This window comes from Crotalus tigris, unplaced genomic scaffold (genome assembly GCF_016545835.1).
Source record: "Crotalus tigris isolate CLP2741 ecotype Arizona unplaced genomic scaffold, ASM1654583v1 scf7180000017613.987060, whole genome shotgun sequence".
In the NCBI taxonomy this organism is placed as follows: Eukaryota; Metazoa; Chordata; class Lepidosauria; order Squamata; family Viperidae; genus Crotalus; species Crotalus tigris.
In genome coordinates this window covers 568,437-856,794 of record NW_024096512.1, presented here as the reverse complement: position 1 = coordinate 856,794, position 288,358 = coordinate 568,437, and the positions used below count along the sequence as shown (strand labels likewise).

Here is a 288,358-nt window from a genome sequence, read left to right as displayed (position 1 = left end):
ATGTGAAAAAAAAAATAAGGAAAATTATTTATGGAGTTCCCTAACAAAAGTGAACAGCTGGGAAAAATTAAAACCTCCATAAATTAATCTCTTAATGTAGAGCAGAAATAGGATTGGGCCTTTGGAAGAGATGAATTTAACCTAGCCTTGTCTTTGAATAAATCTTTTGAGATTCTGTTCAAAGACTGTCCAGCTATGGGTAATATCCATAATACCTGCCATTTTCAGATCAAGGTTTCCACCAGCATTAATGGCATATACAAATATACTTCAATCAGGACAGGAGCAGCTTCATGATTTTTTAAATCTTCTGGTTTCACCAATTACAATGCACATTTCTGGAGAATTATTTGGATAATCTGACAATTGCTTGCCATATGCCATTATGTTTGATATCTCAAACAGTTGGGCACAGTTTATTTTAATTTAACAAGTTCACTGACAATGTTTTTGGCATAATATAGATTTAAGCCATTGATAAGTTCCAACAATTATATATCAACATGGTCAAGAATAGCATGGGACTAAACAATCTGGAATGGCAGAAATTCTCTTCACATTTTCTAACTTATATTTACAAAACTGATACTATGTCATTCTCCTATTTCCTATCATAATGAACATTACATCAAAACTAGAATTTTAATTTATGTCAGACTTGAGGCTGATCTAAAATATTAATGCAAGTAAAAGTCAAATCCAGAGTACATCATTTATTAAGCATGATTGGTAGTGTATACATCAAACACAGTGCATTGTAATGTGATGTATTGATCTCTCTATATTAAAATATGTATACACAAAAAGACAGAGCATTCTGCTGTTCAATGATATATTCTTTTTATTATTATTTTGGCCTTGAATACAATGACATACTAAATCTATTCTAAACTTTATATTTGCTTAATAATTCTTTTATTATTCCTTAGAAACCATCAACAGATTTAAATTACAGATTTGAGTAAAAATATAATGTCTGGAAGCTGTACAGGTCTGGATGGGAAAGAACCAGCTTTAACTCAACTCAGACAAGACTGAGTGGTTTTTAAGGCCCCATATTTAGTGACTCATCATTATTTCTAGATGGGATGATATTGCTCCAGGCAGAATTGTTGCACAATCTAGGGTCCTCTTGTACTGACATCTCTTGAAGATCTGGTAGTTGCTATGCCCAGAACATCCTTTTCACAAAAACATCCTGTGTGCCAGTTACAGCCATTTCTAGATTGGGAGACGCTGCTCACAATCACTCATTCCTTAGCCTCAAATGCATTACTACAATTGACACTGCCCAACTGGACAACCTTCCAATGGACTACTGCAGCCTACTCTATAATAATGCTGTCCTTGAAGACTTTCAGAAGCTTCAGCTAATTCAGAATGCAGCAGCATGTGCATATTGAGCATACCATGATATGTCCACTTAACAATGTTGTTACATGAGCTACACTGATTCTTGGTAAGCCTTTGTGTGCAAAATAAGCTGATTGCCACTTTTAAAATCATACTTGGCATAGGACCAAATTAATTGTAGGACTACATATTCTTGGTGGGCATCAAATTGGGCAGAGTGTGCATGCTCTGGGTCCCATCAGTGAAGCAGTGACACTTGGTTAGTCCTAAAAGTTTGCTTTCTTTGTACTGACTTTGTCTTATGAAACAACCTCTTCCTAAGATACGGACAGCCCTGACTCTGTTATCCTTCAAAAGACTGTGAAGATCTGGCTTTTCTCCCAGGCAGTGAAGCCAAGATGTTACTGGAACTCTGGCATCGGTGTTGTTATGCTTGATGTTCTTAATAAGAGATTTTAGGGGCCTCAGCTTTTTCTTTGTAAATTTTTGATTATATATTTATTTTTATTAGCTACCCAAGTTTCTTTGGTGAATGGGTGACCACATTAATTTTTTAATATAACAACATCCATTACATTTCTACACTAATGGGGAAAAAGACATGGGATTAAGAACCATCATGGTCTGGACCACTTTAACTTTCCAAGTTGTTTTTAAGGATGGGGCAACATAGATATGGTATAGTAATCAGATCTCTATGTCATGAAAACATAGCCACAAATATTATGTGAATTTCTGACTTAAGGATTTCACATCCCCCATTTGTGTCTCTAGCTACTCAAATAAGAATGGCATATGCTTGTTGAGCTTCAGTTCCATTTGTCCCATTATGTTAATAGTGAAGTAGGTTGGGAATTGCAATCCAATAATATCATAATCAATTCACTAATGATAGCGTAGCATTTTGGATCCCTAGAATAGCCTATAAGGAACTAAACTGTGTTGTAATATTAACAGATACTCAAAAAACCCTCATACAGCAAACTCTATATAGAGAATATGGTGTGTTTGTATCCATGCTAGATTTTGATTCAGAACTGCCAGACTGTTCTTAAAACCAATTTCAAAAGGATATAGAAAATATAGTATATTTATAAGTAACTGAACTTTTCACAAATTTGTGATTTGTATAATACCTTAGCAAACAAGTTTTGATATGAAGTGCATTTTTTAAAAAGATTATTTGTAAAGAGCCACAAAATAAAACCTTAAAAAAGAACTCTTCCATGGATTGTTGCACAATAAAACTACTGTAGCTTTCAAGGTTATCTTGACTAAGCAAGACTGAGGGAAGAGGCAAACCATCCAAGACAAGGATTATTAATCATTTACCAACCAAATAAATACATGGTGTTGGCTACCAAAGGAAGAAGAGATATTCAAAGCAGTGAGGATCATTTACCATAAATTGACCTCAAGAATGCCAAATAAAAGCAGCAATCATAAAAACAAAAATTGTTATGTTTTTCTACTAATTTGTGGAAGAGGAGCTTGTACTGAGTCATTTCAGTTCCATATTGCATAACTCTTGTGTCCTAGGAGTGATGTTACAACTGGCTGTTTTTGTTGTATGTGTAATAGCAGCAAAGTGTTTGCCCCTCATCTTCAGTTGCAATCTGACAAGATGAGGCATATATTGCACCTATCACCTCTTTGCTCCATTGACTTAGAAGACTGGCTCATTTCATGCACGCACATGCACGGTAATCTATCAGATTCTCAATAGATGTGAAGATTTAGTACATATGTAACAGTAAAAGCATGTGCTTCCCTGTAGTTTCTCTCACAAGTGGCACTTGTTCATTCATGTGTGTACATCTTAATCAGCATTTCCTTCACAACTCAGTAGCCTAAGCTTCTGTCTAAGTCACAAGAACACCTGGACACCTACCAATACAAATTGATGACATTCATCTGTAGCAGTCAGAAATGTAAAGCTGTGAGGCAGCAAAATTATTTGAGTAAGATTCATCAACATGCTAAATATGACTTTGATGTTTATGGAACTAATTTCATATGGAAAGTAATGTACTGTATATGAAAATCTATTTTACAGAAATTTTTGCACTCTTTGGAATACAGCAACTTTGAAATCTTAAATATATAGAAATTGAAAACAAAACACTCAAAAATAGTTATTTTTTTTTTAAAAAAAAGCAACTGCAAGCAAAGATTCATGGTAAGTAAATCATACAAGAAGACTACCAAGTCCAAGAAGTAAAAATATTCATCCAAAAACCACACAGATGCATATGACACCATATTCACAGCAGTTTCTCAGAGGGTCACTGCTTCAGCCATGGTATAGATTCACTCTGAGCTTTCAGTAACACAAATATCAAGACTCTAACTGCTGTAATTAAGTCCTGTGTGGTCTTGTTCCACCCATGACATGGAATCATGTCATTTTTCAAAGTGACAGGCATCTGATTACAGGACCTTTTCATGTCATGGACCCCATCATTAGGACAGTTCCGAATAACAGATAAAGTCTTGCCATTATCAGCTTTGTGGATTCAAATATCTATCTTAGGGCTTAACTTCTCAGATTTTACTAACAAACGTGGACAGAAGAATGAAATCTCAGCTAGTTAGCTGTCAGAAGATAAAGGGATATCACATTAATAGGATCAGGCTGTCTTTTCTGTTCTTATTAAGTTTCAGCCTAGCTAGACTATATTAAATCTGTTTACATCACATTTATCATACATTTAGGAGGAATCTATCTCAAATCCAGATTCCCTTAGCCCTAATATTTTCTAGAAGAAATTGTGGAATTCCTCAATGAAGATTGCAATAAATTTGTAAACCACTGAAGCAAATGTCAATTTATGTTAATCAAAAGTCATTAAAAATTTCAAAGCCACGAATTATACTTTCCAACAGTACCACCACAAGTAACAACAATTAGTGTACAATCAAGCAACTCCATTAGCTCTGACTATCCAAATAGGTATGTTTTCTAGATATGAGAATTCTGACTCTAGATTTTTTAAATCTAGAAATGCTGGAAGCTGATGGTTCCACTGATCTGCTAGTTAAATATGGAAATTAGCAGGAAGAAAATAATAATCATTGTTTTTAAAAAGGCCAAATCACCATAAAGTATCTTCTTTTTACAACCTCTTTACTTCTACCACTATCAAATGATGGCATTATTTTCTGCATTTGAGCAGTGAGACATAGAAAACTATAATGTAAGGTTTAAAGTAGGATTAATGATATTTTTTAAAATGTCCTCAATTCCCTAAATAAATCTCCCCCAAAGTACAAAGTCTTGATTCTGCTATGTACTTCACTCACTTTGCATCAACTTTCCCTATTCACTACAGGACACAGCCAATGAAAAGATTTGGGCTGTATTCAGAGCCTTTGTTACAGGATAGAATAACCATGGAAAAATTCTACCTTGCACAGATAAAATCCACAAGTGAAATAAGGCACTGGTAATTCTGCCAGTGATGTGAAACAAATTATATTGTAACCCCCAAATCACTGTTATTTTCACAATGTAAAATGTTCCAGATGAGGAAGTAATGCATTATTCTACAAAATATTAGCCAGTGCCAAACATGCTTTATGTATGCTGCTTTGTTGTTTTTGAATATTAGAAAGTAGATTCATTTCTTGGATTATGAATACTACTTTTTTCCAATTTTTCAAGTTCAGAATTGAAAATTCCCTTCATTTCTTTTCTTTGCAACATAGAGTACTTACATAAAGTGTATGATTAAATATTTAAAAAGCTACAGCTGCTAACTGTTCAAAACTAAATGTGCTGCATAACAAGAATTAGATGTGATAATGAAGTTTCTACTGCTTAAAGGGGATATTGCTAACTGATGTGTGTAGTGAAAAAGATGTCCATGTAACCAGTACAAATACAAGCCATTACAGGTTTTTAACTAATTCTATTAAATGTTAGTTCAGGTCCTTCTGAAACCTTACTGAAAGCTAATTTGAGTTGAGTGTTATCTGAAGTATCCTATTGGAAACCCAACTAATTCAAGCATATGGTAATAAGATAGGAAGAACTCTAAAGGATCAGGGTAATAGCTCGTGTAAACCAGCTTTCTGTAACAAATTTACCAAAGTAGATGCATTCAGGATGCTTAGAAGCACAAACCAATTTTTCCATAACTGCTTCCAAGGACCTATATTATTTAAGATATGCTACTTTTGCTTCAGCTAATGAGACTAATACTCATTGATACACAATTCCATTTATATACTACTAAAACTTTGTCATGACCTTTTAGAAAGGTTGTTAAAATGTGAAAAGATGCATCATCATGCAACAAATTTTGAACCAAGGAACTTCAAATGGACTAACTTACAGAAAGTGTCCAAAATCTAGAAGTATGACTTTGAGGAAACGAAATTTGGGGAAGTTGTGGTGGTTTCAGGCTGCTGCTGCAGTCATGTGATGGTCATCCTGAACATTCTATGATAGTTTCCCTGCCACTCTGGTAATGTTCCCTCCCCAGCCTGCAGCAAGGAATTGGCTCCTCATGTGGCCCTTAAAGAAGCGACAATTTTAAAGTACATGAAGAAAGGTTTTAGATATTTTTACTGCTTTTTGGGGAACTCAAGGCACATATATAATGCTCCACCCTTCTATATTTCTTCACAACAATCCTGTGAGGTAGTAGATTGGACTGAAAGTTTCCAAGTGGGCTACTGTGATTGCAAATGGTGTAGAAAATGGATCTCTTTGATGTCAGTAAAATACATTAGCCATTATATCTTAGTCCTTGCTAATCCTGTTTGATTTTTCAACGGCTTCCTACTCTGAAACTAAGTATACATCGGCCACTCCTTTGGCTGCCAGAGATCAGGCAGACCAGTTCCTCTCTAGCCCTCAGGACTCTAGTTTTAAACTTTCTCTCACAGCTTTGTACAACCCAATAGGGAAGTCAGTAGGGATTCTAAATTATTCTGAGTGAGAATAGCAATGTGCAACTTTGTGGTTAAACTAAGCTAAGCTAAACTAAACTAAGCCAAACTAAACTAAACTAAACTAAGCTAAGGTAAACTAAACTAAGCTAAATTAAGCTAAGCTAAGCTAAACTAAACTAACTCCCTTTTTACAAACCTGTAATCCCAAAATAATAAAATAAAATAAAATAAAATCATCAGCATAATTATGCTCACAGAAAGAGACGGGAAATGTCATGGTCAAGAGATGACAACAAATATTGTTGGGATGTATGAGAGAGAATTCCTAAACAAATAATTACAAAGCTAAATAATTATAACTAGATAACTTGTGATCCATTGAATTATCCTTTCAGAGATATTTCGTTACCTAAACAGAGAAGAGTATAACCACAGGCAGATAGCTATCCTTTTAGTTTTAAAATTAAAAAAGAAAACATTTTATTAAAGAAGAAAGTTTCAAAAGCAGCAATTAATCTGGATTAAATAAACTAAATAACAACTGCTTAAATTGAATATACTGAAAAGAACCTTCTGAGATTTGAAACTCAGTTTTTAAACCAGCTTAATCAAAGATGAGATAATCCTTAGGCCCAATTAACCCTCTCTCCAATAAATGTTGGTGTTATTTCAAAAATAGCATTACTTCCTAATTAAAATTTTTCATTGTTAAATTGGTAAAAAATTATATATTTGTTACACATTTTCTTCTTTAATAAAATGAAGTTTTAGGTAGGCATGGAATGTTGCAAGTACAGAAAGTTGAAGAAGAAAATAAGGACTTTGGAAGAATATCTAAAGGATAGTGAAGAAGCTGCACTGAAGCTAGTAGATCAGAACCTACTGAGTACTGAAGAGACCAAAACTGGCTTACAAGAAAGATCAAATGAACAATAAAAAAAGAGATCTGGCAAGGTAAACTATTACATGGCCATAACAGTGGCCCACTGTTGTAAAAAGATTGCACAGACTGACTGTAAACAATGACCTGACAAAGTAATAACAATGGTACAATGGATTATCTGCAAGAAATACCATTTGCCTGCAAGCAAAAACTGGAGGATCACAAAATAGACAAAACAATAGAAAATGAAGAAGTTAAAGTGATCTTGGACTGTAGAATTCACACAGACAAGCATCTGCCACATAACAATCCAGATGTAACTATTGTTGTTAAGAAAGACAAAAAAATTTGGATAGTGGACACTGCAGTACCAGGAGATAGAAAAATAGAAAAGAAATAACTGGAGAAAATCACAAAATATAAAGATCTGCCACTAGAAGTAGAACATATGTGGCAAAAAATGCTCTGCTTTCATTGGCAGATCTTTATATTTTGTGATTTTTTCTCCACTTGTTTCTTTTCTATTTTGTTATCTCCAGGTACTGCAATGTTCACTATCCAAAACTTTTTTGTCTTTCTTAACAAGTAGAACATTTGTGGCAAAAAAGAAAAAGAAAAGGTAAGGATAGTACCAACTTTAGTTCAATCTGAAAACATCTGGAACACCATTTGAATACCATCGGCACTGACAGAATCATTATCAGTCAGTCGCAAAAGGCAGCTTTAATTGGAACAGCTTACATCCTGTGACAAAACCTTTAACACCACAAACAACATCCTATAGAGGAAAAGGCATAGTTGTTTAGAGTTCAAGAAGATACAACAAGAAATAATAAATTAGATTTTGTTACATATCACAAAACTTTCCTAGGAGTGAGACTTCCGGTGGTTAAGCGACGATGATGGCGGCTACCTTGTAGCCGTCCTCCTGAGACGGAGTCAGATCTGCGGAGCACAGCGCACATCAGCTGGCCCGCAGTTCGAAATCCCCTTCCCGGGCGAAGGGAAGGGGTAGAGACTGCATGAATAGAGGTAGAACCTCTTAACCTTCCCTGGATTTTTTTTTTTAGGGGGGTAGAAAGAGTGCTCCCTCGGAGTTCATGCCTTCTCCGCCTCTCAGCTGTCTTTGTTTCCTCGGAAGCAAAGTGAAACGCCGCTACCATCTCCACACTTAAAGCTTTCTGGTGAGTGATTTTTAAAGTGGACAGAACTGTTTAAAGGATTTTACTTAGAGTTAGAGATTTATTTTTTTTAAATTCTTTTCTTAGCTTATGCTGATTCTTTTTTTTTTTTTGATTTTTTTTTCTTCGGGCGGAAAGTGAGAGTGAAAGTAAAATGGCGCTTTGAAAGAGTTTTTTTTTTTTATCTCCGGAAAGAAAAGACGGACTGAATGAAATGTATGCTTAGCATTGTTCCTTTTTTCTCATTTAAGTTTCTTTTTCTTTTCCTTCTTAAAGTGCTTTAGAAGTTTTTATTTTTATTGCACTTTTCTTGGTCTTTTTTTACTTGTAAAGACTTAAGCATTTTTTTTTATTTTTTAAGAAGAAAGAAAGAGAGACTGACTTTAAAAATGGCTTCAAAGAGGCAACCGGCTTCTATAGTTTCTAAGGTGATTTCTTCTCCTGTTATTGCAACTGTTCAACAACAACTTAAAGTAACACCACCGGTGCAGCAACCTAAGGCTACATCTCCACCTTCTCCTCCCCCATCAGGCCCGTCTGCACAAGACATTAAAGATATAATGGGAAATGCTGTGTCTCAATTTAGGGAGGAAGTTAAACAACCTCTGGAACAGAGCAAGTCTGAAAGTAAGGAGGAAATGAAGAAAGAAATGAAGGAGCTTTTTGCACAGAATAATACTATTTTGAGGCAGGATATAGTCTCAGCTTTATCTGGATTGGCTTCTGTGGTCGTGAAGCTGGACTCCAGAGTGGAAGAAGTCGCAGAAAAAGTAGATTTTCTTGAGTATAAATTCCAAGATATGGAAAAAAAGGTGGAAACCTCACAAGATGATATTCTTATGTTTCAGTACAGACAGATGGAACATACTTTGAAAATCAGGGGTCTTAAAGAAGATATGAATCAAGATTTGATGGAGATGGTGATCAATGATTTAGCTGTTGTTTTGAATATAGATAAAGATGAATTACGTGGAGAAGTGGAAAAAATTTACAGAGTTAACTCCTGGATTGCGAAACAGAAGAATCTGCCAAGAGATGTGGTGATTTACTTTGCTAAGAAGTCTCTGCGTAATCAGATTTTACAAGCTTTTTATAACAAGAGATTCCAGATTGCTGCTCAAGATATCATTATCTTAAAGGAAATCCCATCAAAAATTTTAAGAAGCAGAAAAGATTTTGCTTTTTTAGCAAATGAACTCAAAACAAGATTGATGCCATTTAGATGGGAGATTCTGATGGGTATTGTTTTGAGCCATGCGGGGACACGTTACAGACTTAATACAGTTGCTAAAGCTAAAGAATTTTACAACACGGTCCTGGGAGCAGGCTCATCTTCATCTATGACTCAGAGAGTCCTGAGTGACAAAGAGGTGGAACAGCAGTCTGAAGGACTAGGTTTGATGGCTGCCGGGCAGGTGGAATGGATGCGTCAAGTAGAGGTTAAAGAACAGAGAATGACTCGTGCGGCACATAAACGTAAGGAAAAGGAACAACAGAAGAAAGAAGCTAAAGAATCTTCCTATCAGATTGGTTCGATGCCGGTGGGAGGAGCAAGACCCAAAAGTTCTGCAACACATTCTTCAGTAGCAGACCTTGAGGGATTCTTCTCCAGGCTCCTGATTGAGGGAGATGGCAAAGTTTCTGACCTGGAATGTTAACGGTCTTAATTTTCCCCAGAAGAGAAAGAAAATCTTTCACTATTTAAAGCAACATAATAATGACATTATCTGTTTGCAGGAAAGTCATATTTTACTTAAAGACCAAAAATATTAGCTAACGCTCGCTTGGGATCTCATTTTGTATCTCCTGCACCTGGGAAAAAAGGGGGTGTGGTAATTTACGTTAAGCAAAATCTACCAGCTTGTCTGGTAGAATCAGATCCTCAAGGAAGATATGTCATGATTGAACTTGGTCTATATGGTAAGAAAATACTTATAGTGGGATTGTATGCACCAAACCAGCAACAGGAACAATTTTATAGGTTGTTACACCAGAAAATAACTCTGTTGGATTACAGGTCAGTGATATTAATGGGAGACTGGAATGGTGTTTTAGATACACAGAAGGACAAAAAAGGTTTTTCTACTTTCTTCAAACAGGCCAAACTACCTAAAGCTTTTTTTGATTTGAAAGAAGATTGGGAATTGAGAGATTGTTGGCGTGAACGTAATCAAGAGGAAAAAGATTTTACCTTCTTTTCAGATAGACACCAATCTTTTTCAAGGATTGATTTCTTCCTGATCACAACAGATTTATGTAATAGGGTGAAGAATGTAAAAATTTTTCCTAGGTCATTGACAGATCATAGTCCAGTTTGGATGGAACTGGTTGCTGAGAAAGAGGAGAGGAGATCCTGGAGGTTGGATGAGAACTTATTTAAACAAGAAAAAAATTAAAAAGGAGTGTTTAAAGGATTATTTTGTTTTAAATATGTATAAGGGAACATCAATGTCAATGGTATGGGATGCAAGTAAAGCCTTTATGCGTGGGATCTTGATAAAAATGAATAATTTTCATAGACAAAAGCAGATTCGGAAACGTAAAGAATTGGAAGATGAGATTAAATTAAAAGAGAAGCTTTTAATTTCAAATCCTTTAGATGAAAAGGTGAAAGGAGCTATAAAATTGTTAAAAACACAATTTAATATGCTGATGGCTGATCAAGCTGCAACTAACTTAATGTTTATGAAACAAAATACATTTTGTAATGCTAATAAACCAGGGAGATGGCTGGCTTATCAGTTAAGAAAGAAACAGAGACAGAGAATTATAGATAAAATAAATTATAATGGTAAATTGGTTTATCAGAAAGAATTGATTAAGAAATCTTTTTTAGATTATTATCAAAAATTATATAAGAGTACTAATGTACAAACTATAGACATAAACAACTATCTAAGTAAAGCTAATCTTCCTAAATTAACAGAAGATCAGAAAAAAGAGATTAATGGTTTAATTACCAATGAGGAAATTGTGACAGCTATTAAGCAATTAAAATTAGGCAAAGCACCGGGTACGGATGGTTTGACATCTATTTATTATAAAACTTTAGTAGAAGAGATGATTCAACCTTTATGTGAGCTTTTTAATAATATATTACAGGGTTTAGAGATTCCTCCATCATGGCGCAATGCTTTTATATCTTTGATTCCAAAAGAGGATCAAGATCTCACTTTGCCCAAGAATTATAGGCCTATATCTTTCTTAAATGTGGATTATAAAATTTTTGCAAAAATTATAGCTAATAGGTTTATGGGGGTCTTGCAGCAGTTGTTACATAAGGACCAATCGGGTTTCATAACTGGAAGGTATATGAAAAATAATGTTAGACAAATTATTAACTTATTAGAATATTTAGATAAAAACAACCAAGTCTCTGCAGGGCTGATATTTTTGGATGCTGAAAAAGCCTTTGACCAATTGAATTGGCAGTTTATGTTATGTTTAATCAAGGAGATGAATTTTGGACAAAATATATTACAAGCCTTATCTAACATATACCAAAAACAGACCGCCCAACTTATTGTTAATGGGGGTTTGTCAGAGGTTTTCACAATAGAAAAAGGTACAAGACAGGGATGTCCATTATCTCTGTTATTATTTGTTTTAACATTGGAAATTTTGTTGATTAAAATTCGGGAGTCCCAAGAAATAAAAGGAATAGAGATTAATAAAAAAGAATATAAGCTAAGAGCTTTTGCAGATGACTTGGTTGTTACTTTGTCTCAACCTACCTACTCGGTAGTAAAATTATTACAATTGATTCATCAATATGGGAGTGTCTCGGGTTTTAAAATTAATAATAATAAGACTAAAATATTACCCAAAAATATGACTAATTGCAATAAACAGACTTTGGTTAATTTAACAGATTTTGAAGTTGTTGATAAGGTAAAATACTTGGGGGTCATTTTATCTGCTTCTAATGCAAAATTGTATAAAAATAATTATGAAAAGTTGTGGATTGGGGTACAGAAGGACTTAAAGAATTGGGATAAATTACAGTTATCTCTTATGGGTAGAATTGCAGTTATCAAAATGAATGTTCTACCAAAATTTCTTTTTTTGTTTCAAATGTTACCTATCTTAAAGAATGAACTTAATTTAAATGAATGGCAGAAAGGTATTAATAAATTTATTTGGGCAGGGAAAAAACCAAGGGTAAAACTCAAGATTGTGCAAGATTTTCATGAGAGAGGTGGACTCAAGGTACCAAATTTGAAACTATATTATGACGCTGTGGTCTTAACACTGATTAGTGACTGGATGAATTTAACAAATGTAGAAATACTCCATCTGGAGGGTTGGGATTTACTTTTTGTATGGCATGCCTACTTAATTTTTAATAAAAAAGTGGATCGGGTTTTTAAATCTCATATTATAAGGACTTCTTTACTTAGGGTGTGGAGGAAATATTATAAAAGTGATTTTAAAATACCATTATGGGCTATACCTTGGCATGCGATAGAAGGGATAAAAAGAGGAGTTAAGATGGACACGGTTTCCTATAAACAATTACTTAGATGGGATGGTCAAAATTGGCAGTTAAAATCTTTGGAGGATTTAGTACAAGAAAATATTACCTACTCATGGTTTCAATATAGACAAATAGTGGATAGATGGAAGACGGATTGTAATATGGGTTGGCTTAGAGAAGATGAAAATCTTTTTAAACAAGTAAGGGATCAAAGACCAACCCATATTAAGAGGGTTTATGGAGTTTTAGTGGAAATGGATTCAGAATCCGAATTAATCAAAGATTGTATGATTAAATGGGCACAAAATATTGGTGAACCAATCCCATTGGATACTTGGGAACTTATCTGGGTGAGGAATGTTAAATTTACACAAGCGCAGAACTTAAGAGAGAATTTTTATAAAATGTTTTATAGATGGCACCTTGATCCACAGAAAATGTCTATTATGTACCCTGATCTACAGCCTAAATGCTGGAGATGTGGTTGTTTGGATGCTACTTATTATCATATTTGGTGGTCGTGTAAAAATATAAAAGCTTTTTGGATTAAGATATGGTGGAATATTCAAAGAATTTTTAGAAGGAGGGTAAAATTTACCCCGCAATTATTTTTATTAGGTATTGTTACTGATTGTGATGCTAAGGAAGTTATATTGATGTTAAATTTGATTACATCCGCAAGGCTGTTAGTAGGACAATATTGGAAGAAGGAATCTTTGCCTACTTTACAAGAGTGGTTTTATAAAGTTTCTTACTTGGCGGAAATGGCAAAGATTTCGGCTTTCTTAAAGGAGCAATCTCAAGAGAAATTTTTTACTGTATGGGAAAAATGGATAAGTTTTATACAATATAATTTGGATATGGAAAAATATCATTTAGCTTTTTCATAACTTCTATAGATTGTTCTTTTGTTTTCTTTCTTCTTCTTTTTTTTCTTTTATTTTTCTTCGCTCTCTCTTTCCTCTCTCTCTTTCTTTTTCTTTTTTAAGTATTTTTTTAATGTTTATGTTACATATATCTTATTATTAACTATGTTATAAGTTCTAAAAATTTGTTAAGGTATTTTAAAATTTTAAATAAGCCTATATTCAGTTCTGGGAAGTCCGGGGAGGGGGGAGGGAGGGGTGGGTTTGGGAGGGATTGGGTGAGGGTTGATTTGTTTTTGGTTGTTTATTTGTAAAACTTTTAAAAAATTTTCAATAAAAAAAAAACTTTCCTAGGAGTAAAAGCTATTCAAACAAGGAAAAGACTGACTCAGGAAGTGCTGGACTCTCCTAAAACTGGAGATGATGATGATGATGATGATGATGATGATGATGATGATGATGATGATAATGTTTCAACAGAGGACGAATATCCATTTTCATCGATGCTGTTGAGCAGATTCCTGTACTAGTCAAGTGACTGTACTAGATAATTTCCAAAATGCCTTTCCACCACGGCTTCCATGACTCTATGATAACTTAACTTCAGCTATTTGAATAAAATTGACATTCATTGGACTATTGGGGTTATAATCATATGTAATTTGGTGTATCTGTGAAAGAAAAGCAAAATGGAACAATAACTGAAACAGATTAAGAATGGCAGAGATTCCTCCCTCATGGCGTAGTGCTTTCATATCTTTGATTCCGAAGGAGGATCAAGATCTTACTTTACCAAAGAATTATAGACCTATATCTCTTTTAAATGTGGACTATAAAATATTTGTAAAAATCCTAGTAAATAGGCTTATGAGGGTTGTGCATCATCTTGTGCATAAAGACCAATCTGGGTTTATAACTGGTAGGTACATGAAAAACAATGTTAGACAAATCATATTTAGACAAGAACAACCAAGTCCCTGCAGGGCTGATATTTTTAGATGCTGAAAAAGCCTTTGATCAACTGAATTGGCATTTTATGCTAAGAGTAATTGAAGAGATGAACTTTGGTGAAAAGATATTACAAGCTCTTACGGTAATATATCAAAAACAAACGGCACAACTTATTGTCAATGGAGGTTTGTCAGAGGTTTTCACAATAGAGAAAGGTACTAGGCAGGGATGTCCATTATCACCGTTGTTGTTTGTTTTAACACTGGAAATACTGTTGATCAAAATTCGAGAGTCGCAGGAAATTAAAGGAATAGAAGTTAACAAAAAAGAATACAAGTTAAGAGCTTTTGCGGACGACTTGGTGGTTACTTTGTCGCAACCTACCTATTCTGCAGTAAAGCTACTACAGTTGATCCATTATTATGGTTTGGTTTCGGGTTTTAAGATTAATGTTAATAAGACTAAAATCCTACCTAAAAATATGACTATTCAGCAGAAGCAGACTCTGGCTAACTTGACGGGTTTTGAAATTGTTAATAAGGTAAAATATTTGGGGGTGATGTTATCTGTTTCTAATGCAAAATTATTTAAAAATAACTATGAAAGGTTGTGGGCCAGTGTACAGAAGGACTTGAAGAATTGGGAGATGTTGCAATTATCTCTCATGGGAAGAATTGCAGTGATAAAAATGAATGAACCCAAGTTTCTTTTTTTGTTTCAAATGTTACCGATTTTGAAGAATGAGATTAATTTAAGTGAATGGCAGAAAGGCGTCAATAAATTCATTTGGGCAGGGAAAAAGCCAAGGGTTAAGTTTAAAATCATGCAAGACTTCCGTGAGAGAGGTGGACTCAAGGTACCGAATTTGAAATTATACTATGATGCGGTGGTTTTAACACTAATTAGTGACTGGGTAAATTTGACAAATCTTGAGATACTCCATCTAGAGGGATGGGATTTACTTTTTGGGTGGCATGCCTATTTAATATTCAATAAAAAAGTGGATTGGGCTTTCAAATCTCACATTATAAGAATTTCCTTACTTAGGATTTGGAGAAAATATTATAAAAGTGATTTCAAAGTACCATTATGGGCTATACCTTGGCATGCGATAGAAGGAATAAAAAGAGGTGTTAAAATGGACATGGTGTCTTACAGACAGCTACTCAGATGGGATGGACAAAATTGGCAGTTAAAATCACGGGAAGAGTTAGCACAAGAAAATATTATTTATTCTTGGTTTCAATACAGGCAATTAGCAGACAGATGGAAGGTGGATTGTAAGGTGGGTTTTCTCAGAGAAGATGAAAATTTTATTAAGCAAGTGAAGGATCAAAGACAAACTCATATTAAGAGAATTTATGGGGTTCTAGTTGAATTGGACTCAGAAACGGAATTAATTAAAGATTGTATGATTAGATGGGCGCAGAACTTTGGTGAACCAGTTCCATTGGATACCTGGGAAACCATTTGGGTGAGAAATGTCAAATTTACACAAGCACAGAATTTAAGGGAGAATTTTTATAAAATGTTTTATAGATGGCACCTTGATCCACAAAAAATGTCTTTCATGTACCCTGACTTACAGCCTAAATGTTGGAGATGTGGTTGTTTGGATGCTACCTATTATCACATTTGGTGGTCGTGCAGAGAGATAAAAGCCTTCTGGATTAAGATATGGTGGAATATTCAGAGAATTTTTAGAAGGAGGGTAAAATTTACTCCACAATTATTTTTGCTAGGTATAGTTACTGATTGTGATACAAAGGAGGTTATATTGATGTTAAATTTGATTACAGCCACAAGGCTGTTAGTAGGACAATACTGGAAGAAGGAATCTTTGCCCACAATGCAGGAATGGTTCCTTAAAGTGTCTTACTTGGCGGAAATGGCAAAGATTTCGGCTTTTTTAAAGGAACAAACGCAAGAGAAATTTCTTGCTGTTTGGGATAAATGGATAAAATTTATACAATTTAAATTGGATATAAAAAATATCACATAGCTTTTTCATAACTTTTATTTTTATATATATATACATATATTTCAGTGTTATATTTTCTTTCTTTTTTTATATATATATATAAGTTTTTTAATTCTTTTTAAATTAAGCCTATATTCTGCTCTGGGAAGCTCAGTGGGGGGAAGGGGGTGGGTGTTTTGAGGGGGGTTGGGGAAGGGGGGTTTTGTCATGTCATGTTTAGTTTTTTGTATATGTTGTTTTTCGTTTTTGTATTGTTATTTTGTTTTTTTTGTAAAAATTTATAAAAATTTTCAATTAAAAAAAAAAAAGAATGGCAGAAAAAAATCTTGTCTTCTAATTTTATTATTTCACTTTTAGTCTTTGACTGAACATCATCTTGCACAAGCCATTTGTTCACTTATATAATCTGAAGTAGAATTACATAATTTATCCACTTTTCTATCTAAACCAGACATGTCAAACTCGTGACGTCACATGACGTCGTGCAACGTATCGGAGCTTTTTTGCCATTGCCGGCAATGGGGTGGGCGCGGCTCCGGTATGATGAAACTGGCCCGTGGGCCAGAAGTTTGACACCCCTGATTTAAATGGTTCCATTTTATAAGCAGAACCTGATATGCACCTTTCTAAGCTGCAAAAGCTGACATTGAAGTGGCCCAGTAATGTTTAATTTTTCAACTAGACTGTGTATGATTTTATTTCAGCAAATTATAAGCTGCATTGGCAAATATTTTGGCTTTTTTTTAACCCTTAAACTCCGTTTTTAAAATAAAAATATATCTTGTTATGCTTTATCTTGATCTCATGCTTGATTTTCTTTCTAAAGACCTGCAGGGTTATGGCCAGCTGTACATAGGAGCAAAGATGAGTCCAAATGGAAGGAGGTATATCTGGGTCCCATTAAATGATGATGCTTCATCTTTTTTCCACAGTACTCCTGGGACTTTTAAGACTTCCCTCTCTACTACTCCACATCTGCCATCTTTCTTTCCATTACCTGTCAGAATCTAAACTAACACCTACTTTCACTTCTTTAATCAGCAAAACAAAGTACAAACTATTTTGTTTGATTATCTGCATGGGTATGTGATGCAGTAGCAAGAAGTCAGGACAAAAGATAACCTTAATACTCTAGGGATTGAATTTAGAACCTTCCATGTGTGGATTATGTTAAAGAGGGGATCATGTCCCTTCCATAATTGGTAAGATTTTATTGAATAAAAAATATAGCTGAATAAAAAATATAGCTTCTCAGATGTGGTAAGAAAAGAACCACAAGTGATTCACAAGCATTCCACTCACTCTTCCTGTGTAACTGCTAAAATGGACAAGTGTGCATGTTGTTTACCTTGAAAAGCAATATATTTCCCTACATTTATCTAAGCCACAATCATTTGGTAATTTTAAGCCCCAATAATAATTTTTAATTGGTGGCAGGGAAAATTGTTAATGACCATATGCCTTTTTTAGATATGAGTACCATTTTGAAAAAATAACTAATCTAAAAATATATAAGCAGCCAGATTTATACCCAACTGTCATCTCTAACTGCAGAATATTTTAAAAAGTAGTAAAATTAATAATAATACAGAGAAGCATTAGTCTTGGATTATCTAGGAATATGGATTTGTCCAGCCATATACAGATGCAGAACCTGCTTTAATGCTCTCGGCCCACGTGGAGATTATTTGGAGAATCCCATCTGAAGACCCTAGTTGGGGGAAGGGGCTAGACTTTGGTCTACACTTCTTCATTAGCTTGTGCCATTTGCCAAATTAAATATAGCAAACTATTTTATTATCTCTCTTTAGTCAATAGGCAAGTCATTTACTTCAGAGCTCAATTGCACAGATGAGTTTATCAAATATAGACAACAGGGTTGGATAGGTGTGCAAGAGGAAGCCTAACTGAGACCCTGTGGTTGGCTGTGTTCTTGTACTAACTGAGGATTGAAAATTTCATGCCTGCTCCTTTTCAGTTCTGTATCAGTTAACAAAACGCTACATATATTTTAAAATTTTGTTTGGGCTCCCAGTAACTATCACTTCTTCCATAGTTTTCATTATTTGATCAAGACAAATTGGTTAAAGAACCAAAAGGGAGAGATCTGTGGTATTCGGTAACCTCATTAACCAATATAGGGCTTCTACACCATAGTCCATGTTATCAAAATAAATCTCCCACTTGTCAATAAATTGCATGAAATTACAAGCCGGCATGTTACACTCTCTCACTGTGTCAAATTACAGAGACAGAATAGCAGCACTTGAAAACAATATCATGCTACCTATTGAGTGCTGTGGTGGACCATGTGAGGGGAAGAAGAACACATTTTATAAATCCTTCCATGAGATCTGCCTCTTTTCTGATAACACTCCTTTCAGAATTCTTATTATTAGAAAAGAAAATGTAGTTACCTACAGTATCCTATTGGAAGTAGGGTAATTTTCTTCTCAAGTCCTTAATCAATATTTCGGCAATGTTTTGTTCTCTTCTCAGAACAGCTTTACTGCTGTACTAAGTTATAATGGAGAAAATTTTCAACCGAGGCAACAGAGATAGACTTCCCAGTGCTGATTTTAATCAGAACAAAAAGAAAAGTGATGGAAAGGCAAAGGACATTTTTTCTAAAATATTTTTATTGCTAGAAGAGCAGCAATTTTATATCTCAGTTTATTATGAACTCAGGGAGCACTATTATGTGGTGCTCCTCAGTATTAGTTGTTCTTTATCTGGCTTCTCAGGACACACAGAAACAAAAAGAGGTTACATAGTCTTCCATAGCTCTGTATGTTTTTATTGCAATCATGAAAACTCTACAGCACCCTTGCACTGCAAATCCCATTTAGATGCGTGTGAATATCCTGGCACCCATACAAAAGGGCGGGATTTGTGGTCCAATAGCTTTAATCAGACTCACCTGATTCCCCTGCAGGCCCCATAGCAGTTTTATAACCAAAACACCCTACAGGCACACGTAGACTCTTACTCACCTAGTTCAGTCTCAAGGCTAGCTTGGAGATTTAGAACAATCAAGATAGCCTGCCCACCATGCATAACGCAACATTTTATGTGATAGTTCTGAAGTATTACTTTTCCCATATACTTTTTTAAACTTCTCATAAGGCTTAAGTATTCATAGTGGAACAAAGGATGACAAATGACAAAAAATCTGGCACAGAAACTATCCCTTTTCTATGTGACTTTTACTGTTGCACACAATTATATGCAAAGGACCAGTTGTACTGTGGTTCACTGACACACATTTTGTCATTTTAGACAGACTCTCTTGTTGCTTTGGGCACATATGCTCAAGCCTTCTGGTACTTTTCCAATTGAGAGCCATCATCATATCAAATCCACATGGGACCATCTTTTTTTATTGACCCACTGTGTTACTCCCTTGTCAAGTCTACTTAAAATTGTCTATTCTGTGTTTTTCCACATGCTGCATAAATTGAACTCAGAGCAAACCCTCTACGGTCTTTTTTGAGTGGGACTTATATACACCTTCTTTCATATATATCCATTATGCCTTCATACAAAGTATGTAAATATATTTGTGAATATAAACCCCAATTAACTATATTATCTATATGATAGCTACATATTAATATTAGTAGCAATGTCATTCTATCTTTTCACACTTTCTTGCACAGCTCTGAAATTTAGCATTCTCATTATTTTATCAGTGTTCAAGGCTGAAGCCTATTTTTCTTATTTCATGTCAGTTTACCTGTAACTGGAATAAAGCTGATTTTCTGCAACAACAGAAAATCAGAGCTTATAGGTGGTTCATTATCTTATTGGTGGAAATGAACCCTGCTGCTTTTCACCTGAGCTAGCAGTGTGTTCCAGCTGCCAAAAAGGCCAACAGTGCTAGGCTGCATTAACAGAGGGATAGAATCAAAGTCATGTCAAATGTTAATACCACTTTACAATGTCTTGGTAAGGCCACACTTGGAATACTGCATCCTGTTTTGGTCACCACGATGTAAAAAAGATGTTGAGACTCTAGAAAGAGTACAGAGAAGAGCAACAAAGATGATCAGGGGACTGGAGGCTAAAACATATAAGGAAAGGTTGTTGGAATTGGATATGTCTAGTCTAATGAAGAGAAGGATGAGGGGTGACATGTTAGCCGTGTTCCAATACCTCAAAGGCTACCACAAAGAGGAGGGAGTCAAGCTATTCTCCAAAGCACCTGAACACAAAACAAGAAGTAATGAATGGAAACTAACCAAAGAGAGAAGCAACCTAGAACTAAGGAGAAATTTTCTGACAGAACAATTAATCAGTGGAACAACCTGTCTCCAGAAGCTGTGAAAGCTTGTTCATATTATATGCATCACTTGAAACTGGTAGAGGAAATGTGTGGGCTAGCAGTACATGGAGTACCCTCCACATGGTTAGGCATAGATGGCTATTCCTTAAGTGCTTTATTTATGTTAGTACTGTGAAGTATTACATTATTTCACAATACTCTGCCAACATCTCTCAAGGTTTTAACTAAAATAATGTTTAAAAATACAATAAAATCTATGCAATTATTCTTGTGAATTATGTATATAAATTCTTGCAATTTGTGTATAAATTTTGTAAATTTGGGAGTTGCGATAGGGGAAGAGAAGGGAGCATCTCAGAAACAAATAAAGACAACTATATAATAATCACAAGGAAGGAAAGAAAGAAAACACATTCTACAAATTGGATGCAATGTGCATCAATCATTCAAAATATACAAAAACAACTAACTTGAAGTGAATAATTGTTACTAGGACTGACACAAAGATATGATGATGATACAAACAGAAAATCAGTACAAAGGCCCTACTATAATATTAAAACTCAAAATTGTCCTTCAATTTATGTAATTATATCAGTATATATAAATAAGTGTAGGTCCTCATTATTAGGCATATTTAAGTCAGGAGCATGTGGCTCTGGAAGCCAGTCCATACTCAGACACTGAACTGTCATTCTCCCCTCAACATAAGTACAGCAAAATCATAGCTTCTTCTTGTGGCACCAGTCAGGGAGCAGCTGTGTCTCTTAAATCATCCACCCAGGTCTTTACTTCTGTGTGGGTGGTAGAAAGAGAGGAGAATGACAGAGCCAGGAAGGAGTGCCAAGGAATTTAGGAATAGTAGCCTGGGTCGTGCACATAACAGGAAATGGCTTGCACTGCCCACAAGAGAAGACCTGTCCTCACTGTCATTTCAGATTCCCCACGATTACAAAGTTCAGTAGAAAATGATGACCACTAAGTCTAGCCCAATGTTTCCCAACTTTGGCAGTTTTCAAATATGTGGATTCCAACCCCCAGAATTCCCTAACAACCTGGCTGGGGAATTCTGGAAGTTTGAATCCATACAAGTGACAGCTGCCAAGGTTGAGAAACACAGGGCTAGGCTAGCCCCTAGAAGAAGTGAAAAATTATCAAGCATATTGGAACAAAGGTAAAATAATATCCAAATGATTATGCAGGATCTGTGCCCACTAGTGCATGAAACAGTTTCAAGAGTTTGTAATTTCATGACTAGAAGACTGCTGTTTGATTTTTGTGGTAGTATCATAGCATGCACTGAGGGAAGCCATTCCTTTAGATCTGTCTTTAATGAGTAATAGGCTAGATTATACATCAGAGACTGGCTTGTATGTTCAAACCGCAAAACCCAGTGGCAACATAAACATGTATATATGTCAGTCTTCCAAGTTCACAATTTGTTGGTGAGAATCTAACATTGCCAAAATGTGTGAGAAGAGTTGGGGGATTTCACTGCTGGCAAGAATATATTTAGAAATGACTCCTTTGTCAATTCACCAGAGTGAGTAGCTGGAGAAAGGAATTGCACAATCCATCATCAGGGTTAGCTCAAAATATGTTGCTGGCTGGATTGAAGAGTAAGACCTTGCTCTCATCCTACCTTGTTTGGAACCCAGCTGGCAATTGAATTTGTCAAACATATTGGCAAAAATACTTTGAGGTTGCCAAGCAGCCCATATTGCATACCTAGTTGGACTTACTCTACTTAAAGGTAAATTCTTCCTTGTCAATCATGCAATATGCATTTATTTTCTACTGATCAAGTTAGAAATCATTTTTACTCACCTGATGTGAAAAGCCATTTTTTCCTGATTGGATGAAAGTGAGCAAAAGAACTTTGGAAAGATTTTGAGTTAAGATTTGATTAACATAATGTAAGTTTTCAGCACAAACTAACTGAGGTGTAGCACTTTTCTCCCACAAGAAATGCAATTCAGTGTGAGCTGTTTCCTAAAGGAAAAGCACATGTGAGAATTTAGATTATTTTGTCTAGCACAGCTGCTGCTTGTACTGCAAAACGAGAGCTGCAACTGATGACAAGGTAGTATGGAACTTGACACCTCTTCTGGCATGCACCCAAAAACACAGAATGTTTTAGATGGCCTGTGGTATGTGATACATTTCTTAATTGTTGATCACACATAATTAGGACAATGAAAGCTTAGTTTAATGAAAGCGGTTAGGTTAAACCAATGGGCTTTACTATACTTGGACAGATTTTGTTAGTCTTGGAATGTGACTCTGCAGAATAACATTTTATAAACAGGACTAAATAGCATCTTCTCTTCACAAGCTATCAACCTAGAATTATGGCTGACACCCCAAGCCACAGTAAATGTTGTATGCTGAATAAACGTCAAGTAATCCAAAGGGTATATCATGCTTAAAATAAACTTTTCTCCTTAAAGATATTAAAGTCAAAACTTGCATGGAAATGTCAGCCAGGCAAAAAAATAATTATCTCATACTTTGGCTAAACATTTTCTACTGATTTGTATTGACTTAGGCTGCAATTCTACATACATGCTGTAATAAATCCAGCAGGCTCCAATGGGACTTACTTCTGAGTGGACATACACAGCATATTTCTTTGATCCTAATAAGACTTTGTTGTTATTTTTATTATGATGGATGGCCCAATCATAATTAAAGTTATTTTAAAGCATGCTAAAATTTATAAGATTAAAAGTCTTAGTAATAAGCAATACATATCTACTGGTGTACATAATATATAGAAAGGTTCAACACAGTAAAAACAACAACCCAAAGTTGTTCCCTGGAATAATTAAAAGAAATATTCAGGTGATAGTGATGTATTAAATATCATAATTCTGTAGCCTTGCAGCAGTAAGAAAGTGTTTTGAGTCTCAGTTGAAGGACTCTGAACCAATGTAATTGAATTGTGGGCTAATGCGGCACAATCTTTTCAGAGTGATGCCTACACATCCTTTTAATGTGATATTGGGGCTACAACTCAGCAGGACCAGAGTGGGTGTGACAAAGGTAAAAATTAAGATTGACAGAGGTAGAAAATTTTAAAGGAATACATAAAATTATTTCCATGTAATTTTTTTTAATATTCTAGGTTAAGAGATTAAAACAGTTTGTCCTGCCTACAAAGCGAGGGGGGGAAATCACACGTGGACTTACCAAGAAAAATGTTACTATATGGAGAAAAGACCTCTGGACTCAGCATATGTCCCTATCCATATAAGTGATTTTATTGTTCCTGTCCACTACTAGCCCTCCCTGGTCCTTGTCTACATGCTTATATGTTTAAAGCTAAGCTTCATTTATTTAAAATTTTATAGGATGAGGCACAATCACCCAATAGAAGAATTGGAGACATCATATAAATCAACAAAAAGAAATGTCTGTATATCCATAAGGACCTAAAACTACACATGTTACTTGCTGTTGTTGGCCATAAGAAGTAAACTTAAGTACTTTACTTATAAATAATATCAAATGTTCTGTTGATACTTTGGAGAACAAGATCATTTTAACATTTCTATTACTCGCTGTCTTTTGAATTATCAATTGAATCCTACATTCTTCCCAATAACACAGTGGGAATTAATCTCTCAGTAGGACTGCAAACTAAGACATTTATATATCTAGACGTTTCTTCATGTCAATAAATTTCTGTTCGGTTATTCAAATAATCCTTTCTTAAATGGAATAATAAGTGATCAAATATTCCATATGAGAAACAAAGTGCTATGATTTCAGTGTATTAAAAGAAATGTGCATAGAGAATAAAGATTATTCTTTTCATCCACTATATGCTTCCTGAGGTATTTTGCTCTTTAAATTTGTTCTAATATTATCAGAATTGATTTTTAGTCTCTGTAGTCCCAGAGGTGCTGCCTTTGGTGAAGCTTTTGTTGGGTGGCTATGATGAAGCATCAGCTTGCAGAACAGTTGCTCTACTTGCACTTAAATTCTTAAATTCAGGGCACTGCTTTCCTCAGAAAAGCTAAATATAGATGTATGGCATTTTCTAGATGTCCCAATTTGACATATGTTTGTGTGTATCTCTGTGTGGTATGGTAAGAAATAAAGGAAGTTCAGACATATTAATTTATAGATTTTGAAATATAAATTTTATTTTATGGATTTTCTCTAGATTTGAAAATTGTTGAAAACTTTTAACTGAGGTCAGTTAAAAGTCATAGTCCTGTCACTGGCAGAAAGAGGACAACTTAAACAATGGAGTTAAATTGTTTTACATGCAGGTCCAGCTCCTGAAATATCTAGTTACAAGTAGCAGATAATATGAAAGGTGTTGTATAGTAGATAACTCTGGGCTGGTACAGACATTCTCAAAGTATTGGTCTTCACCCACTTTGGTAGACAGGAAACAAATTTGAAGGGGCATGCTTGGTCCTGCTTGCATGGACATGGGTAGCCTTTGCTGAGTTTCTGGTAGGCCACATGTTGGATTTAAGTCTTTAATGGCCTTTGTGCTTCTAGAAACAATTCATGCAATAGCCTTAATTTGTTCTTTAGTAACCCAAGGAAACCTGGCCAGGATCAAGGTTCACTCTCTACTTAGCCTTTCCCCCCCCCCCAAGAGCAGGGTTTTTTGGGTCTTCTTCATGAGGGGTGCTACTGTGTATCTTGAACTTGAGCATTATGAGCCGTGGTGGCACAGTGATTAGAATGCAGTACCTGGGGAGGAAAGCTATGGCAAAACTGGACAGCATACTAAAAAGCAGAGACATCACCCTGCCTACAAAAGTGCGTATAGTTGAGGCCATGGTTTTCCTTGCAATGTATGGCTGTGAAAGTTGGACCATAAGAAAGGCTGAATGCCAAAGAATTGAGGCCTTTGAACTATGGTGCTGGAGAAAACTCCTGCAAGTCCCTTGGATTGCAAGGCGTTCAAACCGGTCAGTCCTAGAAGAGATCAACCCCGACTGCTCTTTAGAAGGCCAGATTCTGAAGTTGAAACTCAAATACTTTGGCCACCTAATAAGAAGGAAGGACTCACTGGAGAAGAGCCTGATGCTGGGAAAGATTGAGGGCAACAGAAAAGGGGGACAACAGAGAATGAGGTGGCTGGATGGAGTCACTGAAGCAGTGGGCGTGAGCTTAAATATACTCCAGAAGATGGTAGAGGACAGGAAGACTTGGAGGAATGTTATTATGGGGTCGCAATGGGTCGGACACAACTAACAACAACAACAACATTTAAGGTGCTGGTTGTCACCGTTAAAGCTCTACATAGTTTGGGATCAGATTGTCTAAGGGACTGGTTTTTTCTAAGTTTCTACACATCCAATGAGATCCAACAGATTTGGCATATTACATATCCTGTCAGCCAAACAGTGGCAACTAGCGAAAACTAGAATATGTTTGTTTGTTTTGCTGTAGCCTCTGCCTTATAGAATATTCTCCAGAGCTTAGAATGTCCCCAGCTCTGTTAGATTTTTGCAAAGCTTAAAAAACTTGGCTATGTATCCAGGCCTTGGGCTTAGAATGTGTTAAGGGTCCACTTTCTTGGCTTTACTATTAGTTGATTAGTCATCATGGCTGCTGTTTGTACTTATTTATTTTGAGGATGTTTTTATTGTTTTAATGTCTTTTAAATTGTCTTAATTGTTGTATAACTTTAGAATTGTAAGCCACCCAGAGTCACTTGGTTGAATTGGGTGGCTATAGAAATTGAATGAATCAATGAATGAATGAATGAATGAATGAATCAACAAAAACAACGCTCTCAAGGAAGAATTCAGGAAGAATGGTGGAATAGGGGCAAGGTGAAATGAGGCAAGAGAGCCTCAATCCTGGCAATCCTAAATAACTATATCAGAAATTCAAACACAGAAGTAGCATAATACTAATCTTTTATTTACTTAATTTATAAGGTGCCTTTGCAAACAACGACAAACTATTTAAGATAGCCAATTGACAGTTCATCAATTCTGACTGCAATTGTTAGGTGAATCACTGTACATCATTAAGCATCACATAACATGACCACAACTTGTGACTTTCCCATTGATTTTGCTTGTTTTTAGTATCATAGTAACTGATCAGTCACTGAACAAACAGTTAAATGAGGACTAGCTATATAGTCCTCACTATGAACTGTTGTAGCACAATGGTTAGAATGCAGTATTTCAGGCTAACTCTAGCCACAGCCAAAAGTTCAATCCTGATTGTCTCAAGGTGACTCAACCTTCCATCCTTCCAAGGTCTGTAAAATGAGGAGGCAGATTGTTGGGAGCAATATGCTGTCACTCTAAACCACTCAGAGAATGCTATAAAGCACTATGCTATAGCACTATAAGTCTAAGTGCTATTGCTATAGTCCAGGGTGTCAAACTGCTGGCCCGCGGGCCAGATGCATCATAGCAAAACTGCACCCACCCCATTGCTGGCAATGGCAAAAAAGTTGCGATATGTCGCAACATGTCAAGTGACGTTGCAAGTTTGACATTCCTGCTATAGTCAATCTCAATAAAAGTAGTTTTAGCCTTTGGATGGAGTTGATCTCCTGATCTGGCCTACTTAATGGGAATGACATTTTTAAGGCAACTTACAATTTCGGAGAACATACCCATAAAAATATAACATATGAAAAATAAAACCAGAAATTAAAATGCAAAAACTATAATGACTGATTATTAAAGGACTGACAAAAGAATACATTTTTGCATGCTTCCTAAAGCAAAATGAGTGGGATTGGGAGGCCAGTTGAATGCCTGCAGAGGGCATTCAGTATTTTGCAACCAATGTAATAGAAGGTCCGCTTCTCCATCCTCTTCTGGAATAAGGGTGAAATTTGATTTCTTTTTCTAGCAAAAAATTATTTCTTTGCAAATCTAAGCAAGGTTGTAAGTGGTAGTCCCTCAGGTAATTACCAATATATTGTTCATCACAAAGTGATCTGTTAAATCTTGAGCTAACTTCAGCGCATTCTGAGAAAATATTATTGGCTTTGATGGGAAAATGAAAAAAAAATGATTTTAACAAAGAAGTCTCTCATAAAAAGAAAAAGTGAATTCTATGTGTATATTTCTTTTCTACCTTATATTTAAGCATGGCATTTTAACAAGAATTTTGTTTTCTAGCTCATTTGAGCAAAAAGCCCAGGTCTACTTTGGGGAGTTAAGAATCCTAAACTGTATACCAGATCACATAGGGAAAGAAGAAAAAGGATACATTCAGTTTCCTATCTGTTTTATAAGATAGCCAACATTCTGACCTTCTGTGATAGGTTCACGTCTTTAATTATGCACTTCCAGCATGCTCATGCTTGCAAATACATATAATGTATACATATATTATTCCATGTTTTATATACAGATTATAACAATAATAAATAATATATACCGCAAATGCTGGCATATAAGGCGACTTCCGCGAGCGCTGAAATCGGCGCCAAAGACGGGGGTCGTCTTATACGCCGAGTCGTCTTATACGCCGGAAATACTGGTAGTTTCCGGCGTATAAGATGACGTTCTAGGAATGCGACCCGGCTATAAAGACGGGGGTCGTCTTATACGCCGGGTCGCCTTGTATGCCGGCATTTACGGTATATATTATCTATACTCAAAACACACAAACACATTTTTGTTCTCTCTTCACTTTTGGGTGTCTGGATTAGGATTTGACAGTGTACTGCCTTTATCAAATTCCTATTTAATAATATTCTCTAAATCAGGACTATAATTTCAAGCAAGGCTTTTGTACTAGAAAAAAAAGACACTTTTCATGAGATTGATGACTATACTAAATAAATAAACAAACAAACAAACAAACAAATAATAGAATTATTAGCAGGGTATGCAATTTATGTTCCTCCAAGAAAACATGATTCACAGCAACAATTCCACTGATTTATAGTAGCATGTGAGGATAAGTTAAATTACGAATTCCAGTATCAATATCTAATTTTATGAAGCAAATTTGGAGAAGTACCTATTTCTCTGTTGTTGTTTTACCTGCAGTCATCACCTTGCCATTTAAGTTTTGGCAATCAAATTCCATCATGCAGATGTTTCCTGAAGACTCAACACATGCTGACCATAGCAGTTGCCTGCACGTGGAGGGAGGAAATGATAACAGGAGGGGGGGAGGAACTATAAAGAATAATAATTAAAGAAAAACCACCAAGAAAACAAAAGAAAATTTACAAAAAGCTTTACCATAAGTCCTATGCATTGTATCACATCTGACATTTTATTTGCTTGATTTTAAAAAGGCAGGATGGGGAGAATTCAAAGAACAATCCATCAATCAATCAAAGGCAAATTAATATTAGTACAGGAATATTTCATCTGTTAACCAACCCTATTTTCAAAATGTCTGTAAATTTTCCTGAATACCTGAGTGAAATGCCTCGTATATCTGCCCAGTTATATAGTATTGGGAAAGTATGTTGCTGCCATCAACCAAGTCCTTTTATGTCCAAGTGTTCTGGTATACTGAGATCTTTCTAAATTATCTTAAATTTAAATTCTAATTCAAAGAACAAAATGTGCAGTAGCAATATGCTACCACATGTAAGGCTCTTCCATTCTGATGAAAGAGAAAAGATGGGTTTATTTCTCCCTTCTCAAAAACAAAAGACTCAGCACTGGTGGAGTTAAACAAACAAACAAACAAAAAACCTGCAATGACCATTCAAGAAAGCTGCTGTCTAGATGTAGGGTTTCAGTCTAAAATTGATCCAACCAGCATGGTAGTTTCACAAGTTAAAAGAGCTTACATTTGTTTCTCCTGACTTTCCTTTGCATGTTCATCCAAGACTTTTTTTTTTCAGCGTTCTTCATTTCTAATTTGAATTTTCACTGTTCTGAATAATTTGAACTCATCCCAAACCTGTCTGTTTCACTACTATCTTCTGACCACAAAATAGCTTTAGTAGTAAAAATCCCAATTTACTTTTTTTTCCACTCTCATTTGACAGTCCATTTCATTTCTACTTCTGACTGAGCAGAGCTCTCATGAGTACATATCACCCCCCCCCCCAAAAAAAAAATGCTGTTAAGAGACTTGCAGGTTGCTGAATCACAGTTTTATGCGGTTTAGGAAATAGCTGCGGTCTTACTTCCTCCCTGAAAGAAGCAGCTGGAGAGGTGACAATGTAAATCACATAAAAAGCTTTAGCCGTAGAAGTTGCTGGGCAGAATATTTGGGGGAAACTAAAAGTGTCTCCTGGACAACAGTATGAAACTTTGCCTTTGCCTTTGAAGCTATATTCAGTGCATTAGTTGACATTCTAAATATACATGTGAGCTTTACTAAAGAAATATAGTAGAGTTTTGAACCATTGACATTTGCAGACCATTATCCAAACTCCCCCAATTTGGTCCTTTAATGGGTCATCAATCTGTAAAATGTCCTGCCCTTTTATCCCACATGAACTCTAGAATTTGATGAAGAATTTTGCTAAATCCTTATTGGCAGTTATGTAATGTATATAATCAGGGCTTTTTTTGTCATAGAACACCCAGAACGGAGTTTTGGCACCTTTTTGGGATGGAACCTTGTAGAGTAGGCAAGGCAGGTTGTATAATGTGTGTGAGTTCCAGCATTTTTTTTTCAAAAAAGCACTGTATATAATAACTGTTCTATTGTAAATAATATGAAATTGCTACAATTGTCAGCAGCGTGAGGAAGTCTGACCCAGTTCCTAAGAAATATATGGGCTCCCAGTGATACTAACAAACTCTTCTCACAGGTCCAAACAATTTCTTGGCTGGTTTCATGATTGTATGTTTTATCTTTTTATCAACATGACTATGTTCTTTTCAGAAGTGTTTAATATTTGTTCTACCAGAATTTTGTGTTGATATTTGTGTTCTCGGGGAAGCATTGTTGCAATATTTCCTTATAGCTAATTTTTAAATAATTGGCATACTCTTGCATTTTTCTTTTATTAATCTTCATATATCTTGTCTTTGAGTTTCTATTAGTTTTAAATCCCAAATGGACAGATTTAGCCTTATTGTTATCCCTTTTATATTCCTTATGTAAACTTTCTGGATACGCTTGGTTAGCCATTTGGTGACAAAGAATGTTGAATGATAGGCCTTTGGCCTTCTTCTAGCAAAACTCTTATATTGTAAGGATTTGTGTTCTAAATAACCTTGGTTTAGTTTTGTCTTTTAAAAGTAAATGACCTTTTCAGGTAACTTTTCTATTGTTCATATGATAAATATGTTACAATGTTTTAAAGTGGTGTAAAACCAATCTAAGTCCTGATTCTAAATAACACTCCAGATTATGTCCAGGTGGTCTCACTTCTTATAGTTCCATGATCATTTCTACTAAAGCACAGACAATTGTTGCCTTTAGAAAATGTGTCTTGCTTGTGAACTGAGCATGTAAACAAGGCATGCTTTCTACCTTTCAACTCTACTATCCAGGTGGTATCTACTATGATTTCCTTGCATATTAACATTTCTAAGAATTCAGTGCTCAAACATACAATTATTCTGACTGCTGAATTTTACTGATGTCTCTGGTGCAAATAGTTAGAAACAAAAGTTGTTTAAATATATGTCTATGCCAGGAATACACTCTGAAAAAGAATTATGTAAACACAAAGTAAATTAAAATGAGACCTGTTTTTGTGAAGCTGAAACTTGCTACATGGTTATTACAGAGAACACTTATGCTGTGTGGAGAAGCAGCACGTATCCATGTGGCTAACCTATGAGTGGAAGAAACAAACTCCACCCATTCCTAGGACTTTGCTATGTCCAGACCACAATTTCTGAGAAAGATAAATTGAATGGGCTGAAAATGAAAGATTGGAATGGTGTAGCTCATTAACTGGTCATACAGAGACACATCAGAAAGAAAAAAGTGGATTGAATTAAACCTATTTCTCCCCATGCTGCAAATAAAAGAGACAATTGTTGATACAGAAATATTATTTGGAATATGCCAACTAACTAAGGGGGCCCATGGCATTTTTTGGCCAAATATAGCTCTTATTTCAGGTCAAAAACAAAAAACAAAACACTGCAGCGTTTTATTCATGAGCTGAAATCATTGAAAAGACCAAGTTTACATTCCTATAGCCTGCAGCAAAGCAAAACCGAATAAATGTTTGGCTTAACACTCATTTCTGTCATGAAGCTTTCTGAAGCCAGAAAATGCCATTTACTATAATCAAAGAAATGAACATAGTTTATTGTGATGATTATTTCAGTGAGAGGCATAGTAAGGTCACTGCAATGGGCAGGTTGGGCCAAAGTTGATACTATGGGAAAAATATGGGTGCTGCTGAAAATAGCCATTACACCATTCAGAATAAGTATTAGAAGTATCACCTGTTATATCTGCTTTTTAAAGAAAAATGTAGACTTTCCTAGGATGATATTGTAGTATAACTTGAACTGAGTAGAATAATTCAAGGTGCCTAATGCAGGAAACAAGTGTTTTATTTCAGTAAGAATTAAATAAGTTTTCCAAACTATAAAAAGACAGAGTTAAGACTCTTGTAAATAAAAACTGGGAGAATGGATAAAACTAGAGTTGGCAAGAAAAACTAATTTAACCAAAAGTATGATTTTGTTTTTCATAGTCTTCAGTGAACAACCTATTTGTAAACATCCCTTTTCCTCCCATCTTTGCTTCATAGATTCATTTCCTTAAAGCACACCAGAATGTCCACTGGCCTCAATGCATTTATTGCAGAGATAGACTGGATAGTTTCTCAAGCTTGAGAACTTTAAGATATATGGACTGCATGCTGTCTGAGAAATATTGGACTGGATTAAGCCAGTGATCCTTTGTAATGCTACAAAGATCAGAATAGTGCAAGCAGTGGTATTCTCTGTGATATCAATGGAAGCGAAAATTTGACTTTGAAGAAGTAGGATAGGAAAAGCATTGACTCTCTTGAACTTTGTTTTGAAGAAGACTGCTGAAAATATCATGGACAACTAAGAAAACAATCAAATAGATCATCAAACAAATCGAGTCTCAGTTCTCATTATACGCACAAATGACCAGGCTCAAATTATCTTACTTTGGACACATTATGCACCTACTGTAGGTCTCTAAAGAAGGTTCTGATTCTGGAAAGATGGAAGGAAAGGGGACAACCAATGGCAAGTTACAGTGGTGATGAGTGTATTGTTGGAAGACCTGAAAGAGAAGGCCAGGGAAAGATCATCATGGAGGAAAATTATCTATATGGTCAATGACAGACCTATCTGTTGTGACCCTATTCTGATTGATTTATTAATCTATCACATTTATATAGCCACCCATCTCAGAAAAAGCAATTCTGGGTAGAGTACAACAATTGAATAATGATTTATAAAAAATCGTTATAAAAATATTTTAAAAATCATTATAAAATGGAACTTATTATAAAAAGTTTTAAATATACAGACCAGAGAGAGATCACGCACAAAAATATCAATCGCTCTGAAGCCATCTCAAAATGTCTCTGTTTCTTTGGGTCCCCCAAGCTTGCTGACATAACCAGGTCTTAAGAATTCTGAAACAATAGTGGGTATGGAACTAAACTGACTTTGGGTATTTGGAGAGATATCCATACAGATGCCTACTGTATTCTGTACAGAATGCATCACAGAATACAAAGCTTGTCTCCTGGGACCCACCAGATGTAAATCCCTGGCAGATTGATACTGACTTGATGGCACATAATCAATTCATAATTAAACAAAACTCTTGGAACTGCTTATATACTCTTTTTGTGCTTTTGCATTTATATCCTTTTTATTTTAACAGAAAACTAAGAAATTGAAGCAATCCCAATTTTAACAAAATGGGTTTAAATAATTGCTATCTATTTGATAGAGCCACAAAGTGGAGAATGGTAGCTAACTTCTTCCTTCTCTCAGTCCTATTCTGATCACAGGGAACCGGTAACATGGACACCTAAACAAGTAGATAGATTGAGATTTTTAGGAACTCCTAGACAACAGTTTGCAGTAACTTCTCTTCTTGATCAGCAACAAATCTGCTGTGTTTCTCCAAATCATGGACTTATGTCCTACAAAAGACTCCTTTATGTACTTTCATCCAGTTTTCCACTGGTCTACAAACTGTAAGGAGAGAAACATGAATGCTACATAAGGAATTACAGTGGGGAAAGGATTGGACACTGTGAACCTATAAATAGCCACTGACCTGATTATAGGTTGCTGATCTTGTTAAGAATTGGCTTCAGTCAGACTGCCAGCTTTAAAATCTTTGGTATCTGTGGAAGAAGGAAGAAACTAATACATTTCTAGCTTAACAAACTAGTTTTATGGAGTTTTTCAAAAATCAAGGTAGTGGCTAGCTGTCCTTGTCTTGACCTATCACTCACATATTCATCTAAAAAACTAATTATAATCTATGGACGCAAAAGTCTCTCTGTGAAGTGATCAGGGATACCGCTTTTTGCAAAGTTTTCAGTCCTGTCGGGACAGTATTGGCAGGTATAACTTAAACTCCCAGATAATTATGTGGCAATTAAGAAAAGGGAACAGAGTACCTTCAAAGGGAAGAGTGATTGATCATGTCTACCAAACCAACACATAACCCAATTCCCTTCCCATCCAATTTCCCCACATATTGGCACCAAAGAATTTTTCTATAAAGGCCATAGGCTTTTGAATTAAGATATGTTTGCAAATTGGTCTATATAAATATTAGCTAGAGAATATATGTTTGTGTATCTCTGACTAGATCAGTTTATTCTTAGCTATTTGGAATCAGATGCCAGCTGTTACGTTCTTTCTTAGAAGATTCTTAACACAGACTCCAGAGAAAGTTGTAATTTGAAACTATTTATTACATAACAGTTATAACCACAGCTCTCTCACAGTTCTCCATTTTCTTTTGTTCTCCATTCCTCTCCCAAGTATTTCCTGTCTCCTGCAATATCTCCTGAGACTGGTAGTACTACACAACATCCCTTTGATAGGTAGAAGTAAAGGATAAACCAACTCTTGTAGCACAACTGAGGTGCTTAGATGTAAAAAAAAAAAAAAGTTAAAAGAACTGAATAAATTTAGCTTGGAGAGCCAGTTTCATGTATGTTTAAGGCACCAGGTTAGAAATTGGGAGATTGTAAGCCAGCAACAAAAGGTCAATCACTTTGTCTCCACCCTAGGAAGCAGTCAACACTAAACCACTTCTGAAATTTTGGCAAGAAAACTGCAGGGACTTTTCTAGCGAGTTGCCAGGAGTCAACACTGATTTAAGAACACATAACTCCCCCCCCCCAAAAAAAAACTGTGTTTAGCCTAAATAAAAGAAGGTGGCAGGAAGACATGACAGCTGAGTCAGTGACTCTGAGATTAAGTTGCAATAGGATTTGCAGAGTCTTTCTGCAAAACATGAAGGGCAAAAATCATTTTTCAGTCTGAGCAGAAACTTTATCTGACCTTTGATAATCACTACAAAATCATCCATTATATTTTCTGAATCAAATTTTGTTGCAAAGTAGCCCAAATACAGTTGTGTGAGGAGGCTAGCCATAAAAAATTACCTTGGCAACAACTTTAACTTGCAAGTACTGCATAATAAAGTTAGGCATTCCTGCCCTTAGGTGATTTTCTTCTTGAACACTTCATATATGTACACAGTAACTTCTTAATCCAATGCAAATCTTCCTGCTACATCTTTATCATATGAAGGGCCTCCTTGTAAATTTGACAGAGGCAGGCCTGACATTGGGTGTTCTCAGTGGCAGCTCCTCTCTAAAGCACTTCTTGCCACCAGAAGCAGGGATGGGCCCTTATAACAGAAGGGACCTTGATTAGTTTCCATCCATTGCTTCTTGTCCTGCCTTCAGATGCTTTAAACTCCCTCTTCTTTATGGCAACCCCTCTATCATGTCACCCATAGGTCTTCTTTTCATTAAACTAGACATACCCAATTCTTGCAACCGTTATTCATATATGTTTTAGCCTCCAATCCCCTAATTATCTTTGTTGCTCTTCTCTGAACTCTTTCTAGAATCTCAACATTTTTTTTTATACTGCGGTAAGCAAAACTGTGTGCACTATTCCAATTGTGGTCTTACCAAGGCATTATAAAGTGGTATTAACACTTCACGTGCTCTTGATTCTATTCCTCTGTTAAAGCAGCCTAGGACTGAGTTGGCCTTTTTGGTTAAAAAAAAAAAAAAAGCTAAGGAACCTAAACGTCTTGGTCTTTTCAGGATGTCTTTGGACTGATTGTAGAGCCATAGTTGTGCAGGTGTGTGTGTGTGTGTTTGTGTGTGTATCTTGTGTATCTGTATATTTTTTCTTACTATTTGATATTCTTATAATTTTGCTACTTCAGTTTTCCATTTTAATTTAATTTTATTGATATTTTATATCTGTAAGCCATTTAGACTCCACAAAGATTGATGCAGTAGATAAATTGCACAAATACATAATAAATATATATTTTTGATTGCGTGTTCTCACCACTTGATTTTGAATTATATATGCTTCTCAGCAGTCATATGATTTCCCTAAATACATAAGCTTACTGCATCTACTGGATAAACAAAAGTAGAGATAAAAGGACCAATATTTAAAAGATATAAGTGATAATAAAACAATTATCTGAGATAAGAAAATGTTTAGTGTATTAATGAGGCATTGATACACTGTATTAACTGGTAAAACACTTCCTTCCTTGTTATTATAGTAGATATCTGTCCCTCTATTACCAAGAAGATAACTTTCATTTCCATTCTATTCTCAAAATATGTAGCCAGATCCTTATTAAAAACATGTAGCTAAATATGTAACATATTGTGATTAAAACTCTCCAGATAAAAACAAGGTAGAACCAAAATCATACTAACACTCTGCTCTTAAACATTTACATAATACTGATCACAGAGGAACAAATGGATGGAACACAACATAGACGAAAAACAATCAGCCATCCCAGCACACACACACACACACCATGCCGGGCAATAGCCCGTTGTACTACTTCTGGATTTATTGTCAGATTTTTGCTTGAGTTACCATGACAGATCTTTCTGTCTGAAACAGTGTTCAATGTTTTGTTCAAAGTAACACTTCATGAGGAAATGGGGTGGAAATTTCCAAAATGCAGGCAGTTGCTCTGAATAAAGACATTTTTATTCCTGGGCCTGGCTTGTTATGATCACCAGCTCTGTCGGTATGAGTGGGTTTATGCTAGGGCAGTTTTCTAATGAATGGAACGTTCCATCTCCCACAACCGAGGACTTCTGGTGTCTTGCAAGAGAAGAGGCAAAAGCTGTTTGTAATTCAGCTGCTCTAAACTAGCAGCATACTTAGTTCAGAGCCTAAAGTAGCATTTAGTATCTCCCCCCATAGTTACTAAGGGTGAATAGGGGAGCTAAAAAGATTTCCAGAGGGAGGCTAAAGAAATATGTTGCTCTTTTACAACAGTAACATATACCACAGAATCAGAACTGAGGTCTTGTTAAAGTAAATTGAAAAATTCCTATTGCTGGATGAGAGGTGGATTGAGATGCATGCCAGCTTTCAGAGTATTCAGATCTTTATATTCTTTGATTTAATCTTTATATCTTCCATTCTCCCTTAAACGGGATTGCAAAGGCAATCACATTATTGAAATGCTTGAGGAACTGAATGTGGAATTCTTTAAAGAAGATTTAAAATGTCTATAGTGCTTTTTTAAAAAAAATGAATGTGAGTATTCAAGGTTTCTCCATTTACACAAAATATAAAGTTGTGTAAACTTTACAACAACTGTAAGTTGATGGCTGCACCTTCCTAAATGTCATCATGTGTTTTGCCAAATGAAAAAGTTACACCCAAAAAAATAAGAATAGCATCTCCCAAAAGATGCATATTTGATAGAGAAAAACACAATGTACACGTTGATGAAAATGATACATGAAAATGCATTATCTGGAAGGAATAAATTACAAAGGATGCATGTCCTAGAGCAGTGGTGGCGAATCTATGGCATGGGTGCCAGAGGCGGCACTCACAGCCCTCTCTGTGGGCATGCGCTCCATCGCCCCAGTCCTAGGCCTTCAGCTGGGTTTTATAAACCTTTTCACTTTAGGCTTCCGCCGCTGTGTGAAAAAAAGAAAGGTTCAATCAGTCGATTTCAACTTCTCGCATGGAAAAAAAGATCTTGCAAAGTTGGAATTGATTGATTGAACTTTTTAGTCCCACCCAATTTGCTGTTACCACTGCAACCATGCCCAGCCAATGGGCCACGCCCAGCCAATGGGCCACGCCCAGCCAATGGGCCACGCCCACCCAGCACTCGATGATGCATAAGTGGGTTTTGGGTTGCAGTTTGGGCATTCAGTCTCTAAAAGGTTCGCCATCACTGTCCTAGAGAAAACACAAATGTTTATATATTTTCATTTTTAAAAGGAAAAACATATACAGTGAGCAAGGTAGTTGAACAGAACTTTAGGGATTCCTAAATTGTTTGCATTTCATAGAGCAAATAGATACTATTTTTCACCTAACAGAAGCACAGTCCTGTCATTCTACTTGAATGTGAATTCCATAGCATGCAATTGGTTCACAACCACTACAGTGCTCTGGTTGCTACAAAGCAGTTGTTTGATACAATGCTGCACCAAAGTATTTTGTCTACTGCTTAGATTTTGGTTTGATTTTTCAGTGAAATTTACAATGGCTTAAAGCAATTTCAGTTTACCTTATCCCAGTTTTCTTTAGTACTCTGCACTGAACTTTCCATCATGGAAGCATGCTCACTAGAATAGCTTGTAAGGTAGTGAAGTGGATTCATTCTGCACATATGCCCAAATCATCTCATCTAGTTACAACATGGTTGACTGGTGATTTCATTCCTCATGTGGTTCATCAGATTGGTGCCAAGGATTCTATGTAGACAGTACATTGGAAGATTTCCAAATTTGGAATCTCCGATTATAGAAATGTTCATGATTTGGCCCTATATTAATAGCATGATGGCATCAGTGACTGAAAAAAATTGCATTTTGATGTACATGATGATGTTAGATAAAACAACCAGTGGGATGGTGGTAGTTTTTCACTTTAACTCCTAAGGCAGCCTTTTTTTCCCTGTATTATGAAACCAAAATACTTGTCATACTTGTTCTTACTACATTTCATTTAGTTGTATGAATACTAGTGAGCCATTGGTGGTCAGTATTTTAATCTTTTTGTCACTGAGGACCAATCCAAATGGCTGGGTTGCATCTCTGATGTCACAGAGGACATCAGCAGCTTCTGTTTCATCACCAGCCAATAGTAAATGTCATCCATCTACATGGTTTGGTGATGAACTCTCCCTGACCAACTCTATTTGATGCTACTTTTGAAGACTTTTCCATGATAGCATCTTCTGCAGTATTGATAGCAAAGGCGAAGATGCATCCCTGGTGCACCTCAAGCTGCCTGGGAATGCCTTTATCAGACCATGAAATCAATTCCCCAGGAAGGCTTGAACTACTTTTATTGAGATTTGTTCTAAAAATATAATCTTGCAAGTCTGCTTCTGCTGTATCTCCTCCTTCTTGTAGTTCACTGAAATAAGGAGGTGTCTGTCTGAATCTCTTCCAAATGTTATCTGGACATTTGGGACTTAAAAAATCTTGAGGCCTTAAAGTTGTAAAGTGTTGTATTAGCTTCTTAGTGATTATGTAGATCAGTGTTTCTCAAATATGATAAAGTGCCCAAAACTGGGTTAAAGTGGTTTTTCTTTGAGTAACGACACACCAAGCTATTATCCATTACAACAGGGACATTTAAATTGACTTAAAGATTGTCATGTGTGCTAGAATTTATTCAAAAATTTCCAAAAGTATTCCTATTAAGATAAAAATCAATGAAATTACCAGTGATAATTTGTTGAAATGACATAAAGATCATTCAGTGATATTGTTTTTATAATACAAGTTATCCTCGAGTTATGGCCATTCATTCAGTGGCCATTCAGAGTTACAATGATGCTGAAGGAAAGGACTTATGATCGGTCCCTGAAATTTGATAAGACTTTCTAATAAGCAGTTTTGAGTAATGAAGGGAAAAAAATTGGGAAGCACTGACATAGATGACGGAAATATTCTTTACATCAGTCAAAGTGTTCAATGCTGCATTGTACAAAATTATCACAGATATTGCAGATAGCATCAATGGTGCTATGATGAAAATATAGATGTGCTACTATATTGTGCAAACCCCAAGCAGGCACAACACAGTAATACATCTGTATGAAGTTCTCAAGCCTACATACTTTAAATGGGGAATATTAATCTCTTGCTGAAAAGCTACATTGCAATAGGCAGTGTATTATTTAGACTATGCTGGATGACTTCCATGTCTGCATAGTGAGTGCATCTTATATCATTGGGAAAAGAATAAGGCTGACTTGGAATTCCATAGCAAACAGCATTATAGAAGCATCAGTGTTAACCACTCCACTAAAGTTGAGCGAGAATTGTGCTACTACCACTTTTATATTTACTTCCTTATTTCTTGAAAAGCATTTGGGGGATTCAAATTTGATCTGTGATCTGCAAGTCTCTTAATAACCTATTCCTCTCAAAGATAGTTGAGCTGATACAGAAATTAAAAGACACCAATAAGTTTTCTCTAATAAGACATCAAATAGCTTGAAGGGGGATTAGGGAAATGATATGAGACAAAGAACCCTCTTCCACAGAAATACAATACTGATCTAAATCATGCTGGAATTGTTGTATGTCATAATTATTAGAATATTGGAGGAGGAATCAGTAACAGCTTAGTTCAAAACTCTAGTGTGAAGCTGTTTGGGTCATATTTATAACCTAATGTAATGTAACTCACAGAATTGCTGTGGGGCTAAATTGGGGTATAAGAATCAAGAATTCTGCCTTTTGCTACTTGGAGAAAAGGTAGGATATTAATGTAATCAATCAAATAATTACAGTTTTTAGATACCATTTCTGCTGGCTGTTAGTACGTACGAGAATGCAAAGTTAGCACAATTGATTGGAACCATTACTGTACTAAATGCAAAATCAAAATATATTATAGATCCCCCCCCCAAATAATAGTTCCTGCTACTTGTGAAGACTATATACTAGTTTGCAGTGCTTTGGATTCTGTTCTATGCATAGTTATCTGGAACCAGGTTACAATGAATTTAGGAATTACTACATTTCTGAACGAATATGCATTAAATGATTGAACAGATTTTTTAGAATATATTGTAAAAACAATCTATGTAATTTCTACATCAATTACCAGACTTTTTTTTTTCAATCATAGTTACATTTGATGTATTGTGAGCCAAACTTGTATCAATCCATATTGGAAAATCCCACAATATTTTAACCCGCTCATTTTTTACTACATTTTCAACTTTGTATGTTCCACCAATTTTTCACTACTGGTAGATTATAATTTGAATAGCTGTTCCAGTGAATCATTTTGGTAACCGTGTTATGTCATTGTTTATAATCAGTTTGTGAAATCTTCTTGCACAAAATTATTATTTGCATGAGATTATTGCTTGTATTTGATTATTATTATGTGTTATTATCTGTGAAAAGACTGTTGGTACAAGCAAAGTCCAATTTACTTCCTCCCCTCTTTAGTTCTGCCAAACTGTCATGTTTAAAATCAGTGTATTTTTGGGAGAGCAACCCAAGCAACTATGAATGCCGTCATGGGAACCTGGAACAAATGACCACTTGCTCTGGCAAACAGTACTCTATATGGCCAAATTTCTCATGTTTACCTTTTGACTTGACCTTCCGTGACAGGTTAAAAGAAGGAAAAAAACAAGAACTGCTAAATATCATGCTGGGCCAGTGAAACCAAGAATATTCCCTGAGATCCTCAAATTTTCATATTCGGTTTGTTTACTTGAAATCTCATTGTATTTCAGATATTGCTATCTGAAGAAGTTTGCCTGCAAGTGAAATTTTACCAGAGTACACACAATGTAACTTTACATTGCTCAAAAGAGCTCACTCTCATTCCAAAACTATGCTCACATGTTCAACTCCTGGGAAAGCAAAGTTACTTGCAATTACTTCAATAGGGAGACAATTCCCTTGATGCAATGCACATTTGGAGTTGTGGCAGATGTGCCAGAGCTTCAGTAGAAAATCCTTTGAGTTTTAGAAGCTGCGGTCATGAATTGGGATTTTTACATGTATAAGGAACCTCTAGATTGAGGTTTTTTTATCCAACTGTGTCTTCTGAACACCAGGGCTCCATGAGAATTTGATAGTGTTTTATGAGAGACGAGGGGGAAGAGGGGGGAGTCCACTCTTACACACTCAATTTAATTTTTTTAAGTTCTGCATTCTATAAAAGTTTGAAAAGCTCTCTAAATAATGGTTGTTACCTAATGGTTTTTATGCTCTTTCAAAGGCTTAAGACCAAATCAAGCTAAAAACTTGATAGGCTTGCTAAATATAGGACCAGGTTCTAATGGGAACTGTTTTAATTGCAATGATATTGCTTAAAGATCAAAAAGTAAAGGCCTTATGAAATCAATAATTCTATGAATAACCAAATAATGAAATAAAATATTTGTCTGTATGCATTTAAGTTTAAGCATGTGCAAAATGAGGCATGTTGCTTCTAAAACATATCTTACATATAAAGTAGTTCACAGTTAATGACAGCAATTAGAACAGGAATTCCATTGCTAAGGACACAATTGTAAAGTGTGTAATAGTAACATGCTACAGTGTCCCTTAGCAATGGCAGCTGTGGCACTTCCAGTTGCCATCATTAAGTGAATCCCTTACCATCATTAAATGTGTACTGCCATATGATCACCATATACAACTTCCTATTTTGGCTTTTCCTTTGACTTTCTAATTGGAAGCCTGCAATGAAGGTCACAAATGGTGATATGTGACCACAGGGACACTTCAGCAGCCACAACTATGAGAATCTGTTGTAAGCACCACTTGATCAGAACTAGCATATGTTTAAATGATTGCTAAACAAGTGATTGTTCATCAAGGAGCATCTGTACATTCTTGTGGCCAAAACCTGGCTCACCTAAAACAACCAAGTTAAAATTATCCCAGTTTTATGTCACAACTACATGTGAGACAATTTCACTTGAGAAACTGATTATCTAGTGCAGGGGTGTCAAACTGCTGGCCCGTGGGCCGGTTTCATCATACCGGAGCTGCGCCCACCCCATTACTGGCAATGGCGAAAAAGCACGATACGTTGTGTGACGTCACGTGACGTCACGAGTTTGACATGACTGATCTAGTGCATGTTCTGGTGCCTATTTTCTTAGAACAAGTTTAGAACAAGTAGGCGTGGTAAGTAGAAAATATCATTTTGGTGATTTGTAACTTTTTATGTCTTCTATAACAGCAATTTGTGGCTTTTCTGGACATTTTGCAGAATTAGCCACATCATGTACTCACGATTCCAAATGGGTCCATATTGAAACAAAATGCTTGGGAGCCTTGATCTAAAAATTTGAACTACAGTCAGTATTCTTTCTAATGATGATGATGATTAGCAAAAAAATGTCCTTACAGTGACTGATATGCTGGATATATACTGTACAAGATAAGCATTTTTTTCTATGGGTTTTGCTAGGCCATACGTACTGGTAGAATCAGCACTGGAGAAACAATAATCTTCCTACAAATAAGAAGCTTCAGAGTCATTGATCAGAAACATGCCTTTTGCATCACTATTATGTTTGTGACTATGCTGGCAGTGAAACAATTCAGCAACTTCATCAACAGCTATTAGTCATTATTGCTCTATGCTACTTCCAAGAGAATTGTGTCTTTATCAGCTCCTACAGAGTAAAAATGTCCTCACAATCCAGTTGTGGTCTTTTTGGAAGACTGCACTAGAATAAACAGTAGTAGAAGATGAATTTTTTGGTCTGATTCAACACAGTGTAATGACAAGTTGATATTTTGAAGTACTTTTTGAAGTAAGTAGTGTTCAGGTTTAGCAACTGTTCTAAACTGTAATGATACTGAACAAATGCTACTTACAACCTTGGAGTTACAGCCATTGCAATACCCCTATGGTCAAGCAATTGCAATTTCTGACATTCCCTGCCAACTTCCTGCAAGCAGAGTCGGTGGGGAAGATGGCAAGAAGTCAGAAATCACAATCACATAAAGTCCTCACCTAATATTCTGCACAGTCCTCAAGTTACAATAGCCAGGACTATCAGAATTTCCTTTGATAAGCAATGCAGTCACGTGACATCATGATTTATGACTGCATCACTTAGCAATGGAAATGCCAGTCCCAATTGCCATCATTAACCAAAGACTTCCTGTAGTGCTGAAAGCTTCCCCTGCCATTTCCCCTTACTTATTCTCATTGTTAAAGGGACTTTTCTTTAGAATTTTTTTCAAGGAGAGAATTTTGGAAAAAATCTCTTACACATTTTACATTTACTCAAATATCAGGTGGCTAAGATGTATGAATATCCCTCTTTCATCAAACACTTATGTTTCCAGTGGTATGTAATCTCTCTAGGTCCCACTGTGCCCAGTAAATTTAATCAATAGTGATAATAGGTTGTGCTCTTAAAAGTGTTTTGGAGAATTTCTGATTCTCCTGAAAAATTTCAATGCCATGATCCGCCTTGCTTCTTTCATTTCAAAAGGAGATTTAAACCCAATTTTTATTCAGAAGTTGATGCTATTTACTAAAATCAGGGTTATGAAATTTGTGGCCTCAGGTCTACCTGCGACACCAAATACCCCCTTTTTGGGAGAGTATTTTCCAAAGCTACCTTTAATTGTACTGCCAATTCTGGGTTTTGAGATGCACACACACACTATATATATATATATGGGTCTTTGGTTATTCGGGTTTTCTCCCACGTAAAATTGGAAGTGTCTTGGTGATGTTTCGACGAAGTCCCATTTGTCATCTTCAGGCTGGTGTTTTCAGCTTCGTGCTCCTCGAAGCACGAAGCTGAAAACACCAGCCTGAAGATGACGAATGGGACTTCGTCGAAACGTCGCCAAGACACTTCCAATTTTACGCGGGAAAAAACCTGAATAACCAAAGACCTACATACAAACACCCGCAAAAACCTCAGATATATATATCATATATATATATATATATATATATATATATATATATATATGTATATATGTATATATATATATATATATGTATGTATGTATGTATGTATGTATGTATGTAGGTAGGTCTTTGGTTATTCGGGTTTTCTCCCGCGTCAAATTGGTAGTGTCTTGGCGACGTTTCGATGAAGTATCATTCATCATCTTCAGGCTGAAGAAAACCTCAGAAAACCTCAGAAAAAATATATACAAGGCAGGTTGTATGATGTGTGTGAGTTCCGGCACCTTTCTTTTTTTTTTTTTTTAGAAAAAAAGCATTGTATCTACATCTACATACAGACACACACACACACACACACACACACACACACACATATATATAAGGTCTAAAATAAACTTGAAGGGGGAGGGAAAGGAACAAATACAAATAGACCTCTACTTAAGATCATTTATTCAGTGTTTATTTTTAAGTTACAATGGTGCTAAATAAATGGTGGCCATGATGAATTAAAGAGTTGCAAGCTTACACTTACAATTAGTTATTATTATTATTAATAATAATAATAATAGTAGTAATAATAATAATAATAATAATAATAATAATAGTAATAGCAATAGCAATAATAATAATAAAAAGTTGGAAGGGACCTTGGAACACCTTGCAGCTGCCAGTCATCACATAATCGCCATTTGCAAATTTCACTGCCAGCTTCCCAAGAAAATCAATAGCAAAGCTGGAAGGATCATAAGTCACAAGGCTAAGTCTCCCCTACTCATGTATTTAAGGTGACCAACTTTTTTACAAAAAAAAGGAGGACACAAATAAATTGAAGAAAAAAATATCGTAAAAGCTGGCATGGCCCATGGAAGGTCAACCGCCCGCCGTGCCCCCGCCTGCAGCCGCCTCGCCAGTACCACTGCCCCTCCATGTAGAGCGGGCCCCACGGTTCCCAAAGGACCAGCCATGCCGGCTCCAGCCATGGGGGACAGCCCGCCATCGACAAACCCTGCCTGCAGTCACCCCACCAGCACCACTGCCCACCCTGTGCAGCACATGTAGAGAGGGCCCCGTGGCTCCCACAGCACGGGGGGCAGCCGGCCGCTGCCACCCTTCATTTCCCCTGCCCACAGCACCCTCACTGCCCCTGCCTCTTGCACCCACAGCCATTATTGCCCTAGCAGAGCCGAAGATCAAAAGAAACTTACCACTCCAGTTTCCTCCAGGTATCTTCAGAACTAACTAGGAGATGGTGTAGTTGGGTAGCAGGGAGGGGTGTAAAGTTCCTGCCAATTCACCTTCGCTGCAGACAACTTGCATGTGCAAAGTTTGTCGGCAGGTTGTTTTGGCGTGCTCAGCAGCAATTCCTATTGGCTTTTGAAAGCCAATAGGGGGAGGAGCACAGCTCATGCAAAAGTTAAAAAAAAAACATCAAAAAAAGGTGCCGGAACGCCGTTCTGAGAGTTCTATGAGAAAAAAAAGCCCTGCAGATTAGTCTTCAAATATCAAAAAGAAGGACATGTAGGAGGACACTTTTTGAGGGAGGACAGAACTTACAAAAGGAGGACTGTCCTCCCTAAAGGAGGATGGTTGGTCACCTTAATGTATTCCCTTCCAGTCTCCTATGCATGCACCACATTGATTGAAAATTGCCTGGAACTTGCAACTACCTGCCAGCTTCCTTACTGATTTGGTTAATGGCCAGAAGTTGCCTCACCTAATTATGATAGTTTTTAGTTAACAGCAGCAACCAGGACTGTGGGGATTACTGTCACTAAGCAATGCAAGTTGTGCTCTATGAGAACATCACTTGGCAATGGAAATTCCCAGTTGCCATTGTAAATTGAGAACTACCTGTAATTTCACTTCTCAAATGAAGAATGTAGGAAAAAATTCCAATCCTGCCTTTGTACATGATATGGCACCATCCACTTCACATTATCTGTCATTATCATAGTAGCCCTTCCCCCTCTCCTTCCCAAAATAAACTTTAACAGCACAGCTTCTCTAGCACTACAACGTTGCTTGTTCATGCCCTAGATAAAATGACTGCATTTTTTATCAATGGTATGAAAAAGGAGCGAGCCCATACAGTATTCCCGAAAGCACCAGCAGCCAAAAGACAGCACAGATGCATTTTTCTTTTGTCTGGTGAGCCTGGCTGAAGAATGTGGCTTGCCTGGAAGATAAGTGAAGGCAGTTGCAGAGAGAACGCCCCAGAATGTTTTGTCTTTCCAGACTTCCCTCCAAGCAAAAATGTTTTTTTTTAAATGAACTGCTACCACTTCCAGTGTTCCTTTGTGGGAGTTCTTATCAGTATTATGTCTGTTCGTTACATTTTGCCCTTGAACATTTGAAAATGAAAGCCAGTACAGATGTTAAATTAAGGTTTGAGGATTTTTATTTTTTATTTTTTTTGTCTACTGCTGAAACTTAGTACACAAGGCAGCCATCCAAAGATTTTCTTGGAACAGTTTCCAGTTTTATGCTTTCGTTTAAGATTCCTATGCTTTTTTTTTTTTTTGCAACTTTATGTTGTTATACACTGTCTATGCTTTGTCATTTTGAATTAGTAACTTTAAAGTGGAACCATGAAGGGCAAGGTGGGGGTTTCTAAGGTGGCAACAGGCATTTTTTTTTTTTGCTTAAACTCTCATTCTGCTTACAGTTATTACAGTTCCTGTAGTTTGATCAGTTTTCTTGTTCTTTTGAACACCTTGTCCAAATCAATTGAATGTGCAAGTACATTCAGTTTATGTATGGAAAAGTAGAGATTAATAAAGAGATATTTTTATATCTTTTCACAGATGCATACATAACGTACAGATCTCTCTTGAACTGGGGGATGGTTGTTTCATACTTACACATATCTATATACCCAACATGGAGAGGTATCGGGTGTGAGCATATCAGATCCATTGATTCAGATTCTTTATAAAATATTTGAAATGTTCAATTAAATAATATACTTGTAAATATTAATAAACCATTAGCTTTTTCCTAGTTTTTTGTTTTAAACAAAACAAAACAAGAACAATTCCTGGCTCATTCCCACTTCTACGCTCCTTTCCACAGCAAATCATTCCTTTCCCATGCACGACTTTAGACTCCCATTCCTCTAGCAATGAAAAGACCTGCATTTGTATGGCTGAACCTACACAAGACGCTTCAATTAAACACAACATGTTTTTCCAATTATTAAGCTCAGCTTTGTTAAGAATGCTCTAGATCTGTTTTTGGGTCTGAGAATATAACACCTCTGACAGAGGAGGAGGAGTTTTAGGGGTGGGGTGGGGTGGGGCAGGGCATCACCTCCTTTACCTGTTTAATTGACAACAGAAAGGAGACAAAGCACCACAGGTTATTGTAATTATATTTACTTCCATTTCTTTTTATTAGCTGCATTTTGTTAACTTTTTAAATTATGCACTGTTGCCTTGACCTATATTTTTAACTGCCTGAAAGAATAATAAAAGAACTGAAAGGCAGTAATTTTGGTCTTAAAGTTTGAACTTCAAATGCTTGTATTTTTAGTGCATAATCTAAAGGTGCTTGTTAAAAGAAGGGAAAAAGATTTAGGTCAGCTAATGAGAATAACTTCATGAAAAACAACAATTCATTTCTGAGGTTTTTTTTCATTATTCATTTTGTGCATGTTTGAACTGATAATTATGCAATATCACATCCTGATCAATAAATTCTAATATGTTGTTAAGACTGTGATATCAATGAAGTGTTTTACATTCTAAAGTTCCTGTGAATTCTTCAAGGTAACAATGGGAATAACTGTAAAATAAAGAGATCCAGCCACAATGATATAATGCTAACAATTCGTATTTGACAAAGAATCTAAGCTGCTTTCCATTCCAAAGGCTATCAGAATATACTCTATTGTATTCTTAGAAAATATTTGAGATTCAAGAAGTACAAGGCATGCTTAAATCCTTGGAAACTATGTATCAGATCTGGTGGCTGATGGCTTTTCCAAATGGAAAATGCTCTGCTGAGAAATTTGACAAGCATGAAGCAACTGTTCTAAAGAATGCAGTGTACAGTTTTCAGATTGAACAACAGCAATTGGATTAGACATTTATCTCAGTATACTGAAGCATCACACATTTCAGTAGTATCAATAGCTTACAGTTTGTGCAAATAGCCCTAATACTTCATCCATTAAAGCAGTAATAGTATTTCAACAGACACTATTGACTCTAAAATTGCTTGACTTTTGAAGAATTATTAATATGTTGCTAGAACAATGAATTATCACAGGTGTACTAGGAATGTGAATATCCACAAAATGTTTTGTTAAATTGAGAATAGTTCAGATAATAAATACTGGTTTCCTTCTTCTGAAGAAACTTTTTGTTCTTCCACATGGACTGGTATAACATGATTAGAATTTACCTTGTCCAGAACTTGGATCACCAGGAGTTGCTGGTCATTTCCTAAAGACATGTGCCAAGGCTAAAGGCTTTGTTTCATTTACTTTAAAGTTGCAGAAATTACTTGCTATTCTTACATGATCTGTAACAGCTGAGCAATCTTTCTATGCTATTGAGAGAGAGCTGAAAACTTGGCTGAAATCTAGCAAGGACAAGTGTGCCTTAATCACATTGCTCTTTTACATTTGCACAAGGACATCAACTCTGACAGTGCAACAGTCAAGTCACCATTTGTTGAAGCAACTGTCAATGTTTTCTAGTTTTTTGGAGTCTTTTACAATGTGATCTATGTGGGAAAGCTTGAATTATTTGCCAGCTGTAATTTTCATTAGCAAACATAGCAATGTACAAAAGGTGCCGAAGGTACATTGGCTACTACCTGTTTTGTCTGATTGATAGCTGGAAAAAATAAATGATTTGAATAGATTTCAATATGAACACCAACAACACAGATTCTCAGCTGGAGTAATTTCAAGCCTTAGCTCAGGGGCATCAAACTGCTGGCTGGTGGGCCAGTTGCATCATACAGAGGCTGTGCCCACCACCCCAGCTCCAGCAATGCAAAAAAAAAAAAAAAAAATTGCAATATGTCGCAACGTGTCATGTGACATGACAAGTTTGACACTCATGCCTTAGCTGATTTGAACCTCATCCAATCCTTTTCTTTGGATCTGCATAACTCAAAAAAACTATGCAAGCCCTGCTAGTCTTTTCAGTAAGTCAATCAAAATGCCTGTAGGGAAATTAGAGTATACTAACTGCACTTACTGATATGAGACCTAATCATTTACTTTGTATTGGGGCTAGTGCTTTTAATCATCTATGGCAAAGCTGGGCTTTCGAAAGTAATTGATTCACAAATATGCCTCAGTAATCCACCAAACTAAGTATGTTATGACAGTTCCTTAGCAGCCAACACTTTCTTTTTAAGTTGTTGGTGGAAAACTCTTCAGTTTTTTCTGAATGCTGTCTATTGTTTTTCATTTTCTCCCTACTCTTAATGGGATTGCTTTAATACAAATCAGTACAAGAGCTTTCTGAAAATAAATCAAAAGAAAGAAAGAGAGAGGGGGAGAGAGAGAGAACAAGTGCTGTCCTTGTGTAGTCTTATTATAGATTTAAGTATTAAGTACTCTTGATATTTTGAATTTTGACTCTCATGAGAACCAAAATTCAAGGGTAGATCATTAGGATGAGCAGATAGCTTACTATATGCTAAGGATGACTGCCACACAGGTACAGCATATGTTATTTTTGTTAATAATCAGCCTAATTACTCAAGAAATATAGTGTTCCTCAAATAGTGATATATTCCAATTTTTTAAAATGGAAAATACTAGTAATCCTCAAGTTATGACTGTAGTGGACCCTGCCCGTTATGGTGGTAACATTTGATGGTCATAAAGTTTTTGCAGCAGTCTTAAGTGAATGCTGTTGTTAAACAAGTGCCACAGTTATTAAGCAAATCAATGCTTTACTATCTGTGCATTTTGCCAAAAAACAGTAACCAAGTAAATGCCAGTTTTCAGCAAAACTATTAAGATGCAATCATGACACTGCAAACAGCCATAAATGAGTCCTGGTTGCCAAGTACCTGAAGTGCAGTCATGACTGCACAGGGAGGAGGTGACCATCAGAACTTTGAATCCAGATCATAAGTACCCCAGGTAAGTCCATCAGAACTTCAAATGGTTGCTAAGCAATTGGTTGCAAGTTGAGGACTCTTGTATACCAAAAGTTAAGCCCCATAGACAACTACCTTTTTTTCAGCGAAAATGTTATGTCCATAATGGGTTTAAAATTGAACTGTATTCCATAAGGAAACAAGTCAAATTATATGTCCAAGGATAACTGAAAATCAGGAAAATTGTCATCGGCCCCATCACCATAAAATAGCAATTCTTTAGATAGAGAAAATCTGAAGAGTTTGTCCTATAAAATAAAATTAACTATAAAGAAGCTTGACACTTTAATCTGTCTGAAAAAGGGGAAAATCCAAAACACATGGAAAAAATTACCAATTAATTAGCATGTTGCATTATGCTTTTGTTTTCAAGACACCTCACCAAATTGATCCTGGGCCTGGGGCTAATGGCTTGTGATCTGGGAAGTAGAAGGCAACAGGAGCCTTAATCTCTGAAATAATCCTTTCAGTCTCATCAAAATCAACTTTAGTTAGAACACAGACGCTCTATGAATTAAATGATAAGCAATATAATCAGAGCATAATCATGTAAAGTATAAGTCAGCCAGGAAAAAAGTTATGTCATCCTATGGGATTTCTTCACTTGACTCAAAAAGACTTTCTCCTAAGTAGTAGATATGTATAGAATTCTGCTGTAAACCACTATTTCTGCAAACATTATCAGTAATAGGGGCGTTGTCTTACCTGAACGCCTTTTCTCAGCATGATGATGGAGAATCCACGGATGGGTTGTCTTAATCTATCTGCTCCAATTAGACTAAGTCTGAAATTTAGTACCGCCCCCTCTGTGCCAACTGCACCCCAGTTTTAGGCTAAGGCGATACTCAGACTTTAGTCCGACGCGTCTGAACAATATGGGAACCAGGCCAACTGACCTAATGGGAGGGAGTGGATTCTCCATCATCATGCTGAGAAAAGGCGTTCAGGTAAGACAACGCCCCTTTCTCCAGCATGATTGGATGGAGAACCCACGGATGGGACATACCAAAGCCCTGTGTCCCTAGGGTGGGGAATTAGATTGGGCCTGGGTCCCATCCAACGTTAATGCGTGTTCTAGAAACTTGCGGCCAAATGAAGCCGTAGAAGATGCATATACATCCCTCTTGTAGTGACAGACAAAGGAAGAGGGCGATGCCCATGTTGCTGCTCTACAAATTCCCTCTATGGAGGCCTGAGTAGACCAGGCAGCTGTAGTAGCTGCGCCCCGGTTGAATGGGCCGTGATATGCCTGGGATCTCGCAGTGACTGAGACTGGTATGCCAGAGAAATACAAACTCTAATCCACCTGCGTATTGTGGTTGAAGAAACCTTCTGACCTAGTGATGAAGGGTGATAGGACACAAACAGAGCCTCTGTTCTGTGGAAAGATGAGGTTCTCTGTATATAACAATATAAGCCCTGCGCACATCCAATTTGTTCCAGTGAACCTCTATGTCATTAGATGGGTTAGGACAGAAGTCCGGCAAAACTATTTCCTGAGATCTAGGATACAAGGACTTGACCTTAGGCACGAAGGAGGGCCTAGCCTAAGAGTTACCCTGTCCTTATGGAACGTACACAGGTCCTTCCTCACTGAAGAGTAGCAAGTTCAGATATCCTTCTCGCTGAAGTTACAGCAACAAGAAATTCCACCTTCATCGATAACTGTTTAAACAAACCAGTGTCAATAGTTCAAAGGGTGCGAAACAAGAGCCTATAAACCTGATGAAGATCCCACGAGGGATATCTATGTACAGTTGATGGTCTGACGTTGTTAGTTCCTTTTAGGAAGGAGCGTATCATAGGGTAATGTGTTAAGGATTCATTGCCACAGGAAATAACTGTGGCAAGTGCTGCTACCTGCCTGCGGATGGTGCTTGTGGAAAGCCCTTTGTCTAGACCATCCCTCAGGAACTCCAAGATAACTGGCATTGAAACCGCCAAAAGGTCAATTTTTCGAACTGAACACCAATTACAGGAGTCTCTCCATGTGGCATCGTATATTCTATTCGTCGAGGGTCGCCTGGATTGCTGAATCATAGCTATGACCCTTGACGAATATGAGTCTCAGCCTAAGGCCTGCCTCTCAAGTGCCAGACAGTTAACTGGAGTCATTGAGGGTCTGGATGGCGTAGTTCCCCCTGAATGTGGGAGATGCGATTTGCTGGGATCCTCCATGGAGATGATGCAGAGAGCTCCATCAGGTCGGCAACCAAGAGTGTCTCGGCCAATGCGGCGCAACCAGGAGGACCTCTGCTCGTTCACGAAGGATCTTCCTGATTGTGGCAGGAAGAAACGGCAGAGGAGGGAAGGCATAGAGCAGTTCCCTGGGCCAGGGACTGCGGAGCGCATCTGTTCCCTCCGCTGATGGAGGTGGGAACCCGTAAAGGAATCTGGGAAGTTGTGAGTTGGTGGGGGAGGCAAAAGGTCTAAGGTTGGGGAACCAAACCTATCCACGATCTCTCTGAACACCTTCAGATCCAGCTGCCATTCGGAATAGTCCATGGTTGCTCAGTTCAGTGAGTCCGCCTGCTGGTTGGTCACTCCGGATATGTGCTCCGCCCTGATGGAGGCAAGATTCAGTTCCGCCCAAGACCCCAGCAATTTGGCCTCCTGCATGAGAGGCCTGGACCTTGTCCCCCCTTATCTGTTGACGTGGGCCTTGGCTGTAATGTTGTCGGTTAAAATCAGGACATGTTGGCCCTGTACTATATCGGTGAATCCCTTTAGGGCCATATGTATGGCTCTGAGTTCCAGCCAGTTTATATTGTTCTTTAGGTCCTGTTTGGACCACCGACCTTGAGCCCAGTGCGTGTGGAGGTGTGCCCCCCACCCAAACAGGCTTGCATCTGTGGTAATGGTAATCCTGTCTGGTTCTAATACTGCTCCCCGTGACAGCGCCGGGGAGTCCCACCATTGAAGGGAGTTCAAGTCTCTGAAATGGAAGGAGAAGCCATGTAATTCTCTGGCGTGGAGGCGTGCCCATGGCACAATTTGCACGCAGGACACCGTCTTCCCCAGTAGCTGTGATAGGGAGGCCAATGTGACTACTCTGGCCCTTTGGATCCGACGTACAAGAGTCTGAATAGAGTTCCTTCGGTCCTGAAATAGGTAGACCGTACAATTGTCCATGTCTATAACAGCGCCCAAATGGAGGAGCCGGGTTGTTGTATGACTTTTCTGGAAATTAACAGAAAACCCGTGCTCCTGAAAGACCTTGATGGCTAGGGCGAGGTCTGACTGAGCGTTTCGGAATGATGATGACTGAATTAGTATGTCATCTAAATAGCATTGAATTCTGATTGGAATTTGTCTAAGGTGGGCTGCGAGCACTGCCAGTACCTTGTAAATACCCTCGGGTAGTGTTCTGTACTGGTAGTGGGCATAGCTGAATCTGAGGAATTTGCGGTGGTTAGGAAACATGTCTCAGTTAGGTCTATTGAGGTAAGAAAGTCACCTTGCCTGATGCTGGTCAGGATTGATTGAAGTGGTTGCATCTTAAACTTCTTATACCTCAAGTAAGGTTTAGATCTTTCAAGTCTAAGATTGCCCTCCAGCCCCCCAAGTCTTAGGGATGACGAAGAGGTTTGAGTAAAACCTTCGTCCTTCTTGGTCTTGTGTACTGGTTCAATTGCTCATATTTGTAATAAATGAGCTATGGCCTCTGACATAAAGTCAGCCCTGGACCTGCTCGTTGGGATAGGGCAAGAGCGGAATTTGTCAGGTGGTTGAGAACAAAATTCTAGTCTCAAACCTTGCGTGACAGTGTCTAACACCCATGCATCTGTAGTGATGGCTGTCCAAGTGCTGGAATAAGGGGCCAGCCGGCATCTGTAGTGGTGACTGCCCAAGTGCTGGAATAAGGGGCCAGCTGGCTTCCTATGGGAAGTGAGACTGTGAGATCACTTGCCTCGTTTAGAGGAACGGCCCCTCGGCCTTGAAGGGGCCGCTTGGCCTGGATCTGTGGTCTGCTTCTGCATGCTGAACGATCCTGCTGTCATTCTTGTCTCTGAAAGGAATAGAGGGATGCCTGGGCCCAGTCCCAGGATGGAGCTGGTCGAAAGGCAGCCTCCTGTAACTGCTCTGTGACATGAGGTAACCAGAGTTTTACGTTTGTCCTTACTTTCAGTTAAGTATGGTTCTAGTGCCTTACCAAAGAGATGTCCACCTGTGTAAGGTTTAGAGGCCAGACACCACTTGGTCTTGGTGTCTGCTCGCCAATTCCTGGGCCAAAGGAGCCTTCGTGCTGAGATGTCTGCAGCAATGGTCTGGCAGTGTATCTAGCCATGTGCAGAGAAGCGTCGGCTAGGTACTGGGATGTAGCCACTAACTTACCCAGATTTTGGTGAGCTCTGAGCTGGTCCGGAGGGATCCTGTCCTGGAGCTCACGTAACCCAAGGGCTGAAGCCCTGGCGAAGAAGGCCATGGACGTTGCCGCCTTTGTTGCCCAGGCTGATGCCAGATGGGAACTACGCAATGCGGAGTCAATCTTTTTATCCTCCGCCCTAAGTGCCTCATTTATGTCCCCAGGGATGTTAGCATTGGGAAACAATGAGTTCAAGGCTCCTCAATCTCAGGAATCTCCAATAGGGAGGCCAGAGAATGGGCAACATTGAATAATGTTCCCTCTACTGCACCGGGGCTTAAGAAGGATCCTAAGTTCTCCCATTGTTCTTGAACTATATTCAGAAAAAGGGGAGGACAGGGAATATTGTTCTGCGAGACTGAGGGCTCGGTGTATATGGCGTGGGGACCTTGGACTTGGGGGAGGTTTGGAGTAGTGCAGGCCCTGAGTAGCAGGGAATTAAAGAATGAATGGTCAAAGAGACCGACAGGAGGGGTGGGGTCAGAGGGAGTGATGCCCTCGTCCTCAAACAAAATCAGGCCAGATTGTTCAGCCCCTGTAGATTCCAAATCCGATGAGGGATCCTCCATCAAATCTGGAGATTGTGGATGATACGTGGCCTGGGGGGGTGGCTGTGGGGTGTTGGAGGCCATAAACTGAGCCACAGCCTGGGCTATCGTGGACTGAAGGAGGTCCGGGTTCAAGGCCTGGTTCTCAGGAGGGCGAAGCCCTGCTGCAGTGGGGGTGAACGTGGCCTGGGGTCCTGGGGTGTCCTGGTTGGTTGTGCCCCTCCCTGGGTCCACTCTTGTGGTTAAATCTAATTGGGGAATTCCCCTGGGGGAAGACCAGGCCCCTGGGGCTGAGGCACAATGTGAGGAAAGGGGTTCAAAAATGGACTTTCCCATCGTGCCTGTCAGATCTGGGGAGGCCGCTCTCAGTCTTTGGGACTCCTCCTCCCTCTGTGGCTCCCTGCTTGGCCGGGCTCGCTTGGTGGTGTTCTTTCCACTTGCCTCTGTTTGGCATTTCCTCTTGGCCAGCTCGCTGATTTTCTCTGCCATGATGAGTTGCTCTGGGCTCAACCTTGGCAAAACGCACCCCCTCGGCGCTGTAACTCACCAAGGGAGCCTGCAGAGATGATTCAGCCCTTGAGGGGGGTGGGCAGGGAATTAATGGGCACCGCGTCCCTTGGGAGCGAACAGACCCTCCCCGGTTCAACGCTGTAGTCTCGAAGCCTCTGTCACCGGTGATGAACACTGCCTTCAGGAGAAACTCCAGGCAGTCTGGGCCTCAGTCACACACAAAATGGCCGCCGTGAGTCAATTCAAAATGGCGGCCGCAGAGTTCGCACCAAAAAAACGGCAGTTAGAAGAAGGCCTTGAGGCCTGAGGCCTGAGGCCTAAGCTGCGATGAGCCCTCGTTCCAAAGAATCGCTTGGGCTCCTAACATAGCGAATGGATTCCCCCCCCCCAAAAAAAAGGCCATTAGAAGAAGAAGAAGGCCTTGAGGCCTGTGGCCTAAGCTGCAATGAGCCCTCGTTCCGAGGAATCGCTTGGGCTCCTAACGCAGCGAATGGATTACAATTAGGTGAGCTGAGAGAGGCTGAGGCAGGCCGAGGCCTAGTAAGGCCTCCAGGCTCTGAAAATTGGATCGGTGCCAAAAACTTTCTCCTGCTGCTGGGGCGGTCTGCTGAGGCCGAGGGACCTAGAAAAGGCTCCCTCCAGGCCTGATGAGCCTCGTCGTCCCTTGCGGAGCCCCCCAGTCAATTGGCAAGCTTACCCCTGCCTCTAAGGCCTCCAGGCTCTGGTTAGAAGAATGGAGCCTCTGATGCAGAGGAACGGCCCCTGGTAGGAGATTTCTCTTGCTTCTGGGAATCCAATTTTCAAGCTGATTGTGAAGCTGAAAGGCTCTCAAAGGGAGAAAGGGAAAGTTCCCCCCCCCCAAAGGTAGGTTTTGTCAGCCTGTCAGCCTGTTAGGCTACAGTTTGGGATGAAATAAAATAGGAATACACAGTCTTCTGCTCCAGGAGCGAAGAAAAAACGCGTCTTAGAGCAAAGAGACTAAGTCTAAAACTGGGGTGCAGTTGGCACAGAGGGGGCGGTACTAAATTTCAGACTTAGTCTAATTGGAGCAGATAGATTAAGACAACCCATCCGTGGGTTCTCCATCCAATCATGCTGGAGAATAAGCTATTTCCATCCTCTCCCTCCCTCCCCACCTCTGGTCTCTTGCCAGGAGCATTTTGGAGATCATTTAGTTAAACAGCAGAATTCTTGAAACATAACTGTTGTTAAAGCAAAAGACATAAAAAGAATTAAACGTAGACTACACCTCTGGCCTGGAGAATGAAAGGTTTGCTTTCTCTGCCAGACATGAATGATATCTTTCAGTTAATTTGCTTAGAGGGCAGGGGCAACAAATAATTCTTGTCCAATGCCAACGTTACTCAGCTGTATAATCAGCATTCAAACCTTTTCAGCACTGTCATAGAATTTGGGACCATTTTTTAATTTTATTTTTGGCCAACAGTGATAAAGAATGGCATAAATTGCACACATTTGCCTAGGTATTTCTGCTCTTGGCTTACTATGTAGTGAGTTTCTAATTGTTTCCAAAGTTTACCGCAGATAAAATGGTTAATCAGGGTGATGACAAAAAGGAAGCAGGAAAATAACGTGGCACACTTGAATGAACTGCAAGGAAATAAAGTGCACAACATGTGATAATGCCACGACGCCGTGTTGCTGCACATTTCTGGGCTGAAAAGATATAGCTTGATGGGTAATTTGTCATGCTGTGCAATAGAGAACAACAGTAAAGAGACTTCAGACAGAAGAAAATTACACAAATAGTAGGGTGGAAAGGTATAATTGAAGATGGCAAAAGATTGAAAGAAAGACATTTAAAATTACTGTACTGACCTGCTAAATGCACTTGGGCGTGGAATCCTGACCCCACGAGAAGAGGCATTAAATGACTACAGGCTGTGACACTACTACGGGATCATGCCAATCTAGCAAAGCGCTTCAAATGAAGGAGGGGAAGAAAAAGGCACCAGCTGAAGTTAAAGGAAAGTTCCTGATGCGTATTCAAAAGGAATTCCATCTACTCTAATAGGCAATCTGCAATAAAGAAAAGAAACAAGAACTCCAAAGCAATTTTGTAGATGGAGAAACTTGACTGGTGCTAGAGATCTGGGTTTCTGAAGGGTTTGTGCTCCTGTATGCCCATTCATACTTACCGAGAATTGTTATCACAACATTATCATAATATTTTTTCCCATCGTAGAAATTCTAAAGGCCAAAAATAATTCATCATTTAGGTGCCTCATATTCAAGTTCAACCTCCATATTGAGTCTATAACAAATGTTTGCCATCTTAACGTGTCTTTGCTGTAAATAAAACATAGCTCTTCTAAGAGCAGTCCACTAATCTTTTTGATCTTGATTATCCAACCCATCCATGTTTTCTTTTTCCTTATCCTGCCAACCATAATCTATTACCTGCTTATATCACATGGCCCAAGTATGGTGAGTATGAACATCTGGAAAGAAAGAGCCTTGGAGCTAGACAGAACTATAACCAAAATATGGTGAAGGTGCTCTATAGATCCAAGGTCAAACAAGCAACATGAAGTACATTATTATTTAAATACAAAGAATTACATCCTGCGTTGTTTTATATGTATTGCAGGCTATATTTTGTAGTAGCTGGCCATCATTATTAGGACTTTTTATATGAAAGCAACATCTATCTAAATCTTGATTCTTCCACTGTTAATTCCTAAACACTGGTTGAATTTTTAAAGAAAATTGTATTGCTGTGCTCTGACAGCATATGAAATTGTTCATCATCTCAGGGGAGCAGTCACTCTTTGCTTATAAGTGGCATTGTCTTGCTTTACAAATGCAAGTCTCATTAGCCTAGTGATAATTATTGGAAAAGAACAGGCAGCGAAGTGGAATTTTAACTTTTTCTTTGAGTAAAAATCTTCTCTGAAGCCTTTATTTGCATTAAGAGGAGCTTCCTCATTTCAAAGGTGACATGCCTCCAAATGCCAAATGCTGTTTTCTTCAGCTCCCCAATACAACCATTGTAACTAGTTCATCCATAAGAATGCATCCATTGCTGTTTCCTGCATCCATCACTGTTTCCTGCTCCTTTTCCATTACTTCCTAGAAATTGGGTGTGCTGAACATGCATCAACGCATATCCTTCTTGCCTGGGCTGATCAGAACAGGGGAAGCAATGCATATACTGTAACGGTACTGGCAGCTGCTGTGACTGACTCTGGTTAATGCTGGAAAGATGCAAGAGTTGAGATGGCAATGCCAATTGCAAGTGAGGAAAGGAGCAAGGACAAAGTGACAGTGGGGCAGTTTGAGAAGGAAGAAATTCTCCATCTGTGGGCCTGAGTAGAAGGTGCATAAGCATAGGGGATAAGTATAACCTTGGCCTAGCTTTCACAAATTATCCACATTTGAGAACATCCCTGGGTATCCCTGTGCATATTATAAAATGAGCTATTAGTCTTTTTCAGATATGTTTGGGGTTTTTTAACCCTGAAAGTGATGTTCATACATTTTTCAGGGTCAATTGTTGCTGGGTTATACTGTTCATTCCTTTTTGGGGGGAAGATGGGAAGGGAGCAAGTACTTGGAATTTAAAGAGGGACAGCAGAGATAACCGTGCCTTGGACCTTCTGCTTTTGTTTTGTTTTGCTTTGTTTTGCTTGGGTTTTAAAACACCCCAGATATCTGCTCCTCCCAGGGACTGTCTGGCTTCATACTTTTTCCTGGGAAAAATTACCTGACTATATTTAGAAACTGGCAGAAAAGAATTTTCCTGACTTTGCAGGGAATACAAAAAAGAAAAAGAAAACAAGCCCCGGCCACTCTTAGGGAGTAAATACTGCTTTTAGATCCAAGAAAAGAAAGAAGTCCAAGATAAGATCTTACTCCTTTGAATTTTAGAATGAGATTATTTTACATTCCTGTTACATTCCTCTTTTTTTATAGATTTTGTTTAAAAAAGTCCCAAATTCGGGACCAGTTTTTTACCCTGCATTTATTAGGACATTCTGTACATTGGTGGTTCCCACTATCAAAGCTAGAGGCAAGGAATGCTCTTAGAAATGATTTTCCTTGGATCCTTCACAGCATTCCAGGCTCTGCTGTATACTCTGCTTTTTTTCCCACTGCCACTTTGAATCAAAGAGTTTGAGGGGATGCTTGTTTTGTATTCCTTGTGTCTTCTCTCACTTATAGAACTAGAGAGAAAATAGTATGATTTATATACACCAAAACCAAAGCTAAGGTGACCAACTTTTTTACAATGAAAAGGAGAACACAAATAAATTGAAGAAAAAAATATTGTAAAAGCTGGCCCAGCCCATGGAAGGTCAACTGCCCACCGTGCCCCCGCCTGCAGCCATCTCACCAGCACCTCTGCCCCGCCATGTAGAGCAGGTCCCGCGGTTCCCAAAGCACCAGCCACGCTGGCTCCGGCCCTGGGGGAGCAGCCCATCGACACACCCTGCTTGCAGTCGCCCCACCAGCACCACCGCCCACCCTGTGCAGCCCATGTAGAGAGGGCCCCATGGCTCCCACAGCATGGGGGGCAGCCAGCCACTGTCACCCTACATACCCTCACCCGCAGCACCCTCACTGCCCCTGCCTCTTGCACCTGCAGCCATTATTGCCCTAGCAGAGCCAAAGATCAAGAGAAACTTACCACTCCAGTTTCCTCCAGGTATCTTGGAACTAACTAGGACATGGTGTAGTTGGGTAGCAGGGAGGGGTGCAAAGTGCCTGCCAATTCGCCTTCGCTGCAGACAACATGCATGTGCAAAGTTTGCCGGCTGGGTGTTTTGGTGCACTCAGCAGCAATTCCTATTGGCTTTCAAAAGCCAATAGGGGGAGTAGCACAACTCATGCAAAAGTTGAAAAAAAAACCATCAAAAAAAGGTGCCGGAACACCGTTCTGAGCGTTCTATGAGAAAAAAAAGCCCTGCAGATTAGTCTTCAAATATCAAAAAGAAGGACATGTAGGAGGACACTTTTTGAGGGAGGACAGAACTTACAAAAGGAGGACTGTCCTCCCTAAAGGAGGACAGTTGGTCACCTTACCAAAGCTGTAAAATCTTCACATTGCTCTGCTGAGGAAAAATGAAGAGAAAAAAATGGGCTCCTTATGATCTAAGCTTGCCTTCTGAAACTTACTATGATTCATCTCCATAGCTTAGATTAGATGCTTTTTGGTGGGGAATGTGGGTGTAGGTATGAACTAACATGACTGAAGTATAGTAATGAATTCAGAGTGTTAGATGGAGAACTGATGCACAGGCAGAGGTGAAGTGGCATTTTATATTTGAATTGCACCTAGATCTTTCACTGAGGATATTTTGTTCTTTTTAAAATGTGTGCTACCCTTTGGGGTTTATATTAGAAGCCCTGCATTTGTTCTCATAAAATAGAAGGAGACAGAAACTCCTTCCATTTTATGAGAAGATTCTAAAGAATGCAAAAAGCTTGGAGATAACCAAAAACCTTGGGTTATTTCTTTTGCCCAGGCCTGTCTTCTCACTCTTCTAGGCCCTTTAAAAATATGTGTGTTTCATTCTCTTTTACTTCTCCCATCTTTCTTGCTTGCTCTCCTTTGTTCCACCCCCAATCTGATGGAAAAGAAAAATACCTTTCAGAGCAAAGACCTATTCTTTTTCAAGGTGATTTGTTACACACCCCAAATATGTAATACAATAGTTATTATGGCAATAGTGAATATGATATTAAATAAACAGCATGGGAGGATAAATGGTTAATGGCGAGGGAAAGGGAATGAACAGTTAGTGCAACAACTGAAAAAAATGAATAAAACCATATTTATTTTAGGGCTGGGGTACACTTACCTATTGCTATGTTCCAGCACTTGGAACATAGAACATAGAAAAATTCTGGACTTGAATGTGTGCATATAGTATGTTGAAAAACAAACCTATTGAGCCCTCCATTTACAATGCAATAGGAATATGAGTGTTAATACTGTGATATATTATAAAGCAACCCTTTTTTCATGAAGCCCTCCCTCAATAACATTAGACCACGTTAGGCCATTTGACCTTATAAAAGGGGGTCATTTGGCTTTAAGCTCAACTAAAAATACCAAAATGCATCCTCAGAGATTTCCACTCTTTCTCTGAGGGGTGTGCAAAGAGTGGGGATCAAAGAAGCGGCCTGGTACAGTACATGCTGGAAATTCACCATGGCAACCACCTATTCCATTTTCACTTGGGGTGGCAAAAATTATTTTTCTGTTTATATATATGGGAGGGTGAATAAGAGAGACAAGCAGAATACACTTCAATAGGTTTTAATACACTTGAGAACTAAACTATAATATTTGTTAAATACAATCTCTGCCCTTGCCCTTGTTTTCTTTCCTTCTGATGTTACTGCAAGCATGGAGGGGTAAAATGTAAGATCAATATCAATTTAAAACTTCTCTTTCTAGCCACAGGCTTTACAAAACTCTCCCTTCTGTCTAATCCAAGGCAAGGGCTTAAAAGTGAAAAACCTCCCTTGCATGCTTGCCTTCCTCTTTTGCTGAACTCCTGCACCACCACCACTACCTATACACACACACAGATGCACACATACTGCCAGCCATGGAAGCAAAAAAGAAAAAAAATGTAGAGAATTTCCAAAAGTAATGGCAAATTAATTTCCTTTGTGTATTGTAGCCTAGATCAGATTTAGGCTTAACATTTTACAGAAGTTTGTGGAGAAGGAGGAAAGAATAATTGTATTGCTGTATTGTCCACCCCCATCCCTTTTGTATCTTTCTAATGTCTCAAAATTGTATTAACCAATAGGCTATCAGACTTCAGATGTCTTATGGGTGCCGACATTTCTTCTGTTCTCTAGGTCACTTGCATCTGGTTACTGCCCTGAGCAATAACATTTTTCCTCTTTGTAACTTTACTCAAAATATGAATTCAGTTATACTGGTTGTAAAACCATAGTTTATGATTCAACCTAGTATCTCAAACCAGGCAATAGTAACTTATTTATCAGAATTAATCAAACCATTGATTAGCAAAAGGAGTAGGACTATATGAAGGATGGTCAAATGTAAATAGGACAGCCATAATGAGCTGAACAAAGCCCTGTACATTTCTTACATGTAAAGGTTACATGGTTGCAGCTGTTTACTGACTTTTGATTTCCCAGGAACACCCCCCCCATAAGGAGATAGGAATAGCATTTGATTTACAACCTGTAGAATACTTAAAATGGTGAACAAAAATTTAAAAACATGAGTCAACTGATTATTAAAAGACTTACCAGTATTAACATTATTAATAGGAAATTGTGGAAAGAAATGTATTAAGCCTTGACTTCACAAAACCCATTAATAGCCCTACAAATAATATAAAGGTAGAAGGCCAAAATCTGATTATTTCACAATCTATAAGATTTTGCTTTTTTAAATGTGATTGTAAGAAATCTTGGAAGCATGGAAGGGTTTAGTTGTTCTCTGGCATTCATGCCATTCCATAATGTTTGTACAGTCTTTGATGAGATGTAGCAAATTTAGAAGCACAGAATTAAAAGGCACCAATTAGGCCATTACATTGAATCCTAATACAGGAATCCAAATTAAACAGATGCCTATATAGTCTCTGAGGGGTCCTTGGTGCTCTCTGACTTGGTTGTTTTCTTGCAGACATTTCATTACCCAAATGAGGTAACATCATCAGTACACTGATGTTACCTAGTTTGGGTAATAAAACATCTACAAGAAAACAACCAAGCTCAGAGAACACCAAGGACCTCTCATTTCATCCCCAAGCTATAAATATTCTCCTTTACAGATATCTAGTCTCTGCTTGGATATCTAATGAATGAGAGCTCACCACATATTTGGCTCACCTTTGAGACATTTGGATACTTTGTTATGCTGTTGCACTGCTATTGTTCTGCTGGAAACTACTTCTCTGAAATCCATGATTCCACGTTCTGCACTTTGTACTGATCTTGACCTTCTTCTCCAGGTGTAGTATCTGAAGAACATAATCTCACTCTCTCTTCTCTTTAATCTGTGAGAACTGAATTGCTAGAAGTCATGGGTCAAAATCATTCTGCCTGGTTAAGGGAGCTGGGAGTTTAGAGTAAAACAATCCATTTTGCTTCATAATGCCCCCACCCCAATAAAATCAATCAGCTTTGAGGGACTGAAGAAGCTTTACTGAAGTTTCTGAAGGGATAGTATTAATTTTTATTTGTTCTGCAATATCCTCCTTCAAATGCAAAAAGCAAGTCAGTATGTTTAACCTCTCTCATTCAGGAGTTTCAGACAGGAGACTGATAGGCTACACACAGTTTGCAACCACCCACTCTTGCCATAGAGAACTTAAAATCATGATGGAATACCAAAGATAAAGTTCCCCTGAAAGCCATTTGGAGGGTGAATGCTTTTTATACATATCTGTACAGAACAAACAGGATAGATGCATGATTATTCACTATCAACATAAGTGGGTATCACTGGAAAATTCAGCAGTGAAATAATGGAATGCTCCAGAAAGAAATGGGATTTTACAGCTTTGGCTTCTCCAGCTTTGGTGGCTCAAGGTTTTGAATAAAGAGAACATTTCAAACATGCAAACTTCTGCTTTTGTTTAGGATGGCCAATGAATCTGAAGCAATGTCCAAATGCTGTTCTTTGGCTGCTGAAGACGCCAAAGAATCCATCTGCTTCTGCAAAACTTGGCTCCGAAAGCAAACATCCATTTTAAGAAAATGAAATTAACTTAAAATCATAGCTCTACCCTTTTGTAATAAATGAAACTCTTGTCAGGTTTTGGCTATAACGGCCCTATTGATCCAAAATCTATACAATATTTAATAAAATCTAATAAAAAGGACATTAAAATGACATTCACCATCATTCAATATTTACAGACATGTAACTTGTACATTTACAGCAGGTTTTGCAGTCACAAACCTATTTCCAGTTTTGTGTATGTATGTGTTACATATTGGGTGAGAGAAGGGAAAAAGAGTAAGTAAAGTATCTTACAGCTGGCAGGATGAGTCAGCAGGAACAAAATGAATACATTGTGGAAATGTGGGGAGGGGGCTGATCAAAAGTCATAGGTTTTGTAAAAAATTAAGAAAAAGGTTGGGGGGGGGGAAATTCAGAAGTTTAAATTTAAATCAGATTCCATCCAGGTGGATATTCTGTTTTTCCTATATTACAAACAAGTCTATTCCCAGTGTCACTATCCTATACTTTTGCTGATAGGTCTGTCAAACACTATTATAACTAAATGAAGTCTTCATGGCCAGAGGCAGTGTATCTCTGGATCCTGTCACCAACTTGTTCCTTTTTGTGAGTTTCCAAAAAACAATTCCAGGAAGCACTTTTATATTTGTCACTTTGCATTTCCTTTCCTTAAGATATGTAAAAAGAACAAAATTAATTCAATTGGTACTTGTTACTCAGCTGCAGTGTTTCATGCATTGCAACAGATAAGATAGTAATGTGTAAAAACTGTACATCTAAAATAACAGGCTGACCTGGTGATGGCTTGTTTTATTTTGAAGCATGCAGACCCACTTTAAAAGATTGTTGCAAAGAGTACTAAATCAGTATTGTCACTTATTAACTGAAATGTGCTACACAAATGGTAAAGGCAGTTCCATAAGTCTCTTATCAGTCATACACCAGAATGTTAGCTTGAACCCTGCTGGCACAAATGGTGTATGTGACCTGACAATAACAACAATAACAACAACAATAACATTTATATCCCACATTTTCTTCAAGGCAGATTACATCACTGTACAAATAGTATAGATTACACTCAACCTTCCTAATTTTTCTTTTTCACTCTATATGGTAGGTTGGTCAAATTGGGACTTGAATTTGATTTCCATTCTATGAATGGAATTATAAAATCATAATTATACAGTTATACCAGTTAGTACATTAATTTGTAAAATAAGTGAAAATGGTTAAAATACTCCCATTATACTTGGTGATGATAAAACTGCATGTTGCCATTTCTTCACAGACCAGTGAAAGCAACATACCTAAAGAGGCACCCTTGTGAATCAGAAAATCCCAATTTATTAAACAACAAACCAAAAACTAACTGTTCCTTGCAAGGGCAGATTCAGGCAAATACAAATACCAGGCCATATTACCTTTACAATTAAATTTTTATCACTTGTATTTAATCATGGACTATAAATAAATTTTGATCGATTGATCGATAGATCACCTGCAGAAATGCTGAGCTATGAGCAGAACAAAAACCTTCTAAAAAGTATCTCTGTTGAAACTCTGTGAAGTGCTCACCACAAGGATGTTCTATTACAAGACCACTGAGAATCCAGGGTTTTTTTTTACAGACACCATGGATTTGCCACCTTGGAATTCCTATATAACCAAAATAATGCAAGAAGCCATGCCATATTCCTCTACAATAAAGAGGAAAAGCCCAATATTTTGCTTAGTTAAACAGCAGCAGCTGATTGGATCCAGATGTTCCTTGAAGAAATTGAATGCTCAGTTGGATCTTGGACTGGGAAGGTTTCACAAGTTATCCTAGAGGCAATCCATGTGGTTGATGATCTGTGTGAGCAAGCAATGGTCTGTGAAGCACATGCAAGTTTCCAGCCTCTTTTTTATAAGACCCAGGATTTCCCAAGATGACAGTGCCAACATCCAATCACAACCTGCCAAAATTTCACAGTACATTTTTAAAAATGCAAAACAAGTGTGTTACTGTTACATTATTGTTTTACTTTAGAGCCTCCCACTTCAAAAGATTGAAAACAAGACTTACATTTTTTGTCTGTCAGTTCTGCTGCAAAGCTCCAGAATGCTGCAAAGCTCCAGAAGCTGGGGAAAATGAAGAAAAAGTTGTAGCTGAAAAAAATATTACCAACTCTTGGGTTATAGACTATGGACATATGAAAATTTTGATTAGACTTTGAAAATAGGCAGCAATCTCCCAGCTTCCTTCCCTTCTCTCTCCTTTGTCCACAATGCATATTGAGACTTTAAAAGATTTCTTAGCAGAATTTCTGTATGGAGAATTTGCCATGCATTTTGGGTAATGTTATGCTGTACTCATGTTAGTGAACAAATGTGGTCAGTGTTGATTTCTCATAATTAGACTGGAGGGAGGTTATACATGCATGCATGGTTCAGTTTACTATTGAAGGTCAATTATCAGCATGAACTAAATCAAAGAGAAGAATGCAGTTGTCCACAGAGAAAAGTGGAGTCAGTGAAAAATTCATTGACTTGCATGACAAACTATTATAGCACAGAATGGTGTGATGTACTTAAAAACCACTAATTAGAGTAGATCATGAATGCAAGAAGAAAAGTGGTTGTTTAGATCATCAAAAATTACTTACTTTATCATTAAATCACTACAACAAGATGGCCCTGACAAGCAGCCATGCCACTAAAGGACATCAGTATATGCAAATTGGAGTTTCTGTACAATCAGTTCAGAGTTATATTATTTAGGGGTATCAAAGCAATCCTAATGTTTTAGATAAGTAGAATGAGAATGATCTTTTCCCATTTCCTGACTGAGGAGTTCTGTCAATGGAGAAGGGAAATAATCCATTCCAGAAGCTCATTTTTATATTTGAAAAAAACTATCTGGTGTAAATCTACCACTGCTGATAAGATTTTATAACATTCAGTAGAGAAAAATCTCCATAGAGGAAGGATGTGGGCTGTGGTAGCCTTAATTTTACTGGATTCAAAGTTCATATACCTAGTGGACAGGCCTACATGAAGGGAGAAGGAGAGAAGGAGAACTGACAAAAGTGACCTTCCTCTCTTTTGGTCAGGAAAGAGTAAGACAGCTTTCCATGATTAGAGATCTACTTTTGGGAACCCTCATTGCAAGCCATTGTGTCTTTTTCCTTAGTGATGCACACAACTGGAAGCTACAACCAGTTCTTAATTATTATCATTCTTGAATTTTGGAAACCCTTAGGATTAAGTTTTGCATTTAGGAGTATTTTTTTTAATGGATAAAATGTAACATATGGATGTACTACTGAAAACAAGAAAGGAATCTCTTTTTTACTCATGCAACTACTTACTCAAAATTAGTCTTTCAGATTTCCTATATTTAATATTGAGGGAGTTATACAGTCATATATTTTTGCCAGTACTGTAAACCAATTTTTGGCTTCAATTTAAAAAAACTTTGTTAAAAGTTGTTAATTAATCATTTTTGTTTTACACCTAGTTCTTTAACCTAAAAATATTCAGTTTTATAATATAACTCTTGGCAAGCTGAACAGTCTAAACAGGCAAGGAGATACTAAAGTCAAATCTAAACAAAGCAGAAAATAACACTGAAACATAATGTAAAGCAGAGTTCCATAAAACTCACAATGGTTGAAGTGATTAATAATAATTGTCTTGTGTCAATAATTTCAGAATCAATAGTTTGATAATATTTTTTATTAGGACCCATAACATGCACAAAATTATAAGCAAGCTTCCAAGTTCTTTTTACCAAGCAAATGTTAAAAACTATAAGGTAGGAGTACAAATGTCCATTACAAGCCAATATATTATCAAAATGACAAGTGTGTCTTTAGTTCCTCACACGAAAAATGTGATTATGTCATTTGCATCATGTCTGATATGACCACATAAAGTCACATTCTTTCTGTAATGGCATCATGATGGAGATGCCACCATCTGGCCCTGCCACCTGCTCCTATGGGAACCTATGGGTGGAAACCAAAGAAAAATGAATGCATTCTCCTGGGGTCTTAAGCCAATGTTGAGAGGAGGCATAAACTGAAATGAATTAAGTTCTACTAGTTAAAGTTTACACTTAGCATTGTTGGGCCAAAGAAATATGTAATGGGTGATTTTTCTACTACTTTGGAAAACACAAAATCCAGATTTGTTGCAAACCAGGTTCCTTTGTAAGTAAAGAACAAAGATTTAAAGAAGCATAATGGTTTCAGTTTCAAATAATATGAGAATTCATTTTTCCATATGCTGATTTTTTAAAAAGGCAGTAGAAGTCAAGTTGTTGAAATTGGTGTGAAGATAACAACTGCAACAATAAAAACATCCAACAGTTTCTCAATGGCTAAGAATGTACAAGGAGTTCTGGTGGATTAGGCCAAATGACATCATAGTTCACTGTTTGTATCTCACAATGGCTTCACAGAGGCCTATAAGGATAACGAAGACACAGCTCACTTCCACCATTATTTCTTTCTGCAACTAATATTTGGAAGTACAATATGCTCCCCCAGCCTGGAGTAACACTGAGTTCTCAGATCTAGCAGCCATTGATAGGTCTTATCAACAGACTCCTTATATATACCAGGGCTTTTTTGGGGGGGGGGGTCATAGAACGTCCAGGATAGAGTTCCAGCACTTTTTTTGGATGGAACCTTGTAGGGTAGGCAAGGCGGGTTGTATAACGTGTGTGAGTTCCTGCACCTTTTTTTTTTTTTTTTTACAAAAAAAGCACTGTATATATCCAATTACCATTTAAAGCCATGTAATTTCATGGCAATGTCATATAGCAATGAATTCTACAGGGTAACCATGAACTATAGAAATAAATTCTTCATTTGATCTGTTTTCAGTATCTTTCATTTCATGGTCCTCAACTAGTATTTTGAGGCTTCCTTCATGTCATACCTATCCTTCAGTCATGTTCCTATCAAAGCTGGAAACTGTTCTAACACAATATTTAGGGTATCTAGAAATTTAGTTTCTTAGTTTGGCTTGAGCATAAATGTCTATATTAATGAAGTTTAAGCCCCCAGTTATTACAAAAGCTTCTCTTTTCATGCCTCCGATTTCTTTCAGCATTTCAGGATTGCTCTTTATTTTGATTAGATATATTGCTAGATTTAATTCATTTTTGTGGCCTATTATTTCTACTTATACTGTTTTTGTGGAGGAATATGATGTCATGTGGTTTCTGGTATGTTGGATTTCTCCTTCCTTGATATAACGATTATCACCTCACCCATTGACTTTCTATAAAGTTTGCCACTAACAATGACTGCATCCCAATGGTTTTCTCCATTTCACCCTTTTATGTTATATCAAGTGTTTAATTTCACATCGTGGTTTAAAAATGTCTAATACTGGCACACAAAGCCAATGCAGCATATCGTTTTTCAAATGCTATTGGCATGATCCTCTTTACATGATTTTGTATTCCTTTTGTTTTCTGATTGACATCAGCATCCATTAATTTGTTCTGAACACTGGCCTATACCCTATAGCATTTCCTGAAGTAGTGAAGTACATGTACTCTTCCATATTGGCTGCTACTGGCATCTATTAGCTTTCCTCTAGGATTCAGTTTAAAAACTGGTTTGCCATATTTTTTCATATTATGAACCAACAGACTGGTTCCAAGTGGATCCTATATTTCTCAACACATTCTTCTCTATGTCAATCACTATCTCTTCCACATATTGAGATCTCTGAAATCTCTTACCACTGTTGATCTAAATGGTTCTGTACACAGAGCAGGAATCATTTCTGAAAATGTGACTTTGGCATCCTGGACCTCCATCTCTTTCTTAGAAATCTAAATTGTGTTTCCCAGGATTCCGGTTTTCTAATGTTTTTGGTATCAGTGAGAACCATGAACTCTACCTCCTCCCCAGTTTATCTAAATGGAACACAATGTCCATGTTTGTACTAGGTAGGCAAATCACAATGCATTCTATACATTCTTCACAGAACCACCTCTGTGTGTTGAATCTCCTACTATTCAAATTTCACCTCTTCCAGAGGAATATTCTCAGCATAAGAGGATCTAAAGTAACAAAGGGGGGATAAAAATCTAATAATAGTGCATCACTCAAGAATTGGGTTCATCCTACTAAAACATCTTCCTTATCCTAAAACCAAAAGCTTCTAATTCTTCCTAACAGAAAGGGAACTGTCATTCTGGGATGGAATTATCATTCCAGAAGGTCATATATATATACCTCTCTAGCTGATTAAACATATATAGTAGTATATTCATACTAGTTATTGTTAATAACTGTGTATTTATTTTTTAAAATAACTATTTAACCTAAATTACACATTTACAGTTTGGAACTGTAGCTGAGTAACTTTCCCAATAACTAAACTCACCTTGAATCTGAGTAAATGGATGTGTGTATATAGCAAATGCCCATTTCATGTCACTTTGGCAACTAAAATAGACATTGTTTAGGTTCAATAGTAATTGTTATGTTCCTTTGAATTAAATGGTAATGGTGCAGCTAAGAGGTTTTGTAGGCAAAGCCTAAAAGATCTTCCTCCAAAATATATCTCAAAATGGCTGTGAACAATAGCAATTTCCTGGGCTATGAAGTGAAAAGGGAACAAATCAGCCTTCTCAAAGTGTTAATTATATGTTTTCTTTCTTGTTTTGTTTATTGATATTATGCTGAGACATTGACTATTTCTATCTGTGACTGAGGGGTAGATTTATAACCTTGTATTCCCTTTCAGTATGAATTTCAGAATAACTGTTTAATATAATATAGTACAAGAAAATGTGTAGTAAAATATTGTAATGTGATATATCTTTTTTATGCATGTATCTTCCAACAATTATCTATTTGCTTTCTCAAGGCACTATAATCTGTTCTTCCCTGATTTTTTTCTGCACTTCAAACTCTTGCTTCTGGCTTTCAGTCTACATTTACAATAATCTTCACTAAACACTAGGTTTCCCTTTCCCATTGTAACAGTGTTATATTTATTACTTCTAGGAATTTCTGGAGCACAAAATAATCCACTCTAAAAACTTAATTTAACATAAGAAGCCATGGTTTATGCAGTATAATAGAGCAAAACTGGAAGCATCAGTTTAAGGATTCAGTTTAAACAAAGGTATATAAATGGCTTATCTTGACTGATTTCAAATAGTCTTGTTTTTCCTTGAGAAGAGACATCTGAAAATTGGCCAGGAATGTCTAAGCTAAGCTTTCAGACCTGCATGTTCACATACTCCAGCCATTCACTTTTTTTCTAAAACCCACAAAAATTATCTTAAAAAATCAATTTGTCTCATCATTAAGAAACAAATTACACGTAGCCTACAAAGAGTACAAGTTATTACCTAACAACTCAATGTTTTTGCCAACTCAGAGCTGGTTCACTACTACTGTATGTCTACATTTCTTACATCAACATTCTTTGTTGAAATTCATCAACCTTGTTATTGTTATAAATAAAGGGGGGAGGGAGAAGAAACATATGCATTTTCAGTAGAAGAAATATATAAATTTGTTTGTAAATTCAACATATTTAATCATGCCCCCTCAAAAAACAAAAACAAAAACCTTCCTTATAAATGAAGACCTTCCTATTTAAGATCATTGTTCCTTGGATATATGTTTTGTGTGATGTCTTTCTGTTAGCTACTTACCTGTTTTCCTTTATTGTATTCTGTCTCTTTATCGTATTCTCTTTTTTCTCCTTTGAATATTACTTTATTGAATATCTATGGCCCTGTGTATAAGAGACGTAACAGCAATTACACTGCCTAAAATTTTCTTAGGAAGTATAATAAATATATTATCATAACAAACAGAACCATATCATATTATAGCTAGGACTTTTCCTGTACAGAGGTCTCTTCAGAATATCCCTCTTCAAATACTCCATTCCATTCTCTGCTGCAAAAGTCACTCAGCCACTGAGAATACTTTAGTTCTTTAGTTAAATTGTTTGATTTACATTTGCTAATTTCACAAGTATCTAATTTTTATGATATTTTTCTTTCAGTGCATAGATTTTATATAGACATTGTCTACATAAGGACTGACATTCAAATAATAGGTTTGCAATTACTGCAATACTATAGTAACTGGCAGTCGTTTTGTAAATGTGTGAATTTTCTGAAGCTAGTCTTAGACTGACTCAGAATTTTTTAATCAGAAGAAAAAAAATGAGACATGAAAATAAGAAATGAAACTGTAGCTAATCCAAAGAATTAGAAAAATGTTGTCCCTTATTCTACCAATAGTCTAGCTATTTAAAAGTGTATTCTTACTCCTTTTCCTTTCCTTATCCTCAATTTAGACATGGGTAAGAACTATAATGGGGATGCAATGCACTGGAAGAAAAAAAGGAAAATTATTTTTCCCCTTGCTCTTCTCCTTTGTTCTTTTGCACTGTTTAAAATAATGAAAGGGCAGAAGGAGATATAGACATACAGTAGTTATCTGCAATAGCCTCTAGGAAATCCTTCATCTTCATATTCCTCTATCACCTATCATGGTGTTAGATAGAAATATTGGACAACGAAAAAAGGGGAAAATGAGTAAAATTTATCATCTAAGCAGGAAAATAATTTGTAGGACTCTGAAAGCCATCTCTTTTTAAATTTTTTATATTTAAATAGGTAGACAAACAGATAGGCAGATGTAATGGGACATGTTTAAGTACATAATAGCTCATAGCTTTCTATTGAGTAAGCAATAGTTATGTACTGCTAGTGACACATATTTTTTACCAACCCCATTTTAAATAAAGCAAGCATTTGAAGTGCATAACATATACATCCTAAAATGGCCACCCTCATTAGAATATGTTTCTGCACATTAGGGCGCTACAAAAAAATCACATAGGCTGTCTGATTATTTGAAACCCTAAAAGATCCAGTAGTATAAAGTAAATGTTAGAATTCTTAAATAAAACTTCTGATAATTGTAAAACAGAAAGAGGAAGAGACTTAAAGAATGCAGGAGAATATGAAGCAGGCATGTGGTAAAGCAGGATTTTTAGTGAAGTAAAAGAAGTTTAATATAGAATGTCTGTAATACCATTCTGGCTTATTGAGCAGAGAATCTGTGAGATCATTCATGCCATCTGCACTCAGCAGGGATGGGTTGCTGAGAAAAGTTAGCAAATAAAAACAATAAAGAAAGTAAATGAAAATAATATGCAGAGTGATAAAAATAGGGAAGCCAGAACTCTAAACCAGTTGGATTTCAGTTACCTCCGTTGCATCTTTCTATAGAGAAATATGTCTTTGTAATAGTTATATAAAATGAAAAGTGAATGTAAGATCCTAGTACAGGTTGAGAAAATGCTTTTTACCTAACTGAGGCCGTAATTCAAGAGTATTTAAGATTATCAGTGGGATTCATTGCAAAATGAATGTAATTTTCAATAGATGTTTCATATTGAAAGATGACAGATTGCTAATTGTCAGTTCACCTGAAACCCTAAAGGAAATAGTTCAACATCTTGCATATGGAATTGCAAGATTTCATACTGTTAAGTATTACTTTTTTCCTCCCTTACGATAGTTTAAATATGTCACTGGATGTTGTTATTGAAGTAACTAGGCTATTTTGCTGCTAATAGTTAAAATGCATATCTAGTTTTTCATTTCCTGACTATAATCACAACTACTATATTAAGAGTATAAAATAATGTCACAAAAAGAATATTATTCTTAATTTTTAAAACTTGTAATTGAGTCAAAGACATAAAACAATTTTCTCTCTTTATTCTCTTACTAAATAATGAGTTTTAGGCAGATTTCCCAGTCTTCTTTACTCCTTGCAAATGCAGAGCATTCAACACAAAAGAGCACTGCATAACTCCTGCTGATAATGTTCAGAATGATATCTGTACCCAAGAAGTTTTTGTGGATAACCATGTTGATTCCATGTCATCCAGGACTTACAGCTCATTTAGAGGCCAAATGGGTTCCCCAGTATCTGTGAAAACTTCTCTGTTTTGACAAAAAGAAAAACACTTGAGTGATATGTATGTCCCAAATACTCCACATTTGCAAGAAGTAAAAAGGGGTCCCCTTACAAAAGCATCCTTAAGCTATTGGATAACACTGGATAACAATGAAGTTCTGACTCACAAAGGCTCGGTTCTCCCACAGCCATATATCCTTGTAGCCTATTGACACAGAGGTTCATAAGTTGATCTACTGATATTTGCTTTCCAAAGTCACTAATAAATATTTAGAAAAACCAGGTAAGTGCTTAATTTTCATTATTTAAACTTGTAAGGCTGAAATTGTGATGGACTTGAGGGACAGGAGGAAGAGCTGTTGCCAAGGCTATGGGCAGATAGGACAAATCTGAATACAGGGCAGAACTATATAAATGTTTTATACAGGCCCTCCTAGTTCACACAAAGAAAAAGGGAGGAAAAGGAGAGACACATTCCAATCTGCAAAACTTATTGTGAAGTTATAACAGTAATTGATCTACATGACTTTGTTAGTCTGCTCTATCTTGAACTGATGACACCTAATGTCTAAATCATTTCCTAAGAATTTGCATTAATAACTGGAGACTATATATATGTACACACTTGCAGTTTATCCATTTTTCTGATGTTTAAATTTTAATTTCAAACTTAGTGTATGCAGTCCTATCTTCTCTTTCTGTTCAGTAATTTCATGTTACTGGGATAACACTGCAAATAAAGAATACGGTACTTTTTTTTCCCCCAACCTTCTTAACGGTCTGTTTTATTTATTTGATGGAAAAGAGGCAGAATCTAATGTAAAAGAATGAAAACTGTGCTCTAAATATTAATAAAACAAAGAACAATGATTAGTACTTTCCAATACTAATGGAGCTTCAAAAAGTTTTGAATTCCTATTCATTAGGACTTTATGAAGGGTGTTTGTATTTAGAGAGAGAAAAAAGGAATGATGGAGTGTTTGAACCCAAAACACATTATTTAAAAAAATATATATGATGCAAACATAAGGGCTTTGTTACAGCGCACGCAACAACCAGGAACCTGTTTCCCCTTAGCAGGCTTCTAAAAAGTTTCTCCCATATAATTATTAAATGAAAACACTCACTTACCCAGTATTCAGCCTTTATATCTTGAATAAGAGACATTCACTCAGGGAGAGGTACTTACCATGTTTCTATGGATACCAAACGATGCCAATCAGGTCCCTGTTTTCATCTCAAAGTGGTACCCTGCAGAGAAATAGAGTTTGATGAGTACGGTAGCTGTTTATATGTAGTAAGTAAATAGGAAGGTTGTTTATTTGACAAAAAGCCTGTGACCTAGACATTTTTTTTTTGTTAACACCCTTCATTCTTTCTCTCCCATATCTTTTTAACACAATTCAATTAGGGCTGTGACATGAACCACTTTGTGCAATTTCCTGCCAAACCCAGGCTGAACAGAACTTGCTTATTCAAGAAGCAACTCAGTTGGCTGGCAGTTTATCCCTGACATAACCTTTCATAGATTGTGACAAGATACTCAGGAAAAAAAGAGAGATATCTGTTTTCTTTCCAGTGTTAAGTTGTCATAAGATGGGGAGAAGCAAAGAGGAGATGGCATTCAGAAGATTGATAAAATTCAAAATGAGTTTTGAAGGAATAAATGCTTCCTTAGATATTAGCAAATATGCTAACAATCTGGTTATTAATTTTTTACATATTTCATGGCATAATTGCCTAGCTTTGGCAATCTTTCATTAGACATATTTGGCAATTCTGAGAATACCATGACTTCTCTTTTAGAAGTTTTAAGTTTATAATGTTTCTTTGAATTAAATTAAAAAGAGGGTAAAGGAAAACCATCCACTTTTGTACTTAAGTGATTTAAAATAAAAGATATCAACAATTTTTCCATTTTAAAAAGTGTAGTTATTTTATTAAACAAATTAATATGGCTTCACAGCTCACACGTGGTGATTCCAGGCAGCTTACAACATTAAAAATCCACAGTATAAAACCCCTAAACCCACCCCACCCCATCCCCCACAGTGGCAACAACACAATCAAACCACCCTCTTGGTCGCATTCATATCAACCTGGGATTCCAAGGCCTGCTGACAGTTATATTCTAGCTGCAGTAAAATTACAAACTATGGCCTTGTTTTAAGGCTTGGAAATGAGATATTTACACTAATGTAAAGAACAACTTTTTTATTTTACGTCTGCAAAAGGAGCAACTCTTGGGTAGGGCTATTGATTTGATATTTCCCAACTGAATGTACAGCATGCTTTGTGGACAGAGTAATTCTGTGTTCTTTTGCCAGAACTCACAAAGGTCTGGTTGACAGCGATACCTTTTACAGCTAAATTTACTCCAGACTGACAGGAGCAGGTGGGCCCAGGCCTGCCAGACACTTGTGCATGGAAATCACGCATCTTACAGGTCAACAGCAAAGGGGAAAAAGCTCCTGTCTTCGGTGCAGAGGGTGAGTGAGGCAAACAGGACCCAACCTGGGGGGTTTCTCTTCAAAGCCAGCTGGTCTGGCTTTATTCTACAGGAATTTTTTACCTGTCAGTTTAATCAACAAAACCCTCAGCAGGTGCTGACGGGGACATCTTCCTGGAGAAGAAGGGCACTGGTGAGTTTTCATAATTTCTTTTTACTAGATAGATTGATAATATTAATGCCTATTTGTTGTCTGCCTGATAATTCCCTTATAAAACCATGCCTGTAACCAAAAAATGGTTGAGTGTCTAAAACGTTATGTTCCAATAGAGAGGCTTGAGAAATGTGCTGTTTTCCAATAATTACTCTGATAAGGCAAACTTGCCCAGGGAAATTCAGTGCCTGTTATTTTTTTGATGAGTAAGATCAACTTTAAAGATCAGATGGGCCAGTGAAGACAAAATGGCTGAGGACATTTATACACACTCGTGCAGAATAATTCAGTAGGGAGAAAAAGGAAAGAAAAATGCATCCCACACCCCTGAACAATACATGCCTTTTAATTCTGAAGTAAATAGTGAAAGAGATAAATTACATTTCATCAGCTATGTTATACCTACATTAAATTTATCCAACCTGTAAAATGCTATAAAAATTATCTTTTGAATATAGCCACTAGAGTAAACTTACCTTAAAAGGAATGTGAAAGGCAGTCACGTACAAATTTTGCTGATTTTACTAGAAACAGAAGCTGGAATATGGGAAGAAAAGTGGGAATGTAATAGTGCTTTCATATTAGATGCAGAGAATTCAATGTGCACAACTGTTTATGTCTTAACAACACCAAGCAGTTTGCAAAGGATAACATTTTAAAAGGCAATCTTATTTTAATTACAGAAGACGTGGGAAAAAAGATCAAATGCTAAGACATATTTGGGGAGGAGCAGAATTTTTTATGATGAATTTCTATTTTCACAAGCTTGTGCTTTTAACTATGCTTCAGAGCAATTCTTACAAACTGTCAAACAAATGGAAAGCATTTCTGTAAACAAGTAATCAAGTTTTGATTTTATTTTTTTTTAGTCCAAGACTAATATTATATACAAAATGAACATATGAAATTGCTTTTCACAACCAGATTCCATACTGACATACTGTCTGGCACACAGGTTTAAAGAGCACAGAACAACAGATAGATAAATTGTGACATTAATTTGGCACATTAAGTTATTCTCTTAAGAAATTCAGAATTATTGTTCATGTATCAGACAAATGTTTAAGGAAGTATTGTTCAACTATTTTAAAGACATTTCATACAGAATATATTTCCATATTTTCCTGTGCAAGATATTGCTTTCAAAAGACAAGGACTCAACTCTTAACTTCTCAGATTTAATACACTTTTGGAAGTCAATCCAATGGATTTCCATGGTTCCTATTTCATGCAAGAAATTTGGTATCTTTCTCACCATCATTCTGACTTTTTTTTCTTATTTAAGTGAAACATAAGAGAACAGCTGATTTGTCTTGATATCTGTTAAAACCATGCAGCTGCTCCAGAAGAATGCCAAGGACATTTGTAATAATATTTTAAAATTTGTGAAGTATTACTAATGGTTGCTAATTTTAAACAGTGGTACAAATTATGTTGGAGAAAAGGATAATGTAATTTATAAAGCTGGATATTCAAAGGAACTAAAGTTTTATAGGTTTATTGCAATTGCTTACATATTTTTTTCAGCATAAAAGCCAGTGAACATATTGCGGAAGACTACAATGCTCTGTAAAACTCCTTAATGTACCATGTTCACTACTAAATGGGGATAAATACATTGCTTGAAAAAAATCCCGTTCTGAAAAACAATTAATTCTAGAAAGTTGTAAAGAAGAAAAATCTGGATAAACAGACAGAAACCCAGATACCATCAAATAATTTCATAATATGGTCACTAAGATATTAAGCTTTAAATTTTTATGGAATATAAGAACCCAAACAACTTCTAATATGATGCATCTTTATTAAATCTAGATTTTTTTTCTTTATGTTCCTTTTTACCAAAAAATATGTTGTTGCTCCTGAAAAAACCATTTTTTTTACACAATAAATAAGCAGGACCACCAAAATCATACTGTCCAGATTTTTTTTACTTTTAATATTAAACCTAATTATTAACTTTAGGTATTGACATATTACATAAAGCTAGGAAGGTGATAACAAAATATTAGCAGATTAATTTTAAAAACATATTCCAGTCTACATTTTAAAATATTAATCACTACTTAAAATTCATTTTAGTAAGATAATATTAGTACTGTATCATGGCCCATTCTAAGTCCTTCCTCAAGAACATGTTTAGCAGTAAATGGAATTTAAATTTTATCTGAATTGTAGAACTTTAATAGTGGCAAATTTTCTCAGAAGATATATTAACACTCTGCAGTAAGCATATTTATTTCTTTGTAACATGCTGCTCATTATCCTATACTGAGCAGATACAAGAATTACAGAATGGGACAAACCTTATAAAAAACATCTTGTGCTTGTCCTATTCATCTCAATAGAATCTTCATTGGGCTATTTCTCAAAGCACACCCATTTAAATACTGAAAAACTAAATAGACAACTTTTTTTCCTCTAAAAATAGTCCTTTGGTCTTTCCAGATATGGCTGTAGAATTTGTATCATACATTTCTATAGTTTTAGAATACAGTACATAATGAATGGTAATTTAGTTCAGTTTTCCACTACATGTTTTTCTTTAACCCTAAATGGTAACAATTGTCCAGGGTTAGATATTCTAGAGAGCATGTATATATGGCCCTTAACTGCATTTGAAATGTATTGGATATACATATGCAATTCTTTGTTCTAAACTTAGTAAGGCAAGAAGATGTCATATGATTTCAACACAATGAGTTCCTTCTTTCCCTCCTTTTTCCTATTCTGTACAAAAAGCAGAATAGCTTTACTTAATTCAATGAATTTACACTTTCTAAAATTGCTAAGAGAAGACCATGCACAGTTGTTCTCTCTTGCTTAATTCTGTTTTCTGGAAAAATTATTTTCAAAATCTCGGTAATATACAAAATGTATAAATAAACGTATAAATGTATAAATAAATATGTAATATATCTGTAACTTTAATTTAGAACAATAAAAGTAATACTCTTTGCAAAAAATCCCCACCATTGTTCATATTTTAGATTATTTGAAGAGACTGTTTAGGAAATTAATCACTCCATAAAAAATTATTAAGATGGTTTACACTTGAACCAATATTTTTTCCTTCTTGCTTTCCTTTTCTTCTTCACTTTAAAGAAGCATACAAATTCCTTGTATGCTCCACAATCAGTTACATATAAGTTTTTAAAACAAAGAAAATGACAGTTTTCTTACATAATTTGTCACTTAAAACAGCCAATCATTGAAAAAAATCCATATTATGAGAATATTCTATTATGTCAATGATAGCTCTACAAAATGTACAAGTTTAACTCTCTCATCTTTATTCAGTCACATAATTTTAATAATAACCATGGGGCATAGTTTCATTTTATTCCAAGCATGGTAATGGATTATGTATACTTTTTGAATTTCAGTCATGGACATTTTTGATGACTCTGCAGCACAGGAAAATTAGAAAATGTCCCAAGTCATCTGAAAATATATAAATATTTGTCCAGATAAAATAATGAAGCATAAAACAAACTACAAACCAATCTAGTCTGTGGCATATCACTAACATTATCTTAAACATTTTTCTGGAGCTATTTTCCCTGATGAATAGAGTTTATGAGAAAAATACACAGGACTCAGACTGATGCCCTCTTTCTCTTGCTTATCCAAAAAAAGTAAATGGAAAATCCACAGATAGTGGGAAATTCAGAAAGCAAAATAAAAGTGGCATCAGAGTGATGAGGAATGTTAGGCAGGGAGAGGGGAACCACATCTCACTGGAGTCAACACCTCCTATTTATTTCAATCCTGTGCCTGTGAATCGCATTCACAGCATTTTCAAGTTTATTTAATGATTAAACCAATTATTTACACAAGGAACCATATGTACATGAGCTGTGGTTATTTCTATTTATGAAAAGGCAATATTTATTTGGGATACAAGGGCTCCAATCCTGAATACTTCAATCTGGGAATAAGCACCATTCAGTACAATGGAAATTACTTCTGAGTAATTCTGAGATGCACAGAGCAACAGTGAAATTGCTATTTTTACCCATTACATTTATAATAAAATTATTTGTTGTTAATTTGCTTTATTCCCATAGTCCTGGAAAAAACTGATGGTTGTACAACTTGTGAATAATGCAGGTTGTGGTTTATTTGCATGCAAGCAAACAAGACATTACAGAGCAATTCTTACTGAGAAGTAAATCCCATTAAATTGCCTCCTGAATGATTGTGCTGTTCACTGATCCACCCGCAAGTAATATCAAAGTTCAACTCTGGTCCTAATGACTACAAATAATAATAATACAAATAATAATAATTAAAAATACTGCATGATTAGCTAAATACAGTTAAACTCTAAGTTAATGAAATCTTATATTAACATACAGTTCCGATATGTGGCCTTAATGTTGTGGATGGTATGGCTCAATGTGGGGTGCTTTTCTGTTTGTATTTTTTAAAATGATTTCTAATTTACCATGTCACATATTTAAGGCATTAGAAGGCTGTTGTGGGAAATGCAAGGTTAAAGGAAGGCATTATGTCTGGGGTTCCTTACTGGCTTAGCATTTGGACTCACAGTAGCACAGCTGAAGTATGATTCTATTCCTGGCAAGTCAGCAAATGCAAGGCTTGTTTTACCCTGCTTGGCAGAAAAGTCCCCAGCTCCCTCCCACCCTTCTACATATGAGCTAGCACACATTTCCCTGCTGCCCCTACAATTCTTCTGCCCATAAAATACTGAAAGTCCTTTTCCTATATAACTGTGGTAGGAATTTTGGGCATTTACCATTCTAATGTATCACAACTGCTTGAACACGTAGCTTAACCTGTTTGCATTGCTAGAATCGTCTTCCAGTGTCTATTTACAGTTGGTTCTCCTTCTTCTGGGCCCTGCACTGCTACTGAAGGTCTCCAGTGAGTGACTTATTCCGATACTGAAAGTTTTATTTCTTGCAAAACCAGAGAACAGTAGCAGCATTTTGTTTTGCAATTTATACTGCTTTAAAAAACAGCTGTCTGCTTGGTTGGATTAATCAGTAGGTTTACCAAGCCCTAGAAAACAGCCATAGTACCAGCCATAGCAGCATTTTGTCATAAAACAATACCTCATGGAAAAAGGTAGGCTGGACTTACACTTAGGCTCTCTCTATGCCAGACTACTTTCAAATTCCATTTATCTGAATGTGGCAGCTGTGTACTTAATCATATGGCGAGAAGAGAGCCATCTCGTGCCCTCAATTTAATACTGAAAGGCCGCCAAGAATGAAAAGAAAAATGTAGAGTCCACAATATGTCACGAAGAGCTAAAGTACAGATAGTCCTTGACTTACAAACTCAATTGAGCCCAAACTTTCCGGTGCTAAATGAGACAGTGGTTAAGTGAATTTTTGCCCCATTTTACAACCTTTCTTGCCATAGTTGTTAGGTGAATCACTGCAGTTGTTAAGAGTGACATGGTTGTTAAGTGAATCTGGTTCCCCATTGACTTTGTCAGAAGGTTGCAAAAGGTGATCACATGACTGCAACTGTCATAAATATGCATCAGTTACTAAGTGTCTGAATTTTGATCACGTGACCATGGTAATGCTGCAACAAGTCATGTGTGAAAAACAGTTTTTCACTGCAGTTGTCATTTTCAACAATCACTAAATGAACTGTTGTAAGTTGAAGACTACCTGTAAACTTTTTCTATGCATGCTGCCTTACTTCCCAATTTGATTTATTATTTCATTTTGAAAAATTTATGACCACCCCATCTTATGAAACACAACCTGGAGTGGTTACAACAACATTAAAAGTAAAAAAAAAACAATAGAAACAATAAATATGGAAATTTAACACCTCCACCATCCTTGCCCAATGCTGACAGTGAAACCATTCTCAGGTTCTAGCCTCAACCTTGGGATAAGAGATGGCCCTTTTGGAAGGTTAAAAGGCTGGGGACTGCCGGATCTTGAGGGAAAGGGTGCTCTACAGCAGGGGTCCCCAACCTTAGCAACTTTAAGACCTGTGGACTTCAACTCCCAGAATTCCCCAGCCAGCATGACTGGCTGGGGAATTCTGGGAGTTGAAGTCCACAGGTCTTAAACTTGCCAAGCTTGGAGACCTCTGCTCTACAGGACAGGTGCTGCTGATAGGAAAAACACACTCCCTAGATCCTGCTGGATGGCACTTCCTAGGTACTATAACAAGCCACAGTATTTGGCTTAGTGCAATGGGCAAACACTCTCATCAAGAGCAGGTCCCACAAGTAATCTGGTTCCATTTCATGTAGGGTTTTAAATCTTGAATTTCACCTGGGAAGAGATCAGGAACTTCTTTATTTATTGGATCTTTTTATTTATTGAATTTATATACTGCAATAATCACACAATAGTCAGATGGTGATACTATTAACCACAGTATCTTATTAGACCACCTATGGATATTGGAATTAGGACTTGGTTTGCTCTTTCCTTAGTGGACAGTTACAATCTGTTTTGATGGGTTGGCCTAAGGGCAACTGAGAGTCCTTTCTCTCTTGCACTGGAACATCTATATGAAATCACTGGGGATCAGCGGAGAGTATAGGGTGGTATCATCAAAATATATATATCATGTTCAATTACAAGCTGATATTTGAGCAATAGGGGAGATGCTGTTAATGGTCCATTCTGGGGCTTGGAGATTGTAAGAGCATGGATGGGAGAGAATTGAAGTTGAACTTAAGCAAGACAGTTGCTATTTGTACGTCAGTGTTTTCTATCAACACCAGGTTTATCTCTGGACACGCAAACACTATATTTTAAGGACCAAGTTCCTGATTTTGGGTCCTTCTGAACTCACAGCTCCTGCTTGAACATCAAATGGAAGCAAGGCTAGAGGGGCCTATGCCTAGTCCAGGTTTGCCTGATGCATTGATTTATGCACCTCATGTTCTCCTTATCACTCAGATAGATTACCGCAATATAGTTTAAATGTGGCCACCTTTGAAGATTATGCAGATTATAACTAGTCCAAAATACGGAGACCCTTATGTTTACTGGCATCCAGCGTAAGATTGATGTTGTGAGCCCTGTACTGGTTATTGATTTAGATCTGGGTACAATTTAAGGTCCCAGTTTTAACCTACAGTATAATGTACCTTATATAGCTTGGTGTCTTTTCCAAACTGTTTCAGTCTCTTCTAGCAGAGTTGAGCAGTGCCAGTGCCAAATTGTATTGCTATTCAATGGCAACACCAATGTGAAATAATCTCAATGATCAAGCTTACCCCCTTCTTGATGGCTTTCAAAAAATTGTTAAAATTGAGTTTTTCTGGAAAACATTTTGAGTAATGTTTCCCTACTGTAGCATTTTTAATTTTTTGATATTTTTACTGTAAGAAGGAAGGGAGGGAAGGAGGGAGGGAGGGAGGAAGGAAGGAAGGAAGGGATTATATACATGAGTAACCAGTGTTACTTATTATGTTTTAACATCTACCTTACATCTTCCAGGATTAAATCCTGGAGCAGATGTTCAGATTGTATTCTAGGCCCTGTTGTCTCTAGAACAGAAAAGGACAATCTTTCTTTCCAGGCATACCAGAGCACAGCTACTGTCATGTGAGGAATAACTTCTCCTTTCCAGTTCAACTTGGTATTTCAAAGAAAGTGCAGCCATTTAGAAAATCCTTTCTATCTGACTGTTGCCTCCCATTGCCATTTTCTTATATATCATAGTGTGTTTTTTCCCCTTTCACTAAAAAACAAAAGCAAGACAGGAAAAAATTTTTTGCAGTAGCCTTAAAAATATTTCCTTGTGTCCCTTCCAACTTTACTAATATGAACATATGAACAATATAACCTATTACAATGGTGGTGCCTAGTTCTAAGAGAGGGGTTCCTGATGAGAGGATTTAAGGAAATGGGGAAATGGGGAGTTCCCACCCTCCCAAAATAAGGAATTTGAGCTACATAATTATCCCAATAATTGGTAATACAGTAGCTGCACCAGAAGATAAAGGATACTATTGTATTATCTGATGACTTATATTTTACAGTTTTAGTTATCAGAAAGGCTGGACACTCATTATCCAGCATATTATGAGGCACTGCAATATTAAAGCTATTAGCCTTTTAATGCTAAACTGTTGCAAGGTTATTATTCAGTAAAGCTCCAGTCTAATTTTCATTCTGGGTCCATTGCCTCTCTTTCTGCTCTACATTATGAGGATACAAGTGTCTGAGAAAATATCAACTGGATTTTCTTCTCATATATGTGCATGGTTAAAAAAAAGTATTTCCAGATCAGAGGCTAACATTGATGCATAAGTATTTTTCACTAAGCCTACATATCATGGTTTAATTGTGATTTTTAGAATAAACAAGTCTGTGAAGTTGGCAGAAAAATCTAAAACATAAATAACGGTTAACTGATCATGACAGATAGATCTGTGTGACATGCTAAGCCCCAAAGAAAGAAACAATTCAGAGATGTGTGTTTGTGTGTGTGTGTTGCGTGTGCGTGTGCACACACAGATGTGTAAATGTGAGGGCAAGCCGTTATATAACACCATGATTTTAAAATATTAAAACAGGTGGCACTTGGCAGAACATAAATCATTCTCCACTGTATTTCAGGCAGGTGACCTATGTTTCAGATAAAAAGGAATATATGCTGTGTACCTGCCAAAAGATGAATGGTGTAATGGTTAAGGTGCTGGTCTAGAAACTGGGAGTTCTAGACTTCCCTTAGGCACTGAAGCTGATTGGGTGACTTTGGGCAAGGGTTGCTATGGGGGTGGAGTGGGGAGGAGTTAGCCTTTTACATGCCACCCTGAGCTGCATAAAGGCAGGATATAAATAAAAAGTAACAAGAACAGACTCTCTCAAAGTGAGCCTTTTAGGCATGAATAAATTAAAGAATAACCCTATGGCACTGGCTATATTACTAAAATTTACCTTGCAGCCATGTTTGTTTGTTTGTTTTCCTTGTCCCCTATCACAGCATTAGAAATTCTGCAGAGACATACTTTGGAATTATTTTGCTTTCTTTTTTATCTACTGGAAGAAACATGATCAAAAAACATAGGGCCACCAAATTTAGCATTCTTCATTGGATTAGTCCTTGCCATTGCCCTGAAAACACTGGTTCCCCTAATTGCACTTACAGACCTTCCACTACATGGCAACCTGGTGCTATGTGAAGTCAGCTTTGTGAGCCTCAAGATACCTTTGTGCTTGCTTTATGAAAAAGCTCCAATTGTTTAGTCAGACCAGTAAGATACAGAAAAGAAGATTTTAGGCGACATACTATTTGGAAATAGATTCCTGAAGAAGAAATATCTCCCATGGGGCTCCTTTTAAAGAAGAGAGTTTGCTCTCAGGTAATACACCTTCCCAGGATCTCCCTGGACATCCACTTTCCAACCAGGACAGAGATTTTGATTCATGACATCTCATTTGTCACAATTGCAAACACAGTAAAAATGGAATTTTTTTTTTTAAAAAAAACAGGCCTTGTGTTTATAGGGATGCCTGAAACATATGGACGATTAGGGAAGGACACCAAGAGCTGCCCAAAGCCCCTGTCTTAACAGGACGAATCCACTCACGCCAAGGGCCAAGGAGATAATCTGTAAACTCGTGTGCTACTTTTATATCCCCCAAATCCTGCTTATTTCGTCCTGCCTAAGAGCTTCCGTTGCCCTGGGAGCCGAAAGTCGAAAGATCCGACCTATGCAGTGAGAGTCTGAAAGGGAGCCGGCGGCAGACTCAAAAGATGGCTAGGCAGGCTGAGATTTGAGCGAAGCCTTCCTCTGGAGCGACGCGGTTCCAAAGTGCGCGGCTTCTTTCGAAGCGCCATGAATCTCGACAACGCTTCCCCCCCTCCCCAAATTAACCCTTTCAACTGAGCCGCTCAGGGGCGGAGCGAATCGGCCCCGACAACAGCCGTAGCCCCTCGCCTTCCAGGCTCCCCTTCGCCCTTCGCCCGCCGCCTGCCAAGCGCGCGGATTGGGTCACAACGAAGAAGACGCGAAGCGGCCGGCTGTGCTGACCTCGCCCACTGTCCGACTCAACCGAGCCGCCCTTTGAAGCGCGCGGCGGCAGCGGCGGCGGCGTTTGTTTGAGGTCCTTCTTGCGAGTGGCCCGAAAACCGACGCAGCGACGCTTTTGGCTCGGCGACGGCGGGAGGGAGATCACTTTAAAAACCGGGGGTCCCTTGACTGCTTTGCTTGTGGGCGGGTGGAGCCAGTAAGTTCGCTGTGATCCACGGAAGTTTGTGAGATAATAACTATCCTGGTCTTTAGGGAGTCCAGCGAGATTCTTTTTGAGTAGACTGGTGGGTGTCCAAATTCCAGAAGGTACAGAACTTTCTCGACTCTTTTTATGATTGCTTTGAAGCAAAACAGCCCTCGGAACATCTCTCCCCCACCCCCACCCCCGCCTGCTTTGCAGTACCTGTCGATTTTCTCGTTTTAAGTGGGCAGCTTCTAAATCGGGATAGTGGATGGGGGGGGGGGGCAGCCTGTTAAGGGAAATCGCATCTGATTACTGCAAACTGGTAAAGTGAAATGAGCAGGGTTCCCATCACCGTTTCCCTTTCTTCTTTTCTGGCAAGGTTCCTATGTTTTTAACCTAGTGCTGTTAGAATTTCAGGAACGGAAGTTTTTTTTTTTTTTCCCCTCAAAACCTTTCCATACTGGGAAAATATTTCGCCTCTCAAATTTCTGTCTGCTCTGCTATTATTAACAGCCTGGGAGTTCTCAGGGAGGGGGCGTAGCTCAGTGGCGGAGCGCGCAGGCTTGGCAGGCGGATGTTCCCAGCTTCACAGCCTCTGGCTCTTTCTGGCAGCGTTGCGAAAAGTGTAGCCTCAAAGTGTCAATAGTGACGGGCTAGATGGCCGGCAAGTTGACATCATTGGAGACAATATGCTCCTAGGGCAGGGGTAGGCAACCTCGGCTCTTTTATGACTCATGGACTTCAACTCCCAGAATTCCTGAGCCAGCTGTGCTGGCTCAGGAATTCTGGGAGTTGAAGTCCATGAGTCATAAAAGAGCCGAGGTTGCCTACCCGTCCTAGGGATAGTTGCCGTGTACCGTGTAATTCCATTAACTCAATCTTCCCCTACCTGATGTCCTCCAATTGGGACCGCAGCTCCCAGAATTCCAAACAGTCGTGGTAGGTGAGAAATTCTGGGAATTGCAGTCCTAGTAAGCCCTTCGGGCTGGCATTAGGTTGGGGAAGCTGATCTATTATAAATGGATCTAAGCAGGTGCACTTATATCCAACATAACATGCTTTTCGAAGATCAAGGTGTGTGCTTTTTCCTCAGTATCCACAAATGCAACACTGACATTCTTTCCTTGCTTCTGAAAGACACATTTATCTTCCTAGCCTTTTGACAGACTTGGAACTTGCCGTATTTTATATACTTGAGGTTCGTGAGTGCTCACTTTCTTAAACAAATACACAAAACTTTTTTCTTACCTTTTCCACTTTGACAATCTAATCTTATTTATATTTATTCCAAGTAAATTCCATAATGTTCAATGAAAAAAAATTGTAAGGAAAATGTGCATAGGATTGCAGCAACCTTAAAAATTGTACCTGATTCATTCTAAATGACAGTATCTGCCAACACAGCCACACATTCTGAATTCCTCTAGATTTCTACATTTCAGAATTCTGCTTCTTCCCTTTAAAGCATACCTTTATTTTTGCCTTAATTAAACAAACTTGAAACTTGGTTAATGTGTATCAAGCACAATGCCTACTAAAGGAAAAACTATACCATCTTGGTCTGTCAAAATAAACTTAGAGAACTCTGCATAGCCAAACATTTGAGAAAACAATCATTCTATGAAAATGCCTGTACATATGTTGTGCCTGTAGAGCTGTATCAAATGTAGGAGGAATTTGTTAATTTGCAAACCTTTAAAATGGTCTCACAGATGGAGGAGGAAGATATCTGAAATAGCAAAAAAGTCAGCGTGCAAGGTAGTCATATTTACCTGTAAATAAAACATGGGACATAGTAAAAGTTATAAATCAATGCATGAATCTGAATTGTTAGAAACTTAGTGTAGCATTAATAAAATCTGTATATTGCATGGTGTTTCCATATCTCCTTTACAGTTCCTTTACAAAGAATAACAGAGACTCACTATGCTGTTTGTATTAGACAGTTTATTTACAAATGTTTAGGTGTACCGTATGAAAACCAGTTGGTATGAGAAATAATAGTCACTAAATAATATCAGTTGCTTAGTCATTGTATACTGTAGTTATAAGATATGAACTATGCAGAAAAGTTTAGCTTCTCCCAGCTTTTAGATTTAGAAGGTAAGGAGTGATATAGAATTGTTATTGGTCAGCACAAGCTATTCATCAGAAGTACTTCTCATTTTTTAAGTATTAGGTACAGGCTATATAAATTTGTAAGTGAGGGGGAGAATTATTCATTTAATGGAAAGATGTTGAATAGATTGTTTTAAATCAGTATGATACCTTACTACTACTGTACTACTTGAGCCTTGGTGGTGCAGTGGTTGGAATGCAGTATTGCAGGCTGACTTAGCTCACTGTCAGGAGTTTGATCCTGATCAGCTCAAGCTTGACTCAGCCTTCCATCCTTCCAAGGTTGGTAAAATGAGGACCCAGATGGTTGGGGGCAATATGCTGACTCTGTAAACTGCATAGAGAGTGCTGTAAGGTACTATGAAGTGGTGTATAAGTCTAAGTGCTATTGCTACTGTACTTTTATCATTAGCTGTGTACTTTTATCATTAGCTGTCTACATTTTCAGTTGAGCCAGTTCTACACCCATACAAGACACAGAATCTGCAGCAAGAGACTATTGCCCAAGAAGAATCAGAATTCTAAACTGATCTAGTAGAGCCTGTTGCAAAATATACAGGTTTAAGGTTTAGCAATGTATTAAAAAACAACATCCAATATACAAGTACAGCAGTGGACTTTGAAGAACTTGGATAAAAAAGTATTAACACTTTTGAACTTGGAGGTTAGGTAAGACTTCTAAGAATACCATGGACAACCAAGCAAACAACAAATGGATCAATCCAGAGTTCTCACTGAAGCCCCAAAAAAGGAAAGGAAAGGAAAGGAAAGGAAAGGAAAGGAAGGAAATCTCCATGCTCAAGTTACTCTACTTCAGACACATTATGCAAAGAGGAGGTTCTGATTTTGGGAAAAGTGGAAGAGAAAGAGAAAAGGAAGATTAGAAATAAAGTTACTGTAGCAATGGATGCATTATTGGAAAACCTGAAGGACCAGATAGGGACAGATTGTCATGGAGGACATTTATCTATGTGGTTGCTAAGAGTTGATATCAACCTGATGGCATATAAACAATTAATCAAAATATAGAAGTGAGGACAGTGGTAGAAAGCATCACCTTTCATTTGTCTGTTGTTTTTTAAACTCACTATTCTGCTGATCTACAGAAATTCATCAAGAGATTTCACGGTGATCAAGATTAATTTTATATTAGTATCTGCTGTTAAGATTGACCACACAGTATTTCTTTTATCCTGATAATGCACAGAATATGTGTAATGCACATATTAGTAAACAACTAAAAATTTGGACAAGTAATGATAATAGTAGTTGTAATAAGATACCATGCTGACATAAAGCCATCTTTTCAACATCTTTCCATCAAATATACAATCTGAAATGGTACCATAATAATTTCAGTTTAATTTATTCAGCATGATGAATAAGTCAGAAAATAAACGTATACATTTATTGAGAAAGTTAAAACTGTTAAAAACTGTACCACACATAGAACATCTCTTATATTTGCATTTATTTCAGTCTGGTATTCTAGACTTGGTATAGACTTGGCTCACTATTATTATAATTCAGCACTTCAAAGACAGATTTCAGATGGAATTTACTAAAAATGGTTGATTTTTAAACTTGTTTCTAATATGTAGTTTCTGAGTGATAGCAGCTATTTGACCAAAGCATAAAAGGAATTATTTTCAAAAGTTTTCATACAAATTGCTTCATTAATAAAAGACCTGTATTTTAATAATCTCTTACTGTTGTGCTTTTAAACATTCAAGGTGCCGATTAAGAGTTGTAAACTGTGAAGTAACTACAATGGAACAGATTAAGTAAAACAAATGACTTTCAAAATAAAGAGAGTGGACGTGGTAAGTGCTATATTCATTTTTCATTTACATCATTCAATATTTCAAGAAAGCTGTGTTTATTAGTTCCTTTCTCTACATTTTTTAAAAATTAAACCGTAGGATAAACCCTGCAGTAGTACGTACTAAAAGGTATACTAATGACAAAGACTTTCTATAATCACAACGTATTGTACACTATACCATTTTAACTGTGGCATGCAATTTATATTCAGGTGTCACTTTTCAGCACCTAGCTTTAAAAATATATTTTACAATTAATTCATTTCTAAGAAATTACATACATTTTCTTTCTCCCCTGTGGACTGTGAAATATTTAAATTACCCTTCTGGAATCTATATCCTATTGTAATGAGATTCTGGGAATTTACATGTTATATGAAATTATAAAAGTAATATGGATTGAAATAATGTTCTGAATAAGTGGGAGAACAAATAAAGTATTGTTGATCTTGAGGGGCAGATTAATCTCTAGACTTGATTCTTTTTAGAGTAGGTTACTCTGACACCTCCCCCAACTAATTCGATGTGTGCAAGTGAGCAAGAGAGAAAGAGGGGGGGGGAGAAAGAAAATTATAAAGCTCACTAGAAAAGCTGTATCAAAAGCCTTGGATCATGCTTAAAAGCAGGCAGATATGAGAAGTAGTTCAGCAAACCACTTTTTAAAGACGGGCTGGATTCGATGAAATAAAAGCAGTATTTCTCAGCCTTGACAACTTTAAGATGTGTGAACTTCAATTTCCAGAATTATCCAGCCAACACTGGAGTTGAGGACCACATGTCTTAAAGTTGTGAAGGTTGAGCAACAATAAAGTAGAGTAAGAAGAGTAGTAGGGTGGGACTGGACCCTGGATGGAAAATGGAAACCACAGCTCCCAGGGTTAGGATGCATAAATGGTGGGGTTATTTTCAACCTAACCTTGGCTCTCTGTAATTTAAATGTCACTTTTACAGTGTAAATTGGCAGGCTCATTACCGTTAAAGAATTAAACATTTGACTATCATTCTAAAATGAGAAGAACTTGGATAATTACTGAAAGAGGATGTTAACTGAGCTCACCATGAAATAATCATATTTGTAAGGGAAACAGACACTTGGCTACACCTCAGCCCTTCAGTAAGGTTATAGAAGGGTTGATTATTCCAATAATTACACCTCCTGTTGTGCTTTTTTTTTTTTTAAAGTCAGATGTAAGTTTCAGGTGGAAGGCTGGGAAACAGTGCAAAATTTCTGTTTCCTATTGCCAGCAGGCCTGTGCCTAACAGGAACCTTTAATCTTACCTTTTTGGAAAGAATCCAGAGGAGATTTGCTGCCAATTATTGGCTGTTTGTAACACATGTTTTAAAAATATGGTCTGGAGGTAACATTTCAATGTAAATTATACCGAATTCTAAATGACACAGGAAGATTCCACAGGTGTTGTAAGAGCTATTTTTATTTGTTCACTAAAATGTTCTCTGCTGAGTTTTGAGAATTAAAGAAGCTATAGTATTTGGCTTCTACAGTTTGTCCACAAGGGATTGCAACATTTTATCAAAAAAAACAAAACAAAACAGAAAGGTGCCTTGCTCATTGCCTTGAGGATCTTTTCTTTGACTGAAAAATATTGCCATTAACTGCTGAGTATAGTCTTAATATAAAATCATGACTATTTAAAGAATTATTCTAATAATGAAAATTAAAATGCATCTAGTTGACCTGATCTGGATCAAAAGCTAAGTAGATTGAGGATTTATTAGCATTTGAATGTGAAACTGTTCAGAAAAACAAAGGCTATACACTAATATAGGAAATTAAAAAAACAAACAAACATCCTGGATGAAGGTTCTAGTAAACACTTCCAAACTTTTACCAAGTAATTTGTATGGGCATGTATATAAAATACAGGAGTATAGCTTGATATGAAGGACAGTAAATATTTTTTAATATTGTAAATAAGGAGACAATAGATAGGATATATGAATCCATAGAATTTGTATTTATTTTGATGCTGTCATTTTCTTATTTCAGGCTATAAAATTAAAGCCACACTAACCTTTTCTCTGTCCTGAGAAAGCTTGTTTTTAATTTCACCATTTTCCTCAAATTTTTATACAAAGAAAGATATTGGCTAGAATTTAGTATAGAGTATTGCTGTACAGTACTACTTTTTAACACCCCAATTTGAAATAATCCTAATTAGAAATCTTTAAGAAATTTTTGGGACATTTTGGAACTACCATGTTTCCCCGAAAATAAGACCGGGTCTTTTTTTTTTTTTTTTTTTTGCCTCAAAAGAGGCACCAGGTCTTATTTTCAGGGTAGGCCTCACCTCACCTCTGGCACTGACAGCCTCATCCATCCATCCATGATCTCTACAAGGTCTACAACATACATGCTACATGATCTAGCAATATATACTACTAAAAGTGTGGCATCATGGAGAGGATTATGGAGATGGTTTGAAGAAGGAATGCAGTGGTGATTGCATTCTGTAAATAGCAGCCCAGTCCTGAAAAGGAGGAAAGAATAAGAAGAAACTCAAAATTTTCCTGCCTTGATTTTCTTTGGTATGAAATAGAGAGACATATATACTCTTCTCAGGCTTTCAAAATTCTGTTATTATTTCCTGCAACAATAGTAGAGTTCCAGTAGTCCTTGTGGAGTCTGTTTTCTGACTGGCCTACCTCAAAAAAGACTAATGCACTACCAAGATAAAACAAATGTGGCTTATTTATTGAGAAGTACATTAATGCCATTTAAAGAAAACTCCTGATCAGGTCTCTGTTTTGCTGAATTAATAGATTATCTCTCTGAAGGCATCCTCACTGCAAATGGAGAATTTATGCTCTAGAAAAGGAAAAAGATATTGCCTTCCTTTTCTGTAACTTCTGAACATATTACTTCAAAAGTAATTCTCTGTTTTGTTACAATATGCATTCTCTAGTAAAATCAGAATAATCTGTTTTAAGGTTTATTGTCAGGTTGATGGGAGAAAATAATAGTTACAAGTTAACATTTACGGAGAATTTAAGGTCTGTGGATCAAAACAGAAGAGATTTAAGAGCATAGTTAAAAATGAAAACTGGTGCAAAAATAAACCCCACTAAAAACAGTGGAGCTCCATTCTGAGTGCAAATATCTAGGCATGCTCTATTAAATTTTCCATGGCTGGGGAAATGTGGTTAAGGCGTGTTTATAAGCATGTATGCATTGATAAGTTCTTACAATATTCCATGTGTGAAGCATATATTACTCCTTCCATGTGTAAACAGTCATTTCAGATCAAATTTAGTTCATGTAAAACACAATACTTTTCAAAAGACAAAGTACCATAGCCTATTAGGATTCATTGAATGATATTTTTTGATTGATGTAGATTGCAGCACTTGTGCAAATAGGAGCATATAGCAACTATTCTTAGACCAGAATTGTAGTGATGATGCTATGTGATCCTATGGTTTCAGATGCAACTAGATTTCTCCATTGCTTTAACCACTGTTTCATTGCTCCTAATGTGTAAATAAACTTAAAATACAAATTTTCAGTAAAAACTTCTGAAAATGCCAATCAATTATTGAAATAATTTTAGGGATTATTTTCATGTGTTTTTCCTTGCCAGCAGGAAACTGTGGTCTGACTGTGGAAATAATAAAATGGAAAATCCACCCCATAATGTAAATATCTTTTTAATGTATTGTTCTATGCTGATTTTGTTTTCTGAAGTGTGCTGTCAAAACTTTTTGCATTTGAATTTAAATAATATAAACGATTTGGTACTTCTTTCATCTCTGTCACCTCAATTCTGGAAGGTCACAGATCTGCATCCATCTTAATTTTTCAAAATAGAAAATAAAGGAAAGAATAAAAAATACGAATAAATATATAAAGGAAAAGCAAAGTGAACAATGTTTAGAACATATAAATATTTATATTTAAGCATACTTAGGATATAGTCACTTTTTTCTTTGTACATTCAGTTCAGTCTTGATTCATGGTGACTTACATGGACATATTTATGGCAATATTTTTGGATTACCTCTATCCTTGGGCTAAAAGGTGAACCACAGTCACCCCACAGTTTAATGCCTAAGGCAGGACTAGCTCTCTTGTTTTCTAACCACTTCATAAATCACACTCTTTAATAAGACACAGTAACTGAGACATCACCCATTCCCCATTCCATCTGAATTATGGATCAGTGCACTGGATGTGAACACAAGACACCTACCAAAGGCCTGCATCATTGCATAATGATTTAACAAAGCTCCTTGATAGCAAGAATGTTGAAAAGTCAAGATGACTACATTGATTGCACAATTGCAACTGCTGCCTTCTTGAGTTTTATGTTCCTATCCTTTGGATACCCATGCTTCATAACACAGAAAGACAGTATGGGAAAGTTGGGGAGAAAAAGTACTTGAAATCATAATCATAAAACAAAAGATTGATCTTCATTGATTTCCACTCATCCACTAGTTTCTCTAAACGTTTAATTTAATTCTCCCTTATATTAGCTATAGTGCCATCTATGTGCTGGGGCTATACAAAGCTTTAGAAATCTGACTCAAAAAGTGTAGTATAGAATATACTTTAATGGTACTTGAATGTATTGTATTTATGTAGTCTGGTGAAGAACTTAATACTAATGAAGTTTATCACAGAAGTTTACCTTATAAGATAGTGAATCATTCCAATATCATAAAAACTTCCATCCTGCATAAGCTAGTCATCCAAAGAAATGATGAAGCAATAATGATTTATTGAATTTATAAATGGGCAAAGCAACCCCATCTGAATTCTGGAGGAACTGCCATGTCCTGTGCTCTGCAGTTTCGCTATGACCAGTGGGAGATTACTGCAACTGGTAGAAGATTTCATTAGTTCATGAAATGCATCAGGAAAATGAATATGCTTTACTTGGCTTAAACACAAATGAAATGTCGGAGCTTTCTGCAGCTGGGTTGACAAATTTCCAGTGTTTTAACAGCACAGAATCATTTTTTGCACTTATCTGAGAATCCCCTCATTTAACTGATGAAGAATAGCCTTGCTTCCATTCTCCTTTTTAAACAATTCCTACCTTACCTTTCCTCTCAGAGATTGTGCATTTTTAAAAAATGGAACTGCTTTACCCTGGCACTGGGATATTTAATTCACGTACTTTATTTCTCCCTAAAGTTGCAAAAGAATTGTGTAGAAGGGTGCATTGATATCTGAAGAAAAGGGAACAAAAGAGAAAGTAGGATTATACTAAAGGCCAAGGTAGTCATGTTGGCTATTCTCAAATCCATTTTAGGTCAACATCTTAATTTCAGCAATTGAAAGATTGTAGGACTAACTAAAATGCTTCATAACACAGAGAAAACACATCCAAATTCTCTAAAATTCTTCAGGAGAAAGGTTAAGCCACAAACAAAAGAGTGAGAATAATAAATAAAATGTTCCTAGATACTGTGCAAAGTAATTGGGGGTTTTGTTCACTAGTCTCCTATTTCGCTTGACTCCCAAGTGGGTGATTTACATTTTGCCCTAAGTTCTGAAGAAGGACAAAGTTTCAGGATACAGTAACATAGTGGGTGATAATAATAGAAGAACATCCCTTTGTAATGGATTGCATCATCCTTAAAATTATTGTCTTTGTATTAAAGGCAACAATAATATTTTATGTATTGATTCCCCACCTTTTCCCATGGGTGTATAAATGCAAGCCACAAATATGCATAAAAACAAAAACAATCCCAAAACAGAACTGAAGACTTATAAAGTTTAATGTATACGGCCCTAGGACCATCCCTTTTCTGGAAGGTCACTTAGTGTCAATGTAAAGGGGGGCTTTAGAGTACTTCCAAGGAAAGGCGCGTGTAGGATTGCAGCCTGCGGTGGCGAAGCGAAGCCACTCTCGCTTTTTGGACTACTCCCGCGCGATGCTGAAGCGGTGAGTTGGCAAGGCTGACTTTCTGAAAGCAAAACGTTTATATGGAGGAGGATGAAGTCCTGCTAGCCCTCCGCGCAAAAGAGCACCTTAAAGTCAGGAATCAGCTAGGGAAAGAAAGGGTCGGTTATTTTATCTAGAGTGCTGCTGCTGTCCTTGGCGAGAATTTCCTTCTCCATCCTCGCCTTCCAAAGTTTAGCCTCGGGACGAGGGCGGAGAGCCTCGCGCTTCGAGAAGCCGCACAAGAACCAAAAAGGAGTTGATTTAAGAAAGGCGCAGAAAAGAGATGGAGGCAAAAAGGGAGGAGAAAGGAAATGTCAACGGCCGTGATTTTTTTTTTTTTTAAAGCGGGGCGGGAGTCGCACCGCTGCTTGTCTTGCATCTCATCCCTGCCAGATTCCGGGGGGGGGGGGTGTTTCCAAAGTGCCTCGAAAGTTGGCCCGACAGCGCTGACCCAACCTCCCTGGTGGAAGTCAGAGGACCTCTCGTCTTGCATGACTTTCTCCTCCGTTTCCCCGCCGAGGACGGCGCAGGCTCCCGATTCCCCGCCCTCCCCCCCCCCTAGCACCGACTCGCAGTCCGCGTCTGCCGGAGGAGTCGGCTCGCAGGCCGTCCCGAACGGACCGCGCCGGTTTGCTCTCGCAGCGCCGCTTTCCTATCGATCCGTAGATTTCGCTGCTACATTGAGCTGAAGCGGAAAGAAACAATGGGACTGGCGCAAAACGAGTTGCCCAAAATGACCAAGGCTTGAGCAAAAGCCCTGCTCGCCCCATCCCTGCCGAGCATCCGAACAGCCTTTCAGAAAAGATCGCCAGTGGAGGAACGCGGGCGCCCTTCCTCTTAAGCAACTCTCCTCCCCCGGGCTCGGGTTTCTGGTCAAGACCTACTTAGTCTGGTCCCGGCAGCAACCTTGCCCTCTCCCCCAGCCCGATTTTGGTAAAGGCCCCTATCGTCTCTCCCATGGAGGGGGGCAAAGGGGGAGAGGGATGCGATTCCCCGCCTTATTGCCGCGATCGCTATGACTGCGTGTAATAATACGGGATTGTCATTAGGGTTGCTCCCTGGCATATGTCGTTTTGCCAACTCTCCTAAACCGCTAACCAGCCTTCCCTTCGCCCTCCCCCCCCCCGGCCCGCCAACCACCCCCGGCGGTAAAAAACTAAAATTAGCAAAATGTCAGGCATGGCAAGATTGATTCAGCCCAGATGCAATTATCATTTAAAAAGTGCTTGATTGAGGTGCCTGATGTTGGGTGATTTATTCTGCATACCATATACATAATTAAAGTAGGGTAGTGGAGTAATTTATCAATCTCCTTGAGACTAGAGAGGGGCACGGAAGGCGGAAAGAGAGAGGGAAAGACGGGGGGGGGGGAGAGAGATCTTTGCCACCGCCTCTGCTCTGCTGTGAGCTGGTCGCTCTCTGCGCTCTTGTTTGTTTTATTAAAACGCGTTCGGGATGTGATCCCGCCCCCTTTTTTCAAGACTGAAACTGATTATTTCTCCAGCTCGGCAAGAGAGAGCCCTTCGTTTGGGATTGTGGGAGAGAGAGAGAGAGAGAGAGAGAGAGAAAGAGGGAGGAAAAAAAAAGAGGAGGAGAGGAGGGAAGGCAGAAGGAAGAGAAGCCTCGCCGGGCGTGGAGTTTTTGAACCCTCCCTTCCCTGCCTCTCCCCCCTCCCCTCCTTCCTGCGATCCGCGATGTTACAAAGCCCGTGAGCTGTGCTTTCTCCATTCGCCTCCTGTCACTTCCTTCCTGGACGCTCTCAGGACGAGTCCGCTTACTTTTAATCCGACCAGCAGCACGGACACTTGCGCCTTCTGCACGCTTAGGGACACACGCCGCCGCCGCCAGCGCCGCCACAGAGCTCCTGGCAGTTCATTGGATTGATTTTCAAGGTTGTGTGTGTGTGCGCGCGCGGTCGTGCGCGCGCGCGCCCGGGTGCATGTGTGGTTAAAGGAGGCTGCGTGTTGGACCAGGTGGGGAACATCTTACAAGGCTGGAAGAATTAAAAGCTTTTCCCCCCGTTCCTTCTATTCCTCTTCCTCCTTCTTCTTCTTCTCCCCCTCCTCCTCCTCCCCCACTCTGTTCAATCACTTCTCTTTCTCTCTCTTGTTTCTCAAGAAGAGGAAAAAAGATATCTCAAGGACTCGCCTGATCATCCAAACGTTTGCGATGTAAGTACACGTGCAATTCGTTTAGAAGTCAGGCTGTGTTGACACTGCTGGGTGTCTATTGATAGGCATTGTGATATGTATGGATGGCAATCAAGTCAGGTGTCCTTTGGATGATAGAGTCATCCAGCAGTAGATGTCTTTAAGGAAATGTGGCATTCTTAAGTCACTTAGGTAAGTTGCTGAGGATTTCTTCCTCTCTTCCCCTCCATCTGCTTGAGTGTTTAAAGTTTCATGAAGTTAGTTCACGCCATTGGTGTAGTGAGCTAGGGTTGTTTGTCTTTTAACATTTCACCAAATGCTTATGACCTTGGAGTACTTGCCCCATGAATTATCAAACAGTGCAGTGAAGAAATAACCTGGCATAAGAGCAAATGCCCTTTTAAACTTCAATGTGTGCAGTACATCACTTTCTTTTCATGCTTTGGTTTTCATTACAGCATCTCTCCCAACACATGTTTGCCTTTATAAGCTTCGTTATGAAATGGAGGAAATTGGAACATTTGAATGGAAAAGCAAGCGATGTTCCACTTTTGCAGTCTTTCTAACTTTAGCTGTAAGTTGAGCGAGGTTGTATTGCAGCCTGATTTTTTTCTATTAATTAAAACTTCAGGCTGAAGATGACTATGAAAGAACAAGGGAGATCTATAGAGAATACTCTTTCATTGTAAAAATATAAAGCAGTTATAGTTTCTTCATAGAATCTAGTTGCTTCCTAACAGACTTGGAAATTAATATGAAAAACTGGTTTTAATAATTCTGTTTATTAAAAATATTTTAGAATAATATAACTTTGTGCTTTAATATTGATATTACTTGCAAATGTTGTGCAGTCTTATCTTTAAGTAGCACAGATTGGACTTTAAATAAGATACTTATGGCATGTACTTTATATCTGCTACTGTTGGCTAAGTAAGCACAAGGGCAATCTGCCAGTATTTTAGAAGTGGACTAAAGATTCTTGGCTTGAGAAGAAATGTCTTTTAGTGAAATTTTAAAAGCAATTGCCTTTAAATGGTATTAGTTCCTTTATAGTTTTAGTACAACATATAAATATATTCTAAGAGCCAATTGCCCTAGCTTTATATTTGAAGTCTGTATTACTTTATTCAGTAGGAATTGCATAACATAGATACCTGCAAGAAATATAATAATACTAAACCATAAGGCATAGAGCAGTGTTCAGGTATAACTAATCTCCTTTGATTTTTTTTTTAATTTAAGATTTTAACATTTATTCAGCATTGTATCAGATAGTCTGGGAGCATCATTATGATTAATAGATTTTCATTACAAAGCTTTGATGAACTATAGTTTATTATCAAAATAATAAAAGTACTATATTTTTATACTATCAGACATTATAAGCAATAAAATTCACATTTAGAAAGTGTTAAGGCATTTCCTATTATTCTTAAATGGCTATTGCATTCATTTTAATGTGACAAAGATTATTTAGTGCTATTAGGAGCACTGACTAAAATCTTCAGGATTTGATAAGTCATGTCAGTATTATTGCAGATATGTTTTACTTTGTTTTACTTCTTATACAGAATAAATTGATCTTTTGTGTTCAAATATTAGTTTTGAAACATGCAAGGCATTTCATGAGTTAAGTTTCAGAGAACTCCTTGTATGACAGTCATATAAATGAGTGAAGGTTTATGAAATGAAGCTCATTACCAGAAACAAATATCTTTGGGGTTGTTACGAACAGTGCTTTGAACAGTGTAAAGTGCCAACTGATTACATTCCCTTAGATTTTCTTTAAAGTATGCTAAATTATTAAAGTCACATCTGTGTAACAGGTGATATATAACTGCATATAAATTAGAAATGTAATAATGGAACATTCCAGATTCAGAGCTGAGTAATACCCTATTAGGACGTACTAAAATTGCACAAAAACTATATGACCTGTTCTTAGACTATGTTATTTAAAGTAACATGTCTGAATTGTCCTTTATAGAATATTTTACATATGCAATAATATAATCATAAAACACTGTATTGAAAGATATTTGTTTACAAGAAAATTATAACTAACAATGATGTACTGCTAGTACTAATAATTAAAATATACTTTTTTGTCATCTAATAGCAAGATGATAACAGACTTCATTAATATTATACAAATATACAAACAACTATATACTTTAAGTAGGGATACATACTTAACTAGGGAATAAAACTATTTTTGTCTCACATTGTAAAATACACAATTATTGGGTGAATAAATAGAAATAAACTTTAAACAGCATGTCTGAACTGCAAACTTGCTTAACTCTTATATGTTCTCTTTATGATACTACTTACGATGAAAAATAAACCCGCAATCTAAATCACATAGATACTAAGATCTATAGAACTCTGAGAAATACATTTCTTAACATAAGGCTAGATTTTAAATATTTTGTAAGCAATATTGGTTTCAAAGTAAGAAAATATGGATCAGTCATTTTTAAGTGTTTAACAAACTAGACAATGGCATTTTTACTTCCTTCCCTGACTATCCCGGGATTTTTTATTTTTACTTGTTATTGTTTTCAGAGCATCATGATTCCATATTAAATATTAGAAAGAATGCTTACATTAAAAATGTTAAGAATTAAACCTGTTGGACATAGACCAACTTTTCAATTATGCTACTTAGTCACTTTTTTTAAAAACAAAACAAAACATAGATTGGGATAGTTTAAATTCTGATATTATTGTCCACTCATCATTTCTACTGCAAACGTGCATTTATTCCAAGTATCTGTCTGATGTATATTCTTTACCTACTTCCATCTCATAAATGTTCATGTTATGTATTTGGCAAACTGGAGACATAAAGATTAAATTTAGCAAAGATAGATATCCCTATGCAGTCTTGTTAAAACTTATATTAAATTAAGTTTCAAATGGCTGTTGGTATAATTTTTCATTTATAATATATATAAAGAAGGCCTATGGACTATAGAGTAGATTAATATGGTGAAGAGGTTGAATGTAAAGTACGTACATATAACAAGCACATTTCTTTATTTTAAGGGTATAATGATTGGTTTATGGCTCCGAACTGGTTTAAGTTAATCTTCTGAGAGGTGTCAGGCAGTATGGTAGTTGTGGACAGGTGTGATTAAATCCCAGTACCTTCATCTCTACCTTAATCTCAAGTATTGCATTGACTGCAGTGCAGCAAAGCAGGGCTGTTTGTTAGGATCTGTCATCAGGAAATCAGAGCAGATTATATAGACAATTCACAAAACCAACAGTGACAACAAAGTCTTATGTGCCTTACAAAAGGAGGATTAGGCAGTTCAGATGTCAACTTGATTGGACAGAGATAAAAGCTGATTGCTGCTGCCTGGCAAGGCACACTTCATTTTCAATTGGTTATTTATTAGATAAGGAGTATTATACTTCGCTTAATCATTGTTAGGATACTGTTGGAAATGTAGGAAGCTCAGGTCAGAATGTGTTTTGGGAAAAAATGTAGTCATTCAGAATGCAGCATATATAGTTACAATGTTTTAAAAGGCTGTGCAATGATTATAAAACCTTGGAAAGTTCTATTTTATGATACCACAATACCTGGTGAACTTGCACATGCGCCAATGCTTTAAAATTATTCCGAAAGTGTGGTCTTTTTTTTTTTTTACTATACATATATACAAAGAATGCAAGACAAAAGCAAAGCACATCCAAATTTTCAGAGAATTTCTATTGAAATCATTGACATTGCTGCTGAATACCTTATTTAAGAATTACAACTATTCAGCTAAGTTGCTAATTTACCAGAAAATGTATTGCCTTCAGTCTGTTTCATTCCCAGGAACATTTGACAAAGCTGTTTAGGATAGAGTATAAGTTGTGTTTGCATACTGTATTTGGAAAGTTAATTGGCATTTTTTATTATAACATTTAGAAACTTTGAGTTGCTTTTTGCTGATTAATTGTCCAAAATTTCTCACTTTTTACAAACAAAATATTGTTTTTAAAAAGCACAGTGGATATTGTTTTGTCTACTGTAACATTAGCGAGTCAGCCACAAACATACATATTGTCTGTGATGTAGATTTCTAAAAGTAATACTGTACTTAGAACATTTTCTATTAATTTCTATTAATTTTAAATTGCAAAAAAATTCAACGATTAATTATACTTGTTTAATTACAAATGTTTGATATTTGTGATATTTTGTGTTCATTCACTCTCTCTACCCAATTTCATATGCCCTTTATTTACAGGATCCACAGTTTATATTGTGGTCTATAAGGTGTTTTGGATTTATGCACTGTGGTCCTAAACACATTGCTTGGAAATAAGTCCCATTGAATTCAGTATGGTATAATCTAAATACCCTAAATATAGAATTGAGATGCCAGTCAGTTTACAGAGAAGTATGTTAGTGGTAGTTTCCTATGTATGTTTATTTGAAAGTAAATTCCCCCAAATCTAGTAAAATTTGTTTTGAAATGATAGGTTAGATTAGATGTCAGCCAAAATAAATCAAAGCATTATGATATAACTAGATTGGATGCATACGTGTGAAAAATGACACTGAAAAAATTACCTTCTTAGTTTGAGGGTGATAAAAATACACAAGCCTGTAATAGTCCATTTCACATACTACAAGCATTTTATAAAGGAAATATAAAAGGAAAGTTTTGCGAAAGTAAAAATTTATTACCATTTATATACTATATATAGACTTTATCAAATGTTATTATATAGGTCAAATAAAAATGTATGGTTGATGCTAAAGATTAAATATAATGAAAGAGGTTGCTATAAATAATGAAGAATGAAACACGAAAGCTTTCTATAACATTCTTGAAATTGCTGTAGGTTTTCAATACATGTAAAAATGTACAATTTTAAAAATATAGAATGGATTATATCTTCAATTCGTAAACCTTTCTGGTAGCCATTATTTTCAGTACAAATGAGCCACTAAGCAACAATATTTTGGTTTTCAATTTTTGTATCCTCCAATGGTTTGCTGAGCAAAAGTATAACATCTTAAATTAGTTACGTAGCATTGGAAGAACCACTTATCAATGTTAACCTTTGGAGAACTTTATAGATATCAGTCAATAGCCTAAATGTACATTCAACCTAAATGTAGCATATTAATGATATAATAAATGCACCTTATTTTTTCAGTATACTAAGAACTAGTATGTTATTTTTTCTCCTTCAGTTCAATTGTGTTTAATTTTTGAGACTGCCTGAACAAGTCACTGACGTTTTTTTGGCAAGGTTTTCAAATGTGGTTTGCCATTGCATTCTTCCTAGGGCTGAGAGAAAGTGACTGGTTCAAGGTCATCTAGCTAGCTTTGTGCCTAAAGCAGGACTAGATCTTATGGTTTCCCAGTTTCTAATCTGACGCCTTAACCACTCCATCAAATCTGGACCATAATAAAACTATTTTTTCATCTGTCTAGAATTTGTAAAACTATTCAACTAAAAGTTGGATAAACATTAGACATTTCTTTTAGAATTCATAGCCACAGGTTTATTCATATACTCTAAAACTACAACAGACAGTTTTGTTTACACTTCTTAATGACCTGCATTGAAATTTATTTTTGGAACAAAAGTATCAAGTGGTCTTTAATCTAAAACTCTGCCATATAATTATCAGCTAAGCTTACATTAGTAAGATACAGTTCTAAACTATGCCATTTATTTATTCCATTTGGAATGAAAATGTAACTTGCTTATAACTGTCACTATTAAATTATGTTTTAGCATAGAAATCTAATAAATTAAGGTATTGCAGAGAAAACTTATTGTTTGAATGCCACAGAAAGTTTGGGTACAATTTTTTTAAACTGTTGTTTGCATTTTCATTAAAGTCCATGGGATTTTAAAAGAGTTATTGTATACAACTCTGACAATGTATTCAGTCAGACTGTAATTGGATTAAAATTTCTAAAAATATGCAGAATATACAGAATAGATGTCACCTTAAAACTAGATAGGCACATGATGCAGAGATGGCATATATGACAATAAAAGTATACACAAGATATTATGTTCTCTGCTTGCTACCAGAAATGTTATAGTTTTTCCAGTAAGGGTTGGGAAGAAGAGCACAGATGTGTAGTTTTCAGAGAAAATCTTTCAGAGACATTTATCCTACTAGCAGAATATAGCTGAAATTGATGGGCTGTGTCCATGAGTTTCCTAGTATGGCTTTGTTGCAATTCTTTAATAGTTGGTTAAATATATTAATGCTGGAAATATTTCAGAATATTTTATAATCCTTCCTCCTTCAGTCCTGAAAGCAAAGAACAAATGCGTTGAACATGTTCCTATAACCTGACATACTTTTCTTTTTCCTGGAAAATGGAAGGCAACTCTTAAAGCTATGAACTTTTCATTAAAGAAAGACATGGATTTAGGTATTTGCATTAAACATGTGCACATAGAAATCATTTAAAGCTTTTTATTTTTTTCCAGGGAAGACAATTGTGCATTGCGGGTCAAATATGCAATACCTTTTAATCATAGAATTCTATAGCTGAAATTAAAATAAATAGAACATTTAAAAAACAGATATTATAGATATTTTTAAATATTTAACATTCCATTTCATTGGTTTGCCAAGGGCTAGCCTAGTATATAATGCGTAAATTTGTAGATATAATGAAATGCTTATTATTAAAAATAAGAGTTATTATTGTTTACATGTGTTGCCATTTTCCTATACCCATAAATCGGGCCAGATTTTCATACCTGTCAGACCCATTTAATGAATCATAACATCTTTCAATGTGCCACACAAGTTTACAGTACTGTACATGTTGTTTCATGTCACTTTCAAATCTAGAATAACATAGAAACCGTGTTGTTGTTGGGACATTTTGGCTATTTGCTCTATTATAGTTACTCCTATCCTTCTATCATTGTTGAGAAAGACAGTACAGACTCAATGTTATTCTAGTCTATATTGTGAAATACACTTATATGATATATTCTCAGATCATACTAAGCCATAATATGGGTTTAGGCTTAATATGCTATGTAACCCAGTTCTACTTTATAAATCATGACTTCGGATTGATAAATTCTGCCAATATTTTCTCTGCCTTAACAGACCATGTGAATCCAGCCATATGGTCAAGGCTGAGACATTGGCAGCTATCTCAGAGTTCCACAAAATTATTTGTGAAATCCAGTGAGTGGAAGGATGAACCTAGGAATTGGATACAAGGTCGCATTGTAACACAGTAGATAAAGTTGTTGTCCAGGTAAAGTCCTAGCCCAAATAGGAAGCATATGATGCTTCTTGTTCTAGATGGCCAATGTCTTGCCTGGTGGGTCATTTATTATAAGCTTCAAAGGGAACAGCTATATATCAAGTATTGCCTGCAGCTTCTAAGATATAGTTAGAGTATAAATTGGGAAAAAATTGCTAATACTTTCTTATTTGCCTGGAAACCTATTGCAGCATGCAGCAAGGTGGTGTGGTATTTTCTTAGTAGTCACACAGCATTCTGGACATGTCAGTCTTCTGCCTTCTGGTATTCTTCACTGAATTTGATCTATATAAGCAATGCCAGAATTATATTGGACAAATGAAGAATATAGTGGTGCTTAGTTATATAATCTTAAATATACTTTGTTATGTGGATATTCTAAAAGAATGGACTTGAAATGATTTTTTCCAATGCTTTCAACACTCTGTTTTTAAGTTTTAAAAACGAATCATAATGCCTGCAGAAGGAGAAATTAAGAGCAGGGAAAAAAAATCAGAGAGGGAAGCTTAATCCTCGTGTTTATAATTTCTCTGTTTAAAATATCCCTCAAGTTTTTTTCTATATTGGGTTAATATACATATATACTTATACACCCACACACCAACAAATTAAAATTGAACCCAACAGGTTCTGAATATATTCAAATCGTTGGTAATTTGAAATGGAAAAATGAAGCAGAAAAGAAAAACATTCTTTGTCCTTTGACTGTAAACTTTGTTTTTTCCAAGGTAGCTGGTTTCTGTGGGGGTTTTTTTTAAGGACTCTTTTTTAAAAATAGTATTTTAAAGACCTGTTTTACATCTTTATCTAAGAACAGGAAAGCAGTTGGTAATGGGTTCAGATCCAACTGTGAAAGCATCTAGAAAAAAAAGTTGTAGCAGGTCCAAAAGTTTACTATAAGAAAAATTGTGCTTAAAATGGTTGCACTGCATTTTAGTTAACTAAAGAGAATCTAATTTAACAAATTTGATCTGTCTCTTTTGAGACGTTACCTTTGTAATATTTAATTTATATATTAGCCTAGGAATCTATCTGGAGTATATTTTTAATTTGGCTTTTAATACATTTATATCAGAGATGCAAACTCAACCGTTATTTGTAATTGATTCCATAAACAAAGCAGGATGGATGTCACTTGTGGTATGCATCTATTGCCTGGATTAAACTAGTGTTAGCTTTTAAATAATCAATACCTGTTAAAAGGTATGGGGTGGATGGGGGTGGAGGTAGGGGTTAGAATACTTATCACAGAGAACTGAGAGGGAAAATTGCTTACCTATACAATGCAGAGAAACAGTTTTCACAGATAAGATAATCTGTAGGTAATGGCACCTTTTAACACATAAACAATATAGTTTTTATGGATGCCTTCTTCATTTTAATAGTCTGAGACAGTGGAATGTTAGTAATAACTGCAAAGCAGATTACACCAATGATTAAAAGCATGACTGTATATAGTGTATACAATGAAATTGTGATATATCATTGTGATAGAGTTGTGATATATGGTTATACTATATATCACAACTGGTGATATGCAACTATTTTCTGGGGGGGGGAGACCTTGTGCAGGCTATTATAAACTGTTTCATTGAATCTGACCTTTAGGTAATTCTACTTGTTTTTGTTTTATCTTTGTGAATTTCTGAAGTTTTATAACTATTGCTGTTATGAAATGCTATTATAAAATTAGTCACTATAAAATAAATCAACTACTTGATAGGGCTACAATACCATAATTTATTAAACTTGTACGCTGCCCAAATCTCAACAGCTATGGACAGCTCATAACGATTATACAAGAGATTATAGTAAACTTAATAAAACATAAAAAGAAAGTAAAAGAAAGATAGATGGCAGAGGTGATGAAGAGAAGGATCTAGCTGTCCCTCACTAAACGCCCAGGTGAACATGTTTGGAATTCAATTATGGCTATTGTGAAAGGTGTTTTTATTGTAGCCAAGAACTTTGAAACTGAAGTAATTCTAACTTAATTGCTCTTATCTTTGATTTATTCTATATTCTGTATACTGTCTCTTCGCATCTATGTGTATGCATATCTGTGTTTTCTATATATTTTACATCTATATATACTATTTACTATTTGTTCTATTTATATTCCCTGCTTTTGCAAACCAGCTTTTAGATGGCCCATGGCAAATACTTTGTTACCATAATGTTGCCCTTTTATGCAAATTATGTATTTATATATTTTTTTTAAAAGGCCAGGAGACCAGAGGGAGAAAAATTAGTATAGTTAATCTTTCATGTTTAAATTCTCAGAATAAGTATTCTTGCCACTGACAAAACATGAAACTAGTAAACTTTACCTAAAATAAATTATATGTAAGTGTATATCATAATAACATGAACATTAATGAAGTATTGTAACCTGATATTCTATTTAGTACTTAATGAATCTGTACAGTATTTCATTAATATATATAAAAATCAAATATTTTCTTTAAAAGGCATTTCTAACCTAGTGATATCAGACTGTAATACTGTCATTAAAAGTATAGTAATTAAGGACCATTTAATGCAACACTTTACTGGGAGACACTAATCATTATGTGGAAACTGGACAATTTAATAGGCAATGACATATGCGACTAGGAAAACTTCAGTGAATACATACCTAAACTTAAATCTGATTAAGCCTGGCACATGATGATTTTCTGAGAGTAATATGTAAACCAGGATTATGTTCTTTTTGTGTATTTTCTTAAGATAGGAATTTTCAGTTAAAAAACCAACAACAGTGTTATGATCTTTTAATTTATAATGAATACCAGATTAAACAGCTTTAATCTGTCCTTTTCATTATTCTGAATGGCAATCTACATGCTTCACAGTTTGTAGCTTTCAGTCTTTCAATTTTGGACTTAATTTCTGCCACTTTAAAATGGATCACTTTAAGAAACACGTTCTTAAGGTTACCACTGACAAGTAAGATACTGTATATAATAATCATTTATTAAATTATTATATTGGTATCTCGCTTTTCTCCTATGTTCATATGTTTCATTTGGCTTTTCATTTACACTCTTCCTTCAGTTGTCTGTGTCTTTATAATCCTTTTTTTAAATAAAAAAGTATTGTTAATTTGCTAGAGAGAATGATCCCATCTTTATTTTTTTACAGCTCCAGCCAATATAAATAATGCTCTAACCTTCTTTTTCCCATAATAACAAGGTGGGGCTGAAAGGTGGATTGTCACTCATGCAGTTTTCATGACTAAGGCACAACTGGTTTGATATCTCAACCAGGCACTAGATCAAACAGGCTGTCTAAATGAGAGTGGTTGATGCTTTTTTAAAGCAGTAAACCTTTTTTAATGTTCATCAGGAAGTGCAGTAAGTATCCCATGTGGTACAGTTTGCCTATAGAATAACTGATGCCAGCATAATGCTGATCAAGGCAACTCAGCTCCCCCTTTTGCGTGTCCCAGGACTGACATGTGGTCCATCTGTAAGGAGGAAAAATAGAAGATTTCCCTGTGCTGTTACCCAGTTCCAGTTGATTGTTATGTCTGACTCAAGACAAACTATGGTTAGGTTTATTTGTGGCTTAGAGAAAGAAATTTGTGGTTGATGAATGTTGTCTTTATTCTTAAACCATAGCTGTAAATTTAATTATGGTTTGGGTTTGAACATTTAAAAAAAATGATACTGTAATTAAGGAAAAGCAGACATTTGTTTTCCCCTCATGGCCCTGTCATAACAAAAATGATAAGATGTAAGTTATGAGATAGAGACTTCAGCATATAACATTGAATCATAGAATAATTTATATTATGATCAAGTTAGCATCTTCTGAGATCAATGCATTGTTTATTCATTTTTTTTAAAAAAATAAAACCTTATTTTAAATCGGGCACAGTAGAATGGGTGTACTTTTTCACACTGGCCCCTTGACACACTCAAATATATTCACATACAGTGTGCACTTCCTGTAAATTCATGAGCAACTAAAGTAGTGATATTTAAATTTTAGTGTTCCCTGCACTATGAATGTTTAAAACATTGATATCAGCACCTTTAACCGCTATTCACAAATCCATTGATCCATGAAAGGAGATCAGTATGATAATTTAGGAAGTTGTATCCTTTAGAGATCTTTTTAATGTTTTTTGATTCCTGGCTGCAGTCAACAACAGTGCAAAATTACTGAGTCAGCTTCAGGGCTAGACAGCTGTGTCCAATACTAAATATATCTTTCAATATCAGCTTTGTCCATATTCAAAAAATGCTATCATCTTACACTTGGAATTACTGCACTTGCTCATAGTAAGACTTAAGGGAATAGGTAGGTAGGATCGCACTAACTATAATTCTTATCATAACTGTTGCCATTATTCTTATCACATGATATCAAAGTGAAAAAAGTGTGAAATGGGTGATAGTAGAATCCTACAGCTAAGCTTAGTTATAGTGATAAGATTGAAGAAGCATATTTGTGGAATAAGAAAATTTAGAGAAACAGCAGTACTGCTAAATGTTAAATGACAAACTGAGACTTTTATTATTCTTCCCAAGACAGCAGAGTGGACACTGCTGATTGTGTTGTTGACATGACATTAAAAGAATGAACACTGCTCCTATTATTTTGATATTTTCTATCCTGCAAAAAACAATGGCTGAAAATGACTGTTGTACATTGTGTAATGCTTAGGCCTGTTGTCCAATGGAGTATGGAGTGTTTGGTTTAGGGAAATCAGACTGAATTCTTTAACTTAGTGATGGACAACCTTAAAAGCGGAAGGGAGACCAAAAAGCATATGGAGCCATTCCACACATCGAGTGGGGAGCTTGGGGATTTACTTTTTTAACTTTGGAAAGTAAAATGCTCATGTATTCCCTACCTCAAAAAAAAAAAAAAAAAAAACCCACTGTGAAACTGTGCTGTTTATTTTCAGAAACCATGGCCAGAGGTGACTACCAGGCCACATAGAGAGGACTTGGGGGCCACATAGAGCCTCAGGGTTTTAGGTTGACTATTTTTACTGTATGCAGTAATACTGTACACATAACATGGAGCAAACTGCAGCTGCAGAAAAAGTAAATTAATAGTAGGAAGTTACTACTATCTGATGCTAAGGAATGAAGCCCTATAATAATTCTGGTAGAATTCTTTGGGGAAGCAGACAGCTAGAGAAGCAACAGAGACATAGCAGTTAAATTTCTAATATTGACCTGAACCCGAATGAGAAATTGTAGCAATTTTAACAACTGTATATCTTGCTCAATTACATTTTGCTGTGGCTAAGCAACACTTTGATTAAAGGTGCAACTCCTATATACCACGGTCAGCATATGGAATTGTCAGCCACACTGCAGTCACTGTCTATTGAGAAGGTGCACCCTAAAATACAACTAGTGTTCCAGCATTTATTTATTTACAGTTGCTTGGAATGAAATGCTAAAAATGGCTTGAATATTACATAGGTGCTTGAAACAAAAAAAAATGAAGCCTTAAACCCTTTTTTTCATTTACTGTGTGCTAGATTTTAATATGTTCAGTGAAGAACAATTCTGACTAGATAACTTGATCTTCTTGTTCCATTTCTGGGACAATTAATATTTATGTGTTGATTGAATTGGTGAATTTGTATATGATTTTCAGAATTGAGAATCAAACTTCATTAGAATACTGAGCATACTTTCATTCTTGTCAGATGCTTATATAAAATGTTTTTCACATTGAATCACTTGTAAAGGAGGAAAGGTTGATTACCTTCTATTTTTAAAATATATATATAAACACAATTGTTTCTATACTCAATAGAATTAGAAAACTTTTTATAGAAGTGCTGCAGTATTTACACATATGTCTGTGACCAAATGTATAATCTATCCTCCATATGACTTTACAACTTGTGGACTTTTAAAATGAGTTTATATCAATAGGTCTTTGCTGTTTTAGTTGTTCCTTGTCAATGCTAGTTGTAGCTTCTTCTCAGTCCTATATATATTTTCATGGAAGTATGTCAGTGCTTTCAATGGGGCTCACACCTTAGTAAGCAGTACATTTACAGTAGTTAATTTTTGAATTGTAAAGTTTTATATTTGTTGAGGTTTTCTTTAAATTCTCATTAGTGGTGTTAGAGTAATAGAAAGGCTGTTTAAATTCAGTGTTTTGGAGAAGAATCACTACTTTTTACCAGTAATTCATTCACATACGGCTGAAAGTCATCTGGGTGGTTGTCTGTGGCAGGCATTTCAAGTAGACTTAACTTAGCAAATCCCTATCCTGTTGCTGTTGCTTTTGTTATCTTTCTGTCACTCTCTCCTGTTCTGAAGCAGGATCATAAGGATATGCAGTGTCAGTGAGATAAAGCAGGGCTTCTTGCTGGTCGCATAACCCAAAATGTCTATAACTTTATCTCTTGGAATTGTTAGGTAATAGAATGTAACGAGATGCAGGCATTTGGAATATCAAATGCAGGATGCAACTTTGTGGGATGGATGACTTTTTTTTAAGCAATGTACAAATGAAGATGTTAAGAATTAAAGTGGATGTGGAAAATACAGATCACAGCAACAGACAAAGAAGAGTACTCTTTTGTACTTGGGAAAGAATCCAGGTGGTTTCCAGAGAAAGATTTGGCCAATATACAATACTATAATTTTTTTCAGATGGATACTTCATCATATCCCTGTAGTAGCATATAAGAATTTAGAATTGAATGGTAGGATCCAGAAATGATCATATTAAAGAAGAAACTTTTTCTGCTTTAGCTTTTTTTCCCGTCTGTAGTGGGGCAAATAAAAAGAAATTAACAGTGGAGTGAATGTGTTCTGTATATTATTTGCCTTTATAAGCCATAATTTTTTTTGCTTCATTCTGATTTACTCTGAGCAAATGGGATACTGTGCTAGTTAACCCATTCATTTTATTCCTTCCTCCACACAAGGCTAGTTTATTGTTCTTAGCAAACAAATTTTGTAAGATTGGTTCATGTATCAAAACAAACTGGTACTTCTTGATTAATTTTTCCTACTTGCATGAAAAAAGACAATTGGGGGTAAGAAAATTGATTTGTCTTTATGTGTCACTGGGGCACATAATATGTCACATTCTTCATTTTAGAATGGCTTCTTATTTTTGCTACTGTATGGAATGCCTTAAATATAGGCAAAGATTGTGCGCAACTCTTTGGTTCTTTGTTTACTTAGTAAAGACTTCAGTGATACCTCTGGTGATCATTTCTACTTTCCTTTGTCTGTAGATAATTTTAGCCAATAAGCCAAAGAAATGATAGAGAATAAATTATTATTATTCAGCCTGAGACATTTCAGTTCTAATCCTGACTCCAAAGTTACTCTCTAACCCCCCCCCCATCCTTTCGAATGAAATAAAAATTTTAAAGGGGAATTCTAGTTTTCCTTCCTTACAAAAACCCATGTGCTGAGAGAATTATTCCCATCTGTCCTTCCTCTACTCCCATTCAGTAACCTTGTTGCAAGGTTATGATTAGTGAGAAATGGATCTTAATCACCAGTTGTAATGTTCTTCTTTTGCTGCAGCTGTTGCAGGCAAGCTACCACACTGCAAAGCTTTGACTTTGGTTTTATTTGTAGCTCAAGGGAAAAAAATATTTGCAAGCATTTTGAACATAAAACTGTTAAATTACTTTTATTTAGTAGGACTGCAAAGTTTCAGATTCAGTCTCCAAAAGGTGCTTTGTTATATACAGAAGCAGAAATATAGACCAGTCTGTCCTTTAAATAGTGATACCTCATGACCTTCATTTTTAGTTTTCTCAATCTTTCAGTGAAACATGTAGCAGAAGGGCTAAAACCTAATTTTCAAGTAAATATTACTTTTCCTTAAAAAAAATAGGGAAATTATATATGAGAGACCTGTGTGTGAATGTATTGTCGACTAAGGTATTGTTTATATAATGTATTACTGAATTTAATTGAAATGTTAACCTGCTCTATTTTTAATTCTTTTATGGTAGCTGTGCCAAACTGTCCATGTGTATTTCTTTGTTATCACCTGTTTCATCTTCAGCAGATGCACACAATCTGCTCTCTTGTCACTAAATAGGGTGAGGTTTTTGAAGATGTTAGAACATTCAGCTGTTCTACATAAAAAACTTTTTTTTCTTGAAATTGTGTAGCATAAAATAATTATACACTTTAAATATCTTAATATAAAAAAAACATTTGAACCAGGAACCTTTGAAAAGATTAGATTAGTGGTCAGATTAAACTTTTGTGTTGATACTTTTTTTTTTTGTATCACCTTTGTTAATCACTGAATCAACTCTACAAGGATTAAAATACCAATATTTTAATGGCACTTCCTTTTGCTGGGTTAAGATGTTAAATAAGCCTCTGGGAAGGGAAAAGATTCTCAAGGAAAGAGCATCTTCTGTAAATAATTTTTTTACAGAATATATGCTGTAAAAATAAGTTTTACAGAACGTCTTTTTTGTAAGTAATAGCACCCCTAGCCAGCTCCTCATTTAAGGCTAAATATTTGTGGGAGATGATGCCCAAGGAGTGGGAGCTGTTGTGCTGGATTATTGTGAGGCAACAGTTTCCCAGGAAGGAGGGAAAAGGCAGAGAGGCAGGGAGAGAAAGAAGAGGCAGCCAGCTTAGAATTGCATAAGAGAAAAAGGTAGAGAGTAAGGATAGCACTCCTTAAACTCTCTGAGGGTATATCTATTAACTGATGATACTAACAGCTTAGTCTGGCAAAATTCTGTCTTTTGTATAAGCAAATAACTCTGGCTGAATTGTTATACATCATTCATCATTCTTCGGCTTAGCTTGACAATATTATTGATGGAATCCTTGATTGTCTTATTTAATCCATTTTATACCATTCTGTATCTCCAAGAAATCTTCAAGTAGGGCATGGTAAAATTCAATGTTGTCTAAAGCCATTAAAATATAAAACAGAATAATATAGACTTTATAACAATTTAAGCATTCAATTTTTTTCTTTTTAAAAAAAGAATCAAATGCTTATGAAAAACCTGTCAACTTGTAAAAAGTACATCTAATGACTGTTGAAAATGCATGACTTCCCTGGAATTATCTGGCATTTTCACAGTTTCATGATTCCTCTACCTCTGACTAAAAGACTATTACAAAATACTAGCAGAAAACATATACTTACAATATTATAGAAACATCATTGAATAGACCTCATATCAATGGAAACATATTTTGTTCTATTATTTAGCCATTATGGTGGTATTATAGAAAGGAATACGATATGAAAAGAAGTAGCTTTTTCTTCGTAGCTCTACTATGCCCTCCTGATAGAAAAGTATAGATTTCTTAATGTCCTCTGCATTACAGTCCTGTGCATTAAGATCAGTGTTGTCTCTTTGTCAGATGGCTTTGATGAACCAAAATAGTTCCGGAATACTGAAAAAAGTGCTGTGATCTATGATACTGCTGCTTCTGCAAGAGATTCAGATGGAGGCAGCGTCATTAATAATGGACTCAGCCCAATGTGTTTAGAACATATTAGGGGGCTTGCAGTTTCATAGAATTGTTTAAGTTGCTGTTTTATTGCCATATTGCCAGGGATAATAAGAGGGCAGATAAAATCCTATAGTCTATTCTTTCTTCAGTGACAGTATGGAATTAAAACTTCAATCCATATATAATTTCATTGACAAGTAGACTGCATGCCACTAATAGTTAAATTGAATCTTACTGAGAATCCACAAAATATCTCTTAATAGAAGCTTTTTTTTTTTTTTTGGCCAAGGCTTTGGGGATCCCTTTCAAAAGGCAGTACAGATTTAATAAGCAAATACCTCCTTTTTTAGCTTATCTAGAGAAAACACATCTTGCTTTTGTAATGCATGCCTTTATGACTGCCAAACTAGATAACAGAAATGTGCTATCTCTTGGGCCACCCTGGCTAATTCTTAAAACTGGGGCAGAATGCAGCATGAAGAATTAGACCCACCTTCCCGAACCCAATGGTTTCCTGAAGTGTTAGATTGTAATTCCCAGCATTCCTATCAAGTGTCTCTTTGGCACATTTAATATGGGCTACTTGCTTGATTTTTTTTATTCATTTTAAGGTGCTGCTTTTATCTTCGACATTCCCCCAAACAGGAAACAACTTGTTTGAAAAACTGCCACTATCCAGATCGGGTTATTCTAGCCATTGGTTTAATAGTCCTGTTTTCTTCTTTTAAGCTTCTTAAAAATATTTGGTCTTTCCCCCCCCCCCTTTAGAGTCAGGTCATAACTGACTTTTTTTTTGCAACATAACTAGCGGATTTAATCAATAAATGTTTGCAGGTAGTGTACATTATGGTCTAATTTCATCATAAGAACATTCTTGTGAGGTAGGATGTGTAGGAGACATGAGTTCAAAAGTGACTTGGTGAGCTCTATAGCTAGGTGGAGTCCCTATGACCCTTTTTTTACTGGTGCTTCATTTGAATTTTTTTTATGATTCACAATTCACTCTCTCTCTCTCTTTCTCTGTGGGTCTCTCTGTGTCTCTCTCTCACACGCCTATCCCGGGGCGGGAGAGAGAGAGAGACCATAAATACATAGATGCAAACATACCTATATATAAATTAAATTTCTGACCCTATTTTCTATATTTTTTTCAATATTTCAACTGGTAAGATCTTGAAGTTTGTACAACATTTTTCAGCAAACTTTCTCTGACAAAAAAGCCTTCTGTTTTACATTAAAGTCCCCAGACGTTTTAATGTTTTATTATTTCTTTTGATGATGTTTTTGAACTAGTTTAATGACAGTGAGGTGGCAGTGGTAGATATTTTTCTGGAGCCTTTTTGTGTAGTATTTCTTCACCTGGGAAGGAAGGAAGGAAGGAAGGAAGGAAGGAAGGAAGGAAGGAAGGAAGGAAGGAAGGAAGGAAGGAAGGAAGTGTTGAAAGAAAAATCTTCATCGGGGTCCAGTCCAAGCTGGGAATAAACAAAATGGAGACTGCTTTAGAAAGAAAGTTGTTGCTTATTGAAGAGAAATGCCAGATAGAAAGATGGCTCTGGGAAAGCTGACCATATGTAGCTGGGAGTATTGGGTTTTTATACCTTTTTGAGTTTTAGTTTGGAATTCTTCCTGTTTGAGGCTTTGTATTTCCTGTGTCATGTACTTTGACTTGAATCTGAGTGTGCCCTTTTGGTATTGGTGGGTTAATCCTATTATGTTTCCTGTCCTTAGAATTTGGGTGGGGATATGTAGATTTTAGGGGTCTTTGTCTTCCTAATTTCTTCAGTTTCTAGCTAGAAGGCTCAAACCTTTCTGAAAGGATTATTGAATTTGCATTTCTAAAAGCTGGCCTCTGCTGAGTTTTCTGCTTGGGGGAGAGGGGCTGGAGCTGGTTTCTGTCTTTTTTTTTTTAAGATCTTCTCCATTATCCTTTTGGGGAAATATATTCTGCCTTTTTAATATTCCCCCAAATATTTCTTTCTCTGGATTCTTCCCAAGGAAGGAAGGAAGGAAGGAAGGAAGGAAGGAAGGAAGGAAGGAAGGAGCTGCTGACTCTTTTCTCCCTCTCTTTCACACACACATACAAACACACACACCTTTGTTTTTACAGCTAGCTGGGCAGTATTTGGAAATAGAGCTTATGATCTAGATAGCTTGATTAAAATACCTATGATATGCAAGATCTGGGCCTATATTTGAAGGTAGCAACAGCAAAGTAAAAATTACTACTGCTATGATTCCATTAAAATTTCTTTGTGTGTGTGTCTGTATATGTGTGATTGTTGTTTCTTTGTGTGTGTGTATGTGCGTGTATGTATGCATGCAGTCTGTCTCTGAGTCTAAAGACGAACTGTTAGGAAAACCCATGGTCTTTAAAAAAAGAAAGAAAAGGAATTTTTGAACATCAAATGTAAAAGCACAATGCATGCATACTGAACAACAGATTTTGTATTACAATTCGATGTCAACCAGAATCCTATTATTCTTATGCTTAATGATAAAACTTATGACTTGTGAACTGCCCTTTTTTCATAAGAGTTGATTTCTTTGGCTATTTTTGATAACTAAAAAATTAATTCTTCAACAGAGGAAAGCTCCATTAATTCCCAAAATCAAAGACTGCTTTAATGAGCTTAGTGACTTGACTGAATTTAAAGTAGTTGCTATATACATTTACATAAATTAAATATATTTAAAGAATTTTATCTCTATTTTTAGAGAGGGTTTTTTTCAAACATACTGTTCTACTTTAGGGTTGGCTGTCATTAATTTAAAGACTGGATTATTCAGTTATCAGGACAAAAAAATATGTGCTTCTTCAAAAATATTGAATATATTTAAAAGGTATGTGTGCATATTACACTGAAATACTAGTCAATGGAGATAGCTTTATCTTCATTAACTACAACGTTGGTGACACTAGCATCCTGTAAAAATAATTTTATTTCCTAAATTTGCTAACTGCTAAACTGTTACATCTATAAAGAGAAATTTGAAACAGTACTACAATATTTTTAAGTAATGTATGCCTACCAGTCTGAATATATTTATATAAATATAGACACACATTGGGAGACTTTGCACAATATCGTACAAATTAAAAGTAATGTAGGAGAAACAAGTGGCAACAACACATCACAGAACGATCCATAATGAAAAATGCCTTTTTAATGCATTAATCACACGGTTGAAATTTAATTAAATTGACTAGATCAGGGGTGTCAAACTGCTGGCCCGCAGGCCAATTTCATCATACCCGAGCCACACCCACCCCATTGCCAGCAATGGTGAAAAAGCTCCGAGACGTCGCGCGACGTCACGTGATGTTGCAAGTTTGACATGTCTGGACTAGATAAAGTGAGACTTTATGGCCAGGTTATGAGTATGTATGCTTTTGCTTTGCAGGAATGACAGTAGCAGTTCAAGTAGGAGAATGATTAGATCAAAGACAAAGTATATGATTTTAAAGTTTGGATTAAATTAGGATCTCCTCAGAATAGATTAGAAGTGAAGATCCTCAGAATCTAGAAATTAAGATGTAGAGAAATTGAAAGAGGTGGATACCTTTAGGCATGAGAAAATTATGAAAAGGTATATGAGAGTAATGTGTATGGAAATTCTCAGTCATCCAGGTCACAGTTGCCCCAAGGAAAAACAAAGCCCATTTGCCTTTGAAAAAGCACCTTTGAGATATGAGAGTACTTTTCAAATATGTGAAAGAAGGTGATCTTGGTCCATTTTCTATTACCGCAGTATACAGAACAACAGGTGTAAGTTATTTAAAGTCAGTTTCCAATGGAATGTTAGAGCAGTAAGCATTTCAAGAGTCCAATTACTCAAAAGAATAGTGGTATATTTTTTGCTATATTTATGCTGAGATTAGATAGTTATCTCTCAGGGATGCTTTAATTTGTAGAACGGGATTCAGGGCCCTAAATTCCCTATTCCAACTCTGTGGTTCTCTGTAGTGTTTAATTAGTCAAAGGAAAACAGGACATTTGCAAAAATTAACTATTCAGAATTTTGTCTTTGCATTGGAGACATAAGAACAATAATGCTGGTTCAAGGCTCCATATAGTTTATAGTACCCAAGGTACAAATTCAACTGAAATTAAGCAGCTGTATACAGGAGAGATTTAAAGGTCTCTATTTAGTCTGCAGTGCTAATGATGGGAAACAATAGATAAATATAAAAATAATGGAAACCCTGTCCTGAGATACAAGAGGCTGTTCAGAAAAGCAAATACTTATTAGGTTTAGGTACTGCCTTTATGTTTTGAGCACTGATCCTTGAAAATCAGACAAAAGAGCCAGTATAATATTGGCACCTACCATAATAACAATGAGGTCTTCTTGTAGTTGTTCAGAAAAAAATAATTCCTTCCTTACTTACAAACAGTTCAGTTGAATTCAAAAGGACTTTTATTCAAGTAACTATATTTAGGACTGGGATTTGAAGTTTTCCAGATTTCTGTTGCATGGTGCTCAGTAAACCTCTTATGGTTACAATTCTCATTATTCCCCATTTGCTCTGGAAGGTCTTGAGCCGGGAAGATGAAAATTCAGTGACTTCTGCTTCTTAGTAGAAGCCTCTGAGTTGATTTTTTGTAATATTTGGTTTGTTTCTGTTGTTTCACTTTTGACATACATAACTTTTCATACTTTCCCAGAAAGTTTTATTTCATAGGGCTACTAATATCTGACAGGATGCAGTGTTGCTTCAGTGTGATTTGCTTTGCTATAATGATTCATTTTGGCAAAACAATTTGGAGTGCTTGAATCATATCTGGACAGTGGTTTAGGAGGAGCACCTCTTAGCTTTCTCCCCATTTAACTAAAGTCATTCTAGGCTGGATGGTATAGGAATGGTGTGAAGGCTCCACAAAATCTGGAAAGTCTGCAGCTTGTATTAAATAGTCTTCAAGCTGGCTTTCTTCAGTACTTTCTAATTTAGGGGCATTTTGGCCCCTAATCCTGTAAAGAAGAAGGGCTGTCAAAGAAGATCTTTCAATCCTTTCCCAGGATTGATCAGTGAGGAGTGGGTGAGAGAAGCGAGGAATGCCAAAGCTGACCACTGGCAATAGTGGTCAGAAGATGTAAATGCTGAACTTGGTGAGACAAGAACTTTATAACTAGAAGAAAATGAATGTCTAAACAATTAGTATGTGCTTATCTAAAATAATGACGAGAAGTTCATTCATGTGAAAGGGCAAGAGTGAAAAGGCTTAAAGTTTAAACTAGGTCTCTCTCTCTCTATTCCTCTCTCCCTTTCCTCTCCCTTTCTCCCCCCCCATACTTCCCTCCCTCCCTTCCTCCCTCCCTTCTTTATTTCTCACACACAGAGGAAGAACTTGTACCTAAATATAATTTCTTTCTTGTCTGAAGTAAAGATTTATACAGTCATTCTGTGAACCTTCTGCTCTTAGCTACTTATTGAATGTGGGTTTTGTTTCTACTGTAGAGTGTAGAGATTTACTGATCTTATGCCTACTGGTAGGCAAATTGTACGACAGAAATAGTCTTCCTGGATGACTTGTCCTACCCATTGATCAGCTGGGGAGCAGGTGGGCACCTTTAAACCTTCTTCTCCTATATTGGCAAGTCTGTTTGAAAACATTGGAACAATCTTTGAAATGAAACAAAGCAACAATGTGATTTTACAAGTGAGGTATCTGTACTGTACTGCTTTGTGAAGCATCTTTGAGAGGGTGCTCCATTTGAAACTTGGTCCAAGAAAAGCATCTTTTAAAAGTTTTGCAGACCCTTACTAATATCCAGTAAATATAAATGTCAACCCTTTGATGTAAGCAAAGTTAGGAAAAAGCAGTCACTAATAGTCTGGGAAAGTTTTTTAATGTGGTAAATGTATTTTATCAGAATTTTGAAAACGCCTATTTCAATTTACACTTAATACAATCAAGGCCAAGTTGTTTTGAGTTTCTTTTTCATATTTTCTATTTTCCCATGATTCAAATTTCCTTTTTGTAGCATATCTGTTTTCTTTTCCTCTTTTTCTGAGTCAAACCCACTTAAACAATAAATGAAATTAAGGGACATCAGCAGCAAGTCAACACGTACACTCTTCTGCTGATGTAGGTGATGGATAATAAGTGTTGGAGTTTGCTCACTTGTTCAGTGATCACCAAATTGCACCAGAAAAGCATATTGATTTCTACAAATTGCTATTAAAAATATTGATTTTTAAATTTTTTTATCATTAGAGACTAAGTATGCTAATAAGAATGTAAGGTTCTGTGCTTTTGGTAGAACAGAAAAAAAATTGTCTATCTGTGAATACACAGAAATTACTCTAAAATTTTCTGTATCGACAATGAATTTTGTAACAGATATTCTCAAGCACAAGGGGAGCAAATATGGACACAGTTGCCTAGTTTATCACTAGTTATCCAATTGCAGAATGTATTAAATAATTTGGGGACATTAGCTTTTGTATCATGTTGGACATGGGATTATTTTACATTGTAACTATAAATTACATTTCTTTTGTTTTAAATGCTTTCAATTTTTTCCTGCCTATAACTTTTCAAAATAACCTTTCTTTCATATTCTTGAATAGAATATTTCTTTTCAACACAATTCCTTATGAAACTAGAGAAGATGAGCTTTAAATAGGCACAGTATATCTAATAATCACAAACCCAATCTGAAAGTTATTGTCTCCTGCCATGCAATAGCTCCTGGTACAATGTTAATAATATGATTGAGCCCAATCTCTTCCTAAAGATAGTTGTATATTTTATGAAAACAAAGTATTACATATATGTGTTTGCATACGCTAATAAACTCAAGTTTTAAATATCACTATTTTTCTCCCAGAGTTTTAATTTAGATGAATAGTGTTTTTTATGCTTGAATTTTTTTATAAAAGCACTTTCTTCCCTATGGTTATATCATGAAAATTTAAGGAAATGGTATTAAAGGAAAAATAGAAATCTCTTAGTATAGTCCAGAAAGACCAAGTGTGGGCATTTTGCACTTAAAATACTTTGCAATGCCTTGCCAGAGTCTGTTTCTGATTGAGAGAGAGACTACCCTCTTTAACAGTGAAGTGTTGATTTTTCTCTCCACTGGCTTGGTCATGGCTTTAGTTGGGTACAAACAGCTTGTTTTGTGAAGCTGTCCCAAAATATGTATTATTCATGGACTGTGGCCTACTGAAAGACTTGGCATACTTGTAATAATAGGTTAAAATTTTAAGATTAGTCCATTACACACATATCTTGAGACTCTGTTTTAACCGATACAGGAAAAGTATATATCTTTACATTTTTTTTTGTCTACATTTGCACACATTCTGTCCATGGTATTCTCCAAAAAGAACTAATGACATATTTGCTGGATTCATGTTTATTTCAGAATGACCCATCTGATGGCATATGATTTGTATTTATTGACCTGGTACTTGTGTAAATCTTAGGACTCAAACTCATAAGCATTGTTCAGGGTTTAATTCTTGAGGATCTATATTTTTTATTTACTAACCAGGATACATCACTGTATTAAGAAAGCTGTGAAAGGGATCTCTGCTAAGCTTTGTAATTTATTGTTTGAGTGGAGTTGTAGTAGTTATTGGATTTTTATTTCAGTGTTTATATGCCGCCCAATCCCAAAGGACTCAGGGCGGCGTACAAAGTTAAAACAATGATAAAACAATAAAATAAAGCAGTCATACCGCGAGTCCGATCATATCCCAGCCCCCCGGGGACATCAGCCCCAGGCCTGCCGGAACAGGAGGGTTTTAACGGCCTTCTTAAAGGCCGGCAGGGTGGGAGTAGTTCGAACCTCGGGGGGAAGTTGATTCCACCAGGTCGGAGCCACCACAGAAAAGGCCCTTCCCCGAGGGCCCGCCAGCCGACATTGTCTGGCCGACGGGACCTGAAGGAGGCCCAATCTATGGGACCTCACCGGTCTCTGGGAGCTGTGCGGCAGAATGAGGTCCTGTAAGTAACCTGGCCCTATGCCATGAAGGGCTTTGAAGGTGATAACCAACACCTTGAATTGCGTCCGGAGACCCACAGGAAGCCAGTGCAGCTCGCGGAGGATAGGTGACACATGGGCGTACCTTGGCGCGCCCACAATCGCTCTCGCGGCTGCGTTCTGAACCAACTGCAGCCTCCGAACGCTCTTCAAGGGTAGCCCCATGTAGAGCGCATTGCAGTAATCCAGTCGTGAGGTGACAACGGCATGAGTGACTGTGAGTAAAGCCTCTCGGTCCAAATAAGGCCGCAACTGGTGCACTAGGCGAACCTGTGCAAAGGTCCCCCTGGCCATAGCCGATAGATGTTGTTCCAGATTTAGCTGTGAGTCCAGGAGGACACCCAAGTTGCGTGCCTGCACTGAGGGAGGTAAATTTGCCCCCCCCCAGGACTAAAGATGGACCATCCAGTTGGCCTTTGGGAGGCAAGACCCAAAGCCACTCGGTCTTGTCAGGGTTGAGTCTAAGTCTGTTCACCCCCATCCAGACCCTCACATCTTCCAGGCACCGGCACATCACGTCGACTGCTTCACTGAAAGGACACGGGGTGGAGATATATAATTGGGTATCATCCGCATACTGATGATACCTCACCCGTGTCGCCGAATGATCTCACCCAGCGGTTTCATGTAGATGTTAAAAAGGAGGGGGGACAGGACCGAGCCCTGAGGCACCCCATGATCGAGGCGCCTAGGGGTCGATCTCTGTCCGCCCGCCAACACCGACTGCGACCTGTCGGAGAGGTAGGAGGAGAACCACTGCAATACGGTGCCGCCCACCCACACCTCTCCGAGACGACGCAGAAGGATACCATGGTCGATGGTATCGAAAGCCGCTGAGAGGTCAAGAAGCACCAGGATAGAGGAATGACCCCTATCCCGGGCTCGCCAGAGGTCATCGGTCAGTGCGACCAAAGCAGTCTCAGTGCTGTAGCCGGGCCTGAAACCAGATTGAAAAGGGTCCAGATAATTGGTTTCATCCAAGAGTTGAGATGCCACCACCTTCTCTACAACCTTCCCCACAAAGGGGAGGTTGGAGACGGGACGAAAGTTCTTCAAAACAGCTGGGTCCAGGGAAGGCTTCTTGAGGAGGGGCCTCACCACCGCTTCCTTTAAAGGTTGCGGGAAAGACCCCTCCATCAAGGAAGCATTGATTTTCGCCTGGAGCCAGCCTCGTGTCACCTCCCTACTGGCAGAAACCAGCCAAGAGGGGCACAGGTCCAATAAACAGGTGGCGGCATTCATTGAGAAATGAATGAGAAATAAACCTCTTTCTGCCAAGTAAAAAATTTAGGGTAAATTTTCACAGGTTGTGGTGGCTTGGTGATAGGATAAAAATTGCTGCTGCTGCCTCTGTGTTTTGTGCATATCTGCTTTCTCTTCATCTGGTAGAATATCAATATAGAATTGCTTGGTTAACATTAAAAGCACAAAACAGGCTATAGAAAACAGTAATATAGTCAGCCCAAGAATTTGTAGGCAGTCCCCATAATCCTTGGGTATTTCATTTTTCTGAAATTTACCTATTGACTTATAATTTTTAATATGACAGAAAAATAAAGGAGAGGAAATAGCTATAACAATCCATTTAATTGATCATAGCCATGTCTTTCTTATAGTCCTACTTGTTTTTAGAATAAATGGCCAGATATATCATTCAAAAGCCAAGAAATGGCCCTAATCCAAAAAAATAATAATCTATACTTCTTTGATATTTATAAAATATACTTTAACGATATATTTATAGTTTTTTTACTCTTCTAGTAGAATTCTAAGTTTATGTATCAAATCTTACTCTCAGCAGGAATATTAACTTTTAATTTGAAAATATTAGATGTGGATAAAGTTACTATATCCCAGGCTTCAAAACTAGGCTGTATAACTTGCATATTATGCAAACCTATTTAATTTGTTTGTTTTTTAAAAAAATCACTTTCTAGGTAGTTTCTTAAAAGAACATATCAGGTAATTAGAGCTGTCATCAATATAGATACAATTAGCTCTCTTCTAAATAAAAAGGTTTTTTTTTAATTCCTAATTTTGGAACAGTGTTCAGAATAATCCAGGAAAAATGTTCATTGGTACTATTAAATAATGCAGACCAGAAGTTTTCACAGTACTAATTTACTTCTTCCATTAAATCATTATATTGCCATTTTGATTCATTTGAATTGCATACATTGCTATAGTCCAGTTTCCAGAAAAGAATGTCATTTTCTCTCTTATGGATAATCTCATTTCTTTTAGCATTTTATAGACTTCATCCACTGAAACTTTCTCTTTTTGTTTTTCAAGGTCCCCTTGTCAAGCAGACTCATGTAAAAATGTGTACATTTTGGGTACAGTTCAGTTAATGGATATATAAAGAAAACTCATCACTTCACAGCATCTCTGCATATGTAGTTCAATGCTTTCTTTTTTTAGATGGCATTTCTCTTTCCATTCTGAAGCAAATCTACTGCAGGGAAAACTAGTTAAAGGATATTAAACTTTTAGGAAAAATCCTACAACACAATTCTGTACAGAAAGATCCAGCCTAGTGTGGCATACAGGGTAAATCTAGAGCTGCAACTATCGTGTCATTTTCCTGGATTAAGCACCATTGATTTACTTCCCAGCTGATACCATACCATTAGAATGTCACCCCAGGACCTGTGAGATGAGATTTCAAATTTTGTCAGGCATGAAAAGGTCCTCCAATCTGATATCCTGATAAGCTTTCTTATATCTTTAATAAATGTATAGAAAAGGGAAAGGGTCAAATGACTTATGAGAAAAAGGGAAGGGGAATGAATTGGAGAATGTTACTCCACCTCCTCCACCTTGGGGGAAAGCAGGCTGCTTCATCCTGTCCTTCACTATCAATAAACTGGCAATCCGGCGCTGCTCCTTTCTTCTCCCTACTGGCTTGACACCTTGGAATAATATTCTGCAAATGTTGCTGCCAACTGCCTCCTTCCTCTCTAGTACTGCCTCTTTGGGCTTCACCTGCATCTCTCAGTCTCTTTAGTTGCTTGCCATCACTGCTGTTTCCAGGGTTGGGAGGTCCTGTTTGACTTTCATCCATCATGCCATTTGTTCTCTGGATGTCCACTTGCTTAAAACTACTGCTGCTTTTCCTGAGTGCTTTGCTTGCCAGAAAACATAGTCAGATTTCCTTTCCCTGCTGGACTGGGTTCCACCAACACTGCTGTCTCTTGGCCCACCTGAGCATCTTAGGCATTTGCTGATCTGAGGCCACTTGCCATCTCTTTCAACATTGGCCAGTTTCTTGCTTACTCTTTGCTTTTTTCTTGAATCATTGGGAAAGGTCCACCCATTTCCTGCTGTGCCCGCCCTTTTGGCCAATGATGGTTGCAGCTCCTTTAGAATCTTTTCCTGGCTTTTAAAGTTTCCTGTACAGCAGAAACTAGGCCAAACTCAGGTCTTTGGTGGAAAGGAATAAATCTGGCCCCACCAATATGGCAATATTACATTTGGGAATTTTTTACTTCATTTTGACCAATACATTTGTTGTAAGAAATGGCTTCTTTTGAAATATTTATCTGCTGATCAAAGGCTAACATATAAGTCTGCAATGTGAATAGATTTCCTGATTTTTTAAATGACAAAATTACAAAATGGAGACTCTTTCTGAATTTGTTTACAGTCTGAGTGTATAAGTGTGTGTTTCCGTGTTATTCTCTGAATATTATCTAACTATACTGCTATATTCTCACCCTTCCCCCTTTAAGGCAAAACATAAACTAGAAATGAAATGGTTAAATAACCTTCTTATCACCTCAGTTGGAAGCAAATTCATAGCTTTCTCAGCTGCATTTCAATTAATTAAAATAAGAAAAAATATTGTATGAATGTGTGTGTGCATCCATGTGTGAGAGAGAACAGATAATGATGAATTTAAAAACGAGAACAAATTGAAACTTGAGTACTTTATTACAAGCTAACATAAGACTCCGAGAATCTCAGAACTTACTAGACATACTAAAGATCACATAACTACATAACTATCATTAAATAATAATGGCATTAAATAAATTGATGAGTCCCATGTTTCATTATAGTTGTTCAAACTAAATCTACAGTACATCAATAGGCAATCTGCTTATAGGTGGCAAGTGCATTCAGGTCCTTGATCCATTGGTTGAAATAGTCTTTATCTTTCTAATTCTTCTTATCCATCTTTTGGCTATAATAAGGGCACAGAGAATCCACTTACATTGTCCACTAGTCAAATTCCAAATACAACATAGTTCAAAAAAATATTGTCTGAAAATTTTAGATTTTGTCGCACAATTATGTTTATATAATCCAGTATTGTAAAAACATGTTCTAAAGAAGCATTGTCCTTATTGCATCTCCAACCATTCTCGACAACCATTTTCTATACAAATGGAACAGAGTCCAATAAATTCTAAATACTATTTTTTGTTTTATAAGTTGTAATATGAGATCCATTGTCACTCTTATTATAGAAGTTAAAACATTCTCACATTGTCTAGACAATACAGAACTCTCTAATTCTTTATTCCATTCATTTCTTAGCATTTATATTTCAAATTGATTTTATTGATAACGAATATCTGTTGAAATAAGAGTAGATTTTTTAGTTTTAAAGGATATAATGTTGTTCTAATATCTCAGGTGTCAGAGAAGCTAAAAATGTTACTGTGCCAAACTATATTGTTAACAACATTATATATTAGAAATAGATATGTACTTAATAATAATTGCATTAGATAAATTTATATACAGAATTCTAACTATTTACTGCTAAAATGATACACTATGACTTTTTTCTTTTTTTCTTTGTTGTATTTATTCTTTTTAAAACACTTTTTCTGTAACTTTTTTCTTTGACAATGTATATATTTTTTATCTTTGAATTTTGTTTTTCCATTTTTGTCATTTTAAAAAGACTATGTAATCAATAAGAAATTGCTACAGTTCTTGTTTTCTGCAACATCATCAAATGTTTCAGTGAAATTTGGTGATGTAATACTTTGTCCCATCTGTTGGCTGCTACTTTTTGTCCAGTGAAGCAACCTTAAACAAGCAGATAGAGAAGATCCAAAAAGAATTAATTAATTCAGTAGTTTTTCCCAATTTCTTTCTGGAAGGAAAAAGGGAATCTTGCATCATGTCCTCAGCATAATTTTAGAATCCCCTTGCAAGCAAATAACTGAAAACACTGGTGTGATCTTTTTCAGCAACCTATTGTGTGAGAAAAAAGAAGGAAAGAAAGCCATGTTAAGAGAATGGTTCGTTCTTCTTTTGGCTCATTCAATTTTGGCATGTATAGGTTCCCCAGATTATTTCTTCAATCATGGCACCTGACAAAAACAAAAACTGCTTACCTTGACATTGGTCATGATTGTATATAGGATTAAAATGAATTTTGATAGGGATGACTATTGATCAGATAGGAATACTCTGAATGAGGAGAAGTAGAATGAACATAAGTTTGGAGTAATTTATTTTTTGTTATTAGTTTGAAATTATAATAATGACATAATGAAGCTTCCCCTTTTATAAAAGAGAGCTGTAACTGGAAAAAGGCTACAATCCACAGCTTAGTCAGAATGTGAATTCCTTTGTCCTGATTTTTTTTTATTATTCGCGCGTGTGTGTGTGTGTGTGTGTGTGTGTGTGTGTGTAGGAATACTGGAACCTTTTGGCAAGTTATACTAATTATCATAATCAGAGTCATGAATAATTTTTGGATCAACTACATTTACCTAGAAAAATTAAAAAATGTACACAGAAATTTAATTCTTTGTCAAGGAATTAAATCTAATAAATGTCTAAGACATGTGAATAGTATACATTACCGGCTTACCCATCTTCACGTCAGAATTGTTACCAATAACATTTTATTATGTCAAGGAGTAAATTAATACCAGTAGTTCTATTTGAACTTGGCAGCCATGCCAAAAGTAGCATGGCAAGTATAAGTCTTGCTATCAAATTGGGTAAAGCAAAAAAATTTTAAATCAGGCATTCAAGATCAGAGTTGCCGTGTTTAATGGCCCCATTAGTTGTGTCTTTGATATGTTGACATTAACAAACAATCATATTTATCTCTATGCTCTAAAGCAGTGTTTCCCAAACTTGGCAATTTTAAAACGTATGGACTTCAAGTGACAGAATTCCCTGGATGACTAGGAATCCTGGAAATTGAAGTCAACACATCTTCAATTCAGGCTGGTCGGGGAATCTTAAAATTGCCAAGTTTGGGCAAGAGCTCTAAAGAATATTTACTGCACATCTATTGATTTCTTTAATATATGCCACTGTTCATGTGGATGATTTGTGGTAAATTGGTAACTAAGGACACAGACCAGACAGCTACATATGTCAGTCAGCTTTCCCAGACATAGCCCTTTCTATAATTTCTTTCTGTGGAATTCTCAGTGCTCTCTGAGCCTAATGGTTTCTTTGCAGATGTTTCATTATACAACTAGATAACATCATCAGTGCATGCAAATGGAGGGTTTGCTCCCCGTTTATACATAGTAGCTTGCCCTGCTAATTTTGGTGTGGGTGTATTTTTCTTCTTGGTTTTCTCCTTATATTTTCTTTCTTTAAATAAACGTATATTTCACTTCTTTTTCCTGGGAAACAAAAACCTCAAAGATACTTTATTTTGCTCAGGCTATATTAGCTTGTAGGCTTATGGTTTCTATTTGTATTATTCCTTTCCATCTATAATCTATAATGGCACAATTCAAAGATACGGATTGCCTTTGGAGAGTACAAGGTCTTCGTCATTTGATAAATGAATGCTAAGAGAAACAAAAGAAAAAACCCTCAGCCTTGATATTCATGTTAACCTGAATGAATCTGAGAACTGAACATGTTTTAAAAGTGCTTCAGAGTTCAATTTCTGAACTTCGTGCATTGCAGAGTTAGTGGGAGTTTGTGCTCTAGAAGTCCTAGCCAGCCCAATTGGTGGTTATGTTACCCCAATACATCTGGTAGATGCCACGTTGAGGAAGGCTTTTACAAATCATGTCCTTATTTATCCTGTGGTAACCTTACAGTGCTACCTATGGCTTTTTTAGAATTAGAAAAAGATTATTCTAATTTCCTCTCAAAGTCCTGCCTTGTCATTTTCAGGCCATTGAAAATGCTCACAGGCTTGAACAAGTGCTGCTCAACCTAAAATCTAGTTTTAAAACCTAGTTTTACAATGCTTAGAAGCACTGGTTTGATTTTAAGACAGTGGCCTTCAAGGGCCTGCAACATTACATATCTGGGTTATATTATGTTCAATGTAACATTGTTTTGGCAGGTAACTTTATTCAGGCACACCATGTTGCCTTTTTGATTCTTTTCACTGTACTTGAGGTAATCAAGTGATCAAGCATTTGTGCAATTAAAAGGTTCTTTTACCAACTACTTTTTTTATTTTACACTACAACAAATGACTTCACAAACTGCTACATATAGGCAGTCCTTGACTTACGATCACAATTGGGACTAGAATTTCTGTTGCTAAGCAAAGCAGTTGTTAAATGAGTGTTGCACCTGATTTGACGAGCTTTTCTTCCACAGTTGTTGAACAGGTCACTGCAACTAAGGGAATCATGAAGTTGTTAAATAAAGCCAGCTTCTTCCATTGCCTTTGCTTGTCAGAAATTGGCTGGCAAGGTTGCAAATGGTGATCATGTGATCCTGGGATGCAGCAACTATCATAAATATATACTGGTTGCCAAATGCCCAAAGTTTGATCAAGTGACTGTGGGGATGCTGCAATAGTTGTTGGACTAGTGGTAGGTCACTATTTTCAGTGGAGCTGTAATTTTGAATGATCACTAAACAAATGGTTGTAAATCAAGGACTACCTATTACAGCTACACACATACTGTACACACACACCAGAATGGTTCAAGGCTAATGTGGATCGATCATTACTTCAGATGCCTTACAGTACTTCAGTCTCATGTACAGTATGTTTGTATTTCTTTTTTTTTATTTTTCAAAAGCAATGCTAATTTTCTTATTGAACGTACTGCTTTTCTCAAGGATTTGCTGCTTTAAAGAAAGTTGGAGTATTGTGCAATATCTGCTGTCAAAACCCACGAACTTCAGCAAAGCAAAACACTATTGTTTTTCTTATCTACAGTTAAAAAAAGAGACTTACAACCTGGTTGTTGGTACAGTAGCTACCTACCTAACCAGTCAGGATACCCATCGATTGTGAGAGCTTTTGACATGAGATGTAACTGAAAAACTATAGCAGTATGATGTTGAAAAGGTTTTTCTCATTAAACAAATCTTCCAAATTGGTAGAGCTTCATCCCTCCTCCCCCCAGCATTCTTAATAGCAGTCACATTGCGAAAAATTTTGCATGATCACTTGTCATGCAATAATTGCTATAGTGTAAAATTAGAATAATATGAATAAGTCACTGCTGTATAAGTCCAAGGATGCTTGTGAATGACATAAATTTAAAATTAATTATGGAAAAATACTGAAGAATCCAGAGAAGTTGATATAAATATTTTTATGTGTGTATATGTGAACGTATTTTCAATTTCTGTTATATGTGGCTTTAAAATGTGTGACTGGACAATTAATATACTTTTTCATTCTATTTCTTAAAGCTGAAGGCCAAGTTATAGATTCCCATGTACTGTAATGTTTTTGAGATTGACATTAAATCAGGCAGTGGTTATTATATCAGATAAGTATACATTTCTTGATAAATCATTCAAAGTCCTTTTACTAAGCATCCAGACAAAACATAGTGCATTTTTAATAGCAATGGCTTTCCCTTTTATGGACTCCTGAAATACTTTTCTTTGCTGGGATAGTATATCATCTGCATTCATATCAATAAAGATATATACTCTTCTCTTCTGATTTGTGTGTATGAATATTATCCTTTTGAGTTGTGTATATGGATTTAATGACTAACTGTAAATGGATTTGGTAGTCCATAATTGCACTGAATCCAAATGTCTGCAAAACATTGAAACCTCAAACCATTTCGGAACATTATCATTTAGAACACAAATTCCCACCCTGCCACCTTGTTTTCTCTCAACATTTCATTCAGCAGTGACAGCTTAAAAGAATCAGTATTCTCTAGCCAGATGCAGATGCCTGCATCCTACATAATTTTAGCCAGAAAGATGGAAAACTGAGGTAGATCATTCACTACATGAGCTGCTAAAATACACAATCACTATCATGTTTGTTTGCATACATTTCTTACATCCATTGGGCCTTTATAAAGATTTGAAAGAGATCATCATAAAGCACTTTGCCAGAAACCAATTGTCATCAGCATAGTACAAGTTACTGATGTTTCTGCCTCCAGTTTTAAAATCATGCTCATCTTCTTTTAATTCAGTTTACCTTAATATACATGAAGCATGTAGATTGAATAAATAAGGGAAGAATATGCAGCCCTACCTCACACATTTGCCAACCTGGAGCTAGTCTGTTTCACCGTGTTCTCTCTATACTGTTATTTCCTGACTTGTATATAAGTTTGTCCTGAGGACAATGAGATGTTCTGGGATTCACATTTTTCTAAGCACATTCCACAGCTTGACATAATGACACAATCAAAGGCCTCTCTATAATCAGTGAAGAGCACAGGTTTCTTTTGGTATTATTTCACTTTATCAATTATTCAACTATAGCATTCTAAATATTTATTTATTTATTTATTTATGAGACTTATATACCGCTTTAAGTGCAAGCACTCTCTAAGCGGTGTACACCAGTAAGCAATGTATATATATATTTACATTGCCCCCAACAATCTGGGTCCTCATTTTACCTACCCCGGAAGGATGGAAGGCTGAGTCAACCTTGAGCCGGTGAGATTTGAACCACTGACCTGCTGAACACAGTCAGCTAAAGTGGCCTGCAGTACTGCACTCTAACTGCTGCGCCACCTCGGAAATGCACACAATAATAACAATAATGTATTTTTAATTTCAATTTAATGTCACTACTTTTATATTTCATAGTTTTTCTTTCAAAATTGTGCAGTGCAGAACGCACAATCCTTCCCTATCCCAAATTTTCCAGTGTTCTATAAAGTAGATTATGTGCAGAAAGACAGGCCCAGGGTCATATAGTGAATGTTGCAGTTCAGGGAAGTTTAAACCTGGTTCTAATCCTATTTCAATCATGGTCTCTTAATACAAAGGCATCTTATCTTATTTCAGCTATTCGCTTTGTGGCCACATATGAAAAGGAGACAACAATAATATACACCTTATGTACATCATATTTCTCCATCAAGTGCTTGGCAGCAGAGTCACATATGTTATTGCCTAGAGGTCTAAGCTAGAGTCACACTAAAATACATGTGCATGAGTGCAAAAGTCAGAATCAAGCCTTAATGCTCTAATTCAATTAACAGAATTTATCACCATCATTTCAGCCTATGTGGTCATAATCAGCAACTGTGCCTGAAAATGAATTTTAGCCTTCAGCAATGTCTTTATTCAAAGGATACTCTTAAGAAGATGTTCAAAATATATGTTAGGTTTATTTGTAAGGGCATTGTTAGAATATGTTATCTCCTGTTACCTATAGTTTATTGGCTATCTGAAATTTATCTTAGCCATACAGTACTGTTTTTAAAAAAATTGTTATTTCTGAAATATGGTATAGTAATTCCATGGAACTGAATGGAAGTGAATGGGACAAATTCAGGGCACAGTGCTCTTTGATGTTGTGCCTTGAATATTGAGATTCTAGTATTTATCACTTACCAATTCTGTATTTCATGTCCAAAGTGCACACAGAGAGTCACAGAACTGAATAGAAATTGTAGTATCAGTACAAGACAATATTTTAATGTTTAAAAGCCATACCTGCTGAGTCTATAGTTGGGTTCTTACAAACTAGGGAAATTTTCAAAAGATGAAGTTCTGCCACCAGAGACAACTACAAAGTAGGCATCAGATAAACCTCTCCAAGGAGAGATAATTTCACTAGTGACTGCTCTTGCTACAACAGTGGTTCTCAACCTGTGGGTCGGGACCCCATTTGGGGTCAAACGACCATTTCACAGGGGTCGCCAAACAAGGCTGTCTGCCATTTTCCCCCCCTTTTCTTTGGCCACACCCCTGGCATCCGGTGATGTATAAGTGGTCGGGGGTCACCACAACATGGGGAACTGTATTATGGGGTCGCAGCATTAGAAAGGTTGAGAACCACTGTGCTACAAGATCTATGAAGTAGTCATCTACTAGAATTAGAAATGGTCACAGTTTTTACGATCCTTTGCCAGAATTGGGGGAAGAAAAATTGGATGGGAGGTTTTCAGCAATTTGCCAATGGATAGACATTAGGGAGGGGGGGGCTACAGGCCACCAGAAGAAAAAGCATTGCATTCCTATGTAAATATGCATAAGAACACTGTGAGAGTTTTCTGCATGTCTTTTGTCCTTTGGGGAAAAAATCTTTAGCAAAGTCTTATTAGACTGAATGGGAACCTGGTGAAAAAAACTGCAAGATAATTTCTCTGCCTGGCACAAGTTGAAATTTCTCTAGTTTATGAATATATTTGGAATTTAGAACTAGTTTAGTATAGCAGTTAAGGTGCTGGCCTAGAGACCATGTCTAGTCCCAGTTTAGGCATGAAAAACTGGCTGCATAACTTTGGGCAAGTCACTTTTTCTCTGGCTAACCCACCTTACAGGGTTATTGTTGTGGGAAAAATAGGAGGAAGAAGGAATATTAGATATGTTTGCCATCTTGAGTTCCTTATAAAAGTAATAAAGGCAGGATAAAAAAAATCTAATAAAAAATTTGGATTTAAGTATAGGAGGAAATGGTTTTTCAAGGAATCTGGCTTCAAACTATCTTAGGATTTTAAGATTGAAAGACACATACTGGGTTTAATTTCATCAGCACCTATGTGAGCTTTTCCTTGTATGTTCATTTTCAAGATGATTAACAATGAAGGGAGCTTATTATCCATAGTATTTTTTATGAATTTGTGTGAATACATTATCACTTTCATATATAACATATTGTCCACAGGAATTTATTATCAGGAAAGAAATCTCTCATTTTTTAATATTTCATACACACACACACACACATATACATACACGTATACATATTGCTCTGTCAGTTCTATGACTTTAGGTGAACATGTACTATAAAATTTATAGGCCACCCATTATACCTCAAGGTAATGGCATTTTATTATTTTTTAAATTTGTATCTGCATTTTGTTCAGGAACTCAAGGCAGCATACACAGCAGCACTCCCTTTTCCCAGACAACTACACCTGTTAGGCAGGTTGGCGAGAGTGAGTTTCCATGGCTAAGGTAAACTGCTCCCTGTTGCCAATCCAACACCTTAACCACCATGCTGTTTCTTTTATACTACATTATTGTGGGCCTTGGGAGTCTTAAAAATAATGCAATTATTTTTATTTATAGCCATATGCTTGGTCTGTTGCAGTAATGAAAGGGTTGGTAGTAACTCAGTGACTTGGTTGTTGGAAATGATTTGCTGGACAATTTAATATAAGTAAAGGAATACATTAAAAGTATTCTTTACTGTCCTTAATATATTTTAAAATAATAAATATGAGAACATAGTCCTTTGTCCCAGTATAAATTGGCATGAAATGAGATATCAATGCTTGTGCCAACGATGCAGTGTTATTTCAATATTTGCTTTATAATACCTGGCATAAATGCAAGTTATACTTATATCAGTCTCTTTTTTACAAAGTTACAAAGCTTTCTTTGGCTATGTTATTCATAAAAAATATGTTGGTAACTAATCAAATTTCTGATAGAGAAAAATGAATTATATTGAACTGTGATAAATATCTTTATTTTTATTTATTTATTTTTCATATTTCTGAACCGCCATCTCCCTCAAAGAGCATATTAGTAATGTTTAGTATTTATTCATCTAGCCTAAAAATATTGGCAGTTCTAGGGCACTAAAATGCAAGATGTTGTTCTATATTCTAGGTGCTTACTTTCTCACAATTTTTGAAAGGTGAATTTTCTAGGATCAGATCAATAAAACAAAAATGATATCTCTCGCAGCAACATTAAATAATCAAGATGTCAGCAATTGGCAACAGTTGTTTGCATCTCAGCCTTGGAAGTGGATTTGCCCTTGAAGTGGTTAGAAACAGCGCAAAATGGATAGTTTGATCAGAGTCTTTTTTTTACTTTCTTTCCTATTTTAGTTCTGTTTTATGCAAATATTTTAGTCATCTATTATGGCATTAACAGGTTATATAGGTAGCATAAAATGCATTAAAATACTCAAACATTTTTAAAACTGTGCTGAAAAAGTGACAAAACAACAACTTAAAAACAGTACAAAAGAGATGTAAAATACCTCAGATACAGTCTGGAAAAGTAAAAAGAGCCATAGATACAGGATTTAGACTAGTATTTTGCCATTCACTTACATGTGATTTGCAGTAAGTTTCTCCGAGTCATTTTTAAGATAAACATGGTAATTGTCTTCTTTTAAAGCAACAATTTACTCTGTCTAGATTAAAATAATATTGGCTATTATGCCTGGAAATGCATTTCAGTATCTCAGATAAGAGTATCCTGGTTCTTCCAGGCAGAGGTTCTTGGTATTACCAGTAAAAGGCTATTCTATTTTGCCAATGTTTATGGAAAGAAGAAGAAGAAACAACAGAAAATCACAACTATATTTCCAATTGAAAATAATGATTCAAACGGAATGTTTACCTCATGTAAAAATTCTGTGAATAAGTTAGGGTGACTGTACAATAAAAGCGTCTTCTGGTAGAAGTCCGTGCAGAAATCCAAGTTTTAAAATTATAAGGCCTGCCTGATTTCATTTTAACAGTGGATGGTGTATAATATAAAAATAATGTAAATGAAAACAGTACTAGCAAAACAGAGTCTGAATCTGTCTAATAGACAAAATGGAAGCAAATTAAAACAAATATCTGTATGTAGAAGTGGCTATGGTAATGAAATTGCCTGCATTCATAAACCCAGCTTCTGTGAGCATTAGATGTCAGCTCAAGCCTTGAACTCTGCCTTAAAAACATAATAGTGGGACCACTGGCTAGTTTTTAACTTTGTCTTTCAAGCTATTCTGTCGTGCAGGAGCCTTCTAAGAATAAAAGGAGCACAGAAGAATAATTGATGCCATTCTGATTCCTTTGAAAAAAATGTGTTTCATGTAATGATGATGATGATGATGATGATGAAAGAGACAATAGATTAAATTCTTTCTTGAATTATTGGTTTTCCAAAATAACTTGCTAGGCTCAATTCGCCTCTCTGCAAAAAGAACAACTTTCTTCATTCATTTTCCATTTTTTAAACAACACGTATCATCTTTCCAGTCAACATTTACAGCTCCCCAATTAAATCCTTTTGTATTAAATTGGTTACCCAGAGTTCATACATCATACTGAAAGTTGGAACTGTCATAAACTGTTAGGAAGGTTGCCAATCCACTGCTAATTTGGCCACTGTTACGCTGACACAGTCATCTGTGGATATTTCAAAATACAAGATATCACTTAGTCTGGAAAATCATATTGAGTTTGCAGAAGCATTGTTCACTTGTCTGTGGATATCAAGTCATAGAAAAGATAAATTCAAATGAAAGACTAGTAGTTCAGCCTCATAAACTCCTAGTGATTTAAAGAATTATTTCTTTTAGTACCCAGATAAACAGTTTAGTGGTTCCTTATACTGTCTTGAAACATTGGCAAAAATACTACCACTTTATCTTGTTAATTATGCTGAAAGTAAATGTATAGAGTGGGGTTTTGCTTTCTCTTAAGTTTCTTTGTGATAGATAGATTCAGTGGTGGAATTCAGCCGGTTCGCACCACTTCGGCAAAACTGGTAGCTAATTTTTTGTTGCCCAGGCCCAGAATGGACTTCTGAAAGCTGCATCCACACAGAGAACCGGTTGTTCACATATTTGAATCCTACCACCGGATAGATTCCTTGCTATGTAGCAATTATAATTTTCAGGAGTAACTTCTTAAGATTATTTCAGACCGGAAGATAACATTTCACTATCTCAACACTTCTAAGGGAATGTTCTTATATGCATTTATTGGATCATATAAATTGGTCTCAGATTGGAGTTGGTAGAAATATGACAGAGTCACTATGTTTTACTATAATGAATAGCCATATAAATTCATTTATAACTTCCAATAGCAGTTCTGCAAGTAGTACCACAGTTATAATTTTCTGAAATTTGCTAAATACTTCCATGAAACCATTCAAACTGAGAATCATCTCCTGAATACCACAGTGCACCACTTTAAAGCATTTCTTCATTCTGTATTTGGAGCAAAAGGACTGTGTATCTATTTTGCTAAAAATATGTAAGTAGACATATTTATTGTTCCTAAAGCAAAAAAAAATGATATGCTGAAAATGAAGTTTTTTTAAAAAAAAAACATCTTCACGTTAGAGCTGAAATGAGGCTTATAGTTCCATTTCTTTCTCTCCAATACCTATCCTATCCTGTCCAATTGGATCATATTAGAAAGTCCTTTTTTCACTAGCACAATCTAGCTATATGTCATATCATTAAGCAAGATGCCTAGTTTTGTAATTGATACTGACAAAACTCTGCATGGAGAAATCTGTAGAATGGACTTGTCAAATCTATTTTTTCTCCTTATATATGCCACGTGTCTAAATCAGCTATAAACTTTGCATAGGTAGGAGTCCTTGTGGAGTTTACTCCGCTAGTTGTTGTCAACTATAGGGGGCAGCACTCAAGGCACTATCCAAAGATTTTTCTGCAGTCATGCAGCCAGGATGACATTAGGAGGCATTGTTTCTTTCCCATCAAAGTTGTATCTATTTATCTACTCGCAATTGCATGCTTTTGAACTGCTAGGTGGGCACAACGCTTGGGTCTTAAACTTAGACTGTTGGCTTTCCAGCCCACAAGCCTAGCTTCTTAACTGCTGAGCCATCATGCCTTGCATATGTAGGATTTGTAAAATTACTACAGAGTACTTTATTTTGATAAACAAGTTGTAATAATGTCTAAGACATTTGTATGTAATTCCTCACTTTATCTGCACATTTATCACAGGTTTAATGATGTAGCTTATGAACATGTGTGTACAAGGGACATGAGAAATTTGAAGGCTGTAATGTATATAAATGGCATTTATGAAAGTGCATGTGAAATCAACTGCAAGGCAAAAAGTTCTGGAAGATACTTAACGCTTTCTCTTTTTTTCTTTTCATTTTCTCTCCTTACCATAATCTCACTTAACCAAGCCTATTACCCTCTGACCATGTGAATTTTTTGCTTTTAGGAAGTCACCCAGACAATAAGAAATTAAACTTAACTATTATCTGCCCTTGCCTAAGCTTGCCTAATCTTCAAAAAATGGCTAAATCCAATACCATGCAAATGGATATCTGTAGTGGATTTTTTTCTTTCTCATTTTTTCCTCTTGCAAGCCTTAATAAATATAATGTAGAGATTTCCTCTATTTCTTTCCCTATTGACATGGGTTGTGTGGGGGAAGTTAGGTAGAAAAAGCATTTAGTTTGTCAGTAATGTCATACACTGTAAAGATGAAAGGCCAATTTATGGTACTTAGCACTGGAATGTACAGATTAATTTTGGCAACTTTGAGTTTATGTGTTTTTTAATCCTATGTGTAACATAAACATCAATTTAATAAAAAAAATAGCTTGAGTCATTTTTAATAAGAAATATATAGTTGGATCTTAACATTTTATATCTGTTTATATAATAAATTTTATTTCTTTCAATGGGACTTATTTCTATTTACCCATGCATAGGATTCTGAGTTAAGTTTCACTAACATAAATGGTAATTTTGAAGCCAACTGTCTCCTTAATGATTATGAAAACAACAATATATGTACAAGAAAACATATATGGAAAGGTCATTCATGCAGTTGCTGAAACTACAATATTTAGATTAATATTGCTGAAGATAATGGTTGCTTGGGGCAGTGCTTAGAATATTTTAGCAATTTAGTTCTGTTGTTTCCTTCTATCTCTCCTATTTTGAACTGGTTCTTAGAAGAAGAAAAAAACCATAAATGAACAATTGCTTTTGAAGATCTTGTTATCTTAAGCAATTTTCTATGTGACACCAATGACTGCTTTTCAAAGAAGTACAGTAAAATAAAGTCCAACTGGATAGACAGAAATAATTATATGGTTGTTTAGATTTGCACCTTAATTTTACTTATTAAATGTAAAGATGCCATCCAACTTCAAATTTCTCAACAGAAAAATGCAACAATATATGGATCCAACAAGGGGCTCCAACCATCCTAACCTAAAACCTGCAAGAAGAGCTAGGTTTTTAAGGCCTCCCAGAGTGACATCAGGATGAAAGACATCCAGATCTCTGGGGGAATCCCATTGCAGAGGGCAGATATAACAACAGATTAGGCACACTTCTGGGTCCTGATAAATGACATAGCTTAATCAAAGTAAGGGCTTCCTGATCTAGAAAGTCCAAATGAAGCTGTGCAAGACCTTTCTTAGCCACAGCTGCCAGCTGCTCAACCAGCAGGATCTATGAGTCTAGGAAGACACTCAAATTCCATACCACTCTTGAATAGTGACATCCTATCTCAGTGGACCCCAAGCTTTTGGACACCAGGGACCAGTTCCATGGAGACAGGTTTTTCCGTGAACTAGAGGAGGCGTGGTTTCACATGCTCCCTGCATCCCACGGATGAGGCTTCATTGATTTGTGCAGCCCGGTTTCTGGCATGCCACAGACCTGTGCCAGTCCATGGACTGGGGATTGAGGAGCCCTGTGCTATCTCATCTCAAGTTTTTTATACTATATGTTTTTACCTTTTCTGACTGGTAGTTCTAAAATATATATTTCAATAGGAGGAGGAAAGAGCAAATTTGTAGACTCTTCTCCATAAAGGATCCATTAAGCATACTAAGTAATAGGAAGGTAGCTAAATAATTCTTTAGTGACATTTGTTATGGGACTCAATGTAAAATCGAATAACATTATTAAATGAATTTTTCTGAATCTTTGTATCTTTGCAAATAATCTCAAGGGGAAGAAACTATATTTCTTAGCAACAAGGTCAGTTTTGCTTTACAATTCTTTCCAGAACTGAAGCTAGTTCACAATAGGTTATATACTGCTGTCATTAATTGAAGAGGGGCTGCAATATTTGGAAACGTATCGGCTAGGTTGAAGTTTTAGTATTTTAAATTTTTACTGAGGTTGTAATAAAAACTGCTGTAAGTTATTTCAGTCTCCTTAAAACAATTGAATTAAAATGTGTCAACATAACCATTATTGTTTGTAAACTATCATAAAAATACGTAAATTGTATTTTGAGTAAAAAGCAAGGAGTGATATACCAAACCAAATATGTTGTTTTGGCCTGTTAGGATTTGTTTAATGATGAAATTGAAGTTGCAGTTCAGTTTGGAGTAAATCTTACACTGCAGCCTTTTCCAACTTGATATCTTCCAGTTGTTTAGATATAGACAGAAGCGAGTCAAAACAGTCAATATGGTGGCTACAATCATGCAATTGAAGCCTTGCCCCTTTTTTATGAGTCTTGTTTTTTTTTTTTTTTTTGACCTACGTCCTATGAATCATTTTCAGAAAAAGCCAAGTACATGGTCAGGTTCCAGTAGAGAGCCAGTGTAGCAATGGTTGGAAATTGGACTGGGCCTTTAAGAGACTGTGGTTCAGACTTCTCATCTTAACATATAACTGATACTATGACTGTCTCATTTTATTTCACAAGACTATTATTTTGGAATTTAAATGAGGAGAGACTTTGTATGAAGCTTAGAAAAGAAAGATAGGATATAAATATAATGTTATATAAGATAAATAACAGTATTTACTTGGATTGGCACTAATTCTCCTGTTTTCTGGCTTAGTTCAATTTAATAAGAAAATGGCTCTTTTTAACGCTATGATTTTTTGCTGTTTTCTTTTTTAAAAAAGGATAGAAATGAATGCATTAAACTTTTAAAATAATAAGTACATCTGCTTCCATTTAACTTCCCCACTCCATCAAGCTGAAAATTTTGACCATACCCAGCAATGACATCATTGTATCGCCCCTATTCTCACAGAGGTGAATTGTGGCCTCCAGATATATATCACACTTATGCAGAACAATCCACATAAATCTTTTGAATAAATAAATATTACTTTCCATCCTTGCATATAACAAGTATTCAAATTTCCATACAACCAGTGTTGTTTCTTGATCATATGAATTTATCCTTATTTCCGAGTTACAGTTTTAGCCTGTGTACTATTTTGTTCTTTTTTTATCAGTTGCCTAGAGATTACTTTTTAAAGTAAAGTTTATTTTATTTTTTTATTTGAAACATTTATATATGTTTTATATGTAACCAACCAACCATCTTATAACCAACTCTGGGTGGCTTTCAGTCAAAAGTAAAAGCAACATTGCAGTGCTTCCAAAGTATGCCTGATCATATTACTCCTAGTTATGTGCATAGAAATGCAGCATTAATCACATCAGCATTCTCGTTTACTTTATGATCTTACTTTTTACTACATAGCTATTGAGAATGTTTAGTCCCATAGAAATATTTATTATAAGTACAACTGGTATTAAGATTTTCAGGAATAGTGCTGTGCTTGAACAGATATATAAGTCACAAAACAGGAAAGGGAAAAAATGTATGGGTGATGTTTCATGAAATTAATACCATATATTGACATACAATATAAATAGAGGCTGGAGATGAATAGTAAGTATTTTAATAAAATAAAACATCTATTCTTTAATGGGTATCCTTTGCATATTAATTTATTGACTTGTTTATCTAAATTACATCTAACTATCTCATGATGGCATACATAGAATTCTCACATGGATTCTTTTCTCACATAGCCACACTAGTATTTTTTATTTTTATCCTTAGTGTTCAAGTTTTGCTATAACATCAAAAATAAGTAGCTAAAAATAGATTATACTCTTAGCGGTCTACAAGAAAAAATCTGTCTGAGATTTTGGGGAGAAGGAAGAGATTGGATAAAAAGTCAACTTTATTTTTTTAAAAGAAAAAGAGCTTTGAAGAACAGTGAAGAAGAAAATGTGATTTATAAATGTGGAATAATCTTCTCAACTGTACCTTATATCACAGTTTATAAGTTCATTAGTACTATTTTATTAAAAAGGTGGCAGAATATGTTTAGAAATAAAATGCCTTGTTTTATGATACTTAATCAGATGGTAGTCTGCAATTTCATTTCTATTACCTAGAATATCAATTTTGTTTTCTAATCTTCAACATCTTTGATAGGCTAAATAACAAAATTTTGGATATTTTTTTCTTAAAAGAATAATATTTGTATTCTTAGGTTGGTTAATATGCTATTAGTTCTGGAATTCTCCCCCCAAACACACACATGTATTGATGAACTTTTTTTGGTGGAAAAATTATGACTTACTTTGATGACATTTGTTGTAAACATGTTGGAAGCAATAATATATGGTTTCTATCTCAAACCACTAAAAATATCTGCATGTATTTTTAGTGCTGACTAATGGTAGCATTTCTGTTGGTCTGATATTCCCTAGTGATTTTACACACACATACACACACACACACACACACACACTATTTCTGCTTGCAAAGCATGTTCTAAAATTATTATACTTTTTGATCATTGGAGTTAATCAGAAATTGTACAGAAAGAATATATTTAGACCAAGCCACAACCAAGAACCAAACAGACCAAGCCAGTTTGTGACTTGCCAAGCTAAAAGCAATGCACTGATTGCTCTAGAACCGGGGTGTCCAGCCTTAGGAACTTTAAGACTTGTGGTCTTCAGTTCCCAGAATTCCCCATCGAGAACTCTGGGAGTTGAAGTTCCCAAGATTGGCTACCTCTGCTCTAGAGGTTAGTGGAACTTTTGGTCCAGGCCATATCTGTCTATTTAATTAATTAATAATAATTTTTATTTTGTTATATTTTCATCTTTCCAATAATCAAAGTTCTGGATGTTTTACAGAACTGTTTGTGGAATAAAATGGTGAAAAAGCAAAAAATATATTAATATACCTCACAGGAAGAAAGTTAAATACAGAAACTCAGTATTACAATGAAATGCACTAAACTTAAAACTTAGCTGGCATTTTAAATATTCCTAGGTGATTTTCTTTTTTTAAGCAAATTTTTTAAAATTAATTAGAAACATTTGATGGAATTATATTTATGATGAAAATAAATACACTTTTGTAAAAGATGAAAGATTTATGCATTCACAAATATATAACATGGGGGAAGTCAGAAGCTAATAATGACCCCATAAGAAATACAACACATGAATAGAACATTTTTTCTCTTTCCAATATGACTGAGACTTGTACAGATTATAAAAGAAGAAAATTGGGTGTGGAAAATTCTTCCTTAATGCTTTAAGAAAAATTATTCAATATAATAGGATTGTTGAGTTCCCATTTATGCACTGAAGAAAATACATTGGTACACCTACATGTGTCATACAACTGTAGAGCTACATACAATAATCCAGTAAAAGATATTCCTAAATTATGTTCTGTTTATTATTTGGATATAATTAAGTACCACATTCAAGCTTGCTTATCGCCTTAATCAAGGCATATAATCTATTGTATCAAAAGATAATGTACATTTTTACAATGTAGAATGAACAGAAAGAAAATATTACTTACATTGAAATAAATTTCCCTCAGTAATATATCTTGGTATAAAGAAAATGAATGGGGTTAAATCAGTGCAGTTTGTACTTCAAAGGAAAAGCTCAGGGTAGATTCCTAGACTGATATTTAGATTTTAAAAAGTCAAATCTATCCATAAAGTACTTTAAATCTGAGGAGAAGTTCATTTGTTCATCGTTTGTTCATTAATTTATAATACATCCTTCTACACATCATAAAATTTGAGTCCTAAACCCTAAGGACACCTGCATTACAAGCAAGTCGTAGAAATGTTGTTTCAAAACTTCATACTGGATATGTATGAAAACATTTTTTTAAAATAGAATTTAAGGATATACTTTATTATGCTTTCTCCACTCCACTGGGGATTTGTTTCTCACGTAGTTGTCATTTCACAGAATCATAGAATGAAAGAGGTAATTTAGACCATTAAGCCCAATCCTCAGCTCAGAGAAGAAATCCAAATTAAAGCATACTCAGTGGAGTGCCATACAGCTTCTGCTTGCACTCATTCAGCAAAGTGGAATCTATTCCTTCCAAAGATAATTAGTTCTGCTGTCAAACTTGCTTTTTGCACAATTTTTCTTTCAGTACTACTCAAGAAAAGGAAATTTTTGCAGAATTATTAAGTTTATCAGGTGGCCAAAAGAAATATGTTAAGTAGTCCTTGCTTACAGCAAATGTTTGAAGTTATAACAGCACTGAAAAAAGAAATTTACAGCTAGTCCTCAACCTTATAGCCACTGCAGCATTCTCACAGTCGTGTGATTGTGATTTGGGCATTTGGCAACCAGTGCACATTTATGACAGTTGCAATGTCTCACGGTCACATGATCGCCATGTATAACCTTCACATCTGGTTTCCCACAAGCAGAGTCAGTGACAGAAAGTAGCAAGTCTCAGTCTAGTAACTTTGGGCTTAATGACTACAGGTGATTCTCTTAATGACCGCATCCAAAATGGATGTTGTAAGTCAGGCAACATCACATTATTTTTACTTTAGGACCATGTTGCCAATGGGGTTATCAATCCAATTGCAGCTGGTAAGTAAGCACTACCGGTGTTTGTACTAACATGCTGATGCCATACATTTCTAGTGTTTAAGAACAATTAAAATTAAGAAATTAAGAAAAGAACATTTTTAAAAAGACAAAGATAAAAGTTCTAATATTGTTAAGGTTTTGTCCATTCCATTGTGTTTTTTATATATTGTCATTGTACTGAAGGGATCTTAAAAATCATAAATAAGAATTTCTGTCTTGCTGTTCTTTTCTCACATAGCATTTAGCATCTTTCATATATGTATGTTGTAACTTAATGAAACAGATTTCAAGAAAATTTACCTGATATGTGAATAAGGCTGTTTTGCAGGTGAATATCTCTTATCATGAATTAGTCTTCATAAGTGTTCAACTGCACTTACCAGATAAACGTAATTGGTTTTAAAGAAATAGATGAAATAAAGAAAGATATACAAATGAGAAGATTCATCACTTTATTGGATTTGAAGACCATTGAGTTGTGCATCTTAATTGGGGCCAGTTGGGATCATTTAATAATTGATGTCAGAAGATCAGATTTAATTCTCTTTATGCAAGTACCACAGTGGAATTGAGTTAAGCAAATTGTCATTTAAAGTTCCAAATGAACAAAGCTTTAATTAGGTTGATTAGCCTACTATAAGACAAAAGAAGGAATTCTAAAAGTGATACCTATTATGAGTCTTGCATTACTAGTATTATCAGATGCTTTTATACAGTGTATGTATGTATTTGCGTGATGATACTTATTTTAATAATACATTTCTATACTACCCATCAACATCAGTTTTCACATGTGTCCCCTGTAATAAAAGAGAATTATGCACAAAGTTAATATTATGTGGCAATTGTATATGCACTTTCCTCAGAATAAGCTTTATCAAATTTATTTGTACTTCTGAGTAGATAGGCATGCATACCAAAAAAGGATTAGGAACATTGCTGAGCCTATTAGGTTGTTTTCTTTTTTTCCTGTTTTGGGTTATTTTTTTCCAAATGTTTATCTCTATTTTTCCTTTTATTTTACTTTTGAGATGTAAGCTATGCAGAGTCATTTGGAAATTGGATGGTCTGTGATTCCAATAAATATAACAGACAGACAGACAGACAGACAGACAGACAAGCATTCTGGTTCTTGTTTGGTTATATGCAAGAATCAAACATGGATAATCCACAAGAGATTAAAATATAGCATTTGGAATTTGTGTTCTTGATTATTCTATCTAATTAATTTTTGGTTTTTATAAGCAACTACCTATACTAAACATTTCTGAGAATCAACATCTTCAGTTCAGTATACTTTACTTTCCTATTTAAAAAGATCAATCTAACAATCCATCGTAACTGAAAGATTCTACTTTAAATATTGTACCTGTGCTTAAACTTCAAAGCTAATCTATTAGTGATTTACTGTGTAATATTAGCTGCTTTTGTGTCAAAGATTCAAGTTGCCTGCACAAGAATATTTTTCACCCTTTTTATCACACTTTGCTGCTTTTAAGAACGATTTTTGTCAGGGATTGCTGTGTATACTAATAGGCTAGAAAAAAAATTCTGGGAAAACTTAATGTAATTGAAGGCTGCCGAAAGATTAGCTAATGTATCTTCCAATTGATTTTGTTATTTTTTTCTCCCAGTGTACTCCCTCTGACAATAATAAAATGAAAAATATTGACAGTGATCACTGAAGTGAAAAAAGGAAGGATATCTTCCAATGGGACAAAGATTTTTAACAAGTAAATGTTTGGTTATAAAAACCAACTTAAAAATTTAAATGATAACAGTATTTATATGTAAATTAAGTATATTTATAGTTTTGTGTAATAATGAAATTCATTTTCTTAAAGAGATCCTTTCTGGTCATATTATTGGCAGCTTATGCAGTATCCGGAGACCTACCATTTCTTTGCACACAAACTTATATGGCCACCTATGCAGTACAGTTTCATTCATTATAGAGATTTCTTGAATAAATATTTTACCTGAATATAGTCCTTACCAACTAGATATAAGGTAGCAGCATGGTGTTTTTTTTAATAATTTGCCTGTTGATGCTATTTTCAGATCTCTGCCAAATTTTGAAATGGAACCAAAATTCAGTTGCCTGTTGTATGGGTAACATTTCCTAGATCAGCATTGGGGCATACAGGTTCTGTAGACAAATGGGTAGTTGTTATTTCAGGGTTGTGAGCCATGTTTCCAAACATTTGAGTTTGTCTACAATAGGGGTTCCCAACCAGGGATGCGAGATGATATTCCAGGAGATGCAAAAACTTGTGTTTTCAAAATTATAGTGTATATGCATAATTTGTTGCCGTTATTTCAAACTTTTATAAGGGGTGTGAGAATATATTAGAAGCGTTCTAGAGGTGCAGGGTATAGAAAAGGTTGGGAACCACTGGTCTACAAAACAATGGTTTTCAACTATGGCCTCCCTGGGGGATCTAGAGTATTTCAAGGATGCCACAGGTAAAAAATATCTAATAGGGGCATAGTGTGTCCCTGAAAAGTAAAGAGTATGATATTGCAAATATGATTGTTGATGCCGGAAAACATACTATTATTGTGCCATGTCTGTTCCCAATAATGGAATCTGGACTAGGAGGCCCACAGGAGAAAACCAAGGTCAGAAGAAGGATGCAAGTAAAAAATGGTTGAACAACTGGTATAGAACAAAACTAAATTGTTCTGGGTCTTGCCCCCCAAGGGTCATCCTGATGGTCCATCATTAGTCCTGGGGGGGTAAATTTACCTCCCTCAGTGCAGGCACGCAACTTGGGTGTCCTCCTGGACTCACAGCTAAATTTGGAACAACATCTATCGGCTGTGGCCAGGGGGACCTTTGCCCAGGTTCGCCTGGTGCACCAGTTGCGGCCTTATTTGGACCGGGAGGCTCTACTCACGGTCACTCATGCCCTTGTCACCTCAAGACTGGATTACTGTAATGCGCTCTACATGGGCTTCCCTTGAAGAGCGTTCGGAGGCTGCAGTTGGTTCAGAATGCAGCCGCGAGAGCGATTGTGGGTGCACCAAGGTACACCCAAGTGTCACCTATCCTCCGCGAGCTGCACTGGCTTCCTGTGGGTCTCCGGACGCAATTCAAGGTGTTGGTTATCACCTTTAAAGCCCTTCATGGCTTAGGACCAGGTTACTTACAGGATCGCATACTGCCACATAGTTCCCAGAGACCGGTGAGGTCCCACAGATTGGGCCTCCTTCAGGTCCCGTCGGCCAGACAATGTCGGCTGGCGGGCCCTCGGGGAAGGGCCTTTTCTGTGGTGGCTCCGACCTGGTGGAATCAACTTCCCCCCAATATTCAAACTACTCCCACCTTGCTGGCCTTTAAGAAAGCCATTAAAACTCTCCTGTTCCGGCAGGCCTGCGGTTGATGTCCCCGGGGGGGGCGGGATACAATTGGGACATGCTGTATGAATGCACTTATTTTATTGTTTTATTGTTATATTTATTGTTTTAATTTTGTACGCCGCCCTGAGTCCCTAGGGATTGGGCGGCATATAAATTTTATTAAATAATAATAAATAATAAATTGTATTTCATTTAAATTTGTATTTGCATTGAATTAAAATTAAATATAATTGATATTATATCCAACCCATGTGTGTAATTTGTTTTGAGTGGAGTGTCACATTGAGTTAAGTGTTATAAAGCTTTATGGGATCTTGGTGCTTGCTTATTTCATGTAAATATTTCATTACCAAACTAGATAACATCATCAGGGACACAAGGGAATGGGGTTTACTTGCTTGATGGCTTGCCCTGTTTGTGTGCCTGTTCCTGATGGACCTACTGAGCTCGTTTGGCTGTAATGTTTCATCCAGGGTTGTTTTATCTATTTTGTTGGTTTTGCCTTAGTTATGTGCTGATTGGCAGAAGTCAGTCCTAAAGCAGTATGTCCCAAAAGCTGTTTGCTTCCTTCTTTGGCTTTTGCTGGGTTTTAATAATTGTAGATCAGGCTTTTGTCTCTGAAAGCTACTGCAAAGACTTACAGGGATTACATGAAATCAACTCTTAGATTAGCTGAAAATCTTGTTTTTAAAAAAGGATTAGATGGCAAATGAACTTAAGTAGTGGTCTTAAATTGGCAGAAACCTATGGCATGCTTATGTAAAATCTTGAAAAGTTGGCTCAACTCTTGGTTATTTTCAGTTTGCAGCATCAATGACAGGTTTTACTGCCTAGGTTTAAAACACGGAACTGTCAGAGAAGTCATGGATGTCAACTTTCAAACAAAGAGCTAAGGAAATTTTAGTTTTGTAACAAATAACATTTTGAACATAATAACAGGGGCCAGGTTATCTGAGGGATCACCTCTATCGAAACTATTAGATCCAGTATGAGAATCATGTGCTGTTGGTCCTGTCTGCGGTATGTGGTGACTTTTGCCTTCTGGAACGTTATCCCTCCCGTAATGAGGTTACCCTGAACCGTCATTGCTTTCCAGAAAGTCTTTAAAACATGTTCTTTTTCCAGTAAAAATGGAATAAGAACTAGAATCATGAAGTAAAAGAGTAATAGCTTCTTTATGATATTTAGAGAGTAAATAAATCAGTGCAATTGAACATTTTATTAAAATGTTGCTTTCTTGTGAAGCAGGGCACCAAACTATGAAATATGCCTGTTGTGAAATAGAAAGGTTTGGGCTCAGATTGCAATAGAACCTGCCTATTTTACCAGGTTCATCACTTTATCAACATTACATCACTTCCTATAAAATGCTGTATTTGTTTATTTTTATCTATTGAACACATGAGTTTATAAGTGTTTACCTATTTAGTATAATTTTAAGTGATGTGTCATTAAAAGCAGAAAAGAAAGAAACACAGAAGCGCCCTCCAGTAATACATTTTGGGAGTGACATTAAAAGTGTGACAATATATCATATAATAATACTCAGTGGCATAGAACAAAGTAAAGCAGAGTAAAAGAGAGACTGTGGTACGGTTAGCAAAACGTCCTTAATAAAAATAACTGTGATGTTTCATCTATAAAGATTTGACTTTGTAATTATAATTGAATAGAAAAGTGTTATCTTTAATACAGAAATGGAAAAAAAACAAATAATAAAAGTAAATCTGAACATAGCATAAAATTTTACAAGCTCATTAGGTGCTCATTTAATTAGTCATCCAATGACAAATTAAAAGAACCATTATCCAATACTTCTAAGGGGTATCCATTTAAGAAAGATTGTTTCAAGACTTCTGTTCATTGCTGATCAAATTATGCAGTTCCTAGGCTAAGCTATACCTCTTGTAGAATATCCACGGTTACGGCAAATTTTCTGTTGTAAGCATATGTTATCTTGAAATGAATTATGAAATGAAATCCTTTCCCCATATTTTAATGTGGCTGTCTAGCTGTAAGATGGAAATATGTAAATGTACATTGTATTCAGGTTTTGCACTAGAATGTTTGGGACAGATGTTGGAATGTTATAAAGATCCAGATCCTCTTTCTTTTCTTTAATAATGATTCTCTTCTCAAATTAGATCTCTCCTTATAGTGAGCATGCTGTCTCTGTGTCTTAGTGCAGCGGTAATGACATCTAGTGTATAACTCTGTAATGAAGAAGTGGTTTTATTTTTTTAATGGAAAATAAAAATATTATTTTTTTAAAGCAAGATGAAAATTAAAAAACCAATATAAAGAATAAGGAAAGAAGAAAAGATAGGAAAAAATGAGGACAAAGCCATAAATGCAGAAAACAGAAAGTATAAAGAAATAAACAGAAAGAAAAAAAAGAAAGTATAAAGAACTAGCTTCTGATTTTCTTTATGGAATAATATAGATTACCTCTTACTCTGGTTATATCATGAATTTCTTTTTTTTTCCTAACATCTATTTTTGAACTATTGAAATCATGTCATAAATTCATCTTTTTCTGTTCTACACAAGTCTAGAAAGGATTTCCAGTCAACCATAAATTTGCGTAATGTTTTTTCTCTAATAAAAATGTTAGTTTGGCCATCTTTACAAGTTTCATCTTCTTTATCATTCATTACTCCATTGTAGGTAATATTGGCTCTTTTCACCTCTGTGCATATAATAACCTTGCTGCTGTTACCATATATAAAAACAAAGTTCCCTGACTCTTTTCTAATTGTTTATAAATAACTGCCCAGAGAAAAGCCTCTGGTTTCAAATGCATATTAATCTTTAAAATCATTTGTATCATTTGAATTGAAAACTTTCTGCTTTTTTAATGTCCACCAAGCATAATAGAAATTCTTTACATTTTCAACATAATTTTGAAGTAACTTTAGGCATTCTAGACAGTTTCTGCAGTTACATACACTACTTAATACATCATTTTATTTTTAAAAAATATCTTAAGATTGTGACAGGGTTTAAATTCCAGACCTTTCAACAACATATTCCTCCACTGTCCTATCTGAATATTATAACCAAAGTGCATGAAGAGATCATTTTAAAGAGCCAAATTTTGGTTTAAGCTTTTTGTGAGGTATGCCAGAGAAAATTAATTTGATGATGGCTGTATGCATTGGCCTGTACATTCATTGGCTCAGTGTTTTCTCGAACAGAAGCACACCAGACTTGTCTATAAAGCACTTACTCTTTGTGCCATGTTTAGAGAATGGAACTAGGGTCATTTCCATTTAATAATCAGCAGGGAAACATGTGGCTTTGGCAACTCTGTCTCTTTCAGCCTGATTTATCTTACAAGGCACTGATTTATAGACTTAGTAAAGATTATGTCCTGTTGAATTGGGTTTGGCTATCCAATTCCTTCTTACGGGGAAAGCTGATACATGTTATAATGTAAATGAATGCCATGTCAATCCTTACATTAACCTTGGTCAGCATCCTTATCACTCTGTTTTACAGCTAGAGTTTTGCATGTTGAGATGGAGGATTCCTGCTTCAATTCATAGCTTCACACAGCAAAATCTCAGTACTGTAAAGCTTCTTTTGAAGAATGTTAGCTAAACTTACCCGTGTTTGTTACATCATATTGCAATTCCTCTTTTAATATGCATGAAACATTATCTTCCGATGTCAATGCACATGTAGGGTTTTGTTGCGGTTGTTGTTTTTTTCATGTCTAAAAGAAAACAGTAGAAAAAATGTTTACCTTTTAAAACAAAACATTTTTATCAGATTTCTACCCATTCAAAGTTAGAGGCAGCTGTTGGTACGAGCAGTTAAATCAAAACAGGGCAAGGGATGGGAAAAAGCAGTGACTATATCTAATTTAATATACAGATAGATATTTTTTTAAAAAAATAAAAACTTTTCTTTCCTAGTTGCTTCCTTATTTATAAATTAAACATTTACACTCCTCCATTTTGATTCTCCTTCTTGCCCCTTGGGTGATTTGTTCAAAAGGTCCCTTGTCTGAGGTATAGCAGCAGAACAGATTCAAAAATGTCTGTTCAGAGAAGGAAGTGAAGAGTTTTGGTTCCCATTTTGCACTTCTGGAACAGTTTAAGGAAGGAAGCACCTTTACACCTTTTATTGTTCGTGGTTGCTGACATCATCTCCTTCCCTGACCACTCAGTGCGTGTTTCCTGCCATTCTGTCAAGACGCTGCTGTGGTACTGAGTGGGAGATGGACAGAATGTGTAAGAGAGCAGGCAGAGAAGAGACTGCAGTGTGTGGATTTGTCCACTGGAACTCAGATTCTTCTTCCCTCAGCTGTCTCTGCTTTTGCCAAATTATAAAGCGAACAGAAGTCCGCCAAAATGAAGTTCCTCATTTTAGCAAACAATCTGATTTTTTTTGTAAGTGTTTGGATTTCCAAAAGGGGGAAAATGCTGAAGGCAGTAATTTTGAAGACTGTAACATCAACATTTTTTAATGCTTTTGTTTACATATAATTCTGTCATTGTTTTGGAAGATTTCTTTAATGTAGACCTATTTTGACAGGATTTCTGGAATAACTTAATTTATAGCTAGTTTTGTGTGGTGCACATTCTTTAGGGCAGCCTAGAGCTTGTGCTGTTGTAACTTTTTTTTAAGAAAGGTATGGTAGTTTTTCAAAGGCGACTTTAAGTAGTTATCTACTGAAAGTTGATCTTGTAGACATTTCAGAAGCAGGCAGTCAATATACCTATAGATCTTTAGCACTATTAGAGGGTAGATGGCTCATAAATTGGCTATGCTTTTAAATTTATCCCACAATATATTTATCAAGTTTCTTTACCATATAATTTAGTTGTATGATTGCGAATATTTCCTATATATAAATGATAATTTCTGTTTTTAGTTCATGCATGCATATAAGTGTATTTATAGAGGTATTTTTCTGCTATCCTATGGGCAGTGGGTGGGGGGGTGTAATTCAGCTGAAAAAAACCTAAAATTCTACAAAGCCACTTTTGAGCGAAAAGCTATTCCTAATCTCTGTTGTTTATAACTGATAGAACTGTTGTATCTCTGAATCATGTGTACGTTTCTAAGTGCTTGCGTATGTTCATCTATGTATGTATGAATTAGTGAGTGTTTACAGATAGAAACAGTGGACATACTGTTAAGTTTCTTGATCCTCCACATTCCTGTATCTGAGAAGCAGCAACGTGATAAATGGGATCAATGTTTCCTTTTTAAATTGCAAAGGTTATTCTCTCCCCCCACCCCATCATCACCAGCCTGTCAACAAATTGTTGCTGCAAACAGACACAGTGGTTCAAATTCATCTTTTAAATTACAGCGATACAAATTTGGTGTTCTGTCAGTCTCCCTAGTAGGTTTATGTTTGCTGGTTCCAAGAAGTATTTGTGAAACTATTTTTAGAATATTTTTTTTATAGTTGCTGAATACTTGACATTGGTCTATTTCTATTTTTCTTTTTCTTTCTGAAAGCTCGATATGAAATGTGGAACTGATAGTTGTGTGGGAGGGGCTAACCATGCTGCTGTTTTACCCTGGGTCTGCTTACAAGTTCTTGCAGACAAGAGTGTCAGCATTCAGTGATTTCCCGTTCTCCCCCTATTCCTCCCTCCACTATCACCCCCCCCCCCGCCCAAGGTTTTTCTCATGCAAGCTTCAGACTCTGGATGTGTAAAGCAACTCTCATCCTGGCTGTCACTACTTCTTTAATCTGCCCACTCTGACCTTCCACCCTCAACAGAATAAGAGCTTAGGCAGGCATAGGACTGTAAGCCAATAGTGCCTCTGGCTCCACGTGAGTGAATGAAAGGAAAGGAAATTGTCCCATATGCATTTGCTGTGGATTAGTCTATGGGTTATCTATGTGGTGGAGAAAGCCTGTTAAACTTCTTTGGGTTCATCTCGTACATGGCTTTTTAAAATCAGAGGTAAGAATCACTATTTTGTATGGATGGGAGATGGGGAAGGGGAGAAAGGCTAAGGGGCTACTCCCAAGAAAAAGTCCAGTCAAAAACAAATAAACATGTTACTGTAATCGCCAATAACTCTAAGGGACTATGACATGTTCAAATGTATATGATATGCAATACAGTTTTAGAAAGCTTGTTTGGATTCTACTCTATTTCTGGATTATTATGAACAGATCAAGTTGCATCAGTTAAAATTATAGAACTGTACAAATTGAACTGTTTCACCAACATATAGGCTAATTTGGATAGTTAAAAACATCAATTTCTCAGGTTTTAATGCTATAAAGTAATAGTGCCAGCAATTATATTATGAAAACACTGTAAAATATAATGCTGATTTGCAGTATAACCGTATACATTTCTACCTATGAGTAAGCCCAATGAATTCCAAGGAATTTGTTCTGTTATAGATATTTAAAATTGCATCTTCAGAGTGTACAGAATGTGGAATGTGTGGGAAAGTAACACGTGTTCCCTTCAATTTCTGTTAAAAAGCCAAATATCTTTCCACTAAGAAAAAGAGGAGAAAAGTGGACATCAAAATAAGGATCAGTTTTACTGCATGAAAAACAGTACATTGATAAATCATTGTTTCTTTTTATTTTTACATAATGGTTCAGGTTGGCTGTTAGAAAAACCAGTGTCCAATTAAACAGAAAAAAACTTAGTCTGCACATTTATATGCTTTTAATTAAAAATAATAATTTTGTTATACTAGAATTGTGCATAAAGTATTAAGGCTGTAATCCTATATGCTCACTCACCTAAAAAAGTCTTGACTAAAAGGAATAGGATTTTACTGTTATATATATTTGAATATGCAAAAGCAGTTTTTTCCAACTTATGTTAAAATCTTTTCATGACATTTGCAGCCAACTTTTAGGATTACAAAAAGCAACTGAGAGATTTCTGTCTTTAGCTTTTATGTAATTTGCATTATATTTTTATCTATACTGTAGTGGAACTCCATTGGTCATAAATATATCTTTCATCTTTAGTTTATGTTTTGCAGTGGGTTGAATTAATATTGTGGCTTCTAGCATTTTTGTGGTGGAATATAAGAAGTGCTGCCATGTATTGTGGATTTTTGGTGCAATTATGACTTTTTACAATGTGGTTTTTGTTTGTTCATTTGCAGTGTATAGGATTAGTACATGGAATATATCAACAACTGTTCTATTTATTGTGTTTCCTGTAGATGGAGATATATACAAATGTATTTAGGGAATATATACATACTAAACTATGATGGAAGGATGAATATTTTTTCTTTTGAAATCTTTTTAAATGCAAAATAATTTTAAAAGATTTAAGAATCAGCTGACATTTCCCATATATCAAATAAAACATTAATAAAATAATGGTCTAACCTATTTGCATAATAAGAAGCATTATTATCTCTTCTGTTTTCGTTCAGAAGTGAATTAGCTTGATTACTTAGCTTGCATAGGTATGGAAGGCTTCATTAACTCTCTGATTCAGGTAATTTTTCATTTTTCTGACGATGTATTACAGAACAGAAAAATGTGCATCAATGAAATGTAGGAGAGCATTCACTCTAATTGTTTTAGTGATGCCTTAAAAGGATTCTCCAACACTTTACACTTTGAATCTCTTCTTGTATGCATGAATGTTCTAAATAATTGTCTGTAGAACTAGAATGCCAAAGGTATTTAAGAAAAACCTTGACAACCCATCTGTCAGTAATTAATAATGATAATGCCGAACCATTTTTGACTTCATTTCTAATGTAGTTGCTTATTTAGCAGTTCTACATGCTAAATGCATTCAGGACACTTGATAAAATACCACTACTAATCAAGTTCTATTGAGATTTTTGTCTGAGTAACTTAACTATTCACTTCTTTTGTGTACTTGGCAGGAACGGATGCAGGGGTCTGTGAATTGAATTGTGTAAGTGCTAAAGAAGGAGTCTTGGTTTGAGGAAACAGGAAAGAGGAAGGAAAGAGAAGAAGAAAATACAGAAGTGTAGGAACGAACGAAAGAAGAAAAACGGGGACTATGGGGAGAAAAAAGATTCAGATCACGAGGATAATGGATGAACGTAACAGGCAGGTAAGTTGAAATTTAAAAATCCAGTATCATAAGAACCTATAAAGGCTATAATTGTCACATCAGCATTACATCAATGGGACATAATAATAGATCCTAATATGTGTTTTATGTGTAGACTTTTCAAATTCTATTGAACTATTAACATACACACATAATTGTAAAAGCAAATTATTCCTTGAATTCCTTATCTCATGAAATGATTGATATCTAATGCAATATTTTTATTAAAGTAAACCACACTGCATTTTATCATCCATATAACTGGTTAGTATCTTAATTTGGATTCATCCAGTGATCAAGATAATTCATACAATTTGAACTTTTTTGTAATGAACTGATTTTTGAAACTGACTTGGCTCATATTGGATAGTTATATTGTTTAATATTTATTTTGTAATGTAAAATATAAAATGGTGGCATATTGAGGACTTGCTCAAATTGTTATTTTTATTTTAAAAATTCCTTTCATGAAATCTGAGTGTTCTCATGATAAAATGTCTAGTTTTATATGGATAATTCTGAAATGTCAGCAATACATCTTGCATCAATACAGTAACCCTATACAGAAATTACTTCTTCTGGAAAAATTAAATTATTGTTGTTTAAAATTAAGGCTGCAATTGTTTTCTATGAAAAAACGTATAGAAACAAAGAAACAAAAATTAAAAGTCAACACATATATGCTGGCATGCAAAAAAAAAAAAATTAAAATCAGCCAACCAGAACAACAGATGTGACTCCATGCATCTTCAAATATGTTATGGATATATGCTATATTTTGGGTTTAGATTAGGTTTTGAAAATCTGAATATGTTCCATTTAACTCATTTTAATTGATTATGCAGATCCAGAGGTTTATGGGTAATTGTTTCTTTCCATTTGAGCCACAAACATGATTTCTAAGTATTATTATTGCTGATTTCATAGCTAGATCAGTAATAAGAATCTCATTTTACCCCTTGGAGATCCCTGTGCTGTCCTTAAATTCCAATGCAACCAGGGTATCCATAACTAGAAAGCAGCTTTTTGCTTGTATCCCTCTTGCTGATCAGTTGCATGCCTTTTATAAATATGATGCAGTGTAGGAATAATTTATAGTTCTGATTTTCAAGTGAGTCTTGTTTAAAATTTGAAAACACTGCAATTACAAGCATAACTTGACCTTTTCATGGCAGAAAATCAAGTTTCAAATAAAGGCAACAGTGATAATACTTGATAGATGCATTCCAAGTCTTCTCTCTAGATTACTTATTGTTCTGGGCAAAATCAGAAAGCAATAAATTTTGTCAGTAGCAAAGCCCATATCTGTTTTAATTGTTTGGAATTTAAATTTAAAAATAAACTACAGGCTAGCAGTGTTAGCACATTGATAAATTTTTCCATAAGCCTTTTACCATTATGTCAAAATAAATTTAAAAGTGGAGGAAATTTAAATGTCCACTTATTTTTTTAAAGCAATAAAGTTTGCTTATACATCAGATCTTTTATTTTAGGCAATATTTTCAGCTGGTACATTTTTAAGAATAGGTGTTTTCTGCTTTTACTGAAAAACTTCTGTATATTCAAAATACAGATATGATTTAGTCAAGAAATATTTGAATAAAATATTATCAAAAAATCAAAAAGTCACATTTAATAAATATGAATGACCAGAAACAGGATCCAGCCACAGCTAAGTCTCGCCGATTTTAGAATAGATTTAAGCCATTGCATTTTAAATCAGTTAAATTTAAAAGAGTTTAACATTGGCTCAATTGCAATTGGAAAATGTTCTGGAGGGTTAAAGGGCATTATATTTAATTATATTAATTATTTCTCTATCATTTTATTTATCAAAATGATTTTTCTTGTCTTATGCTTTGTTAAAATACTTGCACAGTACTTTTGGCATAACTGACAGAGGTGAAGTTTGTTGTTAAATTGGTTTTTGAAAATGCTTAGACTTACTGTGAATACTCCATTTTAAGTTTCATAAGCAGGCAAACCTTTTATGTTTGATTAGTTTTGCTATTCATTAGAAATGTTGTTTTATAATTATAATAGTGAATGGATTAAATCAAGAGTTGGAAGAAGTGAAATTATATGACTAAATTATATTTTTTTATTAGAGACTATGCATCTGAATATATTTTCTAGAGAATAGTTTGTAAAACAGAGCTGAAGCCTTCAACAGGATCATTAGAAATCTTTGTTTCTCCAGTGGAGAATTTCTGCTAGAGCCAAGGAGCCATCTTTTAATAGAGGCAAATCTGGATCCAACTTCTCATTGTTATAAGATGCAAGAGTGCATATTAAATTCCATTTGTGCTATGTATCTCTTTCAAAAATATTAGAAACACAATTTTAGAATAGAGTAAAACCCAATTCCTGATGAAATTGGGGGATTTAGTTAGTCCTGGCATTTTTTTTTCCTCCTCATTTCCTTTCCATCTTCAGTGGGATTTTGTGAGATCTTTCTTTAGATACATAACTTTCTTGAGTTGCATAGGTTTTTATTTAATAGATGAGTGTTAAAGATTTTCACATGCTTGTGTTGGAGATTTGCTTATGTTAAGCTAAACTAATGAGCATGAAAGGATCAAATTATCACTGTGTTTTTAGTAACTCTTTAATTTGCATAAGAAAATACACATAGGATCTGATACTTTTAAAATTAGTATTTTGAAAATTGATTTAAAATTAGGATTAGTTCTGTGGGAAATATAGGATGGCTTAATTTTCTTTTCAGAAACATAATTTGGTTGAATACAATTGTAAATATGATTACATTGGTAGGCAAAAAAGTTAGAATTTATTCTTTCACCCTTTGGCTCCTGTTTGCCAATCTAGAAAAGGAGATACTTCTTTCTACAACAGAAGGATTATGAATTGCAGTGCATTTAAATGTTTGGGGTTCTTTGGTGATAAAATACCAAACTATTTTGCTGTTTCTGCTTTACTCCATCAAAGCACAAGTGCATCACATCACAAGGCAGCATTTCCTCAACACATGAAAATATTTTAGAGTATTTTTAAATACTTACAATTTTGATCATCCATAATTTAACATCCTCCATTCAATATTTTGTTTTAATATTTTTTCTTTCCTTAAGTTATGCATGTCAAAATTGATTTGACTAGTTTTTAAATAGAATCTGAGATTCTCAGGATTTCCAGGGTATTTCAAGAATCTTAAAATCATGTGCTCACTGAAATTTTTTTAGTCATGCTAAAGATAGCTATTGAGAGCTATTAGTTATGGCAGCCAGTGCAAAAACAGTTATAGAGATGGTATAGAGCAGAGGTCCCCAACCCCCAGTCTGTGGACCAATACTGGGCCACAACATGCCAGCAACCGGTCTGCACAAACAAGGAAAGCCCCATCCACAGGATGCAGGCAGCACACAAAACCACACCCCGTCCGGTCCATGGAAAAACTTCTCTCCATGTAACCGGTCCCTGGTGCCCAAAAGGTTGGGGAGAATAATTCCAGGTAAGGAGTATAAAAATCAAAATGAATTAATCCCCAACTTCATGCTGTGTTTAAACATTTTCCTGCAAAATGAGTTTCCTCTATGAATGTCCATATTCCTTTTTTAAAAGAATTCTTATCATTTAATATTGTAATACAATTGTATTTGCCATTTCCCATTGTAAAATGAAGTTAAATAATAGCACTTATTAATTATTAGTACAATTAAATACATTCTGAAATACACTAAGATTTACTTTCAACAGTTAAAAAACCTGCTCTTCCAACATTACCAGAGAAAGTAGAAATGTAAGAAATTAATATGTCAAAATGACAGAATCATTGGGTTTCATAATCCTGTTGTTAGGATCAAATGCACTCTAAGAAAACCATGCAAATAGTAAGGCATTCATTTCAAAAAATAATGTCATTCAAAAATAGAAGTAAGTTAAAGGGAAACGTGCAAAACATGGTTTCTGGAAATCTTTGGAGCCTCTTAATAATTGCTCTTGATCATGTGACTTGAGAAGAAGGATGAGGAATAGGTTAAAATGGGAGAATGAATAAAATTTGGAAACACTGGCCAAATTCCACTCCCATAGGAATGGGTAATTTTTTTCTTTTTGATATTCATCTTTCTTTTGCCAGCTTTTTCACCTACAATAAACTTGTTTCTATTCTGCTTTGGTTTAGAGAATTAATGTGCTGATGAATAGAGAAAGTAGCAATCTGTTTACATGATTTATTTATAATATTCTGTTGGAAAGAAATATACGAACTTTGATTATTTCAGCAAACAAAATAGATCCATGTAATGTAATGTAGAAAACCTATACTAACAGGATGTAATAGCAAGCAATTAAATAAATAAAAGAATCACGTGTGTTTGTGTGTACATACACATACACACTATAAAACTGTAGTTGGGCAAACACAAAAGAGTAATATCAGTTGTGAATTATTAGTTAGAAAAAGACTCCAATTTTTTTGCCATAACTCCTTTACACTTTCTAATCTAGGCACAATAATAATGTTTCAGAACTAAGTAGGGCAGACAAAGAATTTTATGTAAAATATTTTACCACTTTGATACTCGGCCACTGAATTCACTGCAAGTATTGTTTTTCTTTTGCCTTCCTTCTTTCTTCGGCTAAAAGTTTTGTTCTGCCATCTCTGACTGTCTATAGATTGGCACTGTAGCACCCATGGGTGCTATAATGACTACGATACCACTAGATGGCATCCATTGTCTGTATATGTTTGGGCGGAGGCTGTGTTTGTATTTGTAAAAAACACATACGGTACTTAAAATTGTCAAAATTCCATCCGAAGAACCAAATTCCACAAGATTTTGATTTTTTAATTCAAATTCTCTCTCTCTCTCTCTCTCTCTCTCTCTCTCTCTCTCTCTCTCTCTCTCTCTCTCTCTCTCTCTCTCTCTCTCTCTTACAGATATAGATATAATGAGCTGTATAACAACACACAAATGCTATCAATAGATAAATCTTAGCATTTGGAACTATAAGTGGCCATCATGTGATTACAGTTTAGTCCTAATATAAATTTATATTTACTTTTTTTGTTGAAAATTGCTGCTTTATGAAGTGAAGAAAAGAGGGTCAGTATCACTCTTACTGAAATGTCAAGTCTTTTTTTTTAAATTCAAGACTGCTGCTTAAGACCTCTCTTCATGGATAAGAAATGTTGAGAGAACTTTTTGTTTCTTTGTTTTAATATTTCAAATAAAGCTAGAAATTTCTTTAACAAATATCTAGGTAGTGGCATACCAGTTTAAAAAAAGCTGTTAAAATAATGCTATATTTGCTGGATTTAAAGGAAGTATAATAACTTTACCTGACCTAGATTTTCAGCTGCTTTGAGACACCTTTGTGTGTTAGCTTCATAAGCATAAATTGTTTAACACTTCAGAACTATAAGATTTTTGGTTTTGGACCACAATATATTTAAATGTATTATTATAAATAAGAATGGTGGAGGTGATATTGCTGGTGAATAATGATGATGTGCAATGACAACGACAACCTATTGTTTGGGAGAATTTTAATAATTTATTGTTTTACTGAAGTTGCTTCCCTGTAAAAAAGTTTGGAAATGTGGAAAGAGATGTATTCAAAATTTGGATTTCTAAAATTTTTATAAACACCTGAAATCAATGATAGCATTATCAATAATGTTAAGGAAATATTTATCATATTTATATATCTGATTAAATATTAAGTAAAAAAGATGTTGAGACTCTAGAAAGAGTACAGAGAAGAGCAACAAATATGATTAGGGGACTGGAAACTAAAACATATAAAGAATGATTGCTGGAATTTGGTATGTTTAGTTTAATGAAGAGGAGGATTAGAGGTGATGTGATAATGTTCCAATATCTCAGGAGTTGCCACAAAGAAGAGCGATTCAAGCTATTCTCCAGAGCACCTAAAGGCAGGACAAGAATCAGTGGATGGAAAGTAATCAAGGAGAGAAGCAACCAAGAACGAAAGAGAAATTTCCTGACAGTTAGAACAATTAATCAGTGGAACAACTTGCCTCCAGAAGTTGTGAATGTTCCAACACTGGAAGTTTTTAAGAAGGTATTGGACAACCATTTGCCTGAAATGGTATAGGGTTTCCTGCCTGAGCAGGGGGTTGGACTAGAAGAAGACTTCCAGAAGGGACTAGAAGGGATCACAAGATCCCTTCCAACTCTATTATTATTATTATTATCCTCATCATCATTATCATCATCATCATCCTCATCATCATTATCATTAATGTAATTTACCTGTTATGAAAGATAAGATAAAGGAGTTTTGCCCTCTACATCCCATTCATTTGAAAAATGAAAAAAATAGATTGTAGAGCTGAAAAATAATGTTAAAACAGCATTAGGTGAAGTGTTTTTATCACATTATGGTATGGTTAGCAGACATTCCGATCATTTAACAATAATATTAAAACAGATTTTTAAATGTTTCTCTAAGTTTAAATGGAGAGGATTGATATATGTAGCTATTCATACTTGTTATAGTTTAGGACTGCTTGGAATGTGGAATTGTGGATGATTAATGCAAAGTTTTATGAATTGATTCCAGTATCTCTAAACCTGACCGTAGAAAGGGAGAGAATTAAAACAAAAAAGCTTCAGACATATGTGGAACATAAAGAAAAAATGTATCTATATTTTGACCCAGATACAGGATGCTGTTTTTAAAAAAATGTTTTCCCCAAGCATGTCTCATAATACAATGAAACACTCACCACAAATCACACTCCAAAAATCAGGCATATGATTGGAAAAGGGAAGAATATTGAAAAAGATTAGCAACTACAAGAAGTGGTCAGCAAAGGGGGACATAAGGTAACCTTTTTGCCAGCTAATTCTTTTTGGAATCTATACATATTCAAATATCATATTTTAATACATTAGAAAATGCAACGTTGGGCCCATGCATTGATCCAAATGATTACAGTGCTTTGATGATACAGAGGAAATAACTCTGGGATGGATATAGACAAGTTGCTGCAGTTTCATTTTAGCTCCAGTGAAGTAATAAAACTTGAATGAATCATGACAGGCTTGCTCGATGAATTTTACTGAGGCTTGGATGTCCTGTGATACTGGTAGTATTGCTGAGGTGTCATATTGGATGTCTGCTTCTAGAAGTATCTTTAGAGCCAGGGCAGAAAATTCTCTCTTATTCCCTTCTCAGCATTCTACAAGAGTAATACAGCTAGAAACAGTGTTAATCGGCAGGTTCTTGATCCACTCCTCCCTAAATGATAAAACATATCAGGCCTGTGGCTGACTTAATTAATCATATCCCATTGGCCACAGCTAGAGATTAAAAACAAAAAGGCTCTCTGAATGTTGTGTCTTTGCTTGGATTCTCTCCCTTTCTCAAATGTACAGAATTGAGTTCATACGTTTGATTAATTTGCTGTGTAGTAATTTTAGTTTTAATGTCAGTGGCTAACAAATCCAACATGTGTCAGGCTCATCCAGGAAATGGAAGAGGAACCATGCTTGTTGCTCTTCTTGTCTGTTTTTGCTTTAAAAAAGACATCCCTCCCCTTGCAGACAAAGAGATAATGTTAAACTAAAAAAGAACTTGATTCTTTCTCCCTTAGGTTTGTGAATATGGATTCACTGTATTGGTCCCTCCTGATCCAGCCTTGTGGTTTCTCATTCCTCCCTCCCCTTTTTTAGTCAGAGTTCTGAAGTCAGTAATCAGTTTTATATATTTATTGTAGTGTTCTTTGACCTAAAGGCTGTAATTTTTTTTAAAAAAAGGTCAGGGTAAAAAGTGCCAGAATGAATATGATGTTCAGTTGCTTATCTAAAATTTTAATCTCTCTCCCTTTGGGAGAGGATACTCCAATTCATTCTTCAATTCCTGTGATTCCCCCCCCCCCCGCACAGTTACCCGATATCTGTTTCCAATCTTATATGCATTATTTCAAAATAGAAACATCAAGTTTTCTGTTAACTCTAGTTCTGCTTTAGTATAGTAAAACACAAGGCTGTGAAATTAAACAGAAAGAAAAACAAGGTATTTATAATGACAAAAACCAAAATGACCCTATGGCTTTTATTTATTGAATTTAGAAAATGTATAATTCTTGCCTTTTCCCAATGGTTCTGTTTGGCTTATAAAAATGAAATGGAAACCTCTATTTGTGACTGCTCTGCTGATACTGAACTGGGAGATCTTCCAGAAATAAAGCTGATCAACAAACCATGATTCTAGGTATACCTGTATATCTTTATAACATTTTTATTATAGGACTGAATGCTATATACTACACTGTCAATAGTGCATATATTAACTGCTATGTTTCGTTGATTAATTTTCTTCATGCAATCAACAACATGCAAAATATTTTTAACAAAATTAAAAAGATGGTTCCAAATTAATCAGGCAGCATATTTTCATTATTTTAATACAAGAATCTGGAAATCTGGGCAATGCCACTTTTAAAACAGTAATTCACTTGTTATACATGAAATAATGTGCCTTCAAAAATGGGGATGTATTCAATTATATATATGAGCATGAGTGGTTGATTGTATTTCATGATTTGAAACAAACTCAAGCTCATTAATTTTTATTTGTGTTTTTGGTTTTAATATTAAACATGTATATTTTCATCAATAGAAATTAAAATGGTCAAATCTCATAAGTGTAGTATCTTGCAAGTTAAATAGAAGACTGTAAAACAATATGCAGCATGTGGTTTTTCAGATGTGGCTGAGCTACAACTTCTAGGGACCCACCCAACATGCCATAGTGAAGGATTCTGAAAGTAATAGTTAAGCAACATGAAATTATCAAGCAGCTTACACTAGCATATTTGCTTATTCACACACAAACACATATATATGTAAAAAGCCAGAAGGCTTTGTATACAGATATAACAATCTCATTTTCACAGTGTATGTCGCATATTATGCTGACTGTATTTTTACATATGAAAATTCATGCTAGCAAAATATAATACAAGTTTTCATATTTTATGAAAAATAACATTTTTCTCTGTACTAGTTCTGTACTTAAATGAAAGATGAGAATTGTAACTTGTTTTTTTTTTCAAACAAAATTTTTAGGAAAAAATCTTAATAGTAGTATTCTATTGCACAGTTGAGATAGAAATTTTAAAAAATATATGATCTTATAGCTATGATTCTAGTATTTCTTTGTTCATGCCTATATTCAAACAACAATTATCAAGATAAATATATGGAAAATTTAAGACATGCTTAGAAAAAAAACCCACTTTTCATTATTAGAAATTTGCACATCTTTATTTATGCCTAGTGAAGCCAAATTCCAAATGTTACAGAAATTTTGTTTGTTGAAAAAGGGGGTGCTAATTGATACCAGGATCCAGGGGCTCCATGGATCAGGAATCCTTGACTGATAAACTGTATTGAAGCATAATTTTAGAATGAATTATTTATATAGATGACATTGCTCTTAATTCTCAGTACAAAGGAGAATGTAAACAGCAACCATGTCAATGAGTTGTCAAAGACTAGAACAAGCAAGCCAAAGAAACAATTATGTCTGTCTTTTAAGGATTCGTTTGGAAGGCCCTCAGGGAATAAGAGCTGGAGGTGGGAAGCAAAACTAAAGTCATTGTGTGGAGGAAGAAGTTGCACTCTTCCTGTTTTGACAGGAAATGGAGACAAATGTGCTTCCTGACCATTTGCTTGGTAGGGAATGAAATATTCTCTGACCTTTACCTCATGAACATTTTAGCTTTGTTTTAACTAGTAAACATGTTTTCAACCCAAACATGTATTTATATTTGCCAAAGTGTCTTAGCATTTTGTGGCTAAAGTATAGTCTTATTGTTTATTACAATGCATCAGACAAATTCTTCTGCATTATCATGTAACATTAAGCAGAATATAATTTGTTGCAGAAAGAAAGTTTTCTTATATGATTCTCAAAAATATCCACCATGTTTACTTTAAATCTAACAAAATACAGTGCAGAGATTGAAACAGAATGAGATATAATCAAGGATATTCCTGTCATGCAGTAAAGTTCAGAACTGCTGTTCTGAGGATCCAACTTGCAAAGAAATAAAATTGTTTTCAGATGTATTCAAGAAAGGGGATGCTAATTATTGATAAGCCATAAAGTCACTTACAATGCCAGTTTATATACCAAGTTGTCCTTTTGTCTGCTATTGTTAAAAGCAAATGTGCTTACAAAATATCCAGTCCTATATTTGAAGTGTAAGATCAGTGGTGTGAAAAGTATTACAGTAAAACTGCAGTTTGATTAGCTCTCTTCTTCATTACTAGTCTTATATAGTTATAGTTTCATGGTAGTCCAGGAAGCTGTGCTCTCTTTTATTCTGCTTCCCAATCCTCAACCCAGCTCAATAACATATTTAGATTTAAGTTTGTTCAATTCCACTGAAGTTAGTGATACTCAATCATCTTAATACTTCAAATCTTTTTTTTTCCAGCTTGCTTAGAAATAAATGAGGGTAGTTCACATTAGAACCACAACTTGAAAGCATCTGTATTGTAGCTCCATTTTAGCCAGTTGTGGATCAACACACTTTGTGAAGGACAATGATTCTGTTTTCAGTTTCTCTCAGTCCTGTCTTGTCCCTGTAAATTATACTGAAGGATTATAAGGAACATAGCAGGAGGGTGATGAAGTGTCCTTGGCTGCTCTTTTTAAAGGTCCTTTCATTCAGTGGGTTCTATCTAGCCATGATACAAAAGAAGATTTGTCAAGGGAAAACCCTCCAGTGATGCTTCAGCTTATCACTGCTGCTGAGTGTAATCATAAAGTTGGATGCAAGAGAATCTTTGTTCAGACATGATTTGAAACATACAAATAGTAAAGGGAAGAGAGAAAAAGAGATTTAGCTTGGAGACTTTTACTATGAGAAAACTGTTGACAGTTTGTATGGAAGATAATTGTATCTAAGTGCTTTAGATCAGCAGCCCCCAATCTTTTGGGCACCAGGGACTGGTTCTGTGGAGAGATGTTATTCCGCGGACTGGAGGGGGTCTGGTTTCGTGTGCTGCCTGCATCCCACGGATGGGGCTTCGCTTGTTTGCATGGCCTGGTTTCTGGCATGCTGCAGCCTAGACTGGGGATTGGGGACCTCTGCTTTACATACTTCTTTAGAAAAAATATACAGAAGCACTAACAATTTTGGACTGGAAAATTGAAAGAATATAAGAGCTATAAGAAGTTTTGGGAGGATATTTGGTTTTGGATAGACATAATGTTGGACCCAGATGATTATGACTAAAAATGTGATTAACTTCAGTGGGAGCAACAAACAAAGACTTTTAAAATGTCAACTATAATTAGCATTAAACTTGTCTATTATTTCTACCTAGTGTATTGTATTTGTTGTATTTCCATTTCTATGTGCAGTGGAATAATGGAAGACTATAGCAATAGATGTGTTAACATTAAATAATTATTCATAACAATTTTGTTAGGATTTCTAGAAAATCCCAGGATAAAAAAATTAAATAATAGCTCCAGTTTGTATGGTGAAATAAAAGGGGTCACAGCAAGTCTGTTCTTTCTTTTTATCTGTGGTGGATACCAACACTGTTATTATAGGAGGGTCATAATTATTTTGCCAGCTTACTAAATTTTTAAAAGAGAGACAGAAATATCCTGAGAAGGGAAAAGAGGAGGGACAACAGCCATAAAAGCAACATAGTTCTGTATCATAATTTATCACCACAAAAGTGGATGACGTAGTAAGTGGATTTGTGGCTTTTACCTTCCACCCGTAATTTTTGCTCCTACACTAAGCCATTTACAGCTAGGAGTGGCACAGAATTTCAACTATAATTTTAGTTAAACATAAACAATGGCTAAATGCCATTCCTTTTTTGGTACCACAAATTGATGGGATGGCTTCTAGGTGGAAGAAGTCAATTTTGTCATGTTCTACAAAGTTCTGTTATATGCCAGAGAATTAGATCAGAAAACAGTTTATTACAAATAAACATTTTACTTTGTCCATTTTCAATTCTTACACAAGAAGGATCATTTTGTATCTCTGTATTTATATTTTAGAAAAACTCGTTTTTTGTGAAAATATTTTATTTTCACTCAAGTCATTCACATGACATGTGAGCCCACATTAGCATACACAGTACTGATTTTCACTAATGTGGCCTCAGGCTTAGCTGGAAATATAGAAATTGAACATATCATATATAGAGATTAAATTGGCTGTTGCCTGTCTTCTCAGTAGTTCCAAAGGTAAATTTACAGTGCCTCTTCACAGATGGTAGACATGCTGGACAGTAGATTGTGGAGCATTGGCTAGAATTGAACAAACAGGTGGTGGCATCTGATTATTGTCCTTTTTTCCCACCAATTAATTCATTCCTCTGAGGTGAAAGAGAAGGCACGTGAACAATAAGTGAGAAGATACACATCATGTTCAAGGAGTTTTAATAGTGGAAATGGATGAAATACTGGAAATACTGGACTGTGCTGAAATGGATAGATTCACATTGAGAATAAAAGAAAAAGAAGACACAGAATACTTTCAAACATGGAACTTATTTTTATCAATGGCTGGAAAAACGATATAGAGAGTAAGAACTTAACTTTAATGACTAAGCAAAAAATCAACCCAGACAACAAGTTGTTCATTAAGCACTAACAAATTGTAATGATAGAAAATTAATAAAATACTTTAAAAAAATAGTGGAAATCCTGTTAGAGTGTGAGTTTTAGTACACATTACTCTTGCTAATCATAATCAAAGCACGAATAACCCCAATGAGGTCCCATCTCCCTATTCTTTTTTTTTTATTATTATTAAAGAGTTTTATAAATTTTACAAAAAATAAGAAACAATACAAAAACAAAAAACAACATATACAAATAAAAAACAAACATTACCCAACAAAACCCCCCTTCCCCCACCCCTACCCAAACCCCCCCTTCCCCCCCCCAGGACCTCCCAGAGCAGAATATAGGCTTAATTAAAGAAAAAGTTAAAAAAAATTATAAAAAAGAATATAAAATAGAAATATATATATATATATAAAGTTAAAAATTATGAAAAAACTATATAATATTTTTTATATCAAATTTAAATTGTATGAATTTTATCCATTTATCCCAAACAGCAAGAAATTTCTCTTGCGTTTGTCCCTTTAAGAAAGCCGAAATCTTTGCCATTTCCGCCAAATGAGACACTTTAAGAAACCATTCCTGCAATGTAGGCAAAGATTCCTTCTTCCAATATTGTCCTACTAACAGCCTCGCAGCTGTTATCAAGTTTAACATCAATATAACCTCCTTTGTGTCACAATCAGTAACTATACCTAACAAAAATAATTGTGGAGTAAATTTTACCCTCCTTTTAAAAATTCTCTGGATATTCCACCATATCTTAATCCAGAATGCTTTTATCTCTCTGCACGACCACCAAATATGATAATAAGTAGCGTCCATACAACCACATCTCCAACATTTAGGTTGTAAGTCAGGGTACATAAAAGACATTTTTTGTGGATCAAGGTGCCATCTATAAAACATTTTATAAAAATTCTCCCTTAAGTTCTGTGCTTGTGTAAATTTGACATTTCTCACCCAAATAGTTTCCCAGGTGTCCAATGGAACTGGCTCACCAAAATTCTGCGCCCATCTAATCATACAATCTTTAATTAGTTCCGTTTCTGAATCCAATTCAACTAAAACCCCATAGATCCTCTTAATGTGGGTTTGTCTTTGATCCTTCACTTGCTTAATAAGATTTTCATCTTCTCTGTAAAAACCCACCTTACAGTCCATCTTCCATCTATCTAATAATTGCCTATATTGGAACCAAGAATAAATAATATTTTCTTGTGCTAACTCTTCCCGTAATTTTAACTGCCAGTTTTGTCCATCCCATTTAAGTAACTGTCTATAGGACACCATATCCATTTTAACCCCTCTTTTTATTCCTTCTATTGCATGCCAAGGTACGGCCCATAATGGTACTTTAAAATCACTTTTGTAATATTTTCTCCAAACCCTAAGTAAAGAAATTCTTAAGATATGAGATTTAAAAGCCCAATCCATTTTTTTATTAAATATTAAATAGGCATGCCACCCAAAAAGTAAATTCCATCCCTCTAAGTGAAGTATATCAGAATTTGTCAAATTTACCCAGTCACTAACTAATGTTAAAACCACCGCATCATAATATAATTTCAAATTCGGCACCTTGAGTCCTCCCCTCTCACGGAAATCTTGCATAATTTTAAATTTAACCCTTGGCTTTTTCCCTGCCCAAATAAATTTATTAAGGCCTTTCTGCCACTCAGTTAAATTGATCTCATTCTTCAAAATCGGTATCATTTGGAACAAAAAGAGAAACTTGGGTAGAATATTCATTTTTATCACTGCAATTCTTCCCATGAGGGATAATTGCAACTTTTCCCAATTCTTCAAGTCTCTCTGTACCCTAACCCACAACCTTTCATAATTATTTTTAAATAATTTTGCATTAGAAACAGATAGCATCACCCCCAAATATTTTACTTATTAACAATTTCAAAACCCGTCAAGTTAACCAAAGTCTGCTTCTCCCGACTAGTCATATTTTTAGGTAAAATTTTTGTCTTATTAACATTAATCTTAAAACCCGAAACCAAACCATAATTATGAATCAGCTGTAATAATTTTACTACAGAATAAGTAGGTTGCGACAAAGTGATGACCAAGTCATCCGCAAAAGCTCTTAACTTATACTCTTTTTTATTAACTTCTATTCCTTTAATTTCCTGCGACTCTCGAATTTTGATCAACAGTATTTCCAGTGTTAAGACAAACAGCAACGGTGATAATGGGCAGCCCTGTCTAGTACCTTTCTCTATTGTAAAAACCTCTGACAAACCTCCATTAACGATAAGTTGTGCCGTTTGTTTTTGATATATTACCATAAGAGCTTGCAATATCTTTTCACCAAAATTCATCTCTTCCATTACTCTTAACATAAAATGCCAATTCAATTGATCAAAAGCTTTTTCAGCATCTAAAAATATCAGCCCTGCAGGAACTTGGTTGTTTTTATCTAAATATTCTAATAAATTAATAATTTGTCTGAGATTATTTTTCATGTACCTTCCAGTTATGAACCCAGATTGATCTTTATGCACAAGGTAGTGCACAACCCTCATAAGCCTATTTACTAAGATTTTTACAAATATCTTGTAATCCACATTTAAAAGAGATATAGGCCTATAATTCTTAGGTAAAGTAAGATCTTGATCTTCCTTTGGAATCAATGATATAAAAGCAGTACGCCATGAGGGAGGAATCTCTTGACCCTGTAAAATGCCATTAAAAAGATCACCTAATGGTTGAGTCATCTCCTCCAGTAAGGCTTTATAATAAACAGCTGTTAACCCATCCGTACCCGGTGCTTTCCCTGGTTTCAATTGTTGAATTGCTAGCGAAATTTCCTCCTTAGTAATTAAACCATTAACTTCATGTTTCTGATCCTCTGTCAATTTAGGGAAACTAACCTCACTTAAGTATTTATTTATCTCTAAAATTTGCACATTAGTAGATTTATATAATTTTTGATAATAATCCAAAAAAGATTTCTTAATCAATTCCTTCTGAGAAACTAATTTACCCTTGTAATTTATTTTATCTATTGTTCTCTGTCTCTGTTTCTTTCTCAATTGATAAGCCAACCATCTCCCTGGCTTGTTAGCATTACAAAATGTGTTTTGTTTCATAAACAATAAATTGGTTGCAGCTTGATCTGCTAACAACATATTAAATTGTGTTCTTAACAACTTTAAAGATTCTTTAATACTTTCATCAGAAGGATTTAAAATCAAAGACTTTTCTTTTAATTTAATTTCATCTTCCAATTCTTTACGTTTCTGAATCTGTTTTTGCTTATGACAGTTATTCATTTTTATCAAAATCCCACGCATAAATGCTTTCCCTGCATCCCATACCATTGACATTGAAGTCCCCTTATACATTTTCAAAGCAAAATAATCCTTTAAACACCCCTTTAGTTTCTGAACATTTTTTTCTTGTCTAAATAAATTCTCATTCACCCTCCAGGATCTTCTCTCCTCTTTTTCTTGAGTCAACTCCATCCAAACTGGACTATGATCCGTCAAAGACCTAGGGAAAATCTTGACATTCTTTACTCTATTACCATCTCCCTATTCTTGTTAAGACAATAAAAATATAATTTAAAACTACTATATAGAAAAAATAGTTGCAGATAGATGTCTCGAAAGCAAATTAAGGGTTATCTCTCAAAATGGGTTGAGAAATATTAAATCATAGTAAAGCACAGTAAAGAAAATTTGGGCAGCTATTAACCTGAACTTCAGGCATATAGCAAATAAGTACAAGTAAAAAATATTAATACAATGTTATTACAACAAATAAAATATTAAAAAACATTTAAAAGTTTTGATAAATATTCTGTCTGTTTACAGCAGCCGGTAAAAATCTTGCTAATTTCCATAATAATGACTCCTTGTCTAAATTCATTAAATATTCAATTTTACATGAATCAGATGAAAATGATTTTCTTACCAAGAGGGGTTCCTGGTTATTTCCAAATGTTGAAGTGGAAGTAGATCCGTATAATAAATAATGATAAAATCTTCTATAATTTCCTTATAGCAAGGGCAGAAGCACATATTATATGGAATATAGAGAAATAGACTCTCTCTAGTTACTGAAAGCATTTGCTGGAATCTGAAATGCCTCTCAAAGGGATGGCATTGCAACACACCTCAGATAACATTCACATTTGCTTTTAGTGTATTCCAAGGGATAATTTTATTTTGTGATAATAGAAAATTTAAATTTAAGAATTTCAGTACCCTGTTTTTGAATAACAGATTATTGTACAGATTATTTGAATTTAAAAAGAATTCTGGAGAAAAACCAAAGATACACATGCGAAGGAATAAAAATGTAAAGCAACTAGTACAAGAATGTCTTTGGAGATTCTCAGTCATCCAGGTCATAGTTGTCTCAAAGATGCTTTTTCACAAGGCAACTGGACTTCCATGTTTTTCTTTGAAGACATTTCACTTCTCATCCAAGAGGCTTCTTCTCATCCAAGACTGGATGGTAGGAATGGAAGGATTTACACTCCTTTCAAACAGCTGGTCATTTGCATTCTTTTAGAGTCATTGAGGCTATCTGGAGGTTTATCTGTGTCATCAAGGTCACCTGAATAGTGCAAATGGTTTGGAACTGTTGAAAGGACTGTGTTGTAGACTGGAGATAGATGATATCGTATCCCTCCCCCTCTGTTGAGAGCCCTCTCAGTACAACTACTCAGTTGGTGATTGCCTAGCACCCTTGTCACTCTTGAAGTATAGGCTAGTTTACTCTTTGCCTTATTCCTATTGCAGTGACATGTCATTGCTACCATAGAACACCCCAACCTAATGAAGAGTTTTGTGTTTAATGCCAGATGTTGTTTGATGGAAAGTCTTCACAAAATTACCTGAATCCATGAGTTAAAACAAGTTAATTTACACGGATAAAAATATAAAACAATGTGTTGACTGTATTATCTCATAATTTAATAGCTTCACCTATAACCCTTGAAATAGGATATAATAAATAAAAGAACAATAGTATTTGTGACCTGTCTCCACTAGTTGGTAGCAACTAGGATACAAAGCAATCAGCCACCATAGTAACTTAAAATTCAATTAGATATCTGGTTTACCAATTTTCAGGGCACAGGCTGATAGTAAGATTTTCATGGCTGAATTGAGATTATCTGAAATTATTATTAATAATACTTGAAAAAACTAATTGCCCAAAATGATTTGAAAGATATTTTTAGAAGGCATGAAAAGACTCTGGGAAATAACACTGCAGCCTTCTAATGCACTGGAAATTTTGCATGCAATATTCAGATACATATATACAAGTGTGTGTGCGCACGCACATGCGCACGCAAACACATCCATTCTGATAACTATGATAACTGTATAAATATGTGTAAATATGTTCAGCAATAGTCATAATGGATCAAGACGGTTGTACATAAGTAACACAGTTCCAAATTTTGGAATCACTGAAAATAATGGACTATGAACTATTTGCTTTTTGACTATGTATGTTTTGGATAGTCTGATTTATAGTCTGTTATCACAAAGAAAAAAAATGTTCATTGCAGAAACAAATGCATAAAAATTCATTTTCATTTGAAGGACACAGAAACATTATTCTGTAATAGGGTTAAGCAATTTACTGTCGCTGAAGTCTTTTGACTGCAACTCTTATCCATTCTAGTTTAGCACAACTAATGCCAATTAATAGCAGTTGTTGTTTACCATGGAACAAATTCTGATACCAAGGATTCAGTCCCAGGATATCTGATATCAAGGGCAATGAGAAAGGTTATCATTTCAGCATTTCCTCTAAGCACCAATATTCCTATGTGGAATTAGATAATCGTCTTTATTGTTAAGACTTATTTGCGGAACTAAATATTACAGACAAATATGGTAGAAAGAGGTATTGCTAGAGCTAGAAAGATATTTCAGGATTTTCATGCCTGCAGATAATTTCAATTATTTAAAACTTTATTAATGAGTACAAAATCACATATCTTCAGATTCAAGGTGTCTTGAACCGAGACAAGAGACTGATTTTAATTAATTAGTTGAATGATTAACTTAGCAGAGTAGAGAGATCAATGTATTATTTAAAAGTACATAATATTGTTTTTTGTTTTTATAAATCACATACATTAAAAACCTAATATACTTTGTTTTAGCACATGAATAATGAAAAAGAAAAAATTAAATACCTTTCATGATGCTCTTAATAATTTCTTAACTCTTAAACTTTCACTAACATGAAAAGAATAGATTCATTCCTATGACAGCTTATTGTAAAAGTATAAGAGATTAATGATTTATGATGATACTATGCTAAGTGCAAAGAAGTCTGAAATTTTTAACTGTGAGGGGCATATTTTAAATGAATAATAAAAATTATTTCGCTTTAGAAACAGTGATGCATAAAATCAGTTTTATATCTTGGTGAACAATGGTAATATTGTCATATAATGCACCTGGGGAAAATGCTAATGAATCATATTCCGAGCAATTAGGATTACATTTTAATCTTTTTTAAAAAAAAAAGAAAAGAAATAAATGCTTTAGTAATTCTGTCATTGTTTTAAATTATAGCCTAATGAAAAGAAATCATTTGCAAAAGTCTACAACAAATCTCATGAAGATTAGTATGTGCTGTGTAGCACATTCATGTGGTCAGTTTCAATATTCAGAAACACCTAACTGTAAACAACAGTGGTCTTATAGATATTTCTGTTCCAAAATATACTTTTGATGGTGAGAATGTTTAATATGCTAAATTCTGAGGTTTTCTTCAACAAAAATTATTCTATATACAGACAGTCTTCTTCCAGTACTGTGGTCTGCAAGTTTCATTGAAAATAGTTTCAAATGCAGTAACAGGGTATGAGACTTATATATCCAGCCCAATCCATATTTTAGGGTCTAGACTATTTCCCTTTTTAAAAAAAAAACAAAAACAAATCATATACAAACTCATAACCTTGGAAAAAATATGTTCATGTTTTACAAAGAAAAGTCCAGCTTGAAATAACATTAGTTTCAAAATGGCTATAAACATCCATACTGGTACTACATGGCTATATTTTATCAATTTCTTTGACAAAGTGCAGTTTGGTTTCATGAGCTCTGCACTGAACTAATTAAGTATTGCATTATTTTTAGAACCTACGCTCTTTTCAATGAATCCTATTGAAATAGTTAGAATTCCACAGAGTTATATTGATTTACTCCACTAGCATTACTCAGATATGTACTCAGATCGTTATATATCTTTTGGCTTGTAGATCAATACTAATGTGATGCACTACAGCAAATTTGATAGTTAATGTGAATATTATTGCAAATTATGTTAAATACTACTGTTCTGGTTTAATAAATAGTAGATAAACTTGTGTGTATTCATCTGAATACAATGTAGCAATATATGAATTCATTTGAAAATTATTTTAGACTTCTGCATCTGTTTAGTAAAAAATCAATAGAAATAATGTATCAGATGCAAATGTAGTTTGTTTATATTGTAAAGTATCAATTTGCAAAGAACAGGGAACTAGATACATTTCTGAGATGGGCTGGCTGGTGACATGAAAAGGATTTCATGTTACGTTTTCCATAGTATGGTTAAATGATATTTTATGGCAGGTTGCAGTTGCATTAGCATACATTAGGCCTATAAGAAGATTAAAACACACCTTTATGAATAATGCATATTGGAGTGTTTTATGCTTTATAGAAACACATGCAGATATTCTTATTGATAGCATTAAAGAACTGATAGAAACTAGAACTAATTAAATAGCCTCAAAGCATGTAACTTGTTCCTTAGCCATAACATTATAGGTTTGATTTGATTACATCAGAAACCTGTTAGATTTGTATATTATAATCAGTGCCTGATGAAGAAAACATTAATATTTTCTATTTAGAAAGCAGTCCTTTTTAAACAGTCTGTTATTTGACACAAGGAAGAACGTACAGTATATATGAAGTTCTCTATAGAGAACAATGAATTACAAATTTAAATATTGGTAGGTTTACAAGCAAGAAACTAGATTATAGTAAATGAAAATAAAAAATATGGAAAATTAACAATATATGAAATAGCTGATGTAAGGACAACATTAAAGGTGACATTATGTATTATGAATTGCATTATTATATCAAATGTTCAGTTTTAAATCTGTAAAGATGATGCCCAGATTAATGAATGTCATTCAAGCCTTCCTTCAGTTAGCTGTTCATTATATATATATAATTATCACTATTACTTGTATGTACCCTGAGAGCTTATGCACCATAGACAAATTCCTTGTGTGCCCAACCACACTGGCCAATAATGAATTCTATTCTGTATATATTTGCACTCTGCATTGATATTATGCATTCCACTTCTGAACTTGTTAGAATCCAGAATTTAAAGCAATTTAGAAAGAACCCAAATCAGAAACCTGATTTCTACCTGTATTGTTTGTTTTAGGTGACTTTTACGAAGAGGAAATTTGGGTTAATGAAGAAGGCTTATGAGTTGAGTGTTCTATGCGACTGTGAAATTGCTCTCATAATCTTCAACAGCACCAATAAACTTTTCCAGTATGCCAGCACTGATATGGACAAGGTGTTGCTGAAGTATACAGAATACAATGAACCGCATGAGAGTCGAACGAATTCAGATATTGTCGAGGTAAGAATTATACTGAATAAGGAGGGTTTCTTTCCCTATAATGTGCTATACTAGTTTGTAACTGATTTCATTTTCTATGTGATGATTACCTGAGCTAGTTCAGTTCATAATAAAACGCTCTCCTACTTTAGTGCATTCTTTTTATTAGTTCATTTGGCTTTCATCTTATAAAATACAATCTCACAAATTTTTGAAACCATGGATTCATATTTAAAGATATACTCTCCAATATATTTTGTAATGCTCTAGCAAGTGAAATATAATTTATGAGTCTAACCATGCAAGTAAAGGAAGCTTTTGGTAAATTTACCTCATACATGTTCCTTAATATATATTGATTGGTATATTATTTTGTTGTTCTGAAGAGAATAATAGCATTGATTTTCAAATGTGTTCTAATTTTTTGCTTGCTGTCATCAATTTATTTTGGAATCTTATGACTATCTTAAACAAAGAAGTAAATAAGAGTTATCTCAGGAAGCCTTAAGGTTCTTAAACAAATACATACTTTATTGTAACAATCTTAAAGAATTTGCTGCTGATTTCAGTGGAGTCAGAGTTTAAGTGCATGTCTGATGGCTACTTGTATTTCTGATTCTGCATTTCAATGCAAACACAAAAAATGCACAAATAATCCTGCAAAAACAGTAAGTGAAGTCCATCCAAACTTCCAAAAATCCCAATGCAAATTCAAACTGATATTCTAGTCTTCTATTAAATTTAGAGATAATATTTTTAAGCAATAAAAGTAACTGCTAAAAAATTGATGATTACTAAAGTTGGATAAATTTATATTTTCAGTCAACATCTGGAAGAAAAAAATGTAAATAAATTACTGTTATAGGCCTTCCTGTGGATTCTTAGGAGCTATTCTTAACATTTACAGCGGACCATTAAAATGCTCTTTCTTTCCTTCAGTTCTTGACTAGCAACAAATAAGAGAAGATTCTATTCTCAAAATTCCTTGATAATAGCATATTAATAAAACAATATGATCTTTTTTGATGAGATAGACCACTCTGACCTAACAGGAACCTTATGTTGCCCAACTTGCATTCCCATGTGGCTTGACATTCTCCATTATGAATTATTTGACTGCAGGAATTTGCCATCTCCATCCCTTGTTGCCATTTTATAACTAGTAGAAGAAATCTCTCCCAGAAGAGTTGTTTATGGCAATAGAAAGAAATGTTACTATTGTGTGAAACACTTAATTGATTAGAAATGTTGAAATTAGTTATGCTAAATGATTTCAAAATAGAAGTGCAGGTACAGGAACAAAACATGCCACCATGCATGGAGGGTAATTGCAGAATGATTAATATATTCATTGTAACAGGATATTTCATGGAATACTTTCTGCAAATGCCTTATTTTAATAAACAACATGTACCATTTCAATTTTTTTAAAAAAAAATTAAGATTATCAGATGTAATTTTGGTCCTAAAAATCTCTACACTCTTTGATCTAGATTAGTGTCTCTAGATTTCTTTGAATAGTAATAATCTTATCTATTCCCAAAATCTTTGATACAGGGATTCTTTCATTTTTCATTTTCTCTTCTTGATTCCTCATAACATCAGACTCTTGTCATTAGCAGCAGGCTGTGTGAATGTTAATCTTGTAGGCAGGCTCTATTTGCAGCCATAGGATGTTCACCCACAATTATTGAATAATGTAGCCTTGGTGATAACTCCAACTACTTTTCTCTTATGTCTTTATAGTACAGTGCTATTTTGTTTTTGTTTGAAGCTGATGGATTTTTTTTTATTTCTAAGAGAAAGAAATGGTTAAATGTGAGAAATAAAGATATTGGTAAATGGTCATGGACAAACAGAAGTACTTCCTGTGCTTGGTGACAAATGTATAATACACAATTCTGTGTATCTGTAGCTGTGGCTGTTTATTAATTTATGTCAGCAAACGTTTTAGACTCTCTATAACCAAAAAAGCAGTAGTTATAAGAACACATTGACAATCATGTTAGAATAGTTAAACAGTTAAACAATAATCACACAAAAGAGATACAAAAGGCTTGCTGTATTGTTCTTTACCATATGGCTTGGTAGCTGCTAAAATAGCTTACTAACTTGAAAGGATGTGATTTTCTATATTCAGAACGAAATATAGAGTGCAGAGGTCATTCCGGATTCAGCAGTGTTTCAGGGTCAGAGGAAATAGTTCTGCAGTATGTGGGGGTATATGGGGAAAAAAGAATCTTTACATTAGCCAAAAAAATCTTCAGTATAATTATATTGTTTTACTTGATAATTAGCATCACTGTTGCCAGTACAATGAAGCAAGAAAACAAAAGCTGAAGAGGCAGGCAGCTTTGTACACAAAAAGTATCTGAGTACATGTCTTGGTGTAGAACAAAGAATTGTCATCTTTTCAATATTTAAATACCTCAGTAAAAGATGTATTTAAAGACAAAAATCTGCACTGCCAATCCTATGCAATTCTATGGCTGCTAGGATAATGTATTAAGAGCTATACCATTACAGATTTAACCCTCCAAGACCAAAACTGAAACCCAGATTTTTGATAGTAGTCAGGTGCTAAATTTTCCCTTCTGCTTCTTTACCCAGCTTTAAAGTTGACCTTGTCCAAATAAGGTTGGAATAATAGGCAAAAAGGAAGATGAGATGTTTCTCTACCATATCTACAGTCTGGAAAAAACAATGCTGTATATGTGGCCTGGTTTAAGACTGCTCTCTCCCATTGTGGACGAGATTATTCTAAAGAAAAAGAACCAACAGGAAATACAGTGAAGATTATTTCTTCATTGCTGCCTTGCAAGTTCAGACTTGTCAGGATCCTGCAATTGCAGTTTAGAATTGTTCCATCAATTATACTTAAGAATGAGCCTTTTAAGGCAACTTGTATCATCAAATAAAGGGACTATTCTTCACATCAAGAATGTGGTATTTTTCTTGTGCAGGGTGGATTTTTTATTTTTAGTTCTTTTTCAAGACAGCAGAAAATGGATCAATTTCATCTTGTGATTATTTAACTGACCTTCTGCATTCTTACAGATAAATATTTTATATCTATAAGTTTAATTTCTGTGGGATTCAAGTGTCCAAATGCATACATGTTGATGATATGGATGTCATCTCTTTCTAAGGTTTTAATTTGTTAATTTAGTATTTAATAGAATGCCTTGTGGGATGCCTTTGTGCAAATCCACAGCAAACCACATTTATGGGAACTGTATGTAGGAATTAGGCATAAACAACAATAAATGTATTTTAATTGTTTGCTTCCAAGAGCAATTGTTCCTAACAAATAAGTCTGTTATTATCCATACTTTTTATTAAAACAATTTAGTTTTATTATTATTTTAATGGCACAGAAGAATGACCCAGCTTTTGAATTGTCCTGAATTGTTAATCAGTACTCCACAAAAGGCAAGGAATAAGAAAGATGCAGGAAAATTCATAATTTAGTCTCTAGATGTTTCAGGTATAGGGTCTACAGTTCAAAGATTTATTTATTTACTTAGCATTTACTTAGCATCCATCTATAAAGGGACTCCAAGCAACTTATGCCTGTCACTAAGAAAAAAAATTCTCCTACCTTTAAAAATAAAAATACCATTAGCCCCAATTCATTTTCTGATCACGAAGTGAGAGAAAGAGCAGAATTCTACATAATAATCTTTTTTGTTTCTTTTCAAAATACAATTTTAATCCATGGACAAAAGAAAAGACTCTTACCATAACGTCTCAGTAAAATAACTAAGGAATTTCACTCAAAAGTGCTTTTCCAAAACGCAGCTACACTTTCTTGGAGGTTTTTTTTTAAAAAAAAATATTTCACTTCTCATTCAAAAAGCTTTGGGACAACCATGAACTAATGATTGAAAATCTCTATAGATATAAGGAACTTAAGATTTTGCCAGAATTTACAAAAAAATATTTTTATTGGCACATTTGTTTCTAATGTGCAATTTAGCAGCAGAACAACCCTAAAGAAAGTACACTGAATTTGACTAAGAATCATTAGACCAATCAATCTTAGAAGGTAAACTGTTAGTATAGTAATTAGATTCAGTTGTTTGCATTCACATCTTTTTTGTTTTCTAATAGAAAATTAAATGGTTTTTTTTATGGGGGGAAGATATCGCAGTCTTGCTTATCTCAAGATACCTTGCTTATGTTGCTGAATTATTTCAGTCCTGCATAACAGATTTAGGTCAGGGCGTGATAAAACAAAAACTATTATTGCAACTGAACCTTTTGTCCTTTTAAACAATTTAAGAACAATAGTTCTTACCAAAATTGCTAACATAGAATCATAACCCTTCCATGAATCAAAATGCAAATTTGGAATCTGCATATTTTATCAAAACATTTATTAAACAAAAATGTAAAATAATTGGGCATTTTTTTTGAAATATTATATGTGAACTGAATTTGTTATGAGATTCATTGAACACTTAGCATCTGGGGAGAAGATATCTCAGAATTTTAATCATTAATCAACATTAAGATAATGTTAAACAGTTTTATTCTGCTATCATTTGTTCTCTCATATTCTTATTGTCTATGGTTTTAATATACATTAAAATGTTGCTCAGCTGTAACATCTGAACATTTACTTGGTGTTTTTGTTTAATTTTAATTTAATTTTTTACCCACCGCCTCATTGTTACATAGAATATCACAAATCTTTTAAAGTCCTACAGTCTGTTTTGAGTTTTTTGCTTTTCCACTGACTCTGTTTCTTTGCATAAATGCTGCTTCTCCCTTCATTCACCCTCTCTGTTAAATCTGGTAAATCAGTCTTTTACGTCTCTGCTTTTCTTAGATGTTTCACCCTTCTTTGTTCTTACTAGCCTGTTACTTTTTACCATGATTGCTGTTTTATAGTTAGGTTAACCTACTTTGCTCAGATTTTTCCCTTCTTTCTAAATTTTGAACCTTAGTAGCTTTCCCTTAATTTCATTCTTCAAAGATCTGACTCTGCTTGATTTTTATCATACTTCTTTTTGCTAAATATAGACTTGATCCTCTGGAGAACTTTCCTTTTCTTTTCCTGTGTTCTCCAAGTTGCTCAGTTAAATATCTAAATTTACATTACTGAAACCCTAGGATTAGGATCTGGGTCTTCTCTACAGCAATTTTTGTTTATATTCTCAAAAAGGAGATAAGAGATTGCATGTTTGGTTCAAATCAAGAGGAAAAAAATCAGTTTTTATCTTTGTTCGGTCTTAGATCTTTCCTTGGGAGAGACCAAATCAGGTTAAATTCAGATTCTTTGAAAATCTAATAAAAGAACACAGTAAAAATTATTATTATTCTCCATGATTGTAGGCTGGCTTCCACTGGAATTAGTGCCAGGTATCTAAATGATCTTAATGGAATTGCATTGCACAATGTAAAGAAAAAAATGAAAACAGTACTGTTAACATTGTTCTTTTATAACAGAATTGCTGAATTGAGATTTTCTATAATCGAGTGGCTAGAAGCATGGAGTATAAGGAAAATGCTCCCAATCAAACAAATTTAGTCATAAGATTATTAGGTTGCCTTCACTAACCCACCATGTAAATGTTAAATACCTCCCAACAATTAAATACCTCCCAACAATGTGGCAAGGTAATAAAATTACTGATCTATTTTGCTGTGTGGATTAGTGAAATAATATTAGGTCAGACCAATAATCTTGGTGTAATAAACTATGGCATATATGCTCTGTTATTTGTTCCTTCCTATATGATGATACCACTCTAATGGCAGATGATACCACTCTAATGGCAGAAAGTGAAGAGGAACTAAAGAGCCTCTTGATGCAGGTGAAAAAGGAGAGTGCAAAAGCTGGCTTGAAACTCAACATTAAGAAAACCAAAATCATGGCATCCAGCCCTCTCAATTCCTGGCAAATAGATGGGGAAGAAATGGAGGTAGTGACAGATTTTATTTTTCTGGGCTCAAAGATCACCTCAGATGGGGACTGCAGCCAAGAAATTAAAAGACGCTTGCTCCTGGGGATGAAAGCTATGGCAAATCTAGACAGCATACTAAAAAGCAGAGACATCACCCTGCCAACAAAAGTGCGTATAGTCCAGGCCATGGTTTCCCCAGTTGCAATGTATGGCTGTGAAAGTTGGACCATAAGAAAGGCTGAGCGCAAAAGAATTGAGGCCTTTGAACTATGGTGCTGGAGAAGACTCCTGCGAGTCCCTTGGACTGCAAGGCGTTCAAACCGGTCAGTCCTAGAAGAGATCAACCCCGACTGCTCTTTAGAAGGCTAGATCCTGAAGTTGAAACTCAAATACTTTGGCCACCTAATGAGAAGGAAGGACTCACTGGAGAAGGGCCTAATGCTGGGAAAGATTGAGGGCAATAGAAGAAAGGGACGACAGAGAATGAGATGGCTTGATGGAGTCACTGAAGCAGTAGATATGAACTTAAATGGACTCCAGAAGATGGTAGAGGACAGGAAGACCTGGAGTAACGTCCATGGGGTCGCGATGGGTCGGACAAGACTTCACAATTAACAACAACAACATATACCAGATAGTATTACATTCATATACTTAAGAAAAGTTTGTTTTTGTTAGTATAGTAAACAGAGTTGTACAATATTTTGAAATCAGCATAAACATCTTAAATCACCATTCCTTTTCCTAGTTTCACATACTATTTTAACAGGTTGCAGACAGATGTTATGTTCTATCTTTCAGAGAATAAATCTAAAATGCTTCAAAGTCTTAAGATAATGGAGAATCCTGTCATTGATATCAGTTGTAATCCTGGCTGGCATCTCATAAACTAAATATTTATTTTGATACATTCTACAAAATAGTTACACTTTACTCCTTGACAAACACACAGGAATTCCATTTAAATAATTTTTTGTGACAGGTTCTCTGAAGTTAAGAATTTGCAAGCAATTAATATAAATTAAAATGGATATGTAGTGTGAGAGTAACTCCATATTATTTCTATCTCATGCTTATGTTTTCATAAATGATGAAACATCCATTTCTAAACATATTTACTTGACAGTAAATCTTACTAATTTCTGCAAAATTTGCTACCAGCTGAGTGATCATGGTCATGCAGAGTCAATATCACATCAGATCATTTGCTCAGATAGTAGGAGCAGCAGCAGCAGCAGATGGAGAAGTCAGTATTGTCAGATGTCTCACTGCTTCTTTCTGTCTTGCTCATTATATTATTAAAAACTCTTCATATACATTATATAATTATTGTGTGGGGACATATATTATTAGACAATGTGTTAATTTTATAGTATGATTTAGCCCTGTTCCAAACCAATATTTGGGATCCTGTATATATGACAAAATAGCATTAGTCATGATGGTAGGAGGTTTTTTTCTTTATCCAGGTGTTATTACAAATCTCTAACAGTGCTTTATTGTGCTAATGACTAGTTGTTGGGAAAATCTATATGGGATCATATAGAGTCTTAAAACTAAGTAATAATGGCAATTTGAATATGCTGAAAACCTGGAGACCATTAAGCACAAATCTTATTTGGATTGTACAGAGAGTACATGTTCATGCACATCACTGCAACATAAGTGATACCTTAAGTTTGAAAGAAATGTCAGAGTCTCATTTTGCTGATTTTCTTATTGAACATTATTGCATCAAATCTCTCTTGTAGTAGATTCTATAGCATACCTAAGATTAGTTACCTGGTGAGAAAGTCTGAATGCATTGAAAGGAGGAAAAATCTGTCAATTATTTTTAAAGGTCATAGTACTAATGATCAACTGGGAGGTTAATTAGATTCTGAAAGCTTTTTATATCAATTAAGACTCTTATCTATATAAATAAGCACCTCTCACTATTTCAAGCTATGAACCTTTATTCATTTATTTTAAGTAGTCTTAAATATGATAAAAATGCAGGGTTGGAGGGTAAGGACTTCATATATCCTTCAATATTCCATCCTTCCTTATTCACATTTAAACAATAGAGATATGGCTAGTTCAGAGCTTGAATGTCTCCATCAATATGACAGTCAATTTCACATGTAATGAAGTAAGCAACCTCCTATGCTATCATATCAGATTTAGCAGAGATATTGTTAGCAAGAGTCATTTTCAATTTGCAATGAATGAAACAAATCTTAAAGGCCAACTGAGCATCCCAATTTCCATAATAACATGTCAAATGAGAATTCTACAATTAGGACAGGTGATATTACAACTGGCATAATGATCTTGTAAGAGATTATCTGTGGAAAGGAAACATCCCCCCCAAAAAAATTTCTCAAAAGCAGGATTCTTTCTTAGCTATAACAGTATACTGTTCTTGAAAACGTTGAGGTGAAGAGCTCCATCATAATTGGTTTTTCTTGGAATATGATTGAAGTACATGAAACCAAAATAACTCTAGTGTATTGGAAAATGGAACGAAAGGCAGAGCATTCACATATCTACCTTAGCTTCCTCCATCAATGAGAATTTCTCTGAAATCCTCTTCACCTTTGAAGACTTTCTAAGATCATACTCCTTTCTTTCTAACTGGGAAAAAAAAATGCTAATGTATTTGCATGGCATTAAGAAATATAGCTCTGTCCTAACATTTTTCCTAGCTACTGGCATTCAGAGACAGAATGCCTCTGAAGTTAGATGTCCTTTAAACTATCACAACAGATAAATTTGGGTTACCGTATCCTACCTACTTCTTTAAGGCATGGTGAGAGTTGTGTGGAATGTGTTGCAAGGAGGATTTATTAACTTGGAATAGCAAGTAGAAAACTATAAATAATAATTTAAAAAATACAAGTCATTGGAGCCATTCCAGCAATCAAGTATATCTTCTGGATCGAGCAATTTTAAAGTTAATAGGTGAGCTGGATAGTATAGCCTACTGTTTCTTTAAAAAGGATCACATGCATTATCAAATTATTATTATTATTTTGCTTGCTTTACCAAATTCAGCAGATTTGCAAATAGCTGTGAATTTGATTCTCAAGACAGCAATTGCTAGCAGGAAATGACAATTATCCCAAGAGTAGTAAGCAGCAACAGATTCAAGAATTGGAGAAAATGACCATGGGAGTCTAGAGCTACAGTGATCTTGTAGTGCAAATGCAAGAAATGAAAAAGCAATCCAAAGTTTGAAAGCATCTTTAAAAAAATTCATTCAGTTTCAGAAAGAAAGAAGAAATTAACTTCATATTCAAAGGATTTTCTACCCTGTTTTTCCCAGAATAAGAATTCTAGTAGCTCAAAATTGATATCATGTAAATATGGCTTGGATTATTTTAGATAGTAGAACAACAGTTTGTTGAAAAATAAAATAAACCAGCCCTCCTCTTTATCAATTTTTGCATTGGGCATTTTAATTCCTACACATAAGCATTTTAACTTGATGTTTTATGTATTCCTAATGTGTATTTTTAATGAATGGCTATTCTTAAAGAATAGTTTATGCTTACCAATTCCATAATGGTAAATGTCATGATGAAATTCTGTGATGAGATAAATACATGAAGGCAATAATAATTCAGGAAATAGAGGGGATATTTAAGCCACCTCCTTGTATCAATTTTCTCCTATAGATGCTGTCTGTGTTAAACCCCTCATGAAAGAGGCTTTAAATCTGGAAGTGTACAAATATAAAGAGAAACTGGCTTTTGGGGGAGATATTTTTCAAAGCAAACTTAGGCCATGAAGGATAGACTTAGGAACTTTTCCCTCTTGGTGTTGATCTTCCCCCACACTCAATATTTCCAGTATTGGGTTTGGCAACTAGCATTTCCTCACATAAAAAGTTAATTCCATTGCAACCAATGGGGTTTTCTTCCAAGGAAACATATTTAGAATTAGGCATTTGTTCCACTTGGTTTTAATACAGTAAGGCTAACATACAAATAAGGGTCTAATTCCTAATTTTTATGGAATTCATTTGTTCAATAATTGTGATTTGTAAGCAGTAAGGTTGTGCAGATGTGCTACTTAAAATACTGCGATGCTGTGTTTTGTTGAAAAGTCAGTGGCATATCTAGCATAAATATAATCTGTATGTAGGGAGTTCATAGCAGAACATGGTTGTTTCTCAAATTCCCCCTTCTGAACGATTTTACAGCCCTAATAATTAGAAAGTATGCTAGGTTATTCCTGCAGTTTGCTCCCAATTGATTTAAGGAAAAGTTTAATTAAGTCCAGTTGACAGTTATTATGCTATGGTAGAAAAGTTGTGAAGTATTTGATTTCTGTATTATAGTCAGGAGTTTGCAAGAAAGTTATATTTATTCACAGAAACACAAAATTTGGATCAGTTATTTAGGCTATCAAGTCCAAGGCTCTGCTGAATTGACAAATCTGAGTTGGTAACTGTTAGAAAAGTTTTCCTAATATTCCCAATTATATACCCTGGGATGATAGAAAATGGATCTCTGCAACTCCTATTCAAACACTTGAAAAGTGATATCACAACCCCTTCAATATTCATAGAAGCAGATATCATTGGTGACATTTGCTGATATTGTGGCTATAATTTTCTGATTCCATTCTTTAAATGTATCCTTCAATATTTTTATTGTTGTAACCAATCATGAGTGGGGTATATCTTTCCTCATTCTAAAACCATTAGACCCCACTAATGTCCTCTTGTAAAAATCAAAAGAGGATCTGTTTCCCATAACAAGTTTTTATATTCTGTAATTAATTCCAAAATATTAATGTAAAAGTTTCAATATTCCAATTTTATCTGGATCCTTAGTCCATTTATAACTTTCCTAGAAAAAAGAGTATTTAGCTTTTAGCTGTTTATTTCCTGTTATTTATATCCTTAAGATTATAATTAAAGTTTTCTTTTATTCAGGATTAAAAGGCAGACTCACCCAGCATTTTCAGACTTGTCATTCCAAAAGTCTCTAATAGCTAGAAGTACTTAATAAACAAATTTCCAAAAGGGATGAAAAAGTGAAGTTTATGAACGTAGTGTCCTTTAAAAGGCTCCACTGTGATTGGAAGCAAAATTGCTAATTCCACAATCTCCTAGCATTTAAACCAGTGAAAAACTGCTGTCCTGTGGTCTCCTTGTGAAGAGCAACCATCCAGAGCATACATGGATGATCTCTCATCCTCTACTTATTTGAGGAGGTTCTAAGGCATTGTGCCTCTGTCACAGAGATGAGCTCCACTTTTCAGAGCTCAGAATTAAACATAGTATTTTAAGTGGAATCTCACAATTCAACCAATCAACCAATCTACCAATGGAATAGCTTGACTTCAGAAGTTGTGGATGCTCCATCACTGGATGCTTTCAAAAAGAGATTGGACAACCATTTGTCTGAAATGGTAGCAGGGAGTTGGACTAGAAGATCTCTAAGGTCCCTTCCTATTCTATTCTATTCTATTCTATTCTATTCTATTCTATTGGAACCATTATTTTGAAATTGGGTTTCTGTTGATGCAGCATAAAATTGCCAAATGCATCTTTAGTGGCCATGGCTCACTGTTTATATTCAATTATATTCTCTAATCAGCTTCAGAATGCCCTGAAACTGGCAAGGCCCTTTAATTTCCATAGACTTTCCATTCCTGTTAACCACAGCCTAATGTTTTCATGGTAGGAATCATAGTAGACCAATATTATAAACAGGAAAAGGGAGAGCAAATTCTTTAAAACTGATTCACAAATAATTCTTTTAATAGAAAAAAAGGATCTGAATCAATATTGTGCCACTTTCTTTAAGATATAAAAGAATTGGCTTAAAAGCTAAGAAAAAAACCTTGCATGTCTGTGTAATGTTCTTATAACCTAACAGTTCTAATGTTTTGTTTTGGCTTTGTTTTACCCCCTCCTCCTCCTCCTTAATCCAGTCATTTGTTTTTTTAGTCACTGTTTCACATAGTAACAGCTTGTTGTATTTTGGTCTATTTGCCAGAGGCCTGGTTTATTTTTAAATTCTTGAACTTTTGGATTTTATTTTATTTTTACAAGATTGGAAGCAGCTGAATTGCCTGGAGTTACAGGTTGAAAAGCTTGCTTTACATTATGAGAAAGGAAGCTTCATCCTCCCCCCCCCCTTCCCTTTTTGTGTTCATTTTTATTTCAATTTTCCCCCCCTAACAAATGTCTCTAACTGCTGGTTGCCTAAAAATAGAAAGCCACCTCACTAAAAATAGCTTGGCTCTCAGTCTTGCCAAGGAAAATGGAGAGGAATGGGCGTGGACTTGAAGGCTGAGTAATCCAGCTCTATTCATTCAGAGATCCCTTTGAGAATGTAGCCGATGATAAAGTGTCCTAAAAAAAAAAAAAAGGCCTCATTTGCTCTCTTCAGACTCCTAGGTGCCAATAAATATTTTAGCTCGAGGATATATTTTTTTTCTCGTAGTTGTAAACATTTTACCAAAGACAAGGTTTTGTTTCACAGCAGCAAAAATAGCTGGCTTTTCCTGAAGTCTTTTCCCAGCTCTCTCCAGCTACAGGTTCCTTCACTTTCCACAGGATTTGAAGCTATTTCTTTTTTTCTTTCTTTAAATGGATATTATAACAGTGTCCAATAAGGATACAACTTAATTCTTCATAAATTTAATTTAATACTTCACTACTGCAATTGTGTTTAGGGATTGTTTTCAAGAGTCACCCAAACTGAGAAATGATATTTTTTAAAATTTTTAATGGTGGTCTGGTATATTATAATATCCCAGCTAACTCTTACAATGTCTTTGAATTTTTTTCTACATTTATTATTCAACATTGTGAAAGTGAGTAATCTGGAGTTAAATGCATTCTTTCAGTTTTAATGGAGCACTAAGCAGGTTGATAGCAGAGCTTCTAAGATTTCTCAGAGTGATTGCATCTTCTTTAAAAGGTGCAGGACTTCAGAGAATATTCTGTTCATGAAAGGTATTGCTTTGGAAATACAGTTTTGATTTATTTTGGTTTTGTTAATGCTAGATCAATAGCAAACCCCTTCTATATTGCTTCCAAGAAAACTTCACGGCCATGGCCATGTAGTTGTCAGAACTAAGCTCTTTAAGGAGACTTTACTTTACTGAAGCACAGAGTATATGAGGAACATCAATCAATAAATAACGATGTTAAAAATGGATTGAGAAGCAAATTTATATTCCTGTTTATGGATGAACTCTATGTATCTTATTACTACTTTTTATTTAGGCAGAAGAGTTTTGAGGACTTTTTTAAAAATTAAAAATAATCTTACACAGCTGGTTGTACAGAAACCTCTGTAAAGTTCAAAAGGTTATTTTGTCCTGTTTATTGTTATACTCAGTTCCTGTAATGCTACTGGTGATAAGGCTCTAAAGACAAAGGACAATAATTGATGAGAGAGAACTTAAATCATTCCCGAAGAATTAGAAGCCTTGTATCTATCAACATTAACTCTTCTAGGCTTCTTCCGTCTTATAAGGAATTTTGTCTTACTGCACGTTTCAACATGCCCCACTCTCCAGCAAATGCTTTTTGTAACGGAGGCAGACCACAAATGACCTCTTTATGCAGTAAACAGGGTGTGATGGTGTCTGTGTGGTGTATTACTAATTGCCAAGACTGAATTCCCATATTGTATCTGTACATATTGCATGGAAAAATAGAATGACTGACCCTGTGCAACTCCAGCCTAGTAGTAATCTATTTATTGCTGTATCAGGGAGACAAACTTTTTACGAGCAAATTCTTTTTTCATGTTTATTATTAAGGGACTCTTTTATTCACCCTCTTTCACATTGCTGCATATAGTATAGATAACTTGCTCTTAACTTTCTTTGAATTCTTCTCTTATTTACATATTTCTGACAAAACCTGAGTTAAATTTCTAATTTGCTGACTTTTCCCTTTGTTGTAGTAAACAAATGTTATTTATATACACCCATGTACTGAATATTATTGATTGGTTTTTACTGCATTTCAGAAATCTGTAAATGTAAATGACAGGGTTTTCCTAATGGTCAAAATAAAGTTAGTGAAAATTGCCAAATATATAGATATGTAAAATCTCAAGTTTTGTTGGTTAACCTAACTACTTAATAATCATATCACCAATAGCGAATTGTGTTTACAAAAACAGTTGTTTGTTATAATTACTTACAAATTATTTAATAGTTTAAATATTCAATAAATATTTAATAATAATAATAATTTGGAAGGGATCTTGGAGGTCATCTAGTCCAACCCCTGCTCAGGCAGGAACCCTATACCATTTCAGACAAATGGCTGTCCAGTCTCTTCTTAAAAACATCCAGTGTTGGAGCATTCACCGCTTCTGGGGGCAGGTTGTTCCATTGGTTAATTGTTCTAACTGTCAGGAAGTTCTAGGTTGCTTCTCTCCTTATTAGTTTCCATGTGTTGCTTCTTGTCCTTCAGGCGCTTTGGAAAATAGCTTGACTCCCTCTTCTTTGTGGCAGCCCCTGAGATATTGGAACACTGCTATCATGTCCCCCACTTGTTGGAGTTTTATTAGATTAGCAAACCAAAATGATTTTTTTTTCATATTCAACATTAGAAGCAAATTCACATGTGTATATACATACCCATTATGGCTTGCCCTTTCAAGCTTTGCAGTATTATGTAGAAAAAGAGTAAGAAATGGTAAGCTATAGAAATTAAAAGCATGCAATAAGGAAGCATAGCTAAAATAAATCCATACCAACATTGTTTTCTGTGCTTCTTCATAAGTTTCTACCTTGTAAATCATTCTCGCTTCTATCATGCCTATGGACTACACTTTGTTCTTTAAACTTCTCATCTCTTTACCAGGATCTCATCATTTCGATATAATTACCACAATATCAACTGATTTATTTTTCCTTCATATATTTGTATTGGAATTTGATTCTCATGCTTTGTTTCATGAGCAAATCAGTTCAACATATTAGTCACTCAGTTTTGTTTTTAATTCACATTCATTCAGCACCTTTTTATTCTTTATGTTGTCTTGTTTTACTGCATGTATTTTAAATATAACTTATTTCACATTTAAATTACTTTGATGCTTCTCCTAACCTATCTAACTCTTCCTGTATAGCAAAGCAGACAGAAACATTCTTATACACAACATTTTTGCCTATTTTAATAAACACCTCTTCTATGCCACAGACCACATACTTTCTACCAGCTTTTTACTAGCATTTGCACATCTTAAAATTGCTGTGTCCATTTTTCCATCTGAAATAAACTTTCTATGGGGTACATACGTTCATTTTTTGCCATTCATGTATTATTTGCACTTAGTCGCTTCAAAATTTAAATTTCGCTTGAAAGAAAAGAGTTAGTTTATTGAATAAAACTGTCATACAGTAGAAGCTAAGTAGTATTATCATAAAGATTAAGAAGAGCTCCATGGGAAATGAGCCAAGGTTGTCAGAAGAATAAAGCATAGAGTATGCAGAAGGCTAAGGAAGGCAGTTAACCAAGTATGAGAACAAAGGGTGTGAGAAGAAATAAAGAAGGAAATGAATCAGACCAAGGATGGAATTAACCCTGTGATCCTTATTGCCCTACATTTGGCCTTCCTTCTTTCATGAGAAGGAAAAATGATGCTTCCTTCCTATTTTCTGCTGTGTGGAATAAATGAAAAAAGATAGCATGGTTTCCGGAAGGAGCTCACCATAACCTCCATGGGCACGGAGAGCTAATGAACTCCAAATGGCCACTGGACTGAAGTTTTCCATGGCTAATTCCACTGAACTAGCTAGTTGACTATAAAATACAGAGAAAGGCTGAGGATAAGTGAATGACAAAAATGTATGAGCAATGCATACTATGTGTTTGTACTGGGAAGTAGGAAAAGGCAAGAGAACTTTAGAGCTATAAAGGTAATGATGGTGGGTTACCCTAACATTAAAAGTAATTGTGCAATTTAGAATTTTTTGTATTTTTCTAGTATCAACTTTTCTTTTTCAGCATCAAGTATAGGAACAATGATGAAAAGGGATGATTTAAGAAGTTGCTAAAGATAGTAAGATGAAAATGATATTTGCTGTTACTGTCTTAAACACTTAAACACTCCTAAGACTAATAGAGTATATTTTATCTTGGAAACTTTTTATCATATGTTAAAATAAATTGACTCTATCTTAAACTCTGAAACTTAACAAACTTAATAAAGTTGATTATCTCTCTAAAAATAAGGAAAATTATTCATATTCTAATTGCAGTTATGGAAGATTGTAACAAAAAGTAAATTAGTCTTGAACATAGTACAATGTGCAAGCTTGAAGCTAAATGAAATTCTTCCTCAGTTGTGTATAAAAAAGTGATTTCTGGTATTTATGACAGATTAAAAAGAATTTCCCTATGTCCTTATTTCCAGATGTCTCCATTTATAGTGCAAATATTGTTAAGTATAAACAGTTTCACCTAATTTTCTTCATTAGCAAGCGTCTTGAAGTGTCAAGCCCCCTGCAGATAACAAGATTTGACAGTTGTTGACTGAAGTTGCAACTTCCTGAACTAATAATCCAAATAAAACTAGCTGAGAATGTACCTGCCCAGAGCTTGCTTAAGTTGGAATTTGGAACAGAAATATGAATATGAAAACTTACTATAATATAGTTTAGTATTTTTAAAGCAGAATTACACAAGCTAAGTCCAAGATAGTGTGGGGCCATTTCTGATTTTACATGTAGATTCAAAATCTCTTTAGACATTTCTGCTGAATTGAAAATTTTAATGTGAAGACGATGAAGTTGTTAAATATGCAAACAACAATAATTCCTTCTGCCATTTTATAAGTTAACACTGCCATTCACCTAGTTTATCCATTTCAGTAGGAAATATAGCATTTTTGTCTCCTATAATGTATATTTTTCATTAGAAAAATAGTGATGAGGAGATAAGAAGAATTAAATATCTTGATTTCATTGTTGATCTCTTTACTGCTACATTTAAATTATGCCTGTGATATATCTATGTTATATAGCATATAGTTTGATCTTCCCTTTCTCTCTAAGCAAATTAGAATCATTGTGCCCAATGCTGTTGCTCTTACCATTGAGACACCACTGTATAACCTCAAACTCTTTCTACTGAAGTTGCCAGAAAAAAAGCAAATGAACCTGTCAAAGCTTATTTTCCTATCCAAGTACACATAATCTGAAACTGAAATCTTTCCCCTTATAAATCTCCCAAACACTATTTCAAAGAAGATGAAAATGTGGGCATTGCTTGTTAACTGCCCTGAGACTAGAAGCAAATGGGAAAGTGATTTAGAAAGTTATCAGTGGAATTTGAGTTCAAATGGCAGGCAGGGAGAACATACAAGCAGATGAATTTTTGTTTCTCTGATATTATATATTTTGTTGCGCCTCAACTGAACAACTTGACTGGTACAGAGACTGCTAAGCAGTGTCAAAATATAGGAAACATACAAATTAATCAAGAACAGTAAGATGGCCATCCTCCTTCACTAGGGTCAGGAGTGAGAAAATTTGTATATCTCTAGAGCCAGCCTGTTCCACAATATGGCAGACCTTCTCTCAGTGATCACAAAGAATGGGCAAAATCATTTTGGACAAGTTGGTTCCTTATGACAATTGGAGAGTCAATTATACTGTTTAGGTCAGGAAACAGATGTGCAAGTCTAATGGATTATAGTGCCTCAGATATGTGATACTGTATGCGTAGGAGAAAATGGAAGTATTAGTTTGTTACAAACTGACAATTAGTCAGCAAAGTGTTGTGGTTGCAAACAAGCTAAATTAAATTTAACTAAAGTATCTTAATCACAGTGAGAATTTTTTCCACTCTATTCTGCGTTGTCAGACTCCACCTTTAGTACTGTATCCAATAATGGTCACCACATTTTAAAAAGTCAGATAAACTGGAAAAGATGAAAAGGAAGGATATAAATAAATAGTAAATAAAAGTGGTCAAAGACCTATACAACCAAATCCTATGAAAAAACTTTAAAGAAACTGGGAATGTTTACTTTGAAACAAAAAGACTTCTATCAGATTTGAACCACTAAGAATCTTCTTAACTGTTCTGCACAGTAGTATACAGCAGAGACAGTTATCTAGCCCTTTTCCTGCCATTGGTAGTAAAGGAGTTTTAAATTCCTGTGCTTAATAAGTGCCTAAATTACATAGCTATTTGTTCAAATTATGCGCTTTAGGGGTTTGCGAGCATATTCTATTATGATGGGAAGTCACATTTAGGTGAGCTATAGTGAGTTCTCTGTGCAATTTGTTTACTTTATTTGTCCATTGGTAAATTCCTGAAATAGCTGTTACAAATTGTATACAGATTTTAAGTACATGATACAACTTAAGAATCAGAGTGAGTCTGCAGTCTGAACCTTCCTATACATCCTTAAAATAAAAGTCCAAATTTAGGCTTAAAAAGTATTAGATGTTGAGTCTGTTTGGATGTGTCCCTCACATGTACTGGCTAACCAATTGGTTAACCACTGATTCTGCAGAATAAACTGGATGACCATATGTACCGCACCAATTTTTCACACAATTATATTGAATCATGACTATATTAGATTTCAAGCATTACTGTTACTGTCTAAGTCAATAAAGGAACAATGAAAAGTGAGGGAATAAACAATTATGTATGTTTTAGAGACTCATTGTCTTTAGAGCAACAAAACAACAGAAAGCCTGCCTCAGCTGACCTTTGTTTAATGATGCTGGCACATTTCTAAAGATGATTCTGAGTTGCATCTGTCTATTATTACTGTTCCTCTGAGATTTGAGAGTAAGAGCCACTGTAAAACTAAAGATGATGCTAGGAGATTGGTAACATCAAGGAATGTATCTATGAGTACATGACATTGGCAGAGGCTACCTATTAAACATGGTGTACTGAACCATGAATACCTTTATGAACTCAATTTAGTATATCAAATCCAGTATAAATAGGACTATTAAAGGCTTCTAGTTTTAAGACCTTACATGCAGTTACAGCACATTGTGAAATTAATTACTCCATGTTAATTTGAACATGTTGCATCATAAGTAAACAGCTTTATATCATACTTATTTCAAATGGATTGTTTTCCATCTCCTTTAAGCAGCTTGGAGTCACTTCATTTTCCTTTATTCTCAGTTAATTCAGTTCATTTTTCTCTTGCTGCTCTTCTTTTTTATAACTGCAAATACAAGACAATTAACCTGATTCTTGACTGTTTCACAGCTATCCCACAATAGTGTAATTGGCCAAAATCCTGTTAATGTCTCTTACCAGTTGCTTATCAAAGCTGTGAGAGACAGCAGGGGGTATGGAAACCCTATTCCTATAGGGTTTGATAACCAGCAGTGCTGTAACATATATAATTTGCTCAAGACATTGGCTAGTTTGTCTTTGGTGAACATAATTATTGTGTTCATGCATAGGATGGAATTATTATTTTCCCTTTTTGCCTCTGCTTCTAAAAATCTCTCATAGATTGGGGACAATTTGGAAATGAAACATTAGGATTATTTGAAGATAGAGGTGTTCAACCTTGACAATTTAAGACATGTGGCCTGCAACTTCTAGCCAACCTACCATGGAATTCTGGGAGCTGAAGTCCACAAGTGTTAAAGACACCCCTGATTTAAAGGCTTTTAGAGAGATACTTCGCAATCTGCTAGAGCATTAATGAAGTACTTGTCTTTGAGACACTTACATGGCTCTGTTGCTGAGGTGGCTATTGTTATCCTCTCATTGTCTGGAGTTCTTATTTCTGTTTTTACTTTTTAAAGTGATGTTTATATTTTTTTATATGTGGTTTTATCTGTGTTATGTGCCACCCAGAGCTGCTTTTGGTGAGATGTGCAGCTATATAAATTTGATTGATAAAATAAATGGCCTGCGATTTTTGCAAAGTACCTCTTTCAATGGCTTTGTACAGCCCTATAAAATACAGAAAGGAGAGTGAAAATGGAGTAGAAGTTGGTGGAAATTGCCACTTCTATTTTAAAAGACACAGGGAACAATTCAGAATCCATACTCTTATCTTTTTCATAACCAAGATATAATATATAACAGATTTTAAGTGCATATTTATGTTTCACAACAGAAATGTGTATCTGACAACAAAGTCTTCCAAATCATTTTCACTTATTTTTTTAACTATATATTTTCTCAGAAAACCTATATTTATACAAATTGGAACATTGGTAGATATCCTATTGGAATTAGAATTAGAGTCTTCATTATTCTTAAAATGTGACAGGACATTGTTATAAGAAGTTATTGCTGAATTTTTTTCCTTGTGATGGAATGTGTTAAATCTGATAGCATTGTACCCTGAAGCCTTGATCTGTATGAGCAGCACCATATAAATTGGGATACACCCAATCTATATTACTTTGGCCAGAAAACTGCTCCCTTTTCTTTTGTGCCCATAGCAGTGACTGCTTTTTCTTCCCCCCCCCCCCCCCCCGTTGTTGTTATTCAATCTTGGCTTTAACTCTTTAGATGCTTTTTTTCTACTTTCAAAAGAATCCAGCTTCACAAATCCAAATCAGCTTAGAGACAAAAATGTAGCTGTACTGTATATGGACATATATGTACACATAGAGAAACAGCTACAGAAAATCTAATTGCTACCACAGGACGGATGGTGTTGATCTATTAAAGAGTTGCACAACTTTGCCACAATTAGAGTATAAAAGGCTTTCTTCTAACCACTACAATTACATTGACCACCAGGAGGCAAGTGGTCACTATAACTGAAAATACCACACAGGATATACTCTGGGTAAAAAGAGAAGGGTTGAAAATCATATAAAACCCAAAATATGGGCACATGTAATAATGTAACATCCATCTCCCTCTTGTGTTAGACTCTAAAGGAACTGAATATACCATTCTGATAAATAAAACTACCATAAACCTCTGAAAAATGGTAGGACTTTGGGAAAAGCTGTTTGTGTGTATGTGTGTAAAACAATATAACAGTAATATCCACTTGTTTTGTTTAAGAACCACATTTTAAAAAGTTAGTATATGATGAGTAAAATGTACAGTGATATATATGTGTGTGTGTCCTTAATTAAAATTAATAGCGTTAATATAAATAGTTTTGTCATGAATTTAATAATATTCTCTTTTTCTTATAACAATTTATATCTTTGAGGACCATATTCAAAGTTTTCAAGACTTGCATGTAACCATAGAGTTTATTTATTTGTCATGTCTATATACTGCCCATCTCAAAACATGTGGCTCTGGGTTTGAGTTGAGTCTGAACTCTGGCAATATAGTAACAGAATGTGTTAAGACACAGCATGTATTTGGTGTGTTCCAGTTCCTCTTTTTGTTTTGGTGATTTTGAAAATAATTCAGAAATCTTATGGTTACATTTGGGTCATTTGGATTCTGAGTTTTTCCCCTTCCTTGGACTTATAGGGAAGTCAATATACATTGTGAATAGATTTTTTTAATAAGCATATAGCCCTCATTAGATATATCATTGTAACAAAATTACCAGCACTTATTTGGAATGTTTAGATAAGTTTACTCTCAGAATATATACATTACTTATGACATAGTAAACAACTAATTGTGATGGGACTTCTTAATATAGATTTCATACTTGCAAATATTAGCAACTCTGGTGCATCCCAGAACAAATCTTTCAACCTTTTGCAGGCATAACACTTCTCTACAGCTTGTCTTTCTCGAGACTTCCACAGTTTGTTCTCAGCATCACATTGAGTTCAGTCCTTAAAGCAGTTTCATATTTTTTTTCTGGCTTGTCTACTTTAACCAATAGCAGGAAAGAAACTGTACGTGCGAACTTTGAATCAACACTTATGAATCATTTTCAAAGAATACACATCCAAAACATGTTATGTTTCTTAATCTATAAAATTTATAATTTTGGAGAAAGTTTAATCTATTACTTGTATGCCATTTATAATTTTGGAGAAAGTTTAAAGCAGAAGCAGGCAAGTTGAGGAGCTGGGGGAGGGGGCTCCTTTATCTGCCTCTACTCCAAGAGCACTAAATAGGATGACTGTGATATAATGATGTCACTAAAGAGAGTCTGGCTGATAATTTTCAGCTCTTATTTAGCTTTCATTTGAGTTTTTTTAATGTATGTATGTTTTATGTTATGTTTTAATGTATGTATGTATTATTAAATTTTTATGCATCTCCCCTATAAGGCAGCTCTGGTGGCTTACAGATTATAAAAGATAAATAAAAAATAATTAAAATATTAGAACTATGTAAATTAAAAAATTTAAAACTTTGTGAAAAATCAGGACTAAACATAGATGGCATGGGGATGAGGTTTTACCTCATCAACCACCTCCAGTGATGAGTGCCCCCCTTAGGTCCCTAAGCCAACCAGCAATACCAAGTTTTAATGTCCTTGCAGAAGGTCAAAAAGATGGGAGCAGTTCTCACCTCTAGTGGCAAAATGTTCCACAGGGATAAGGCTACAGAGGAAAAGGCTCTTCTCTTTGATCCCATCCACTGGAACTCCTTAGCAGACAGAAACAGTAGCATCCGTCTTCTATTGACACGAATTGGGCAGGCTAGTCCCACTGGGGTGAGATGGTTCCTCAGATACCCTGGACCATGCCACACAGGGCTTTAAAGCTAACCGACATCTTCAGTTGGACCTGGAAGCAAACTGGTAACCAATGCATCTCACACACGTGTGGTATTATATGTGTCAACCTAGGGGGGCCCAGAACTGTGCATGCTGTTGCATTCTGAACCAGCTGTAACTTCTCAATACTCTTGAAGAGTAGTCCCATGTAGAGCTTGTTGCAGTAATCCAAGCAAGAGATAACTAGGGCATGAGTGACTGAGCGCAGGACTCACAATCCAGGACAGAGCGCAATTAGCACACAACATGAAGTTGTACAAAGGCCCTTCTAGCCATTACTGCCACCTGCTTTTTGAACAGGAGTTGTAAATCCGGAAGAAATTCCAACTTGTTGTTTGTTTGGGGTAGTGCAACCCCATCCAGAATTAATGCTGATAAACAATTGGTTCCTGAGGATCTTTACACCACAGCCACTCCATCTTGCCAGGTTTCAGTTGAGCCCTTGTTGTTCCCCATCCATGCCCCTATAACTTCCAGGCATTGAGAAAGGGAAACCACAGTATCCTTTGAAAGTAATGCTGAAATATAATCTGTAAATACTTAAAGAAAAAAAGTATCCTATTATTTAGTTCCCAGTTGTTGGGGGAGGACTTATTAAGTGTCTTTGGTAAGTATTGCCAAATATGGGATTGCTAGCATGTTGGTGGTGTGTTTTTAGTTGAGTCATCATTGCAAAGCCTCTGCTTTTGTGCCACCTCTGAAAGTATAGCCTTTTAGATGAAATGCAAAACCAAAAGATTGGTTACTTACAGTTTCTAAGCCTATTATACAAGAACGCCTGTGCTGGTTCTAAAGTTTAGGGCGAAAAGTTGGCCTCTAGTAATTATATTCTATCATTCAGTTTCTGGTGGCTGCATCAGACATCATTTCCTGCCCTAAAAATAGTTACTGGCAAAGGATCATTTTAATGTTTCCACCCTAGGGATGGCTACTTTAAGAGAACAAAAAAGCTCCAAAACATGGCAGGATATGTTAGATTCGGCCATATAGTATAATTTGTCAGTTTCTTTCTTTTTAATTTTAAAGCACTTTAATTAATATTTTTACATCTGAATGACATAAAACTAGTAAACAAAATTAATACTAAATACTAAGGTCTTTATTTGTAAAGCTAACATTTTTCAAGGGTTTGTATACTTCTGTTGTTTCTTTTCTAAACACATAAAATGTAGAGGGGGTATCTATGCGTTTGCAAACATGTGTATCATTCTGGCATATTCAGCTTGGAGCGACATTGGCTCTGTAGTCAGAGCCAAAGCAGGTAAGAAGGGACAGATGCACCTTTTTTTTAAGTTCACATATCTGCTACCTTCTCATTTAAAACACAAGGCTGAGGAGGAGCATTGAATCTGCCTTTACTGTAGTCTGTTTTACTTAAGACAATGTCTGGAGCAAGCAAGTTCTAGGAGATTGAGCATGGGACAAAGGAAGAATTCAGCAAAGTCTGTCCTTTCCAAGGACTTTATATATGAATGGAAAGGACACCTTAATAGTGGTCTCCTCAGATATAGTCTGGCCTTCACTGGGCAATCTAATTTTCCCTGTATATAGCACATGGAATAGTTTCTTAGAAAATGTCTTTAAAGTCAGGATATTATATATGAATCTGTCACCAAGTAGATATATATGTACAAAAATGTTACATTGTCTTTGGAAAAAAGTCAGCTGTTTTCAGCTTGTAAACCATGCATAACTGAAATAAATATTCTGATTAGAGTAACACCACTGGAAATGATGTAATGATTTATTTCCCATTTGTACACAATGGAAACAAATGCTGGACTAAAAGGCCTTCGGGTTTTGAGCTTCATTTGTCCCTGGCAGTCTTCTCTTTCCCACAGTAGCTAGTCCCAATGTATACATTTTCTTTTCATGGTATGGCAAGCATATTTTTAAAATTAAAAAAAAAGTTCAACTTTTGTTTTCAGTGTTTTTCATTTATTGCTTAGATTACATTGTAATAAATAAGCCAAATTAGCTGGCAAATGAAAATTATTAATTGCTGCTTTGACCAGTATTAATCCTTAGCTTTGGGAACCAGAGTAGCTTATTTGTAACAGCGACCCCGACAAACAGAACATCAGTCTTATTCCAATGAGGATTTCCACAGGCTGATAAATGGAGAGCAGGAATTTAGCTGAGCTTTGAAGGAAAGAATATTAACACAGAACGGTGGTGGCATAGTTGAAAAAAATGGAAAGTTGATGCAGGAGATTCGTATCAGGCAGTCATGCGGTGTATGCCTCCTAAATCTTAAATTCAGCTTTGTCAGCTCTCCAGATGTCCTCCAGTTTCCTCTCCTGATATTTTATCCTATATGATCTTGCCTTCTCCATCAAAGATTGAGATGGAGATGCTAAGTCACTTAGGGGCTTGTATAACTTCAGAAGTGAGAAATGAAGCTATTTGTTTCTATCTAAGGTCTTGAGCATGTATCTATGAGAAATCATGTGTTAGTCATTGAAAATGCAACTTTCATATCACCGGATACAAATTCATGTTAGGTTGTTTGTGCTTTTATTTGAATGTTACTAATATTAAATAAGTAAACGCTAATAATATCTGATATATTTTATTTGGGGTTTTTTTAAATAAAAGATCTTCAGATGAGCATGAAATAGGTGGTGGAGAAAGTATTAGATAACTGCTTTGATGAAATCGTTTTACTAATATCAGGGAATAATCTGATCAAATAATAAAACCTAGAAGAAATTAATTTTTGCTTGATGATATTGTTCTTATAAAGAAAATATAAAAGGCTGGATCCAACAGAGTGGATAAAGGAAAAAAGACTTTTAGCATAGGCACTTGTGCTACATGATAGATTCATTCCATAGCCTACTTCCGTATATATATATACAGTGTGTATATGTATATGTATGTGTATATATATATATATATATATATATATATATATATATATATATATATATGCACACATACATACACACACACACATACATACATACACATACACACACACACACACAAACAGACACACACACACACACATATATATATATATATATAAAGGTGGCAAAAACTGAACACATTTGAATTTAACTTCACTCAAATAATGAGGTATGTGTAAACTGACATCTGAATGGAGAAGCCTTACTCATCCTGAAGAAAATATTTGGATCCACTCTTAAAATATTGGATCAATACATCAATACATCTTTGTTTTATTTTAATTTTTAGAATGATCATATTACTATAAGTCTTTGCCCACAGTGCCCACCTACAGAAAGTTCAATTGAAGAGTTGTTATAAAGCAAAAGGATTTTCTTCTTCAAATGAGAACAAATACATTTTTAAAAATGACACTGAGGAGGTAATCTGGACGTGTGTAAACAAGTTTAAAATCCATTTGCATATGTGCGCTATTGTGGGAAGGAAATTTGTATAAGAAACAGCATGTGTCATTCTTAAACACTTAACTCAGTGAAGAACTGAAAACTGTGACACCATTACAAGAACAAAAAGCAGACTGCTGAAATCCACAGAGATTAGCAGCCTTAGTACACAGAAACACGATTGAGAAAAGCCATGTATGGCCATGTTGTAGCAGGAGTTGCTGTGATTGGCTGCTATCACTTGGTCTTTGCCAGAGTAGACAACAGGTGCAGAGTTGCTGACAGGTGTGAATATCTAGAATACATAAGATTGCGGATGCCTAGTGATGTAGCCTTATGTCAGATTGTGAATTGCTGAGCTCTCATGGAACAAGAATTCAACTTGCATGTTTTTCAGATCAGTTGAAGTGTACTCATTCACTCCTTCCTCTCCTCTGTTCCTGGGCTGTTGGTGAATGCTTAGATGACTAAACTTAACTCTTGCTAGCCTCAGGACACTGAAGCCTGAGTAAATTTATAGAAGAATTATATATGTACCATTCTTGCCATTTGGATTTTACTTAATTAAGTGGTATAGAAACTGGATTGTCTGAAATACATCTTTTCCATTCCGGCAAACTCCACCCTACAATCTATCATGGTTCCTTAGTCCATACTTAGACAATTTCATGTTTTACTTGGTATATGCTTCTCACATTCCATGTTCCAGTTGCATGTGTCCTTGTGAAATTAGAAACTCCTTTTACATCTGGTGTTCTAAGGAGTACAAGTGCCTTTAGTCACATCAGTGACCAGACTTCCTTGTAGTTTTTTTCTGGCCCTGTTATTATATCAAGATCTACTTTTAAAAGTTCAATAGTCTTCCCCAATAAGTGGGTGAGTACCTTTTATCCTGTAGGTGTCAAACTCATATAAATGTTATTGTCATGCCCAACAATTGTTTCTATCATACATTCATTTTCTGCCATTGCCATTTCATAGGCTTTATTTGGGGGTCCTTTGGGAATTACCCTTAGCATCACCTGTTCTTTTTCCATCTTCTCAGCATCTTGTTCCCACTCAATAAATCTCAGCATCCTTAAAGTTATTCAATTTTCTCAACCTATCAATAGATTTTCAACTATGGATTTTAAAAATGAAAAGTTATATGCATATATTATGTTTTAATCATTACATCACAAATTCCCTAATTTTTAAAATGAGAATGAGTAAGAGCTGACATTTAGAAATGCCACCAAGCATTTTTATTGAACTTTGTGCACTGCCAAATAAGAGTGGCAATGTTACACTCACAATAAGGTTGGATTGGGAATATACTGCACAAATTCCTGTCTCCTTGTGTTACTCAAGACATAAATCTTCCTAATGGGAGCAAGGAGCATAAGACCTGGCTGGCCTTCAATGACAGAGAAAGATATCTGAGATGCACTGCAAAAAAAAAAAAAAGCATTTGTTCCTCTTTATATTTCAAATCTCTGACTTATTTGTGGAGACTGTTGGCACCCTAGAAAGCTGAATGGAACACGTCCTTTGATTGGTATTTTCTCTATAATATTAAAAAAAAAGTTGACTTTTTTAAAAAAAATTAAATACTACAAGATGCTAAAAATGTATTAATTTCCAAATGTCAAATCCAAAATTCAGAACTTGATGTACAACAAGACTTGTCTCAAAATCCTGATAAAACCTCTAGTAAGATGATAGCAAGGAAAAATTGTAATTTTAACCTGATTCTTTGCTCCAAAGTGATTTATAAATAGTTATTTCATTTTCTCTTCTGGTTTTTGTAAGTTTGTGTGTCGAGGGAAAAATCTTGATCAAAGCATTTTATTAATCTTGAAGATCATGCTACTATAGATAACTGATTATAAGTATTACTTTATAGAAACTGATAAAAATGTTTTTAAAAAACACGATTTTTCAGGTTGTGATATTACATGTAAGAGTCACAGTATCTTGACAACTGCATGACCATTATCACTTTAACTGCTTACTTTAGTGCTGTTTACAGATCAGTATCAGCACAGATTGATCTGAAGATTAATATAAGAACAATCACGGGCTTGATACTGTACTGTCAATCCATTCACTGTGAACTACTAGCAGTTCTTTTTTTGATTGAATTCATTACCCTGTGTGTGTTTAAAAGGTGAACTCTGAAATATTTAAGCTATTGATGTTTCCATTCCAGAGAAAAGCCGTGATGGTAATACAGATATTTTATTAGAAGTCATGCTCTCTTCATTTACTAATTCTAGTTTCAGAAGAGCTCTCTTTGGTAACAAAAGCTGCCATTTACTGACCTAAACATCTCAATTTACTGTCTCTCCCTAATGTACAATGTGACAGCTTTCAACCAGTCTATACTGTGGTAAAGGCCCTAAATCGCTCTTGCAGCCTCTGTCAAGGCTTCAACTTTCCAAATTATGTATTTCAGACATTGAGAAAGAAAGGACTTAATGGCTGTGACAGTCCAGATCCCGATGCAGATGATTCAGTAGGTCACAGCCCTGAGTCTGAGGACAAGTACAGGAAAATAAATGAAGATATTGATCTAATGATCAGCAGACAAAGATTATGTGTAAGTACTCTGAATTCCCTTTCATTTTTTTTACTTTCTGATATTTCTCTGAACCTGGCAGGCATTGAACAAGAAAGAAAACAAAGGCTGTGAAAGCCCTGATCCAGATTCCTCTTATGCCCTCACTCCACGCACTGAAGAAAAATATAAAAAAATTAATGAAGAGTTTGATAATATGATCAAGAGCCATAAAATTCCTGTAAGTACCAAAGGTTAGATGGCTGTCTGCTGATAACCACTGCAGTAACACACCCAGTAACCCTTTCAGTTCTGGTTTCTTCCAAAAAGGCATATTTGGTGAGGGACATATTTTGACAGCACCCATTAAAACCAAAATGGAGAAAGGAAATAGGACCCAATTATCTTTTTTTTTCTTTTTTTTTTCCACTCTTGAAGTATGGAAAGTTCCTTCATGACATGTGTGTGACAAAACCTAAAGAAGGAAGTTTTTGAAAATGGACGTTATGTATAGTAAATTTACAGAATTCTGGTTTACCACACCAAGCTACCCCAAGTGTATTTAGAGAACATCGGTAAAACATGCTGGAGAGAAACTGATATTCTCACAGTTTTTTGTGGGTCTGAAGGAAGAAAAAGCAACAGTATAAAATGAAGAATCTCTTAATGTACTATATTCAAGATAGTGAGTCCTGCTATTATTGGAATTCACTGTGTTCTTAATTCAGTTACCACACTGAAGGGTTATGTAGCTACTTGCTAGTTGCAGAAAAAGAGTCTGCATGAAAATCTAATGATAGCATTAAGTCATTTATGTGTGTTGAGGATAACTTTATAGCTTTATCAGACAATTTGCTTTGATTCCATCAGCATTTCTCTTAATGCTTTAACGAGCGCTAAATTTTGTTTTAACCACAGCCAAATTTCTAACAGTCATATGCCTTGCCAGATACTTAAGAGAAATAACTCTGCATGTAGCTATTTTGTTTGCATAGACATAAAGTGGGGGGGAGAATTGTATGAATATGACATGTACAGCCCTATTATGGTTAGTATTATTACATGTATTCAAATGGACATTTGTTTTCATCCATTCTAGACTAAAAGAATAGACTTTGGCACTTAAAAAAAATATCAGAAATATTGCTCACACTTATGCATTCAAATTTTGTATACCCCTACATGTGAATCCTTTAGAAACTGGCAGCCTGTTTGTTACATTCTTATAGAAAATTTAATATTGTATGTTCGTTAACATCTCCTGCTGATAAAGTGACAGTAGTTTTAAGAATAAAATCAGGATAAATTCACTTGTAATACTGCATCCAGTTTTGGTCACCACGATGTAAAAAAGATGTTTAGACTCTAGAAAGAGTACAGAGAAGAGCAACAAAGATGATTAGGGGACTGGAGGCTAAAACATACAAAGAACGGTTGTTGGAATTGGGTATGTCTAGTCTAATAAAGAGAAGGATAAGGAATGACATGATAGCAGTGTTCCAATATCTCAGGAATTGCCATAAAGAAGAGGGAGTCAAGCTATTCTCCAAAGCACCTGAAGGCAAGACAAGAAGCAACGGATGGAAACTAATCAAGGAGAGAAGCAATCTAGAACTAAGGAGAAATTTCCTCACAATTAGAACAATTAATCAGTGGAACAACCTGCCTCCAGAAGTTGTGAATGTTCCAACACTGGAAGTTTTTAAGAAGAGACTGAACAACCATTTGTCTGAAATGGTGTAGGATTTCCTGCCTGAGCAGGGGGTTGGATTAGAAGACCTCTAATGCCCCTTCCAACTCTTATTGTTGTTGTTGTTGTTGTTGTTGTTATTCCTGTGAAGTCCTATAAACCTAAGTTTCTTTCATGTTAAGGTAAAACCTAGTAATGGGAACCAAGCAGTGAACACACCAACCTTAATTATCATTTACCATGGCTGTCATTTATCTAGATGTATAAATTGATCTTTATATTTGCAAATATTTAGTTTACGACAAAAAAAATTTAAGAGCATCTATCAAGTGAATATAAAAAGCAAAGAAAAATAAACAGTAGTCAATCTTTAAAAAGAGAGTCCAGACCAGGAAACCAAAACAAAGAATACTAATATTATCTTTATTGTAAGGTCACAGTAACAGAATCTTGCAAGTCTGAAAGCTTTACCCCTGCCCTGCCTTTATGTTCCAGAAAACTAGAGAAGGTCAATTCTGAGAAGCTTGCTTCATCCCCAGATCCACTTTGCCCTCAGATTTTTCACATCAGACCATTGTCTAAGGTTGTGGGTCTTCCTTGTCCCTCTCAAGGTTATTCTCACAGCCCATTACATCTGTACGGAAAAGTTATAAAGAAAGAGAAAAATGAAACCCAAAATAGTAAAAAAAAAAAAAAAACTATACAGGATACATATTTAACATTTAATGCATAAAAGCATAAAATTTCTACATATGCAATTCAATTAATGTTAGATGTATTTCATATTTTATTATAATTACCCAAAATGAATCTATATTGACAATTCATTCCTATCTTAGTAATAATATCAGCCCAGAAGACCTTAGAGAAACAGAGATCTTATCTTTCCAAAAACTGTAGAATACTGCATATTTTTTAACTTTCTTTGTACAAATGTCAGTTTCCATGCAATAGGAATATAGTATTTTTAAAAAATGAAAATGTGGCAACACTAAATATTGTCTCCTTGTTACTACATGCAATGATTTCTTCCCAAAACAGAACAATTATAAAATACTGTACAAACATAGGTTTACAAAAAGCATTAATCTGACTGAATCTTTTTTTAACAACATGACAGTTAATCCAGCCTTTTTTATATAAACACAATGGAGTTCAGTAAGTCTAAAGAATTGTTGTTGATATTGTTGTTATTAAATAAAATGCAACCTAAGATCTATTGAAATTTCTGGGATTGATGTTAACACCTCTTTCCATTGTCTAGGTAAAGTAATCTCTCATTCTTTATTCCATTCAACTATTACAAATTGCATATCAAAATGATTCACACTAACAGAATTTATATAAAAAGTAATTGTAGAGGGTTTTTTGTGTCATTGGATTTAATAATCACTCAGTTATTTTCAAGATTTAAAATACTGCACACCCTAATTGAGATGTCAATAAATGTAATTATAAATGCTGCTCTGGGATGTTTTAGGGATATAGTATTCATACTTTAAAGTAAAACAACCAATGACTTTAAAAGTCGTCATTTTTACTGAAGTGATCTAAAATCTAAATTCCCAGGTTCCATACATGTTTTACGTACACAATTTTAGAGTAATCTTATTAAAGATTACATTTACAACAGAAAAACTAATACAAATTAGAAAAAAGAAGAAAAAATTGGTGTAGAAAATACAAAATAGAAATAAAAAAGAAATTTAAAAAAGAATATAGTAAAGAAAAATGATATACATAAAGAATTGACTTTCCCCTTCATCACAACTTTATAAAAAAAATATTTATCAAAATATATAAATTTTAATTAGTTCTGAGATCTAGATTACTCCAAAGCATCAACTTAGCATAAAAAAAAGATCAAAGTACTATTTCCTAAAAACAATGTATCATAATCTTCAAGTTCATGTAACAGTAAGAGGAGCTGTACTAAACCTCTTACATTTTGATCTTAAGGAAGTCCTAATGTGTGAATATATGGTGGTAGATTTTGTTGCACTCCTGAATTCAAAGGCTTTCCATCTACATCTCCAAAAATGGAAGCACTCCATATACCAAGCAGGTGTGCAGTTGGGAGATCTCCTAGATTCACAACACCTGTTAAAAGAGCATCATGGCAACTGTGATTAAGTAGATATTTACAGTTTTCCTTGTCATGCCTTAATCACTTTCCAGCTAAATTATGTGTAGTTGTCAACTTACGACCACAATTGAGCCCAAACTGCTAAGCAAGGGAGTTGTTAAGTGAGTTTTGCCCCATTTTACGGCCTTTTTGCCCCAGTTGTTAACTGAATCACTGCAGTTGTTAAATGACTCTTGTCATTAAGTGAATCTGGCTCCCCCCATTGATTTTGTTTGTTGGAAGCTGGCTGAAAAGGTTACAAATGGTGATCACATGATCCCAAGACAGTACAACTGTCATAAATACATGGCAGTCGCTAAGCACCCAAATTGTGATCACGTGACCATGAGGATGCTGCAATGGTTGTGTCAAAGCCAATCGCATATCACTTTTTTCAGTGCCGTTGTAAATTCGAAAAGTCACTAAACAAATGGTTGCAAGTTGGGGACTACCTGTACCATAATGTGTTGTACATGGGGTTGCTCTTGAAGAGTATTTGGAAGCTGCAATGTTTCAGAATATAGCCGCACAAGCATTTTTGGACACTTCGTGATATAACCATGTGAAATCTGTGCTCTGAAATCTTCATAGGCCTCCTACAGGTGTAATTTGGGGTGTTGACTGTCACCTATAAAGCCCTCCATGGCAGAGAGCCATGGTAATTTCAGGATTGCCTTTATCTGATTGCTTCTGCTCACTCCACCAGAACCAGGATTGACGCATTCATGGTCCTTTCTGTTAGGAAACGTCATCATGTAGTACCTAAAAATTGTGCCTTTTCTGTTGCAGCATCTATGGAACAGCATTCTCTTGGAGATCAGGGGGCATAAGGCATTAAAATCCTGAAATGGTTTCCCAGGCATTTGGGCCTGGAAGTTAAATCATGCCTGATCTACAGTTTGAAAATGGAATGATTTTAGACTTTGGGCATATGTTGTATTATCACTATTATTTCAGATTAGTACTAGTAAATATTTGGAGTGCTAATCAACTGTTCCACAGCTAAAGGAACAGCAGAAGCACTGGAGATGGCAGCAAAACTTGGGAGATGCTTGGCAACATGTCTTTTGGGATGGTGGCAGTGGTACTGTCAATATACTTATTTTAAAAAAAAATGGTAGGCTGCATAAGGTTGTTTGACTGGCTAAATGAGGTCCTCAAACCATATGGTGTGCAGACCTGATATAGACATTACCACTTTGACCATTTATCCTATTACTATGCTCTTTCTATCTATTTAACATCCGTGTAAAAGATGTGTGGATTTTTTTTCACATTTGTTCTGAATAAGTCTGATAATCCATAGCAGGTATCAATTACAGTTGCGGCATTTTAATTTTGGTTAGTCTTAAAAAGGATGAGCTAGTCAAACACACCATTCGGTAGAAGTGCTCAATAATCTGAGCAAGCCCTAAGGCACGTGGCTTTACAAAATAAAAAGTGGGTCATATTTACAATTGCTTTAAATAATAAAGTTAATAGAGATTAAGGCAATAAGAAAGATACTTTTCTATTACCAAAGTAACTTTTTATGTAGATGTAGCCATGGGTATATTTTTTTCTAAATTCTAACAAAACTCTTATTATCTGCAATGATCAGACAAAATTAGTTCATTCTTCTGAAAGTCAGTAAGCTATTTTGCAGAATGTTACTATTTACAAAATTAAAAATGCTCTCAAAACAGTATGTCTATGGAGATTCTCAATCATCCAGGTAATGGTTGTCCCAAAGGTGCTTTTTTTTCAAAAGGCAACTGGACTTTCTGGGGTTATTTTTCCTTTGAAATATTTTGCTTCTTATGCAAGAAGCTTTTTCAGTTCTTTCATTCAGAACTGAAGAAGTTTCTTGGATGAGAAGTGAAATGTTTTCAAAGAAAAAAAAAAGAAAGAACAGTTGCCTTTTGAAAAAAAGCACCTTTGGGTCTCAAAACAGTAACAACAAAATATACCTGACATAGGTAAAGCTGCATATATGTGCAAGATTTGTTTTCCTGATGGGAGACATTTGCTACCGGTATTAAGAATTATTGCCAATTTTTTTATTAGATTGTTTAAAAAGCATTCATAAGGCGGTATATTTTTCAGGTGTGTTAAAAAGAACACTTAACAAAACTGATCTGGTCTGTGTAATAACAGTCATACTTCTGCAAACTTTTGGAGAATTTAATATTTTACTCAAAAGGCCAGAAAAGCTTCAAATGGGACCAATGTTAAGAGTACTATTTTCTGAAATGCTTAACATGTGTATGCAATTTTTAATTAAATGCATGCACACTCATATTTCCTTTCCCACTCATGTTCTTCTCACTTGCCTAATTCCATATGTTGAAAAGAGAGCTTTGAAGTTTCCAGTGTGATTTTATTTTGGCTAAGTTTCAACCTGACATTGTTGCTCTATGAGGATTTACTGACTAAATGGCCTTGTGAAGTCTCCTATCCTTCTTTCTTCTTCAGTGGAAATCTTACTGTTTTAGACTTGCTTCTTTTCAAATCCTTTCACTTAGGCTTGTGATGGGAAACTCAGACTTCTACTCAAATGGAATTGCAATAAGGAACCAGATGTAACAAAAGATGGAAAGAAAAACACATGGAGCTTCTCTTGTAATAATATTGGAAGAACTGTAGGAGATAAGGCTAGCCTAGCAGCCTGTTTCCTGTAGTAGCCAGCCAGGAAGCCTGTTCGCAGCTGTTAACTTCTTATACCTAGCATTTGTAGTAATAAGTACTTATTACTATAGAAGTTCTGCTACTATGTTGCTGTCCAGTGTCAATTTTTAAACCTATCTATATTAATGTCCAGTATTACATCATGCAGAAACACATTCTGTCAATGTTTTAAACAACTTTTAAAGAAGCATTTCCTTTCACCTTTCTTGAATTGGCTGTTAAATATTGATAATAGTGAAATGATAAGAAACAGGTCTTGCGAAACTTTTTTATACATATAGAATGCATTCTAGCAGTCTCAATCTTAACAATGCTTCAAACCAGAAATAGTCTAATTATCAATATCAAAAAAAAAAAAGATTTCTTCTTCCCATATTTGGGCCGGCAGGGTGCATCAAAAAAACACTCAAAAACAATATTTTTCATGCAATGAGGGGAGGGGGAGAGAGAGAAAAAAAATCTCCATCCATTTTTACTCCATAGTATTTGTTAAATATTGATCAGTACTGAATAATGAAAAAAACACTGGCTAATGGATTATGTTGGTGGTAGCACATGTGATGATCCTATTCTCTGAAACTTCTCTCTCTTGTTCTGAAGGCCCTGGTAAATTATCATAGCAAATAACTACCTTCTTTTTCCTTCTTAAAATAGTAGCTGAAAATTTGTTCAAGGGCTACACACAAAGTAGTTATGTGCAAAAACAGTTTGTTTGTGACCATGTGCACGTATGCTTTCTCTGTATTAAAGACCATGGAGTGGCTATAGTAAGAAAAGATAAAAATGCTGCATTCAGTATGCCAATACAAAGCTCTGTATGGGGATGTTTTGTGTTTATAAATGCACATGTTCCATTGTTTACAATTGGCAGGGTGACATAAAAGAGAGGAAAATAGTTTTAAAATCTAAAGATAAAGATGTAAGAGTTAAGTCCAATCAAGGAAACTACATTTGATATAATAGTTGTCCTATCTGCCTGTTAGAAATGTAGACCTGAAACAATTGTGAGACCGCTAAACTAATATAAAGAATCTGTGCTACATTTAGACTAAACACTTCACTGAGTAAGAAGGGTTTTCAATGTCTTCTCACCAAAAACAGTTTATAGTTTTATTTTATTATTCATAGTAGAGATGTATAACTTTTCAAGCTACTATAAAGCTACTATGAAGTTTGTATGATGTGGTACAAGCCATACCCAAATGTAGGCCAAGGGAAAACTTACATTTTGTTGAATTTTAATTTATATTTACATTAATTCTGATTAACCTGACGACACACCATGCATTTTCCTCTTGTGTTACATTTCATATTGCAATTAAAAAGAATATATTGGAGGAACATTGGAGCACACCCAAAACTTTCATAGGCCCTTTTGTCTGTGGAAACCCAAATAGGACATTGCTGACGTCCACAAATTATAGAATTTGTAAAACTTACATTCTTTGTTTAATAACTCCAAAGAAATTGGTGTTTCATTAATTCATGAGTAAGCAACAAAGCACTCTTGTGCACCAATGAGCTGAGAGCCATCTCTCTTGATTCCTGCTGGGCTCCCAGTCTCATAACTAGGAAGCCTGCAATTAACCCATGTTTACACTATTTTTAGTGCTAATATAATTTCTTCTGGACCCCACGTAGAACTGCCCAGGTCTTCTTTAATGAATAAAAATAATGGGTGGCTGCCACCCAGTGCTTTTCTGGAAATATATCTATTTATATATAAAGAGACAAACATAAGTTGATTGGTTAGCAGAGCAGCTGTAGGAGAAGTACTGCCAGAACCAGAGGGAGGGGTAAAAAGAGGGATCAGTTTAGAGTTGTTACACAGACACAAAGGAACTAAGTCCCCCCCCCCCTGATTGTGTTTGAACCTTATCTAACTAACCAGGTGCAGACCATTAGACCATTAGAGAAGATTCCTGTGCATAGGCTTTTAGCAATAAATCAGTTAATTGAAACTTCATGTGTGGACCTGGTTTTTCCAGGCCTGTCGGCAGCTTCACTAAGAAAAAATCTTGGGAAATTTTCTCTTGGAAAGTGAGTGGCATCTTCTCAAGGAGACATATTTTTTAAAAGTGCCTTACCAAAATATCAGGAATATAAATCAGTAAATCATCCTTCCACCTAGAGCAGACATGTCAAACACAAGGCCTGGGGGCTGGATGCGGCCCGCGAAGTGGTTTCATGTGGCCCACAAAGCCATCCTGGAAACAGTGAGGGAATGGCCCCTGCTGCCTTGGCCCTGGCCCAGGCCGGCCGGGAGCCAATGTACAATTTTGTGGTGGCCATCTATGCTGCAATGCATTCAGTCTTAGCTCCACAAGGCCGTCCAGAAACAGCGAGGAACCAGCCCCTGCTGTGTCGGCCCCGCCCCCTGGGTGCATGCTGGGGAGGTGTCACCCTTTGTGAGGAATGACAAAATGCACCATGCCTTGGCACTTGCCCCAGTCCCACTCCCTTCTGCCAGAGACCCTCAGATCTGTCCCGCTCCTGCCCACGCCCACACAGGCACCCTTGACGCAAACGATGTAGAGCTGGCCACACCCGCCCATTAGGCCACACCCACTCCATCCATGCCCACCCAGTAGGCCACACCCACCCTGGCCACACCCACCCGGCCCCCCAAGGGCAACCGCAATGCTGATGCGGCCCTCAGTGAAATTGAGTTTGACACCCCTGACCTAGAGCCATACAATAATACAAGGTTTGATAATTGCTCCCCCATTATAATGCCTCAAAAAAGTCCATTTATGGGGCAGTCTGTCTTTGCAATGATTTGTCACTTAATTACATTCCTGAAGGTAGTTGGAGCATATGGCATAGCAAAGTCTTAGCTCAGCTAGATTCCCGCAAGCCATTTGCTGTTTCAAAAGCATTCAAATGTGAGTATTTAATAGGTACCACTTCAGTGAGAAAAATCACAGCATTCCGTGTACCTCAGCATATAGTCATGCTGACCACATAAATGTCTTTGGACAACGCTGTCTCCATTGGTTAAGAAACAAAGATGAACAACACCCCCTAGAGTCGGACACAACTGCACAGGGAACCCTTTACCTTTATCTTTTTGCTTTAGAGAACTACGGATATGTGCTTTTTAAAATGGAATAACTTTAGATTTCAGACAGCCCAGAAAAATCATGCAGAATTGCAGTGTAGAGGCTTTACTAATCATAGAATGAAAATTTTCAGAAATCATTTTGAAACTCTAACCCTCACAATGTTGCCTCTGTCTTCAGACCATAATTGAAACCACCTAGATTTGGCTTTAGTTTTTCCAGTTTTATAGTAGCATTTTCCCTCTCTCTTAACTAGTCCTTGCCTTGGACACAATTTGGTATGCTTCACTGTTTAATTTCTTGATAACATGGCTAAAGATGGAATATGACCTTCTCATACTGGCCACTTTAATCTTTTGTGGACATGCCCTTTCCCCACTAATTGCTGGGCACTGCCCACCAGGTCCATTTTGGCTGTTTAGAGACCAGGTTTCCACAAAGGTAGCCTCCCTTTTAATGTCTGGCCAGTGTTTCCTGAAGCACTTGAAAAGCATTATTTGAGAGTTTGTGCTGACACTGAGAAAGATGGAGTATCTGGAGATGGGAAGGATTATTATTGACTTATCAAATGAAACAAATGCAATCAGCCTAAGAAAAAGAAAATGAAAAACTTCAAAGATCTTAAAAAGGTTAAAATAAAAAAGGTCTGGAAAATTCCAAACTCAGTTTTCAAGATTGTCTACTCTAACCCCCAATTATTAGAATTAAAATTTGTTAAGAATGTTACTGTGCATCTTGCTTAATACTTTATGTGTCGTGAAATACATATCTTCCTTCCATACTTACTTTCACTTGCTTTCTTGTTCACTAGCAGACTTTCCCTCTTTTTCACTTGTTCTCACTTACTTTCATACACTCCTGATTGCTCTTTTCTCTCTGTGGTCAATCATCCACAACTGGCTTTTCCTCAAAATGAGAGATGATTCTTTCTTTACCAATCCCTTTCATTTTTGGGAACCAGGGATCGAGGAGGTAAGGAGTTGACTCCCAACCTTTTTTTTTAGGGGCTACTTGATGATGCTACATTCATCTTTTTTATACCAGGTTTGATTGATTGCTAATCCAACCAGCCTAAGCCTCTCTCAAAACTCTTCCTCAATCCAGCTCACTTTGAGATTGATAAAAGGATGTTTTCCTGCAAGCAGATGATATTTGATGGAAGAAGAAATTAAGCTAGGGGAATCTACCTTTACCTGTCCTGAATTAAAACTGTATTATACAGTATGAACAGTATCAAACTGTTATTGAGGCAGTTTGGCAGTTAACAAAGCAATGTTATGTTGGCATATGTTTTTGATGGTTCCAGAACTATGGGAATACATATTAAACCAATCATCTAGCAGTTTTCTTATAAAAATAAGTATGGGAAAGCCTATTGAAATAGAAACATTAAGAATCCATTATTGAAATTAGTTAGGCATTTGAATATTTATGCCATTGTTGGAGGAAGGAATATTTTTAGGATGTGAAAAAATAAATGTACTTGGGTCTTATGAAATCTTAACAAATGTGGTCATGGGAATTGAGTTGTTACCCATCAAAACATAATCTCTACTATCAGATGTTCCTGGGGTCTTTAGATAAAAAGATTTTATGTAGGACTGATATTTGGAAAAGCAGCTACATGTTGAAATAGAGAATGCCAATTAAATAAAAATAATGGTTTGTCTCATCATAAAATAGCTTCCTAAGTAAATATAGCTTCAACAGTGGGTTAAGTTGTCTGTCTATGATAGAAATATCAAAAATTTCAAAACTGTACCACTCTGAATAATAAATAAATATAATGAAGCAATAGAGATTTAAAAATAATTTGTGAAGAAATGTTTTCATAGACTTACAATGAAAGATATATATTTATTCCTGAAGAAATGAGGATTAAGAAATATTATTTCATTTGTTTAAAGCCTTAAATATGTCTTAATGGAAGCATCTTATGGCAATTCTATATGTGCTACAAACTATAAGCAAGTATAGAAATCACTTTGTCGAAAAGTATTTTTAACATCACATTAAGTCAAAATTAGATAGTAAGAGCACTAGAGCATACAATTTTGGAATAAATTATTGGAATATATTTTGGAAGTGTATTTACCAAACTGATCAGTATTTGAATAATTTTTAAAAAACATAATTACTCTAGAAATTTACAGTTGATCTCTTATGTGGTTCCATGATTGCTACAACTATAATATGCTGTTGTTCTCTGGCAATTTGACAGAGAAGAAAACGGGAATAATGGACAGATTCCATTTGGAACATCTCATAAGCACTACTGATTAAATGACGGTTACTACAAGTACTACATTGGCTAAAGGACCGTATCTGTTTTTGTAGAGCATAACATTATTAAGAATTTTCCATTTATTTAATTAGCCTCAAAAGAGATACAAATGAGCTTTTCCGTATGAAATTTGCTAGAGAGCTGGCTGGTTTTTCTCTTTGCTTTCAGGAAACTGTTTGCTTTTTTATGTCAGCTTGTTTATATGTGTATTTAATTTAATGTGAAAAGTAGGATTCAGAATTACCACAATTCTGATATGCCACAACAAATTGCAGTTATTCATGGGCAAATTCAGTGTTCCTCTACTATAACAATTAAGAGTTTTCTGGGAAACTTATTATCTGCTATTTGCTATTTGCCACCAATCTTAGAGATTTCTTGCCAGATCTAGAAGTAGTATTTCTATTCTCCCAATTTTAGTCATTTTAGCTTGCAAAGGAAGATAACATTAAATGGAGTATGTTCTAAAATGTAAGGAATAATTCACAATATCTCCTGTGCAACTCAGATATTAGCGTTTATTAGCATTTCAGAGGAGTAGTTTCATGATTTCCCTGTATGCACAGTACGTTAAACAGAAATTATTATACTCTATGCTGATCCTAAAGGAGAGAGAAAGAATGAGAGCAGACAGCCCTATAGATGTCTCTTGAAACTTTTAGGCTTTCTACTTGATTAAGTTGCTTCGAATGGTTCCATTGCTTGAAACAAATTGGAAGTTGAATTGTTGCAGACACTTTGGTAGAAATTCATGTGGCAACAACTGTCAAGATTTTGTATGACATAAATTATAGCTTTTTTCAAAATATAATTTGTTTTAAGTTTATTGAATCTACTTCAAAAAAAACATCCACAATAACAACAAGGCATTATAGTATGTATACACAAATCTACCTATAAGTAAAGTCCAACCCTACTTACCTAATTCTTAGAAGAAAGGAATCCTTCTAATGGCATTATTCTATTTGGTTCAGAATCACTCAATCCCTATTGCAGTTGTAGCTCGGTGGGCTCAAGGTTAAATTAACTAGGCATCAGAGAGAAATCAGAAAGCAATATCATGAACAGCTGACTCTGAACAGAAACAATTATACCTGGAGAGTTTTATAGTGAAACAGGCTACCATTTGGTGAGTCTTCAAACAGAGGCTTAATGTTGATCTGTCAGAGATGTTTTAGTAGATCCTCCACTAGCTAGAAACTTATGGTTCTATGATAGCCTGGAACTCTGCCTAAAGTATAGTTGTAGTTGGACTTCAGAAAGTTGCATTGTGTGCTGTTGCCAACAAGTAGCTCTTTATTTCTGATCTCCTAATGGGCATTTCTCCACCATTTGATTACTTGGATTTGTACCCTTGTATGCTAAAGTTTTCTACATGGAGGATGTGGCTGAAAGTTTTTTAAGATTTTGTGCTGTTTCAGGAGGACCAAAGAGTACCAGAAAGTTGTGCTGGAAGGGGAGTTCTTGAAACTCCCTACATAATAGATTCTATTCCTAGCTCACAAGTTCCCAAAAGTTCCTGTTGCATAACCCCAAAATTTGGGCTCTGAGCTTTAAAGAGTGAATTTCACCCATTGTGTTTCTATACTTGGATACATAATTGTATGATATTTCAAATTATATGGTGCACATGTTTCCTAAGAAACTAAGCCTTCATCATAATTCATGCTTCTTCCTTTGCTGTAGTATATGTGTTGAAAAACATCCTCAAGCAGACATACATCAAGAACACAGAAGTGTTTTTAAATTTTGTTTTCCAATTTGGTCTAAAGGAAAGTCAAGATAGTCTTTTAAACAACTTCGTTTGACACACAACAATGATTCTCACTATATTTAGATTATCTTCAGACATTCTAAAAGAGCTACAGGGAAGAATGTGCAGGACCCTTTTAACTTTCTCAAACTTTCCTTCCGAATTAGATTTATGCCTTTTTATATGCACTATTCTCAATTTCATCTCTATGGAATAGTCTTTACAAGTTTGTGTTTTATTTTATTTTCACAGAGAGGTAACAAAACTTTAAAGCCCATAAAATACAACAATCGGTTTTAATATTAAAAGCTCAAATTCAAAAATATTGTAGCAGCTTTTTTTTTTTGCAAATGCACCAGAATTCAGCTAAGTACAATTAGAATAAAAGTCCTATAGATATTTTTGTTAGTTAGCTTGCTTTTTGTTATTTTTTAAAAAAAGGTTCCAGCAGTGATAAAGACTTAACTTTCTATTCCAAAATTAGGATGTAACATTGAGAAAATCCTATCTCTTAGCACCCAGTATAACTGATATGGGCCAGGTAGCGACTATCCAGCTTCCATAGCAGAACTAGGATAATATAAGTGTTAGGGTGTTGGACTAACCTAGGACATCTTGAATGTAAGCTGCCTTGAACTTCCAAAGGAAATGGAGGAAATATAAATGCAGTAACAAATAAATGGATATGCTAGTCATTTCGTTTTGAACCAACTGTGCTTCCTGAACCATTTTCAGATATTGTTATTTTTTTAAAAAAACCTAGCAGAGTCTGATGTAATAGTGGTGATTATAGTAACAGGTGTCTTTTCTTTTTTTATTGTTCATCTAATTCAGCTAAAAATATTGCTTAGAAATAATCATAAAATACAATATCAATAATTATCAGTATAGTAGTTAATAGTTTAAAGTAGGCAGATCACAATAAAATCAATCCATAAAATTGAAACAAAATCATTTCTGGTGAATAAGATTCAGAGTCACTGCTTAGTATTAGCCTGATCATGAAAGTATCCTGCTCAAGAACTGTGTGGTGTTTATTACAAAAAGGGGAAAGTGTAAGTCGTACCTGCAACCAGTTACTATGAATGCCTGTTTTCTGTATTGTACTGCAACTTGTAAAAATGCATTTGTCAGCCAAAACCCTAAGAGATACTTCAGATCACAGGTGTCAAACTCCATTGCATCACATGACGTATCATGACACTTTTGGCCTTTGTGGAGCCGGGGTGGGCATGGCCTGCACATGACGATCCAGCCCGGGCATTTGACACCCCTGCTTCAGATGTACCAAAGAATAAAAAATACCATTCTTATTCACAGGTTCTTGTGATTCGCTTTTTTAGTTTACTATCAGTGCACCATGGTAGCTACTTACAGAAGCAGTTATTTTCCCTATAATACTATCACATTAGCATGTAAGTTGGAGCGAACATGTTCAGCTTGATAGTTTACCTGACATTACCAGAAGTAAAGAAGTTGCAAGCAAATTCCGGAAATTATAGCTGCTGCATGAAGATATCATATCAAGTAGTTTCCACCATGTTGCTTTCCTTAGGCTTTGTTCCAGATCCATGCTTTGTAATAGTGTTGTCTTTAAAACAGAGATGGAACATAGCAGGATTTTGTTTAATGTGAAGAGAGTCTTTAAATTGTAATCTGAGTGCCTTGAAAAGATACTATTGACCTAGGGTTAACTAGCTATCACCTCTATTGACCGCTGATCTGGTAGCACCTGATCAAAAGAAATTGTTAGGCTAGTTTCTATAAAACACATGTGGAAACAGTTTCATGAGAAAAAATTATCCTCTCTGTGATCAAAGCATTATCAGTAAGTGATTTGCATTGTTGTTTGTCACTTTTTTTAAAGAGTTTCTGAGTTATTGTTGTTGTTTTGGTATCTTAGATTTCACAAATAAGGAATGTCACATAGAGAATTTTCAACATTTTACTTTTTTACAAGCTGATCATACAAGCTATTTAAATATATTTTATTTGAAAAGTCCTTGCTCTGCTTCTGATCTAGTATGGGGTAATATAATGGCTGAAAAATAGAATCATAAAGGCTGGAAGTATAAGTATTTCATCCATTTTCTTCTTTCCTTACTGAAATTCATTTAGTCACTTTATACTCTATAGCACAGAAGAAAGTAAGGAGATAGTTGTGAATGAATAAAATTAAATAACCAAAGGCCAAAAGAATGCTATGATATATTACTAAAGACATCGTAATTTAGTGGCTTTTCAGAATGGCTCTTTTATTTAAAAATTAAATAACTGGAAGGTAGGCCAGGGGTCAATCTCATCCCACAATTTCATCATGCTACTGGACTGCAGGCTGCACAATGTGTTTCATAGTAATTGCTTCAATAGGGTTGCTTCTGCCTATATTAAGAAATATTCAAAATGCAAACATAATGCATAAGTATAGTAATGAACAATTTGCTCTGCTGTTTTGACATGCCATCTGATTAAGTATTCTGGTTTACCAAATAAAATCTTTTTTTTTAATCTGCTGCATTAATAGTGACAAATTGCAAACATCTGCATAAGCTAGCATTGCACAGAAGTCATGGTTCCAGTCAGGGTTTTATTTTTAAAGTTTGCAGAAAGGCTTTTGACCCAGAAAGTTTTTTTCCAAGTAGAAATTGGAAGAGGTAATATTCCTCTTCCTGTGCTACACCCTAATCAGGGGCATTTTAGAGGGAGGGAATAAAAAAGTTCAGAAGAGGACTTCAGTCACACAGTTATGGCTGCCAAATTGAATTTTTGACAGAAACATTCTCTGCGGATCACCTGTCCTAAACGTTTGGAGAATTCTGTAACTTTTTAAACCAGTTTTTTTTGCAGGAAAAGGAAGAATGGGAATTAATGGAAGGGATGAAGGATAGGTGCAAATCAGATTCTTCTCTCTATGAATTCCAAGAATAAAAGCACTGTTTGAGCAGAAATCCATTCATGGAATTAGATATCAAGTCACATCAAGTCACATTATTTCAGTTTATATGATAAACACCATTGGTCATGGTCCTGATATATTCATAAAAACCCAATTGAGATTATTAATTTTTGCAAAGAAACCATTGTTCAGCCAGTTTGCTTTTCACTGAATAATTTACAATTCTTCTAAATCTCATAATACTGAAAATAAATGCTTTCCTTTTGCATTTTTTCACTTTCTGATATTTATTTATATAGTATGGCTCTCATAATCATATATCTATAATGTTTCATCTGTGACACCATATTAGAATTCCACTACTAAGTAATATTGATTTCAATGAGTGGAAGAAACCTTAATGAAACAAGGGTTGTAAAAAATAAGCGGGGCAGGAAACACCCAAACCAGGCACCCTTTAATATAAGGGAAATGTGGAAAGATGGGATAAAGACATATCCGTTACCAATTTTAAAATTTAAAAATTCATCCATTGCAAGGGATGAATTTTTGCCAGGGATGACAGTTTATATTCCTAACTCCTTTTTTCTAACCAGAATTTATAAAACATCTGATCTAAGTACAGAATAATGTATGAATACTTCTATATTACTCTCATCTTTTGTTTCCCTTTTTTATTATTACTACAGGCTGTTCCACCACCTAACTTTGAGATGCCAGTTTCTATCCCAGTGTCCAACCACAACAGCTTGGTATACAGTAACCCAGTTAGCTCATTGGGTAACCCCAATCTTTTGCCTCTGACCCACCCTTCCTTACAGCGGAATAGCATGTCTCCTGGGGTGACACATAGACCACCAAGTGCAGGTAACACAGGTAAGTTTTGCCCAGTTCCATCTCTTTACTTCAAATATTACATTTCTATATCTACCGTTTGTAACTTACAAAGCAAGAGTATTCTATCAATGTCTGGGTTCTTCAACATTCTACTTGCCAATATGAAGGTCACATATTTTTTTGAAAGACAAAAAAACTGAATCTACCCTAGATTCTTGCCCAGCCTTTTCAAAAATTTAGCAAATCCACAGTATATTTATAGCAGCACCAGATTCTTGGTAGACACATATCTTCTGATCACTTTTGTAGACTAGGGTTTCTTTGTGTGGCGTACATTTATTCTCTGAATATATGTGAACTTCATTGGTGGCTAAAATGTATCCTGCTGTGGGTTCTTCAGTTGTGGAGAGATTGACCCAGAGTAATTTTGGCAGTATCCATACCCAGAATAATTTTGGCGGTATTCTTTTTACATTCCAGCTCTTTTCTATCTCATTGTCTTTAAAGCAGGGATCCCCAACCCCTGCTCCATGGACTGGCACCATTTTGTGGCATGCCAGAAACTGGGCCACGCAAACAAGTGAAGCCCCATATGGCAGGATGCAGGCAGCATGCAAAACCATGCCCCCCTCCAGTCCATGCAAAAAGCTTTCTCCATGGAACCAGTCCCTGGTGCCCAAAAGGTTGTGGGTCACTGCTTGAAAGCCCCTTCCCCTAAAATGCTATTCTTTCCTAAGGTAATTCAGCATTAGTATTTACAACTAAATAAGATACATTTTAAAAGGCTCTAAATATTCTAGAAAACTAGAAATAGGTAACATAAGAAGACTATATTTGAAACATAAAAAATAGTGAATTTAGTCTCTTGGACATTGCTATGCAAGCCCAGTTGAAAAGCATACATGTTCAGGAGGAAGGTAGCAGAAAAAGATTCCCAGTGGGCCATATCTTCTGATTTCTGATCTTAATCCATTTTCTCTTTTGTTAAATCTCAGTTACAACCTCATTTTCTAAGACAGTTTTAAGTTTTTACTCTAGTCATAAAATGCAAAAAGCCTATTTCTATATAATAACATTAAAACTAGGGAAGAAAATTGAAACAGAACTAAAGGGATTATGGGTCATTTGAATCTGCAGGTAAGTGACCAAATCAGCGTCTGAAATAATGTCTTTATCATTATACACTCAGATAAACATACATTTCCATCTCAAGGCTGTATTTATTTATGCGTTACATACCCCACCTCAGTCCTACAGAACTCTTGACAGCTTTACAGAATGCAAAAAGCCTTAAAACATTCATGGTCCAATTAATATTATATACAGCCTGAAACCTAACAACCAGAAAATCCCCCAAATCAGTCCTAAATGTCCTCTGATGGAACTCCATCTAGGTTCCAGTGGGAGGTGATTCCAGAGGCTGCTATTGATACAAAAATGCAACACTCCTGCATTTCATTTCCCCTCAACTCCCCAAAGTAGGGAATCACCTGGTGCTTTTCCCAGAAAAATTGAATAGGACAAGCTGATTCTAATAACGAACATGGTCCTGACAGTAGGTTGGTGCCAAACCATGAAAGGCTTTGCCCATGTGGCATCAAAATTCAAGAGAATCTAAATAACTTTACTGGCCAAATGCTGTGTTAACAACAGTGGCTGGGGTGAGAAATTGCTTTTAAATAGAAGTTAAGCTATTTTTCCTCAAACCACTTACCCATGTGTCTGTAATTCTCAGAATTTCCAATCAGGGTGGAAGGGACAAGTCTTTCCAACACATTTGAGAGGAGAAAGCAAGTTGGAAAAGGGGATGGAAAAGATCTGTGAAATGTTAATGATTATATATATACAATGTCACTGCAGAAGTTGACAATTATTATAATAGTTCATTAGTTGACCATTTATTGTAATAGTTTATTCCCTATTAACTCACTCAATATTGTACTGAGCTATTTCCCACTGAAGCCACTGAATAATGCTTATGCTTTGAAGGAGGAATTAGATCGTTTTGTACATAGGCAGGAGTCAGGGTGGCTCAAACAGCCTGATCTTTATGAAAATTCTGGTGGTACAAACTCCTCAAGGGCTCACATTACTTTGAGGAATAAACTGTAATTGCTGCTTGACCTTTGTGGTTTCTTCAGCTCCTCTCTCAGTTTGACTATTTTATTTGTCCTCTCCTAGGTGGCCTGATGGGTGGGGACCTCACAACCGGTGCAGGCACCAGTGCAGGTAAACAGAAGGATGTTTTATGTACCTTATTAAAATGGTTACAGACTCCACAACAGAGAGTTAGCATGAGGCCAGACCTAAAATAACTCTATATAATGTTATTAAGACCTGAATTAGGTTATTCCTTGAAAATCCTATCCACAAGCACCTCCTCAATATTGAGATTTCCCAATTTCCTTACACTTAAGCAGTCTTTTTTTAAGGGAAATCTTTTTATGTGGAAGTACACCAGATAAATAAAAGAGCTGATTCAAAACTTTTCTTGGAAATTATCACATGCAAGTATCTATGTCAATGTGTAGAAGTTTTTGATGTTATTCCAGAAAATGCTTTAACAAATGGATCATTTGCCTTCCACTTTATACGAGCGCATAATGGCTCTATTCTTACTTTTACCCTATCATGGCTTTCTGACAATCTAAGTCAAGTGTACAAAAACAGTATTTAATGTACATAAGTGATTCTACAGGAAAATATAACCTTAGAGAATAAAGTGTGCACACTTAATCAAAAATTACCTAAGTCATCTGTCTAAAAAAAGGGGGCAGATCTAAACTTCTACTGCTCATTTCTGTTTTAGTCTCATTTTTCATATTACACAAACAGTCCCAAATGTTTCTCACCTTTCCTTCCTACCAAGAAAAAGAATTTTAGCTCAGCAGTGATTTGCCACAATACCACAGATTAAAATATGTTTTTTTAAAAAGTTTTAGTTTATAACAAAGATTCACACTCTCATTCTTCTCTGTCTATTGCTCCCATATGTGACTTTTTCAAAGAAAAATCTTAAGTACTGTGACTGTTGTTTTGGGCTTGATGATGTATACTATTTTATAGCTTACAGCCTGCTGCTTTAAAATGGGGTTATTTCTGTGGCCATAACATGTAGATTACAGCAATTTAGAATTGTCCTTATTAGTGTTGCCCACTGTTATAAAAGTTCTAAAATGTTTCTTATCTTAATTCTGGAATTCTAGTTACTCCAATCCTATTTCATTTTGGGAATATCTATTCAAGATTCTTGACTTTGTTCCATTATAAGATTTTAAATAGAATTTGATTGACTACTAATGAGTGCCCTCTTCTGGCTTCTTAAAGCAAAGCTATTTCCATTCCCCCACCCACGCATAGTTTTAGAACAATGTAAATTTCAATGCATGTGAAATAACTGCTTCTTAAATACAGATCTCACACAAATATCACTCATTTTGCCAGACAGAATCTTGGTGGCTTGATAAGATTAAATGATTAGAAAATGTGGCTGTTTTCTTTTTCAGAATATATATTGTAATATATTGCTTGGAAGTATAGTATGTAAAGGACTAAAAATCTTGCTTTAGATGAGTATTGAAAAATAAAAATATAATTGTATACAGAGTTCTGGTTATGTTGATGACAAATTTGAGTTTAGACCTCACTGCAGATGTGCATTCCTTCTGTCTTAAATGTGGAGTAATAAGAGTTTTGCTGTAGGGCAGAACAAGATGAGAGGTCATTATAAGGTTGAAATGTCTGCCACAGTGCCATAATTCAACAGTGCTTCTATTTTGGAGAATCGTCTTTCTCTCTCTTAAATATCAAAAGTTCTTTGTTTACCACTTTTTCATGAGGAACAGAGACCCATGTGTCTCTTCCTCTTGCCATGTTTGAGACTAATATATGATACTGCTGTTGAAATTGCGAGGATCTACATTCTTTGTCAAATTAGAATTTTAATGCACTTGCATTTTCCTGTTGCATCTAAAAATAGTATGTTTACAACAAAGGACCATAAATTGTAGATTTTGGAGATTTGCTGTAATAATTATAAAGTGAACATACTTTTAATTGCTAATTGTGACGCCATCAATTTCTTCATTACTTTAACAGATTACCATATAGCAAGAAATGGAAATAAGAGAGGAAGGAAATCTTCTTAGGTCAAATACATACATGTCTTATTGGCCAGTTCAGATCATTTTGAATAATAATTCTAAAATCATCCATCTTTTTACTTTGGGTGCCTACCCAAGGCATAAACAGAACTTGGGAATACTGACTACTTTTTATTATCCCACACAATTAAATTCCAGAAGTGGTATTTTTAACTAAAACCAAGGCTATCTTGGGTTTGCTAGACTAAATTTGTTCAAAGGTACTGTCCAATTGGATTACTTATGCCATGTGACAGTCAGAGTTGCCAACAGAATGAAAGAGAACTTCCTATTTAGTGTAGAGTTGCTAAGTTATAAATATATCCATGGGTTTGGCAATTTTCTTTTAAACCAAAAACTTGTGTGAAGGGAAAGAATAAGATACTCTTGACATTAAGCCAATATGCCCTTGAGCCAAACAGTCTTACAGTTACATCCTTCATCCTCACACGCAGAAAAATATATTTGGCATCTAACCTGTAGAAGATGCAGGTCTGATTTTTTAAAGGATCGAACATTGAAAGTAAATGTATTTTTAAATATGGCAATAAAGTAAGAAGCAAATAAGTTTGCAGTATGTTTTGAATTCAGATTGTAATCATGATCATAGCAAATATTAGTACTGAAAGTCAGAGAAAATATTAAAATATCAAAAGAATATTTTCAGAATGCTGAATATTATTTATCTTTACATTTCATTCATTTTTGCTCTTATGTCCTTTTTAAATAAATGCCCTGAACTTTATTGTAAGTTTCCAAATAGCTATTTTATAACTGCTTGGAGACTTGATCTGTTGTATTCTCTCTGTCTGAGAATTGCACTTGTAAAGCAGTTTGGGGAGGTGATATTGGAAAAGATGCCAATGACTACAGTGAAAAATGAATGAGATTGCAATTTCCTATTCAATAGATTCCAATTTCCGTACATGTGTTGTCACCAGTATTAACAGATAGCATAAGCATTGATCCTTACAACTTGTCTATCCTGTGTCAGCCATGTTTTACCATATTTTATTCAGGAGGCATTCTGTATCTATTTTTGTTGTTGATGTTGTTGTTTCAAAAACCTCTTGACAAGACAAAAAAAACCTTTTGGCTACTGGAGGTTTGGTATAATATTTAACTGCAGGATTTTCTTCCTTACAGCAGTATTAAGCCACCTTTTCCCAATTATGTTTGTGTGTGTGTGCCTTCAAATTACTCTTGACTCCTGGATAAGTCCCTTCAGTTCTCTTGGAAAGATTTCAGAAGTGACTTGCTATCGCTCAGCCTTCTTCCTAGAGCTGAGAGAAAGTGACTGGCCAAGATCACTTAGCTGGCTTTGTGAGACTACAACTCACAGTCTCCCAGTTTCTAGCTAATGCCTTAACCACTACACCAAACTATTTATTTATCTATAAAATTTATAGGCCGCCTATCTTACCTCAAGGTAACTACAGGGAATGAAATTAAATGGAAACTGAATTCATTATTTATATTACACATTCATTTTTAATTTTTGTGTTATTCTTCAAATTATCCTTTTAAAATTCTTTCAACACACATCTCATAATTAAAGCTACCAAGTACAGAGATCTGCAAACTACATGTAATGGAAAGCTTGACTACAGCTATCACATTTTGGGTTTGGGTTTTCTTAGAAGGAAAAACCCCCTGCAGTAATCATATCCTATGCCAGTGGTACGCTACTCTGTTCCTATAGTATTATGAAAAGCTGTGTTCAGTGGCAGAATTAAATACTTCATATGCAGAGGATCCCAGGTTCAGTTTCCTGTGAACTTCAAGTAGCATTCAAAATGTCACTTGTCTTTATTCTTTTGAGAGCTCCTGCCAGTCAGCATTAAAGCACCATTGAACAAAGCCATGTTTTGGCTCAGGACAAGGCATGTGGCTATGCTTAAAAGTAAGGTTTAAAATATGTTACTGTAAAGAAGATATATGTGTTCCGATGTTACAAAAGTGGAGACTACAGAGTTTAGAGCTAAAATTTAAAAGGGAGAAGGATAAAAGCTGATAAAAGCAAGCTTTGCTACATGAAAGATATTTCTCTTATATAAGCACTGCTGCCAGGTAAGGAAATGTCCTTCCATTGCACCATCATTTAGAATGTGTCAATGGATAGAAAGACCTGAAGCCTTTTGGAATGTGCAGTTCATTGTGACAATAACTGTAAATTTGGCCACCTTGAACTTTCTGCAAGATTATATCATACTTATATTACACCGTTTGTTCTGCTGCTTTTGGTCACACATGGGCTGCATATTAATTTATTATGCATATTCTTATAACCTTTCAAACTAAATAGAAATTTAGGTAATAGCTATTTATAATTATGGGTCTCTTGGTCAAAGGAATTCTGGGCATGCTTTCAAAATAATACAGTGAAAGGAAAAATTTACAAAAAAAAAAGAAGGCAGCATGCCCAAGTAAGCCTATCCCAAACAAGCAGAGTATGAAGCAATCAGTAGTAAGTCTTTGAACAAATCCTAAAATAATACAGGCAGCCCAAACTCATAAATATCAATGGAATGTACATCTCTGTACATTGGCAATGGCCAATCAAAACAAAATTCCACTTAAAAAAAACACCATAGGTGACTTAATATCTTTTTGCTGCCAATTAACACTTCTTTAGGTCCAGTGACATATAATGCACGATACAAAATAAGTTCTTATGTAGTCATAAATTTACTGGATACACCAGAAGCAACTGACACAGATATGTTGTTGCAAATAGTGAAGCCGTCCATTAAATAACAGAAGCATAGTCCAAAGTCTGGACACATTACTTTTTACTATGGAGGATCATATAAACATATTGTCTTAATAAGGAGATGCAACACTCACTCAGCCTCATAGTTAGAAGAAATCTGCTAGATTTGGTGCCAAAGCCAGCACATTATACAAAGCAAAGTTTGGTGTTGCATAGCCAACTAGTTCTACACATCTAATCAAACTCCCCCCTATATTACATATATTTGCATGTTTGTTGAATTGATATGTAAAAATGATACACCTAGATAAGTAAAATCATGTCAAAATGATATTTATACAATTATACAATTATAAATAGGTCCTTATTGTTGAAATTACATTTTCTTTAAACTGATTATTTAATTTGAGCCCTCATGAGAACATGATAAACAATAGAATAACTTTTTATTGCCTGCAAATTCAAGGATTTATAAAACCTTTAGAGAAAATTAACTCCTACTTTGGGAAAATGTTCCTCTTTCCATGGTTCCTACTTTGTTTGCCATTCTTTTCTAAAAAAAAATGTTCCCAGTCTTATCCTTTCTAATTTATAATGTCTCAATATTTATCTTTATACAGTGATAGATTGAAAGACTAAATCACAGAGCCAATAATGAGAATCTGTTCTGTTAAATGAGTCATAGTCTTTCCAAGGTGATTTTTGGAGAAAGATGAAAAAAGAATGATTGACTTTTCTCTTCTTAAATAACAAGCAATTAAGTACATTCTTATAGGAAACCCACACTCAAATAAGAATTTTTCAGTTGCTGCAATCAGTTCTTTCCCCATGCTATTGTTGAGGTGGCTGTGGTATGCGTTCATTTTGCATGTGACAATTTGTCCTTTTATTCTGAGAAAAAATATTAGGAAGCATTGCAAATCAGCAAACATCTGTATTTCAACATACCCTTGAGTATTGAAAGAAATAATTGAAACTCCTGAATTTGGAATAGAGCAAAGTGCTAGCTTCAGAATGTAAAACAAGCCATGAGTTTTAACTCTTTGGATTAAGGAGTTCAGCTTTTATTCTAAAATCTCCAAACAGTATGCAATTTAATTAATTCTATTTAAAAATAAGTTAAAAGTTAAAACATGTGCCACTTTAAAAAAAAATAGCTATTTGGCTTCTAAATGCCATATGTCTTGCCAGCAGCCGTCCCCTTGGTGCTTGTTAAAACTTACAGATTAAAATAGATAGAAATTAGGCAGTTTTTTATCTACATCTAATCAGAGTTTATTTAGATAATTAATTTTAGCCTCGATTTCTGTTTTAAAAGGAAAAACCCAAGACTTCATATTAGAGAAACAAATGATTTAAAGCCCCCACTAAAATAAACAAATAGCTCCCTATTCATAAAAACAGCTCTCAGGCAGTCAAGTGGGGATAGATCTACAAAATGGTAATGCATTTCCTAGGATGACTTTTAATAGAATTAATTTTTCTAACAAGGTGTTTCCTCTTGTCAAGTACAGATTTGTATTAAGTGGTTTGATTTATTGTTCAAGGGCAAAGAACATTTTTAAAAGAGTCAAATGTAGTTTGTTAACTGTGTGCAATTTGCACCTTTTGAATTGTTATGGTGTCCATGGAACAGATCAGATATCAATTAATCAGCTTACACAATTGGTTTGCTGGATTCAAACTCACCATAGCATAGGCTGCTTTCACTGGCAACTAGCAGCAGATTCTGCTGTCAGTGAAAGTACGACAAATTTTAAAAGCAATGACAAAATCTCAGGATGACATAATTTATTTTCCATAAATTTCTTATTATATTGTGGTCTCTATAACCTTTGGGACTTTAAAAATAAATTAGAATTCAATATCTGCACTGTAGTAGTCTAAAATAGTTTGTATGTTTAGAAATAAGGTTGCTGACAACAATTGGTTCAGTTGTCTGCTTTTCACAGAGAGGCTGTCTACCATTAGTTTAATTATTCCATTTCTGAGGGGGTTTGTGTTTTTTGTTTGTTTGTTTGTTTTTGCCATGAAAAGAATGTTTCAAATCCAGAGAGGTTAGGAAGACTTGGGAAAAAGACATGGGAAAATAAAACAAAAGACCACTAGGGTGGAGAAAAGCAGAACATGGGGAAGTATGTTTCTTTCTGAATTACAGAAAAGAAAAGTTAACATATTTCTATAAAATAATTATCTGGATCTTTTGTCCAGTGTGGAATATCAGTGTATACTAACTTTATTATCCTAACTTCATAATGCAACAACATAAGGGGAACTTTATATCTAGTCCAACAATGATTCTACCATGACCAGCTAGATACCAGTGGAAGTTCACAGTAAATCATGAGCACATTATGAACACATGGGGCTGCTGCTGATACTCTCTATCTCTCTGTCTCCCTCTGCATGCATATGCATGCTTTATCTTTTATGAACTGGTCTCCTTTGAAGTCATCTCCGTTGTGGTCTGCTCTATTGTATGGCTGCTATGAAGGATTATTTTATCTGTCAATAGTATCTCATCATTCAGCTTCTTCTGATGCCTGTATATCCTATTAACCTCAAAACATTGAAAGTATTTAAGATACACTATTAGGCAATCAGCCTTCATTCCAGCTGACCAGCAGAAAATTGCAAAAATCACTCCTTCAATGCCCCATTACCTAACATAAGACAAAAAATTTAAACAGCTAAAATCTCTCTCCATGTTTTCTGTATATGTTATGAGTGTATTTTTACCTTTTACAAAATGTTGGCCAGGCAGCTTTCCTTTTTTAACGTTAAAATTTTTAAAAAATCCCACTGAGAATTGTGATAGTAGCATGATTTTCTTAGCAGCTGCAACTGGTTATTATACATTGCAGCATGAAGCTTCTGTGTGGGAGGAGGTTAGAATAATGGCTCTGTTGGTCCAGACCAGAGGCTGCAAAACAAGGTGAGGGAAGAGTTGAGTCTGCACACTGCTTAAATAAGCAGATAAATCAAGCTGGGCTGCTTTTTACAGAGATAGTGAAACTGACTAGAAGAATTAAATAGGTTTCTCTTAAGTGACCCGCAAGATCTACAGTACTACAACTGAAGGTGGGTGAAGCTAGAATTTCTGTAAAATAGAAGTTTTATTATTTGAACTGTACCACAAGCACTTTGGAAATAAGTTGATGATTCATTTGAAAAAGACAATGTGGAAACTCAGTGGTATAGTGCAAGTGCCCATATAGAGGGTCTAGTGGAAAAAAAGTAAGTTTAATTTCACATAATTCATAATTTTATACTGCTCATTTTTGTTCTTTGCCAAACCAATACTGTAATGCCCCTTTTTATTTCAGTCAGGTTTTTTTTCTTTTTTCACATTTCACTAACACTAATTAATCTTATTCATTGGAACAGAAGTTATGGGGATGCTGCAATGGTCGTAAGTGTGAAAAACGGTCATAAGTCACTTTTTTCAGTGCTGTTGCAACTTCAAACAATCACTAAATGAACTGTTGTACATTGACAACTACCTGTACAATGTTTTAATTGGCTTACACTTAACAGAAAAGCTTAACCATGCAATAAAGCTGCATCCCTTACAGTAAAATACCAGCATTTAATCCTTAAACTTGCTACTAAAGATGTTTAAAATTATTGCCATTAAACAAAAACCAAAACTGGATATCAGAATCTAATTTAAGTACCTTGTTTAATTAGTTAAAATCTAATTACTGAGGTAACTGGTTAAAAGGACATGAGGAGCCCAGAATAAGCAAGATAATATGATTGTTGTTGTTGTTGTTACTTGCGAAGTCGTGTCCGACCCATCGCAACCCCATGGACAACGTTCCTCCAGGTCTTCCTGTCCTCTACCATCTTCTGGAGTCCATTCAAATTCACACCTACTGCTTCAGTGACTCCATCCAGCCATCTCATTCTCTGTCGTCCCCTTCTTCTATTGCCCTCAATCTTTCCCAGCATTAGGCTCTTCTCCAGTGATCCTTCCTTCTCATTAGGTGGCCAAAGTACTTGAGTTTCAACTTCAGGATCTGGCCTTCTAAAGAGCAGTCGGGGTTGATCTCTTCTAGGACTGACCGGTTTGAACGCCTTGCAGTCCAAGGGACTCGCAGGACTCTTCTCCAGCACCATAGTTCAAAGGCCTCAATTCTTTTGCGCTCAGCCTTTCTTATGGTCCAACTTTCACAGCCATACATTGCAACTGGGAAAACCATGGCCTGGACTATACGCACTTTTGTTGGCAGGGTGATGTCTCTGCTTTTTAGTATGCTGTCTAGATTTGCCATAGCTTTCCTCCCCAGGAGCAAGCGTCTTTTAATTTCTTGGCTGCAGTCCCCATCTGAGGTGATCTTGGAGCCCAGAAAAATAAAATCTGTCACTACCTCCATTTCTTCCCCATCTATTTGCCAGGAATTGAGAGGGCCGGATGCCATGATTTTGGTTTTCTTAATGTTGAGTTTCAAGCCAACTTTTGCACTCTCTTTCTTCACCCGCATCAAGAGGCTCCTTAGTTCCTCTTCACTTTCTGCCCTTAGAGTGGTATCATCTGCATATCTTAGGTTGTTGATATTTCTCCCGGCAATCTTAATTCCAACTTTTGATTCATCTAGCCCTGCCTTTCTCATGATGTGCTCTGCATATAAGTTAAATAGGCAGGGCGACAGTATACAGCCTTGCCGGACTCCTTTTCCAATTTTGAACCAATCAGTGGTTCCGTGTCCAGTTCTCACTGTTGCTTCTTGACCCGCATATAGGTTTCTCAAGAGACAAATGAGATGGTCTGGTACTCCCATCTCTTTAAGAACTTGCCACAATTTGTTGTGATCCACACAATCAAAGGCTTTTGCATAGTCAATGAAGCAGAAGTAGATGTTTTTCTGGAACTCCCTAGCTTTCTCCATGATCCAGCGTATGTTGGCAATTTGATCTCTAGTTCCTCTGCCTCTTCGAAATCCTGCCTGTACTTCTGGTAGTTCTCGATCCACATACTGCTGGAGTCTAGCTTGTAGGATTTTAAGCATAACTTTACTAGCATGTGAAATGAGTGCAATGGTGCGATAGTTTGAACATTCTTTGGCATTGCCTTTCTTTGGAATTGGAATGTAAACTGACCTTTTCCAATCCTGTGGCCACTGTTGAGTTTTCCAAATTTGCTGGCAAATTGAGTGTAGCACTTTTACTGCATCGTCTTTTAAGATTTTGAATAGCTCAGCTGGAATACTGTCACCTCCACTAGCTTTGTTGTTGCTCAGATTTTCTAAGGCCCATTTCACTTCACATTCTAGGATGTCTGGTTCGAGGTCAGTGACCATCTCATTGTGGTTATCTGGGATGTTAAGCTCATTCTTGTATAGTTCTTCTGTGTAGTTTTGCCATCTCTTCTTAATCTCTTCTGCCTCTGTTAGGTCTCTGCCATTTTGGTCCTTTATCATGCCCATCTTTGCATGAAACGTTCCCTTCATATCTCCAATTTTCTTGAAGAGATCTCTGGTCCTCCCTATTCTGTTGTTTTCTTCTATTTCTTTGCACTGTTCATTTAAGAAGGCATTCTTATCTCTTCTAGCTACTCTCTGGAATTCTGCATTCAATTGGGTGTATCTTTCTCTTTCTCCTTTGCCTTTGCTTCCCTTCTTTCCTCAGCTATTTGCAAAGCTTCCTCAGACAGCCATTTTGCTTTCTTGCATTTCTTTTTCTTTGGGATGGTTTTAGTTGCTACCTCTTGTACAATGTTGCGAACTTCCATCCATAGTTCTTTAGGCACTCTGTCTATCAGATCCAGTTCCTTAAATCTATTTGTCACCTCTACTGTATATTCATCAGGAATATGATTTAGTTCATACCTGAGTGGCCTAGTGCTTTTCCCTACTTTTTTCAATTTAAGCCTAAATTTTGCAACGAGAAGCTCATGATCTGAGCCACAGTCAGCTCCTGGTCTTGTTTTTACTGACTGTATAGAGCTTCTCCATCTTTGGCTGCAGAGCACATAGTCAATCTGATTTCTATATTGACCGTCTGGTGATGTCCATGTGTAGAGTCGTCTCTTGGGTTGTTGGAAAAGAGTGTTTGTTATGACCATCGTATTCTCTTGACAAAATTCTATTAGCCTGTGCCCTGCTTCATTTTGTACTCCAAGGCCAAACTTGCCTGTTATTCCGGTTATCTTTTGGCTTCCTACCTTAGCATTCCAATCCCCCATGATGATAAGGACATCATTTTTTGGTGTTAATTCTATAAGGTGCTGTAGGGCTTCATAGAACCGGTCAATTTCATCCTCTTCAGCACCAGTGGTTGGGGCATAGATTTGGACTACTGTGATATTGAATGGTTTGCCTTGGATTCGAATTGAGATCATTCTGTCATTTAGGGGATTGTATCCCAGTATTGCTTTTCCTATTCTTTTATTGACTATCAAGGCTACTCCATTTCTTCTGAAGGATTCTTGCCCACAGTAGTATACCTGATGGTCATCTGAGTTAAATTCACCCATTCCTGTCCATTTTAGTTCGCTGATTCCTAAGATGTCGATGTTCAGTCTTGTCATCTCTTTTTTGACTACGTCTAGCTTGCCTTGATTCATGGATCTTACATTCCAGGTTCCTATGGAGAAAAAATCTTTACAGCATCGGACTTTCCTTTCACCACCAGATATATCCACAGCTGAGCGTCCTTTCGGCTTTGGCCCAGTCGCTTCATTCTTTCTGGCGCTACTAGTACTAGCCCTCTGCTCTTCCCCAGTAGCATATTGGACACCTTCCGACCTGAGGGGCTCATCTTCCAGCGTCATATCTTTTTCCTTTTAGTACTGTCCATGGGGTTTTCATGGCAAAGATACTGGAGTGGTTTGCCATTTCCTTCTCCAGTGGATCACATTTTGTCAGAACTCTCTGCTATAACCTGTCCGTCTTGGGTGGCCCTGCACGGCATAGCTTATAGCTTCATTGAGTTACGCAAGCCCCTTCGCCACGACAAGGCAGTAATCCATAAAGGGGGATAATATGATAGATACGATTTAAAAAAAACCTTTTTGCTAAGTGGAACAAATAAATCAATACAATGTGTGCTTGAGATATAAGAAATAACAGGTTTTCTTGCACCACAGCAATATAGTCCTCCAGTTCAGATATCATTAAAAAACTATCAAATATAAATTTCATAATCTATGCAAAGGGATTATTGAGCTAATATTGACTTAATGCAACATACATTCTAACAATAAAAACCTAAAAAATGACAGAATCCTGATTGTGCAATTAAGGTATGACTATATTTGCTTTTGAATGCTTCTAATATTAGCAGTCTCTACAAAGTCCTATTCTGTTCTGTTACCAAATAAGCTGGTTTTCACACCAGCATTTCTCTGTCTATTGTACAGATAGGTTAATGACATGGATAAATAAAGAGTAGGTCCAGTATAATTCACAAAGCCTTGATATACTGAATGATTATATCTAATACTTAAAAGTATATCTAATACTTAAAAGTATATCTAATACTTAAAAGTAATATCAGATATGCTCCTTGTTCCTTCATACGTATTTGGAAATCAGATAAGGGCGTGGAGGCTTAGTGGTTAGGATGCAGTATTGCAAGCTAATTCTGCTGACTGCCGCCTGCCAGCAGTTCAGCAGTTCGATTCTCACAAGCTAAAGATTAACTCAGCCTTCCATTCTTCCAAGGCCAGTAAAATGAGGAGTCAGATTGATGGGGGCAATATGCTGACTCTGTAAACTGCTTAGAGAAGGCTGTAATGTACTGTGAAGCAGTATATAAGTCTAAGTGCTATTGCTATTTGGACAATGTTCCTGTATATTGAAATGATCCTACTTACAAGGATTGGCACTCAGTAATTTTCATTTACTGAATGCTAATCCTTATAAAACCAGAACAGTGTCACTCTTTTCATTGGGAAAGAAAACCACCAAAATGTGGTGAAATGAATTGAATATAGAATGCCACATCAAAGTAGGAGCAGAACATGTGGAGAGGTGGGTGGACTCAACCCAGGTTAGCTGACACGACTACGTGCCTGCCCAGCATTTGTTACAAGCCAAACTATTTTAATAAACATTTTGGTAAATCTTCAGCCACATTTTATTTTACAATATTCTGTTCATCATTTCCACAAACCATAAAAGTAACATGAGAGAGCCATTGCTTGCATCTCTAAAACCATGACAAATTCATGATGCACAATCTCAGCTAGCATCTGTTTTCAAGGGCAAATTTACTATATGTATTCTTCAAATATTACAGATGAGGTTAATTGAGGATGATTATGCTTTAGCTATGCAATTTAAATGCCTTTGGGTGGTGTAGTGAGAATCCTACTTATAGCTGATAAATTGCCCCGTCATCTCTATAATTTTTTCCAAAGTTCTGTTTAGCTGTTGTTCCATGACTGAAGATGTCCCAACATCAAAACTCACAGAAGACTAGCAGGACAATAATAGCCACATTGAATAAAAAATACCAAAAGTCTGTAAATAGAAGATAGTGATCTGAGGTAATTTTTTCCTAGCAAAATGGATCTAATCTATTCCCGATCCTGTTCTTATAAAGTACTATTGTTTGTAGAAAACTTAGCCTACAAACAGCAAATAGATAAATATATCCTTTAGCATTGCTCAATAATGCAAAGGTTGTGATTGAATGCAAGTCCCACAAAATTATTTTTACTCCATCAATATATCTTTTATGCCATAGCTGACTTAGTCTTCTCCCAGAAACTCAGCATTGAAAGGCCATTAGTGCAATAATGTGGGGATTAGAAATGACTTTTTAAAGATTTTTTTCTTTTTCTGGAAGAGTATGCTTTCACTCGGGCCTTCCTCTGCAATTTCCACTCAGCCAAGTTAATGTATTACAATAGACTTAAAGATGTAATGCATGGTAGAAAGCTTCAGTTAGTTTAGCGGCAAGTTGCATTAAAGATGAAGAAATTGTATGGTTTTCTGGATTACCCTAGGTTGTAATTGCTGTTTTCCTTTGTAATTCAAAACATTGTTCTATTTTATTCTGGTTTTTTTGTTTTTGTTTTTAAATAAAAGAACATTGTGGCAAAAACAATAAGCATCTAATGTTTGATACCAGTTGTTCTCCCAGGAATTCACAATGATATGCGTGCAGTTGCCTTTTATGCTTCTGGTTGGTTTGATAGAGTGGCTTACTTTTTCTGTTCATTATTATGTTGAACCTAGAAGTGTTGTAGGTTAAATTAAAATACAGAACAAAACAGCACTATCCAAACAGAAAAAAAGAGTTCTCTAGAGCTTTGGGGAATCCCAAGATTTGCAAAGCAAATCTGAAGGAAAAAAAATTACCTAAAGGATTTTTTTAAACTGCAAATAGCCCATTGTGTTGGAATGATGACTTAATATGGATAGAGAGGAAGCTGGAATAGGGAAAAGGGACAAGTTATATTCTCCAGAATCCTGAACATGGATGTACCACGTGGCAACATTTTAATGTAGACCATCCTTGTATGGCTGATTGGAGATCATTTAGTCCAAGCCCCTGCCAATGCAGGAATTCTCATACCATCCACAACAGATGTCTAATCATTTCTTGAAAACCTCCTGTGATGGCGCACCTATGAAGCATGTACAGACTGTTCCGCTGCTAAATAGCTGTAACAATCAGGAAATTTCTCCTTATTTCTCTGGGTTAAGCTTCTATCCATTGGTTCTTGTCTTACCCTCAACTGCTGTAGAGAATAAATCCAGATTTTCTTCGGGTAACATCCATTCCTATGAAGAAGAATGCTATCATATCTGTCCATGGCCTTTTCCTTTTAAGGCTAAACATACGATATACCTTTAAATACTCTTCGAATTATTTAACCTTAAGAACTCTCTTCCATAAAAATGGAGAGTCTTTTGGTGTGGGTGTGGATGGGTGGGTGTGCGCATGCGCACACGCTCAGGCATATCTGTATTTTAAATAAATTTAGCCCATACCTTCTCTTTTGTATATTATTACTTAGGCTTCTAGCCTCAGAGCTTCGTATCTCTTGCTCAAGAAGCTCAGGAAATAGGTCAGATTGGGCTTTTCTGGAGGACTACGTACTGGTCCCTTACTCAACACAAACTCCTTCTAAAAGCCCTTCATCTATTCTCCAAATAATATAGGCAGAAGCATTCACTGGGGAGGGGGGAGGTGTTACACTGCATTCCATTTCACTTCTTCTTATCAGTGTTACTGGTTTCTACAAAGGACGCCGAGGACATTGGATGTAAAAGTGGCTACTTGGTCCAATACAACACTTGCTTCTTGTTTTTAAAAATCATTTACTCAATAAAATCAATAAAACAAAAAGTAAGTTCTTGTAATGGTCTGGGGAAAGAAATTCCCAGTTATCCCTGGTGTTTTTAGAACCTCTTGGCTGAGAAGTTTATGTCCCTCTCAAACTTTTACTTCTCCATTAGCAGCAGCCTTGTTATTATGCACTGCAAGTGATATCCATAACATTGAATGTATTCCATTTCAACAAATATATGGCTTTTAATCAAATAAAATGTAATGCAAACTAGTTCTCCATTTCATCTGTTCTTTATTTTCTCCTAATTTATAATCAGGAAATCTATCCATACATGGCATATAATTTTCCCTCTTTCTAGTGGCTTGTGGGACATAGCATTGTGCACACAGCTGCATTTAAATTGATAACCGTCCAGGCAAAGTGTAATTTTAAAGGACAGGCTAAAGGAAGGTTTAATCTCTATATTAGAAGGGCTGAGTCAATTTTGTTGCTGCTGGGTTTTCCTCTGCCTCCGAACTTAACAGAGACTTTCAGGACATTTAACTTTAAGGTGCCTCAGTTGAGGCCAGAGCCTTTAACAGAGGATGCGGTTTAAGCATCCAGATTAAATGCAGACTCCCCTCTGCTACAGGCCACATGCATGTATTCATCATGGATTTTCAAATGATGGGTTTATATATCATTGGTTTTGAGTCTACAGTCTTACATTCCAGGAGCCACCCTCTGCCAAAAGCGTAACGATTTGGTGGCTGGAAGGAGAAACAGTCATTATATGGCTCCAAATTGCCAGCTGGCAGAATGTGCCAAGAACAGCAGAAATCCACTGGTAAAGAGAAGATTGCAATCGCTCTTTAAAATAATTTGATGCTCTAAAAATATAAATGCAGGAAATGTCATCACGTTTCAAAATATTTTACGATCATGGATAAATACATAAAAAATTACATGACTGGTATCTGTAAGTGGCACAGTCTAAAAATGATGGGAAGGCATTACCAGTGTTAAGTTGTATTTTACAAACTGCTTTAATTTAATATATTGGTGGGTTTAATGGAAAACAAGTATCTCCCCATCATACCCTTTATTTCTTAAAAAGAAACACATAGAAATGAGACTGCTAGCTTATACAGACAAGTATTTTTAATACAAGATAAATTGTATATTTGCAAGCATATTTATATGCACATAAAAAAGAATCCTGTACTGAACAATATACTGAACAATTGATTGCCATTTTTTGAACTTATTGATTGAATTTATATCCAACTTTCCTCACTATTCTTGTCGCAACTCTAAAAGCATTAACAATTGTGTAATCTTAATTATTTTTACAATATTCAGACTTAAATCCAATACTGATGAACTGAGTTGTCTCCTATTGTAGCATGAGCAAATTAAATAGCTGATTATTAGAAAGTTAAAAATGAATCTGTGCTATTGTGCTTCGCATTATATTTATTTACAAGTTTTGTGTATACACTGAGTCTGTGAGCAAGTGAAAGAAATTTTATTTCCTCAGAAATTGGTGATTTCATGCTATGGTGCCACTTTTTATATACATTTTATTTTCAGTAATACTATTGGTATTGCATGCTTAAACCATGTCACTAAAGGTTAACTATTTCAGTGGCCTTAAAAATAAGATCTTAAATCTAAGAGTTCCAGCCGCTTATTGCGATGTTAGTATAGCAGGTGCCCTTTTTGGTTACTGATACTGCAGAAGAATGAAACTCTCTCAGATAAGAGAGTAGAAAAACCACTGCCCTTGTGAATAAGTTCAGTAGTTCCTCTGTTTCCTCTTCCTCTTCCTCTCCTCCTCCTCCTTCTGGTGCTGAGAAAGGCTGCTAATTGCAGTGCTGTGCCAGCATTATCATTGTGATTATTGCAGTTTCAAATGGGAAGCAGAACTGCTTCTGAAAGCACCAAATTAGCACAATGTGAAGATGCCTGTATGTCAGGATGTAAAGCTACAAGTGCAGAGATGACATGAAGGGGTGTGTTCAAAATCAGAACCAACTCCTGCTGAACTCAGCATTCAGGATTAGGCTCTGAAAGGGGAGGAAGGGATTGAGGATGAAGCATTTCAGAGGCTTCTGAATCCTCCTCCGGTTTGTTTGCTCCTTCTTTCTTTTCTGGAAATTATAGCCTTGCTGCACTTCCTTTTGTTTCAAAACAAAAAAGCCTAAAGTGGGGGAATAAAGTGAGTCAAGCTAAGCAGAATTCTATTGCATTTGTCCATAAAACAGCCCCTTTTATCATGGTTTGCTTTGTTCTTTCTTTTTCTATTTCCCTCCCCCCACCTCCCCAGCAATATCATCTGATGTTGGTTTCTTTCTTCTGTGTAACAAGCATTTGGTAATATCCAGTTAAATATTCAATATTGTACAACCAGCATGCAGAATCCAATCAACCCCTCGCCTCGGATAGCTCAGATTTTTCTCCAGGTCACCAGATTTTCTGTTGGGAGCCTAAAATATTAAAAGAGTAATGTCAAGGAGTCTTATTGTTTATGTTATCATCCCATTCTTTTTTAAGTGTATCGCTCCTTACTCATCTGCCCAGCAGACTTGTGATGTAGGTTAGTTTCAGAGAGTGAACTTCATAGCTGACTGGTGATTTGGACTGAGATGTCTTGCTTTTCCTGCACATCCTTCATTCACACAGAGAGACACATCATTCACTTTTTCTGTTGCGTATGGAAAGATACAAAAACAATAGATCTTTTTTTGAGATATAGTATATGTAGAGCAAACTGTGCCTCAGTATGAAGAAAAATAAATGGGGCTGGCTTAACTCAAAACATTGCTTGATTATTTTTTTAAAAAAATTAGGCTTTATTTATAAAAAGCGCATATAATCATAGCTCCTTTTCCAAATCCTTACATCTATGTAGCCAAAATTGCACCATCTAAGCATTAGGGGTAGATTAAGGAAAATCCAAGATTTGGAAGTATACAAAAGTTTCTGGGTGTACAGAAACCACGACAACCCAATTAAATTGAATACGGAACATGGACCAAAGATGAGGGGGAGAATAGTAAACTAGAGGCAGGGGGAATGGATTGGAATCCATTTGAAAGTTGATTCAGTTAGAGCACTATTTTGTTATTATTATTGTGAAATGTAGTGTGAAATTTATAAAAAGTTTTGTATTTTAATTGCAATTGCTTTTGTTCTTCTTTGGGTGCTTCCCATGAAGCAGGAATAGGCAACAAGAGACTCTAGAAAGGTGTGCAATCCTTAGATCTTTTCTTTTGTTTCAGATTCCCTCTCACCATAATGTCTGAAAATTGGAGGACCAAAAGCTTTAAATTAAAGCCTAAAATAGGCGTACAGATAGTCCTCAACTTGTGACAATTGAGCCCAAAATCTCTGTTGCTAAGCAAGACAATTTAGTGAGTGTGCCCATTTTATAAACTTTCTTGCTACAGTTGTTAACTGAATCACTGCAGTTGTTAAGTGAATCTGACTTCCCCATTGACTTTGCTTGTCAGAAGGTCACAAAAGGTGATCCCATAGTCCCAGCATGCTGTGACTATCATAGATCCATGCCAGTTGCCAAGCGTCAAAATTTTGATCACATGACCATGCAACGGTCATAAGTTTGAAAAATGGTCATAAATCACTTTTTTCAGTACCTTTGTAATTTTGAACAGTCACTAAATGAATGCTTGTAAGTTAAGGACTACCTGTAATCTAGGTCTGAAACTCTCACAATATTCGTCACAACTCAGCAAAACCAGAATGTTTTCTAACCTGCCCATGTGCATGATACAATTGTACTCAGTTTACATATCATATCACCCATTTCAGAGCTTGCCATGCAAAATAGAGTAAAGTGTGTGTGTGGCTCCAACCCATCAAAAGGTAGCCCACCCCTCAGAAGATTATCAAAATACAAATTTGAAAATAAATAATCACCCAGACCCATTGTTCTACATGTTACCTAGTCCAGTGTTTCCCAAACTTGACAATTTTAAGGCATGGGGACTTCAACTTCCAGAATTCCACAGCCAGCGTTGCTGGCTGTGGAATTCTGGGAGTTGAAGTCCTCATGCCTTAAAATTGTCAAGTTTGGGAAACACTGACCTAGTCTATAGTTTCATAGATGAATAGCATGATCCAAACAATTGTTGTCTCCTGCTACTACTCAGCTGGGAAACATTCTTTAGGATGCTTCCCTATGCATACCACATAAAATGAAATGAAATGCTGTTTATTCAGACAATGACAGCAAAATTTGAAAAAAAAATACAAAGAGATAAAATACTAGCATAACAAAGATAAAATACCAAATAAAAATTAACATACACTGCTGAAATGATATGTTAGTTTAAGTTTAAAATTTTGCAATCCATGCAATACATGTCACCCTAGGATGATGAAAAGAGGTTATTCAAGCAACTAACAAGATCAACTGTCTTCTATTTTGCTGCCCTTATTATTTTTTTAAAAAAGATGCCATCCCATTGATTCATCACACACCACCTTCCTTTTCTAGGCACCTTCCATATGTGTTGAGTTTGTAACTTCCCAAAATCTCAGCCAGCTTGGGGAATGCTAATGTGGCACACATATGTTGAGGTTATTGAAAAGAAGAACAATATTTCCTGAGGGTATTTCGGGTTAATCTACATACCTAGGAATCCATTGTTAAACCTGCATTTTTTTGTCTTTCTTTGCAAAATGAACAGGGAATGGGTATGGCAACCCACGGAACTCCCCAGGTCTGCTGGTCTCACCTGGCAACTTGAACAAGAATATGCAAGCAAAGTCTCCTCCACCCATGAATTTGGGATTGAATAATCGTAAACCAGACCTCCGAGTGCTGATTCCACCTGGAAGCAAGAACACAATGCCATCTGTGGTAACACATTCTTTTCTTCCTTTCCCTTCAAAGATACAAAGGTTCCAGTAGGCTTTAGATTAACCTAATGGCAGGAAATTATTTGCTCAAGAACATTATTCAATGTTCTTGAGCAAATAAACTGAAAGAGTTTCCAGCCAGATTTAATTCAAAGATGAATAGTTTAATGTATTAGGTCTGCACTGGTGAAAAAACAAATTGGTTTGTTAATCAATTAATGAGCTCACTAAAAATTTACCAAGCAGCTTTTGCTAACTGTCACTCTCCAGACATAAGTTGACATTGCAGTTCCCAGAATTTCCAGCCAAAATGCCAAAGGCTGGATTTGCAATCCAAGTATAGTTTGACAGTATTTGTTGGGGATGGCAGGGGATTATTAAATTATTAAAGTCTGCAGGATGTTTTGGCAAGATTCTTAATAATGCACTATAGGAATGGAAAGCAATCCTCCGGTAGATTTACCGGGATGAGATTTTGAGATATTGCTCCAGATAAATTCATGGTAGAATGAATACTAACTACAATCAGAGTCCTACCCAGATTCATCCTTCTCTCAACCAATAATTCCTCCTAAGGTCTAATATTATATTTATTTCTTTAAAAAGTTAAGTAGATTGCTCGAAAATAGCAATGCCATGATTTTAAAAGAAAAGGCTTTTAATCCATTTGGCAGATAGAGACTGGCTTCCACAAAATAACTGATTATATATAAATTATTCAGTTATTTGTCTTTATTACCCTTTTAATATCCCCGCAAATTATGTAGGTGTACTTTTTTCCATAGTAACAGTTCAAGGATGCAAGATTCAGATCTTCAATATTTAAGCAAAAAATGAGTTGCCCCTAATGCACTTAATGTATGTTGTAGCATTAGTTGGTTCAGACACAGTTCAGAAGAAAAACCAAGGCAAAGTACATTTTCTTGCATGCTCAGAATGATTGCAGCAAACCCTGGTGTTTCACTGTATCTTCCATAGAAGTTGCAAGAGAGTATTCATGCTTCCTTCTATTTCTAGAATTCTTCAGAAGAGGAAGTGCTTAGCTTCTCTGTGCAGTCTGGTTCTTTGCTAGGAAAACCTATATATCTGCATGTGCCTTCACAGTATTTCACTGTTTCTATGCTGTGACTGAACTAGGCACATGTCCTTAACCATTAAGGTTTGGAGGGAGGGATATTTTGGCCAGAAGCTTTTATGTATTTTTATTAGTGGTGGTGGGAACCTGATGTAAGTGATACCTGCCACTTAAATAGAGGCAACTTAAAATCACATGCAATAAATGAATTAAATTCATAAAAATATTGTTAAGTATTTTCAAATACAGTATTTAATATTTTATAACATTTAGGAATAGAATAGAGCTGGAAGGGATCTTGGAGGTCTTCTACTCCAGCCCCCTGCTCAATCAAGAGAACCTATATCATATCAGATAAGTGACTGTCTAGTCTTTTTAAAAAAATCTCCAGTTTTGGAGGCCCACGATTTCTGGGGACAAGCTATTCCACTGGTTAATTGTCCTCACTGTCGGGAAGTTCCTCAATTCCAGGTTGCTTCTCTCTTTGATCAGTTTCCAACCATTGTTTCTTGTCCTGCCCTCTGGTGCTTTGGTGAATAACATGACTCCCTTTTCTTTGTGGCAGCCCCTCAAATACTGGAATACTGTTATCATGTCTCCCCTGTTTCTTTTCTTTAGACTAGCCAAACCCAAGTCCTGCAGCCATTCTTCGTATGTTTTAGTCTCCAGGCCTTTGATCATCTTAGTTGCTCTTCTCTGGATTTTTTCCAAACTCTCAACATCTTTTTTGTGATTTGGTGACCAAAATTGGCTGCAGTATTCCAGGTGTGATCTAACTAGGATTTTATAAAGCGGTACTAATACCTCGCATGATCTTGATTCTATGCCTCTGTTTATACAACCCAGGATTGTTTTTTGGCTGCTGCTGCACATTGCTGGCTCATGGTTAAGTGATCATCCACTAGGACTCCAAGTTCTCTCTCACAGTTACTGTTTTTAAGCCAGGTCTTGCCCAATCTGTACTTGTACCTTTGATTTTTCCTGCCTAAATGTAAAACTTTGTTTTTCTCCACACTGAAACTCATTTTGTTGGATAGGGCCCAATGTTCAAGTTTTTCAAGATCTTTTTGGATCCTTAGTTGGTCTTCTGGGGTGTTGGCTATTCCTGCCAGTTTGGTGTCATCTGCAAATTTGATGAGTTCCCCTTCAATTCCCTCATCTAAGTCATTGATGAAGATATTGAAGAGTACTGGGCCTATGACAGAACCTTGTGGTACCCCACTGCTTACTTCTCTCCATGTGGATGTAGTGCTGTTGAGGACTACTCATTGAGTTTGGTTTGCCAGTCAGCTACGGATCCATTGGTGGTGATGTTGTCTATTCCATCTTTTTCTAGCTTACTAAGGAGTAGGTTGTCAAGCCCTCACAGGCTCGACACATAGGAGGGGGGAAGCTGAAGGATGGCACGGTGGGGGAAGAGGACAGCCAGCACTGATCCCCATGCAGCTCACTGTCTCGACGGAGCTCGAGCCGCGATACTCCAGCGGCCCATTTGAACCACCGAACAGCTGACAGGCAGTTGTCGGACGGCGTAGGGAACCATGCCCATGCGGAAGGAGACACCTGCACAAGTGGCCACCAGACAGCTGGCGAGCAGGAGAGCGTGCTGTCGGGGTGGGGCATCCCAGAAGGGCGACGATCATGCAGACGAACACAAGGGAGGGGGTTAAGCTGGAACAGTTGCTGCGCTTTGAGTTAACTACAGCCTGGTGCTGGTTGGGTGATTGGAGGGTGGAGTTGTTAGATGATTGAAGGGTGGGGTTGTTGGTTAGTTGGGCGGACGGTGGGGTTGCTAGCTAATTGGGCAGGGGGGTGGGGTAGCACTGAAGCAAGTGTATTTAACCTGCGCTGGGAGGTGGCTGCTCCCAGCGTGAACTTTGTTCAGCAAGGAGCCTGGACGCTATAGCTCTCTGCTGATGCCAACAATGCCTTAAAGTAAACCGCTGCTTCCTGAGTCTGGTTGCCTTTATGTCCTTCTTTACTCAGGGGTCCGGTAGGATTGTCGACATAGGTTGTGGTCTACTTTATCAAATGCCTTACTGAAGTATTTCGCTGGTCTATTAGTTTAGTCACTTTGTCAAAGAATGAAATAAGATTGGTTTGGCATGATTTGCTTTTAACAAACCTATGCTGACTACTAGTTATAACTTTGTTTGCTTCTAGTTGTTCGCAGATTTTTTTTATTATTATCTTTTCTAGGATCTTCCTAGGTATTGATGTTAAGCTGATTGGTCTGTAGTTTCCTGGGTCTGCTTTTTTTTTCCTTTCTTGACGATGGGAACCACATCAGCCCTTTTCCAATCCTCAGATATTTCCCTGGTGCTCCAGGATTTTTGAAAGATGTGGTGCAATGGTTCTGAGATAACATCTGCCAGCTCCTTCAGAACTCTGGGATGTAATTTGTCAGGCCCCGGTGATTTATACTCGTCAAGGTCAGATAGGGGTTCTCTTACCATTTTCTTGCTTATTTTAATTTTTGTTTCTAATTTGTCTGTTGCAGTGGGTTTTTTGGTGTGTTGGGCTATTGTTTCTTTTTGTGTGAAGACTGATGTAAAGTATGAGTTAAGCAGCTCTATTTTCTTCCTGTTGCCTGTTATTTCCTTGCCATCTCTCTTTAGTGGCCCTACAGTTTCCTTGATTTTTTTCTTGTTGTTAATATGTTGGAAGAAACTTTTTTTTTTTAATCCATGATTTCTGTTGCAAATCTTTTGTTTGTTCTGAGCTTTTGCTTTCTTGACTTCATCTTTACGTGTTCTGGCTGTCTGCTGATAATTGGCCTTAGTTATGTGTCCCTCTTTCTATTTTTTATATTTGTCCTTTTTGTCTTTCAGTTTGTCAGGGACATCTTTGTGCAGCCATGCTGGTTTCTTCTTGAATTTATTGTTTTTCTTTTTCAGTGGTATTGTGCTGGTCTGGGTTTTTATGATCATATTTAGAGAGTTTCCCATGCTTCTTGGGTTGTTTTCCGCTTTAGGATTTTCATCCATGGGATCTTTCCTAGGTTCTCTCTGAGTTTGTTAAAGTCAGCTCTTTTGAAGTTCAAGACACTGGTTGGATTGTTTTCTGTTGCTAGTGTTTGTGTTATATTAAATTCTAGTATGACACAGTCACTGGAGATATGTAGTGTTCTCTTACATATAGTGCAACTCCTCCTCCTCTTTTTGTAGACCTGTTTCTTTTGAACAATTTGTATCCTTCTATCAGTCCATTCCATTCATGGGTTTTGTCCCACCAGGTTTCTCTAATATCAACTATGTCATACTCTCCCTCATGTACTATTGCTTTTAGTTTGCCCTGTTTGTTCCCCAAGCTTTGAGCATTTGTATATAAGCATTTAAGGTTTGTGTGCTTTAATTGTTACTTTGCTGGTTGCTCCTCCTGTTCTCAAGAGCTGCCCATTTTATATAAAAATTCAGCTTGTTCCTAGGAGGAAGGCAACCATTTATAATACTCTGAATAAGGGAACAAACCAAAGCTTCAATTACTCATAAACTTAATTAGGAATTGTCTCCTTAAATTCAATAAGGCTTGGTGCAGATAAGACAGAAATGAATTTTACAAGAATTGTATCTTAACAAAAATCAAAATAAAGTACTAGTCTGAATCTGGAATTTATGTTCAAATGATAATGCTTTTATACCATTTTGATTTGTGGCTGCTACTACTATAGCTAGTTTGTTTTCAATTATATTTTTAAAAGGGTATTTTTTTCTCTGTCATTTTAAAGTTTCTTTTATTACTGTATATAGCATTTTGAAGCTATGCTTTGACATCATACACAAACAGTGCTTTTACATTTTGAGACACAAACCAAACCTAAAGAATTGTATTTTTATTTCTGCAACTCTGAAGCCCAAAAGTTACATCTTACAACAATTATAAACAGCATTTTGATTAAAACCTTTCTTCATTACTAATGTTTATTATGTCCTGTCCACACACATAAAACAGCTACAGCATCATTGAGTTTTCTCAAGTGTATTAAGCCTGTGTCTTTCATTATATTCTATGAACTCATATAGGACATTAATTTTCCATGTAATCCTTAAAAGGAAAACTATTTTAAAAACAAATCTAATAAGAAATGCAAGGTAATGCTAAGGATACTGCTCTACCTAAATCAAATTGACAACTATTTTAAACAGTTCTTTATTAAACTACTAGCCTGATATATTTATATATCCCCTTTGTGGTTTCCACTTGGATAAAACCGATCAGTGCAACTATCTCTTCTTGAAGGAATAGGATAAGGTGAATTACTTGTGTGGCTGACCTTTAGAAAACATCTCTATCAAATGTTTTATTTCTAGAACATCTAAACTAGTAATACTTTCCAAGAGGTCATCTGATTGGGAAGATATTTTGCAACAATGATCTCATTGAGTATGAGTTGCAGATGAGGTCAGGATTAGGAAGGCAAAAACATGGGTGTATTACCCTTAGATTAATCTTCTTCTCTAAGAAAAAAAGGAAAAAACTAATCAGGACTATATGCCCTAAACATAGGAATTTAAATAATGTTTAATGAGAATATAGTAGAGTACATAACTAGCTTGATAGCCAATTCTACTGTGCATTATTGCGAAGCTATGCCTTCTTCCATTGGAAGCAGAAGACTTTAGAATATTTGTTTTTGCTAATTATTCATCCTCCTCTCTCATGCTATCAGTCTGAGGATGTTGATCTGCTTTTGGTAAGTGAGAATAATGTTTATTGAAGATATGCAGAAACAATTCATTTGCTTTTCGCTACTGAGTTGGCAGTTGAAATATAGGAAGCTTTTTCAGAATGTAATCTTTTCTGCAAAAACAAATTTAAGTCTCTCCCATCTATCTTCCAAGGCTTGAAAGATGTTTAAAAGTTTTGTATTTAACCGCTGCAAAGCAACAATTTTATAAAGGTTGGGTTTAGCGTTCTTCCAGTACTGTCACATTTGAATGCCCAAACTTTTTAATGTTTCCATCAAATGCCCTATGCCTTTAAATTTCCAAACTTGATTTGTACATGTTAGAGTCCCACAATAAGAAAATACAGGGTAAGGATATATTTAATAGTATCTTTCATACAAGTTTCAGCATTTTTAAGAATGAAGTGACCATAGCACCATCTTCTGGACAAAATAGAACATGCAGCATTGCATATTCATCATCTAGCTTGCCTATTTTAAGCATAGGCAGCCAGTTCACCTAAGGAAGTCTGTGTATGTAAGCAGGCTTCTGCACATGTCCCAAATTGTAACAAAAACCATAGAAAAGCGAACATGCATGTATATGGGCATATCATTAGGTTGCTTTCAACAGTGAATTCTTTATTACCATCTGGCACAAGTCATCCTACTTCAATACTTTTTTAAGCATCCTTGGAACTGAACTGGGATGAAGGAGTAGCATAATATTTTTAGTGATATTTTTCAGGCATTTTTTTTTCAAACTTAAATGATTACATGTTAAATATTCTTATCCTCCTAGTCTGACTGCTACTAATGTATATGTGGGGGGGAGGAGAAAAATCTTATATGTTTGGTAACCTAGGAGATTCTGATTTAATGAGTTACTATGGTGACAACTGGTCTCTTGAAAAAATGATAAATCATGGGATTGGCAGAGTTCATAAAAGCGACATGATAAATGATTAATGTAGTGAAATCTGTATGCAATTTTGTACCATAGGAACAAATCCAATCTCTAAATATAATTTGTTTCAAATGTTTTCCATCCTTCCATTAATATGTTTATTTTACTCATTTAAAAGAATCAAAGGATAAATAACTCTCAGTCTGCTCAGTCATTGGCTACTCCGGTGGTTTCCGTGGCAACTCCTACTTTACCAGGGCAAGGGATGGGAGGATACCCATCAGCCATTTCAACAACATATGGTACCGGTAAGTTTCTACAGAATTCTGAGCCTTGTAGATTAAATAGAAAAAAGCCAGATACTCACATACAGAAAAGCCCAAGTAATTATGAATTTGATGCTTGTAGTAATATGAAATGAAACAATATGTAGAATCCTATCTCTTTTTTGCTGTGTATCATAACAAGAATTACTTTTAAGTGGCATAAGAATCACTCATTCACACTTGACAGTTGAAGAGCCACTTAAACTTCCCTTATCAGAAAATGCTTTGACATTCCCACTCTCATAATTAATTGATGCCTGCTGGCACATTGTGGGATAGCTTACCTGCATCATACACTTTTGAGAGGCCAGAAATGCTTCCATGCTTACCTGAACTGCAGACTCCACAGTGTCTGATTTGTACACTCATAAGGTATCCATTTGTATATCAGAAAGACATGATAGGAAACAGTAATGGGGACAAGAAGGCATATCACTCCAGAACTTTCTTTTGTATAATAAGCAGGGACTGGCAGAGCCATGAATGGCTGTACCAAATCCTTATCTGGAAGGGGAGACCATTTTCCAGTTCAGGGTTTCCCCAAAAGTTGAAGCCCAAAGTATGTCCATTTTCTGTTGACTAGGGTTCTAAAACTCAATGTGAGCCTGGCTGGTCTGGAGTCTACACATTGCAAAAACTGAGTTGTGTACCTTTTTTCCCTTCTATACTTACAGGCTTGAATGTGTATTCAAGGTCACAGTCCATGGGAACATAGTAACTAACTAACCCCAGAGCCTAAGGTTGCTATTTCCAAGAATCCAAGGCTAATCTAATTTTGATTGCACTTACAGTAATCTTCCATAAAGCTCATATATTTGGCCCATATTCAATATCAAAGTGTGGAACTGTGGTCCTCCAGTAGGCACTAATCTAGAGTGCCCAGCATCCATTGCCATGCAGGGCCACGTAACTGGGAATTGTTGCCCAGCAATATCCAAAGAGTCATAGGTTTCCCATTCCTTGCAAGTAAGCTGACATTGGAGGCTGGATTTTTTTGGTATTGATAAATGTGTGCTAAAAATATTACAAAACATCACAAGTTGAAAGTTCACCAGGAGCCAGAAAATCATATATTTAGCATTTATTTCCTAAGATAGTAAACTAATTTTATGCACTTGTGTATCTATGCATGTATCTACCTATTGTGCTTTCAGTGAGTGGCGAGGAGAAGGGAATACCTTTAATACCACAATTGCAGTAGATGTTACAATGCCTTATTAATGGAATTTGCTTTGGAACTCTTTCTTCTTAATTTTGAAATTATTGTGTTTTTTTTATTCTTGCATCAGAATATTCGCTAAGTAGTGCAGATTTGTCATCATTGTCTGGTTTTAACACAGCCAGTGCTCTCCACTTGGGCTCAGTAACTGGCTGGCAGCAGCAACATCTACACAACATGCCACCATCTGCCCTCAGTCAATTGGGGTAAGTCAGAATTCAAAGCATTATATTATTTTTAAAAGACCCAAGATATCTTCTCCCCCCCCCAACAATAATAATAATAATAATCCTGGTTTTGGTTATAAAGCTTTTCCCTCCCTGTTGGAGAAATCCAGTGTTTTGAGCAGAGAGCTCAGAGTTTCTAGTATTCTGGAAATGAGACACCTTGAAAGGAACCAAAAGCTATAATCTTGGCAGAATGACTGAACCCTCTTTGTCCTACAAGAAACCCAAGAGAGTTGCTTCCATCTAGTTCTGTCCTGTGTCCCTTCCTCTGTAGATAATGTTCCGTTGGTTGTCATTAGAAAGTGATATGAGAGGTAGGTGTAACACATAATAAATGGCAGACCTGCAGTATGTCAGTGATAGATGCATCATGCATATGGATAGATTGCAGTGCAGCAATGGGGGAGGAGAGCAGTTTAGTGAAATCAGATGGCAAACTGTCTATGGGATTAAATTGTCTTGGCAGTGGAGTTTCAGCATTAGCTGTACTAGGCCATGTTTTATTTTATTTATTTGTATCCCCTCTTTATTGTTTTTAAAATAAATCAAGGTGGCAAACATATCAACCTTTCTCCTTCCATTTTCTCCACAACAACAACCCTGTGAAGTTAGTTGGGCTGAAAGAGAGTGACTGGACCAGTGTCACCCAGCTGGTTTTCATGTTACCAATAGAAGACAATATATGAAGCTCAGGGTGGAACTGGAAGTCCTTGGTGCTCTCTGAGCTTGGCTGTATTATTATGTATTCAGCTATGTGTTCCATTAGGCTAGAAGCAGCTGGCCTCACCTGAACGTGGGCTGACCAGGAAATAATCTTCCAGCCCAAATTCAGCTGCCCCAAAAGCCAGAACTGCACTGCTTAAGAACAAGTTTTAGGGCCCTCTTGCAGTCATAAGTTGAGGACTACCTGTACTTTACATGCAGAGGTTTTAATACCTGGCATCACTGGTGATATCAGATGACTGCAAGATCTAAAATCATGTAGATTATTTGACAGAAGACGTTTTTCCATCATTTCTGAGGAAAAGCTCACATAAATGCTAGTCTACCATTTACTTGAGCTGAGTCTAGAAATTATATCCCCAAAATTCAGACCTTGAAAGCAGATAAGCAATTCATTTATAACTCGTATATTTTCCCCCAATCTATTAACATAAGCTTGTTTCACTGATTTATATTATACCCTTGTTGTCACAGTGATATTAGAATTCAAAGGTTTTTACTTTTTCTTCTCTGCTTTTAACCAGAGTTTTAAACCATTCAGACTTTAAGACTTTACTGCACTTTGCAATACCTGTCTGCTTAGTATTACCAACTGATTTACCAGCTTGACCCAGACATAATCCACATTTGCTTGAGCATCATGTATTTTAGAAGAGGCACAGATATTTCACTTATTTCTCTTACATTATGATAAATTACATGTTCAAAAGGGTGCCAGCAAGCAAACCTGGTGTTCGTTTTCCCAGTGAAAGGGCATGCATTCCTGCCCTCTAGTGGCAAATTCAGGAGGGAAAAACCTATAATAATTTATACCAAGCTGTTGTAAAAGCCAGAAACTCTTTATAAAAAATAAATATAAGCAAATCCAGTGGAACAAGGAAACTAGCAAAACCATAGTATTCGCTTTTCCTATGATCTGAATTGCTCATAGTCAAGGTTGAATGTCTTTTCTGTGATTGGAGATGCGAGTGCATTACTGATATTCCTCAATTTATGACCACAATTGGAATTTCCACCATAACTTAATGCAGTTGCAAATAGAATTGGACCCAATATTAGAACAATTTTTACATCTGTCATTAAGTGAATGACCATGGATGTTAAGCAAATCTAACTTCCCCAATAGGCATTTTCTGCCAGCAAAAAAAGGCAAAAAATGTTGCAAATTTTGATCACATAACTGTAGGACATTTCAATTGGTAATAATTGTGGGTAGGTTGCCAAACACCACAATTGTGATCACACAACCATGGGAATTGTGTGCCAGTCATAAATATATATACAGATCATAACTCACTTTTTTTCAAGGCTATAATAACTTTGAATATATTGTTAAATGGTCAATTTAAGTCGAGGACTATTTGTGTGCCTATTTAGAGAGATGCCTTCCTTTTAGGATGCATTGAAAGCAGTAGCTCAGCCCTATTTAAATTAAATATGCTGCCATTCACTTCAGTGAGAAGTAGATTATACCAATTATTTTGTAATGCTTAGGTGGAAATTGTATTACTGCGAAAGCTCTATTAAATATTTCCTATAATCTTCATAATAATATTCTTTGTGCATTAATCTTAGTGTTTTAAAAAATACATTACAAAATAGAAAATGCCCCACTTAAGCATTTAAAGTGAACAAATTGTTTTCAGTTGAGCACCATAACATAAACAGACTATTTCAGAAAGAAAGCAAAGTTCATAATTAAATGCTAAACCAATAGCAAACCTTCATAGATTTGGCACACACCATCATCTATTTCTAGCTCAATCATAAAATACCTGCCCTAATTTTACCTGTACATTATTCTATAAATATTTATGCTACATTTGTCAGAAATTGATTCTCAACTGAAAAAAATAAGAAAATTTCACTTGGCAATTCCTTCTATAAATCTTGTAAATCAGTTTTAATCTGAAATTAAATAACAGTTAGTTAGGCTGCAAGAAAAGATAACACTTCTTTTAATTCTACTCTATCCAGTTTAGTATGTAAGCTGGATTTTGAAAATGTGCATTTTTACTTTTTTAGAAATCAAGAAAACTGTTTGTGAGACCTTATTTTTATAGTTAGTGCTTCTAGTTTCCACACTGAATAAAGATATTCATTACACTGCAAATTGAACTAATTTCCAATAGTTAACAGATCCCAACTATAGATAGTGGGTTAACTTCAGGTATCGCCAAGAATGTAAAATCAAGGCAATTCTGCCCTTTGGCTTGCTTTTCACACAACTGCAACTGTATGGCCAATATGCTTGTCTATTCCTTTAGAGAAAATAACTGCACCAATTTTGACAAAATCAGCTGAATACAGGGCAGATGAAAGCAATTATGGATACAGCATTTTTCTTCCTCTTTGTTGACTAACAATAGCCATTCATTATTAAACATTGTGACAATTAATGATAAAAGCATCACCACATCATTCTAAGGATAGATATATATCATTGCTTTGCATTTCTGCAGAGTTTAGAAAACAGTTGGCTACAGTCCTTCACTTTGTGCTCAGCCACAAAGATTTTAGAGGGCTAGGCCTGAGCATGTGAGCTTTCCAGTCTTTCAAAACGTACAGCTCCAGTGCTCAAGTAACGTATCTCCTTCGTGCCATAGCCTTTCATGCCTCTGAAACATTCAATCTGCCATGTCATCTCTGAGTGATATACAACTTCCATGCACAATCAACTAGTATCCACAAAGTCATTGCCATTAGTACAGCTATTAGCACAGTTTGAACACCTTATTGGTTCAGGATTTATCCATATGATGGCTGAAGAATTTTGGGAGATGAAATTTCCACATCCTAACATTGCTGAAATTGAAAAACACTGATTTAAATAATTATATTGAAAATAACCATGTTCGAGTATTGCCCCTTTTTTCCCCTCATTTCATCAACCTACAGCTTAACAAGCCACTCTTATCTGTTTGGCCATCAAAAAAATCCCTCTTAGTTCCAATGTCCTCATTGCCAAAAGAGGAGAGGAGGGGAAAATACAGGAGGAATAAGCAAACAGATAACTTGGTGTTTGAATATATAACTGAAAATCATGATTTGGTTTGGTAACTTTTTCTAATGTGGCAGGGCTTTAGAATTAATCAGAATTTTCTGTATCCAATCTTGCTTCAACATTTTGTTTCTACTAAAATGAATATTAGTTTCTACATAGCTTTAGGGTGATATAGACTTGGAAAGGGAATTTCTTGAACCTTTGCTCAAACCTCTTTCCAATATGAGTTGCCATATACCTCAAGACACTCAGCAGAACCCAGAAAAATGAACCCATGATGTCTTGAAAGCCATGTGAAAACCCAAAAGATGCTGAATAGAACAGGCCCAATTGTTCTTGCAGTTGAGTTATAAGCAATCTACACTAGTCTGCCATACAACCTACCATCTTTTTAAATTACTTTTCTGTATACGCACACATGCAGTCATACCTTAAGAAATCAATCATGGGTGGGGCTGACACTATTTCCATCCTGGCTGCAGCTCTGGGTAATTCATGGAACAAACTGCAAGGACCATCTTAGGAGAGTCATCCTTTCAGACGTGTCCCACCGCTGCAGAGACAATCCTACACACACACTCCTTGGCTTTGTGCAGGAATGAGTTTTCAGTCTCTTAGCTGATATTTTGTATAAGTGTGCATTTCAGGGGGCTCTGCCTCCTCCATCTGTAACTGGGTTTCCTTTCCTCCTACAGAGCTTGCACTAGCACTCATTTATCTCAGAATACAAATCTCTCCCTGCCTTCTACTCAAAGCCTCAACATCAAGTCCGAACCTGTTTCTCCTCCTAGAGACCGTACCACCACGCCATCGAGATATCCACAGCACACGCGCCACGAGGCGGGAAGATCTCCTGTTGACAGCTTGAGCAGCTGTAGTAGTTCCTATGATGGAAGCGACAGGGAAGATCACCGAAATGAATTCCACTCTCCCATTGGACTCACCAGACCTTCGCCGGACGAAAGGGAAAGTCCCTCCGTGAAGCGCATGCGGCTCTCTGAAGGATGGGCAACATGATAACTTTACTAGCTATTAGAGGTTTTTTTTTCCTTGCAGTGCGTGTGTGTGCTATACCTTAAGGGGAAAGAGGGAGGGGGGTCAATATGCATTATATGTGCTGTGTGTGGGGGGGGGAAAGTCAGGTACTCTGTTTTGTAAAAGTACTTTTAAATTGCCTCAGTGATACCATATTAAAAGATAAACAGCAATGCTGAAGAGATGCTTCGCACTTGAGTTGTACAACAGATCACTTGTACAAAATAGGTTTTAAGGTTAACTTCTTTTTACTGTTGTGCTCCCTTGCAAAATGTATGTTACAATAGATAGTGTCATGTTGCAGGTTCAACGTTATTTACATGTAAATAGCCAAAAACAGAAAAAAGAGGAGGCATTTGCCCAATCCTGGGCAGATCTTTACTGAGAGAGAAAGTGGCTGTTATGCAACAAATAAAAATGTACAGATGTTTTGGGAGACCCAGGGTGATTAAGGAAAAAAAAGAAAAGGAAAAATTTAGGTCACTTAGTGTATCTGAAAATGCTCACAAATGTGTTGGCATATTGTATGAGTATGGCACTCAGTTAAACGGATCAAAATCATTTAAAAGAGGACCATACTTGTCAAAAAAATGTTTTGGGATTCTTTTTTTTTAGTGTGAGGGCTAATCTATTTAATTTTTTAAAATTCTGGGTCTGGATCACTTATTAAATAAAAATGTTAAAAAATATGTAAATTACATTTTCCTTATTTTCATATTAAAAAGTAAGACAGAGTTTGCAAAGCATTGTGGCTTTTTGTAGATTACATAAGCCAAAATGTGTTTTCCCCCTTCATAGCTTTGCCAATATTTTAAACAGCCCTGAAGGAAACAAAGGGGGACTTTTTGTATAGAAAGCACTACCCTAAGCCATGAAGAACTCCATGCTTTGCTAACCAAGGTAATTGTTTTCTCTTTGCAGAAATTTTGTTTTTGAAATGTGTATTTCTAATTATATAAAATATTAAGAATCTTTTAAAAAAATCTGTGAAATTAACATGCTTGTGTATAGCTTTCTAATATATATAATAATTATGGTAATAGCAGAAGTTTTTGTTATCTTAATAGTGGGGGAATTATATTTGTGCAGTTGCACATTTAAGTAACTATTTTTTTTTCCTTTCAGTTTTTCTTCTAATCAGAATACATTTTACAGAATCAGTCAACTGTTGGAGGCTAATCTGCAAACGATTAGGATTTTCCTTTCCTAAAGCAGCCCATATAATTCAAATACATCTGCAGTCAGTTTTGCATCTTGAGTAGTTCCATCATATATTTGAACATGTTCTTCTTACCTTATTTATGTTTTGCATATCTTGAGGCTTTCTGCCCCTTAGATCACAATGTGACTTAGCTTTGTCTTGTTTCTATATATTCGATAAAACTAGCAATCTTTTGGCTGTAAGAGGTAACTAAGAAAGTTTGCACAAACAAAATGGAAATCTGGGGTAGCATCAAAGTGAACATCATTTTAAAAAGCTATAACAATTACCCCAAATTTGGTACCCTGACTGCATATATTATGCCTAACATTCAGTAGGTTATCTCAGAACTACAGGCAGTTTCAGGTTCAAATGTAATCAAGGAAAAGTGGCCTCGGTAGCCTAGATAGCCCTTCCAACTCTGTAATTCTTTACTTCTTGTACTCTTTCATACAGAGTAATTGAGGACAGGAATAGCAGCAAAAGGTCACCAGTCTTAACTTCAATCTGGCTATAAACGTTGAGTTGTTTATGTCCAAGAATGAATTTATACGTGCATTACATTAGTTATAATACCATCATGTACAGGTATACTGCAAAATAAATCCAATAAGGTCAAAGGGATTTGTTTCCAGATGACTGAATGTAGGTTTACTCAGTATTTTGCTATGCAACACTTGGTGACGTATGGCTGAATGTATGGACCACTGAAAAGTGTTGTGCTTATTTTGATATCTGTATTTAGATGGTGTGATGGTTGTAATGTAAAGCATGTGCATCATGTTGAGTAACTAGAGTCGAACTCCACAGTTCCATTCAAATGTAGTAGCTGCTGTATTTTCTTTGAGCAATCAGCCCTGCTATAAAAATTGGCCATTATAATTTTCTAACTGAATTTGTTTGGTCACCACAGAAATCCATTCTGTTCTATTTTCCTCTTATTGGATAAAGCTAATATTATCCATAATTCCTACCCATACTTTTAATTAAGAATAATATCAGAATAAAATTATGCCTGAACAGGGTATCTAATTTATCTTTGACATTAATACATATTATTTATAATTTAGCAGGCATAAAAATGCATGAAAAGTATGTCATTTGCTTTAAATACTTCCATACTGGGATTGATTCTTGAAAGGAAAGGTGGGGTTTTTTTCCCACATGCTAAATAATGTGTGAAAGGTATATCTGGATTCCCAGTGCTGTAGGAGAGTCCCTTTGTATATATGACTTAGTCTATTTTATTCTTTATAATTGTTTTATATTTCTTGGAGCTTTAACATCTGTCATGTAAATTAAGTCTTGGTGGTCCACCCTGCTGAGCTGAGTGGGCGAGTGAATAAACAAGTGATGTAGCTTATTTTCTTAGGACCGGATGGCAGGGAAGAGATGTAGGATGGAAGAAATATGAGTAATTTCTAGCATGTTAGAGTCAAAACACAGCTCATGATGCAGTTCTTTTAACTGTTCATTTTGATACAGCATCAATATAAAGCAGAGTGAAAAATCTAGAGCGCTATTCACTCTTTACTACTTAATCCCGGTTGCTGATTAATCTGTGGTACCTTTCCAGAGTCATGAACAAGCGTTAGCAAATCAACTGACTTTGGCAAATTTTAATGGAGACATATATGTCTACATACGAATACAAGCTGTGAAAACTCTGTTTGATTAAGGATACCAACCAAATTTAGATGTAAGGCTTTGTTCACTTTTACCAAAGCAATAATAATGACACCTATACCACAGCTGTAGTGTCATAGCTTATCATTCTGTGCTAGCTCAGCAGTTGCTTTTTCTTATCCTAAGCATTTCTTGACTAGTCCAGAAAGTCTTGGAAGTATGCTGAAGTCATATCATTTGCATGTATGTTCTAGATAACAGAAAAACTGCATTGATAATCCATTAATTCCATCAATAACTTTAAACAGATACAAGTGCATTAAAGGAAGTGAGAATGGGGCCAGTGTTTGATTTTCCTAACTTCAATCAGGCTTCCAAATTATTTTCTTCACTTTAACATTTATCATCACTTGAGAACATTCATCTTCAACAGGAATTAAATATGCAATACGGTATGTGGCCATTTTTAAAAAAAGGAAAAAGAAAGACATAATATTTGGCTTACCAGTATGGTTGTAAGTCATTTGTCAATGTGGGCGGGTGATAGTGACAACCATGCACATGCAAACATAAAGTTACTGTTGAGACTACTGTTGAGAATTGAAGGGATCTGTGCATGTGAACCAATTGAAATAAGCTCCTCCCACTCAGCCAGGCAATTGTGATCTTGAACAGAGCTAAATTGTGCAAGAATGGATATTACTATTTCTTCCTTTTTCCACTATTGAGCTAAACTAAAATATAGAGGCACAAAATTTAGGGTTAACTGAACATTGTAAATGGATTTAATTAATAAAGAAGCACAATGTTTAACGGTGATGTTGCTTTCTAAAAGCTTTAGCGGTCAATCCTTAACTGTTCTTTTTATCTATACCTTAATAATTTATGGTGAAGCTACAATGGAGAGACTTAATGGTGTAATTCTTTTGTATTTAAGCAGTTTTGGGGCAGTGCCCCAAAAAGGATTGAGACTTTCTTCAATCTGGGCGGAACAAAGTTAAAGGCAACATGCAATAGCCAAAAAGACGTATTCTCCCCTTAAACAGATCTTTATTTTCGAAAAGGCTTATTAATGAAAGGAAAAGCCTCTTTTCTGATGACAGCATATGATATACACCACCCTTTCCAAATCTAGTGCCTTTTGAATATAGTGTCACAGTAAAATGTCTCCCATAAAAGGAAATAAGCATTGGCCATATCTTAGCTGGGCAAGCTTAGCTTAGCTTATATCCATATATGAAGAATACTAGGTTGGGAAAAGCTAATAAGAAAAATCTTATATATTGTATGCATGGATCTCAGAAAAGGAGTTTTTAAAATCATTTCAGTGCTTTATCAACGGGCGTTATTTTTCTTTTCTTTTTGGGGGTAATTAAATGATTTATATTTTTCCCAGGAGTGGAATTTAACATTTTTAATAATACAGTGATATCTGCTGTTTCTCAGAAGGTTTTTTTTTCCCCCAAACAAAGCTAAAATGCAAGAATAAAACAACTGCTATGCTGTTTTCAAGAATGTCAAGAACTCCTTTTTGTATTGTTTGACTTTGTCTTAGCTTTTACCCATCTCCCTCATAGATGCAACAATGTGGTTTGATTTGGTTTTTTTCTTTCTTTCTTGCTGCCTCTAGAGGGCAAATGCTTTGCCTTTATGTCCCAAAAAGCCACTTGAAACCTCAATAAATGCTATTGCCTAAACCCAGCATATTCCTCTGCTCCCATTTTATGCCAACTGCAGTGACATCTTCACATATGTGGCCTCCATTTCTTGACACTGTGACATTGGTGTCAGGTGAGAAGACCTCACTCACAAACTAGTAACAGGCTTTTGTGAACATATTCTAACCAAAGCTGTGGAGCAACCCAAGTGTAGAATTGCACACTTTGTATCAAATTCTCTATATCACGATGGGCATAATCATGCTGTTTAGTTTTGCTTGTCCCTGCTTGTACCTCAAACTGGCCTATTCCTCAATTTTAGTCAAAGCTGTCAGCTCCGTGGTAAATGAAACTCACTTAACCTAAAAATATTTGACTTGGATTGCTTCAGATGGTTTGCTTTTGCTTTATTTTATTTTAATCCTGGGAATTTGCTTTAATTAAATCAGTGATATTCTCCTGCTGATGGGCACATAAAAGCATTTTGCAAGAAATATTAAGCTTAGAGGCTCACAGCGGCATAAGCTGGACTTTGTCGCCACTAGATGACAAGATATTATAACAATTTTAAAAATCACACCTGTGTATCTCAAGAGATTTAATCAGCTGTCTGTAGTGAACAATAAATAAATTAATGGGCAAAAAAAAATCAGAAGTTCTTCCTGCTGGACATAAGGTATAATTTGTATTTTGCAGCCAAATCAGTAAAATTACTGGCTTTCTTAGTGAAGCAGTGTCTCTGGTGCATTTTTTGTTTAAAAAATTAAATAGTCTTTGCCTCAATTAGACATCCTTGACATATCAAATCAAGAGATCTGTTCTATAGCCTGCAGTTTAAAATATAGAGATGAGACATGTTGTAATTCTAAAAGCAACTCTTCTCCTGCATTTTTTTTGCATTGTCATATTAACTCATTGCTAACAGGATCTTTATGAGCAGCAGTATCTATTCTGGTAATATGCTATCTTAATAGTGATAACAACACAGAAATATTAAAATATAGTTTGATTTGTTTCAAAAATATGCAAGCATTAATATCTTCTTAATAAGGTGGGTTAAGTTACTGGTATGCAGTGGTGAAGTTACAGGAAAACTGATCTGCAGGTGGATAGAATACTTCATCAGAGATAATCTGCTGTTTACTTTCCCAAAAAAAGTAGTAACAACAAAAAATTTCATTTGGAATATGCAATATTAATGCCAATATTAATAGCCTGCCATGTATTACACTTTCAGAACATTATAATATATAAATATTAAAATAAGTCAACAGGGAAACTGCTCTTGCAATCAAGATCTATTAAAACTGTTTCTGAAATTACATCAAAAAGAGTAAACAGATGTTTAAAATATAAAAAAGCTGTAAATGGCTTGAGAATTTTTTTTCTAAGATCTTTGGCAGCAAAGTAGGTGTACCATAAGTCTCTTTGAAACAGTCTATCAAAATTGACTTTTGAGCAGCATCTGACACAGGAAAGGTAATGTCGGCATCCAGTGTACCTCAGGAAAAGCAATCCTTGGAATTCTCAGGTCTTAGCCATTTAATATTTTAAAGATCAAAATTAGAACTTTCAGCAGCGCCTAGAAATGGATTGGAAGCTGTTATTGAGAGATTTCATTATGCAAGTAAATACTGCAGAGTCTCTTACAATTGAGGAAGTTCAAGCCCTTGATTTTTGCTGGATCAAGCAAGGTGGCCAACAAGCCTCTTCTTTTGCTTTCTTTTTATAAAATCATAGGAAGTTATTGGCAATATGCAAATAATTCTGAGGCTACTGTGTAATTAACTTGCTAAAACATGCATTTTCAAAACATACTCCATTTCGTACTGTAGTGTCTTGAGAAACTGCCTGGAACCAAATAGCAAGGAATCATTTTTTCCAGAGATTTATTCTTTGGTAAGTGGGCCAGCCCAGCTCAGAAGCTAGTGAGACAATAGACCAGAAGTGAAATATTTCTGCACCTTGAAACTTCTACCAGATCCTTCTATGGTACAACTCTTTCTGGGCTTCTTCCGCATTCTCTTTCTCCTTATCTCTTCTCCCTTCCATATCTGTTGAGAATTTTCCCCCACATAGCCAAAATCTGATGTTCAAGTGTTTGTTGCTCTTTTTGCTGTTCTATTTCTTTAATTACTAAAATCATGAATTAATCAATTACATCAAATATACATTTTTTCAATTGTTTCATTCAAACTATTATTTTATCTGGTTTGAATTGTTCCCCATCTCAGTGGGACTGTTATAGCGATGGTGAAAGCTACTGGTTTCTACTGGCTGACATTTTTCAGCCAAATGTCCTAGTTGTGGGTTTAGAAAAACTCGCCATGGCCAACTCGCTGTGGGACAACTTACCACACAACAATTCAACACTATTAATAATTTCATTCAGTTACTTTTATTATAGGTGACCATGTTTTCATCAAAATTATTGTAACTCTTGTATTTCTGGATTGACTTTATTTTATTATTATTGGCCACGATTCCATTGAAATTAATTTAACTTGTATTTGTTGAATTGTCCTCTGGTGAGTTGTCTCACGGCAAGTTGGAGGCATTAGTTATCCTGCCACAAGTTGGCTATGGTAAATTGGCCATGGCGAATTGTCTGCCTAGTTGTTTCATGTTCCTGAGACATTCTTAGTGGGCAGAGCCATCACAATGTTCCCAAATATCTTATTGTGAGATTATAATTTAGAAAATATAAGTCTCTAGGAGTACCCATTGATCTTAGCATTTGTTGTCACACCTATATAGGAAATACACTCTTTATCAAACAAAAAACTGGGCTTGGAGAGGAGGAGCTGCTAGAAAGTAATCACTGATTAAGCATCATAACCAAATGGTAAACAGAATCTCTGGATTCCCAATATACTGCCACATGGTAATTGAGCAAACAGCTGCAACAACTTTAGATACAATCATAGATAAATAGTACACTTCTATGTCACATTAGTGTAACAGGATTAATGTGTGTTCTTGAACAGGTTTATAGAATCCTATGCTGTTCTCTCTATTCTGAACATTTTAAACTCAGGACAAGCAATGGATCATCTGCAGAGGGAGGGAGAGGGGTAAAAAAGCAAGATGGCAGATGCAACTAGTTACATAATCAACACTTGCCCCTTTTTCTTGTATGTCAGGCAAGCATCAGGTTTTTATTTAATAATCTGAAATGCTGTGATATTAAGCACTTTTATTAGAAAATACTAGGAGAGAGTTACTTCTGTTCAGATATGCCAAAACTTCCATAGAAACTGCTCGAATTCAGTTGGGTTAAATGAGTATAAAATTACAGCTTTGATATTGGGCAGAAAAAAGTAACCTCCTCCCTTTTTTATTTAATGTGTTAATTTTTCATCATAATGAACCAATCAAACCACATGAAATACTCTTTTTTTGTTGTAGTTGAAAACCAACAGATTTGAAAAGTGTTATTTTTTTACAACTCTTCCCATAATTCAGATGCAGAAATCCATATAACCAGTGCATGACAGCAAAGAGCTACAGAAAATTATTGTAAATACTTTGCTATCAGATTTTTTGCAGCTCACAGATGACAGCTTTATATTTATTGATCTGCCTTACGCAGCCAAATGCTTTGGCTCTTAACAAGACAACCAACACATTGTTTCCTGTCTTGATCAGAAGTTAGTCACGCAGACTCTATTTCTATGACACACAGAACCCCAAACCAGGCTGTTGTATTTTAATCTACCATTTTTACAGATCTAGGCCTTCAAGTTAATTTAAGATTTTGTGCATCATGTAAACTCAGAAATCTGTGTTTATGCTGTACAATGGTGAAAAATGCTAGACAAAATTTATGGTCCGAACTGCAACCCCATCTGACGACTTACCCTAATACTAACCTTCATTGAGAGGGATATAAAAAAAAATTGAGTTTCACAGCTTTCTTACAGAATAATCTGCTATGTATTGTTCTACAGCAGGCCACAGATGATACCAGAAAGGTCCTATCTGTAATTTTCACAAAGGACAATGTTCTGCTTGAAAGACTATCCTGGCTAAATCTGTTCTAAATATAAAGAATCGTAAGTAAGAAAGAATCCCTAAATTTGCTCATCAACAACTGGTAGATACATCTCCTGATTTCTGTTGGAATTACATTAGACTTTTCAAGTAGTTTGTTACCCTGTTTCTCATTGACCTCAAAGCCCAACAGTTTCTGCATTCTGTGTTATAGGAAGGAATCACTAAAAATATTCAATCAAGGAAACAAATGCATCGAAAACCTGAGAAACTTCTATAAAGCCGGAAATGGTCTGAGACCTGAGAATTTTCATGTTCTCTAGTATTATTAAGCAGGATAAATGATTAGTTTTTCAAAATATTTGACTCTGCTTAAAGAGGTGTTTTCAGTTATACTGAGTTCCAGGAATAAACTCAGAAGGAAAAGAATAAAGCCAAATTTAAAAGTTTATCAGTCTTGACTTAATGTGTACTATCAAAGGCATAAAAAGGTAGATTTAAAATTCCATTGTAGCAATGAGTAAGCTATCACTGCTGGAATTAACTTTTGTTTGTTGTCCTGGACATGGGTTCTGCCCATGACTTAGAAATCTAAAGAACAGAGGAGTTTATGAACACATTTTTTTCTAAAAATACACAGAAAACTGGAAGTGCTACCAATGTAAATGTAAAAATCAGAATGAATCAGGCAAATGGGATCCTACCAGAATCTTACAATGAATGTACTAATTGTAAATGAGTATAATGAACAAATCATACGATCCACAGCTAAGGGGAGTAGATGTTGTCTAGCATAATGAAGAAAATGTCTACGGGTAACATAATAGCTGTCTTCTGGTACTTGATGAGCTGTCAAAGACAAGAAGAGGTCTACTATTCAAAGCATCTGAGGTAAGACAAGAAGCAATGGATGGAAGCATGTGAAAGAAAGATCCAATTTTGAAACTTCCTGACAATGAGAACAATTAATCAATGGAACAACTTGCTTCCTGGAGTTGTGGGTGCTCCATTGCTTGAGGTTTTCAAGGAAAGATTGGACAACTACTTGTCCAAGATGCTATAAGGTCTCCTGCCTTGGACAGGCGATTGGACTAGAAAACCTCCAAGGTCCCTTCCAGCCCTAAGGTTCTATTCTATAAGCATCTATGGCTGGTGATAATGCAATTGTTTAGAGCTGCAGTTGTGGACTATGGCTACCATCTTGACCTTCCTCACCGACATGGTTTCCACTCTCTCTATCCAACCATCTACAAACTATGAAGTGATGTCAGGAGTAGAAATAATACCTAAACAGCAAGAATTGATATCTCCACCTGTAAGCAGTAGCAATAATTTTCAAGGCCATTTTTGTACACAGCTAAATTGTCTCCCATATTTCAGGATAATTACATATAATTGTGCTTCCTAAGGAATTCCCTGTTCTTCCTTTCACCATCCCAGGTACAGCTGTAAGGGCCCTCTTCTCTCTTTCAGATGGGTAGACCCTATTTTAGAGCCATCCAAGTTTCCCATGCACCTACCATCAGCACGTATGTCTGCCTGTTCCCTCATCTCAAAGCTCTGCTTAGGCCAAGGATGGCATTATATCAATTACTAGGTCTGATTTAATACAGTTTAAAACGTGGAAACAATTGCCAACCTGCCAAAAGTGATAATCACAGGACCCTGTAAAATTAGAAGCTCACATTTCATTTTAAAATAAATAAGGCACATACACCCCACACAAAAGCTTTCCATTGGAGAAAGAGGCTAATGCATGCCACAGAATGCACAGTGTGACATAAAAAAGATGATTTTATTCTTGGTACATTATGTTCTTGAAAATCTATAACAGCCTCTATAGCTCTGAGCATATGAATTGCTTATACAGCTGCTTTTGTATATTCGGTTTTTCAGCCTTGCTGTTCATCTGTGAAGTTGTCCAATTCTTTACTACTTGAATGCTGCTGATAGTTCTTTATATTGGAACACATGGCCCTGCCCATACATCTTTGATTTGAATCCTACCATCAGATTAGGTTGCATCTGACATGACACTGATTTCCGTACTGAACTGCTGCTCAGCTGGGCTTCAATGGCCATTCCCTATGTTGTTGCTGCTGCTGTGGTGGTGGTTGTCATTTCACAATAGCTGTTCATGTCTTGGGATTCCATTTTCCCCTGACTACCAATTTTGAGGATAAGTTATCTAATCAGAAAATAAAAATCCAAAGGCAATTGAGGGAAATAATAGAAATTAAAAATGGATTCTGTTGTACAATGCAAAGAAATGCCCTGACATTTTCAAACACTCAGTTAAAGAAGTTCTTATAGTTAAAAGATATTTATAGCAGTGAAATCTTAACTTTTTGCCCTTTCAATGGGCTGATACTATATTATCATAGCATACATATTACATAGCTAAAGAAAAAGATGGTTTTCATTTGTCCTTCATTATTGAGTTTTCAAGCTGTTAAATGTATACAGAATCCTTAAAAAAAACTGCCCAAAATATTGTGGCTGATAAAACAGAAAAATTACAGTATTAGAATTAAATAATGATAGTCAAAGTAAACAATTACCAGTTTTTTTTAAAAAAACACATCATGATTCAAAATCAACCTTAGTTTTCATCTAATAATTCCCCTGAAGTCTCAGGATTATCCAGATAAGACTATAAGAAGTTTGGTTGATTTAAGCCAGAGGCCCATGTACAGCATTGACACGATGGCCCCACTGAATGTATTTGGGAAGTTCACAAACCTACATTGAAGAGTATTTCCACTACTGCTTCCTGTAAGTATATTATATGGCTTGTTGTCTATAATTCAAGAGCTCATATTCATTAGTATTAGTAGTCTTGTATAGCCTGAATACCATGAACATGTCCAATCTTTCTTAGGGACATCTGGGCTACAAAAATCTATATAGCCACTAGATGCAAGTCACAAAACTTTTTCTGCGACCTTCTAGTGGCAATCAGGACTTTCACAACCTAGTTCCTGGTCTTTTTTTAAAAAAAAAAAACACCTACTTTTTAATAAACCATGGAATTTGACAGTCATTAATATAGGCACAAGGTATGATTTCCACTGTTTAACCAAAACCTAAAGTGAACATTGACAGAGGCATATGGGGAGAAAATAATGATGTGTGGGGTGTCCTCACACAAATGTCATGACACATGTAGTTGCATCAGTGGCTTTTATGTGTTGATGTGTCTCTCTGCCTGTCGTATTTGGGCATTAATGTGATTTATTCCAGATGCCACAGGATATTTGATATATGTCATTTAGTTAACAACAGGAATGGTCACAGGCTGAGATATAAGTGAAATACAAATACAATTTTCAAAATTATTACTGATTCCAAAGCCAGTGCCTGCTTTTCCATGTAATAAAGCTTCCAGGTTTCAGCTGCAAAAGTTTGAACAAGTGTTAGATGGCTACAAGGAAAACCTATTGCCATCTGGTATCATTCAGATCTTTGCACTCTAGATCTGATAGTATTTATGAAGTGTAGATGGATTTGTCACATAGTTCTATAAGCTTTTGGAAGATGTCTAAAGGAAGATCTTTGATAGATAAAACCTTGAACAATGTGTGTGGGGGAGATCACTATTCTAGGATCTTAGGAACTAAAGCAAATAGCCAGCCACTACTGACATAGAGCGGAACTGCTAACCCAGCAAAATAGTGCAATGTAATCTTAATTGGTGAAGGGGAGGAAAAGGGAACACTACCTTATACAGCACACAAGAAACAAGAAAGAAGCAAGAGTTAACTCCATATGAACTTTCTGCTAGGAAAGGGGACAATGAGCTGGGCAGGCAAGCAGTAATAATGAAAAGATGTGTAACAAGAAACAATATTGGCTTTAACATCTCCAGCAGCAGCAGCAGCAGCAGCAATATAGTCAGTTCAGAAAAGTGGCTAAGATAAATGTCAAGATGATCTACAGAGCACCATGTTGATGGAAACATCACTGAAGAAAGCATGAGAGACATGCAGCTTTCACCCATTCAACCTAGTTATTCACTCCATCTATTATCAAGAATTAAGGCAAATGTGTTTTGACTATACTTTCATGCTTGGCAAAATAGGACTTCTCCCCAGTCAGGTAAATCAATATCTGGAGCTTTCATCTACAATAAAAAAACAAATTGTACCCACAACAACTACAATTCAAAGTTTACATTATAGCCAACTTTTTAGCAGAAATACTATCTCCTGATTCCAGTATTGTGGTTTCAGAAGAACTGCAGTTTCCATCATCTGTGACCAGGCTGGTTAAGAATTACAGCTGTATACTGCTTTATACACCACTGTTAACTCTATTTTAAGAAACTTTGATCAATTACCATTTCAAAGCAGATTCACACATCAAAATGGGGACCTGTCTCAAAACAAGAAATTACATCTGGAAGACTCCAAAGCGTTTGGGAGATTTTGTGGTTTTCTACTATCTTTGAGATTCTAGCAAACCACACAATGTTGCAACATATTTCTAGCCAGTTTTGGGCAGGATGGAATGGTGTGACAGTCTGACACTGACATGAGAACACAGATAATGAGAAGTGTCACTTTGTTGAATTCTCAGCTTACCAGATTTCTTCAGGGTGGCAGGCCTAATATTATTTGGGTTCATTCACATTCTCTGCTTTCAATATCAATAGTCTCAGCTTTGCCCAGTCTCGTGCTGTTGGACTACTACACTTATTCCATGCTGGTCCTGCCTACAGAATTGGGCACATAATTCATCTCCCAGCACTTCAAATATGGGGTCTAAGGTCATCACATTTGAGTTAAAGCTTACTTTTGCATTCTATATGATTGGACCAAATTGAATCCTTTTCACGTTACAGTGAATGAATGTGTCCTAAAAAACATAGTCCTCCTTGCATCCCAGAAAAAAAAATCAGGATCAGAGGCAGCAAAACCCATATGATCAAATCAGCTTTTAGTCTTTCAAATTCCAAGCATATGAAGCCAAGCTTTGCCAACATGGCTCTTTCAGGATAGCATTGAGCAGCATAAGGCCAATGTTGAAGAAGTCCTTTCCATGAGAGGCCAAGCTGTTAGACCAGCCTTTATGGCATTCCAGAAAACTCAAAGCTCCAAAGGAGCAAAGCACACAGCTATGGCACTCCAGAACAGAAAGTAAACATGTAAGAATTTATTTGTTAAAGTAGATGTGTAAGTGTGGATTTTAGCACACTGGTTCAGCTAACTCTCCAGAAGTGGTTTGCTAGCCAGAGAGCTTGGATGGAGGCTTCACTTACTGGAGAGGCATCTTCAGAGGGAGAAATAAAGTCAAGATTTTGACATATAAATTTAATAAATAAATAAATAAAAGATCAGCCATGATCAGGTGACCAAACCCTGCCTACTTTTAACGTCTGGTGTGCATGTGATGCACTTTACAAATAGGTGGGGCTTTGATCACATGGCTATAGCTGGCATCTTGTCTTTTTTGACCACTCCCAGGATGCCCTGAGTTGTTGCATTTTTCTTTTCTCAATCTCACTCTTTCAACTTTAAAAAAAAGGCTGGAGGAATATTTCAAAAATGATATTTATGTTAGAGCGTTGAAGCTACAGTATGTATCTGTAAAGATTCTACCATGTCTGATCTTTTCATCCCATTCTGCCCCCAAATTAAGTATCTTATGCTGTTTTCCCATTGCAAGCCTAGATGAATCTTATTTCAGTTCCAATCTTGAACTGCCTTGAATTAACACTGAATCTTGAATTACAATCTTGAAGCAAAGCACACTCTCTTAAAAACTCCAATCTCCAACTTGAACGCACATAGGCTGATTCACACTGATTTATCTGAAGTTAAATAGAAGGTGTAGTCCGACACCTCTGGAGGCATCAGATTAGAGAAATTGCAGCAGCATATAAAATGAATTTGACCCAATGAATTTGATCCATTGGCATTCAAATTATCTTTCAGTGAAATTAAACCTATCCAGATTACACTGTATTGTGTCTTGTTCTGTCAGCTAACAATGGGCACTTCCTCTAAAAAGAAACATGATTCTCTTACATAACAGAATCATATTAGTTTCTTTTGTCATGCTTGCATTCCCCACTTGTCTCTAAAGAGAAATGGGTTTTCAATTTTGCAAGTATCTTTTCTTAGCAACCAATTTTTCAGGAAGTGGGGGCAAAGCTGGGCTTCAGACGCTATTCTTGGCAGTATTTCTTTTTTCTTCAGTAAACACAGCCGACAGCAAAATGTCACTTCTCCCTAACAAACAATCAAACCAGATGCAACTGAACTTCACAGACTGGTTGACAAGCTCGCCCCAGTGATTCATGCCACACATTTGGCATCCAAACAGCCAGACAAGCTGTCTCTATTGACATCTGCTCCCCTTCAACACATGACTTTTCCCCATGGACTCACTGCCTCATCTCTGGCTAATCCCATCCCTGAGATCACTCTTCTAGTGCCAGGAAGATACATTTTTCCCACATTTTTACCCACCAGTTTGCATTAAATGTAGTTAAAGAAGTTTGCTTTAGATTTTTTTTTTCTAAGAAGATAATTTGGGAGGAATCCTCTGGGTAGATTACTATATTGCAGCTTTCTTTGCAAGGAGACCAACGGGTGCATATAATATCATTGTACAATCAAGTCTCCATAGTCTGCAGATTCTCTGACTTCCTATGCTTCAATTAATTCTCAAAGAAGACATATTAAGGAGCTCTTCCCACTGAGATTTATCAGCAACAGCACTGGTATCATTGTGTTACTATCACTCAGCAGGAATTCTTTCTTTGACAAATAGCTGAGAAATTCTTCTTCCCAATGGCTCTGCTCCCAACAGTTCAAAAGGCCATTTTTGCCCAATCCGACTCCTTGAAATCCCACTGTTATCCATGCCTGGAACATCAAAAGCCCACGATAGTTTGTGCCATCTGCCTCTAAATGGACAATGTCCCTGCCTCTCTTGAAGAAATTGTGTCATATATGGCAGGGGTCCCCAACCCCTGGTCCATGGACCGGCATGCCAGAAACTGGTCCAAGCAAACAAGTGAAGCCCCATCTGCAGGATGCAGGCAGCACACAAAGCAACGCCCCCTCCAGCCTGCAACAAAACGCTCTCCACGGAACCGGTCCCTGGTGCCCAAAAGATTGGGACCTCTGATATATGGCATCTGAGCTTGGTCCTATGTAATAATAGCCCTGGAATTGAGACTTGCATTCCCCCAATGATCAAGAATTGTTAAATGGATGTCATAGTTAATAAGGCATGTATTTTGATGTCTGACCACTGAATTCATATTTTACACTACTGGGAACAGAAAGCATACATATATATGTAAACAAGGGGTTTCTTCTCTTGGAAGTGACACAATTGTTCCTGACCCAGCTCTCAAGGCAAATAACGGAGATATTTTATTATAGTAATTAACTGTATTAAATAGGACCTGTGTATCGATACTTTTTGTAACTAATAAATAATACATGCTGGGACTCACAATTAGTCCTAATGTCTTCTAGGAGAACTTATGTGGACTGCAGCAGCATGTTTCCATTTTTAAAGAAACCCCATTGTGGTTCAGTGACATGGATTGAAACATGCTTTCACTTATACTTCCTTGAACAGTAACATTTCCCTACTTCCTACCTTGCAACTATATTGGGACTGGCAATTCCCAGAATTTCTTTTGCCATGTTAGTTGGGAATTTTTAGATCTGTAGTTCAGGAAGATTTAAGAAGACTGATGGAAAAGAATCCATCCACTTACTAGAATTCTCTTGTTAGCTTGAACTTTAGACTGATGTTTTATTAGCTAGTTTTATTAACTAGGGCAGAGGTCAGCAACCCATGGCTCTGGAGCCACATGCGGCTCTTTCATCCCTCCACTGTGGCTCCCAGTCATCTGCCACCTAAAAAAAAGTTCAATCAATCAATTCCAACTTCTCACGGAAAAAAAAAGATCTCGCAAAATTGGAATTGATTGATTGAACCTTTTTTTAGTCCCACAAACAAAAGAAGTTTGTGGGCAGGCTAACAAGCTTCTTTTGTTTGCAAGACTGCACACTGCGGCGGAGGAAGTGATGGAGAACCACGTCAGAGCTGGAAAGAAGGTGCTGCGTGGGTCCGATCGGGGGTGCAGGGGGGTTTTCTGCCAAGCATCGTGTACGGGGCTGGGGAAACAAGCCAGGGGGAGCTGCCAATTCCACTGCCATGAGGCTTGTCAGATTCTCCCCAGTGGCCATGATCCCCCCAGCCAGCCACCATCGCCCGACCTGCCCTTCACCTGGTCAGCTGCTGGCATAAAGGTTCACGCCTCTTCTCTTACTTGTTCTCCTCCCCACTCTACTCCATGCGAGTTGAAGAAAGCAGAGGCGCAAAAGCGGGATTGCTATCAATAAGGTGGGCGCACATGAGCAAGCAGTGCACCCGGTTCTTATTGTTTAAGAGCAATCCCTCTGCTGCGCCATTTTCTTCAACTTGGATGGAGCCAAGAAGCCGTTGGGGGCCTCTTTAGTGGGAAGGATGAGCTTTGCTACTAGGCAATGCCTGGGATATGCCCTGCCGCTGCCTCCTAAACTCCATCTTTGCTGCTGGGGAAAGCTGCAGTGGCAGGGCACGGGAGAGGTAAGAGGGAAATGCAGCAGCAGCAGGGTGCTCTACACAGGGGAAGCAGGAGAGAAAAGCAGCGGCAGGGCACGCTCCACGTGGGGAAGGTAGGGAAAAGCGGCGGCAGCATGGCACTCTGTGCGGGGAAGGTAGGAGAGAAAAGCAGTGGCAGCAGGGCGTTCCACGCAGGGGAGGGGAGGTAGGAGGGAAAAGTGGTGGCACGGCATGCTCTGTGCGGGGAGGTAAGAGCAAAAAGTGGCGGCAGCAGGGCACTCTGTACAGGGAAGGTAGGAGAGAAAAGCAGTGGCAGCAGGGTGCTCCACGCAGGGGAGGTAGAAGGGAAAACCGGTGGCAGGGCGTGCTCTGCACGGGGGAGGTAGAGGAAGAAAGCAGCAGTGGCAGGGTGCTCCGCATGGGAGAGGGTGTAAGCAGCAGCACCGATGGAGTGCTGGAGGGGAGCAGCAGGGTTTTGTGGCTCCCGTTTTCTGTGGAAAAGGGGTCCAAATGGCTCTTTGAATGTTTAAGGTTGCCGACACCTGAACTAGGGCATCATTATCAGCATATTTCCATGGCAGATTCTCTGAAAGAGTCAGATTAGACTCTTTTCTCCTGCCATCTATATCCCTGGGCGAGGAACCATTGCCCGATCAAGATGTTGGTGTATTTCAACTGTTAGCATTGCACATTGACCATGCTTGCTTGGGCTGTTGCAAATTACAGTTTAGCAACTTCTGAAGTGCCACGTATTCTTATACCCTCTCAAGCCAGAGGATTTAGAAGATGTCATATAGTCTTTTAGGAGCCATAGGGTCTACATGAACGGGTCAATGTATTCCTGAATGTATTAAACTATGTGCAAATCAATTTTCATAGAAATATTAAGTTGGGAGCACTCATTTAGGCTTTAAATTCAACTCTCCATTTACTTAGGATCCAAATTAAAGCATTCTCAGTAGATGGTTGTTAACTGTGAGCACAGCCAATGAAGACATTCACTACTTAGGTGGACAACTAGTTCCACTGTGAAAGTGTTCTTACCATTGGAAGTTCTTCTAATTTTGTATTCATTTTGTTGTCATTGCCTTTAGGTGGAAAATATATAGCATGTGATTTTTTTCCCCCACTGGACAGTATATGAAAAAAGGTAATACTGTCAAAATATTTTTCTATCAGCCCTGTGGAAGCATGAAGATCAAACCTGACAAAAGCTGAAATACTAGCATACCAGAGCACAATAAAATGAAATGGTTCTTCAAGAATAAAGACCAAATATTTGCAATTCAGTATGCTTTAAACATTTGGATTCTGCAGTTCACAACCTGCCTATGTTATGAGCAAAGATTTCGCCTGGCCTTTCAAATTTTGCTGAATTATAGCTCCCAACATGCCAGCTAGCAGAGCCTGTAATAACAGATCTTGTATTCTTTAACTTCTGGATGGTCACAAATCCTCTCTCCCCCAATTGTTTCAAAAGGAACACCAACAAAATGTGGCATGCACTTTGGCTTCACACTTTCAAAATAAATTGGCAGTATCGGCCCTGGATCCACATTTTTGGTCTGAGCATTACAGGATCTAGATCTATAGGTATATCTCTGTAAGTAGAGAGTTCTGTATTTCAGTGCTAAAGTTTTTCGCAGAAGCTTGTGGTTCTGAGAAGAACAGCTGGGTGGAAAGATTCTGTGGCCTGCAATCTTCAGAATTAATTCTCTCTAAACTGAAAGCTCTGAACCATATGAAATCCAGGATGTCTGTATATTCTGTTGTGAGCAAGTAGATCTCTTGCTAATGCATTAGTGCATTTGTGTCACAGAAAGGAATCCCTATGATGGTTAGCCAACTAAAATAAACGCACTAGTAATAAATTTTCAGTAAAAAAAAAAAAAGATCCATAATTCCAAGCAGCAATGCTATTGTTGAATTTCAGTGGACGCATGAAGAAATGTGGTTGTTCAAATTATGGGGTTCAGGATGGGCTTTCCAAGAAATAACTAGTTTTATATTTTGTTATACAGCTAAAATTAACATATATTTCAAAAATTTCAAAGTAGTCAAAGGAAGTGCATTTTATTTATTTATTAAAGTATATCCCTGCCATCTCACTGTTACAGTGACTATTGGCAGCTGAAAAGACCAACATCTTGCCAACACTGTGCATTACAGTACCCCATCACCTTCAGAAATTAGCATAATAACATTAATATGAAATAAAATACTTACAGAAGCAGAACTGGAAGAACTGCAAAGGTCTATGCAGGGCAAAGAAAATGAAGCTTTGCCAGAATTAGACTGTAGAAGCAAATCAAGGACAGTCAGCTGTAAAGAAAATCAGCATAGCTATTGAATCTGTTTAATTTCTGAACCAGCCATTCTCTCCTCTGCCTTTTCCTCAAAAAGAACCAAGCCTTCTACTTTTAAAAAAATGGAAAAAAGGCTAGCATCTAGAACAGCACAAAAACAACAGAATAATTTTGCCTGCACTGAAGTTTCTTCTAAAGAAACAGCTAGCACAAGTATTAAAAGATGCCAATGCTATATTATCAAATATAAGCATTAGCTCACTGCAAGAAACAAACCGATTAATATGTAGCATGGCTGCAGTTAATATATAATATGTATAATGTATAATAGAATACCTGGTGTGCAAAATCAACAAAGAAAACAAAACTAAACTGTGCATCATCAAAATGTAAATTCAAGATGTAAAGAAAGCTAAGATCAAATGCAAACAATCAAAATAGATGGGGGGGGGAAAGAGCTGAAGAACAAGAAGACAAAGAATATTCGATCAAGAAATACCACTTATGAACAAGGAATATTAAGGAGGCACTAGAAATAATAAAGCAATAAATAACAACTATAGCCAAGAAGGTCAGCAAATATGTACATCAAATTGCACACTATATGCAGAATCTCTGATTTCAATTCAATCAGAAACATTTCTATGAATCCATCAATGAATTGCAATGAACCAGTCAACACCAGACAAAGAAGAAACAGTACAGTTCTGGATGCAGCAAAGGGACAACCCAAAGAAATACAATAAAATTGCAGTTTCGATAAAGGACATGAATAAGAATAAAAAAGAAACTGAAATGAAAGAACTTGTAATAATAGCAGAAAAGATGAAAGGAATGGCAAGAAAGATAAAAAAAATGGTCAGTACCAGGTGAAGGTGAACTGCACTGTTTTTGATTAAAATATCTGACTGACCTACACCTACTCATTGCCAAGCAGCTTAAATACCTACTACAGGGAGTTGAAATTGAAAATTAGTTAACATCTGGCTGGCAAAAGCTACCTGATAATGAAACATCCAACAAAAGGGACAGCAGCAGCCAATCACCTGATTATCAACAACTTTCAAATTGCTAACAGGTGTGGTAACTAATGCAGTCCAACAGCATCCAGGTGAAACTAAGTTCTTTCCACCTGAGCAGAAAGGAACTTCCTTTCTGGCAATGATTAAGAGCAGGAAAATCAAAGAAATAGACAGAGGAACTAATTCTGGCTACCAAGACCAGGACTTTAAAAAAACATGCATATAAACCGGAATTGAGAAGACAGCAACAGACAGCAAATGCCGTCTCTACAAAGAACCTGAAAAAACAGGGGACCACCTAGTTAGCTGCTGCAAGAAGATTGTACAGACTGACTATAAGCCATACAAAGTAGCAACAATGGTGCATTCAGAGATCTGCAAGAAATACTATTTGCTTACAAGTAAGAATCTGTGAAACCACAAATAAACAAAGGAATAGGAAAAGAAAAGACTAAAGTGCTCTGGACTTTAGAATTCAAACAGACAAGCACTCCCACATAACACTCAGACCTTAACAATTGTTGATAGGAAACCCAGAAAAAGTCTGAATAGTCGATGTTGCAGGAACTGGAGAAAATCACAAAATATGAAGACCTGTAAATAGAAATAACACAACTGGGGCAAAAGAAAGCAAAGGTAGTACCAATAGTAATAGGCACCTTAGGTACAATTCCAAACATCTGGAGCACCACTGGGCACTGACAAAATTACCAAGTTAATTGTAAAAGGCAGCCTTACTTGGAACAGTTTACATCCTTCAACAATTAAAGTAACCTTGGGAAGAACTTGATAGGTGGACAAAAATGCCAAATCTAGTCTGAATATCTGGCTACCTGTGAGATTAATCACATAATAATAAATACAAGTACAAACTGGTAAAGTCTTGGTGCATAACATACCAGATATAACTGTGATTGAAAAAAGGAGATGTGGCTAATTGGTGTGGCAGTCAATACCAGGGGATAGTAGACTAGAAGAAAAGGAGTTGTGTCAAGATCTAAAAATTAAACTTGAGAGATTATGGCATAAACTGGCCGTGGCAGAGCCAGCGGTTATCAGAATACCTTGGACATTACTTAGAAAATCTGACCATTCATCAAAATTCCAACTATCAGTTACATTGCTTCGATTGCTTCGATCCATACCTTTCCCGATACATTACAACATCCTTGGTTCTTAGGAAAAATACAGAATACAGAATAACAAAGTTGTAATTGACCCCGGAGCTCTTCTAATCCAACCTCCTGCCCAAACTTACCATTCCAGACCAATGGCTGTCCAATCTCAAAAACCTCCAGTGATGGAGCACCCACGACTTGTGAAGGCAAGCCATTCACTGATTAATTGTTCTCATTGTTAGGAAATTTCTCATTAGTTCTCTCTTTGATGAGTTTCCATCCAATACTTTTTCTCTTGTCCTGCAGTGCTTTGGAGAATAGATTGTCCCTCCTCTTCATTATAGAAGCCTCTCAAATACTGGAAGACTGCTATCATGTCACCCCTGGTCCTTCTCTTTGTTAGACTAGACATAACCAGTTCCTGAAACCATTCATCATATGTTTTAGCCTCCAGTCCCCTAATCATTTTTGCTGCTTTTTTCTGCACTTTCTAGAGTGTCAACATCTTTTTTGTATCATGGAGACCAGAAATGGATGCAGTATTCCAAGTGTGGTCCTAACAAGGCAGTATACAGTGGTACTAATACTTCACATAATCACAGTGCACATGAAGGCCAACACCAGCTAAAGACCTGGCAACTGTGATTTCACATTGTGCACAATAATACTAACAAAATATAATGCAACCCCAGGTGAAAAAGGTTGCCTATATTTGCAATAAAATTGAAGTTACTTTTCTCTAACTGAGCCAAAATACCTTGAATTACTTAAAGTAGATTTAAGAAAAAATGTTATGATTGGAGTTTCTCAATCTTGGGAACTTCCAAATGGGAACATCCGTGATTTTAACTTCAGAATTCTCCAGCTATCATGACCTTTGCTGGGAATTCTGTACATTTTACTAAACCCATGATAGAAGAGTGGTAAAAGTGGTGGAACTGACAGAGATAGCAATATTAACAACTCTCACTAGAGAAAAGACATTGGCAAAATTTAACTTTAAATGGAAGCATTTTACAGACTTTTTGTCAGAAATAGAAAAAAACAAATTATGACATATAGATTTAATGATGGGTAAAAACTATCAACTGTTTTAAAAATGGATACTATTGATATCCCAAATTAAGAGTTGAATTTAAGCTTTATTTACATATTTTGTATAAGAAATTGGAAGTCACTTTTTTATATACTTTTGTTTTTTCTAGATTTTTTCCCACACTCCTATATCTTTCTCTCTATGCTTCACTCTAGCCATCCATCTTTCTGACAATCTTTGTTAATTTTATCTTTATGTTTTACAAAAAAAACCTTATTTTTTTAAAAAAAATAGAGAATTCTGGGAATTGAAGTATACCCATCTGGAAGTTATGATCTGGAAGTTTTGAGGAAGAGAGGGCTGAGAGAAAGTGACTGGCCCAAAGCACTCAGCTGACTTTGGGTCTAAGGTAGGACTAGAATTCACAGTCTCCTGGTTTCTAGCCTGATGCCTGAACTATTACACCAAGTGACTCTTTCACTAAGACCTTAGGTGTAGTTATATTCCATTGAAAGGAAGTGTCGTTAGAACAAAGAACAAGTTTCTTACCTGAAATCACAGCCTTAGTTTTTTAAAAGTATGTATTTTATGAATGCTAAGTTAATATATGAACTTGATATATGATCACATAAAGATAATACCAGAAACCATACTGAGATAATTAGACAGTGACTTACAAGGATTTTGTCTGGATGTAGTACAGGAATATAGGGACTGGACACGTTCTGTGCCTTTCTTCAAAATAGTAACCATATTAAATTTACTTAATTTATACTGGCCTCATCTAACCTGCCTTAGTGGAAACTTCAGGGTGCCTGATATGGGAGGGGTGACGGGGGGCATGTGTGTTTGTGTTTTTTACATTTTGTTTAATTTAAATTAAAATAGAATGTTATATTATTCTGGGTAATGAAGTCCCACATATGTCACAAGCACCAGCTTTGGAAAATAATAAAAAGCAACATGAGAAAGCAAGGTTGGAAAAAAAACAATGAAATAAACCATGGTTTAAAAAAAGAATCATAAAGCTCTCATCAATTGCAATGTATTTGCATTCTCTGGGCAGCAGTTATCAGTTTCAATGGTTATAAAGATAATTATGAAAACTTATGCCAAAATCTACCTTGCCGGAGGGTTTTTTCAAAAATATTATTCCTCTTGAAACAAGATTCGATTTTTCTACTTTGTTCTCAGTATGCTGAAATTTTTATTTAATTTGGTTGTTATTGTATTTTTGAAATTACTGTGCAACTTTGTTTTGGGAAGTCAAGACAGAAATACAAGTCCATATCTTGTCAAGACAGAAATGGCATTAATATAAAATGGGAGTTTGATTGAATCAGCTCCAACTTGTGTCTGGGAGCAAAAATAGTTGTGCGTTGTTAACAATTATTTTAACGAGTTTAAAGGTTTATTTTTACCTCTATGTTCCACATATGTGAGTATTTTAACCTAAGATTGGAGACAGTCCTAAGAGACTGCTCAGTGATGTCAAAAGGAGAAACATCCATCCTTTTGATCTTAGTTGAGCAGCCCTTGGGAGAATAGATAGTCAGGGACTATCCAGATGGTGCAACTGGATAGTCCCTGACCTCAGCAAACTGAAATGCCTGACTGTCATCTATTTTCCGTTTCCACTTTAAGAATATCATGGAAAGTCAATTTCTGGTTAGTTACAGGAGTATCTACAAGGGATGGGGGTTTTTGTTGTTGTTTTTTAAAAAAGTCAAAATGGTGCAATCATTTTGCATAACGGTGCAAAGCACATAAAAAAGTGGAGGCTAGACTGTATCATCACAGCTGCCATGCTAACTTTTTTGGACACCACTGGTTAAGGAGCCATTCTGATTCTCCCATCTTCTGCCTTTGTTTCTATAAATCTTGCAAATTTTCACAGCGTCCTGTCACTTTGAATTGACCTCTTTCTCTAAAGTTACATCATCATCATCATCGCCATCATCATCATCATCATCATAAATTTGGAAGGTACCTTGGAGGTCATCTAGTCCAACCCCCTGCTCAGGCAGGAAACCCTTTAGGACAAATAGCTGTCCAGTCTCTTCTTAAAAACTTCCAGTGTTGGAGCATTCACCGCTTCTGGAGGCAGGTTGTTCCACTGGTTAATTGTTCTAACTGTCAGGAAGTTTCTCCTTAGTTCTAGGTTGCTTCTCTCCTTGATTAGTTTCCATGTGTTGCTTCTTGTCCTGCCTTCAGGTACTTTGGAAAATAGCTTGACTCCCTCTTCTTTGTGGCAACCTCTGAGATATTGGAACACTGCTATCATGTCCCCTCGTCCTTCTCTTTGTTAAACTAGACAAACCCAATTCCAACAACTGTTCCTTATATGTTTAAGCCTCCAGTCCCCTAATCATCTTTGTTGCTCTTCTCTGTACTCTTTCTAGAGTCTCAACATCTTTGTTACATCGTGGTGACCAAAACTGGACGCAGTATTCCACATGTGGCCTTACCAAGGCATTGTAAAGTGGTATTAATACTTCAAATGATCTTGATTCTATCCCTGTTAATGCAGCCCAGCACTGAGTTGGCTTTTTTGGCAGCTGCAGCACACTGCTGGCTTATATTTAAGCGATTGTCCACTAGGACTCTGAGATCCCTCTCACAGTTAGTACTATTGAGCAAGGTACTCCTTATACTATACATGTACATTTGTTTTTTCTTGCCTAAATGTAGAACCTTTCTTGCCTAAATGTAGAACCCTACTCAAACTGAACCTGTATTTTAAAATTGATTGAGCTGTCACCCTCATGAACCCTGTGAACTTACCTCTGAGTAAATATGCAAAGGCTGCGACTGCCAGCATCTCTATTCTCCGTGGGCCCCCAGACCAAGTAGAGCAAAACTCAGTGCCCTCTCCCACTCCAAAGTTCAACCTCCATCACTGAGAAGTAAGCAGAAGTTCAATCTCCATCACTGAGAAGTAAGTCCCACTATGTTTGTTGGCTCTTAGCTTCAGGTGAATGAGAAAAACGAATCCCCAGACATCACAGTGGTTTTTGGGGAACCTGTGTAACTCCAGACATGCTACTTGTTTGACTTTGCATCTCTGGTCAAGAAACCCAGCCAGCTGGTCACCAGTAGGATGGCTAGGTATCTTTACTTCTCTAGGAGAGAGGGCACGGGGGAATGGAGGGGAGGGGGGAGAGAGAGAGAGAGAGAGAGAGAGAGAGAGAGGGACTTTCTTGCAATCTTTTAACGGCCTAGAAAACCCCAGAACCTTCCAAAAGAGTTGACCTATCCAATCACTGCACTATTCTGGTCCTAAACGCCTTTCCCACCCTCAACCTGATGCCTGTCAAGGCCACTGATTGTTCTACAGGTTGTTCCCTCCCCGCTTTACAGCTTGGAGTAACGGGAAGGCGTATGGAAGGCGTCAGGCTGAGGCAGAGCACCCACAACTTCGCCCCTCCGCTCCTCTGGAAGATCGAGGTCCGGATGAATACAACCGTCCTCGCTCCTACCTCAGCGGGGGGGGGGCAGGGGGTGGAAATCTCTGGAGCAGTGTTTCTCAACCTTGACAATTTTAAGGCATGTGGACTTCAACTCCCAGAATTCCACAGCCAGCATTGCTGGCTGTGGAATTCTGGGAGTTGAAGTCCACATGCCTTAAAATTGTCAAGGTTGAGAAACACTGCTCTGGAGGGATTTGACTTTTCCTCAGAAAAAAATAGTCGGGGCCCCAGTTTTTCCCCTGGCCTTACTGATGGGAGCTTCCGCCACCCCAGCAAGCGGGTCTTCCTGGCCCTGCCGCCTGATCCAACCCCGCCGCCCGTTGCCACTGACGGATTGGCAAAAGGGACTTGCGACCAGTCAAAGCAGCCAGGCTCTCTTTCGCTTCACTCGATCAATGAGACAAGTCTTCGGCGTTCCCGCGTCGTGGGAATGTAGAGTAGATGGGAGCTGAGGAAGCCCTAGTTCTCCGGCATAAGCTCAGTCAGCGAAGGAAGGGCGACCGGTCCCAGCGTTTGTGAAACGAGTGGCTTCCGTTGGCGTTTTATCCCCACCTGGCAGGGGTTTGGGTCCACAGTCCCCTTTCCTTTAGCGCCGCTCGTTAATTTGGGAAAGGCTTCAGCCCCTTCCCCTAGAACAGTGTTTCTCAACCTTGACAATTTTAAGGCATGTGGACTTCAATTCCCAGAATTCCACAGCCAGCAATGCTGGCTGTGGAATTCTGGGAGTTGCAGTCCACATGCCTTAAAATTGTCAAGGTTGAGAAACACTGCCCTAGAAACTTTCCTGCAGTCCACACGCGCAGTTTTTACCCCCTGTAAGCCTATCCACGTCCCTCTTTTTCTTTCCTGGGGTCTCTAGACATTTTATAGCAAGGACACCTTATATTAATGTTCAGGTACGACGCCTTGCGCCTGAAAAGGCATCATCCCATTTTCTCCACTACACGATACCCGTTTAATGGCATGTCAGGCGTGCCCGCTCAAAAATGAGCCTGGCTGAATTTAGCGGGGCTTACTCCGTGACCAGCTATTTTAAATCACTGAGGGGAAAAAGCCGATCGATATCACTCACAACTTTTTTTTTTATCCAGTGTTAGTCTAATGTAGATATTTTGATATCAAAGCTGTGTTATATTATGAAAATTGTATATAATTTCTAAGTTTCTATCTAATACTTCTGAACTGAACTTATTAAGAACGATCTTAGTATATCAGTATTTATGGCTCCTGTTTGTAAAAAAGTCATGGGCGTGGATGTGTTTTAAGAACAAATGGTTATATAATTGATCTAATAGTTAGAAATGGAAATACTTGGAAAAGCAATTCGAATTTCTGGGCGTTCACTT

The 288,358-nt window shown here is 36.0% G+C and overlaps 1 protein-coding gene and 1 long non-coding RNA gene across 9 annotated transcripts; one reads left to right on the top strand and one right to left on the bottom strand.

Annotated features, from left to right (window-relative positions):
* The first annotated feature begins 77,596 nt into the window (after positions 1–77,596).
* On the top strand, positions 77,597–266,223 carry MEF2C (myocyte enhancer factor 2C). 8 transcript variants are annotated; one of them, XM_039326082.1, is made up of 12 exons: positions 77,597–77,784; positions 91,835–91,924; positions 158,674–158,867; positions 179,922–180,125; positions 208,441–208,500; positions 208,646–208,783; positions 225,709–225,895; positions 228,038–228,085; positions 247,655–247,827; positions 254,653–254,782; positions 256,090–256,225; positions 260,669–266,223. In XM_039326082.1, exons 3-12 carry the CDS (start codon positions 158,814–158,816, stop codon positions 260,988–260,990), a joined length of 1,452 nt encoding a protein of 483 aa, XP_039182016.1. In that variant the 5' UTR covers positions 77,597–77,784; positions 91,835–91,924; positions 158,674–158,813; the 3' UTR covers positions 260,991–266,223. The 8 variants fall into 8 exon arrangements, with proteins under 8 accessions (XP_039182016.1, XP_039182010.1, XP_039181999.1 ...); XM_039326076.1 differs by lacking the exon at positions 208,441–208,500 and having other exon boundaries at positions 260,765–266,223; XM_039326065.1 differs by lacking the exon at positions 208,646–208,783 and having other exon boundaries at positions 208,441–208,584; positions 260,765–266,223.
* LOC120300273 lies at positions 152,992–154,916 on the bottom strand. Its single transcript, XR_005554616.1, has 3 exons — positions 154,768–154,916; positions 154,426–154,534; positions 152,992–153,029 (listed from the first exon to the last, which is right to left on the bottom strand). It is a non-coding gene; the product is annotated as an uncharacterized LOC120300273 (long non-coding RNA).
* Positions 266,224–288,358: the final 22,135 nt, after the last annotated feature.

Excerpts from the sequence above, each read along its gene's own strand:
- MEF2C (XM_039326082.1), top strand. The coding sequence starts at position 158,814 with ATGGGGAGAAAAAAGATTCAGATCACGAGGATAATGGATGAACGTAAC. Across the intron at positions 208,501-208,645 it reads ATCCCGATGCAGATGATTCA|GCATTGAACAAGAAAGAAAA; the intron begins GTAGGTCACAGC and ends TGAACCTGGCAG. Across the intron at positions 256,226-260,668 it reads TCTGCCCTCAGTCAATTGGG|AGCTTGCACTAGCACTCATT; the intron begins GTAAGTCAGAAT and ends TTCCTCCTACAG.